The 288358-nt window shown below is 43.3% G+C and overlaps 4 protein-coding genes across 13 annotated transcripts; 1 reads left to right on the top strand and 3 right to left on the bottom strand.

The window, feature by feature from the left end:
- Positions 1-32404: 32404 nt before the first annotated feature.
- Positions 32405-46308, bottom strand: galr2b (galanin receptor 2b). Its single transcript, XM_068056865.1, has 4 exons — positions 46271-46308; positions 44933-44979; positions 35842-36233; positions 32405-33155 (listed from the first exon to the last, which is right to left on the bottom strand). Exons 2-4 carry the CDS (start codon positions 44951-44953, stop codon positions 32405-32407), a joined length of 1164 nt encoding a protein of 387 aa, XP_067912966.1. The 5' UTR covers positions 44954-44979; positions 46271-46308.
- A 62618-nt stretch (positions 46309-108926) lies between these two features.
- Positions 108927-117030, bottom strand: LOC137383619 (interferon-gamma-inducible GTPase 10-like). The gene is made up of 4 exons (XM_068056773.1): positions 116872-117030; positions 116415-116550; positions 115477-115660; positions 108927-110100 (listed from the first exon to the last, which is right to left on the bottom strand). Exons 1-4 carry the CDS (start codon positions 117028-117030, stop codon positions 108927-108929), a joined length of 1653 nt encoding a protein of 550 aa, XP_067912874.1.
- A 19994-nt stretch (positions 117031-137024) lies between these two features.
- Positions 137025-165819, top strand: wdr24 (WD repeat domain 24). Of its 4 annotated transcripts, none has more exons than XM_068056357.1 (10): positions 137025-137057; positions 143504-144353; positions 151055-151232; positions 154342-155011; positions 155885-155997; positions 156357-156475; positions 157531-157635; positions 158478-158812; positions 160955-161139; positions 163839-165819. In XM_068056357.1, exons 2-10 carry the CDS (start codon positions 143873-143875, stop codon positions 164005-164007), a joined length of 2355 nt encoding a protein of 784 aa, XP_067912458.1. In that variant the 5' UTR covers positions 137025-137057; positions 143504-143872; the 3' UTR covers positions 164008-165819. The 4 variants fall into 4 exon arrangements, with proteins under 4 accessions (XP_067912458.1, XP_067912454.1, XP_067912455.1 ...); XM_068056353.1 differs by having other exon boundaries at positions 158475-158812; XM_068056354.1 differs by lacking the exon at positions 137025-137057 and adding an exon at positions 138629-138712 and having other exon boundaries at positions 158475-158812.
- Positions 165820-168540: 2721 nt separating this feature from the next.
- On the bottom strand, positions 168541-278306 carry cramp1 (cramped chromatin regulator homolog 1). Of its 7 annotated transcripts, none has more exons than XM_068056347.1 (21): positions 278201-278306; positions 274703-274980; positions 257044-257243; positions 250229-250382; positions 239582-239665; positions 232976-233024; positions 225318-225403; positions 222939-223062; positions 218440-218521; positions 203752-205068; positions 201927-202092; positions 194039-194229; positions 190144-190218; positions 187778-187856; positions 187080-187145; positions 185137-185238; positions 184075-184259; positions 181248-181461; positions 180559-180723; positions 176056-176201; positions 168541-174695 (listed from the first exon to the last, which is right to left on the bottom strand). In XM_068056347.1, the coding sequence occupies exons 1-21, from the start codon at positions 278242-278244 to the stop codon at positions 174543-174545; spliced, it is 3960 nt and encodes a 1319-aa protein (XP_067912448.1). In that variant the 5' UTR covers positions 278245-278306; the 3' UTR covers positions 168541-174542. The 7 variants fall into 7 exon arrangements, with proteins under 7 accessions (XP_067912448.1, XP_067912447.1, XP_067912449.1 ...); XM_068056346.1 differs by lacking the exon at positions 278201-278306 and adding an exon at positions 275402-275751; XM_068056348.1 differs by lacking the exon at positions 278201-278306 and adding an exon at positions 275449-275751.
- Positions 278307-288358: the final 10052 nt, after the last annotated feature.

Raw genomic sequence — 288358 nt, 5'->3', positions numbered from 1 at the left:
TAATTCTTCTCTTGTAGCTACAACGTAAGACTGAGATCGGAAGCTACACACTTGAAGGATATATTCCACTGGGTCCTGCCAATTAGCAAGCCCAGATTGAGAACAGAGATTATAGCTCATTACGAGCTATTACCTACCTCCGAATCGCAAATTGGGAACAAAATAATACATTGACAATAGATTACCCATACAACATAATCTTAAAGCAACTTTCCCAATAGCTCGGTGACTTTATTCAGTAAGTAGCTGAATTGTACAAGAGTTGGACAGTCCAAGATTCGATATCTAGTCTGCACTAAGTTAGTACATTTCATTCGCAACAGCGATCGGTGATTCTATACTTTTCTCAGTCAATTAGCCAGGAGAAAACCATCCAGGCTTCCCACTGTAGATCACCATCCAGAAAGTCCTAATGGAAGAAATTGTGTGTGGACAGGATTGGGCTCTGCTGTGATACCCAGTGGTAGAAAACCGTCTCAACAGTCATTATCCAATCTTACACATGGAAAATAGTAATTTTGGGTGATTTTACTGGAGGGTGCCTGTGGGATGAAATGTACCCCAGCAATAATCAACACCTTCAGGATGGGAGGGGAGAAAATTAATAGAAATTTGAATGGCGATAAAGGAATGGTCCCCAAAGAGGAGAGAGAGATAGCGAGGTGCAGAGGTTTAGAGAGGGAATTCAGAGCCTAGGGTCTTAACTACTGAAGCCATGGCCACCAATGGTGGGGTGAAGGAAATCAGACATGCACAAGAGTCCAGAATTGGAGGAGCGCAGAGAGTTCGGAGCCATATAGGCCTGGAGGAGCTTACGGAGATAGGGAGGGGTGAGTCCATGGAAGGATTTGAACACAAGGATGGGAACTTTAAATCTGAGGCATTGCTGGACCGGGAGCCAACGTAGATCAATGAGTACAGGAGTGATGGGTGAACAGAACTTGATGTGAGTCAGGATATAGGCAGCAGAGCTTTGGATGAGATGAACATGGAGGATAGAAGATATTGGGCTGGATTTTATTCCCAGCCCGATGTCAGGTTCCGTAGCGTGGGGGAAGGTGGAAAATTGGAGGGGCAGCTGCTGCCGCAGAACCCAATGCTGGGATTCCCTGGCACGATCTTCCCGGCAGCGGGGAAGCTCCGTGACGGCTCCTCCGCTGCTCTGTGATGGGACCCTGCTTTCCATATGCTAATTAGATCTTTGCATTAATTGAAATGTAACCTACAGCGACCTTAACTTCAATTCCCGATCTTCAGCGCAATGTGCAGCTTTCACACGCCTTCACTTTCCCGTCCAGGGAAAGCTGGGGCCACCCAGGTGGGAAAGGGTCAAATCTGCAGTATTTGTGTAGGGAGGTGGTGGGGCGGGGGGGCGGGTGTGGGGGGTGGGGGAAGGGTCAACTCTGCATTTTGTTGAAATGTCTGCAGGGCTGGCAGCCTTTTAAAAATGGCGCCAGCACCTGCTCCCGCATCAGGTGACGCTGTGAATGGCGTCACCAACACTGACCCTACTGCGTGATTAGGGGTGGGGGCAGCCGCTGTGAATATGCTAAGTGGCCGGCTGCTGCAGAATCGCGGTGGCACGGCGGCACGGCGGCGCAGCTCCTGCACCGGGTGGCCGCCATCTTCTGCACCCGCCGCTGCTCCTGGCGGCAGAACAACAAAATCCATCCGTTGTGTTTTCTTTTCCTTGTGCTTGCTAAAACTTTGGATTTTTAAAAATTCATTCATGGGATGTGGGCATCACTGGCTAGGCCAGCATTTATTGTCCATCCCTAATTGCCCTTGAGAAGGTGGTGGTGAGCTACCTTCTTGAACCGCTGCAGTCCATGTGAGGTAGGTACACCCACGGTGCTGTTTGGAAAGGAGTTCCAGGATTTTGACCCAGCAACAGTGAAGGAACGGCGATACAGTTCCAAGTCAGGATGGTGTGTGACTTGGAGGGGAACTTGCAGGTGGTGGTGTTCCCATGCATTTGCTGCCCTTGTCCTTCTAGTTGGTAGAGGTCGCAGGTTTAGAAGGTGCTGTCCAAAAAGCCTTGGTGTGTTGCTGCAGTGCAGCTTGTAGATGGTACACACTGCTGCCACTGTGTGTCAGTGGTGGAGGGAGTGAATGTTCGTGATGGGGTGCCAATCAAGCGGGCTGCTTTGTCCTGGATGGTGTGGAGCTTCTTGAGTGTTGTTGGAGCTGCACCCATCCAGGCAAGTGGAGAGTATTCCATCACACTCCTGACTTGTGCCTTGTAGATGGTGGACAGGCTTTGGGGAGTCAGGAGGTGAGTTACTCACCATAGGATTCCTAGCTTCTGACCTGCTCTAGCAGCCACGGTATTTATATGGCTACTCCAGTTCAATTTCTGGTCAATGGTAGCCCCTAGGATGTTGATAGTGGGGGATTCAGCGATGGTAATGCCATTAAATGTCATGGGGAGATGGTTGATTCTCTCTTGTTGGAGATGGTAATTGCCTGGCACTTGTGTGGTGCAAATGTTACTTGCCACTTATCAGCCCAAGCCTGGATATTGTCCAGGTCTTGCTGCATTTCTATACGGATTGCTTCAGTATCTGAGGAGTCACGAATGGTGCTGAACATTGTGCAATCATCAGCGAACATCCCCACTTCTGGCCTTATGATTGAAGGAAGGTCATTGGTGAAGCAGCTGAAGATGGTTGGGTCTGGGACACTACCCTGAGGAACTCCTGCAGTGATGTCCTGGAGATGAGATGATTGACCTCCAACAACCACAACCATATTAAGGCACTAACCATTCATCAGGGCTCAGTTAACACTTCAAGAGTGGGTCCTTTTATTGAGGGTAGCAGCATGGCATTACATTGCAAGAGAACATCTGTACATGTCTGGTCTGTTCGGCGATCAGCAGGAAACTGAAGATGAGACTCAGCCACATGGTTTGTTGCATCGTTTCCTCACTAGCAAGGTGTACTGAAAATCTGACCACACCTACTTAAAGATGTTCTACAACAGAACATGGGAGGCTGGTTAGGAAAGCATTGAAAAAGTCAAGACTGAAGATGACAAAAGCTGCAGCAAATGGGCTGAGGCAATATTACAGAGGTGGAAGTAAGCATTGCAGGTGTTCTAGAGGATATGGGATCGGGTTGGAGAAGCAATAGGAGGGAAAGCACGGGATACTATGGAGTCATGGGAGCTCCTTCTACCCTGGCTCCACAGAACCATTTAAAAAATGCTTACCTTTTGTTAGTGGTCGCTGAAGAAGCCTGAGCAGAGCAGAACAGGCATTAAACCCCTCACTTACACATGCAATGGGCTTAATGCTAGTTTTAGGCAGCCACCAGAGACACCAAAGAAATGGCCAAACCCAATTTCAGGTCTGCCTCAGCCCATCTGCTGCTGAAAGCATCATCCACTTCAGGTGCCCTTAGTGCACAGGACATTGTTCCCTGGAACTGGCTCTGAGTGTCTATATTATTATTCTTGAATCGCTACTCTACCTTTATAACTCCATCCTCGGGCAGAAGAATAAAACACAGGGAATCCTTAGTGTCACATGAAAGAGATTTCTTCCGTGGGAAAATCATTTCCAACAGTTCCCTGGAATTATTTTTACTTCGAAAGGTCATCTTATTCTCCAAAGTCTAATGATTTATGGTCTGAACAACAGTGTGAAGATCCAACATCAGTCTTCCCCACTGAAGTAGTAAGGTCTACAGAAACATGTATATACACAGTCTTATTCTAATATGTATTGTACTGTGCACAGTCAGTGTCTCAGTGCCTTTCCTTCGTCTTACAAACCAGCCTACAACAAAGAAATAGGCCATTTGCTCAACTGGTCTCTGCCAGTGTTTATGTTCCACAGGAGCCTGTATTAAATCATAAGATTCACTCAGCTATTTAACCCATTAGAAAGTCTTCTTTCTGTGTCATGCACTCCTATGACACTGTCTGAACTCTTCACTTTCCCTCCTTTGATAGATGCTAACTGGATGTGTATAAACCATCCGGAGAATCCTCAAAATAGTTGAGACTGAATAAAACTTTATTCAGGATTAAGTAATTCTTTGGATTTGCTGAGGCACATTTGAAGCCACAGAAGTTTAAGGGCATTAAATTAAATGATTTCAGTCAATTTTACTCATAAGTGAACAAATGAAACTATTTTTAAATGTGAATTAGTTAGTATTTCTCAGGAAAGGAATTGTTGTTTAATGTTACAGTTCATTCCTGTTTATAGCATAATGGTTATTCTGGCGATGAGCTGTCTAAGAATAATTATCAAAAAATAGCATTTTCTGGAGTTAATCCAACACTCCCCTCTCCTCCAGCACACCCAAACACAGAAAGACATGGCATATCCCAAAGTCTTATTTAAATAGAATTAATGAGCTGCCAGTGTTAAATGAGCACTGATGGACAGCTTGCCAATCACAGCTCCCTTGCAGCACTAAGCTGAACCAATCACAATAAGTAAAGGGAGGAGATACTGGGGAAGGGCCACAGATTGGGCATTGGGATGCAGAGGTGAGGGGCAGCCTCCATTCTGTCGCAGCAAGCTTATGCAAATACTTATGTAAATTAGAAATGCATTAGAAAATTCATTGAGTTTAAATAAGGGTCACAGAGCCTATTATTCTGAGTAGGTCTCTGAACATTGCCAATATCCCATGGGTTACACAGCGTTTTGTGACCTGACTTAGCCTCACAGTGATTATAATAGAGAAACAATGGGTATGTTTTAAACTTCATAGTGTATCTCATTATTTTTACATATCATTTTTGGCTTGTTACTGAATTCAGTCAATGAATAGTTCCAGTCAGTACTCTTTCTTGTTTGCAGATTTGCATGTTGAAAGGCACTGGCCAATAAATAGTGTTTTGTGCCAGTCGTCTTCTTTGCTCTATGCCCATATGGCCTTGGTGAAGTTGTGACAAGATGTTGTCTCGGAGAGCTTTGGGCACAATCACTTGTTTTCCCTCGAAGGTGACGCCTCTTGAGTTCATCTCTATAAGGCCAAAAGCATCTGAGGGTTTCTGGCACCTCCTTTACCATGGCAGGCCAACCTTCAATGATGACTCTCCACAGTGCCTTCAGTTGTGGGTCATTGGCTGTTTCTGATTGTAGTTGGTCACATTTGTGCTGAGCAAAATGCAATAAATCGATTCGAGCACATCTTCCACCTCGATGTCCATGCTGTCTACTTGTAGATACAGTGGAACATCTTCATTCTTGCTTGGGTTTGGTAATCTGCTCAGTGTATCTGAGGTGACCATTTTGGTACCCAGTTTGTAGCAGACGTCGAAGCTGTACTTCCCTGTCCTTTAGTACAGCATGCCTTGCACAGGTCTTGAATTGTAGGACAACATTGTGGTGAGACGGACCAACTACACACACCCCACAGCTTACTTGCTTTTTTCAACCTGGTTATCATGCCAATACAGTTGGCTGCACCTAGTGCTTGCAGATGCTGTTGTCCAGCTACAATGGTTCATATTCCCTGCCATCTTCCAGCAGTGCATCAATGCTGTGACCTTTCTTTTTCTCCAAGAGGTCTTTCTGAAATGCTTCAATGGGTGTTGATACAATCAACAGTTCCATTATTCGGTCCAACAGCTCAGCTTCTTAAAAATCACATTCTTTGTCCTTACTACGGCATCTACTGACAAATTGGTCTATTGATTCCTGTGGCTGTTGCCTGCTGGACATTACTTCCAGGTGGTGAACTCTAAAATTCACTCTGAATCAGAGTTGATCTTCCAGCACTTTCCATATCTTTGCAGGATCTTTCTGGTCATCGTCAGATAAACTAGAGGTATTGATTCTGTATAATTCCTCATTTCCAACTGCTATTAATATTTTCACAGCCTGTTTTTCTGGTTCTACAATTACTTGGTCTGTGAAGTACAACTGCACTCTTTGTTTGAAAAGCTGGAACTCGGATAGGATATCCATGGCTTTCCAGTTCACGCTGGGAAATTTGGTATCCATCTTCCTGTTGTTCTTTTGCTTAAAACTTGCTTTAATACTTGTTATACAAATCTGCACTGTTCCCCCTTTAAGAAACTCTCTGTTATTTAGACTAGCTGCCTTTATTGAGAGGAGAAGGTGTTTGGTAGTGTTCTGTGTTTATCTTGCTTGCAGCACTTAAGCTGGTCTGTTTACACAACTGTTCAATAGGCAATACAATTGCTTTTTTGTTGCTAGAGTTTGTTTTTGCAGCACTTTAGCTGGTCTGTTCACTAGGCAGTTCAATTGCTTTTTTTTTTAACTAGCGTTTGTGTTCTTCACACTCGAGTGGTTTAATGGTATTTTTATAGCTGTGGCTGGAAGCCCTTCTTCACACCCGAATGATTTAATAAGTTCTTTTTTAAACATTGGCTGCTTGGATGAGGCTCTGCAGTGATCAGGGTTTTCCTGTGCTTTTTCTAACAGATGCCTCCTGTAATGGCACCGACCTCAATCAGCCTGGGAAAGGAGTCAGATCTTCCCCTTTTTTTATGGAGTCTTTGGAAAAAATCAATCTGTCAGCACTTCCAAGCTTGTTTTTTTTAAATAATGACTCACCTGATTTACTTGGAGCCTGTTGTTCTGTGCTCTGTCTGCTACAGCTGGAGGTAAGCCCATTCTTCTTTTTGGGCCAGTACTTCTGTTGACCTTTCTCTCCAGTGGCTGTAGGAAAGGTTGTTTTCAAAGCTGTTTGACCTGTGGTCTTCAACTTAGACTTCATCTTCTCACCACAGCTGCCACCATGAAATGTGTTCTTCATGTTGTCTGATGCAACATAAATGATATGCCTGGAGTCCAGTTTGCTGAAGATCTCAAACAGGTTTATTACAGCTGAACTATTATACACAGTTCCAAGCAAACTTATTACAGAACCTTCCGCTAGGTGTTACAGTTGCAGAGTGACTCTGGCTTGGAGTCACATGACTAGCTCTTGGTGCTTAGCTCATTAGCATACTAAAATCTTAAAGGGGCATCACTCTTAACGTCAATCTACCAGAACTTGCTACCAATTGTTCAAAATGGTGACAATTTGTCCATCAAGCTGCATCATGCTTTGAGTCCAAACGCCTTAATGATCAGGCAGAGCGGCAGCAGAGAAGGAAAGAAAAGGAAGCAAATCCTGCATTCTGGATCCCATTACCTTGTGGGATGTCCTGTCCCATATGCCCAAAGATCTGTGGGTCGAGAATTGCCCTGTTCAGTTACCTGAAGACCCATGGCAAAAACTCGCGACCTTGAGTAGACGTCATCTGTAAATCGAGGGACAGCCGACGACAACCCTTCAGACTGCTGACTACATTCTTCCACCATGTGGCACCAAGTCCAGTTCACTGGGGAATGCCAGTCCTTCCTAGCGTTCTCAGAACACCAGCCTACAGATCGGTTTCTAATACCTTTTGTGAGTGATTTGTGAGTAAAAGGCGAAGGAATATTCTGAGAGTCACCTGCAAAAGCTTGATTGCAAATAGTCTCAAGCATTTTCTAAGAAGTAAGCTAAAAGTGAGTATATTATGAGCCATGTCCTTTCTCAGCATATTCATATAATGATGCTGGTTAAGGAGAAGACGGTTTTTCATTATTTATTGTTCATCCAAGCTATTGCTTTGATGATGGTCTAAATATTGTGGAGTCAATCCTGTAAGGTAGCCCTGTGTCCTGCTCCTTCAACAGCTGCTGATGTACCACATCCTTATCTATTGAATTTTCCTTTTCTCTATTGCACATATGTAGAAGTTTGTCTAGTGTCAAGTAATTGATTGAGGAGAAAGGACAATTTTCATTTCATGGAGTTATATTCATTACTATCCCTTCAATAAACTATGTGGTAAATTGCAATCAGTAGGTGTCAGCCAAGGCATAGACTTACCTCTTGAGTCAGAAAGTTGTCCTACTCCAGGACTTGAGCACGTAATCAAGGCTGACACTACAGTGCAGTCGTGAGAGAGCACTGCCACAAGGAAGTGCTATCTTTCAGATGAGACGTTAAACCAAGGCGCTATCTGCTCTCTCAGGTGGATGTAAAAGATCCCATGGAACTATTTTGAAGGAGACCAGGAGCCTTACCCCATCGTCCGGGCCAATATTTATCACATCACCATCACAAAAACAAATTGTTTGGTCATAATCACAATGCTGTTTGTGAGATGCTGTTATGTGCAAATTGTCTGCCGTGTTTCCTGCATTACAACAATGACTACACTTTGTCATGGCCCTGTAGTTTTTTTTTGGAATATGCAGTTTGCCTTTAAGGTTTGTAGAGGATCAGTATTGCTTTCAGAGCCGGCAAGCCCTAGGAGTTATGGGAAGGTGCATTTTCGTTGCCTTAGAAACAGCCATTTGGAGACTGCGATTCAAAGGGTGCATTCTAGTTACTATAGAAACAGCCACTGGGAGTGAGTCTCATGCCATACATTTGTTACAATTCAGTTTTGAACTGTCTTTTTATTTGAAGACAGTTTGTTCTAACAGAACTCAGACAAAGGACACAGCTGTGATGACAGCACCTGGAAAAAGAGCCCTCAACCATTTAAACTGAAGAAAGAGGATTTTAGTCTGTTTAATTATTATCTCTCAAAATTCTAAAGAAGTCAAGCCAAAACAGAGATCTTTGGTAATTTAAATTTAAGAAAGGGAAGTTAGACTGTGACAATCTTATATCATCAAAAACTCTAAAGTCAGATGATTCTGTTGAAAGTGTTTGCAAGTCATTAATTGTTAAAATTTGCTGGAGAAGGAAAGCAACATTCTGTGATGACTTTGAGCAACATCCTGTGAGGACTTCAAGCAACATTGGACCATAAATTTGCATGGACTCTATTTTTTTCTATTTTAGATGTTGTTTATATCTTCATAGTGTTTAAGAATTTAGTTCTTCTAATTAAAGAGTTAATTTATTGATTTAAAGACACCTGGTTTGGTTAGCCTCATTCGGGGGTTAATAGATGGTACAATTTGGCTGGGTCTTTCTTTAATTTGGAAAGTTTTAAATGATATATTAGCCAATCTGTGGAGCGGCGGGATTGAATTCACAGTGCGTTGGTCCTACCACAATCAGAATCGTATATTTTGATTGGGGGCTTTGACAGGAGTGGTCGGTCATAACATATTTATTGGGGGCTCGTCCGGGATTTGAATCACATATTAATTGGGTTTCTGGATTTGAATCATATCTTAATTGGGGCCTCGCTCGCACTTGACTCATATTTAATTGGGCGGTTCACGTCTGGGATCAGAATCAGACTAATCTGGAGGGCTCACGTTTGGAATCATAGTAATTACTCGTCTCTGGGATAACATATTTAAATTGGGGTCTTGCGTTTGGCATCAGATTAATTGCTCGCGAGTTTGGGATCTTATGAATTGGAAACTTGATTGTTGGGATCTAAATCTGACACCAATTACAAAGAAATTAAAAGAACCAGGTCTCTTGTATAATAAGGAACAGTCTATACCATTGTTATGTTTTAGTTTTTTAGTTTAGAGATACAGCACTGAAACAGGCCCTTCGGCCCACCGTGTCTGTGCCGACCATCAACCACCCATTTACACTAATCCTACACTAATCCCATATTCCTACCACATCCCCACCTATCCCTATATTTCCCTACCACCTACCTATACTAGGGGCAATTTCTAATGGCCAATTTACCTATCAACCTGCAAGTCTTTTGGCGTGTGGGAGGAAACCGGAGCACCCGGAGGAAACCCCGTTATGGCATTAATGGTTGTAGCAGAGTTTTTGGGAAAGCAGAATGTTTCCGTGAGTGATTTGATAACTTTAACTAAAAACAAATTAAAAGAATTGGCAGCGAAATTGGGGTTGGAATTGAAATCAGGTGCCAAAAAAGCAGGGATAATTGAAATAGTAGCCGAACATCTGGAATTAGTAGACGAAGATGATAATGATGATGATAACACAGATGAAGGGCAATACGAGGAATAAGAAAGGGAATATGAGAGACATGAAGGTAACAGGTCCGAGACTGATGCAGTGGAATCGGCTAGGATTCAGTTAGAAATGAAAAAACTGGAGCTTCAGCAGGAAAAAGAAACAAAAAAACTTGAGGCCGAAAAAGAATTAAGAAAACTTGAATTGGAAAAAGAGAAAAGAGAGAAAGAAAGAGCATTTCAGAGAGAAAGTGTAAGAGAAGAAAGGGAATTTAGGTTAAAAGAAATGGAACTAAGACAAAGGGGTAGTCTTAAGTCCAGGGAAAATTTGGGTCAGGAAGAATCTGCATTTAGATCAGGACCCAATGAGAAGTTGTTTAAATTTATACAAGCTCTTCCTAAGTTCAAGGAAAGGGATGCAGAGGCATTTTCATATTTTTTGAAAAAATAGCCAAACAGATGAAATGGCTGAAAGAAAGCTGGAATAAAAACAAGAAATGCTGGAAATACTCAGCAGGTCTGGCAGCATGTGTGGAGAGAGAAGCAGAGTTAACGTTTCAGGTCAGTGACCCTTCAGCTGGACATTGCTTATTCTGGACAGGCTGGTAGGCAGAGCTCATGAAGCTTATGCCATGCTTTCTGAAGAGGCTTCTGCAGATTATGAGATGGCAAAAAATGCTATTCTCGCTGCGTATGAGTTAGTCCCTGAAGCTTACCGTCAGAAGTTTACGAATTTACGGAGATTGACTGGGCAGACATATTTAGAATTTGAGAGGGTGAAGCAAATGAATTTTGACCGTTGGATACGGGCATTAAAGATAGAAACCACATATGAGAACCTTTGAGAATTGATTCTCTTAGAAGAGTTTAAAAACTCCATTCATTCAGTAGTGAGAACTTATATAGATAACCTGAAAGTTTTGAAAGCTAGGCAAGTAGCAGAGATTGCTGAGGATTTTGAGCTTGTCAATAAGCCAACTTATTTTGTCCGTCACCCCCATAAACCCGAGAAGGATAGAAAGTGGGAGAGTGAAAGGAAGGCAAGTAGCCAGGGACAAGAAGGAACAGATGGGAATGCCCCAGGATCACCTCCTCAGGTCAGAAAGGAAGGTGCTGAGGGTAGAAGTGAGGTTCGCAAGCCAAAGTGTTATCATTGCAACAAAATGAGTCATCTTCCTTCAGAGTGCTGGAAATTGTGAGGTAAACCCATAGGACTTGATGGGGTACACAAAGTTATTGCAGAGGAAAAGACTCTGACTGAGAGTATAACAGACCAGGCTATAGCTTTAACAACAGCTGTGAATGTGCAGATACTAAAACTGAGGAGTGTAGTGGTTAAGAATAAAATACCTCAGAGTTATAATGATTTTTTGTCAAAGGGGAGAGTAACTCCGTATCCTGTAAGTGAGGCAGAAAAACCTATCATTATACTTAGGGATACAGGAGCAACCCAAACACTCTTGCTGGGGAAAGATATGAGGTTTCCACCAGAGACCGCCTTGAATGCTAAAGATTTAGTAAATGGAATTGGTGGGGTGTGTATACCTGTACCTTTGTATAAAGTACGCCTAGACAGTGACTTAATAACTGGGGTAATGACTGTAGGTGTTGTCCACAGTTTACCAGTAGAGGAATTGATCTACTCCCAGGAAACGATTTGGCTGGATCAAAAATATCAGTTTCTTCTAGGGTTACAGAGGAACCATGTGAAATTAAGGAAACGGAGCAATTACAGGAGCAAGTTCTGAGAATATTTCCTGCGTGTGTAGTTACCCGAGCAATGGCTAAACAGGATCCATTGTTGGAGGTAAAAGGTGCACCACAAATAGATAATCAGGCATCTGAAACCTTATTTGGGGATTTAGATGATCCAAATGAGATATTTAACAGATCATCTATCATTGCAGCACAGCAAGCTGATCCAGAGATCTACTAAATAGCACAGACGGCTCTGTCAGAAGCTAAGGCAAACTGAGTTCCGGAAGGCTATTATATGGCAAACGGGGTTTTGAGGAGGAAATGGAGACAGCCTCCTAGACCTGCCGATGAAGACTGGACAGTTGTTGAACAGATAGTGGGGGTACCACCAAAATATCAACAAGGATTATTAAGGTTAGCACATGACATTCCTTTTTCAGGACATAGGGGAATTCGGAAGACCAAATCACACATAAGCAAACATTATTACTGGCCAGGTCTAACAAAGTATGTGAGACAATTTGTAGGGCATGCCACACCTGTCAAACGATGGGAAAACCACAACCTACCATAAAACCAGGGGATGAGGTATTAGTGTTGTTACCGTCATAGGGAGAACCAGTGAAAGCTCGGTTCAGTGGCCCATATAGAGTGATCAAAAGAGTGGGTAAGGTAGATTACTTGATTGACACTCCTGATCGCCGGATGAAGAACTGGTTGTGTCACATTAATTTGCTCAAACAATATTACCGCACGGAGGAGGATAAGCCAGTACAGGTTTGTCAGGTAATCGGGACTGTGGAGAAGGAAAAGAATAGTGAGGATGAGGCAGAAGCAGGCCTAGGAAATTCTCAGATTGAATGGCCAACTATCCCATTCGCGAATGCAGAATGGATAGGAAAATTAAACAATAGGCTTTTACACTTAGAGGCAAAACAGCGTGAAGTCCTAACCAGGGTTTTCACAACGTTTCAAAAAGTTTGTAAGGATAATCCAGGATGTACAACCTTAGCCCCACATGATGTGGGTATAGGGGGAGCCATTCCTTTAAAACAACATCCTTGTCGCTTAGGTCCAGACAGACAGGCCCAAGTGGAAGCAGAGGTACAATGCATGCTGAAGGGCAGTTTAGTTGAACCTAGTCAGGACAGCTGGAATTCGCAGATGGCCTTGATGACTAAACCTGGTGGTAAGGCTCAAACTTGCATAGACTCCAGAAAAGTCACTGTGGTAAAGAAGGCAGATTCCTACCCAAATTCTAATTTAAAGAACTGTATGGACAGATTGGGCAACACAATGCATATTAAAGGGACAGATGTGTTGAAAGGACATTGTCAAATTCCTTTGACACCCCAGGGTAAGAAAAAATCAGCTTCTGTTACACCGGACAGGGTTTTCCAGTGTCAAGTGATGCCACATAGGTTAAGGGGTACTCGAGAAACTTCTCAGAGAATAGTGAACCCAGTAGTGGTCAATGCTCCTCGCTGTGCAGCTCACCTGGCTGAGGTGATGGACAATAGGGATGCTTGGAAGGAAAACATGAAACAATTGGAAGACTATGCTTGTCAATTTAAAATGGGTTAATTGGAACAACCTTTCGAAAATTTAAAGCAAAATGTTCTGGTGGAACTTGTTGCTGTAGTCTAAACATTTTTCTTTTGAAATGTGTCTACCTGTAAATGTGTGAAAAAAAAATGTTAGCGTTTTTTCAATTTGTATTTTTTTGACCCATTGTAATGAAATGCATTTCAGGAATGACGTTTCATTCCACTAGGGGCGTAGGTGTCATGGTCCTGTAGTTTTTTTTTTAGCAATATGCGGATTGCCTTTAAGGTTTGTAGAGGATCAATGTTGCTTTAAGAGCCGGCAAGCCCTAGGAGTTATAGGAAGGTGCATTTTCGTTGCCTTAGAAACAGCCATTTGGAGACTGCGATTCAAAGGGTGCATTCTCGTTACCATAGAAACAGCTACTGGGAGTGAGTCTCATGCCATACATTTGTTACAATTCAGTTTTGAACTGGCTTTTTATTGAAGACAGTTTGTTCGAACAGAACTCAGACACAGGACACAGCTGTGATGACAGCACCTGGAAAAAAAAGCTCTCAACCATTTAAACTGAAGGAAGAGGATTTTAGTCTGTTTAATTATTATGTCTCAAAATTCTAAAAAAGTCAAGCCAAAACAGAGATCTCTGGTAATTTAAATTGAAGAAAGGGAAGTTAGACTCTTTTATCCCTCAAAAACTCTAAAGTCAGATTGATTCTGTTGAAAGTGTTTGCAAGTCATTAATTGTTGAAATTCGCTAGAGAGGGAAAGCAACATTCTGTGAGGACTTCAAGCAACATCCTGTGAGGAATTCGAGCAACATCCTGTGAGGACTTTGAGCAACATTGGACTGTAAATTAGCATGGGCTCTAATTTTTTCTATTTTAAATATTGTTTATACCTTGATAGTGTTTAAGAATTTAGTTCTTCTAATTAAAGAGTTAGTTTATTGATTTAAAGACACCTGGTTTGGTTAGCGTCATTTGGGGGATAATAGATGGTACAATTTGGCTGGGTCTTTCTTTAATTTGGAAAGTTTTAAATGATATATTAGCCAATCTGTGGAGCGGCAGAATTGAATTCACAGTGCGTTGGTCCCACCACAATCAGAATCGTATATTTTGATTGGGGGCTTTGACAGGAGCGGTCGGTCGTAACAACTTCAAAAGTACTTTATTAGCTGTATAACACTTTGGAACACCCTGTGGTTGTGAAAATCACTATATAATTGCAAGTCTTTTTTCTTTTTTTTTGCATGTGGTGTAAAATTCAAAGATTGCTTAAAAATCATAACACTGCTCTGTTGTTGCATCATAGTGATTGACAATAAACCCTAATAGTTCTATTAAACATAATAGTTTATGTGTAGAAGAATATATATGGTAAATTTGTGAAGGGTATTGAGGCTTAGTTTAAATGTGCTTCACTGTCATGAAAATCTTAGGTAGGCTTCTTTTTGTCAGGATTATCCCCCAGAGCAGGGATGCTCAACCTTTTTGCTTCTGAGGCACCCTCCCCCCACCCCCCCAACCCTCGCCTCTGAGCTGTGCCCCTGTACCATGGCACAAGTTTTTTCGCATGGGGAATGTGAGGAAGAACCTTTTTACACAGTGAGTGGCATTGACCTGGAACTTGCTGCCCACAAGGGTGGTGGCAGCGGAGACAAACAATGATTTCAAAAGGAAATTGGACGGGCACTTGAAGGAAATAAACTTAATGAAAGGTCGTGATTAAAGGTCACAGACCTAAAACGTTAGTTCTGTTCCTCTTTCCACAGGTGCTGCCAGACCTGCTGAGTATTTCCAGCACTTTCTGTTTTTATATTATATATGAAGGAAATAAACTTGCAGGGCTATGGGGATCGAGCAGGGGAGTGGAACTGACTGGGTTGCTCCATGGAGAGCTGACATGAACTCGATGGGCCAAATGGCCTCCTCCTGTGCCATAAATGACTCTATGACTTTAAAAATTAGTTACACAATTAAATAAATATATGTTTGTTATTATTTTTGTTTCACTTAGTTATTGTGAAACTAATTGGGACTGACATTTTCAGTGTTTGAAAATACAGCACCACTGTCCTTATACAACCTGAAATAAAGCTGCTGGATCAGGAAGCACACTAGAAAATGGATGCCCTCATGTGCAGGACTGACTGCAGGGCCTTCAATACTTCATCATAGTTTCTCAAGTTTAAATAATAGGGGCTAATTTTAATTTGGCCTACCCCACAGCAGAGGGGTGGTAGGGTCCCTAATGTAGCTGTGCTGCCATTTACCATCTCTTTCCCTCTCAAATCCCACCTGCCACCATATTCCCTGGGGACTTGCCCTCTGTGGGCCTGGAGTCCACCTGAATTAGGTCATTAGCCTCATTACTGCATGCAAATGAGGATCCTATGATGCCATTAGGACTTGGATACAGTTTAGAGGGAGAAAGTTGTGAATGTCGTCCTTGGAAGAAAAAAAAAATACTTGAAAGGTTATAACCTCAATATTATGCTGTTCTCTGGACTGATGTCAAGGCGAGATTTCCTCTATGCATTTCATGTAACAAAATTCTGAACCCATTCTTTCTATATATGATTCAATGTAGCTCACAGCTAAGGTCTCTCCCCTGCTATATATTGACAGCTGCTTGAGGTCAATCCTCTCTGCCGCCAGCCACAGCAGGAGGGACGCAGTGGCTGATGGTTTGTGATATCCTGGCGGCCCTGGTCCTCTTCCAACACCTGACACAATAGCCAGGGAAAGCGAGGGTGGCCTGTGTGAGTGAGGGAGGAAGGGAAGCACAGAGCAGGCCGGCTCCTGCCATGTGGCTCAGTTTCAGCGGTGCAATGCTGGCAGAAGCCCAGGCTAAAGTGCTGTTGCTTTCACGAGGGAGGAGGCAGTCTGGATCCAATGAATGGAGCCTTTTGCAAACAATGGGGAGACGATGACAGTTCTTTCTCTCCCTCCTCCACCACCCTCCATTGCGACCCCTTGAAACCTTCTCAAAGACCCCGAGGAGCCTGCAGACCCCTGGTTGAGAACACCTGCCCTAAAGAATATTTTTACACATTGTAAAGTAATTTATTATGCTGATTTTATCATTCGCTGTTTTACTTCATTGGGAACAACGAGGAACATATGAACAGGAGGAGACCATCCAACCCCTCGAGCCTATTCTATCAGTCAATTCGATCACGGCTTATCTGTATTTTAACTCAATCTATCCACCTTAGTTCTGTATGCCTAACAAAAATCTGTCAAGCTCAATTTTGAAATTTTCAATTGACCACCCCCCCCCCCCCTCCCACCCCCAGCCCCAACAGCTTTTTGGCGGAGAGTGCTCCAGACTTCCACTCCCCTTTGTGTGGAGAAGTCCTTCCTGATATTGCCACTGAATGGCCTAACTCTAAATTTAAGGTTATGCTGCTTTGTTCTGGGATCTCTCACCAGAGGAAACAGTTTCTCTCTTTCTACCCTATCAACGCCTTCAATCATCTTAAACATCTCAATTAGATCACCCTTAGTCTTCTATAGTCAATAGAAAGAAGCCTAGACTACACAACCAGCCTTTGTAATTTAACCCTTATAGTTGTATCAGACGTTTGGTTTCCACCAATAGATCTTTTGTCTTGTAGTAATCATCTCTCCTTCTCTCCGAAGACATCAACGCTGAAATGGCTCACGCTCAAATTTGAGTGTTACTCAGGGAGGGGGGTCTGATGACGCCCTTGAGCACTGACCCCTTCTTATTTTGCAGGGTCAGTGAGACACATTTCATTTGTATGGATCAGGTGTGTGCCAGTGACACTTCGGGCATATCTCCGGTAGCCGCCATGCTGGAGACTTTGGTGCCTGCTCACCTTTGGAGGAGAGGGTTGCCCAGGACCCCACTGCCCCCTCTCTCCCCAGCTGCTGACCATGGTCCTAATAACCCCTCAAATAATGGGGCCAAACGCTGAACGTCTTCTTAATATTTAGATCTCCAGGAGTCCAAGCCACTTGCTGGTGGTGCCCACACGTGCCTTTGTGGAGGATGGTACACCTCCACTCACTTGGCATATTGGCCGTAACTACTATGGTAAGTCCAAACTGAGGCTCCGCCCCAGCCATCATCTGTCACGTCAGGGGCAGATGGAAGTTCCACCCCTTATAAAGCAACCAGGAAACCAGAAGATGGGGGCAATCAAATGAAACAATTCCAATGAATTTTGGGGCCGTAAACGGCTGCTGCTGTTAAAACCAGACACCACCCCCCACACCACCTCGCACGCACGCACGCACACACACACACAACTGGCAAAAGCTGCCAAAGCTCCAAAAAGTTGACAACTCAAAAGCAGCTCACATATTGGCCCATGCCTTGTGAAAATAATTTGTTACACCAGAAGTGTAGTGGATAAGTTTATTTTTAACAGTCCACCCACCTGTTGGATAGAATTAAAATAAATTCCACTATCACACCTGTCTGCATTGCAGCAGGTTAATTGGATTGAAGCTGGATTGACCATGTTAAACAGAAACCTTTAAAAAAGAACTGTTTTAGATATATTGAGGAAGGATAACAGGAGTCAATAACATCAAAATGCAATCTTAAAACCAACTTTTGATGAAGAGCCACATTATCCTCTCTATCCATTGTTATATGCTGATTAGCTGCTTTGCATTCCTAATATTTCCTATTTTTTTAAACTTTAAAGGGCCAAAGAGAATGGGCCCTGCGGAGGGGCTAAAATGGGGGCTGTGTCCATCTGGCTTAATGCTGCATTCTCGCCGGTCATAATTTTAACTCCCAATTTCGGGAAGCATGTGATACTGTCATCACACCAGACTAGAATTCAATGGGCAGTCCCAGGCTGCAAACTACTTGTTCACTCCAGCCTGATGGATACTGCAATGATTTAAATAAAACTCAGGCAACTGAGTCTCATGCAGGGACTTGTAATCTATTCCACACTCACTAAGCATTAATATCACTCCTCACATTTCCCTGTGGATGTTTATGGCTGTGACATGGATAATTACTGCACAGTGACTAAAGCACTTCCACCACACCAGCACAAACAAGTCTATTGCTGAACTTAATTCCCTGTAGTATAAATCTTGTTCATAGAGTGTAACTAGGTGCTGTGCCTCACATACAAACACAGGGTCCACATCACAGAACACCAGAGGACGCTGGCAAGAAATCCATAGCTACAAAATTGGCTGTGTTATTTATTCTAAAATGGATATGAAGCATGGTTATAATATTCTCTATTATTTCTGCCAATCCCATGCATCACAATCTTATTCTGCTTGGCTGGCACCCTATTTACCAGTTAAAATATTAAACCAACACAAATGCAGAAGATCAACTGAGTGAGCTAGTGCTAACAGCTGTAGTTCAATTGATAACACTCCTGTTTCTGAGTCAGAAAGTTGTGGGTTTAAGTTCCACTCCAGGTGGCTTAAGCCTAAAATCTAAGATGACATTCTAGTGCAGTACTGAGGCAGTGCTGCATTGCTGTTTCTCAACTGAGAAGGTAAACTGAGGTTCTATCTGCCCTAATATAAAATAAAAACAGAAAGTGCTGGAAATACTCAGCAGGTCTGCAGCATCTGTGGAGAGAGAAAACAGAGTTAATGTTTCAGGTCTGTGCCCTTTCATCAGAATGCCTCTATCTGCCCTTGCAGATTAATGTACAAGATCCTGCGGTGCTATTTCAAAGAATTGCAGGGAAGTTTTCCCCGATGTCCTGGCCAATTTGTATCTCTCAATCAATGCAACTAAAGGATTATCTGTTTGTGGGAGCTTGCTCAGTGCAAATTGGCCACTGTGTCCTATGTTGCAACAGTGGCTTAACAAAGTATTTTATTAGCTGTGAAGTGCTTTAAAATGTCCTGCGGCTGTAAAAGGCACAACATAAATACAAGTCTTTCTTGCTTCTTGCTCAACGGTGACAGACAGTCTGAGCAAAAGACCTGTTTACAAAGATCCTCTCCCTAGTGCCTGAGGCAGGCAAGAGATTACAGTTTTGTCCTCAGATGTTGGACACTCTGGAGTGACCCCGAGCAAATATCTTCAGCCGTTTCCTTCATCTTTAACTGAGGAATGGTTTGGCCCAGGTCACAAAAGCTATTTTCCTCTTTTTAAAAATAAATTTAAAATGAAAGTAAACTACACTTTTAAATGAGTCTATGTCAGTTTTTTTTTCTAGGGAATTTAGTATTTTGAACCAGGGTCATGGAATAACAGCTGAGAGGTTTATTAAACACATAAATTTGCAGTATACTTGCCACTCTTATTACTTATTAATAAACAACTCATTCAGAAGTAATGACAGGGGAAAGGTTCACAGACCTTTGTAACATTGTCATCGCACTGAATGAACAACAGCAGTTTTGCTACCAGTGCAGTATTGTGACCAGTTACCTTGCAGAGATGTCAAAAGATCCAAGTGCTGACTGTATAAATTGTGCACTGTTGGCATGTGTGCCCCTCACCCCTATGTGTGTGTGTGTCTCTCTCTCTACCCCCCACCCCCTTTTCCAGTCCTGTTTCGCTCTCTCTTCCTTTTTCTTTCTCTATCCTATCTGCCCCACTTTTCCACCCTGTTCTATATATTGCTTGCAGTGTTTGCACTGTAGCTCTGTAGCTGGGAAACAGGCCAATTGACTGAGAGAACTCACTTGGTTGGGGAGGGTTGGGAGGGATGACCTGAGGTGGTGAAAAGTGCTATAAAAATCCAAGTTTTTTCCTCTTTCTAATTTCTGGAAAGCAATTGTCCACGTCAATGCACCATCTGTATACTGTGCAAGACAAGGTCTGTGCATATTTGCTCTGTCTTTGATGATTTAGCAAGAAGGAATTAATTTACGTAGAAGCCTGTGGATAACCTATCTGAGGATTGGAGACTAACATTTAAATTTAATATGAACTGGTTAATGGAAGGATTGTTTGGTGAGTTCACTTAGGCATCATTTACTCTTAGGCTCGAATTATACGCCCCGCCCCCAAAGAGTGAGCTGGTGACAGGGTGGGGGAGTGGTGGTGGTTGTCAAATGGAGCGGGAGGTTCGGGCGACCCTTCCTGACCCGCTCCCGCCTCCGCTGCCGTTTTATATGGGGTGGTGGCGGCAAAAAACAGCCTGTCTGCCCCAGGCCAATTAAGGCCCTTAAGTGGCCAGTTAACAGCCACTTAAGGGCCTCCGCCCACCACCACAGGGATTTTACTGTTGACAGGCGGGTGGCCAGGCCTAAGAAAAGCCATCTGTTAAAAGTAGGTGGCTTTCTGATGGCCTGGGGGAGGGGGGCCCTCCTGATCAGGCAAGATGCCCCAACCACCCCCAATGCCCAACATGTCCCCCGTTCCCCCCCCCCTCATTGAGCCCCCACCCCCACCCCCACCCCCCGCCTCACCGGGGCCCAACCGACCAACCCCGGCGAGGCCCCAAAAACTCACCATTTCCCGGGGCCGTCCTTCCTCTTCTTCCTGAAGCAGGGTTGCAGTCCCAGCAGTGACCACACCTCCCAGTGGCACTGTTGGGACTAAGAGCTGCTGGCCCACTGATTGGCCAGCAGCTTCATGAGGCGGGACTTCCTGCCTCCATGTGGTGGAAGTCCCGCCTCAGACCAACTAAGAGCCCGAGGACCGTAAAATGCAGTCTGGATCCCCAGGCCAGGCGGAGGCGGGATTACCACCGACTTTTCGGTTGTTGGATGGCTCCTATCTGTTGAGAGTAAAATTCGAGTCTTAGCCTTATAACTAGGCATGAAAACCCCAGCTGGCTCCTTGGTGAATAGAAAGGTGAGGGGATTAAGGAAGAGTCTGTTCCTTGGTTGAGAAACCAAACCCAGCATTATTACACTCCCTAAACAGATTCAGAAAGGACATATAGCTGATCTGATAATTAATATAAAACCTGGGATGGGGTCCATAGTGTAACCCTTGTATGTGGAAATTCATAATGGCTCACAGAGGTCCATGAGATGAATGTCTTATGAACTGGAAGCTGAGAGAGATGGCCCAAGATATCACTTTACTTAGACATGGAGCTGTCAATTAACCGATACCTCCGAGAGACAATGTGGGATCTTCTTTGCTGAGATGACTGGATTACTTGAGTTTAAGTCTTTCATCTGTTCCCAGACCAAAGAAAATCAAAACGGTAAAAACAGAAAGTGCTAGAAATACTCAGCAGGTCTAGCAGCATCTGTGGAACGAGAAGCAGAGTTAACGTTTCAAGTCTGTGACCTTTCATCAGAACACCTTTCACAGACCTGAAACGTTAACTTTGTTTCTCTCTCCACAGATGCTGCCTGACCTGCTGAGTATTTATAGCACCTTCTGTTTTATTTCAGATGTCCAGCATCTGCAGTATTTTGCTTTCATTATAATCAAAGCGGTGTTTACAGAAACAAAATAGAGCTTTCAGTCACATAGTGATTCAAAAGCGAAAGGCTAACATCCCAATCAAACAAGGAGATGAGTTATCAATCTTCCAGAGTCAATGGGATTGTTAGTTAACCAGAAAGTTATCACTAATCAGATCAAAGTGGATGTCTTTGCAATTAAAATGTACTAATGTATTGAAGCCATCTAGTCTCCTTACATCCATCTGCAGATATGGCAAATACTCTTTCCAATCACACATACAGGATGCGGATAATATCCAATTCAGCAATGGCTCTGCAGTCAGATTTAAATGATCATCTAACTCATAAATAGATATTAAATAATATTGATTTGAGATCGAAAACATGGTGAAACTCCTTATAAATCACACAAATATCTGATTTACATCATTGTCTGTCTTTTGGCACCAGTACTGCAACATATTTTATATTGGTTTTTATCTTGGGTGTGTTACAAACAAAGGTTTTACTAAATATAAATTAGAAGCCCAGAAATTTGCTGTCATATTTGAACAATGTTCGGGAGTGAGGGGAGGCGGGGTTGTGGTTGGAACTCACATCAGAGCCTGGATCTGCCAGATTTCCACCTATCTTAGCTGCCCAACAAACTGGATGGGATGGTGTGGGGGAGGGGGGGGTGTCGGTGGCAGGTGGTGGGGGTGGGAGAGGGGGAAGATGTGCATTGCTGCTGTTGGTGGACAACACAGAGTCTTCTTCTGTTCCCCTCTTACATTGTTGAAGTCCTTTGGGGGTATATTTGGCGGATGCACATCAATCACTGCACATAAGCTTCTGGCAAACATAATGCTCTCTCCCAATTGGTGAGGAAGCTCGTAATGAGTCATTAAGAATTTTGAGGAAAAATTAGTCGGCAGACAGGATTACGGAGGATTGCTCAACAATGAATGTTTTTTATTAGCAATACCACAATATTTTACAAATGGTGAATGTTCACAAATAGGGCATGTCATATTCATACAAATTCCTGACACAATTCAGAAAATGTAACACTACACGTCAGTGTTATGGTCCTCGGATAATAGAAAATCATTGATATTTACTTTGCAACTATGTGCCAATGCACATTAAAACACAAAAGCATATACAACAATCAATAAACTATGCACTGAAGCAGAGAATAGCATTCTTTTAATCATGCATTTATTAAGGAATAGGCAATGAAAATTAATGTAATTAATGACAGCAATACTGGACAAAACAGTTCCTAGGTTTTTAATGTCTGCGTTGACATTTGTCAAAATTTATAGAAATTTTGTGCTACTGTAAATATTGACACAGTTTTGTTTCTCAACATTCAAAGGAACTCCACCATCATACCAGAGGGCACATGGAAAAAGATCTATTATGACAGAAATGTAATGTGGCCTAATCTGTTACCATTGTAACAGGTGCACCAACATGGAAGTGCCTGACAAGCTTCTTTCTTTTTCTCAGTATTTTTCATTCAATTACTCTTTTCTCACAGCTTTTGTTAGTATTCTCCATGTAGTGATCTCTGTCAGATGGTCAATGAAAAACACTCGGCCAAGGTCAAAGTTCTTCCCCACAGTGAGTGCGCCCATTTTCACGATAATGTTTATCCAGAAGAGGCTAGCCATGTATTGAAAGCACTTAGACTCTGGGTCAGATTTTATTCTGCAACAGGGGTCCCGGCGGTGGGCCGAAAGGTGGGAGAGACCCCGCCTTAGCTGTCTGTCAGACCCCCGTTGCTGTTTAACGGCGGGCAGGCAATTAACTGCCCAGCGACAGGGACACCGTATCTTTAAGGGATGAGCTCATGCCTCGAGGCTAATCGGAAGACCGGCAACTCTGCAGTGCTGGCTGCACCGACTGAAGCAGTGGTCACTGCCAGTACTGCAGGAGGCCTTGCAGTGCTGAAGACCCCGGGAGAGGTAGGTGAGATCTGGGTCACCAGACCCATTCAGGGAGGCCGTGACACGAGGGTGGGGGGGTTTGTTAGTGAGGTGGAGGGGGGGTTTTCCTGGGGGAGGCAGACGTCATCAGCAGGGGCCCTCTAGGCCCTGGATTGCTCCAAAAGGAGGGAATTTCCCAACCCTGCTAGGAGGCCGCCAGGCTTTGCCTGGCAGTGTCTCCACATGGCAGTAGGCCCCCCCACCTTCAACAAAATTGGAGTGGAGGCGGGAAGATGGCCACTTAAAGGTTTCAATTGGCTGGGGTGGGAAGGCCATCGCGGCCTTTCCTGCCCTAGACAAAATGGCAGGGGGCCCAGGTGACGTTTGGAACGGCACCCCCTGCCATTTTGTTTGCCCCCCCCCCCACCCCGTCTCCATGCCCACCTCCAAGGACAGAACAAAATCCTGCCCTCTGACTCAATGTTTAAGGGTGGCAAATTGGGATATTTTACACCCATTTTATGAGTGCTATGATCACTGTTAGAGCTCCAAAATGGAGTCCACAGCGTGTTCACACACTTTTGGCGCAAATCGCGCATGACACCATATTGGTGAAGATGTTAGTGTGCGCAGTGAGCAACTGCCAGAAGTATGCAGGTTTGGCAGATTGTGACATTAATCAACATGCAATGATGATTTGACATCAGCAGTGCCATTTTGGAGCCCACGCTCCACTAATGTTCTCACTTAACTCTGCACAGTTAAGAACTTGTTCAGCAGCAGGAAGGGCCCATCAACAATGCTATTTAAAGAGATCATCAACTACTTACAGGTTAGTTGCTGGTTGGCTTCTTCTAGACGTTGCTGTAATTCTACAAGTGTTTGGTGCTTTCTATAGTCATTTAAAGTTGCAAACTCTACAGGGAGCGGTGTGGTAGCTGCTCAAGGGGTTTGCCTGACTTCAAGACTTCTGCAAAAACCAGTTGCTCCCAGACATGGGTGCAATAGTAAGCATTCCTCTTAGAATCCAGTATGATTTAGAGAATGAACAGAGGGCACACAGAGCAGGACAGGCTGCTGGAGAAGGGAAGAGGAAGAGCTGGAGAAGGGAAGAGGAAGAGATGGAGAAGGGCTCTCTACCTACACTGGGTTTTCAGGTAGCAATTCTTCCACCTGAACCTCAGCATGGAACTTTGCATGAGATGCCTGTGCATCAGTATAGAGGTCCTCACTGAAATCTGCCACCTGCTGTAGCCACAACTATAAACTCAAAGCAGAGCAAGGACTGCATTGTCAGTGGCTGTCAAGGTGACAGTGGCCATGGACTTTTATACATTCGGCTCCTTCCAGGCTAAAGCTGGAGATATTTGCAACATCTCTCAGTTTTCCATCCACTGTTGTGTAAGGGAAGTCACTGAGGCTCCCGATGCAAAGAGAGGTAACTACATTTCATTCTCTCTTGCCAGATAGAAGCAGACAGAGTGAGCACGCAGTTTCACTAGGATTGCAAGCTTGCCCATGGTGCAAAGCGCCATTGACTCCATACACATCACTTTTCAGATGCTGTATGTCAACTCTGCCCTATACCAGACCCGAAAGCGATTCCCCTCCCTCAATGTCCAGCTGATATGTGACTATAGGCAGCAAATCATGCAGTTCAATGCCTTCTATCCTGGCAGGAGTCATGACCCCTTCATTCTGCACCAGCCCACTGTGCCAGCTGCATTTGAGTGACCACAGCAAACCATAAGGGTGGCCACTGAGCGACGAGGGCTATCCACTGACCATATGGTTGATGATTCACATGTGCAACCCATACACACATGCACAGCCTTTATATAAATAAAACCATGCTGCCACATAAAGTGTGATAGAGCAGGCGATTGGTGTGCCGAAACACATCTGCTGCCTGGACTGCTCTGGAGCCCTGCACCACTCAGCAGAGCGGGTGTCATGTTTCGTGGTGGTCTGTTGCATTCTGCATATCCTCGCCATCATGGGAGGACAGCCCTTGCCACCAGCTGAGGAGTAGATGCATGAGGAGGGGGAAGAGGAAAGGAGGAGGCAACCAACACATTCCCTTTGCAGCTGTGCTGTCTGCGATCGACTGATCCAACTGCAATACCAGTAAACGCAAACCCAATTCCCTATTCACCAACAGCTCACACCTTCCCTTCCCTCTGTCACTGAGCAGCAAAGCATCTTCTTGGTCACAATGCAAAAATAAAAATGACCACAAAATAAACATTCTCAACCAAATCAAACCATATTGCATACAAAACCCAACTAATCACTCTTGACATTCCGTTCGTGTTGTGTGATTGCCTTTAAGAGCGATGTCCCTTTAAAATCTTAGTATGCTAATGAGCTAAGTACCAGAACATGGTCATGTGACTACATGCCAGTCTCATTCTGTAACTATAACACCAAGAAGTAAGTCATGTAAATAGTTAGATCTGCATTGTATATATTTGTTAGCTGTTAATAAACCTGTTTGAGATCTTCAGTCAACTGAACTCCATGCATCTTATTTATGCTGCATCAGACAACATGAAAAGCTTCTCACTACATGGTGGCAGTGATAGTGAGAACACAAAATCCAAGATTGAAGACCACAGGAAAACAGCTTTAAAAACTACCTACAGCTAAAAGAGAGTAGGTTAAAAGAAACACTTGCCCAAACAGTTTGAAGAAATAAAAAAATTCACCTCTAGTTGTAGAAGACAGAGCTGAACGGCAGGCTGCAAATCAATCACTGTGAGCGGGTGAGTCAGTGAGCTGTCAGTACAGGAACCCCAGTTTAAAAAAAAGCTTTGAGGTGCTTGTAAAGTTGATTTTTTTTAAAGGCTCAAAGGCTCAGTAAAAGAAAAAAACAGGGAAAACCCGTTCCTTCCCTCAGGCTGATCAATTGTTTTTAAATGCACCCCCAGTGCCATTACAGGAGGTGCCCGACAGTGAAAAGTGCGGGAATCCTCCATTCATGCCATTTGCAGATAGAGCTATTAAAAGAAGCCTATTCAATTATTCAAACACTGAAGAGCTTTCATTCACTCAGCTTGAGTTTAATAAAAATCTCATAAAACCACTCAACCATGAAGAATTGCCTCTTGAACGGCTAGATAAACAAACTTTAGCAGAGAGAAAAAAAGCACTTGAAATGCCTATTGCTCAGCTGTATAAACAAACAGACTAGAGTGCTGGAAGCTAGATAAACAGACAAGCTGTCAATCAAACAGCCAAGAGGGTTGTTTAAGGTAAGACAGTACAGAGTGACAGAACCAGGTTTAAAGCAAGTTTTTAAAGCACGTTTCAAAGCAAAAGAACAGCAGAAAGATGGATACCCAATTTCCCAGCATGAACTGGAAAGCCTTAGATATCCTATCTGAGTTCAAACTGTTCCAACAAAGAATGCAATTATGCTTTATAGACCAAGTAATTGCAGAACCAGAAAATGGAAATGAAGGATTACACAGAATCAATACCTCAGGCATATCTGAAGATGACCAGAAAGATCCTGCAAAGATATGGAAAGTGCTGGAAAATCAGCTCCGATTGAGTGTGAATTTTAGAATTCACTGCCGGGAATTGATGTCCTACAGGCAACAGCCACAGGAATCAATAGACCAGTTCATCAGTAGATGCCATAGCAAGGGCAACAAGTGCAATTTTTCAGAAGATGAGCTGTCACACAGAATAATGGGGTTGGTGATTGTATCGACACTCATTGAAGCATTCCAGAAAGACCTCTTGGGGAAAAAGGAGCACAGCATTGATGCACTGCTGGAAGATGGCAGGATATATGAAGTCATTGTAGCTGGACAGCAGCACCTGAAAGCATTAGCTGAAACCAACAGTATTGACACCATAATCCAGGTCTAAAAGAGCAAGCAAGCTCTCTGTGGTAAGTGTGGTCTGTACCACTCACAGCAAAGTTGTCCTACATTTTGTGACCTGTGCAAGGCATGCAGTGCAAAAGGACACTGGGCCCACCTATGCAGGAATTTTGGCTCCAAAGAGGCAGCCAGAAGTCACGGTCAGACACAAATGAACAGACAACAGGGCAAAAGCAGCAAGGAAAGCACCAGAGACAGGTGTAAATGCAAGCCGATACACAAGGTCCACGGCAAAATTGACCTAAGACAAGACCCAGACAGAATTAATTTTCAGTCAGAAGACGATCAGGCATTCCACATTGTGAACCTGACACATCATGTTGATGAAGTCAAACAATTGGAAGCTTTCACCACTATTAACATCACGTGCCCAAAGAAAGCTGGCGAACATACACTCAGGGTGAACATTGACACCGGTGCTAGTGCAGATATCCTACCAGTCCGAATCCTCAAAGATATGTACCGGTGTCGTTGGAAAGCGATGATAAAACCGATGACTGCCAAGTTATCTGCATACAGCAGGTCACCCATCCCATGCAGTGGCACACTAACAATGCAATGTAAGTCGGCATGGAAACCACAAATGTTCTCCCTAGTAGACACAAGCGGACCTGCAGTGGCAGGACTAACAGCGCGTAAGGACCTCAACATCATATCTATCCACGAGACCATTGCCAAGGGGAAATCTCCAAGGACCGAAACATGCTCACAAATTCTGAACAGCATCAAACAGTGCAGTACAGAAACCCAGCAACAGCACAACTATGCCGTGCCTTCACCTCTGCTCTCTGAAGAACCGCCAGCACCACAACGAGCCAGAACAGACTGATATCTCCATGAGACCAAGCACTCTTCCTCCAACAAGTCCACAACCTTGAGCCCAAGCCTTCAGACACGGAGGATGAGGAGATGCGAAGGACATGCAATGTCCTGAGATGCAGAAGAGGAATGAGTTGAAGCATTGTCTACTGGCTCTTCTAGATGTGGTGTCGGAACTTTACAAGAATGACAAGGCCTCAAAAGTAGTAATTTTGAGAAAAGCAGCAGAGTATGTTAGCAGGCTGAAGGCAGAGCAACAGAAACTGAATACAGAGAGGGAGAAACTTCAGAAACAACAGCAGCAGATGAGACACAGATCTCTGAGCAAGAGTTGTCAAACCACCAAGACGATATATGGACTTTTGAGCCTTTATTTCGTAAAGTTTGTAATTTCTATTCATGTATAAATAATTTTGATGTTATCTAATTTCATGTGTTTTTATTTTTATCATACGAGACTTAAATTTGGAAAGAACGGGGATATTGTGTGATTGCCTTTAAGAGTGATGTCCCTTTAAGATCTTAGTATGCTAATGAGCTAAGTACCAGGATGTGGTCATGTGACTAAGTGCCAGTCGCACTCTGTAACTGTAACACCAAGAGGCAAGTCATGTAAATAGTTAGCTCTGCATTGTATATCCTTGTTAGCCATTAATAAACCTGTTTGAGATCTTCAATCAACTGAACTCCACGCATCTCATTTATGTTGCATCAGACAACAGAAAAAGCTTCTCATTTCACTTAGTGCCTGTCTGTATGTGCCTTTGCCTGTTCTAGTGGTCCTACACAGTGCTACCCCAGTGGCTGCAGCATGGCTGGTGGAAGGCTGCTGATTTTCAGTGGAGGTGACTGCAGATGGCCTTCGAGTAGCTCTGGGCCTAGAAGGCATGGACTCAGACTGCATTTTCAGTGGGGGCTGGCTGGCTGACAGGCAACAGCCAGGTCACTGGCAGAGTGGCAATGGTGAGAGTGCGAATGCTGTCTTCCTGAGAGATGACAGCAGGTTCATGGTCCACAAAGCCACTGCCACTCCCCAGAGTGGCACCTTAGCAATCCTGGTAATCTGCAGAAGAACAGATTGCTGGACTGCTGCGAGAGCCTGCAAGCCCCTTTACACACTGATCCACAACCACAATGGCAGCAGTCTGTGCTTGCATGGCAGCAAGCTGACCTTGTATGCCAGCAGCATGAGCTTCCACTGCAGCACAGGCCTTGAGTGCCTGCTGCTTGTGCTGCAATGGAAGCTGCAAAATTAGCCATCAGATGCTGCATTACGTTTGGGTCCACAAGTGTGTGAATGGATTTGGCCACCACTTCCACCCTGGAAAGGATGGGCTTCCAGCTCTCCACAAAACCCCACACCAGGTTGATGCCAAACTCCTCCCTGCTCCTTGACATTGACCGTAGGCTGTCTGCCAGTCTTCCTAATGCACCGAGCATTTTGTTGTGCACACCCGCTATCCTTACCCCATGCCCTGACTGCCCGGTGCTACTTGTGCCCAATGTCTCAGCACATGCAGATCCCACTTCTGGGCTATACTGCACTGTATCAGTATCTGAGCTGGTGGCTGCAAGTGGGAAATCCAGTGATGGTGCGTGTTCATCATCGCTGTCTTCTTGCTGTTCCTCCACTTCCTGGCCAGGTTCTACTTCTTAGTTTTCTGAAAGGAGAAAGGCACAAGAATAAGGTTGTGCTGAAGGCAGTGGGGAGCCGGGTGGGGGGGTGGGGGGCGGGGGTGGTGCAGTGGTGAAGCAAGAGGTACATACTGAACTATCTGCATCTTGGAAATCAGAAGAGAATGTGGGATGAGGGGGAGGTGGGATGTGAGAAGCAGGATTAGGTACGAGGATACTGTCATCTTTGATGGTTTCAGACCCACCTCTGGCCATGGCTTCAGCAATGAGCACCCAATAATTGCCAGCACCGTCTCCTCCATCGGGGGTTAGAACATGTAGGCGAGCCTGATCCCCTCCAGTTAGCTCCTGTTGCCTCCAGTTATGTGCCACATTGTCCTGCAAGAGTGAAGGAAGTGTGTCAGTGAGTGTGGTGCAACCTGTTTGGGTGATGTACCTGTCATGGCTGAATAGCTGGCAGTGTGGGCAACCTGTGAGTGAGTTGTAAGTGTGAGGCTTGCAGCAGTATTAAGTGTAAGGGGTAGATATGAATGTCAGATATGAGTCCTGATTGCTAGAGATTGTTGGTAGGTGAATGATGGGGGTGTGGTGAATTGAGCAGTGTCTGAGGCTAGTTACTGCAGGTAGGATGGTAGGATATGACATTTGAAGATCCATTCACTGACCGTGACCACTTGTGTGAGGTAATTGAACTTCCTGTGGCGCTGCATCGAGGTATTTGGGACTTTCACTCCTGGCACTGACTGCCAAGGCTATCTGCTTCCACTGCCTTCTGAGTGTTTGTCTGGAGGTCCTCCTGGCCCCCTGTGGATACACGGTATTTGTCCTCCTTTCCACCTCCTCCACCAAGGCCTCCAGTGCAGCTTTTGAAAATCTTGGAAGCTGCTCTTTTCCATGTTGTGCCATTCTTCAAGTGTCCCAGGTCAGATTCGCTTCCTGAATGACTGCCAGCACCTGCTCGGGCCACCATGCATCTCCCCTTTAAGAGGCGCAAGCTCGCTTTAAGCAGTGTAAGCTAGCTTTAAGTGGTGCTAACCAATCACAATATTGGCCCCTTGCTGATGCATCCAATCAACAGTGCAGTTAGTGCTGGCTGGATGCTGAAATCATTGCAATGAGCAGGCAACATGAAACTGGCATGCTGCCTGCATCACAATCAATGGGCATGGGTTAATCACGCATGGCAATCCCTACGCCTGCTTTCGGGTGCTATTGGATTTAGCTCCCAGAATGTTTTGTTCGCTGCTGAATAATTCAATGGTAGGCTGAGGAAGCGTGAATCATTACAGAAAATGTAATGTGTCAGTATACACCTGCTCTCTAAGTTGGGAAATGGCTGTGACGTGTGGGGAACCTGAAGGAGAAAATAGATCAGATTATTCAAATGGAGAGGGAGAAAAGGACTATTCTAAGTGGGCAAGCTGGGTGCACTTAAATGTCACATTTAATCATTGTCCGTATTTGTATGAGATAGATTTGTGCTACAATCATTTTTTCCCTTATGTTTTGAGCTTTTTCTTCCCAGCCGGAACAATGCGCCAGCGACAAAAACACAACAGTGAGCAGTGCTGTGTCTGGAGAGAGCAGTTTGCGGTGGAAAGCCTAACATTCAAAAATTATGTCTGATCCTTCCAAATGGATGGGTAGTTTTTAACAGGGGTGTCCTATTCTTTCCCATATTAAGGTCAACTCACCCATCAGCCCAGTCCTCGTCAACCATTGACTCCTGATCCCCAATCACATAGAAATCAAAATTTGCATCTCCTCAACCTCCTCTCAGCCCATATCCCAACTCATACCTTCCACTCCTGAGTCTTGGCCTCTGTACTACACTACTGGTGGCAGAACCTTCACGTCCCTGTTCCCTAGAATTCTCTTTTAAACTCTTGCACTTTGCGACCCCTGTCCCCAACTACTAAGAATTTTCTCCAAGCTTATCTTAGGTGTCAACCATGGCTCAGTGGCAGCACTCTTGCCTGAGTCAGAGGGTGTGGGTTTGAGCCCCACTCTAAAAGGTTCAAACATGTAATCGAGGCTGACACTCCGGTGTAGTAGCAAGGAAGTGTTGCCCTATTGTCCATGCTGTTTTTCAGCCCACATCTGCTCTTTTAGGTGACTGCGAGGGATCCTATTTGAAGAGCAGGTGAGGTCTCCTGGCCAACATTTATCCTTCAACCAACTTTACTAAAAACAGATTACCTAATTGTATATCTCATTGCTGTGGGAGCTTGCTGTGCACAAATTGGTTGCTGTATTTCCCTACATTACAACGATGGCTACACTTCAAAAGTGCTTCATTGATTGCAAAGTACTTTGGGATATCATGAAAGACGATTTATAAATGCAAGTTCTTTCATTTTTGACCTTGCCTTCAATCAACTCCTCCCTACTTTCTCCCAGTTTCTAACTATGTTAAATTTCCAAGGTGCCATGTAACTTGACTTTTTTTTGGCAGTGACTTTTATAGTTGAAACACTAAAAATATGAATATTCAGTAAAATTCTCCCAATAAGTAAATGGTTCATTATTTAGATTTTTTAGATAGAAGCCTATATTCACCCACAGCAACAACTAACATAAGAACTAAAATAAAACCAGGTGTATATACACAATGAAGAGAAGGACACAAAAATTGTAGAGAGACTGAAAGTGAATGAGTTCTTTACAGACAGTTTTGTATTTTCAAGGTGTCTGCCGATATGGCATTGTGATGGTCATGGCTGTACCTTGAGGTTTCGAAGGTTGTCTGTCCCTCAGCTCACAGCCATGCTGCCTCCCGTTTTCATCGTTCAGGTGCGTGACTTCTGTGGAGCCGGTAACCATGTTTACAACATGAACCACATGGACTTTATTCATTCCTTTCTTGCTCAACAAGCAACTGAAAACCTTCTTGAAGCCTTTTCGGAAGTGCTTGGAAACCAGGGCGTAGACAATGGGGTTGAGGCAGGAGTTGGCATAGGCCATGCAGTGGGACAGAAGCCTGAGTGCATAGGTGGCTTGATTGAAGGGAAAATGCCCATAGTGAAAACACAAGATCAGCATGTGGTGAGGGAGCCAGCAGAGGCAGAACAGCACAGTCACAATTATAATCATCTTGGTCACCTTTCGCTTGGACTTCTTGGACTCAGATATGTCTTCTATTGGGTCCACTGCTGTCCAGAGATACTTGATTGTCCTCGCATAAGACAAGCTTATAATTGCAACTGGGACTATATATCCAAATATGAAAGTGGACATGTCCATGATTTTCCTGTTTGGTTCCTTCCATGCTGGCATGCAGATATAAAACCACTCATACGGGATGAGGTCGTAGTAGCTCAGGTAGGGCCCAGCAAAGATGATGGACAGTCCCCATATCACTGCCATGACCGTAACTGCGTTGAAGGGGGTCCGGAGTTCCCGGGATCGGAGGGGATATCGGATAGCCAGGTATCTACACGATTCAAAAAAAGATGTAAAGCTGATAAAATGTAGGTGCTATTTGTCACAAGAAGTAACCTGTTGTGTGATAATCGAGGCTGCTCTGAACACCAGTCCTCAATCCTGATCAGAAAAATGGCACCAGATTCACATGAAAATTCACAGAAACAGCAATGCTTACCATACCTGGAGGTATATAACAGCCAGGGGCATCTTAATGGGGCTACCACAGTGATGCTAAACGTGAGCACTTTAACTCTCACTGCCATAGAGTGAAAGATGGACACAGGTCTAAGTCCTGTTTCAGATCCATATCTTAATGGCATTGAATGAGAGGCTGACTGGAAGCTGTAGCTACTTGCTCTGGGAGAAAGAAAATTATTGGGGAGAGTCATACCTTGTAAGTCACTCCTGGGAGCCAGCTAGCAAGAATGGCCATGCATTGTCTTGGCTTGTGAAAGTGTCACATTAGGTGGATGAAGGGGATAAAATTAAAGCAAAACAGGGGAGATACTAAACGCAAAACTGGCAAAATGATACTAGAATGCCCACCCTTAAATTACCCCCTGCAAAGTTACTAATAATTTGTAAACCACTTTTTTCCTCTGTCTCATTTATCTAAGTTCAGACCTGAATAGATGTAACATCCCTGATTTCTGGCTGGAACCTGTGCTGGAAAAGGGGGAAGAAATGGTCCTATTATTCTGCTCCAAGAGTTGAGGAACCGGCACTTGTTGGGGTAAATGAACAGCCATTCCACAAAACAAAAGGAACATTAAAAGGGGATGCAATCAGGATTCAAGCATCCGGATAGCTGACAGAACTGCTTTTGTTGATGGACGATGTGATGGAGCAGTTCCAACACGCTGCAGTAGCATGTGGATTCCCGAGCATGATTCCCAACGTAATGAGTTCCTGATTGGCAGGGGAAGCACTGAGTGCAGACCGCCCACATTGCCCAGAAGGGAAAGAAGGAAATGCCAGCAGACTGAGTCACCTGGATTGATTCTCATATCCCTACCAGCAACTGGGTGAAACGTGGCGTTAACTATTCGCCTGCCACTTTAGCAAGAGAAGGTTGCACGTCATGGGGAATGCTGGAGAAGGCGAGAAATACAAGATCTTCAAAATGTCTGCAGGCTGGGTCAGGAGGAGGTATAACCTTAAAGTTAGAGCTAAGCCATTCAGGAATGATGTCAGGAAGCACTTCTTCAAACAAAAGGTATTGGAAATCTGGAACTCTCTCCCCTGTTGAGGCTGGGGATCAATTGAAAATTTCAAAATTGATAAATTTTTGTCAGGCAAGGGTGTTAAGGTTTATGGAACCAAGGCAGGTAAATGGAGTTAAGATACAGATCAGCCATGATCTAACTGAATGGCAGCAGAACAGGCTCAAGGGTCTGGATAGCCTATTCCTGATCCTGTATTCTTAAGTTGCCATTGCCTGGGTAAAGAACTGCCAACAAATGATTCAATTTTATCTCAACATATCCTTCAGTTTGCACTCTACCCTCAACAGATAATCAGATACTCCACAAAATTAATAAAATCCCACCATTGCTGTGCATTTAATGAGTCTTCAGTTAGAGCACATGGAAAAATAATTTTAACATCTGTCTCAAGGGAAAGAACTACTGCACATATCAGTTTATCTTCACAATAAGGTTATAGGAATGACTGTGTTGATCACAGGAGGTCTGCCCACATACAATTTGTGAAGAGATTTTTCAAAGTACTTCGTCAAGGGGCTCCTGTTTTAAAAAAGCAAGAGGCCAAGATGTGAATTATTTGAACGTGTAAAATTAAAGATTTTGCACCGCGGCTGCAAAATTGCTTACGTGAAAAATGAAACAAAAGCGGAAAATGTGGAAACACACAACAGGCGGCACCTGTGGAGAGAACAAGCAAATTAGCAGCTGGGGTGTGGAATGATCAAAAGCAAATAAGTCGCAACAACAGTGAACTGCAATAAAAAGAAAACACCCAAAGCAAGTGTTTTGCCACTGGTTCACATCATTGAAATAAAACATCGCAGATTAACCTTTTGGAGTACTGATTGTCTTTTGGAACGTGCATGTCTGTTAACTGTCAAAAATGATTTTTCAACAAAAATGCTTGTCGTTCTCTCTGCAGATGCTAATTGATCTGCTGTGTATATCTAACAATTTTTAGCTTGGTTCAGATTTCCAGTATCTGCAGTATTTTGCTTTTTACATGAATGTTCAGATTTGCACCATTTGTGATAATCGGCGCCATCGAGTCTAAAGGTGATGATTATGTAAGTATGGGTTCCTGCAGCTGTGGGGCTGAGGCTGGAACAAAGTGAACAATGTTGCAGAGGGCAAGTAAACCTATTTGTCTCTAATAATTCTTTAATGGCATGTAGGAATGTAGGATCATAGGAATTGCTAGGCAAACCAAGACCACAGTTCATCTAGATCGCCTTCCACCATCTCAGTAGACCCATGATACAATGATAATAGTCATTGCATAATCATAGCAATAATCCCTATCAATTATACAACAGACCCAGACATGAGATGATGAAACCCCTGCCCCACCAAGTGGTGGAAAGCTTTGGGAATCATACATCCAACATGACCTTTTTCCTCCCAAGTTACACTTATTATATGTCATATCTCAAATAATGGTATATTTTACAGAAATTGTATGATCCAGTGATCCTTCTCATACTGTACCTGTCGACTGAAACAGCAGCCAGAGTGAAGCTGCTCGCATACATCGCCAGGTAGATGAAGAAATGGACGGCCTTACACATGAAAGACCCAAAGACCCAACCTTCCAGTGTGTAGATTGTGGCTTGAAATGGAACACAGAATATGATGAAGAAGAAATCGGCCACACTCAGGTTGAGAATGAATAAGTTGGTTGTGTTGTGTCCCATCTGACCATTTCTGAACAACACAGCGAGGACCAGGCTGTTCCCAATTGTCCCAAGTAGGAAGATTAGGGAGAACACGATGGGCACTATGATGCTAGCTGGGTTCATCTGGTAGTTTTCAGAGGCATTCCAGTGTCCAGACGTCATGCTGTCATCGTCAGTCATACAGGCAGGTGTAGGGAGCAAGAACTGGAAGAAAAAGAGTTCCTATAAGGTAAAGCAATGTGAGCCTGGCCATTTACTCCCATAAGCTAACATCAATTATGATCACTCTTTGACTTGAGATGGAATGAGGATATGGCTGTTTGCCTCCCCACGCAAATTTCCCCCTTTTTCTACCACTCTATTCCCCAATATGGTGCAGTGTAGTGAGGGACAATCAAGAATCAAAAGAGGACGAGCCGGTGAAAATTACTTTTAAAGTATATTGAATCAGTAAATATATTTAGCCAAAATTTGCTGTAGCAGGACATCTAATGGCATCTGCTGTGAGCTAGACTTTCCCCTGCACCCTTCAGCTCCATATATTTTTGCCCACTAAGTTGCTGAAAGTGTGAGCTGATAATAGTGCAGCAAGGGAAACAGGGCATCTGGGACCCAAGTGAATGGGGCAACCAATAGGGTATCTCTTTAACCAATGAGATAAAAGGATTGGAAAATAAACAGAGGAAGGATTGAAAAGGAGGGTGAATTAAAGGAGGTGAATTCAAATCAGGTAGAGAAATAGAACGGGAAAGAAAAATTGGATTAAGAGAAAGAGAAAAAAGACAAAAAGAAAAAGTGAAGAAAGACATTAATTTAAAAACATTAATTTAAAATGTGACTTTCTTTAAACCATCCCAAGAAATTCAGAACCTGAAGGAATGAGACTCCACAACAGTAAAAGTTAATTTTCAGTGCCGGGGAGGTTGACTGACATTTATCACAACAGTAAAAGTATGTTTACATTGGCAACAGCAAGTTTCTAAAATAATGGAGAGGCTATGGGGGAGATGCCATTTTTGCAAAACTAATGTTCGAGCAGTGCAGCTCAGACAGCATCTTTTGATTGTTAACGCATGCCCCTCGCCTGAAGTTGCTGTACCATTTACCCATAAATAAAGACAAGTGCCATTAGCCTTGCTGTTATTTTGACAGCAAATTCTGCACCATGATACTCAAATTTATACTTTGGCTGCAAAAATGTGGAATTTCTCCTTAGATTAATCTTTTTTTTAAAATGGAAAACTATTGCAATTTTGCACTATTCTATCCTTGCCTCCGATTTCTCCTCAGTTAGCTGTTTGACCTGCTAGGTCCTCATGGCATGTCAGAAAGCATGTCTAGTATTAGCAAATGTACAGCTCAGAGTCCTGCAGTGTTTGGCTATCTTGCCTGCAGTCCACTCAGACTGTAAAGAGCAGCATGAGGATAAACCATTTTGGGTTGGATTTAAAGAACCATTGTCATTTGTGGGCATTTTTTTGGGCAGAATTTATTCTCATAACAGGCAGACATTCCCCTTTTTGACTACTCTTAACCCAGTGACCAACATTTTCAATTTATCTTGGATCAGGCATTACACCTGCTAAAGTGTGGTTCTTACAATCCTGCAGCCTTAACCCAGACATGCACACGAGAACAGCATACCCAAGGGGAGATAAGAATACCTACGCTTGAATCATAGAATAACGCAGCACAGCAGGAGGCCCATTTGGTCCATCATGCCAGCTCTTTGGTAGGCCATTCAGTAAGTCACGCTCCCCTGCTCAATCCCTATAGCTCGGTAAATGTTTATCCTTCAAGTTTATATTCAATTCCCTTTCGAAAGTTACTATTGAATCTGCTTTCTTCACCCTTCAGACAGCATTTGATTGAGTATGGCACTAAGGAGCCCTAGCAAAACTGAGGTCAATTGGAGTCAATGGGAAAATCATCTGGCAACTGGAGTCATACCTGACAGAAAGTTGAATGGCTATGATTGTCAGAGGCCAATTATTGCAGCCTCAGAACATTACTGCAGGAATTCCTCAGCACAACATTCTTGGCCCAATCATCTTCAGATGCATAATCAATGACTTTGGCTCCATCATACGATCAAGGTTGAGACTGCTGACAATTTTATGGTTTTCAGCTCTATTGACAACTCCTCCGATAATGAAAGCAACCCATGCTAGCCTACAGTGGGACCTAGACAACATCCAGGCTTTGACTGACAAGTGGCCGGTAACATTTTTGCCAGGTAATGACTAGTTCCATCATGAAAAGGCACAATCGCTGAATTCCCCTAATCCTAACCTCACACCATCATGGGAGTGCCAGCACCACAATGACTGCTGTGATTCAAAAGAAGGCCCACCACTGCCTACTCAGGATATACCCAGGATTACATAGGTTACACCAGTGCAGAAACAGGCCATTCAGCCCAAACAGTCCAACTAGGAATGGAATAGCTTTTAAAAATGCCCTGCCAGCATTGCACACATCCCGAGAACAAACAATAAAAATATTAAATGTTCAATATTTTAAAATTCATGTTGATAATTAAACTTATAACAGCAGATAAGTGCCTTAATGACATTATCCTGCATACATTGTTACCAGATCTGGCAGAGAGCCTTTAAAGACATGTTAGCAGAGGACAATACCCTTTAAATGCATTTAATCATGGCTGCATTTGCTGACAATGCAACCACTAGGTGGCGCAGCACTTGCACATGCGCAAATGCAGCCTCATGCACTGAAACGGCACTGTCTGCGATGTTTTTGCCAGCTGCCAGTCGTAAAGATGGCACTGCTCAATTTATAACAAAGAAAAACAAATGAAACCCAAATGCCCACAGTGGCTGCGATCGCCGCCTCCATCCCACCCCCAACAGTACCCCGCTTCCTCCTGCCATCAAGTTTCTCTTCGCTGTTGCCTCCCACACCCATCTGCTTACCACTTGCTCCACGCCTCATCACTTCTCCCCCCTCAACCACTCGCTCTCCACTTCACCACCACCCCCCCCCCCCCCCACCACCTGTAGGCCACTTGCTCTGGGCCTCGCTGCTTCCTCCCCCCTGCTCTGCCTCTGCCCCGCTCCCTCCTGCTTCTGCTCCCCACTCAGTCCTGCTCATAGTCTCCCTCCCCTCCCCTGCCTATCTTGTCACTTTCTCTCTTCCCCGCTTCCCCCCGAGTCCCAGAGCGAGTGGCCAACAGGTGGGAGGGTTAAGCGGGGAGTCAGCAGCGAGCAGACGTTGCAGTATGTGATGATGTTTTCGCGCACATATGCGAATTAGTCCTGGCAAGCCGGGTGCTGACGTAGATTGCACATGCACAGCACCATACTGACACCAAAGGTTCATTCTGCACATGTGCAAAGCTTGGAGACCTCTGATGATGTCAACGCTGGGCTGCATTGTCAGGAGTGTAATCATTAAAACATCTCTGAAAGCTGCACAAATCCTTTGAATTTTAGTATGACATTTGGTTAATGGTATGTTGGTGACTAGTGGAGACCATGATATCACAGCATGGGGAGATTGAGAGTATGGAAAACGCCCAGAAGTACTACATTTAATTTTACATCATATACACCTGCACGCACATACACACATATACACTTAAACACACACACATGTGCACAAACACACCTGCATACTCACGCACACATTCACATGCACTGATACGTATACACACACACACAGTGCACACTTAACAGGAAAACACATGCACACACACACATATGCGAACACAAATATATGCGCACACACAAGGGAGAAGGCTATGTAGTGGTACTGTCACTGAACTAGTAATCTAAAGGCCCAGGCTAATGCCCTGGGGACACAGATTCAAATCCCACCATGGCAACTGGTGGAATTTAAGTTAATCAATAAAGTCAATTAATTAATAAAAATCTGGAATTGAAAACTAGTCAGTAATGGTGTTATCAAACTGTCATCAATTGTCGTAAAAACACATCTGATTACTAATGTCCTTCAGAGAAGGAAATCTGTCATCCTTACCTGGTCTGGCCTACATGTAATTCCAGACCAACAGCAATGTGGTTGCCCTCTGAAATGGCCCAGCAAGCCACTCAGTTGTCAAGGGCAATTAGGGTTGGGCAACAAATACAGGTCATGCCAGTGATGCCCACATCCCTTGAAAGAATTAAAAAGATGCATACTTACAGGCTCACATCTGTACACATAGCTACATGCATATATGCATGCACACCTGCATACGCACCCACACAAAATGTAATTGCGTTCTCACAATGTAACAACATTTTGTAATGCAATTCCCCCCACTTGATAACACTGCTCGTGCTGTGTCAATTACTCTTGCTGTGATGATGCCCATTTAAGGATAAAATGAAGGTCATTTTAATTGAAGTGTAAAGTTTTACTGCCCATTTAGACAACACGACAAACATAACAGATTAGGGAATGAAGTGCCTTCTTATAAATGTTAATCTGTTCATTAGTTTTCTCAACATGTCAGCTAAACACCTCATTATTCAGGATCTAGCAAAGTTCAGCCAGAATTCTAAACACCTTAAGCGAACCAGAATTGTTATGAAGCAACTTTTTTTTATAAAATACTTTCTGTAGTAATCAGAATACCCGTATCCTACAATTAAGGGTTTAAGCTATGGCAGGAAATCAGCTATACACATCAGAGACAAAGAGAAAACAAGACAGCATAGATTCGCATTAACAGAACATTGATCCACATTACCACGGATTGCTAAAACTGGAACTAATACGAGCTATCATCAGCATTGAGTGTTACCATAGGCTGCTGATCTCACAGAATACTGAAAACATAGTGTGACATAATCAAGAATTACTTAAAGATGAGGGTCTAGAGCATATTATCACAGCGAGGTTATGCCCTAATGTATTCTTATCACAGAACAACACAACCATACAGTAACATTAATATGGGGTAGCACTACTACAAAGCAACAGTCCCATTTGCAGGAGGAACATTACTAAATTCGTAGTGACAGCACTGAGAAATGTAAGCATGGAATAATATTACACCAAAGTAGCTATAATACAGCATTGTTTTATCATCGAGTAACTATACGACATGTGACTTAAATGTATAGAAAAATTACCACGAATTAGCAATGGTATAATAAAAGACAGACAGAGGCTTACATTATAAAGACTCCTTCTTTGGCCTCCTTATCTCGAGAGACAATGGGTAAGCGCCTGGAGGTGGTCAGTGGTTTGTGGAGCAGCGCCTGGAGTGGCTATAAAGGCTAATTCTAGAGTGGCAGGCTCTTCCACAGGTGCTGCAGAAAAATTTGTTTGTCGGGTCTGTTACACAGTTGGCTCTTCCCTTGCGCTTTTGTCTTTTTTCCTGCCAACTGCTAAGTCTCTTCGACTCGCCACACTTTAACCCCGCCTTTATGGCTGCCCGCCAGCTCTGGCGAACGCTGGCAACTGACTCCCACGACTTGTGATCAATGTCACAGAACTTCATGTCGCGTTTGCAGACGTCTTTAAAGCGGAGACATGGACGGCCGGTGGGTCTGTTACCAGTGGCGAGCTCGCTGTACAATGTGTCTTTGGGGATCCTGCCATCTTCCATGCGGCTCACATGGCCAAGCCATCTCAAGCGCCGCTGACTCAGTAGTGTGTATAAGCTGGGGATGTTGGCCGCCTCGAGGACTTCTGTGTTGGAGATATGGTCCTGCCACCTGATGCCAAGTATTCTCCGGAGGCAGCGAAGATGGAATGAATTGAGACGTCGGTCTTGGCTGACATACGTTGTCCAGGCCTCGCTGCCATAGAGCAAGGTACTGAGGACACAGAAGACTACAGCAGAGAAACAGGTCATTCTGTCTTTGCTGGTATTTATGCTCCACATAAGCCTCCTCCCACCCATGTCCATCTAACCCTATATATGTCTGTGTGCTGTTATTGGACATATCTTCTGTAGTAAATTCCCCCTTGTTCTCTAATGTTAAATAATGTGTTAAAATTCCAACATTCTACCCTTTGATAAGAGTCACTGTTTCCTGGATTTCAGCCTGGTTACATCAACTACTCGGCACTGTAGGGACACTCTTTGTAAAATGATCTTAGCTTTGGAACTTGTAAAGGAAATAAACTTGCATACCTGTAGGATCTTTTGTGACCTCAGGAAGTCCTAAAGATCTTTTCAGCCAATTAAATATTTTGAAGTGTAGCTATTGTTGTAGGGGGAGTTTAGCGAGTTCTTTAAATCTGCCATCAGCGCCCCTCTCCTCAAAAATCTAACCCTTGACCCCACCGCCCTTGCAAACTACCATCCCATCTCCAACCTCCCTTTCCTCTCCAACGTCCTTGAAGGTGATGTCACCTCCCAAATCCATTCCCATTTTTCCCAGAACTCCATGTTTGAATCCCTCTAATCAGGTTTCTGCCCTTACTACTGTACTGAAACAGCTCTTATTAAAGTCAAAAATGACATCCTATGTGACTGTGACAAAGGTAAACATTCCCTCCTCATCCTTCTTGACCTGTCTTTGACATGGTTGACCACACCATCCTCCTCCAACACCTCTCCACTGTCATCCAGCATGGGTAGGACTGTTCTCACCTGGTTCCATTCTTAGCTATCTAATTGTAGCCAGAGAATCACTTGCAATGGCTTCTCTTCCTGCTCCCACACTGTTATCTCTGGTGTCCCCAAAGAATCTATCCTTGATCCCCTTTTATTTCTCATCTACATGTTTCCCCTCAACGATGTCATTCGAAAATACAGTGTTAGTTTTCACATGTACACCGATGACACCCAGCTCTACCTCACCACCACCTCTCTCGACTCCTATACTGTTGCTAAATTATCAGACTGCTTATCTAACATCCAGTACTGGATGAGCAGAAATTTCCTCCAATTAAATATTGAGAAAACTGAAGCCATTGTTTTCAGTCCCCATTCCAAACTCCGTTCCCTAGCTGCCAACTCCGTTCCTCTCCCTGGCAACAGTCTGAGATTTAAGTCGATGTGCTTCTGCCTCGTAATTGTGCCATTGCTAAGATCACCTATTTTCACCTCTGTAACATTGCCTGACTTCACCCCTGTCTCAACTCAGCTGCTGCTAGAACCCTCATCCATGCCTTTTGTCAGGCAAGCCCTCACCTGCCAAGAATGAGGAAAATAAATTTTGCCACATGAACATTGATTTTAAACTGCTGATGATGAAGAAAGAACTTGCTTTGAAAAACAACTGGAGACTTTGGCTGGAGAGAGACATTAGCATATCAACAGACAAGTACTTCAAAGGACAAAGGAGCTATTCCCTGCTCCAATTGAATCCACAATGGACTATTGATTACCAGAAATTGAAGCATTCCAGGTTAACTACTAAGATGGCCAAATACACAAACAGACGTGGTCATTCTAGTTTAGTCACATGACTGACTGACTGTTGGAGATTTTTTGAATTTGAACTTCCAACAGGGAATTTAAAATGAGAAGGCTGTTAGCTCCTGGACTGAGAACACCTCTCTCCTGTCTGCTCTCATCTCTCTTTCACCAGCTTCGGAAACCATTGTAGACACATGAACCCCAAAAGAGAAAAGTCTCCTACAGTGAACAAGGTTTAAGAAGAATACTGGGCCCCAATGAAAAGCAAGAGCTGTCTACAATCAAAGACTTTACGGTGAGCTGGAAATACAGAAACAGTAACAAGAAACCCTCTTCTGAGACTGCCTCAAACCTCTCTACTTTATTTTTCTTCTGCTCTTTTCTGTCCCTATTTGCATGAATGCATCGTGTGTGCATGCTAGCGTGGGCACAGTGTATATCCATGGACGTTAACTATATTAGAGTTAAGTTTAAGGCTTAATAAATTTCACTTTTCTTCTTTAAACCTAAAGAAAACCTGGTACGCTCACTTCTTTGCCTTATAATTAGAAAGCTGTGAACAAGGATTCACAAAGGGGGAGCTCAAAACACAGTGTGTTTAAAATTAAACCCTGTTACAATAAGACCAGGTGAAAACAGTAAAAGACCCCTTCTATTTCTGGCCTCTTGAGCATCCCCGATTTTAATCACTCCACCATTGGTGGCTGCACCTTCAGTTGCCCAGACCCCAAGCTCTGGAATACCCTCCCTACTCCTCTCCACCTTTGCATTTCACTTTCCTCCTTTAAGACATTACTTAAAACTACCTCTTTGACCAGATTTTTGGTCATTTGACCTAATACCTCCTTATGTGGCTTGCTGTCATATTTTGTTTTATAATGCTCCTGTGAAGCGTCTTCAGATGTTTTTATTACATTAAAGGTGCTATATAAATATAAGTTGTTGTTGAGTCAGTAACAATAGCAATTACAGTTCCAAAGTAACTGTAATTATAAAGCATTGGGAAAGTTATTAAACTAAACTCACTCTGAACAACTGACTTGCTGTGACTGGCAGACAGTAAGATATCACAAAAATATAGCTACCACAGTACAATGGCTTCTCAATTTTAGAAGGCGTTAGGGGACCATCTGCAGGTGAATGCCCGAAATGTGCCAGTACTGTGCCAGCACTAACCTGGCAGGAACGTTGTGTCTTGTTTGAAAGTACAGAACTTGTCAATAGAAAAGCAACGAGGGCTCAGCCATTATAAAGAGGTGTGGAGGGCAACCACAGACTCAATGATAGCCTACCGATGATAATGAAACATAGTGATGGGTTTCCTTGTGTGTGGTACACCTGACAACCCAGCAATAAAAAGCTCTGTTGTGGAGCTACCATAGCCATGATGGATCAAAAGGCCATATTCTGTGACGAACTCTCTACAGGACCTGACCTGAGTTCTGTGCACACAAACGCACGTTAAGAGATAGTTCGTATCGGACGATGCTTCTCATTAATGTAAAACCGAGATGATTTGTTATTGTTCGTACTATACCGCCGCCTCAAGGTCACTCACTTCAACATCAGAGGCTCCCATCAGTTTCTCCAGGGTCCCCTCTGAATCTGTAGAGAAGAGGTTTCATTAGAAGACGGCAAGTCACCCTGAGCTAACAACAGGTATTCCCACCTTCCCCTTTCAGCCCCTTCGCAAAAAGAAACAGCAACCCCAGCACAGACTCGCCGGGCCGAAGGGCCTCCTTTTTCTGTGCTGTCACCATTCTCTGATTCGATTGTCAACTTCTCCGATTTACGTCATGAGCGCAACTTCCACCGCATCAAATAACGAAGATTTTAAAAGGAATAAGGCAGTTTATTTATCAATTGACTGTTTCAGTGAAATCTTGTATTTCATTCATTCCTTCTTCAAAGTAACTAAATGGTATCTGAACGTTATTGCATCGGTCACATCAAACTTCTCGGTGTTTAAGACCTAGGAGACTGATGGCGACTCTCTCGTTTAATTCAGCAGGTTTTGCTTACATCTTATTGTTTCAAAGCAATTATTTGAATGAGAACTTTGCTTGTTTTGTAATATGTCGGAGATTACTAACTGCCCATAGTGTGTGTGTGTGTGTGTCAGTATCTCTAGCCCTCATAAGATCGAGGCATTGCAGTACTTTAGCCAACTAAGAATTCCTTGGTGGAAAATATGGAAAGTAGAATTAAAACTGAACGAGTCTAAGCGCCAAATCAACTTTCATTTAAATATATAGATAATATATAGTTTTTAATTCATCAGAATTCAATTGCACAAAAATATAACGTACACAAAACCCATTCCTACATACGAGTCACGTATTTATATAGATGTGTGTCTGCATTTTAGTGTGTGGCTATTTATATATGAAGTTGTATGTATACATAGATTACTTTTGTAAAATAGCTGAAAATATCATATCTAACATGCGTTATGTTGAGCTGCAGTCCTAACAAACACAGATACGTTTTAAATACCCTACCTAACCCAGTAGCTTTGATGTGTTGCAGACATCCGTTTCTCTTTATCTTTACATTTACACTCCATTTAAAGAGAGCATTCACATTCATCCATTCTCTGTCTTCTAACATATTTGACATAAGTAAACAGAAATGCTTTGCTTAGACACAACCACAACAAAAGCAAATATATAGCCAAAGTATAAGAGTTTGCGATCACACTCATTCTATATATTTAAAGTTCACACATATTTAATATATACAATGTTTATAGACTACTTAAACACACCACTACACATGTTTGATACTGTAAACCATGCAGACCGATCCGTTTTACGGATAATGGGATATTATTGTGTCTCAGAATATTTTCGTCCAAGTTAAACTGAGAATTTGGGATCTGATTGTTTTATCAAACCTGATTCCAGAGGCGGCAGTGATGCTGTTTCCCTTTTCTTTCGTTCTAGGATCCGTCACCAGCTCGCTAAGTGCTGCCTCTCAGTGTCCGACTTTTCATCTCCCACATCTCCCTCCACCGCTCACACTTACCACTCACTGCTCGCGTCTGAGATACACTGCGCAGGCTCCACATTCACACATTCACACTCACACACGCTCTCACACCCTCACTCTCACACTCACTCTCACACACCCTCATACACACTCACACCCTCACACTCTCACACAGCCTCATATTCATACACCCTCACACTCACGCACACTCTCTCACACCCTCACTCTCACACTCTCACACTCACTCTCACACTCACACACCCTCACACTCTCACACAGCCTCATATTCATACACCCTCACACTCGCACACACTCTCTCACACCCAAACACACTCACACTCACACACACACCTTCACACTGTCTTACACCCAGTTACACACACACTCACACTCACGCATACCCTCACACATCCTCACACTCACACACACCCTCACACTCACATACACACCCTCACACACCCTCGCATTCACACAGGAAATGGAGTCCTCCTCACAGACCTGAGGGCCAGGAGTGGACAGTAGTTCACCAGTTAGTGGTGCCACAGAGGTACCAGGGACAAATATTAAGAAGGGCCCACGAGACTACAGTGATTGTACCTGCTGGTATACGAAAAACCAAAGCCTGCATAAGACAGCAGTTTGACTGGCCAAAACTCCACAAAGATGTAGTGGAGTACTGCAGGAGTTGCCACATGTGCCATGTTGAGGGGAAACCCCAACGTATATTTCTCCCCGGTACTTCTGTAGCACCACTATCTGGTGAACTACTGTCCACTCCTTGCCCTCAGGTCTGTGAGGAGAACTCGTCAGTATCTCATTCCTTAAATAGTAACAATCAGGCACTCCCTCTGCTTCACTTTCAGACTGGGCAGCCTGTGCTAACTCTCACAATACTGGGTCAGCTCACTGAGCCTCACCTATGGAAAATCCATTTAATTCATTCCCTGGGTCTCCTAACTTTCCAAAGAAAGTCTCGGACAGACAGACCTCCTGGTCATCTGTTGGCAGTGCCAATTCAGTCTTCTCTGGGGGAGCTGGTTTGATCATGGCCTGATCCACTACACATTCAGGGAAACTGCAGGGGACTGTCTCCTGCCACTGCCCTGTCTTTCTGACCTCCTGCGGTCTTTCTTTCACTACTAGGGGGGGCGGGGGGTTTACCACCTTCAACCCGGCAGGTCAACCCCGTCTACAGGCAAACTAGGGACTATCCCTACAGTCAGCGGTCCCGAAACTAGGTCGCACTCCAGGTGCACTTATAGGTACAGGCATACACTGCCCTCCAATACCATTCACCACCATTTTGGTGTTCACTGCACGCTCAGGGGGAAAGGTCAGGCCTTTTCCCAGTAAAGGGGATCTAGTTCCCCCCCCCCACCCCCACCCGTACCAGTGTTAGGAGGATGCTCAGCAGAGGGCTGGTGAACTGTAAGGGACCCCTGCCGAGAACAAAAGGGGACAGGCAGGCACACAGCTGGCAAAATTTTAGAAAGAGAAGGGAAAAAAGTGACTAAGAGGGCAGGTTAAAAGAAGTCCAGGAAGACTCCCGGATGAAAACCCCTAATGTCCGGGTCAACCAACCCCGAAAGTGTTAAAAGTTAGACCCCACATCCTCCTATGTAAATGTAGACTCTGGAAGCACCCCACCGGAGTTGCTCTTACAGGAACCTGCAGAGACAAAGAGAGACCTTCAGGGAGCACAGAAACCATGAGGGTGATGCCACACCTAGTCGAAGTGCCACAGGAGCGTGCAGCCAAGTATGCACAAATATCTACAGGCAGGAGTGTCCCAGAGAACAAAGGGGAGATTAACAAAAAATCCTCCTCCACAGCCAGAGGAAAAGGGAACCATTCATCCCCTGAAGTCAAAGGTCTTTGCATGACTCAGAGAGTTCAGGATAGACCCGCCCACTATTAACTCTCCTGAGAAAAAAAGTGCAAATTAAAGTAGCCCTGGCACCCAGAAAGGACCATTTTAATAAGCTTTAAGATGGGTGAATGAATGAATGAGCAAAATGCATTGTTTTTCTTTCTGTATATTATATTTCTCTCAAACACTGTCATGAAATCCTGCCATTTTTGTTTCAAATCGCATTTCATTCCCCTGGGTGTGGAAGTGTCAGGCAAGTCCCCACCCGCCAAGAATAAAGAAAATTTATTTCGCCACATGAACATCAATTTTAAACTGTTGTTGGTGAAGAAAGAACTTGTTTTGAAAAGCAACTGGAGACTTTGACTGGAGAGAGACATTAGCATATCAACAGACGGTACTTCAAAGGAAAAAGAGGCTATTCCATGCTCCAATTTAATTCACAATGGACTTTTGATTACCAGACGTTGAAACATTCTAGGTTAACTACTAAGATGGCCGAATACACAAACAGATGTGGTCAGACTAGTTTAGTCACATGACTGGCTGACTGTTGGAGTTTTTTGAATTTGAACTGGCCACAGGGTTAAAACGTAGACAGCTGTTTTCTCCTGGACTGAAAACACCTCTCTCCTGTCTGCTCTCATCTTGTTCTCAACAGCTTTGGAAACCATTGAAGACATGTAAACTCAAAGAGAGCAAAGTCTCCTACATGAACAAGGTTTAAGAAGAATACTGGGCCCCAACGAAAAGTAAGAGCTGTCTACAATCAAAGACTCTATGGCGAGCTGGAAAAACAGAAACAGTAACAAGAAACCCCCTTCAGAGACTGCCTCAAACCTCTCCATTTTATTTTTCTGCCATTTTCTGTTCCTATTTGCATGTGAGTATCGCATGTGCATGCTAGCATGGGTGTGTCGTGTATCTGTAGGCATTCACCGAATTAGAGTTTAAGGTTCAATAAATTTCACTTTTCTTCTTTAAACCTAAGAAAACCTGGTGAGCTCACTTCTTTGCCTTATAATTGGAAAGTGGTGAACAAGGACTCACCAAAGGGGGAGCTCAAAACACAGTGCGTTTAACAATTAAAGCCTGTTACAATAAGACCAGATGAAGACAGCAAAAGACCCCTAGACACCTTTCTCACCTGGTCGTAACAACAGTCTCACACATCCTCACACTCACACACACATCCTCACACACACACACACACACACATCCTCACACACACACACACACATCCTCACACTCACACACACCCTCACACACACACACACACACATCCTCACATACTCACACACATCCTCACACTCACACACACATCTTCACACACACACACACATCCTCACACTCACACACACCCTCACACACACACACACACACATCCTCACACTCACACACACCCTCACACACACATCCTCACATACTCACACACATCCTCACATACACACACACACCCTCACACTCACACACACATCCTCACACTCACACAAACCCTCACACATCCTCACACTCACACACACCCTCACACACACATCCTCACATACTCACACACATCCTCACACTCACACACACATCCTCACACTCACACACACATCCTCACACACACACACATCCTCACACTCACACACACCCTCACACACACATCCTCACATACTCACACACATCCTCACACACACACACACACATCCTCACACTCACACACACCCTCACACACACACACACATCCGCACATACTCACACACATCCTCACACTCACACACACATCCTCACACTCACACACACATCCTCACACACACACACACCCTCACACACACACACACACACATCCTCACATACTCACACACATCCTCACACTCACACACACATCCTCACACACACACACACATCCTCACACTCACACACACCCTCACACACACATCCTCACATACTCACACACATCCTCACACACACACACACATCCTCCCACTCACACACACCCTCACACACACACACACATCCGCACATACTCACACACATCCTCACACTCACACACACATCCTCACACACACACATCCTCACACTCACACACACCCTCACACACACACACATCCTCACATACTCACACACATCCTCACACTCACACACACATCCTCACACACACACACACATCCTCACACTCACACACACCCTCACACACACACACACATCCTCACACTCACACACACCCTCACACACACACACACATCCTCACATACTCACACACATCCTCACATACACACACACACCCTCACACTCCCACACACATCCTCACACTCACACACACCCTCACACATCCTCGCACTCACACACATCCTCACACTCACACCATCCTCACACATTCTCACACTCAAACACACCCCTGACAGTCCTCACACTCACACACACCCTCACACATCCTCACATACACACACACACTCACATATCCTCACATTCACACACATCCTCACATACACACACACACTCACACATCCTCACATACACACACACATCCTCATACATCCTCACATTCACACACATCCTCACACACACACACACACACACACACACACACACATCCTCACACACACACACATCCTCACACACACACATACACACATCCTCACACACACACACACACGCACACATCCTCACACACACATACACACACACATCCTCACACATCCTCACATTCACACACATCCTCACACACACACACACACACACATCCTCACACATCCTCACATTCACACACATCCTCACACACACACACACACACACACACATCCTCACACATCCTCACACACACACACACACACACACACACACACACATCCTCACACATCCTCACACACACACACACACACATCCTCACACACACACACACACACACATCCTCACACACACACACACACGCACACATCCTCACACACACACACACATCCTCACACATCCTCACACACACACATCCTCACACACACACACATCCTCACACATCCTCACACACACACACACACATCCTCACACACACACACATCCTCACACATCCTCACACACACACACACACACACACATCCTCACACATCCTCACACACACACACACATACACATCCTCATACATCCTCACATTCACACACATCCTCACACACACGCACACATCCTCACATACACACACGCACACATCCTCACACACACACACACACACACACACAACCTCACACTCACACACACACACACATCCTCATACATCCTCACATTCACACACATCCTCACACACACACACAACCTCACACTCACACACACACACACACACACACACATCCTCATACATCCTCACATACACACACACACTCACGTATTCTCACACTCAGACACACCCTCACACACACACACACACACACACATCCTCATACATCCTCACATACACACACACACTCACGTATCCTCACACTCACACACACCCTCACACACACACACACACACGCACACATCCTCACACACACACACAACCTCACACTCACACGCACACACACACACATCCTCATACATCCTCACATTCACACACATCCTCACACACACACACACATCCTCATACATCCTCACATACACACACACACTCACGTATCCTCACACTCACACACACCCTCACACACACACACACACATCCTCACACACACACACAATCTCACACTCACACACACACACACACACACATCCTCATACATCCTCACATTCACACACATCCTCACATACTCACACACATCCTCACACACACACACATCCTCACATACTCACACACATCCTCACACACACACATCCTCACACACACACACACACATCCTCATACATCCTCACACACACACACACACACACACATCCTCATACATCCTCACATACACACACACACACACATCCTCATACATCCTCACATACTCACACATCCTCACACACACACACACACACACACACATCCTCACACATCCTCACACACACACACACACACACATCCTCACACATCCTCACACACACACACACACACATCCTCACACACACACACACACACATCCTCACACACACACACACACACACACACACACACCCTCATACATCCTCACATTCACACACATCCTCACACACACACACACACACACACATCCTCACACACACACACACACATCCTCACACACACTCACACACACACATCCTCATACATCCTCACATTCACACACATCCTCACACACACACCCTCACACACACACACCCTCACACACACACATCCTCACACACACACACACACATCCTCATACATCCTCACATACACACACACTCACGTATCCTCACACACACACACCCTCACACACACACACACACACACATCCTCACACATCCTCACACACACACACAATCTCACACTCACACACACACATCCTCATACATCCTCACATTCACACACATCCTCACACACACACACACACACACATCCTCATACATCCTCACATACACACACACATCCTCACATACTCACACACATCCTCACACACACACACACATCCTCACATACTCACACACATTCTCACACACACACACATCCTCATACATCCTCATACATCCTCACACACACACATCCTCACACACACACATCCTCACACATCCTCACATACTCACATACATCCTCACACACACGCACACATCCTCACACATCCTCACATACTCACACACATTCACACACACACACACACACACATCCTCACATACATTCTCACACACACACACACACACACACACACACATCCTCACATCCTCACATACATCCTCACACACACACACACATCCTCACACATCCTCACATACTCACACACATTCTCACACACACACACACACACACACACACATCCTCATACATCCTCACATACACACACACATCCTCACACACACATACACACACATCCTCACACATCCTCACACATCCTCACACACACACACCCTCACACGTCCTCACACTCACACACACATCCTCACACACTCCCACACACCCTCACACTCATATACATCCTTGCACTCACACACACATTCACACACAAAAACCCAAACACATACACACACTCATACGCACACACACACACACTCACAAACACACAGTCTCAGACACACATATTCTCACGCACTCTCAAACACACACACACTCACAAGTACTCTCTCACACACACAAATTCACATACTTTCACACTCACACATACACAAACTCATATCTGAACCTCTTCAACTATTATACTCTCAACCTCAAATTACCATTCTATTAGAGGGATAAAGGAGAGAAGCCAGAGGTACGTCTGTAAAATATCAAACTACAAAATGATGTTATCTGATCTTACTTATTTTTTTCTGCTCTTCATCTCATTCCCAATTCACCCTCTCTATCGATGTGGGTCCTGAGTTTGGACAGCTGCATTATTTGTTCCCTAGTTTCCTCCTTTCTCTCTCTCATTTGTTCTTATTCTCGCTGTTTAAACCATCTTTCTATACCAGGTATATTGTCATTATCTCTTTCTTTGTAGTTTTCAATGTTGTTCACCCGATCAGTCCTCATTTCCTTTAACTGTGCCTTCCCAGCCCCCACTCTCACACACTTATTCTTGCTGACCTCTCTCTGTCTATTTGATTTGTACCTGGCCTTCCCGTTACCCTACAGCCCCGCCCGTGACACTTTCTCCCTCACTATAGGGATAGTGCAACTTTGCAAATGCCAAAATCCATGGGATTCACCAGGGTAGTTTCACAAAGATTGCCTGGAGCCGGCGGGGAACCAACCTGAAACTGTGCAGCTTCACTCGGGATGAAATACTTTCCCACCTGTCCTCTCGACTTCAACTATATTTCTAACTCTTCATTCTATCTCTGTGCTGTGGGTCCCACACAATCTTCTACTGATACATACAGTAAGGTGAGAATACTCCTGCATCTCACAGTTCCAGGCCTCAGGGTCACTGCTCATTCCTCCCAGAGACTTGCCCGATGAACTCCAGCAGCAATGAGAAGAGCCAGTACACTCACCTGGAGATCACTGGTGAAGGAAGCTCGGTCGCTTCCGAAAGGTAAACTTTAATCCAGACTTTGAACAAAATGAGCAGTCTTCAAATTTTCCTTTTAACCGCTTTATTCACTATGAGACACACGGTGCGAATGAATGAGCCTTCTAGCCTGTTAATTTATTCCATTTCTACCCAAAACGTACATCAGTGGCACATTATTCCCACAGAATCACAATAATCTTTGTCAAATGACTTGGATTTAATAGGCTGTAATACTCTCCTCCTCTGGTATCCGATCCCCAGCTTGCAAACTGTTCAATAGAAAAGACCTACACAGGCCACGTCTGCACACTCAGCTTCTCAGTACTCACACTCACCCAGTTATCACTTTCACTCAGTCACATTCACCCATCTGCCTTCTCCCCCATCCCCCCCACCCCCCTCGCCTATCTTTATATTTAAACACACCCATCACACCTACACATTTCTCTCTTAAGACCAAAGTATATAATAAAACAATACCTTCCTGCTGGCTTCAGGCAGACTTTCTCAGTAATAGAAAAAATCTGCTAGTTGACTTCAAGCAACACCTCTGGGTGCCGATAACTTTAGCAATTTTGTTTTATAGCCTTAAAGAGACAGGCCACATCACACATAGCATCCTCTTTCAGAGCAGAATACATAATGGGTACAAAAGCAAAATACTGCAGATGCTGATAATCTTAAATTTAAAAAAAACCAGAACATGCTGGAAATACTCAGCAGGTCAGGCAACATCTGTGGTGAGGAAAAACAGAGTTAAAGTTTCACATCGATGATCTTTCATCAGACATTATGGGTAGCGTGTGTTCTTGTGTGTGCTAGTGTAACCTGAATAACACCACGTGAGATCTGCGGGTGTTATGGCTGCCAACCTTTGTGTCCATTTAAATGTTGCAATGTTTCTTTATTTGATTTTATTAATAGTTATTGGAGTTGAACCAGGAATGCTCTGGAATTGTATCTCTGCCTCCAGGGTTGGAAACTGAATGTTGGGACCATTTTTGTGCCCCATTCTGCCACCGGGCGGGCGTGCGTGGGTTGTAGTCACAGCCTGCGATTCCCACAGAGGTGATCTGCTAATTGGCTGGAGGACGAGTTAGGCAGCTAATTCGTGGTAGCAGGTGCAGGACTGCTGAAGTGCAGGCCTGATTGAAAAACACCACGGCAGCCAAAACTGAGATAGCCATTTGGAATCAGGATGCAAGCACCAGTGCGACAGGAGGAGAGGCAGAGGCTGCTTCAGTGATGCTGACATTGAGGTCCTCTTTATAATAATAATAAAAGCAAAATACTGCAGATGCTGGAAATCTGAAATAAAAACAAGACATGCTGGAAATACTCAGCCGGTCTGGCAGCATCTGTGGAGAGAGAAGCAAAGTTAACGTTTCAGGTCAGTGACCCTTCATCAGAACCTCCACAGATGCTGCCAGACCTGCTGAGTATTCCCAGCTTTTCTTGCTTTTATTATAATTGAGGTCCTCTTTCTTCTTTTTCATTCAGTGTGGGCCTTGATAACAAGACCTTTGGTTGCCCTTTTCGCCTGCAAGGCTTGTTAGGCCATTTCAGAGTCAACAACATTGCTGTGGGTCTGGAATCACACATAGGCCAGACAGGGTAAGGACAGCAGATTTCCTTGCCCAAAGGGCATTATAGATGACAATCAATAATAGCTTCATGGCACCATTGCTGAGACTAGCTTTTAATTCTAGTTTTTTTTATTAATTGAAATTAAATTCCACCAGCTGCCATGGTGGGATTTGAACCCATGTCCCCAGGACATTAGCTTCAGCCTTTGGATTACTAGTTCAGTGACATTACCACTATGCCACCACCTCCCTCTCCCTGGAAGCTGGAAGGAGAAGGCCACCTAACCAAAAAAAGCTGGCCTGGCTGGAGGTGGCTGAAACAATCAGCAGCAGAAGCATAGTCAGGAGGATCTGGTCCAGTGCTGGAAAAAGTTCAATGATCTTCTTCGCTCTGGCAAGGGGAGTGTAACGCCAGACCCTGATGACAGCCCTCTGGGTATTCAGCCTCCAACAGAAACACCAGCTGAGGAGCCTGAGGGTGCATGCTGTTCCTGAGCATGGGAATAATATGTCCTCAGAGTACTTACTGAGTCCTCAGCAAGGCTCAGAGCCCTAGCGCTCTTGAGGACCTGTCATCACCGAGACATGCAGTTTCTTATATAAATGAGCTGCTGGCAGTGCATTTTTTCTCACTCTCTTTGGGTCTTGCAGGAGAAAAGGGCACAAACTGCCAAGGAGAGGGCTCTGTCTGCAGGAGGAGTGTTCCAACTCACCATCATCTGTAGAATGGAGGAAGGGGCAATGGAAATTGCCTGGGTGGCCCCACAGGAACAAGTGGGGGAAGGAGAGATAGGCTTACCTGGAGGAGAGGATGAAAAGATGTTGGTATGTGTAGAGGAAGGGGGTGAAGTTCACTCCTCCCTGTCCGACAGCATGCCAATGCTTCAGCTGCATTGGGAAGGCTCAGCTCTGCGGAGACGTCTACTGCCAAAGGCCAGTCCTCATGATCTCTTCTTGTGTCACCCACAGGTTCTGAGGTGGTGGGGGAATTCCGGAGTCCTTCCACTTAACCCGGGTGACCGCAAGAAACGGAAACAGCAGAGGCAGCACTGCTACACCTTACAAGCGCACCCTCCACCAGCGCAGATACGCTCTCATCATTGGGTCCTTGCACGCTTAGAAAAGGTGGCACTGCGTGAAGAGCATGGTGCTCGTGTGCAGGAGGAGGTGAGAGAGGCAGAGACAGCTGTGGGCAGTCCATCTTGGAGGATGGAGTACAGACACAGCCATGCTCAGCTGGGCACAGATGCAGGGCCTCGGGAGTCACAAGAAAGGTGGCTGTACCTAGACGACCAGCAGCAGATGTGAACCCACATGTCAGAGTTCCCTGAGCCAGTGCAGGGTCATGGGCTGAGAACGGAGGAGTCCATTCAGCTCATGTGCGCCACCATGGCACAGGGCTTTGAACACATGAGCTCCTCCATTGAGAAAGTGACCGACCTCATGGAGAGCCATATGAGGCAGCACTCAGAGTGGATGCAGAATGGACTGGTCAGTGGCACTGGTGGCCCAAATATGCATGGCGTGGATGCCAGTTGCTCCCCAGCTGGTGGTCCCCTACCGCCATCCGGAGAACCATCCAAGGGCTGAGGCAGTCACTGATGAGGATCAGGGAGCCTCCCCTCACAGGGCGCCATCATCATCATCAGCCTCCTTGGCCCTCTAAGTAAGGGACCATCTATGCAGCAGAGCCCAGTGATAGAGGCTGCCCCTGCATTGATGCCAGTGCAGTAGACTCTGGTGATGCCACCACTGGCACCTCCACAATGAGGACAACCAACATGTGCATCTCAGCCGCAAGCAGAGACAAGTGAGCCGGCTGCCTCCACCTCATTCGAAGCCACAAGGGGAGTGCCATGTAGAAGTGGCCAAGAGCGGAGGCCACTGTGTCAGGCAGAGCACTGAATGGGCCACTCAGGGTGTGCTACATCTGAAATGGTGCACTTTGTTACTGTTGGAACACATTGTAAATATTGACACATGATTCCAGACATGTGAGCTTCCATTCTTTCATGGAAAAATCCACAAAGAGGGTTGAAGTGGTGAAGGGAAGAAAAGGTCTTTGAAGGGGGACAGTGAGAAATCTGGACAGATGTGCTTCATACATTAGCGGTAAGAATGGATCTATTCAAGGCTGCATCTTCAATGAAAGTATTCTCACAGGCAGGTGAAAGTGAGAAAGTGAGTTCCAGACTATGCCATCCTCCCGGGTTAGAAGGACTCAGCTGAAATGTGCCTGGGTCAGATGTTCCCTGATGTTGATGGCATCCTGATGAGATCCTCAAATCCTGCACCAGCCCCGGCCACCTCTCTGCACCGGGGTGGGGGGGGGGGGGGGCACCTCTCTGTTCTGCATCTTCCTCTTCCTCCTCCTTGTCCTCTTCTAACTCCCGCTCCTCCTCTTCCTCTGGTGAGCTGTGTCATTCCAGAGCCTCGCCCTCTTCGAGGGCCATACCTCTCTGGAGGGCCATGTTATGGAGAGCACAGCAGATCACAACCATGTGTGAGACCCTTGCAGGAGTGGACTGCAGGGTGCCACCCAACCAATCCAAGCACTGGAACTGCATTTTCAGAAACCCAATGGCTTGCTCAATGGTGGTCTTTGTGAACAGATGGCTTTGGTTGTCATGTCCCTGTTGCTCTGTCTCAGGGTCACATAGAGGGGTGAGTAGCCATCTCTTCACAGGGTTATCCCTTGTCCCCTAGAATCCAACCATGGAGGTTGGGGTGGAATGAAGAGCTGTGGCACCCTGGACTGTCAGAGGAAGGTGGCATGACAGCTGCCAGGATAGCATGCACACACATGCATGAAGCTCCTGTTGTGGTTGCAGACCAGTTGTACATTGAGGGAGTGGAAGCCCTTCCTGTTGATGGATCTCACTGGCCAGTCACTCAGTGCCTTGATGGCCACATGACTGCAATTGATGATACACTGTACCTTGGTGAATTCAGAACTGGTGTAAACCCAATGCCCTCTGTCCCTGCGTCTGTCATGAAATGAATTTACCGTCCAGCTCTTGCAAAGAGGACATCAGTGGTGTACTGCCACTTGAGAGATGCTACCAAGGTTTACAGCTGATTGTTGGAAGGAGCCAGAGGCAAAGAGGTTCAAGGCCACAGTGACTTTGATGGCTACTAGCAGGGCATGGTGAGCAGTGCTGCAAGGTGTGAGGCCTTCAGCAATGAAGGCACAAATCTCTGTGACCATCGGCCTGGAGAGTTGCAGTCTCGTGCAGCAATTGTTCTCTGACACGTCCAGATAGCTTCCTCTTCAGCAGTACACCCTATGCTGCAGGTCTGGCCTCCATTGCCTTCCTGCATCTCGTTATTGTCCTCTGCCCTGTATGTACCCGGGGCTCGGCCTCTGTTTCTGAGGCTGTTGATCCTCATTGCCACTTGACGCGATATCTAAGAACTGTAATTCCATATCCAGCTGACGTCTTGCGTGTGCTCAGCTACACTCACAATAATTTCTGGAGCCCACCGGCCCTCCCTTATGGCCCCATGATGACAGGAGGGTCACACCAACGCCCCCTCCCCGCCCCCCCCTCCCCCCCACCTACCTCCACGACCTCCCACCCCACCCCAAAGCACGTAAAGAACACTCTTTCCGGAACCTCTACACACCCAATGGCACTTATGTGCCAATAGCTGAGTGCCCCTCTCAGTCATGCTCCCTCTATGGGCCCACCTAATATCATGACTGGCTCCCTGCTGTGTTGCTGCCTCTATGCACCTGGTCTGTCCCTGATCCAGCGAGCAACCCGTGCACCCCACCAAAATTCCAAAGTGGTCCTTCATAAGCTGACAATGAGCTCATTACGGGATTAATTAGCCTCATTCCCAAACTGGGCGATGTGCCAGGGCCTGCCTTCCCCCGGCCTGAGCAAAATCACCGTTGACAGGAATGGCAATGTCAATCCGACATGCAACCCGGTAGCGTTAATTTTCACGCCCACCCGCCTCCACACTCACCCCCATTAGCACCTAAAAATCCTGCCCATGGTCCCAAACACTGATATAAGGCAGTATGACTACAGTATACATGGGAGACCTGAAATTTCACTTGGGATTATGTGCCAGGAATTTCCTGGAAGATGCTCCCACCCTGCTCCCGTAACTTTACCGAGAGGTAGGGAGAAACCCCATTTAAGTGTAAAGTGGAATTTCTGCCGCACTTTTGAGGATGGGATGGGGGTGGCGGGGGCTGCAGCAGCAACTTCCAAGAAATTCCCAGAGGTTACATGTAGATATTGCTCTCCAGTCAAGCGGCAAACATGGCAAAGCTTTCTAAACTAAGAAATAAACAAATCTGTAGAATTATTACTAATGATAATAGCTGTTCTGACAAGTATTCGTTCCATAACAAAGTTCTGTGGAATTGGAGTTACCATGGGATTTGAGTGCGACAGGTAGATTTAGCTTGGTGAGATTCTGTCTTAGATTTCGGAAAAACAGATGGGATGAAAAGTAGAAATCCCTCAGCCCACCTGGTTAATATGTGAATGGTGACCTCAGCAACTGTGACTCAGAGAGAATCTGTTCTTTTGCCACGAATGACATTACATATTTGGTTCAGATATAATTTTGGACAAGAAAATTGTTACAGGGGAAATCATTGAATCATCGAATGGTTACAGCACAAAGCAGGCCATTCAACCCATCCTGTCCATGCTGGCTGTCCGCGAGAACAACTCAGCTAGCTCCGCACCCCAGCCTTTTCCCCGGAGTCCTGCAAATTTTTTCTCTTCAGATAATTATCCAATTTCCTTTTGAAAGCCACGATTGAATCTATCTCCACCATGCTCTCAGGCAATGCATTCCAGATTCTAACCAATGGGCCTAAATGATGATAATGAAATGTCAGACTCTAGCAATTTCCTGAAAACAGGCATTTGGCTAACTGGTCCCTGGTTTGCCTTCTTAAATGGTGGAGTGACATGGGCAATTTTCCAATCTAAAGGAACAATTCCCAAATCAAAAGAACTTTGGAAGACTATAGTTAGGGCACCTGCAATATTCTCACCTACTTGCATTAAAATCCTGCAATGGAAACCATCTGGTCCTGGGGATTTGTCAATCTTTGGTGCATTAATTTCTCCATTACTGTTAGCTTGCTTACATTAATTTAGTTGAATCTCTGTCCCTGATTCAATAATAGTTTTCATGGCATGTCTGATCTCTTTACTGTAAAAACTGACACAAAGTAATTCTTTAGCATGTCCGCCATTTCCTTATTTTTCATTGATAACATCACAGCTATCGGTTTTCAAGGAGTCCACATTGCTTCTGAGAACCCTCTTTTTCCCTAAAGTAATTGTAATGTTTTTGTGTTGATTTTGATATCCCTTGCAAGCTGGTTTTCGTACTCCCTTTTTATAGCTCTTACTATTTGTTTTGTCACCTTTTGCTGTTCTCTGTATCGTGCCCATTTGCTAGGATCTGTGTTTTTTTTGCAGTTTTTATTACCTTTTCTTTTAATTATATGTTGTCTCTGACCTCTTTAGTTATCTATAGCTGTCTATTTTGGCAAGTAGAACTCTTATCCCTTCGGAGTATAAACTGGTTCTGTATCACCCTGACTCGAGCACCTTTGTTAGCGTGCGGGAAACCCCGGTGATGTTTGAATATGGTAAAAGGCAATTAAGTGGAGTTTTAACACTGACATCTGTCTTTAACTCTGAGCGCACGGAATGCTTGGGCTTCCTGAACTCGCCAGGTAAAATAAAGCAAGAGGACAGTGGGAATTGATGGGGCTGAGCAACTCACAGGCAAGAAAGGCTTTAAATACTGAGATGCCTGAGTAAAAGGCCTTTGCTCACTGGTACTGAGAGTGTGCTTTCATTGCTTTGGAGGTGCTTTCCAATACTTTGGAGATCATTTTTGCTACCTTGGAGTTTTTGTGTTTGATCTGCACGTCCCTGTTGTCAGCCTTCTCAGCGGCATGGAAGCCATTTATGCAGCACTACCTTGGACTATTGATGAGGAACAAGAGGAGCAGCACCAACAGGATCAGGGGTAGCTGCAGCCTCTTCCTCAACCACCTACCATTCCACAGGACAGAGACGATGTACACAGAGATCCAGCTTGTAGCAGGTAATACCCCCAATGCAAGGTATATAGGCAGATAATTAGTTTTCTGGACATGACTGAGCACCAGTGCTTCAGGAGGCTTAGACTTTCTCAGCAGGAGTTATTACTGACATTTTCGGCCTCCGTGCAGAAGATCTCCTGCCAAGTGGGCCAGGCGAGTATCCATTGCCAGTGCCGGACAAGATCACAACAGGCCTGAATTTCTTCACCTTCAGCCCCTTTCAGGATCTACTATGAAATTTGCAGAATCCTACAATCTGCTGCACACAAATGCACCTCCCAGGTTTTGGATGCCATATTTGCCAATGCTGCCACTTACATCCACTTCACTACTGATGGGTGCAGTCCGAGAGAGAGGGTTCTTGGATTTGCTGTTCTGGCTGGATTCCCACGGGTAGATGGAGTCACAGATTGTACACGTGTACACGTGATCTAAGAGACCCTTAGATCACCCAGCAGTATTCATCAACCAAATGGAATCCCACTCCATTAATGTTCAGCAGGTATTCAACCACTGAAAGATCATTGTGCATATCTGTGCAAGACACTGGGAAGCTGCCATGATTTCTTCATCCGATGCCAATCAAGTCTCCCACAGAGTCTTCCAAGCAGAGTCAGTGGGTGGCTGCTTGGAGACAAGGGCTACCTTTGGTTCCATCTGAGAATCACATCAGTGGGTGCCTGGACCTTGTATGATCTGGGCTGGTCACATATCCTCTCAAAATCTGCAGGATACCAAGTTCCCGATGCATGACTGAGGACTCTGATTTTCTGTCCTACTCGCAATCGAGCTAATTCTGGTCCTGCTTTCCTGTCATACAATGCCTTCATTGTCCCTTGTTTAGAAAGCTTAGAAAAATAATGACTGGCAACATCACCGGCAATCCCTCTGGCCTCCGGGCACTTGCTGCAATGAACTGAAGTTTGAGGAGGGACTCATATCGCCTCTTCATGTCAAGACTTCCAGCCTTTGTGTCGTCCATTACACAGACCAACCCAATACACTCGACCTGGCTCCTTTCTACCACCTTCGGTGCGTTACTTACTTCATGTATGGAGACAATTCGTAAATCGTGGCATACTGGAAATCCTGCAACATATGTGGTAATCATTCGGAGCTCACATAGCTGCACTGTGAGCTTATCGTTCCAATACACTTGATTAGAGAACCATTGTAGGCAGTCAGCCTAGCCATGGTGGGTCATACCATAGATTCCCATTTCTTTAAGTACATGTTCTTCGGTATACAGATAGGCAGAATATTTGCACTTGCTCCAGTGTTGATTTTCTCTCTGAGATTATGCTACTGTGGATATATAATCCTGATCATGACAAATGCCTCAGATTGCATCATAGCATTGACATGCTGATTCAAATTAACTATGTGAAATACTTGCTGGCTGTTAGCACGAGTGCACAGTTCATCCATGTCCTCCTGCCTATCTGTCTCATTGCTGACCTGATGTACCTGCTTGGGCTTTTGTTGTGTTGGCATACCCTTGGGTTGTGTTTGCCATCCTATCTTGCAGACGTTCTCTCTGCATGTGATCTGCTACCATTCCTGTGTGCAGTATCTGGACTCTGCCTTCTGCGTTGCCTTGTCCAATGTCCTTACATGCCACAAGCTTTGCAATAGTCGTGGTATGCTGGACAACTGCGAATTGGGTGAGGCAGGCCACATTTTCCACAAAGCTTAGCAGACGTCTGAGCTTTGGTTACCAAACCAATTGTCGTAGCCGTCCCCAACACTTGTAACTGTTGGTGCCCAGCCATGGTGGCTTCAAATTTCCTTCCCTCATTAAGTAGCAGGTCTTTTTAAAAGGCCTAAAGTGGGGCAAACATGATTACTAACTCTATAACCCATTCTGACAATTCGATGTCTGCGAGTTCACAATATTGAGCTTTGTCTCAGTACCTTGCAACAAACTGGTCAATGGTCTCATCTTACCCTTTGCTGGTAGGTCATAAGCTCAAGTCTTTGTACTGAGAAATTTACCTTCACCTTGAGTTGCTGCTCCAGGAATGTCCATAGCTTGCTAGGGTCCTTCTGATCCTCGGCTGACAATCCTGATGTATTAATCTGTTGCAGGCCCTCGGTGCCCAGAGCAATCCTAATCTTGACGGCTTGTTTCTCTGGGTTGCCTATTTCTTAGTCCAGGAAACACAGTTCCATATGCTGTCAAAACAGTTTAAATTCAGACACCATGTCCAACACCTTCCAATCTATAACTGGATAACTGAAAGCCATTGCCTTAATGATCCTGTTTTTTTTATAAACATAGGACATTTTACAGGTTTTCTTTTTCATAGGCATACTTCATTTTTCTTGTTTAGACAGATTTGTTTTCTGTATGCCTGTGACTTTAAGAGTGAGACTACATCAGGTTTTTTTAAACAGAGAGAGCAGTTCTTTGTTTTCTTGGTTTGCTTTCTTTAACTGTCAGCTTTTGTTCTGCAGCCAGCTGCAGCTTGCAGTACTGGCAGCTGCCACAATCAGCCTTTTACTTTGTGCTGGACCTCCAGTGGGGCTGTTGGGTTCTTCCTGCTCTTTTCAGCTTATGCCCGACCCACAAAGCAAAAGAATGGGAAAACTAAAACAGTAATGTCTTCAGCTACTGCTTTACAAATATTTTGACCCACATCCAGAAAGCTCCAATCCCATGGAAAATTGCCTTATGTACTCACAGTGTTTCAACACCTCCTGGGGTCCTGTCTTTGCTCTCTAACTCACTGCACTGTTGTGAGTCTCCTGCCAGCTGTTCTACAGGATCTTCAACTACTTCAGGTAGGCAATTGGCTGTTCCTTGTCCTCTCTTAGTGTGTTCTTCAGAAAAAAAAGCAAACATTTCCATGATGTAATATTTGGCAGTCTTCAGAGAAAATATATCCCACCGCTGCCACCATATAATATTACTTGTTCCATTGATATGTGAACTATTGTAAGACTCTCAGGACTACAAGTAATATCCAAAGAAACTGTGGATGTTTATTCTAACTTAACTGGAAAATTTATATACAGTTACTGCATGAGCCACACCTAAACTGTGTGGAGTTTGCAAGTTCTCCCTGTGTCTGCGTGGGTTTCCTCTGGGTGCTCCGGTTTCCTCCCACATGCCAAAGACTTGCAGGTTGATAGGTAAATTGGCCATTAGCAATTGCCCCTAGTATAGGTAGGTGGTAGGGAAATATAGGGACAGGTGGGGATGTGGTAGGAATATGGAATTAGTGTAGGATTAGCATAAATGGGTGGTTGATGATCGGCACAGACTCGGTGGGCCGAAGGGCCTGTTTCAGTGCTGTATCTCTAAACTAAACTAAACTAAACTAAACATATCTCACTCTGTCGGGCTACATCTATAATTCCCTGGTCATGTGTGATGTGACATCACTTCCTCTGGTGACCTTCACTTACAGCTGTTAAGATGGTCCTTTCTTAAGGTCATCTCATAACACTTACTAATAAATTCTGAAAACGAGTCGATAACATAATGACCCAGAACTTGATGAAAGAGGGTGTCTGCTTGTCTATGCATTTTATTCATTCATCATTAAATCGTATAATGATACATCACAGAAGGATTCCATTCGGCCCATTGTGCCTGTGCCAGCTCTTTGGTAGAGCCATCCAATCAAACTCCCCTGCTCTTTCCCCAGGCCCTGTAAACATTTTTCCCTTCAAGTATTTACAGCACAACGTGGAACCCATTTTTAAATGAATCATCAGATATTTCTGCAGGTTAATATCAGACTTTCTAGCTTCCCCCCTCCAATCCTGGATATTTAAATAGAATTTACAGCACAGAATGGGGCCATTTGGCCCAACTGGTCTATGCTAGTGTTTATGCTCCACAGAAGCCTCAAACCACCTTACTTCATCTAACCTTATCAGCATGTATGTATCTAGCTTCCCCATAAATGCATCTATTGTTTTTGCCTCCACTACTCCACATAGTAGCAAGTTCTATATTTTGACAATTAGTTCACGTCCCCACACTTGTAGCCATTTGCAATCGACTATATTTTGTTTGAACGTAAATGTCACAATTTTCCATATATGGCAACAAAACTCCACACAGATGGGTAAAGATATAAGGTTGGATCAAACAAAAGCAGGGAATGTGCCTGCTGGTCTTCCTCTGATTCCCCTCTTCTTACATCTGGAAGAAAATGGAAAAACAGTGAAAGAATATATAAGAAGCACAGTATGAAATATCCCTGGGTACGCAGTCTGTGGTAGCAGATGCTTACTTTACAGATTCAAGTCCCATATACTGGCAAAGAGAAGTGGGGCCTCTATTGGTGTGGCCATTTCAAAGAGGTGCTGAACATCTGGTGTGATACTCAGGTACATTATGGGACTTCACTGGTTTGCATTGTATCTGATGCCAAAGTGCATGTTGTCAAAGCTTGAAGCACCAACAGCATGTACAAACTGCACAATGCAGCAATATGCACATCAGGTACCAAGTAGGCCTCAAGTCTCAGGCCACAGTACCCAATAATGTGAAGTGCCTCGACCCAATATGCAGCAGCACTTTCAGGTACCCTTGACCACATTATCAACCCCATAGAAACCAAATACTAGGACATTCATAAGACTTGTTGAGTTTGAAATGTATTTATGACTCAGCAATAAAAAGACAAACAAGCAAGGTCCTTGACAGTGCCTGTAATCAATATCACCATTGGCTGCCTTTTAAGAAGCAAAGGTATCGGGGATGTTTCTTAATTAAATGGCAAATGCAGCTGCTTTATCTAAACCTATTTTTGTAGTCAGGATGGGCAACATGAATAAACTGAATTTCAAGAAGAATCATTTTCTTTGCCTTTAAAGATAAAAATGATTACAGTAACTGAATGTTATCTTTCTCCAGTCAATAATGTTAGAGGAAAATATTGTTTCGGGATTTTGTGAAGCTCTACGGGTGTAAGACAAGAATAACAAAAAAACCCTTAATGTTAGTGTCAAAGGTGCGACTTTGACCATTCATAAACAATGCGATCTATCATTTAAAGAACAAAATAATGTACTATTGTCTTGAGCGGTTCCCAGGTGGATCACAATTAAAACCTCTTCTAAGAAAACTAATTTAACAATGAATCATTGCTATTTGACATGCTGTTTGTTTCTACCTTTCTACTGTTTTATTAGAAAACATTGGTCCTGAAATTCCATGGGAGCTCTGCTGATCCCCCATCTGATTTAGGGCAGGAGACTTGTAGCACGCTTATGAAATTTCGGGGCTATTTTGTTTTAAGCGTTAAACATTGATGAGATTTCCAGAAAACTTGGCTTGGAGGAAGGTGTTTCTTTTTTCAAAAAAAACAAATTTTGAAGTGCTTGCCTTTAGTTGCAGGGATCACTGAAGAATCTTCAGGCTTGAGGTCTGCCTTGGTCTTCAGCGGCTTATTTCTCAAGTGGCTGCATTAACAGGGGTTAGACCCTAATGTACATTTTCAAAAGAACCTAACGCCCATAACACCTTAAAAAATGGGCTCCACGAATTTGGGACTAATGCCTGCCCAAATTAGGTGCAGGACATCCCCCTGCTAAATTGGAATGATTTGCACCCGTTTTACTCCCAAAAAATGGGCTTAATATGTACCAACTTCTCCAGGTATTTCAGGGCTTCAGCCCTTTCCTTTTGTTGTATCATAAAAACAAAACAATCACATGCTTCCAAAGGCCCATAACAAATCTGACATGAGCTGAGAGCACCATGTACTGGGAATCCCCAGGTCCTGTGTTGCGTGGCGAGTTCTTGCCTACCTGTGGCTGGTAAAGCAGATGTGACGGCCTAGAAATAAGTTGAGGACAGTTTTCAACTGTCAAAATGGGCGCAGGGAATAATTCTACTTCCTGGAAATGTCGCCCTAAAACCCTCCACCTCTGTACCTTTCTCCCTAAACCTAACCTTCATAAATCTCCTCAAAATCCGCCTCTTCGACCAAGTGGTCCTTCCGACTCTCCCCCTTTCGGCTTTCTGTGTATTTCTTTACATTGATTTGTGAAGTGTCTTGAGAGGTTTCTTTATGTTAACGAGAGTTTCATTTTTAAATTCATTCACGGGATGTGGGAAAGCTACTCCCATAGTGCAGTGGGGAGGGAGTTCCAGGATTTTGATCCAGCGACGGTGAAGGATCGGCGATACAGTCCAAGTCAGGATGGTGTGTGACTTGGAGAGGAACTTGGAGGTGATGCTCCTGCTGTGCTTTTTCTTCTTGATGGTAGAGGTTGAATTGGATGAAAAACAACCAAGTCTGCGGCCCCAATGTTATTCCAGCTGAGGTCTTCAAATCTGGTGGGCTTCTGCTCACATCAAGACTCCATGTACTCATCCTACGGATTTGGGAGGAAAAAGAACTTCCCCTCCCCCCGACTTCAGGAATGCGACAATTGTAACTATCTTCAAGAAGGGAGATAAATCATGCTGTGGATCATATTGAGTTATTTCCCTCTTGTCCATAGCAGGGAAAATCCTGACACGCATTCTCCTGAATTGCCTATTTCCTGTGGCTGAGGAAATCCTCCCAGAGACACAGTGGGACTTTAGACCTTCCAGAGGAACCTCTGACATGGTCTTTCTTGCAAGACAACTGCAAGACAAATGTCAAGAACAACACCAGGAGCTCTTCGTTGCATTTATCGACCTGACCAAAGCATTTGACTCAGTAAATCGCGAGACTCTGTGGATTGCGCTCCAAAGATTTGGATGTCCAACAAACTTCATCACAATCCTGAAATTGCTCCATGATGATATGACTGCAACTGTCTTGAGTGGGAGATCTGAAACAGACGCCTTCAAAACCCGGACTGGGGTCAAGAAAGGCTGTGTGACAGCCCCTATACTATTTACAATCTACCTGACAGTGGCTGTTCACCTCCATGAAAGATCAGCTGCCCTCTGGTGTGAGTATTAAATACCATTGTTACGACCAGGTGAGAAAGGGGTCTAGGGTTCCCTCTCAACCTTCACCTGGTCTTAACATAATAGGGTTTAATTTTAAACACATCGTGTTTTTAACTCCCCCTTGGTGAATCCTTGTTCACTGCTTTTCAATTATAAGACAAATAAACCAGCCAAACAGGTTTTCTTTGATTTAAAGAAGAAAGGTTAAACTTTATTAAACTTAAACTCTAATTCAGTTAATGCCTACGGATACACGACGCGCCCACGTTAGCATGCACACGCGAATCAAAACATTCAGATAGAGACAGAAGAGAGCAGAAGAAATAAAGTGGAAAAGTTTGAGGCAATATCTGAAGATGGTTTTGGTCACTGTTCTTCGAGCTCGCTGTAGAGTCCTTGATTGTAAGTAGGTCTTGCTTTTCGTTGGGGCTCAATATTCTTCTTAAACCTTGTTTGATGTCAAAGATTTTTCTCTCTTGAGGTTCATGTGTCTTCAGTGGATTTGGAGTTCCGTGAGAAAGAGATGGGAGCAGACAGGAGAGGTCTTCTCAGTCCGGGAGCAAACAGTCTTTCTGAGTTCAAACTCTCTGTGGCTAATTCAAAAAAATCTGGACCAGCCAGTTAGTCATGTGACCATCTGGTTTAACCAGTCCTGGCTTTTGTGCGATTGTATCATCTCAGCAGTCTCTGGTATGCTCTTCCTCACCTTCAATGGATCAAAATCCATTTGGGTTAATTGGAGCAGGGAATAGTCCTTTGTCTCCACAAGCAGCGTCTTTTAGTATGCAAATGTCCTTCCAGCCAAGTGTCTGGTGATTTTTTAACAAGTAATTTCTCCACTCCAGCAACAGTTTAAAATCAATGTTCATGTGACAAAATTAGTATGCCTCATTCTTGGCAGGTGGGGGGTCTGCATGACACCATCAAGACGGAAAATTCTTTAACCTCAGTCGCCTCCGTGGCAAATTTAATCTGATCACCATAGACATACATGAAATACAGTTTGCGGATGACTGAAGTGTCATTTCCCACTCTGAACCAGTTTGCAAGCTGCTCGACCTCTTCAATTCTGCATACAAGAGACTTACCCTGTCCTTGAATGTTGCCAAAACAAAACTCACGTATCAACCCACACCTGGTCAGCCAAATATTTCACCTCCCATATATGTTGAAGGAGAGACTCTGGAATATGTTGAGCGCTTCCCATACCTTGGCAGCCACCTCTCTCAAAAAGCCACGATTGATGAGGAGATCCAACATCAGATCAGCTGCGCCAGCTCAGCCTTCTACAAACTACATCAGCAAGTGTTTGACAACAAAGACTTTCACAAATCAACAAAAGTCCGAGTGTACAGAACAGTTGTTGTCACCACACTACTGTAATGCAATGAGACCTGGATTGTGCATCAGTGATACATAAGAGCAGGAGAGAAATTCCATCAGCAATGTCTCCTCTGGATTCAATGGGAGGATCATTGAGCAAACACTAGTGTCCTTCCTGATGCCAACTCCACAAGCATTCAGACAAAACTCCTGCAAAATCAACTTCGATTGGTTGGACACAATGTCAGGATGGCCGAAAACCGTCTCCCCTGCTAGGTCCTGTTTTCTCAACTCTCATATGGCCAACGTTCTGGGGAGAACAAAGAAAACTCTTCAACGACACTCTGAAGCTCTCTTTGAATCATGGCAACATTGACATTGATGACTGGGAGGAGCTTGCTACCAATTGTTCAAAATGGTGATAACTTGTCCATCAAGCTGCATCATGCTTTGAGTCCAAACGCCTTAATGATGAGGCAGAGCGGCAACAGAGAAGGAAGAAAAAGGAAGCAAATCCTGCACTCCAGATCCCACTACCTCGTGGGACGTCCTGCCCAAGTGCCCATCTGCGGGTCGAGAATCGGCCTGTTCAGTCACCTAAGACCCATTGACAGAAACGCACAACCCTAAGTAGACGTCATCCTCGAATCGGGGGACAACTGACGAGAGGTTATTTGGGAGGTGCTGTCGAAGAAGCCTTGGCAAATTGCTGCAGTGCATCCTGTGGATAGCACCTACTGCAGTTATGGTGCACCAGTGGTGGAAAGCGTGTAAGCTGTTGTTGCCGTCTCTCTCCAGCACCACAGCAGTTGTTGTGAGCAGACTTTGTCCCCTATGTTCTGATACCACTATCTTTTCTATATGTTGTTGTCATACAAGTCTGCATCGAATGGGCTAGCAATTACTCATTTGTAGTAATCTGCTTACTAGATTTAATGTAGACTCATGTTACATTATCAATCCCTCTTCCAAATAAATCACCAGCACTGATCCCACTTGAATGGTAATACACTCAAATTTCCTGGGTCAGCAGATTTTGCATCATTATTCACAGATGCATTCAATTCCCTCCATGACCTCACCTCTCCCTATCTCTGTAACTTCCTTCAGCCCTCCAACTGTCCAAGAACTCTGCATTCCTCCAATTCTGCCCTCTTGCAACACCCTGATTTCATTCACTCCACCATTGGTGGCCATGTCTTCAGCTGTCAAGGCCCCAAGTTCTGGAATTCCCTCTCCAAACCTTTTTTGCCTTTCCATTGCTCTCTCCTCCTGTACCACTTTGGGACATTTCCCTATGTCAAAGGTTCTATATAAATACAACTTGTTCTTGCAGATCCAGGGCAATCACAGAAAAAACTGCACCTCAATGAAATTGTAAGAGATGGGGATAATTAATGCTGATTGCCATGATAGGGGACAAGATTTTTAAAATTTAGAAAACCTTTTGAATCACTCAAAAGGCAACTCAACAGGAGGGGAGGAAAAAGAGTGGGAGAGCTATAGTGATAGGGGATTCTATCATAAGGGGTCAGATAGGCGTTTCTGTGGCCGCAAATGTGATTCCAGGATGGTATGTTGCCTCCCTGGTGCTCGGGTGAAGGATGTCACAGAGCAGCTGCAGGACATTCTGAAGAGGGAGGGTGAACAGTCAGAGGTCCTGGTACACATTGGTACCAATGACATAGGTAGAAAGAGGGATGATGTCCTGCAACAAGAATTTAGGGAGCTAGGTAGCAGATTAAAAAGTAGGACCTCAAAGGTTGTAATCTCTGGATTATCCCTGGTGCCGTGTACTAGTGAGTATAAGAATAGGAGGATAAAGCAGATGAATGCATGGCTGAAGAGATGGTGCAGGAGGGAGGGCTTTAGTTTCCTGGATCATTGGGTCTGTTTGTGGCAAAGGTGGGACCTGTAAAAGTCGGACAGGTTGCACCTGAACCAGAACCAGACCAACATCCTTGCAGGGAGGTTTGCTAGTGCTTTTGAGGGGGGGGGGTTAAACTAATTTGGCAGGGGGATGGGATACAGAGTGCAGGTACAGTAGGGGATGATGCACAGCCAAACATAGAAGAGAAACTTAGTTTAGTTTAGTTTAGAGATACAGCACTGAAACAGGCCCTTCGGTCCACCGAGTCTGTGCCGACCATCAACCACCCATTTATATTCATCCTACATTAATCCCATACCACATCCCCACCTTCCCTCAATTCTCCTACCACCTACCTATACTAGGGGCAATTTATAATGGCCAATTTACCTATCAGCCTGCAAGTCTTTTGGCATGTGGGAGGAAATCGGAGCACCCGGAGGAAACCCACGCAGACACAGGGAGAACTTGCAAACTCCACACGGGCAGTACCCAGAATTGAACCCGGGTCGCTGGAGCTGTGAGGCTGCGGTGCTAACCACTGCGCCACTGTGCCGCCCAGTCTAAGTCAGTCTAACTAAATCAGTCATCAGTCTGGAAGGCAGAGCAAATATAGTCCTGTTAAGGCACAAGCAAATAATGCAAGGCTGGATTGCATCTATTTTAACGCAAGGAGCCTTAAAAGTAAGGCAGATGAATTGAGGGTGTTGATTAACACATGGGAATATTACATCATTGCTATCACTGAGACATGGTTGAGGGAAGGGTAGGACTGGCAACTTAATATTCCAGGGTATAGAATCCTCAGGTATGACAGGGGTCGGGGGTGTAAAAGAGGAGGTGGCATTGCACTGTTGATCAAGGAGTCTCCCAGGTGCACGGGTCAGGGATGTCTCAGATCGGCTGCAGAACATTCTGAAAGGGGAGGGTGAACAGCCAGTTGTCGTTGTGCACATAGGCACCAATGATATAGGTAAAAAACGGGCTGAGGTCCTACAAGCAGAATTTAGGGAGTTAGGAGCCAAGTTAAAAAGTAGCACCTCAGAGGTAGCAATCTCAGGATTACTACCAGTGCCACGTGATAGTCAGAGTAGAAATGAAAGAATAGTCAGGATGAATGCATGGCTTGAGAGATGGTGCAGGAGGGAGGGGTTCAGATTTTTGGGACATTGGGACCAGTTCTGGGGGAGGTGGGACTATTACAAATTGGACGGTCTACACCTGGGCCGGACTGGAACCAATGTCCTTGGGGGTGCTTTTGCTAATGCTGTTGGGGAGGGTTTAAGCTAATGTGGCAGGGGGATGGGAACCAAATGAGGAGGTCAGTGGACAGTAAGGCGGTAGTAACTAAAGCCTGTAAGGAACTAGATAATGAAGTCAGCGTGACTAAGGGAAAGAGTAGACAGGGAGCAGATGATGAACGCAAAGGGACTGGTGGTCTGAGGTGCATTTGTTTTAATGCAAGAAGTGTAGTAGGTAAGGCAGATGAACTTAGGGCTTGGATTAGTACCTGGGAGTATGATGTTATTGCTATTACTGAGACTTGGTTGAGGGAAGGGCATGATTGGCAACTAAATATCCCAGGATATCGATGCTTCAGGCAGGATAGAGAGGGAGGTAAAAGGGGTGGAGGAGTTGCATTACTGGTCAAAGAGGATATCACAGCTGTGCTGAAGGAGGGCACTATGGAGGACTCGAGCAGTGAGGCAATATGGGCAGAACTCAGAAATAGGAAGGGTGCGGTAACAATGTTGGGGCTGTACTACAGGCCTCCCAACAGCGAGCGTGAGATAGAGGTACAAATATGTAAACAGATTATGGAAAGATGTAGGAGCAACAGGGTGGTGGTGATAGGAGATTTTAATTTTCCCAACATTGACTGGGATTCACTTAGTGTTAGAGGTCTAGATGGAGCAGAATTTGTAAGGAGCATCCAGGAGGGTTTTCTAGAGCAGTATGTAAATAGTCCAACTCGGGAAGGGGCCATACTGGACCTGGTGTTGGGGAATGAGCCCGGCCAGGTGGCTGAAGTTTCAGTAGGGGACTACTTTGGGAATAGTGATCACAATTCCGTAAGTTTTAGAATACTCATGGACAAAGACGAGAGTGGTCCTAAAGGAAGAGTGCTAAACTGGGGGAAGGCCAACTATACCAAAATTTGGCAGGAGCTGGGGAATGTAGATTGGGAGCAGCTGTTTGAAGGTAAATCCGCATTTGATATGTGGGAGGCTTTTAAAGAGAGGTTGATTAGCGTGCAGGAGAGACATATTCCTGTGAAAATGAGGGATAGAAATGGCAAGATTAGGGAACCATGGATGACAGGTGAAATTGTGAGACGAGCTAAGAGGAAAAAGGAAGCATACATAAGGTCTAGGAAGCTGAAGAAAGACGAAGCTTTGAAAGAATATCGGGAATGTAGGACCAATCTGAAACGAGGAATTAAGAGGGCTAAAAGAGGTCATGAAATATCTTTAGCAAACAGGGTTAAGGAAAATCCCAAAGCCTTTTATTCATATATAAGGAGCAAGAGGGTAACTAGAGAAAGGATTGGCCCACTCAAGGACAAAGGAGGAAAGTTATGCGTGGAGGCAGAGAAAATGGGTGAGATTCTAAACGAGTACTTTGCATCGGTATTCACCGAGGAGAGGGACATGACGGATGTTGAGGTTAGGGACAGATGTTTGATTACTCTAGGTCAAGTCGGCATAAGGAGGGAGGAAGTGTTGGGTATTCTAAAAGGCATTAAGGTGGACAAGTCCCCAGGTCCGGATGGGATCTATCCCAGGTTACTGAGGGAAGCGAGAGAGGAAATAGCTGGGGCCTTAACAGATATCTTTGCAGCATCCTTAAACACGGGTGAGGTCCCGGAGGACTGGAGAATTGCTAATGTTGTCCCCTTGTTTAAGAAGGGTAGCAGGGATAATCCAGGTAATTATAGGCCGGTGAGCCTGATGTCAGTGGTAGGGAAGCTGCTGGAGAAGACACTGAGGGATAGGACCTATTCCCATTTGGAAGAAAATGGGCTTATCAGTGAGAGGCAACATGGTTTTGTGCAGGGAAGGTCATGTCTTACCAACGTAATAGAATTCTTTGAGGAAGTGACAAAGTTGATTGATGAGGGAAGGGCTGTAGATGTCATATACATGGACTTCAGTAAGGCGTTTGATAAGGTTCCCCATGGGAGGCTGATAGAGAAAGTGAAGTCGCATGGGGTCCAGGGTGTACTAGCTAGATGGATAAAGAACTGGCTGGGCAACAGGAGACAGAGAGTAGCAGTGGAAGGGAGTTTCTCAAAATGGAGACGTGTGACCAGTGGTGTTCCACAGGGATCCGTGCTGGGACCACTGTTGTTTGTGATATACATAAATGATTTGGAGGAAAGTATAGGTGGTCTGATTAGCAAGTTTGCAGACGACACTAAGATTGGTGGAGTAGCAGATAGTGAAGGGGACTGTCAGAGAATACAGCAGAATATAGATAGATTGGAGAGTTGGGCAGAGAAATGGCAGATGGAGTTCAATCAGGGCAAATGCGAGGTGATGCATTTTGGAAGATCCAATTCAAGAGTGAACTATACAGTAAATGGAAAAGTCCTGGGGAAAATTGATGTACAGAGAGATTTGGGTGTTCAGGTCCATTGTTCCCTGAAGGTGGCAACGCAGGTCAATAGAGTGGTCAAGAAGGCATACGGCATGCTTTCCTTCATCGGACGGGGTATTGAGTACAAGGGTTGGCAGGTCATGTTACAGTTGTATAAGACTTTGGTTCGGCCACATTTGGAATACTGCGTGCAGTTCTGGTCGCCACATTACCAAAAGGATGTAGATGCTTTGGAGAGGGTGCAGAGGAGGTTCACCAGGATGTTGCCTGGTATGGAGGGCGCTAGCTATGAAGAGAGGTTGAGTAGATTAGGATCATTTTCATTAGAAAGACGGAGGTTGAGGGGGGACCTGATTGAGGTGTACAAAATCATGAGAGGTATAGACAGGGTGGATTGCAAGAAGCTTTTTCCCAGAGTGGGGGATTCAATTACTAGGGATCATGAGTTCAAATTGAGAGGGGAAAAGTTTAGGGGGGATATGCGTGGAAAGTTCTTTACGCAGAGGGTGGTGGGTGCCTGGAACGCGTTGCCAGCGGAGGTGGTAGACGCGGGCACGATAGCGTCTTTTAGGATGTATCTAGACAGATACATGAATGGGCAGGAAGCAAAGAGATACAGACCCTTACAAAATAGGCGACATGTTTAGATAGAGGATCTGGATCGGCGCAGGCTTGGAGGGCCGAAGGGCCTGTTCCTGTGCTGTAATTTTCTTTGTTCTTTCTTTGTTCTTTGAGTCAATTACTGCAGTAAGGAGGGATGATATATTAGAAGGTTCCTCAAATGAGGCCATATGGGTAGAACTTAAAAACAAATCGAGGACAATCACTTTGCTGGGAGTGTGCTACAGGTAGATAAGGTGGTTAGGAAGGCATATGGGATGCTTTATTAATCAAGGCATAGAATATAAGAGCAGGGAGGTTATGATGGAGCTGTGTAAAACGCTAGTTAGGCCACAGCTGGAGTACTGTGTACAGTCCTGGTCGCTGAACTCAAGAGGTGATGTGAGAGTGACTGCCATTGACATCATTTGACCGAGTATGGCATCAAGGAATCCGAGCAAAACTGAGGTCAATGGGAATCAGGGGGAAAACTCTCCGCTGGCTGGAGTCATATCTAGCACAAAGGAAGATGGTTGTGGTTGTTGGAGGTCAATCATCTGAGCTCCAGGACATCACTGCAGGAGTTCCTCAGGGTAGTGTCCTAGATCCAACCATCTTCAGCTGCTTCATCAATGACCTTCCTTCAAGCATAAGGTCAGAAGTGGGGATGTTCGCTGATGATTGCACAATGTTCAGCACCATTCGTGACTCCTCAGATACTGAAGCAGTCCGTGTAGAAATGCAGCAAGACCTGGACAATATCCAGGCTTGGGCTGATAAGTGACAAGTAACATTCGCGCCACACAAGTGCCAGGCAATGACCATTTCCAACAAGAGAGAATCTAACCATCTCCCCTTGACATTCAACAGTATTACCATCGCTGAATCCCCCACTATCAACATCCTAGGGGCTACCATTGACCAGAAACTGAACTGGAGTAGCCATATAAATACCATGGCTACAAGAGCAGGTCAGAAGCTCGGAATCCTGAGGCGAGTAACTCACCTCCTGACTCCCCAAAGCCTGCCCACCATCTACAAGGCACAAGTCAGGAGTGTGATGGAATACTCTCCAATTGCCTGGATGGGTGCAGCTCCAACAACACTCAAGAAGCTCGACACCATCCAGGACAAAGCAGCCCGCTTGATTGGCACCCCACCTACAAACATTCACTCCCTCCACCACCGACGCACAGTGGCAGCAGTGTGTACCGTCTACAAGATGCACTGCAGCAATGCACCAAGGCTCCTCAGACAGCACCTTCCAAACCCGCGACCTCTACCAACCAGAAGGACAAGGGCAGCAAATACATGGGAACACCACCACCTGCAAGTTCCCCTCCAAGTCACACACCATCCTGACTTGGAACTATATCGCCGTTCCTTCACTGTCACTGGGTCAAAATCCTGGAACTCCCTTCCTAACAGCACTGTGGGTGTACCTACCCCACATGGACTACAGCGGTTCAAGAAGGCAGCTCACCACCACCTTCTCAAGGGCAATTAGGGATGGGCAATAAATGCTGGCCTGGCCAGCGATGCCCACATCCCATGAATGAATTAAAACAAAAACTACAGGAAGGATGTGATTGCACTGGAGAGGGTGTTGAGGAGATTCACCAGGATGTTGCCTGGGCTGGAGCATTTCAGTTATGAAGAGAGACTGGATAGGCTAGGGTTGTTTTCCTTGGAGCAGAGAAAACTGAAGGGAGACCTGATAGAGGTATACAAAATTGTGAGAAGCATAGATAGGGTAGATAGGAAGAAACTTTTTCCCTTAGTGGAAGTGTCATTAACCAGGGGACATAGATTTAAGGTAAGGGGCAGGAGGTTTAGAGGAGATTTGAGGAAAGGTTTTTCTCCCAGAGGATGGTTGAAATCTGGAACACACTGCCTGAGGGGTGGTAGACGCAGGAACCCTCACAATATTTAAGAAGTGTTTAGATGAGCACTTGAAACGCCAGAGCATGCAAGGCTACGGGTCAAGCGCTGGAAAATGGGATTAGAATACATAGGCTTGATGGCCGGTGCGGCCACTGTGGGCCGAAGGGCCTGTTTCTGTGTTGTATAACTCTATGACTCTATAACCTTGGCAATATGAAAGGAAAGAAAGCCTACGTGTAGGTTTGAGATTGCAGCTGACCAGTTCTATTACTGGTTGTGCCAACCTGGTGACGCATGTTAGCAGTGGGTGTTCTTACAGCAGATGGCATCACTCTGCATCGAACTCTGTTCATGCAATTCCTGTGAAGACAGTTCCTCACAATCGATGCCAGCTCATGATATCCTGGAGCTAGTTGAAGCTCTGCGAAATTAGAATGTCAATCCTCAGTGGGGCTCATGTCACGCCCAAGAGGTCACCATTCTGTGGCTGGAGTGAATTTTTAAAGTTTCTGTTGAAGCAGATTTAGTGTGATAGTCAAATTCCTTCAGCATAAGTTTCAGTCACATGGGATTAGGATGACTGCTCTTGTGGAAGATAAACACCAACACGGACTGGTTGGGTTGTATGGCCTTCTCCCATGTAGTAATTTCTATATAATTCCATCTTTTCTGCCTATTGGTTAAGATCTCTGACTGACCCAATGCCTGCATCTGTTGGAAATGAAGAACAGCGATCCAGTGTTTTGTATTAAATAACGTTTCTTTGTTGAAGTCATTGGAAAGTTTACAAGGAGGGAAATGGAAGCTTCCCACTCCTGGACGCTGTGCAGTTACTCTCATGTAAATGTGTATACATGGGTTACATAGGCTGGAATTTTACGCTGGGCGGATGAGAGCCAGACTCTGACGTAAATGTCAGTGCTGAACCTGCTTCCACCCAGCCTGGGAATCCGTCCTGTATTTTATGGATCCCCAGGCTATAATTGGCCCGAGGCGTGACTTCCACCCACTTGAGGGAGGAGGTCCCGCCTCAGTGAGCTGCTGGCCAAGCAGCGGGCTGGCAGCTCAGTCTCAGCAGCGCCACTGGGAATGGTGGCCACTGCTGGGACTGCAGCCCAGCTGACCGAGGAGAATACCAAGGAGCTGGGACTGAAGGGAAGTTTGGGTTGCCTCACCAGGGGAATCGGTCATGCCCTGGTGAGGCTAGGGTGGTCGTTTGGGGGGGGGGGGTGTCTTGGATCCTGGGTTTGGGAGGCTGGGGCAGCCCTCAAATCGGGCACCCTGTGCCAGATGGCCAGGCCCCACCGCCCCGGGGTGCAAAAGGCCGGCAGCTATAGCTGGGCGGCCTTTCACGTCCCCGGCACACCCGCTTGCTGTGGGTAAAATCCCCGTGGAGGCGGGCGAGGGTCCTTAAGTGGCTGTTAAGTGGCCACTTAAGGGTCTTGATTGGCCTCGGGCGGGCAGGCCGCTTCTTAACACCCCACTCTCTGTGGCCAGTTCAAAAAACCCTGGAACAGCCAGTTAGTCATGTGACCAGTCTAATCAGTCCTGGATTGTATCACCTTAGCAGTGTCTGGAATGCTCCTCTTACACACAATACCTGGTGATCAAGGTCCATTGGGGGTTGAATGTGTCAGGGAATGGTTCTTTGTCCTTCCAAGCCCTCTCTGTTAATATGCAAATGTCTTTTCCAGCCATGGCTGATCTGTTTAACAAGTCATTTTCTCGCTCCAGCAACAGTTTAAAATCAATGTTCATGACAAAATTAATGCGCCTCATTCTTGGCAGGTGGGGGCCTAGCATGACGGAATGTGTGCTAAGAATTATGCTGACAACCAATTTAAGATTGTCAGGCGGGCTCGCTTTGTGGCATATTTGCATGTATTGGCAGCTACATATATTAATGTACAGGGCCCTGTTCTTTACAGACACAAAGAACATGTACACACATTATGCCTGTTTCAGCTAAACAAAATAAGTGACAGCCATTTGCTGGTTCATTCCTCAGGGCAATGCCTTGACCAATCAGAGTCAAGCTGCCTGGTTTAAATTTCAGACAAAGCTTGGCAGTTAACTGTCAGTCACCATAAACTGCTGCATTCTCCACGGCAATGCCTCTACCAATCAGAGTCCACTTGGCAACCAATTGGCACTCTCTTCTCGTATAGTATAAATTTGTTGCTTTCCCTTACATTGGTATTCTTGCGAATTGTCCTGATGAGTGCAAGATGAAAAGCTTTGACAAATTGAGCAATACTCGAGCTATTTCTGGGTGGCACAGTGGCGCAGTGGTTAGCACTGCAGCCTCACCACTCCAGTGACCCGGGTTCAGTTCTGGGTACTGCCTGTGTGGAGTTTGCAAGTTCTCCCTGTGACTGTGTGGGTTTCCGCCGGGTGCTCCGGCTTCCTCCCACCGCCAAAGACTTGCAGGCTGATAGGTAAATTGGCCATTATAAATTGCCCCTAGTATAGGTAGGTGGTAGGGGAATATAGGGACCGGTGAGGATGTGGTAGGAATATGGGATTAGTGTAGGATTAGTATAAATGGGTGGTTAATGGTCAGCACAGACTCGGTGGGCTGAAGGGCCTGTTTCAGTTCTGTATCTCTTTATCGGGTGGCACAGTGGCTAGCACCGCAGCCTCACAGCTCCAGCGACCCGGGTTCAATTCTGGGTACTGCCTGTGCGGAGTTTGCAAGTTCTCCCTGTGACCGCGTGGGTTTCCGCCGGGTACTCCGGTTTCCTCCCACAGCCAAAAGACTTGCAGGTTGGTAGGTAAATTGGCCATTGTAAATTGCTCCTAGTGTAGGTAGGTGGTAGGAGAATGGTGGGGACGTGGTAGGGAATATGGGATTAATGTAGGATGAGTATAAATGGGTAGTTGTTGGTCAGCACAGACGCGGTGGGCCGAAGGGCCTGTTTCAGTGCTGTATCTCTATGACTATGTCATTAATCTCTTGCAAAATCTGGTGGCTCATTTGTTGAATTTGTTTATAAATATTTCACGACTTATCAATCACCTCCCGCAACTTAGTTAAATGCTCAGGCAACCGGGGGTGGGTGTCATACCTAAATTTCTCCACATACTGTCTCAAGGTTCCCTTTAAATCATTCCTCATGTTTAGCTCAGTACTGTTAGGGCTATAAATATTTACAATCTCCCAATTACCTGTCCCTACAGGGGTAAAACAGAAGGTAGTTTGGGATATCGGGCACCATAGATTCCTTCCATGCTTGTACCCCTTTCCCGTAGTGGTTACACAGTATTCCCTTCCCCCACATAAGCTGCCTGTGTTGGCTTCAGAGCCACTCTTGCAGCCTCCATGGTACAGTTACTTCAGTAAAGTTGAATCCACGTTGACTGGGCATGCTTTTCCAACTGAGAGGGGCTTACCACATTGCCTCTTCTGTCAGCGCACCCATCTAACCTAGTTCCCATAAATATGACGAGCGGTGCTTCCCCATGTGGCTTTACAGGAAGGTACATCACCAAACCCATTGTTTTGAGACCTTCCCTTTTACAATCTGTTTGTACAGGGTATGCCTGCATGAAACCTCTGAGTTGGCACACAGTGATGTTGTTCTATGCCTCATCAATGTGCCCAGGTGATCATCAGTGACCCAAGAGGGTACTTCCCCTGTGAATTTGCCTCAGATTTTCTCTGGCCTGTTCTACCAACCAGGAGCCAGTCATAATATATACACCATTCCAGCCAGCCTGATCAGAAATGTTCCTATCCTCCCGCATCACTTTATTTATAGCTTTAGCATTATCTTCCAATTGCTCTGCTGCATCCTTTAAATAGACTGTCATAATTTGATCTTTCCTCAGTTGTGAATCCTGGTTGGTATTCGCATTTGTAAGAATGTCCATTAACCTTCCCTTAAAATCCCTCATCTCTGCTTCCAGCGATACCAGGTCCAAACTATACACCAGTGAGGTCTCAGTATTAAAAACGGTAACTGTGTCATTGACCAGTCCTCGTCTCCTCCTTCGGCTTGCCCCCTTTTGTTACGAATGGGAGATTTACCTGTCTCCAGAGACCAGACCCATCACTGTTGGTCCGTACTCCTTGTACCAACACGTTGTCCAATAACTTGGCATACAGGCTCTGCTTCTTTCTCCCACATCACCTGGGCAACCCTATCTCTGTCAAATTCAACATCACTGGTGCCACCTCATGGTGTACATCATGATTTAACATTTTCCCAATAGGTATCAAAACTAAACCATTCTTTGGGCCTGGGGTCTGTTAGAGAACCTCGCAGTACTATCTGTGTGATTAAAGGCTGGGATTTCCTAGGCAATGTCACCCAGATGCTCTGCACTCTGATTTCCTGCTACTTGAACAGTGTAATTCCTGATCTTTATTCTCGCACACATGGATACCTACCCCTTGAGCTGTAAATCGCTTCCAACAAAATGTCTTGTTGTCTCCCCTTCTGTCACCAACCATACCCACCCTTTCATAGTCTAGCAGTCTCCATATTCCAGACTCTATTACTTGCAGCTTTGGGGACAATTTCCCTCCTCTGAATATTGCCTCAGGTCTTCCATACACTATATGCAAAATGGCTTTCCCCATTCCACCTCTACATCAATTAGACTCATAATCGCATCCTTAGGGCAAGTGTTTATTATTCCCCTCCTAACCGCAACCCTCTCTTCAATGGTTGTCTCCTCCCTCCCTCTGCTGGTTGTTCTGGCCATCCCTTTGCCGCCTTATGCCACAAGGGACGTCTCTGCAAGTGACTCAGGGAATTAACAGACACAACCTCCCTCTGAGGGCTAGTGAGCCTCAGACTGGTGGGCTTAGGGTGGCCACATGCGCAGCAGGAGAGCAACTGGAGCTGAGTAATCATTCACCATTGGATGTCACAACCGGGGTGTTTGTCATGATCCCTCCGGATCACAACAACCATGTACTGTTATGGTTCAATGTCCTTCTCCAAATGCAACTATCGTTAAGATTAATTTCCACCACGCTTCCTGTAAAACATGAAACAAAGCAAAATTTTGCTCTGGCGTATTATGGTTACTTATTATTTAATATAGTTTCGATTGTGTGTATATTATATATATATATTATTACGACCACAACAGAGTTTATCTTTTTTAACACAATGATTTAACTTAGCACATCAGTGAGCACTTGCTCCTGTTACTCTAATATATTTTCAAGTGAACCAATCAGTCAGATTTTCTTGAGTTTAAACAAGAAAGATGTAAGTTTATTAACCTTATCACTCTAAACCGGTTATAAATTACTAAAATACGCGATGCATCCATGCTCACATTCACACGAGATACACACAGATAGAATACAGACAGAAAAAAAACACCTAGTTGGGAGGTTGGAGTAGAGTCCTTAATAATAATGTAATTTAAATACTGAAGTTTCTTAGTTGAAATTGTAGTCTTGAAGTCCTCACTAGGCCACATATGGTTCGGGCTTGCTTCTCAGGTTCCAGAAGGTAGAAGAGAGGCTTTATCTGTGTCCCCTGGTTGCTGGCTGTGCTGGGCTATAGGTTTGCAGCTGAGGTTTCACTGGAACTCCACTGGAGAGAGAGAGAGAGATTGCAGCTCCCTTGCTGGCTTACAGTTACAGTCTCCTTCTGAGGCACAATTTACAAACTCCAAGAGTTACACAAGCAGTCATGTGACGTGATCATCTTTTTGTTTGAAACAGCATCTTCTGGAATGATCTTTGAAATTCAATGCTGTTCAGACATACTTGGTAGGGGGGGCGGTTTGGCTCTTTCACAGTCAATGGGTGTCGATGGCTTTTGACGACCGTGTTGACAAAACCATTTTAGCTAATTCAATCAGAGATCACACCATTGTTCTGGCTAGACTGGATAATCACCTCTGTCTCCAGCTGACCTTTGGCCTCTCATATGTAAATTGTGTGTGGCCATGTTGGCTGCTCACTGTCCTGTTTTCTAAAAGTTGTTTGTAACAATCTCAGTAAAAGTCTCAGGCAAAGTTCCACATGACGAAATTAATATTTCCATTTGGCATGTGGGGTTTCCGTCACAATATATATAAAATATTCAAACTTCCTTGCTGCGTCTCTTTGTACTTTCCCACTCCTCCCTCTGTGGGGGTGGAGAGAGGAGGGTTGGAGAGGGGGGGGGGGGGGGGTGGGAACCAGAGCAGTTCTGTACTGCTTTTCCCTCTTTTTTTTCTTTTTCTGTAATTTGCATTAACTTAGATTGATATTCTTTTTGGTTCAACACTAGTCCCTTCACCTGCAGATCATTTAACATTAAGATCAATTTATTTAATTCTCTTCAAATAAAACTTTTAATTTTTATTTATCTATTAAAACCACCAAAATTGTGTGTACATACTTTTGTTGTTTCCTTCAAATATTTAAAATACCAACTCATGAATGTAATTTGACTTCAACAATTCTAATTTCTTGTTTCCAGACTTCCAATTGCCACAATGCCACATGACAAGTGTCCTTAAATTCTTGGGAGCTGCTGGAATTCCTGTTACATTTGGGGCTTCGGGGGCAGGCCTCCATGTGGCACAGGGTGACCAATCAGGAGGAAAACCCCCTCCAGCCCACAAGAAGGCCACCTAGTTTTACCAGGCGGGGTTCTTGGGACCTTTGCCGTCTGCCCCGCCAAGGGTAAAATACCTGTGGCGGCAGGAGGAGGCCCTTTAGTGGCAGTTAATTGGTCACTTAAGAGCGTTGATTGGCCTGGGGTGGACAGGCTATTTCATGCCACTGCCACCCCGCATAAATTTACAGCGGGGCAGAAGGGTGTCAGGAATGCACCCACCTCCACCCCCCCCCCCTCCCCGCCCCACAACACTCAATTTTACGCCAACCCCCACCCCTGCCACCAGCCTGCTTGTTGGGGGGGCCCGTAAAATTTTGGCCATTGTTTCAGGTCAATGACCAGTCCCAGGATGAAAGTCCACACACCTGAAACTTTGGCCGGAATTTTACAGTGGGCATAAAGGAGCCGGCCTCCAACGTAAAAGTCGGTGGCGAACCCCCCTCCGCCTCACCTGAAGATCCGTTCCGTATTTTACGGGTCCCCAGGCTTTAATTCTGCCGAGGCAGGACTTCCACACCCCACCCCGCTTGTAGTAGAAAGTCCCGCTTCATAGAGCTTTCAGCCAATCAGCGGGCTGGCAGCTCTTAGCCCAGCAGTGGCTACCGGGAGCAGTGGCCACTGCTGGGACTCCCGTAAAATTCCAGCCTTTAACTCAGTTTGTCTCTCCACACATGAATATTAACACCTTTGCATAGCTCCCTTATTGTGAAGCCCACAAATGGGACCAAAGGTTGTCCAGATAAATCCAGTAGTGGAGGTGATTTGTACGTCCTCTGTGTATATAAATGAATCTGATTGTGACAAAAAAGTTGGTAATAGTACTACATGAAAAACAAACACAATCAGAATAAACCTGCTTGAATTTAAAATATGAAGGAGCTATAATAGCTGTCAACAGCCACAGTTTTTTTTAACCAATGTTTATCTGGAATCATCCTGTTTGTCACCTTACTGGCCACTTTCCATCTATTTTGAAAAGATTTTACCTTAATTATTATTTAGCATAACTTCACATTTATTATATTCAATTAAATGCAGCTGTAAAGGTTTGGGCAGTGTGATTAAAACAACAACTAGATGATAACAGGCCTTTTGCATTTCCGTGCAGCAAATGTACATTTGATGACATATAGAATGTGAGATTCAGTCCTCTACTGTTTAACAAAGGCTTAGTCAAAAATGCTATTACAGAGGAGTCTTCGACATTAAATACATTATACATTTCAAAGCCTCCCACACTGCTTGAATTTTATTATCACATTGACTCAAAAAAATACCAACTGTGAATCGAAAGTGGACTCTAGAACCCAGATTTTAGCCTAGAGGCGGGTTCTGTGCGGGTGGGAGGTGGGGCTGGGCAAGGCTGGGTAGGTCTGTTGTGATGTCTAAAAACCTGGAAGATTGGGTTTCAAGAATGTCCTCTAGAATTTAACTGTTGGGCTCCTTTAAGTGGGGTTCCTGCCCACAGGCAGCCTGATTGACAGGCTGGAGGCCAATCCTTTGGGTGGGAAGTCTGCTGCATGTGGCAGGGAGGTGTATTGGGGGAGTAACAGAGATCATGATATGGGGTCTGGATCATGGTGGGGTGTCCGGATCATAGGGGTCCCACAGTAGTCCAGGGGGTTCCTACGGTGGTCCAGGGAGGCACCAATCATGGGAAGGGTTCCGATGGTGGCCAGGGGTCCAGTGGTGATCAACAGGGATTGGGTCCGATGGTGGGGATGGGAGCAGACTGATAACGATGGGTTTTACTGGGTAGATTGTTAGGCATGGAGGAAACGCTACTGCTCCTCTTGGCCCACAAGCAGTGCTGTAAAGGCACTTACCTCCTGGATTAGTTCGTCTCATCTTCTCTCAGCTGCTGAGTTTTCGGAGGCCAGGGAAATCCCGACTGCCTGTGGTTAAAAATAGATTCTCTGTTAAAGTGAAGACATGCAGCCTCAGTAAAATATTTAAATGACCAACCTGCTTTGCGTGAGCGGATTGCTCAGCTGGCCCTCATCCCACCTCCATTAAAGCCGGAAGTGGGGAATCCGAGGCAGGTTCCAGATTTTGGGGATTTTAACTTCTGGCACGACCCAAATGCACCCAGTTTTTTGAGAATTAAGATTCAGCTCTGGGAAACTGGGGAATTACCCTTAGTAGCAACAATTCAAGCCATTGACTACTTGCATACAATGAGGATAAAGAGGCAGCACACTCCAGAACATGAAGTGCAGGATACGTTTCAGCCTTTTAGGTTTTGTAAACCAGGCCTACATTCAAACAGTAAGAAAATTACATTGACACATTTGCATAGTAAAAATAAAGAGCCAGTTGTTCAGTGCTAACCATTACTTTTGTAAGCTCCAAAAACAAATGGTGTAACTTTGGGAGAGGATCCTGCACATGGTCAGCTTCTGAGGAGAGAGCAGTCCACCACATTGAGGCTGCCTCAGCAACCTTGCCAGTCTCTCTCTGTAGCATCTTGAGATCCATAGAGGAAGATGTCTGAAGGTGAGTAAACAGATGGAAGAGCAAGCTATCGTGCTTGGCTACTTGCCAATTAATTTCCATATTACAACCCAAGGATATGACCAGTGTCATTTGAAAGTGAAAAGCTGCACTGCAATTGAGTGTCATACATGCAATAATTTCTAAGAAAATCACAGCTTCTGTTACTTCAAAAATTTGAAAAGGATCTTTACAAAGAAACAGGAGGAGACGATTCAGCCCCATGCACCTGTTCCGCCACTCTATTAGATCATGATCGATCTATATCTTATCTCCATTTATCTGCTTTTACTTCATATCTCTCGATGCCCTTACCTAACAGAAATCTATTAATCCCAATCATGAAAATGTCATCTGTCTCAGCAACCACAGCCTTTTGTGGGAGAGAATTCCAAATTTCCTTTCTCTTGTGTGAAACCGTGCTTCCTGATTTCACTCCTGAATGGCCTTGCTCTGATTTTGAGATTACATCCCCTTGTTCTGGATTCCTCCACCAGAGGAAATAGTTTTTCACTATCTACCCTATCGAATCCCTTTATGATTTTAATCACCTCAATTAAATCTCCCCTAAACCTTCTAATCTCAATGGAATATGAACCAAACCTATACAACCTGTCCACGTAATTTATCCTTTCATGTCCTGATATCATTCTGATGAATCTGCACTGTAACTCTTCCAAGGACAATATATTGCTTTCTGTAACTGAAAAAGTTGTACAGGCATCTCCTGCTGCTGCATATTGCCAATGAAGAAAATGATAAACTGCTTGTCCTGGTGAACAAGGCATTAGTCAACTGGTTTATCCATCAGTGAAATCCAGATTGACTGATATTGCTGATGTTCCCTGTGGCAGCATGGAATAAGTCAAACGTGCAAAACATTAGCACTGCACTGGCCTTGGCAGCCAGTATCAATGGGGGGCGTTGGCTGGTTAGATTCTAGGGAACTGCATATCTCTGCTGAAGTGAAGCCTGTAAAGGGAGCTTTTTTTTATTCTTTCATGGGATGCGAGTGTTGCTGACTAGGCCAGCATTTGTTGCCCATCCATAATTGCCCTTGAGAAGGTGGTGGTGGTGAGCCCCTTCTTGAACCACTACAGTCCATGTGAGGTATGTACACCCACAGTGCTGTTAGGAAGGGAGTTCCAGGTTTTTGATTCTGACCTAGCGACAGTGAAGGAATGGCGATATAGTTCCAAGTCAGGATGGTGTGTGGCTTGGAGGGGAAGTTGCAGGTGGTGGTGTTCCCATGTTTCTGTTACCCTTGCCTTTCTAGGTGGTAGCTGTCGCAGGTTTGGAAGGTGCTGTCAAAGGAAGTTTGACGAGTTGTTGCAATGCATCTTGTAGATGGTACACATTGCTACCACTGTGTGCCAGTGGTGGTGGGAGTGAATGCTGAAGGTGTCGTATGGTGTGTCGATCAAGCGAGCTGCTTTGTCCTGGATAATGTTGAGCTTCATGAATGTTGTTGGAGCTGCAGTCATCCAGGCAAGTGGAGAGTAGCTCATCACACTCCTAACTTGTGCTTTATAAATGGTGGACAGGCTTTACGAAGACAGGAGGTGAGTTACTCACTGCAGAATTCCCAGACTCTGACCTGCTCTTGTAGCCACAGTATTTATATGACTGGTCCAGTTAAGCTTCTGATCAATGGTAATCCCCAGGACGTTGATGATGGGGAATTCAGCGATGGTAATGCCTTGGAATGTCAAAGCGTGATGGTCATTGCCTGGCACTTTTGTGACACAAATCTGATATTCCAAGGTAGGTATGTCTCTCCCTGAAGATAACAATTATTGAGTAAGTATGGGTAAGGCCATCTTGCTTCTGATGAAATCTGACCTGTCTAGCATCCCTCCTCTTACTATCTTCTTCCTCCTTTTCCGACCAACACAAAAAAAAATCCCCTTTGGAATATCTATTTCAAAATTTCTATTCCAGCAACTCAAAATCAAGGAGCTAAAACTCTTGGCCAAAGACATCAAAAAAATAGACAAAAAGTAGCAGTTAAAATAACTTCAGCAGAAAGCTAAACAAGAATGCCATTTTCTGATATTTTTTACCAAACATAGCAGTGCCCTTTTAAGTGCTGGGTTCCTGCCAGCCCAGAATTTAATGCAGACCAATTCAGCACAACGCATTCAGACTGTAAGTCAAAGGAAATTCTGTGTGTACTTACATGCATTCCATTACAAGCGATTTAAATATTGAAAGATTAAGACAAAACCAGACCAAGCAGAAATTTGTGCAAAATGCACAATAAATAGACCCCGGGCAGGGTTGATATCCACCCAATTTTATGACCCTCTCCCTACCCACCATTCTGTACTGGTACCCAGAAAATGTTAACCTTTTGACAAATTACAGGATTAACTAAGTATCAATATACTGCCTTCCATTCTGTCCTAGAGCTTCCTTTTTGTTCTCTCCTCCCCTCTCCCTGGCTTTCCCTGCCTCTGCATTTGCTTAAACCCAGTTTTGATGAAACGTCATTGAATTGGAACGTTAACTCTGTTTCTCTCACCACAGATGTCACCTAACCTGCTGAGTATTTCCAACATTTTTCTGTTTATTTTATTAAGATATCTATTTTGTTACCTTACACTACAAACACAGGAGTGGGGGTTTTCCCCTCCACCAGGCTGAGACTATATGCAAATTTAAATTTAATCTATTAGATTAGATTAGTAGCATGATGTACACTAATCAGAATAAGACATCGCCATTATATGTGCTACTGATGAGATAGGCTTAAAATATGTGGAAAGGCTTCATACGGTATTGTACATCCACACATTTGGCAATGTAACAGGGGTGGCAACTGTGCTGCAAACCAGTCCAGGTTTCATTGCTTTTGTTGCTGCAATAATAGTGTCCTGCATTTCACCTGAACATGGAAACAGAGGGGAAAAGTGCATGAACAATGGAAGAACAAACTCTGTGATAGAGATCAGCCCTGGAGCACACAGATATCCTATATTACATTATAGATAAGCAAAGAGAAAGATATATATAGCCCAGCAGTAAATGGAGTCTGGGGGCTGGCAGAGAGGAGGGACGTTTGACAACTCGAATCTATTGTCGGTTGACAGAGTTGGATGCCCAATCAAAACCATTGCTTGACAGCCCATAAACCAAAACAGTAGAAATGTCCACGCGCTGTTGTAGTATAAAAACTTACAGTGGAGGGAAATTAAGCTTAGGCAGCTTACGTGGTGACAGAGTGCCCCATAGTGTATATTGTCTAAAACTGCACTGATCACGAAGTAACCACTACAAACTGTTAACAGCACAATATATAATTCATAGTCATTTCACAGCCTATAATCAAGGTCATTGGTTTGTGATTTTTAGAGAATTTGTGAAATCGCAGACCGTGAGCCCCAAATTAACAGCAAGAATCTCAGAAAATTCTATCTAACGACAAAAGAATTTGACTAATCAGTCAACAACAACTTGTTTTTATGTAGTGCCTTTAATGTAGTAAAACATCCCAAGGTGCTTCATAGGAGCTAAATGATATAAAATTTTACACCAAGCCACATAAGGAGATACTAGGACAGGTAACCAAAAGCTTGGTCAAAGATTTTAAGGAGTGTCTTAAGGGAGTAGAAAGAGGAAGAGAGGTTTAAGTGAGGGAATTCCAGAGCTTAGGGCTGAGGTAGCTGAAGGCATGACTGGCAAAGATGGAATGATGAAAATTGGGGATACGCAAGAAGGACACAGTAAACTGTTTAGGTCAGATCCAAGTAGGAATAGGATGAGGGAATGAGGAGGTGGCCAAATATGATGCCAAACAGGCTGGTTTTGAGGAAAATTTTGAAGATACTGAGAGATGATGGGGCGGTGGAGTTTTAGAGTGCGAGGCTAAGAGATAAAGGCTTTGCCTCCAATGACAGCACACAGTAGACTGAGTTTGGAGGAGTGGAGGATGCAGACAAGGATATAGTACTAAGGAAGTTTATAAAGGTAGGAAGAGCATTGAGTTGTTGAGGAAATTGAAGAAGTAGTGGCCGTAATTCTAAACAATAGAACTGTGGAATACAGTCCCCAAAACACTAATAATAATAATCCTTGATCACATTTGGACAAAATAAAATTGAACTTCTCCAGTCATTAAAACAGTGGTCCTGTTTATAACTCTGCAATGAGAAAGTTGCTGTTAAAATAATTATTTTTTGTATCTACAAGATAACTAAATAGAGCTTCACTCGTATTCATATAAAACTCAAATAAGATGCAATGGATCAAGAACAACTTTAAGGGCCATTGCCACCTGTGAAGTGTTGTTAATCAAACATTGGAACTCGGTTTATAAGAATGCAGAACACTGATATCATTTGAAATGCATTGTCTTATCCCCCAGCTCCTCTAAATCAAGTAATCCTATTCCTATTACCCTCTCAATGGCAATGAATTGTCTTTAAAATCCTCTTGACTATCAGCGTTGGTTCATTTTCAAGTTTTGCACTTAAAAGACCCAAAGGACAATGGCATCATCGAGAGAATCAGCTTGTGAACCAGAACACAACTGTGACAACAGTAAACCTTCCCTCCTCGACCTGTCTGTAGCCTTCGCCACGGTTGACCACACCATCCTCCTCCAACGCCTCTCCACTGTCGTCCAGCTGGGTGGGACTGCCCTCATCTGGCTCCATTCTTATCTATCTAATCAGAGCCAGAGAATCACTTGCAATGGCTTCTCTTCCTGTTCCCACACCATTACCTCTGGTGTCCCCCAAGGATCTATCTTTGACCCCCTCCTATTTCTCATCTACCTGCTGCTCCTTGGTGACATCATCTGAAAGCGCAGTGTTAGTTTTCACATATGCTGATGACACCCAGCTCTACCTCACCACCACCTCTCTCAACTGCTCCACTGTTGCTAAAATATCAGACTGGTTAGCTGGAATCCAGTACTAGATAAGCAGAAATTTCTTCCAATTAAATATTGGGAAGACTGAAGCCATTGTTTTCGGTCCCCACTCTAAACTCTGTTCCCTAACCACTGACTCCATCCCTTTCCCTGGGGTCAGTTTGAGATTAAGCCAGTCTGTTCGCAACCTTGATGTCACATTTGGTGGAGGATGAAGGAGTCATGGCAGCTGCCAGGAAAGCGAGTGCACACATGGAGGAAGCTCTTGTTGTGGTCACAGACCAAATGAGGGAGTGGAAGACCTTCTGGTGAATGGATCTCACTGGTCGGTCACTGGGTGCTTTGATGAGGCCTGCACCTGTGGTAATCCAGCAATGGAGGCAAAACCCAATGCCCTGTATGCCTGCGCAAGCCCATCTGTGTCAAAGTGGATGTAATCCCCTGCAATCCGGAATATGGCATCTGTAACCTGCCTGATGGCGCGATGAGCTGTCGACTGTAAGATGCCGCCTAGGTCTACAGCGGATTCCTGGAATTAGATGGTTGCATAGAAATTCAGGGTGACGGTGACCTTGATACTGCAGTTAGGGGACTGCCATGGGGGCTGCAAGGCCTCAGGTCATTGTGGATCAGAGCACAACGGTCCAAGACTATCTGCCTAGATAGGTGCAGCCTCCTATGGCACTGGTGTTCTGTCATTTGCAGGTGGCTGACTCTTGGGCTATGCACCCCATGTCTTGGGTAGTGCCTTCTTTCCTCCACTGAACTCCTCTGGCTTCCTGTTGTTCACGAGGTTGCATCTGCTGCAGCTTATCCTAGCTGCTCTGTCCAATGCCAGAGCAACCTGTTCACATCTAAACTCCTTCAGCTGGGATTTGTTCATTCACCAGGCCGTCCCCTGCCAACCCCAGGTGCCCAAGTGATGCCAGTGGCCTCATGTCCCTCTCCGGATTCCTGCCACTCACGACTGAGAAAAGCAAGTCTTACAGCTGCAGCAATGGCCACTGTGTAGCACTTTTGAAGCAACTGAGCTTAATTTTGTGCATCTGCAGTATTTTAATCACTCCTTCCCATAGCCTTCATGGTTCCCCACAGTATTCATCCCATAACGACGTGCATCCCATGCGGATGTGCTGTCCCTGAGCCCCCTCCATATTATATGCAGGGGATCATTTAAATAGAAGGGGCAGAGCGGTCGCCCCCGATGACGTAGAGGGGACGGCCTCCGTTTCCCCGGCAATGTCGTCCGGCGCCACCGCGCAGGCGCTGGGTCCATTTTTAAAAGGCTTTAAGCCCTTACAAATAAGTATAATTTTTAAAGGGAAAATAGAAATGATTTTGATTACATATAAAAATAGGTGATGGAGGCCCTTCCCCAACTACCCCCCAATGGTCATTTCAGGCAAAGAAATGACCATCAATTGATTGTTCAAATACCCGAACTTTCCCCCCCAACCTTCAATCTTTTGCCTTCCAATCCCTTCCCACCATCCCTACATCTAATAAAAATTGATTTCCCTGCTCCTCCACCCCTCCCGCCCTGAAAATTTTATTCCTTCCCCCTCGCCACCAGGTTCCCACCCAGAACTCTGTACGGAGTTCCAAAGGCGCGCGAAGGCCGAATGGAGACGGTAAAATCGGCGAGGGACGGCCGCCTCCTGCGGGTAAGTTTATTTACATATTTTAAATGTTAATTTAAATATGCTGATGAAGGGCCCGCCGCCAGGCCGGGGGCTGGAGGTGCCACACCGAGTTCCCACCGCCACCGGTAATATGCGGCGGGCCCTTCTCGACGTTGTGGGTCGAGGCGGGACTCTCCCTGCAGCATTCTACCGGTCCCCGCACCACGACCCAGCATCAAGGGGCCAGTAAAATTCACCCCGTTGTGTCCCTTGTTCTGGATTCTTCCACCAGAGGAAGTAGTTTCCCTGAATCTACCCTATCAAATCCTCAGCTTATATTTGTCAGAATTCCAAAACCCAGTGTTCTTCTTTTCCTTGCAGTACTCTTCACAACTTGGATGATTATTTTGAATTGCTGTGGAGGATAAGAAGGACAAAGGTTCAGAGATGGAGACTGTAGAACCAGAGATAAATAGATAAAAGTAAAGAGGAAGGAAATATTATGATGTGTTTACTGAGGCCCTAGCTCCAAGCATTTCTAGTTTCATAAACTAATGGTAAACCTAATGGCCTGATTTTGCAGTAGAAATGGCAGTGAAATGTCAGTGTTCACCATCGTTACTCCTCTGAAACTGGCAGCAATTTCTGGAATCCACACATGGCAGTTAAATGCCGAAATCAGGAAGTTGCTGTCAGTGATTCTACACTTCTCAAAGGGTGCACTATTGAAGACTGCAATCAAGTCGAAATCACTGACATTGCCCTTTTATTCTATTACTAGTAGCATCCTACATCCATTGGCCTTCCTCTCCTTTTCCTTTTATTCTTGTTAATGCAGAACCTAAACAAAGTTTCAGCAGTGTTGTGGCTTCACTTCACTTTCTCAAGTATTCTGTTCAAGTTTCTTCACTGTTTGTTTATTCATAGACAAATCTCTTTGTCTTCCCTGCAACTTATCGCTGGTCTCCAAAGATTATGAGGAAATGTTTGGTGGCATCTTCCATATTTATGTTGAAGATACTCAGCTTTACATTCTTCAACATCATTCCTTGGCCTCTCAAACACCTTGATCCTGCCAGACTGCTAGTCTGGCATCAAGTCATGGCTGTGTTCAAATTCCATACAATTGAGCTCAGAGAAAACTGAAGTCATCATTTTTGGCCGCCACCATAAAATCTGCTCCCTTGCCATTAGCTCTACCTCCCTCCCCAGCCATTCATTCATGCAGCCTGTGGAAAATTTTTTAACTAGTGCTGAGCTTCAAACCCTACATCCTATTTATCACCATGACCTTTATCTACCTTTACATAATTACTTGTTTCCTCCACCTAATCACTTATCCATGTTTTTGTCACCTCTACTCGATACTTCCGGTGTCCTCCTTGCTGGCACTCATCCTTTCCCTCCAAACCTATGGCACTCATATGCTGTCCTTCACTGAGTCCTGGTCACCCATCACCCCTGCCCTTACAGACCTACAGTGGCTCCCTGTTACTCACTACATTCAATTTAAAGTCCTCATCATCACATCCCTCCATGGCCTTGTCCCACCCTATTTCTGTAATCTCCTCCATCTTTTGCTCCACTGATTCTGGCTTTTGTGCATTCCGCCCTCCCTTTGCTCCTCCATTGGTGGCTCAGCCTTCAACCACATGGACCCTATGCTTTAGAAATCCCTCCCTAAACCCTCCTTCCATCTGTCTACTTGCTTCTGCACTACTACAAAATGTTCTTAAACCCACATTTTCAACCAAGTTTTCAGTCATCCTTCATAATTTCTCCCCATGGCTTGGTGTCCATTTCTTCCATCATCTCTCCTTCCTCCACAATCTGTAAAACACCTTAGTACCTTTTTATATTAAAGGTGCTATATGACTCTGGGTTCACCAGGATTTTGACCTTACATTGGACAGTAGTGCTATCCTCGAACCAGTCCAGTTAAATATGCTGAGAATATGTTCCAGGGATGGTGTTGGCAAAAGTATTGCATTTACAATCTAACATTTAGAGTGGTAAAGATGACAGTAGACAGATCAAGCCCATAACAATACATTTATGAAGTTACAAAGTTTACTGGTCGCCACATTACCAAAAGGATGTAGATGCTTTGGAGAGGGTGCGGAGGAGGTTCACCAGGATGTTGCCTGGTATGGAAGGCACTAGCTATGAAGACAAGTTGAGTAGATTAGGATTATTTTCATTAGAAAGACGGAGGTTGAGGGGGGGACCTGATTGAGGTGTACAAAATCATGAGAGGTATAGACAGGGTGGATAGCAAGAAGCTTTTACCCAGAGTGGGGGATTCAATTACTAGGGGTCACGAGTTCCAAGTGAGAGGGGAAAAGTTTAGGGGGGATATGCGTGGAAAGTTCTTTACGCAGAGGGTGGTGGGTGCCTGGAACGCGTTGCCAGCGGAGGTGGTAAACGCGGGCACGATAGCGTCTTTTAAGATGTATCTAGACAGATACATGAATGGGCAGGAAGCAAAGAGATACAGACCCTTAGAAAATAGGCGACATGTTTAGATAGAGGATCTGGATCGGCGCAGGCTTGGAGGGCCGAAGGACCTGTTCCTGTGCTGTAATTTTCTTTGTTCTTTGTCTGTTCATTTTACATTGATCTCTATGCTGCTATTTCGTCACTAGTAATCCAGTAAAGAAGATGATTGTTGCACCTAGCAGTGCAGCATCTGTATTGTCTCTGGTAGTCCAGTTATGAGGCTGGTACATGGCCTTGTGGTATTGCAGCATCTGAATAATCCTTATTATTTATTTGGCAATTTGCTGGGTAATAGTATATCTATACAATCTCTGATAATAATAGTGAATAAGAACACAACAGCAGAAGAAAACAGGGAATAAAATATACCAGTGGTATAAATACATTTATTACAAAACACGCAATGTGTTTAATGGTTCTGTAGCAGTCTTCTAATAAAGTATAAGGTAATTTTTAAAAGCCAGATTTAGGACTGGTATCAGTTTGTCTTTCTTCACACAAAGGGGTAGATTTTGACTTCAATGGAAATAAAATTCGGGAGAGATGTAAAACGGGCTACAGATTCCTTGTAACTGTTGTACACTATCTCACAAAGCAAACATCTACCCCAAAGAGTGCTCAATGGACTTTCAGACAGTGCAGTGCATGTATAAACCCTGGAATTATTTAAGAAACAGATACTGCAGTGAAGCAGACTGTAAGTTCTTTCTCACTGATGAAGAGTTAAAAGGCCTTCATTTTCTATCTTCTGAGCTTGAGCGTTCTTTCTCATGCACTGTATACAAATTAAAAATATTGATTTGGGATACATTCTTATAAATACCAATATTTGGATCTTTGTTCAAACATTCCAACACAAAGATAAAATTTGCACCGCTCTGCCAATGGATTGAGAATAGATCTTTTAGGCAAAATGCAAGCTACTTTCATAGCAATTAACAGCACATTTTTATGCATTTCTGAGTGATCGATGGCAGCTTTCATGGAGAGAATTTGCTTGCCAGTATCTAGTTAATAATTAAATGTTAGGTTCCCACTCACATTTCATTTTATTTTCCTCCTCTAAATTTCCTTGCACTGTGACCAAAAAAACAGCAGGCAATCTGTGGACACATCTCTAACAATGCTGTACTGCAACCAGCCACTGTGAAGCAGGTGCCAATTGTGGCTAAGTGCACTTTCCAATTTAGCCTCTTACTCTCTGGAACAACGCCTTGTCTCCTTATCTCAAGCAACCCATGAGATTAAGAAATTACAAGATGAAGGGCATTCAATTGCATTAGTGCATCAATATACTCCAAAACCAATCCATGTATACAAATCATTTTCTTTCAATCAACTTTAAATGCTTTCAAATAGCTATTTATCTAAACAATTTATAAAGATGATGCAACATAGCACTGAGGTACTTCAATGTACCTATATACAAGAGGGAAAAAGCGAAAGACTTGTATTTATAAAGTGCCTTTCATAACCTCACGACATCTCAAGGCCAGTGAAGTACTTCTGAAGTGTTACATTACACTGTTGTAATGCAAGAAATATCGCAGCCAATTTGCATACAGCAAGGTCCCACAAGCAGCAATGAGATAATCTGATAACTGTTGGCCAGGGGCTGTAAGAAAGACAGAATCAGTTACAAACTGCTGGGATCGTTTGACCTGTAGTAACCTGGAGCTCGGACACTGGCCTGTGCTGGTAAAAACCAGTTCGAACTAATTACTTTATGGGACAAGACAAAGAACAGGACACAGGAAAAGGGCCTTATTTGGACACGGTGTGATACCGGGGTCTTTGGGCCTGGGCCAATTAAGAGAAGCTGTGAACGAGGTGATCAAGCTTAAGCCAACCGGAAAGACACAGCTCAGATTTGGAGAGATAAGCAACAGAATAAGAATAGAGCTTTTTGGGCGTAGAGCCAGCGAAAACTCTGGAGATCAACCATCGTGGAAGCGGAAGACCCTGCGTGAGCGACGCGGCAGCAACGACGTAGACGAGAGAGAGAGAACGGAATGCCTGGCCAGCGTTAACTCTTCCTTTTTTGGGTAATATCCTTTGTATTCTGTGACTAGGTCAGGGAAAGGTCAGAGGAACCTAGTGGGTGTGCTTATGAATTCTAGCTAGTTTTGTTATTAACTGTATAACTCAGTGGGAGTTGTATGTTTTTGTCTAACTAAGTGTATAAGCCTTATTCTTACATTGTACAACAAAGTGAATAAAGTAAATTGATAGTTAAAGAAAGGACTGAGTTCCCCCTCTTTTTACTAAGCCAGTAACTGTAGCTGTGGACAAGGGGGAGTTGACTCCGCTCCACAGTTAACATAATTAGCGTCCCTGGGTGGGCTCGAGGATAAATCTCTCCGTTGAATCAGCGGGAGACTCGAGCCGAACCAAATTGGTAAAGTACAAAGAGAACAGGAACTTAGGGGTTAATTTGTAGCTACTAACATAAGATGAAGAAACAAAGGGAATCTCCAAACCCTGGAGACCCGGATTGTTTTGATTGGAAAGGATTCCTCCAAAAATACGTAATAGCGAAGTGGCCGCAATACGGAGCGTATGCTGGTCACAATAGTGATAAGGGAAAACCTGTAGGGGAAGCCCTTTGGAAGACTGCACAAGCAAAGTTGTCAGCTAGGAAATTTAAAAAGATACAGAAGTCAGTAGCTATCGGCTGCTTACTTGAGGAATGGATAGAATGCCAACAGCAGGCTAAAAATGAGCAGAAAAGACTAGAGGAAGAGAATAAAAAACTCTGAGGAGGCAGCCCGCCTTAATGAAAAAGTAACTGATTTGCAGGGACAGAGAAGTGCGGATTTGATGCATATGAACCAATACCAGTTAGTGTGAAAAACTAGTTACGGAAAAAAGTAGGCGAGAGGGAGAAGCCCAAGCAGCTAAAGCTGAGGTGGAAGAATGGAAACAACAATGTAGTGATTTAAAAACTGCCATGAATGTGATTCAGAGAGCAGCTCAGGAAAAGAGAAGTAGTTCAGGTGATCACACAAAGTGTCAAAATTACATAGCGAGACTGCAAGAGCAGCTAGCCACGCAGAGAGGTATAATCTGTGCTTTTGCACCCGAAGGAAGTGAAGAGAATGGTGAAAGGGACATAGATTGGAATGAGTTAGCAGATGAAGCGGCTAGATACGGTTATGATGATGGAGACCCTCTACCCGAGGATCCTCCGCCAGCATATGAGCCAGAGCCAAAGGAGTCATCGGCCCCCATGGCCCCCCTTGTGACCACTAGGGCAGCGATAGGAGCAGATGGCCAGGTGGCCCGCATATGACATATTCCACTCCAATGGGGGTACAGCAATTGAGGGATATTGTGAAAGATATTGGGACGTGCGCACCCGGGGATGATCCTAGGGAGCTGTTCCAAGCGGTCAGTCAACAGAGAGGAATACACGGCTTAGATGATGCTGAAGAAAGAAAATTAATTATAATGTGCCTACACCCACACATATACTCCGCCCTACTGGAGGAGCAAAAACTCAGTAGAGGCACAAATGAGGATTTAAAAGAACAAGTATTAAATGTCATGGGTGCTAATAGAGGGGACCCAGTGGAGGTGCTAACGAAATGCTATCAAAGAAAAGTTGAACACCCTGTCGCATTTGTAGCTCACATCTGGGCGGTGTTTCAAGGGGTATATGGCGTGAATCTAGATAGAGCAAATCCAACGCCAGAGATTAGAAACAGATGGCTGAGAACGCTGGTGTCGAATGGCACTGAGGAGTCAAGAAGGGCACTAGATCAATTTGATCCCTCTGATGACACGCACACAGAGGCTTGGGTACTCAGGAGGATGGTTAGAGCATAGGCGAAAGAAACAACAAAATTCTCCAAGGCCCCTGGGGGAAAGGCAATGCCTGTAAAAGATCAGACAATAACCTGGAGAAATGAAGGGAGGGGAACTACACAAGGGGCACCCCACCCAGCCTTTCAGACAGGAGGAAGGGGTAGAGGCATTGGGAGAGGATCCGTCCCAGGAACAGGGAGAATTCCGGGCGGGCCGACCCACTGCTATAACTGTGGCCAGGATGGACATTTCAAAAGAGAATGCCCAAACCTGAGACGAGAAAATGTAGGTCGGGGAGGAGGCCAGAACAAACGCCAGAGCCTACCCGTGGAAGGACCAAATAGGTCAAATCCTCAATGTGATGTACTAGAGATAGCACCGTCTTCGGGGTTGTACCCTGAACTACAATGATGGTTGCAGGCCTCTCCGTTATGGCTGTGTGACACGAGGTGGGATAACACAGGGAGACCCCCTAGTGAATGGTAGGGTTGGAGGCCGCCCTGTTACGTTCCTTTGGGACACTGGAGGATCCCGAACCACCGTAAATACCACCAATGTTAGTAGATTGGGAAATTCAAAGTAAACTTGTTTTACGTGGATTTACAGGACATTCACAAGTGGGATATGTGAGCGTACCGATGGAAGTCAGTGTGGGGGACGTAGCAATAGAGCACTCAGTGGTTCTCATTGAGTTACCCAGAGAACAAGAACATATATTAGGGTGTGATTACATGGCTAAAGCGGGACTCTGTTTTGACCCTGTTAATTGCGCGATTTGGCAAATGCCCTTGGGCATGGGTAGTATAGATCACACATCTGTCCCGGTGGGGGAATACCAGGATAGGATATGCACGTTTGGGGAACTGTGGACAAGACCAGAAGAAATGAGTAGCGATAGTGAAGTACAACAAATTATCACACGGAATTCAGTAGTATTTGCTCGACATAAACATGATTGTGGGAAAATGACCGGAAGTGTTTGTATACAGGGCCCAGACCCCAAACCATAGAAGCAGTATGGTTTTCCAGAACAGGCAGAAGAGGAGGTAGGAAAAGTGATAGAGTTTACTGCTACAAGGGATATTAAGACCGGTAGCCTCCACTAACAACTCACCTATTTGGCCGGTGAGGAAACCGGACAGTAGCTGGCGACTAACGATAGACTATCGAGAATTAAATAAGGTAACCCCGTTAACGGCCCCTACCGTAGCAACTAGCCCAGAGACGGTAGTTAAACAAAATGAGGATGCACAGTGGTTCACTGTTTTAGACATAAGTAACGGTTTTTGGTCTATTCCACTGGAGAAGGAATGCCAATATAAATTTGCGTTTACCTTTCAAGGACAACAATATACATGGACCGCCCTGCCACAGGGATTTCATAATTCCCCGTCTATATTTCACCAACGTTTAAGGGAAGGGTTAAAAAGGTTCTCAAAGCCTGAATGTCTGGTGCAGTATGTAGATGATTTATTGCTACAAACTGAAGCGGAACAGGAACATTATCAGTTACCAAGTGAATTACTACAATTGTTACATGCATTGGGACTAAAAGTAAACCCTAAAAAAGCGCAAGTTATGAAACAGAAGCTTACTTACTTGGGAATGATCTTGACACCGGGAAAGAGAGAAATTGACCAACGAAGGGTAGTAGCAGTTGGCAGACTCCCTGTCCCAAGGGATGTAAAAGGGTTGAGATCTTTCCTGGGTTTGGTGGGATATTGCAGGGACCACATTGATGGATTCGCTACAAAAGCGGCCCCATTAATGGAACTATTGAAAAAGAATGTGACGTTGGAGTGGAAAACTGAACACACACAGGCCATTTCAGATTTAAAGCAGGCACTAGCTGCTGCGCCTGCTCTGAAAACCCCAAATCCAACTGAGCCATTTTCATTGGAGGTAGCTACCACAGACACCACCCTCTCAGCAGTTCTGTTACAGGAGACACACGGGAAATTGAGACCAGTAGCGTATGCCTCGCGTATGCTTTCACCGGTAGAGCAGGGGTGTATGACGTGTGAGAAACATTTGTTAGCAGTTTTTTGGGCAGTACAGTATTTTACTTACATAGTGGGACTGAATCCACTTACAATATTGACAGAACATACTCCTATACAGTTACTATTAGACGGTAGGATCCAAAGATGGGTCAGTAAGTCAGAACCGAATTGCTAGGTGGACACTGTTGTTGCAGGGAAGAAACATAAGCGTGAAAGGAGTAAAAACTACCAGTATGTTGGCAGACAACCTAGTGTATCAAGGAGAGAAACATGAGTGTCAAGTCATGATAGCAAATGATCCCAAGGGACCATTTGTATCAAAACAAAAAGGAGGGGGTAGGAGTGGATTGGAGAAAGCAATGGGGATAGAAAGTAAAGATGCAAAGAGAAAAGAAGAACCCCACTTAAAAATTTTTGTGGATGATTCCTCATCAGTACAGGATGGCGAGAGGAGGACTGGGTGCGGGATATATGTAGAAGACGAACACGGTCAGGAAAAGTTTAGTGCAGCCTTAAAATTGCCTAAAACCATGAGCGCGCAGGCGGCAGAATTAGCAGCCGTCGCATATGTGGTTGGCCACCCAGAATACTTCCCGCCTGGATCGGTGATATATTCTGATAGCATGTATGTCTGTAATAGCCTCACGGAACATTTGCCCTTATGGGAGGCGAGGAGTTTTGTCTCAGCGGACGGGAAGCCCCTTCCATCGGCCCATTATTAAGATACATCTTTGAAGGAGCACAGGGGAAAGGATATGGGATCACGAAGGTCAAAGCTCATTCAAAACTTACTCCGGAAGGGAACAGGAAAGTGGAGGGACTAGCCAAACAAGGTGCTGTTAGTGGGCAGGAATGGCAGTCACCGATTGAGGACATTGGGGAACAGAAAGGAAAACAGGTTAAGGTATTGGATTTAACAGAGGAGCAGAAGAAAGATGGAGAATTGAAAAAAACTGATAGAAGGAGTAGAGTCAGATACATACAAAGAGTACAAGGGGATATATATTCAGGATGGAGTAGTGTTATGTGAAGGAAAATTCGTAGTGCCAGAGGGGGGACGAAACCAAATAGTCCACTGGTACCATGACTTATGGGGACATAAAGGGACAGAGAGTACCCTGGAAAGGATAAAGGAGGTGTGTTGGTGGCCTGGAATGAAAGGTGACGTGGAACACTACGTCAAGAATTGTTTGATCTGTGCACAACACAACCCCAATAGGAATGTCAAGAAAGGGGCCCTCCGACATACTAGACCAGTAGAAGGGCCTTGGACTAATTTACAGATAGACTATGTAGGACCCTTACCCCCCAACTCCAGGAGGGTTTAAGTACATTCTAGTAATAGTAGATACGTTTACCAAATGGGTGGAAGCTTTCCCAACCAGAACAAATACAGCCAAAATCACCGCGAAAATTCTGTTAGAAAGGGTATTCACTCGGTGGGGTTTACCCCGAAGCATAGAATCAGATCAGGGAACACATTTTACAGCCCAAGTAATGCAAAATGTCATGACCCTCTTTGGGGTTAAACAGAAATTCCACATACCCTATAGACCACAGTCTAGTGGAATTGTGGAAAGGATGAATCGGACATTGAAAAACATGATAGCTAAAATGGTACAGCAGCATATGGGGACCTGGCAGGTTGTTCTGCCCTATGTGTTGATGGTAATCAGGAATACCGTAGCTTCATCAACAGGTTATACTCCCTATAAACTCATGACGGGAAGGGACATGAGAGGAATGGAGGGGTTGGTAGGTTTGGACTTGTCCGAACCTGAGGTGGACAGTATTATATCAGAAAGATGGGTGCAACAACTAGTAGAAACAGTGAGGGAAGCAAATTACATGGCAGCTCACCAACAGGGAAAGAAGAGACAGCAAAGTAAGGCTTATTTCGATGTGAAAGCCAGCCCGATAGAGTTGGGCCTTGGACAAAGGGTAATGATCAGAATATACCAGCCCATCTCATTTTTGAGTCCAAAGTTCGCCAGTCCCTATGAGATCGTAGATAAAGCTAGTCCATCTGTATTCAAAGTATTGATGGCGCCAGATAAGAGTGGTTGGTATCACATTAATCAGTTAAAGTTAGTAGGAGAAAAACAAGATAATCACAGTTGGCATGTGATGCTTGATGCTACCGATGTTCCGATCGAAGGTCAGGGAGATCAAGAGCAGGATCAATTGCAGAGCCAAGCGGAAGTGTTTGAAAGACAACCTGAAGTTGTACATCCACATACAGAGGGAAATCGAGGGGAAAAAACGAAAGAAAAATAAAGGAAAGAGGGAAAGTAAGTGGGCTAGAAGAAATGGACGGTTAGAATCAGTAACAAATTGGGAACAAGATATAGACAGTCTGGCTCAGTGTATGGAGAGACTGGACTTAAAATAGGATAAGAAAGAAACTGTAAATAAGAGCAGAAATTACACTTGTATATTACAGGTCCAGCCCACAATGAAGAGGGTGATACATTGCATTGCAATTGGATTGACCATATTTGGGACTATGGGTGAATCCACATCGGAGCTATCACGACGAATGAACGCGCTGGAAGCAGTGGTGACATGGGAAGATTATCCCGTGGCCAAAAACAACTTTGCTCGGCAGATCAAGATAGTTCGAACCAACAAAGGACAGCGAGAAGATTTAAATTTGTATTATGCGGCAGTAGATGGGTTGGCGTGCGCGGAAAAAACATTGGGTATACTGGAGGAACACAATGTAGCCATTCACAATGTAACCTCGGACTTGGTTGTTGGTGGACAAGTACTACCTAAGCCAATGAAGAGGATAGTGATAAAGGAGAATCTTACAGTCCAGCGTACTGATACAGATCAAGAGGTACGGGAATATATTGCCATTGAATTACCACCCATCCCACACCTGACAGCAGATTGGGCACAAATAGCAGACTAGGCAAAAGAAATAATTCATCAATGGAATAAACACACTAAGACAATAGAACTCATGTTGACAAGGCAAATGAACTGTTGTGTGACCCAGGGTTTTGGAATAAGTTTTGGAATTGGGGATCTAATGTTCAAATACATCCATGGGTCAGAATTGTATCACATACTGCTGTCATAGTGATTCTATGTGCGCTAATAATTGTTGTATTCAATGTATATCAGCTTAGAAGGTGGAAAAATGAACTTTTGCGAAGATTGGATGATGGGACTATAATGAAACAGAAGGAACGGTTATCAATATAAACAAAAAACTGAGAAAAACAACTGTATATACTAAGTTTTATAACATATCTTTTTATATGTAACAGTATTGCACACTCATTGGGGGACAATGACGTTCTCAGGAATGGTTCACAGAGCAGGGAAACTTGATGATCCTAAGATAGGTATCTTTGGATCATGAGGGGGGAGATGTTGGCCAGGGGCTGCAAGAAACACAGAATCAGTTACAAACTGCTGGGATTGTTTGACCTGTAGTAACCTGGAGCTCGGACACTGGCGTGTGCTGGTAAAAAACAATTTGAACTAATTACTTTATGGGACAAGACAAAGAACAGGACACAGGAAAAGGGCCTTATTTGGACACGGTGTGATACCGGGGTCTTTGGGCCTGGGCCAATTAAGAGAAGCTGTGAACGAGGTGATCAAGCTTAAGCCAACCGGAAAGACACAGCTCAGATTTGGAGAGATAAGCAACAGGATAAGAATAGAACTTTTTGGGCATAGAGCCAGTGAAAACTCTGGAGATCAACCATCGTGGAATCGGAAGACCCTGCGTGAGCGACGCGGCAACGACGTAGAAGAGAGAGAATGGAAAACCTGGCCAGCGTTAACTCTCCCTTTTTTGGGTAATATCCTTTGTATTCTGTGACTAGGATAGGGAAAGGTCAGAGGAACTTAGTGGGTGTGCTTATGAATTCTAGCTAGTTTTGTTATTAACTGTATAACTCAGTGGGAGTTGTAGGTTTTTGTCTAACTAAGTGTATAAGCCTTATTCTTACATTGTACAACAACGTGAATAAAGTAAATTGATAGTTAAAGAAAGGACTGAGTTCCCCCTCTTTGTACTAAGCCAGTAACTGTAGCTGTGGACAAGGGGAGTTGACTCCGCTCCACGGTTAACACAACATAACCCTTTTTTTTTAGTGATATTGCTGGAAACAAAGGGCAACGAAGCTAGCGAGCTTTATTTAAGCAGATTATTAATGGAAATCATTCTAATTGGTAGTTGGAGGAGTGCCTGTATAAAAATGCCCTGACATGGGATTAGAAAGGAAAGATCAGAGCTAATTTTCAGAAAGTAATCTCCTGCTTATCAAGAAGTGTACAGGGTAAAATAAAGCAGAAAAAGAAAGCTTATGACAGTCACAAAAAACTTAATATATTAGAAAGTCTAGAGCAGTATTGAAAGTGCAGGGATGAAGTAAAAAAGAAAATTAGAAAAGCAAAGAGAGGACATGAAAAAATATTGGCAGGTAAAATTAAGGAAAACCCGAAGATGTTTCATCAATACATTAAGAGCAAGAGGATAACTAAGGAAAGGGTAGGGCCTATCAGATGTACAAGGTAACTAATGCGTGGATGCAGAAGACATGGGCAGGGTTCTTAATGAGTACTTTGTCTCTATCTTCACAAAGGAGAGGGATGAATCAGACACTGTAGTTAAAGAGGAGGAGTGTGAAATATTAGATACAATAAGCATAATGAGAGAGGAAGTACTAGAGGGTCTGACATCCTTAAAAATGAATAAATCGCCAGGGCCGGATGGATTGTATCCCAGGCTGTTAAAGGAAGCCAGGGAGGAAACAACGGATGCACTGAGGATCATCTTCAAATCCTCACTAGATACAGGTGAGGTACCAGAGGTTTGGAGATCTGCAAACATTGTACCATTGTTTAAAAAGTGTGCGAGGGATAGGCCAAATAATTATAGGCCAGTCAGACTGACCTCGGTGGTGGGCAGATTATTAGAATCAATTTTGAGCGATAGGGTAGGATAGGATAGGGTGGTGCAGTGGTTAGCACTACAGCCTCACAGCTCCAGCAACCCGGGTTCAGTTCTGGGCACTGCCTGTGCAGAGTTTGCAAGTGCTCCCTGTGACCACATGAGTTTCTGCCAGGTGCTCTGGTTTCCTCCCACAGCCAAAGACTTGCAGGTTGATGGGTAAATTGGCCATTGTAAGTTGCCCCTAGTGTAGGTAGGTGGTAGGAGAATTGAGGGAAGGTGGGGATGTGGTATGGGATTAATGTAGGATGAGTATAAATGGGTGGTTGATGGTCAGCACAGACACGGTGGGCCAAAGGGCCTGTTTCAGTGCTGTATTTCTCTATGACTGTCACTTAGAAAGACATGGATTAATCAGGGATAGTCAGCATGGATTTGTCAAGGGAACATCATGTCTTACTAACTTAATTTAGTTTTTTGAGGAAATAACAAGGAGGATTGGTGAGGGTAGTGCAGTGGATGTTGTCTACATGGATTTTAGTAAGGCATTTGACAAGGTCCCACATGGCAGACTGGTCAGAAAAGTAAAAGCCCATGGGATACAGAGGAATGTGGCAAGTTGGATCCAATATTGGTATAGTGACAGGAAATAATGGGAAATGGTTGAAGGATGTTTTTGTGAATGGAAGGCGGTTTCCACTGGCATTCCATAGGGTTCAGTGTTGGGTCCCTTGCTGTTTGTGGTATATATTAATGATTTGGACTTTAGGAGGCATGATTGGGAAATTTGCAGATGACACAAAACTTAGTCGTGTAGTTGATAGTGAAGAGGATAGCTGTAGACTCCAGAATGATATTAATGGTTTGGTTGAGTGGGCGGAAAAGTAGCAAATGGAATTCAATCCAGAGAAATGTGAGGTAATGCATTTGGGGAGGGCAAACAAAGAAAGGGAATACACAATAAATAGGAGGATATTGAGAGGGGTACAGGAAGTGAGAGACCTTGGAGTGCATGCCCACAAGTCCTTGAAGGTGGCTGGACAGGTAGATAGAGTAGTGAAGAAGGCATATGGAATGCTTTCCTTTATTGGCTGAGGTATAGAATACAAAAGCAAGGATGTAATGCTGGAACTGTATAGAACGTGGTTAGGCCACTGCTGGAGTATTGCGTACAGTTCTGGTTATCACATTACAGGAAGGATGTAGTTGCTCTGGAGAGAGTACACAGGAGATTTACAAGAATGTTGCCAGGACTTGAAAATTGCAGCTATGAGGAAAGATCGGATAGGCTAGGGTTGTTTTCCTTAGAACAGAAAAAGCTGAGGGGTGACTTAATTGAGGTGTACAAAATTATGAGGGGCTTAGATAGAGTAGACAGGAAGGACCTGTTTTTTGGAGAGCTCAATTACCAGGGGGCACAGTTTTAAGGTGATTGGTAGAAGGATTAGAGGGGACATGAGGAAAACTCTTTTTCACCCAAAGGGTGGTGGGTGTCTGGAATTCACTGCCCGGATCAGTAGTGGGGGCAGAAACCTTCAACTCTTTTAAAAGGTACCTGGACATGCACCTGAAGTGCTGTAACCTGCAAGGCTATGGATCAGGTGCTGGAACGTGGGATTAGATTGGGTGGCTAGTTTTTTCGGCAGGCGCAGATATGATAGGTTTTCTGCGCCGTAACCTTTCTATGGTTCAATGGATCATTGTCTGCTGGGAGCACATATGGTGAAATTGCAGAAACACACTCAACAATCTCCCTTCTAAATACCTAGCAAACGCTCCATGACTTCTCTGAGAACATTGCAGATGAAGTAGCCAACGGAATTTGCCAAGATACAGTTTGCTCGAGCTTTTAGAAAGGTTTTGACAAGGTTCTGCATGAATGATTTTTCATTAAGCCAAAAGCTGAGTGAACCCACAGTACAGTATAGGACTGGATACAAAGTGAATGAATGCACTATAGATAAATTTAACTTGTTTCGAATGCAGACTTCACTGCCCTTTGTGTGGTTTTCACATGTTCGTTTAGTGAATCCTTCAATAGCATAGCAGTGAAACTAAAGGATGACACTGCTCCAAAGACAGAAACAATCATTGGTGTGAAGCCAAGCTTAACCTCAGCTATTGTACAGGCAACAGCGGTGATGCATAACAGTATTCTGATAAATGCTCGGGATATTTTGCCTGGCGACTGAATTTCAGTTTGCAGAACTGTCAAGGGTTTGCCAGCTGTGGCAGCCAGTCTTTGTAAACACTTATCACGTAGATCCAGATGGTGCCAGAGGTACATTAGTCCTGCAACCAGCAACCCAATGCCAGTGGCAAAGGACAAGCCTGGAACTGGCACTGCTCCCACCGCCCCAGCAAGTGCTGCCGTCATCCAAATTCTTTTCTCTAACATTTTTCTTTTCTGTTCTATAATTTTTGAAGTTACATTCGGGAGAGCACGCAAGAAAGCAATCTTCTTTCTATTTTGCAGGTTGTTTGCAAGGGTGTCCTTTAGAACAGGGAAATCATACTTATTCTGGTGAAAACTTGAAATCAGAAAAACAGCTGGTGCTGTAATCCCCGCGCCTTCTAAGTTGCTGACACAGTCCATCCTGAGTTTTTGTAACTCATCGTTAAAGGCTGCACCTTCCATTTCCAATGGAGGGAGCTGATTATCAGTTTTAGATTGAACAAAGTAGAACTGTTTGTCTCCCTGCTGAATCACTTTAGCAAACTCCCCATCATTTCCTTTGAATCGACAGTCTGACATAATGAGGAACATGTCATATCGTTCAACATTTACAATTTTTAGGTAATCGCTCCATTGCAGATTAGAAGAACATATTCCTGGAAGTTCCCAGAATTGAACATTAGGCAGAGTAGGGTGAGGATATACGACTGGCTCCTTATTGGTTTCTTCATTACCAACTCTTTCCTCCTCACTTATCTCGAGACCTATCATAGCAGTGATAAAGGTGGATTTCCCTGAGCCTATTTCACCTGTAACTGCAATATTAAGTTGTGCATTATCCAAGTCATCTAGTTTATTTTTCATCTCTGGTATAACTGCTTCTAATCCACCAGTGTTATAACTGGTTTTAAGTTGTTCAAGTTCTTCCATATTGAAGAAAGTAGAAGACACAATCATTGGATCTCTGAGGAGAAAAGAAATCTTTAGATAACACAAAATACGTCCAGTTTCATAATTTATCTTACTGACTCTTAAATAGATCTTGTCTAATGAGGATGGCATCAACATTAATGGAACACATTCTACTATGTAATGTGCAGGGAATTAACCCCCAGCAAAGGTCTATTCATATGATTAAGTTTGCAGAGATGGATAAAGTCCCTAAACTCTTACAATCCAGCATTGTAGCACAGATTATACCTGAATACCCACTCAAATGAAGAGGACCAATACCCTCGCAGGGGGTTTTGCTAGTGCTATTGGGGAGGGTTTAAACTCGCTTGGCAGGGGAATAAGAACCCAGGAAGAGATTCAGAAAGGAGAAAAGAGAAGTTGAAAATGGAAGACAGAAAATTAGTGTTTGGAAGTTAGAGGAACAAAGGCTAGAAATAGAAAGTAAGAGACAAAAACAAGAAATGCTGGATTCACTCAGCAGGTCTGGCAGCATCTGTGGAAAGAGAAGCAGAGTTAACGTTTCGGGTCAGTGACCCTTCTTCGGAACTGACAAATATTAGGAAAGTCACAGATTATAAACAAGTGAGGTGGGGGTTGGGCAAGAGATAACAAAGGAGAAGGTGCAGATTGGACCAGGCCACATAGCTGACCAAAAGGTCACGGAGCAAAGGCAAACAATATGTTAATGGTGTGTTGAAAGACAAAGCATTAGTACAGATTAGGTGTGAATATACTGAATATTGAACATCAGCAAGTGCAAACCTGAAGAAAAACAACCTGAAAAAAACAATGGGTAAGCAAACTGAACAAACTAAGATGAAATGAAATAAACGCAAAAAAAGATTGTAAAAAATGTAAAAAGGAATGCAAAAAAAAAGGAAGAAAAAATAACTGAAAATGACTAAAAATGAAAGTAAAGTGGGGGGCTGTCATGCTCTGAAATTATTGAACTCAGTGTTCAGTCCGGCAGGCTGTAGTGTGCCTAATCGGTAGATGAGATGCTGTTCCTCGAGCTTGCGTTGATGTTCACTGGAACACTGCAGCAATTCCAGGACAGAGATGTGAGCATGAGAGCAGGGGGGAGTGTTGAAATGGCAAGCAACCGGAAGCTCAGGGTCCTGCTTGCGGACTGAGCGGAGATGTTCCGCAAAGCGGTCACCCAGTCTGCGCTTGGTCTCCCCAATGTAGAGGAGACCACACTGTGAGCAGCGAATACAGTATACTACATTGAAAGAAGTACAAGTAAATCGCTGCTTCACCTGAAAGGAGTGTTTGGGGCCTGGGATAGTGAGGAGAGAGGAGGTAAATGGGCAGGTATTACACCTCCTGCGATTGCAAGGGAAGGTGCCCTGGGACGGGGACGAGGTGGTGGGGGTAATGGAGGAGTGGACCAGGGTGTCGCGGAGGGAACGATCCCTTCGGAATGCTGACAGGGGAAGGGAGGGGAAGATGCGACTGGTAGTGGCATCACGCTGGAGGTGGCGAAAATGGCGGAGGATGATCCTTTGGATATGGAGGCTGGTGGGATGAAAAGTGAGGACAAGGGGAACCCTGTCACGGTTCTGGGAGGGAGGGGAAGGGGTGAGGGTAGAGGTGCGGGGAATGGGTCGGACACGGTTGAGGGCCCTGTCAACCACAGTGGGGGGAAATCCTCGGTTGAGGAAAAAGGAGGTCATATCAGAAGCACCGTCATGGAAGGTAGCATCATCAGAGCAGATGCGTCGGAGACGGAGAAACTGGAGAATGGAATGGAGTCCTTACAGGAGGTAGGGTGTGAAGAAGTGTAGTCGAGGTAGCTGTGGGAGTCAGTGGGCTTATAATGGATATTGGTAGACAACCTATCCCCAGAGATGGAGACAGAGAAGTCGAGGAAGGGAAGGGAAGTGTCAGAGATGGACCATGTAAAGGTGAGAGAAGGGTGGAAATTGGAAGCACCTCGTCCCCGTCCCAGGGCACCTTCCCTTGCAATCGCAGGAGGTGTAATACCTGCCCATTTACCTCCTCTCTCCTCACTATCCCAGGCCCCAAACACTCCTTTCAGGTGAAGCAGCGATTTACTTGTACTTCTTTCAATGTAGTATACTGTATTCGCTGCTCACAGTGTGGTCTCCTCTACATTGGGGAGACCAAGCGCAGACTGGGTGACCGCTTTGCGGAACATCTCCGCTCAGTCCGCAAGCAGGACCCTGAGCTTCCGGTTGCTTGCCATTTCAACACTCCCCCCTGCTCTCATGCTCACATCTCTGTCCTGGGATTGCTGCAGTGTTCCAGTGAACATCAACGCAAGCTCGAGGAACAGCATCTCATCTACCGATTAGGCACACTACAGCCTGCCGGACTGAACATTGAGTTCAATAATTTCAGAGCATGACAGCCCCCCACTTTACTTTCATTTTTAGTCATTTTTAGTTATTTTTTCTTCCTTTTTTTTGCATTCCTTTTTACATTTTTTACAATTTTTTTTGCATTTATTTCATTTCATCTTAGTTTGTTCAGTTTGCTTACCCACTGTTTTTTTTCAGGTTGTTTTTCTTCAGGTTTGCACTTGCTGATGTTCAATATTCAGTATATTCACACCTAATCTGTACTAATGCTTTGTCTTTCAACACACCATTAACATATTGTTTGCCTTTGCTCCGTGACCTTTTGGTCAGCTATGTGGCCTGGTCCAATCTGCACCTTCTCCTTTGTTATCTCTTGCCCAACCCCCACCTCACTTGTTTATAATCTGACTTTTCTAATATTTGTCAGTTCCGAAGAAGGGTCACTGACCCGAAACGTTAACTCTGCTTCTCTTTCCACAGATGCTGCCAGACCTGCTGAGTGAATCCAGCATTTCTTGTTTTTGTTTCAGATTTCCAGCATCCGCAGTATTTTGCTTTTATTATAGAAAGTAAGAGAGTTTGGCAGTGCTAAATAGTATATTGTTCAATACAAGAAGTCTAGGGAATAAGGCAGATGAGCTGAGAGCACAGATTGACATGTGGGAGTATGGTATGATAGCCAGAACTGAAACATAATTGAAAGAAGGGCAGGAATTCCTGGTTACAACGTTTTCAGACGAGATAGAGAGGGGGATGAAAAAGCAATATTAATAGTTGTGAGGAGGGATGATATGGTAGAAGGATCATCAAATTAGGTCATATGGGCTGAACTAAAGGGCAAAAAAGGGGCAATCACACTACTAGACCCCCAAACAGTCAGAGGGCGATAGAAGATCACCCCCGACACCTTGTCGCCTTCCCACGGCACCTTTCCATGCAATCGCAGGAGGTGTAACACCTGCCCTTTTACCTCCTCTCTCCTCACTATCCAAGGCCCCAAACACTCATTTGAGGGGAAGCAGTGATTTACTTGTACTTCTTTCCATTTAGTATATTGTATTCACTGCAATGTGGTCGCCTCTATAGCGGGAAGACCAAATGCAGCTTTGCAAAACACCTCTGCCCAGTCCATAAGGAGTATTAAAAGGAGTAACAGGAATGCAGAGTACTGGGCTAATGGGAAGATTCTTGGTAGTGTAGATGAACAGAGAGATCTTGGTGTCCAGGTACATAAATCCCTGAAAGTTGCTACCCAGGTTAATAGGGCTGTTAAGAAGGCATATGGTGTGTTAGCTTTTATTAGTAGGAGGATCGAGTTTCGGAGCCACGAGGTCATGCTGCAGCTGTACAAAACTCTGGTGAGACCGCACCTAGAGTATTGCGTGCAGTTCTGGTCACCGCATTATAGGAAGGATGTGGAAGCTTTGGAAAGGGTGCAGAGGAGATTTACTAGGATGTTGCCTGGTATGGAGGGAAGGTCTTACGAGGAAAGGCTGAGGGACTTGAGGTTGTTTTCGTTGGAGAGAAGGAGAGGTGACTTAATAGAGACATATAAGATAATCAGAGGGTTAGATAGGGTGGATAGTGAGAGTCTTTTTCCTCGGATGGTGATGGCAAACATGAGCGGACATAGCTTTAAGTTGAGGGGTGATAGATATAGGACAGATGTTAGAGGTAGTTTCTTTACTCAGAGTAGTAGGGGCGTGGAACGCCCTGCCTGCAACAGTAGTAGACTCGCCAACTTTAAGGGCATTTAAGTGGTCATTGGATAGACATATGGATGAAAATGGAATAGTGTAGATCAGATGGTTTCACAGGTCGGCGCAACATCGAGGGCCGAAGGGCCTGTACTGCGCTGTAATGTTCTAATTCATAAGCATGACCCCGAGCTTCTGGTTGCTTGCCATTTTAATTCACCACCCTGCTGTCATGGCCACATTTCTCTCCTCGGCCTGCTGTAGTGTTCCACTGAAGCTCAACGCAAGCTCGAGGAACAACACCTCATCTTCAGATTCGGCACTTTACAGCCTTCTGGACTCAATATTGAGTTCAATAATGTCAGATCATTAACCCCATTATTTATTTTTCCATTTATTTATTATTTTATTTTTATATTGTTATTATATTGTATTATTTTTTAACCATGTTCTAGTCTTAAACTTGTTTTTTATGTTTTTGCTTTGGGACAGAGCTGTTCATTATTCTGCCATTAGCGCTATCTCTGGACTAATGCTTTGCCTTTTACTGCAACTATTTAGAACTCCATTTGCCTTTTGTTTCATGACATCTCTGTCATTTAATCTCTCCTGCCCTCCATCCTATCACAGACCTTCCCTTTTGTTCTTCTTCCCCCCTCTCCCCTTTTACTTGCTCAAAGACTGTTACATCTCTAAACTTTGCCAGTTCTGATGAAAGGTCATAGACTTGAAACGTTAACTCTGTTTCTCTCTCCACGGCTGCTGCCAGACCTGCTGAGTATTTCCAGCACTTTCTGTTCTCATTTCAAAGATCCAGCATCCGCAGTACTTCGCTCTTATTATGAAGAAATAGCAGAGACTCTTTCCAATCTTCACTGACTACAGGTTTGGTGCCAGAGGGCTGGAGGACAGCTAATGTTGTACCATTGTTTAAAAGGGAGAAAGGGATAGACCGAGTAATTACAGGCCAATTAGCCGAATCTCGGTGGTGGGAAAATTATTGGAAAAAGTTATGAAGCACAGGATAAATCTTCGTTTAGAAAGACAATCAAATACACTCAGCACGGATTTGTTAATGGAAGGTCGTGTCTAACATGACTGAATTTTTTGATAAGGTAACAAGGAAAGTCAATGAGGGTCTTACATTTGATGTAGTCTATATGGATTTTAGCCAGGCTTTTGATAAGGTCCCACATAGCAGACTGGTCATGAAAGTAAAAGCCCATGGCATCCAAGGGAAAGTGACAAGTTGGATCCAAAATTGGCTCAGAGGCAGGAAGCAGAAGGTAATGGTAGATGTGTGTTATTGTGACTGGAAGGCTGTTTCCAGTGGGGTTCCACAGGGCTCAGTACCAGATCCCTTACCTTTTGTGCGATACATCAATGATTTGGATTTCAATGTAGGAGGTATGATTAAGAAGTTTGCCAACGATACAAAAATTGGCTATGTGGTTGATAATGAATGATATCACTGGACTTGTCACATGGGTGGAACGGTAGCAAATGGAGTTCAATCCAGAGCAGTGTGAAGTAATATATTTGGGGAAGGCTAACAAGACAAGGGAATACACAATAAATAGTAGGATACTGAGAAGTGTAGAGGAACAGAGGGACCTTGGAGTGCGTATCCACAGATCCCTGAAGGTGGCTGGACAGGTAAATAAGGTGGTCAAGAAGGCCAAAATACTTGCATTTATTAACTAAGGCATAGAATATAAGAGGAGGGAGATAATGTTGGAACTATATAAAGTACAGTTAGGCCACAGCTGGAGTACAGCATGCAGTTTTGGTGACCACATTATAGGAAAGATTTGATTGCACTAGAGAGTGTAAAGAAGATATTTATGTGGATGCTGCCTGGACTGGAGAATTTTAGTCATGAGGAAAGATTGGATTAACTAGGGTTGTTTTATTTGAGGGGAGACCTAATTGAGTGTATAAAATTATGAAAGGTCTCAATGGAATGGATAGGAAAACCCTATTCCCCTTGGTTGAGAGGTTCATAATCAGGGTATAGATTTAAGATAAGAGGTAGGAGGTTTAGAGGGGATTTGAGGGGAATGTTTTACACAGTGGGGATCTGGAACTCACTACTTGACAGGGTGGTAGAGGCAGAAACCCTCATAACATTTAAAAAGTATTTGGATATGCACTTGAAGTGTCGTTACATGCAAGGCTATGAACCAAGAGCTGTAAAGTTGGATTAGGTTGGATGGCTTCTTGTCGGCTGGCACAGATACCATGAGCCAAATGGCTTTCTTCCATGCTTAACATTTCTATGATTCTATGCTTCTATGATTTACCTGATTTCGATGACAGTGTAAAAGCGCGGGAGTGATTCAGCATTCCTGTGTGCTGGGTGAAAAGGTGCGCAATTGGCACAAAGTGTGCTGAATCGGAAGAGCAGGCTGTGTACCAATTTCTTTCCGGCCTGTAATTCTGTGAAAGATAACTTCCAAGGAACTGGAAATGTTCCACATTTTCCAGGCATTTATCATGAATCCTAATCAATCCTACTTTCTCCCTACATACTGTATTAAAACCTCTCATAATTTTGAATACTCCTATTAGCTCTCCCTTTAACTTTCTCTGCTCTGAGGAAAACAATCTCAGCTTCTCCGATCTCTCCACTTAACCACTGGAATCCCTTCTCCCTGGCATCATCCTGGTAAAGCTCCTCTGTATCCTCTTCAGGGCCTTGATATCCTTTCTAAAGTGTGCTGCCCAGAATTGTACACAATACTCCAGATGAAGCCTAACCAAAGATTTGTAAAGTTTTAGCATAATTCCTTGTTTTTGTATGCTCCTATTTACAAAGCCAAGCATCCCATATGCTTTCTCAATGGCCTTCTCAACTTGTCTTGCCACCTTCAAAGATTTGTAAACATGCATCCTGAGGTCCCTTTGTTGTTGCACCATTGAGATTACACTGCCACTCCATGTTGTTTCCCCATAATTCACTGCTCATTTACCTTTGCTGAGCTGAAATGCCCACTCCCATTTTATGCACAAGGTTCATTAGGATGCCAGATTTAATGCACAAATATAAGTGAACACTTATCATAGTATTTCTGCTGAATTTACTTCCAATCCTCTCCACGTATATGCTCATGTGCAATGGAAGCTAGGGAACTTTCATGGGTGCAAGAGCCCTTAAATAACTTTCTTTGGACAATGTTTACAGTACAATGGTTTTCATATTTGACATTATTTAATATCGACCAGAATTTCTGGAAGCCATTTTAACTCCTTAAGCTTGCTTTTTAATGTACCTCAAATACATGGTTACATGGTTATTATTATTACATGGTTTAAGTAATATAATTATTGTATGGTTGAAGTACCACAAAGATGAGAGAAGACATACCAAGGAGATCATAGGGACAGCAGCACCCATGGCTGGCACAGTCACCACTGCCCTGAATTGTTATATCAATGGCTCAATTCCAGCAGCACTTTAATATCAGGTACATATATGGATTAAAAAGGTAACTGATGCATTGTTGAGCATGGTCAATGCTTCCAGCATCATTTTCACAAAACAGTATGGCATGGCTGTCCAATATTAAGTCACTCGTGTGCTTCCTAAAGTACGGGGGAAACTGTTGACTGCCATATACCCAACTTGAAGCTCTTGAAAGATTTGAGTGTAGTAAAGGCTTCAACTGTACGGTGCATCTTAACAATGTGCTTTGCCAAGGCGTCCCGTATACATGAGGTGCAATAAGAGGGCTGTAAATGTGCATGAGAACTTGGCATGGGCAAGCAGTAAACGTTGAACAGATTGACAGGCTACACTGCAGTATGCACTGTAGTAACATTGGAGAATGTTTCCTTTCCAGATTTGCCATTTCCTCTCACATCTGTTTCCATGTCCTGCAGCATCCAAATTGACCGCCACCTCCTTGTGCTAAGCTTGGTGCAGTCTTCTGGGGAATGGGCCATTGAGTTCCAAATATGGCAATCCTCCTTACCCCCACAGCAGAAGTGCCATTTCACCAGCCAAAGATAGATTCTAATAACACCATGGTCATGGATTTGATTCCCATATGAGCCATCAGAATGTTATTCCTATGTTCATAGCTGGGACTAGAGGGTAGAGTCTAAAAATTAGAGTCAGACCTTTCAGGAGTGAAATTAGAAAATGCTTCTACATGCAAAGGGTGGTAGAGGTTTGCTAGATCAATTATTAATTTTAAATCTGAGATTGATAGATTTTTGTTAACCAAAGGTATTAAGAGATATGGGGAATTAGATTGCAGTCAGCCATGATCTCACTGAATGGTGCAATAAGCTTGAGGGACTAAATGACCTCCTCCTATTCCTATGTTCATTTTCCTTTTACCCTACTTGGTCATTTCCTCCCACCTCACCATACAGGATCACTGCAAAGATTGAAAACACGAGTGAACTATCTCTGAGCCTTTAAAAAGATGCCAATAGTTTTATCCCCATATATGAGGCTACTTATCTTTAAAAGTACATTCCTTTCATTTAGAACAGCAGTTTGAGAGCTGCATTCTCCTGATTTTTGTTAGTGAGCATGAAAATGCAGAAGAAATGGAAGTTGGTGGAAACCTTCAAGGAGATGTGAGGCACGAGAAATGATGGGGTCACTGGACACTAGGAAGGTACCAGTACATTGGAAACAGACTAGTGTGGTGCCCATGTTCAAAAAGGGTGACAAAACAGATGGAGGCAACTTCAGGCCATTTCATGCAAAATAATGAGAATCAATTATCAACAATAACCGGATTAAGGACATTCACCGTGAATCCAGAAGATCCTCTCTACCAACCTCCTTCTTTGAAGAAATGACAGCCCACGTGGGTTATGGTAGGCCCTGTGATGTGCTGTCTAGACTTCCAAAGGACTTCAGAAAGGCTATTGATAAAACTCAAAACTGTGGGGATTTAGGGCAAAACTTGGAAACGGATAAGAAATTGCCTGCAGGGTGGGAAACAAATGAATAACTGCTTCGGGGAGTTAATGTCAGAGTCTTTTGGGCCTCCTTATCTCGAGAGACAATGGATACGCGCCTGGAGGTGGTCAGTGGTTTGTGAAGCAGCGCCTGGAGTGGCTATAAAGGCCAATTCTGGAGTGACAGGCTCTTCCACAGGTGCTGCAGAGAAATTTGTTTGTTGGGGCTGTTGCACAGTTGGCTCTCCCCTTGCGCCTCTGTCTTTTTTCCTGCCAACTACTAAGTCTCTTCGACTCGCCACAATTTAGCCCTGTCTTTATGGCTGCCCGCCAGCTCTGGCGAATGCTGGCAACTGACTCCCACGACTTGTGATCAATGTCACACGATTTCATGTCGCGTTTGCAGACGTCTTTATAACGGAGACATGGACGGCCGGTGGGTCTGATACCAGTGGCGAGCTCGCTGTACAATGTGTCTTTGGGGATCCTGCCATCTTCCATGCGGCTCACATGGCCAAGCCATCTCAAGCGCCGCTGACTCAGTAGTGTGTATAAGCTGGGGATGTTGGCCGCTTCAAGGACTTCTGTGTTGGAGATATAGTCCTGCCACCTGATGCCAAGTATTCTCCGAAGGCAGCGAAGATGGAATGAATTGAGACGTCGCTCTTGGCTGGCATACGTTGTCCAGGCCTCGCTGCCGTAGAGCAAGGTACTGAGGACACAGGCCTGATACACTCGGACTTTTGTGTTCCGTGTCAGTGCGCCATTTTCCCACACTCTCTTGGCCAGTCTGAACATAGAGGTGCCTGGAGGTGGTCAGAGTAGGGAAGGGAAATATGAACTGACTGGGTTCCGCGCTGGAACCACTGCGGTTTCAAATGTACTCAAACGATCTGGATTCAGCAGCTCAATGTAAAGTGAACATATTTGTAGATGATGGCAAACTCGGAGCGGCAGCTGACTCCAGGTTTACAATGAGAACTAGTTAGTATCTAATAAGGCCAGTTTAATCAAAACGGGATGCTTACTGTATTAATGTAGCAATACGTGCCTCGTCAATTCACGTACTAGGTGTTATAGTTCACCAGAATCAGTGCGACGAGGGCTAGCGTTGATTTTAAAACATGAATTTGCAGCAATCGTGCTAATCTGTCTCAGTGCTTTAACTGAGATACATTGCTTTCAAAAATATTGCATTTGAGACACCATGGTCGTATTATCCAAAATGTACCAATTCTGTCCCTCTCCTTCAAACTTCACAGTTTATATTATAAAGGGAAGGCCTGTGACCCCATTCCCATCCCGACTGCAGAATACGACATTGCAGCGTTCTGCGGAGGCTCCTGTGTTGGAATCTCAGCTCCAGCCTGGGGCTGCAGGAACAACGCAGCAGCTCCAGAATCTGTCATAGTTCGACCACAAAATATCGCCAAATGACAAACCTTTTAGTTGCTGATAATGTTGAAATCTGTACGTATTGTTGCATCAATTCTGTTCCAAGTACTTAAAGCAACCTGGACTTTTGACCCATATTACACAGGCCAGCCCGCAGAGATAGTGATCCCGATGATAAGAACTGGGATTCAGTCTCCGACAAATACCCTCAATGAACCTGTGAGTACAATATATAAGGAGAGATATAAATAATTACCCCGGTGTCGTCCTCTGCACAATCCCTCTTTTCTGATTCTAAATGTTTTGATGCACAAGTCTCTAAAGAGAAAATAGCAAGACTGATGAAAGTGGGTTCAGATGTAAGGCAACTTTCCGAATAAGGAGCCCGGAGAAATCTGCATTTAAGATAGAAAATCACCGACTGTACCATTCTTATAAGCGGAGGTGGGGGATGGGAGGCATGTTCAGTACAAACTGAGGATGAAAAATTTACTCATTGCCATTAAAGCATGTTAGTATTACCAAATGATTGGCAATGCTGTATGCATTATCATCCCAGTAAGCCTGACGATACCAGTCCAATAACCACAGGAATGCTACATACCGGGTAACACATTGTGATGAAAGGTCATAGACCTGAAACTGTACTTCTCTCTCCACAGGTGCTGCTTGACCTGCTGTTTCCATCATCTTCTGGTATTATTCTGAGCAGTGTTTAAAGTGACCTGTCACTTTAAGGCCACAAAGTCTGCTTGTTGTAAACTCTGAGACAAATTAGAGGTTAATTGCTGTTGGCGGATGAAGTTTGCAGATTGACATGTGTATCTGTGTTTCTGGCTCCAGGTCAGAATAAACACATTTTCTTTTTCGATACTTTTGACACTTCACCATGATGCCTTAATGGTGATGAATGCTCGTTAAATGCAAGACACCAAGGAGATATAATGTCGACTGTCCAACAAGGCCCCCAACCTTAAACTCCTCATCCCTGATTGCAAATCCTTCCATGGCTTTGCCCCTCCATATCTCTGTCACCTCCTCCAGCCCTACAAGTCTTCAGGATCTCTGCCTTCCTCTAAATCTGGCATCTTGCACATTCCTGATTTTAATTGCTCCACTATTGATGGCCATGCTTTCAGCTGCCTTGGTCCTAAGCTCTGGAATTCCCTCCCACCTCCCTACATCTCTCTCCGCCTTTAAAACTCTCCTTAAAACCTACCTCTTTGACCAAGCTTTTGGCCATCTGCCCTGATATCCCCATCTGTGGCACAGTGCCAAATTTGTTAGATAATGTTCATGTTAAGTGCCTTAAGATGTTTTATTATGTTAAAAGTCCTATATAAATGTAAGCTGTTTGTGCAATGGTGTAAAATGGATGAAAACAGTCAAAATTACCCCCATTTACGCCAGCTAAACATCAGATGCTATGTCTTCTATAAGGACAAGCATGCTATAAGGCAGTGTATTGTATTGTTAAGGTGCAACTGCATGCACTTTGTTGTATCTTTAGAGCAAATTGGTCCAATAGTTACTATTTTCATTAATCACTTAGGTGTAGGCAAAATAATCTGCAAGTTGGAGGATATTACCAAGATACGTTAGGACTGTAGAGGATGCTCAACTACTGCAAACAAATGTTTATATGTTGGAAGTACAGGTTAATCACATTGATGATGTTTAACTTAGAAATGTTTAGTGCAATGCAAATGGGTAGGTTAAATGCCAAATATATTTACCTCCTACGTGGAACAGAATTAAAGCCAGTGGTGAATGAAAGAGATGTAGGTATTTTATTGCATGACACTCTAAAGGTACCTAACTGTGAAGCCATATCTATAGCAACAGGGTTCTAAGTTGTATTTGCCAGACAATTCACTAAAAAACAAAGCAAACCATTTTGACCTTGGTTAGGCCTCAGTTAGAATACTGTGTCCAGTTTTTGTCTCCTCACATGATGGCAGATATAAGGGTTCGGAGGAGGGCCACAAGATTCATTTTAAGTTTAAAGCACCTCAATAACAACAACCACTTATATTCTTTAGAGAAGCATAGATTAGGGGGTGATTTGATCAAGGTTTATGAAGGGAGTAGATTGTGTTTATGTGGACCAATCTATTAAAGTGAACTGGAGGAGCAGGGACCATGCTTACAAATTATGTAAGGGCAGAACTAAGTTGGATGTCAAGCAGCGAATGCTGATTTAATGCATTCCTTCATGTGAATGCTGGACCTGTTTCCGACTGGGGCAGAGATGATCTCATACCTGTAATGTAAATCCGGGTCAGTGTGATCTCCTGGACTGCTTTTGCTTGCCTAAAGGGGTCAAAGTGGAATATTTCCAATCTTTCCCCCTAATTGATCAGGGGTTTTATCTCGTTTATCACCTCTTCCAGGGGGAGGCGGTGGCATACTGGTATTGTCACTGGACTAGTAACCCAGAGACCCAGGTATTGCTCTGGGGACATGGGTTCGAATCCCACCACAGCAGATGGTGGAATTTCAATTCAATTAATAAATCTGGAATTTAAAGCTAGTCTAATGATGGCCATGAAACCATTGTCGATTGTTGTAAAAACCCATCTGGTTCACTAATGTCCTTTAGGGAAGGAAATCTGCTGTCCTTACCTGGTCTGGCCTACATGTGACTCCAGATCCACAGCAATGTGGCTGACTCTTACATGCCCTCAAAATGGCCAAGCAAGCCACTCAGTTCAAGGGCAATCAGGGATGGGCAATAAATGCTGGCCTGGCCTGCGAAGCCCACATCCCATGAAAGAATTTTTAAAAAAAATCTCATGGCTGTGGGCAGGTGAGGAGTGTATTGTGGAACTGTACAGAACAGGCTAGATGGACCAGTGGATCTTCCTGTCTGACAATTTCATATGTCTGTAGATTCAGGCTGTTAATCCACCATTAAAATTTACCATTAACCCACCTTCTGGAGCAGAGAGGAGTAGGCAGCTGCCAGCTGAGCAACCGCATCACACCAGACTTTGTTTAGGAATTCCCAATATATTAATTGCTATTTCTAATGTATATTTCCATGAAAAGGTTATCAAGAATAGAAGGAGTGAGGTGATGTAGAGCAGCAGAGAAAAATTTGTCTGTGAAAAATACCATGCATCCCCATCCTCAATGACTCTGGATCCCAGTAAGTGCTGCAAAAGACAGGGTTGAAGCATTTGAAAGCATTTTCAGCCAGAAGTGCCTAGTGAATCGTCCTTCTCAGCCTCCTCCTGAGACTCCTACAATCAAAGATGCCAGTTTTCAGTCAATTCAATTCACTTCACATAGCATCAGTAAACTGCACCATGTTTCAGCAAAACATCATTACCATTGTATAGTGTCGCTGTTTCTTTGGTCAAGTACTGATAAAACAAATGCAACCTTTTGTCAATAGACTTCATTTCTTAAAGATTCAAAGGGTCTTGACTATATTCTGTGAGGAAGTTGCTTAGATATCAGTGTTACAACCTCAGTTGAGACCGTTAACTCTAAAACAAGAGCTGTGAACTCCCCAGACCAATTAAAGAATTACATGACAAGATTTCACATTTTAAGACTTTTACTGACAACTAAACTAAAAATCAACATTAACTGAACAGTACTTAGTAGGTAGCTATTACACTAAATTACAGAGAAAGGTATTTCCCATTAGCTTATTAACACACTCGAAAACCCCACACCACATTTATACATTACACAAAGTTCATAGCAAAATGGTATCCTTGCATTTAAAAGTACCAAGTTCTTCCCAGTTGCAATGGGTTGAATCATCTAGTGTCCTTAACAAAGCCAATGTCCTCTTCGTTCACATCTTCCAAGCATACTTGACTGGTCTTCTGTTAATAAGAGAATCTCGGGTGACCCTATTGATCTTTTCTCCTCCACAAACCTTGAGCCTTCGAACTGGTTTCAAATTTTAACAGCCTTTCGCTGTATCAGTCTTCTGAGAGCAGTTGCTTTCTCTCTCTCTCGGCTGCCGGTGCTGGTCTTCATGTCTTCCTTTCTTCTTTACAGCCTACAGAAACACCTGTTGAATTTATCCAGAATCAATAGTCAATAGTTTTTTTCCTTTTACAATATTAAGAGTCCATAAGTCTGGCCATAGCAAAACCACCTGCGCTTTCCAGGTGTTAGCAATCACAACTCGAATTTGCATTTTTAGAGACCCTGGCTCCCTGGTTATGATCTGAGAGTGAAATCCTTTGTCCATTAGGTGTTACAACCTTGTACTCTGCTTTCAAAAGGGTCTTTTGATCTGGGCTCCTTGTTTGCTTGGTAACCAAGACCTGTGTCTGGGCAGACTTGGTATGAGGTCACATGTCTCCTCCGAATCCTTTTACACTGCATTTAAAGATCACAGTTTTTAAAATATAATCATACGACGAAGTCCAGCATTCATAACAGTCGGTCACTTGCCAGGTGATTAGTTGGCTGGTTACAGGCAATCTTTAACCTTTTAGAGGCAACCAGTAGCCAGATGCAGTCAGTTCCAGTCTCACAGCCAACAGCTAGAGAGCTGTGTGTTTTTATAGTCATTGCCAATCCACAACAATTTGCATTTATATAGTCCCTTTAAGGTAGTAAAACATCCCAAGGCACTTTACAGGAGCATTGTCAAATAAAATTTGATACCGAGCCCCATAAGGAGATATTAAGACAGGTAACTGAAAGCTTGGTCAAAGAGGCAAGTATTAAGGAACAATTCAAAGGAAGAGAGGTAGAGAGGCAAAGAGGTTAGCGAGGGAATTGCAGAGCTTACAGCCTAGGCAGCTGAAAGTTTGGCTGACAATGGTGGTACAATGAAAAGAGGGGATGCAAAAGAGGCCAGAATTGGAGCAGAGTTCTCAGAGGGCTGAAAAAAGTTGCAGAGATAGGGAAGGGCGAGACTACGAGGGATTTGAAAACAGGGCGGCACAGTGGCGCAGTGGTTAGCACCACAGCCTCACAGCTCCAGCGACCCGGGTTCAATTCTGGGTACTGCCTGTGTGGAGTTTGCAAGTTCTCCCTGTGTCTGCGTGGGTTTTCGCCAGGTACTCCGGTTTCCTCCCACCACCAAAAGACTTGCAGGTTGATAGGTAAATTGGCCATTATAAATTGCCCCTAGTATAGGTAGGTGGTAGGAGAATATAGGGACAGGTGGGGATGTGGTAGGAATATGGGATTAGTGTAAGATTAGTATAAATGGGTGGTTGATGGTCGGCACAGACTCGTTGGGCCGAAGGGCCTGTTTCAGTGCTGTATCTCTAAATAAAAGGATCAGGATTTTAAAATTGAGGCATTGCCAGACCAAGAGCTGACCTACATTAGCTCCCGGTCATGCAACGTCTTAATTTTAAAATTCTCATACTTGTTTTCAAATCCCTCCATGGCCTCGCCCCTCCGTGTCTCTGTAATCTCCTCCAACCCCGCAACCCTCCAAGATATCTGTGCTCCTCTAATTCACGCCTCTTGTGCATCCCTGATTTTAATCCCTCCACCATTGGTTGTCGCCTTCAGTTGCCTAGGCCCCAACCTCTGAAATACCCTCCCTACATCTGTCCACCTCGCTTTCCTCCTTTTAGATACTCCTTAAAAATACGGAAAGTCCTCATCAGGGAACTCCTCTTTGCTGACGATGCTGCATTAACATCACACACTGAAGAGTGTCTGCAGAGTCTCATCGACAGGTTTGTGGCTGACTGCAACGAATTTGGCCTAACCATCAGCCTCAAGAAAACGAACATCACGGGACAGGACGTCAGAAATACTCCATCCATCAATATCGGCGACCACACTCTGGAAGTGGTTCAAGAGTTCACCTACCTAGGCTCAACTATCACCAGTAACCTGTCTCTCGATGCAGAAATCAACAAGCACATGGGAAAGGCTTCCACTGCTATGTCCAGTCTGGCCAAGAGAGTGTGGGAAAATGGCGCACTGACACGGAACACAAAAGTCTGAGTGTATCAAGCCTGTGTCCTCAGCACCTTGCTCTACGGCAGCGAGGCCTGGACAACGTATGTCAGCCAAGAGCGACGTCTCAATTCATTCCATCTTCGCTGCCTCCGGAGAATCCTTGGCATCAGGTGGCAGGACCGCATCTCCAACACAGAAGTCCTCGAGGCGGCCAACATCCCCAGCTTATACACACTACTGAGTCAGCGGCGCTTGAGATGGCTTGGCCATGTGAGCAGCATGGAAGATGGCAGGATCCCCAAAGACACATTGTACAGCGAGCTCGCCACTGGTATCAGACCTACCGGCCGTGCATGTCTCCGCTTTAAAGACATCTGCAAACACGACATGAAGTCCTGTGACATTGATCACAAGTCGTGGGAGTCAGTTGCCAGCGATTGCCAGAGCTGGCGGGCAGCCATAAAGGCGGGGCTAAAGTGTGGCGAGTCGAAGAGACTTAGCAGTTGGCAGGAAAAAAGACAGAAGTGCAAGGGGAGAGCCAACTGTGTAACAGCCCTGACAAACAATTTTTTCTGCAGTACCTGTGGAAGAGTCTGTCACTCTAGTATTGGCCTTTATAGCCACTCCAGGCGCTGCTCCACAAACCACTGACCACCTCCAGGCGCTTATCCATTGTCTCCCGAGACAAGAAGGCCAAAGAAGAAGAAAAGCTACCTCTTTGACCAAGATTCTGGTCATCTGACCTAATATCTCCTTTTGTGACTCAGTATCATGCTTTGTTTTATAATGCTTCTGTGAAGCACATTGGCATGTTTTATTATGTTAAAGGTGCTATATAAATATAAGTTGTTGTTATATTGTTTACTGCTTATTCATGTGACTTGCGTAAATTAAGTAATTTGTTGTTACAAAAGCCTGGGTGTTTAGTTTGGTAAAGTGAATATCCAGTTTAACTTTCAAAGAGAGCATATTCTAATTTACAACCCCCCCACCCCACCAGGTTATGTTCTTGTGTTCTGAAGTATATTCGTCTCCTAATATAACAGTGGATGATTCCTCTCTCGAGTATGTTTTCTGTCCATTATTTTCGACTATACATTCAGCTTGTGACCTTTGATCCATTATTTCCTGCATTACTACAGTGATTGCACTTCAAAAAAAAAAGTACTTCATTGGCTGTAAAGTGCTTTGAGACGTCCAATGGTCATGAAAGGCGCTATATAAATGCAAGTCTTTCTTTTTATTGATAAAACAAATGCAGCATTTTGTAAATGGATTTCAGCTTTGAAAACTTCAAAGAATTTGGATTATATTCTGTGAAGAAGCTTCTTCGATGTGGGCCACTTGCCAGCTGATAAATTGGATGGATTTCTTTTGACAAAAATATGTTTTATTCATAAAATTTGTAAAAGTACATTACATAACTAGCAGATAGGGCCAGAGGTTACAAAAGCAAGAAAAAAAATGAATTAAGGGCTCTGTATCTGAATGCCCACAGCATTCACAATAAAACAGATGAATTGTCAGCTCAAATAGTAATTCATATGTATGACCTGATAGCCATTATGGAACCTGAATATCCAAGGATTCATGAAATTCAGGAAGGACAGGAAGCTGGGCAAAGGTGGTGCGGTAGCTCTGTTAATTAAAGAGGGCTGTAGTGAGAGATGACGTTAGTTCCAAAGATGAAGACACAGAATCAGTTTGGGTGGAACGAAGAAACAGCAGGAACAGAAAACATTGGTCAGAGTTGTTTACAGGTCACAAAACAGCAGTGGTAATGTAAATCACAGCATAAATCAGGAAATCAGAGGTGCATGTAACAAGGGTAATACAGTAATCATGCGGGATTTCAATCTACATATAGACTGGGTAAACTTTATTAGTACTGATATTGTGGAGGATGAATTCTTTGAATATATGCGAGATGGTTTTCTACAGCTAGGGAATGGGCTATTTTAGATCTAGTATTGTGCAATGAAAAAGGGCTAATTAGTAATCTTATTGTAAAGGCGCCTTTAGGAAGATGTGACCATAATATGATAGAATTTTACATTAAGTTTGAAAGTCATGTAGTTCAATCAGAAGCTAGAGTCTTACATTTAAGCAAAGGAAAGTATGAAGGTCGGCCTTTTGGCTAAGATCAAGTGTAGTATCTGTTCTTATCAGTGCTTATTTGATTGAGAAGAGACCATGATCATTGCCTTTTGATTCTGGGGAAGCTTTGAGTAAAATGGCTATAACCAATTTTCGAGCTTCGGGCCAGGGAGTGCGCAACACCGTTCGGGTGGTCGTGAAGGACAAGGAAGGAGATGCACCGGTCGATCGCACCTTCTTCATGAAGAAAATTCTCTTCGATTGCTGCGGATTTCAAGCGACGGACGTCTTCTGCCTGCAGGATTTCCCCAGCAGTGGATACTTCGACGTGACGTTCCGGAGCGTGGCGGGATGCATCAAGTTCCTGAAGGCGTTCAAGGAGAAAGGGGACCAGGCGCCACTGTCGATCCTCACAGCGGAGCCGCTCTTCACGCTTCCGTCACAACGGGACCGGGTGGTGACGATTCACCTCTACAACCCCCATGTTCCGGTGGTGGATGTACTCACCTTTCTCGCCAGGTACGTCGAGGTGGCCGGCAGCAGCACTGATGTCAAGGACCCCTTTGGGATCTGGACCAGCAAGCGGCAGGTCAAGGTGACCTTGAAGGTAGATCCCAGTGGAGCCATCATCCACCCTCCCTCCAGCTTCGCTATCGGGGGAAGTCGAGGCTTCTTGGTCTACGCTGGGCAGCCCAGAGTTTGCCGCACCTGTGGCAAATCTGGTCACATGGCAGCCAACTGCAGCACGGTTGTTTGCAAGAACTGCAAGGAGGAAGGCCATCAGACCAAGGACTGTAAGCAGACTAAGTGTTGCAACTTGTGCGGTGCGGCAGGCCATCTCTACAAGACCTGTCCCAAACGTTGTCTCAGCTATGCTCAGGCGGCAAGGTCCAAGGAATGGCCGGGCGAAGGTTCGACGAAGGCGTCCGCTGTTCGAAAAGAGACCAGCAACCTTCTCCGCAGTGAGGAACTTCAACCTGAGAAGGAAGGGGAGGCGGCTGAAACCAACGACCCAGCACCTACCCAGCGCCCGGAAACCCCTCCCCCACAGACAGAATCAATGGAGGAGGAGGCAGCAGATGGACAAACAGGTCAGTGGCAAGTGGTCCAGAGGAAAACCACAAAGAAAAAACATCCCAAAGCCACCACCCAAACCAGTGGCAAGAGGAGGCTCTCTTCTGAATCAGACTGCAACAACTCCTCTTCACTGGACGGGGAAATGCTGGAACGACAGCCCCTTCAAAAGAGGCGGCAGAACTCCGAGAGGGATGATAAAGCATCCCAGCCCCCGGGCACTGGAAGCTGTGATGGGCCCAGCGTGCCCCAACCCCAATGCCCCACACGTAACGAAGTGGCCAACGCATCTCAGTTCTGCGACACCGGGAGCAAAGACACGTCTGGCGCACCTGAGCTCCGGGAGACCGGGAGCTGTGATGTTTTCGAGGAGGAACAGATGGAAGCAGCTGAGGACAACCCAATCCTCTCTGCCTACAAGACCCCCCCGATGTCACCCGAGCGGCACAAACCCTGCATGAAAAATCAGGAGGGGTTTCTGAGCCCAACCAACGTGAAACTGCTTGCGCATACGATGGGTATGCAGGAACATCCCGAAGGGGAAGGACTGGGACTAGCGAGGACAAATGGTATGGGAAGCAACAACTAATTTTTAGTAAAAAATGGGTATAAGAATTGCTTCCATTAATGTGCGTAGCATTAAATCTACTACGCGATGTGTTTCAACCTTGGATTACCTTGCCAAGGTCAAAGCTGACCTACTGTTTCTGCAGGAGTGTGGAATACCACACCTCAGCACCTACAGGCAGTGGTCGCGATGGTGGTCCCACGGGCCATCGATCTGGTCGGGGGGTAATGACTGCCGTTCCTCCGGCCTGGGTATTCTGCTGCGGGGAGGTAACTTCACCATCTCCGAAGTTAAGGAGGTGGTGGGCGGCCGCCTCCTCGTAGCAGACGTGATGTACAACAACGCTCCGCTCCGGTTGATCAACGTGTACGCCCCGGTACAACGCAGCGAGCGGCTGACCGTCTTCCAGCAGCTCCCACTGCTGCTGGCGACGTCCAGGCCGGTCATCCTAGGCGGTGACTTCAACTGCATCATCGATGCAGCTGGACGATCCGGCAGTGACGACAGCAAACTGGACGCTACGTCCAGATTCCTAATAGAAACAGTTAAGGATGCCAAACTGCACAACGTCTTCAGCAAACCTGCAGACGGAGCGCAGCGCAGATACACATGGTCAAGATCGGACGGGTCTGCCCGTTCCAGGATTGACTTCCTGTTTGTGTCCCGTGCTGTCACGGTCGGATCCACCGACGTCAAGCCGGTGTTCTTCTCCGACCACTGCCTCTTACTGGCCGACTGTCACTTACAGGACGACCAGCGGGTTGGCAGAGGGACGTGGAAGCTCAATGCGACACTGCTGACCCCAGAGAACGTTGAGGAACTCAAAAGGGATTACAAAGGTTGGAGGACCGTGAAACCCCTCTTTGAGTCTCCAGTTCACTGGCGGGAAGCGATAAAGGAGAACATCAAGAGGTTCTTCATCCACAAAGGTGTTCAGAAGGCGAGAGAGAGACAGAGGGAACTGTCCCGACTCCAGAAAATTATGCAAAATCTACTCCGGTTGCAGTCAATGGGGGTCGAGGTCAAGGAGGACCTCCAAGAGGTGAAGAGCCAGCAGGCCTCGCTCTTTGCCAAGGAGGCCTCCAAGATCATCTTCCGGTCCAGAGTCCGCTCCATCGAGCAGGATGAGACGTGCTCGCGTTACTTCTTCCAAAAGGTACACAGAGAGAGCTCTGTTATCAGCAGCCTGAAGGAAGAAGATGGCTCGGTAACGTCTTCGCAGTCCGACGTACTAAGGATCAGCAAATCCTTTTATGCTGGGCTGTATGACGCGAAGCCCACAGACAGCAGAGCCTCCCAGTCCTTCCTGTCATCTATCACAGAGGTCCTAGATGACAGCAGGAGGGATAGACTGGACAAGCCGCTAATTCTGGACGAGCTGACAAAGGCCGTCGAGTCTTTCGAGACGAGTAAAACCCCCGGGAGCGACGGCTTACCGGTCGAGTTGTACTCGGCCCTGTGGGACTGGGTCGGCCCGGACCTGCTGGAAGTATACGAGAGTATGCTCCTGGCCGGCAGCATGTCAGAGACCATGAGAAAAGGCATCATCACCCTCATTTACAAGCAGAAGGGGGAGAGGGCAGAAATCAGAAATTGGCGGCCCATCTCACTGCTTAATGTTGATTACAAGATTCTGTCCAAAGTCATAGCCAGTCGAGTCAAGTCTGCTCTGGAGTTGGTGATTCACCCCGATCAGACCTGTACTGTACCCGGCAGGAAGATCTCTGATAGTCTCGCGCTACTCAGGGATACGATCGCCTACGTACGGGACAGGAGGGTGGACACCTGCCTCATCAGCCTGGACCAGGAGAAGGCTTTTGACAGGATATCGCACACCTACATGATGGACGTGCTTTCCAAAATGGGGTTTGGGGAGGGAATCTGCAATTGGATCCAACTGCTCTACACAAACATCAGTAGCGCAGTGTCAATCAACGGGTGGGAATCTGAAAGTTTCCCGATCAAATCTGGAGTCAGACAGGGCTGTCCTCTGTCCCCGGTCTTGTTTGTTTGCGGTATTGAACCCTTTGCTGAGTCTATTAGGAAGGATGCGAGCATAAGAGGGCTGACAATCCCAGGCAGCGGAGGCACTCAGGTCAAAACCTCCCTGTACATGGATGACGTCGCCGTCTTCTGCTCGGATCCGCTGTCCGTGCGCAGACTGATGAGCATCTGCGACCAGTTCGAACTGGCCTCGGGAGCCAAAGTTAACCACGGCAAGAGCGAGGCCATGTTCTTTGGGAACTGGGCTGACCGATCCTTTGTCCCCTTCACCGTCAGGTCAGATTACCTGAAGGTGCTGGGGATATGGTTCGGAAGGGCCGGGGCGTGCACCAAAACATGGGAGGAGCGAGTAGCCAAGGTACGACAAAAGTTGGGCATGTGGGGGCAGCGATCTCTCTCCATTGTGGGTAAGAACCTGGTCATCAGGTGCGAGGCGCTCATGTTGTTGCTCTACGTGGCGCAGGTCTGGCCCATACCCCACTCCTGCGCCGTGGCAGTCACCCGAGCCATTTTCCGCTTCGTCTGGGGATCTAAAATGGACCGGGTCCGGAGGGACACGATGTTCAAATCTCTGGACATGGGCGGGAAAAATGTACCCAACGTGGCCCTCATCCTGATGACCACCTTCGTGTGCGGCTGCATCAAGCTATGTGTCGATCCCCAGTACGCAAACTCCAAGTGTCACTACGTGCTGAGGTTCTATCTGTCCCCGGTGTTGCGAAAGATGGGCCTGGTCACATTGCCGCGGAACGCACCGTGCAGTTGGGCGGCGCCGTACCACCTATCCTTCGTGGAGCAGTTTCTGCGGAAAAACACCTTTGACCACCGGTCCATCAGGCAGTGGTCTGCACGGAATGTCCTCAAGGCCCTACGGGAAAAGGAAACGGTGGATCCTGTCGGATGGTTCCCCGAGCAGACCGTCAAAGTCATTTGGCGGAATGCCTCATCACCAGAACTTTCAAACAAGCACCAAGACGTAGCTTGGCTGGTGGTGAGAAGGGCCCTCCCCGTCAGATCCTTCATGCACACCCGAAGTCTCGCCCCCTCCGCACAGTGCCCCCGCGTTGGCTGTGGTGGGGAAGAGACGGTCGCCCACCTCCTCCTGGAATGTGCCTTTGCAAAGCAGGTGTGGAAAGAGATGCAGTGGTTTTTGTCAAGGTTCATCCCAAGCAGCTCTGTAACACAGGAGTCTGTGCTCTACGGGCTGTTCCCAGGGACGCACACCGAGACAAACATCAACTGCTGCTGGAGGGCTATCAATTCGGTGAAAGACGCCCTTTGGTCTGCCCGAAACTTGCTGGTCTTCCAGCGCAAAGAGTTGTCCACCGCCGAATGTTGCAGACTGGCACATTCCAAGGTCCAGGACTACGTGCTGAGGGACGCACTAAAGCTTGGGGCAGCCGCAGCAAAGGCTCAATGGGGAAAGACCACAGTGTAAGGTTCCCCCACCAAGCTGGACTGAGGGGCTGGATCCATGGGAAACCCCTCGAACTGTATCGTTAATATTCTGAATTGCTGTAAATGTAAAACTGTAATTGACATGACAATGGTGAAACGGAAGGGTTGGGAAGAAACTCATGACAGTATTGAAGGAAACTGATCTCCCTTGCAATGTTTGTATTTTTTGGTGCTGTTTGGAAACTGTTTGGCAATGTAATTTTTACAGATTTTTATGAATAAAGTATATTTTGGAAATAAAAAAAAAAAAAAAGGAAAGTATGAAGGTATGAGGGGCAAATTGGTCATGGTGGATTGGGAAACTACGTTAAGAGGTATGATGGTACACAGGCAATGGCTAACATTTAAAGAAGTAATACATAGTTTACAACAAAAATAGAAACATAAAAACGGATTGTGTTACAAAAGTGCTTCTATATTTTGTGATGAAAACCCCACATGCCAAATGGAAAATATTAATTTCCACATGTGGAACTTTGCCTGAGACTTGTACTGGAAATTTTTACAAATATCTTTTAAAACAGAACAGCGGGCAGCCAAGATGGCCATGAATATTTGCATGTGAAAAAAACCCAAAGGATTAGACTGGAGACAGACATGATTGACGCAGCCTATCCAGAACAATAGGGTGCTCTTTGATTCAATTATCTGAGATAGCCTTGTCAATATTGGTCGTCAAAAGCCATTGACCCCCATTGACTTTGAAAGAGCCAAACCCTGCCCCCCCACTCCCCCCACCAAGTATGTCTGGGCAGCCTGAGGGGAGAGCCTTGAATTTCAGAGACCATTCCAGAAGATTCTCATTCAAACACAAAGAGGTGGCCATGTCATGCAACCACTTATGCAACTCTGGGAGATTGTGAATTGTGACTCAGAAGGCAGACTGTAACAGTATGTCATCAGGGAACTGCAATCTCTCTCCTCTCTTCAGAAAAGACCCAGAGAAGCCTTGACAGCAACTACTAAGCCTCAAACCTACAGCCCAGCACAGCTAGCAACTAGGGGACAAAGATAAATCCCCTCTTCTGCCTCCTGGAACCTGAGAAGCAAGCCCGAACCATGCACATGGCCCAGTAAGGACTTTAGGACTACAATTTCAACTAACAACTCTGGGACTGAGATTCAGGATTTGAATTCCATTTATTACAGACTCTTCTCCAACCTCCCAGCTCTGTTTTTCCCTCTATTTGTGTGTGTGTGTGTGTGTAGCCCTTGTGTGAATGTGGGGCATGGATGCATCGAGTATTTTAGTATTTTTAACTGGTTTAGAGTGGTAATGTTAATAAACTTACACCTTTCCTGTTTAAACTCAAGAAAACCTGTCTGATTGGTTCATTTGCAATTATATTAGAGGAACAGGAGCAAGTGCTCACTGAGGTGGTAAGTTAAATCACTGTTAAAAAAGATAAACTCTGTTGCAGTCAAACCAAAGAAGGGACAAAAAGGGAGCCTGAGACCCCTTCCTCAATTGGTCATAACAATTTTTTGTTAAGTATATGTTTTTGAGGACTTATAGTTAAGTTGTGAAGATGGATTCATTGGAAGGCTAAAGATTTCTTGGAAGCTGGACTTTGTTGTTGACCGTTTATCGAAAGGACACTAAGAAGTTGTTTAAAAACAGCCTTGCTGGAAGTCATGTACTTTAAGCAATAAACAACAGAAACTTTGGTGACCTGGAGAAGATGTTTGCAGAGAAGTGACAGGTCAAGATTTATAGCGGTCAAGAGGCTTGACTTGTGAGATATTGTTTTTGGTCACGCTCTGGACAGTGTGTTGGGGTGTGGACTGTTTTGAAGACAGTTGGAGAAAACCAGCCAAGAGAGCAGCCACCATCAGCTCACCATCTTCCATCTCTTTGAGAACTTCCTGAGAATCGAGTGTAAGAAATAGAGAAACTGATGCTGCATTTCTCCTGGAAAGCCTGCCAAATTGATCCTCAACGTCACCTGAAAAGAACTGCTCTAGAAATATCCCAGTGACAATTGTCTGTGCGCACTTGGATCGCCAGACCAAAAAGGGACAACTGACATCTTTCCATATCTTTTTTTCAAGAATTAGAAAGTATTTGGCCAAAGTATTGTCCTTTTTTTTAATAACAGACCTCTGCAGAGAAAATTTCTGTATTTTTTCAGTGTGTGTGAGTTTGTGTGTAGGGAATTTAAAAAGGGGAACTTTCATATTTCAATCTGTGTGTTAATGCTTTGCTTTATTACTGGTTAAGTCTTGTTTTAAAATAAACTGATAATTTTGTTGTTTATTAAAGAAACCTGGTTGGTGTATTTTATTCTGGCATAAAGAGTAGAGTATATGATTGACTGTATCGGTAACTGGGTAAACATTTTGAAAAGTGTATGTTGTGATTTGTGGAGAGTGGAACTAGAAAAGACAGTGCACGTCTCCCACCTTGTTCTGTAGGTATGTAGAAAGGAAAAGATTAGTGAAGCCAAATGTGGGTCCATCACAAGCAGAGTCAGGAAAATTTATAGTGGGGAATAGGAAATGGCAGAGAAACTAAACAAATACTTTGTGTTTGTCTTCACAAAGCAAGTTTCGGGCAGTTAGATGTTTTTTGACAGTCTTTAGCTGCCCTGTAGCCAGACCCCTGTCTCTTCCAGTCTCGCAGTTTGTACATATTCACAGCCCAGGAGCACAGGTTGGTAAAACATACCCTTATGCTATTTACTTTCAGCCTTTACTTAATTTGAGAAAACAATTTTTTCCTTGCAAGTGGACACAATTTGCTGACACTGTGTAACAGCCCCGACAAACAAATTTTTCTGCAGTACCTGTGGAAGAGCCTGTCACTCTAGAATTGGCCTTTATAGCCACGCTAGGTGCTGCTCCACACACCACTGATCACCTCCAGGCGCTTACCCATTGTCTTACAAGATAAGGAGGCCAAAGAAGTAAGAAGTATGCTATTTACTTTCAGCCTTTACTTAATTTGAGAAAACATTTTTTTCCTTGCAAGTGGACACAGTTTGCTGACACTATATGGTGATCTGTTCAATATGCAGATGAACGAATGAGGTGTAATCGCTTCATTAAGCAACCTGTTGCTTTCTGTCAGCTCATCACTTTGAGCAAACCCGCTGCTGCACGGCACTATAGCGACTGACACCGTTAACGCATGCGCACCTCTCGCCCCACCCATTGACGACGTCACGGCTCCTGGAATCCTGCGCTGATCTTGTCGTTACCATAGTTACAAAAGCCGGACCCACGCTGGAGCTGTTCACGTGACCTGAGTCTATAATCATGCTTGCCGCGTGGGATCTTGGGAGTTGTCGTTTTTACTGAAAAAAGCGGTTTTTGCTTGAGCGAAGAGATTTTTGAAAAGCACGAATTATCAGAATTTCGTGGCATTAATGTCCGGCCCGGATTAGAGAATCTTGGCGGTGGAATGCTTTTATGGGGCGGCACAACAGATCCGGAACGGCCGACCTCAGGGCGGAATGTTTGTGTGGATTGTTCGCAACGGACGGAAGCCATTCGGTGACGGTTTCCGGTGCATGGCGGCGGATGGAAGGTGAGGGTTTTGAGTTTGTGTTTTGGGGCGAAAGAGGAAAGATGTTTGGATTAAGAGTGAGGGGAACAGTGAAGGGGTTTTTAGATAGTCCCAGAGCCGGGGCGGGGTGGCTACAGGTCTGTGTTCTGCAATGTTTCCAGTAACGGTGGAAATACGAAACCGATTGTTAGAAAAGTCAAAATTCACATTGTCTGTTTTTATTCCCGGGGTTTTTGTTGTGGTGATAATTGGACTGAACTTGCTGTCAGCTCTGCTCCACGTGATGCTGTAATGATCCATTGTTTCTGTAGTTTCATAGAGTCATAGTCATATACAGCACTGAAACAGGCCCTTCGGCCCACTGAATCTGTGCTGACCAACAACCACCCATTTATACTAATCCCATTAATCCCATATTCCTTACCACATCCCCACCTTCCCTTAATTCTCCTACCACCTACCTACACGAGGGACAATTTACAATGGCCAATTTACCTATCAACCTGCAAGTCTTTGGCTGTGGGAGGAAACCGGAGCAGCCGGCGGAAACCCACACGGTCACAGGGAGAACTTGCAAACTGTGCACAGGCAGTACCCAGAACCGAACCCGGTTCGCTGGAGCTGTGAGGCTGCGGTGCTAACCACTGCACCACTGTATTCAAAAGGACACTCGAGCTTGAGCTGTTTGGCTTTTCTGTAGCGGCTGCAAACCTGCCCCTAACGTGGTGGTAGCTACTTTGCACAAAAGGTCACTTTTCCTGAGTGTTCTCCCCCCAACCCCCAAATACCTCTATGATTATGCGCCTGCAAGATGTACCGAGTGCGACTTTAAATAATTGGGCCCGATTTTAACTCTGTGTAAGTGGGTGGATTTTGAATGAGTTTAAAATCTCGCCCAATAAATTAATGTTAAGAATGGGTTCCACTAGTTGGTGAACTACAGAATTAAGTAACACTACTTTTTAATCATGTGCTATGTTTTAAAACATAATTAAGAGTTGCGTAACACTGTTTCTCGTGAAATGTTTCATCTTTTTAAAAATCAGTTAAACTGAGGTCGTGTATCCTCAATTCAACTAATCACACCTTCCCAGTACTGAGATGTAAAAATAAAGTTGAGCTTTTTCCCAGTTTATATTCTGATCAGAATTTTTGTCTTCCTTCCGCTTTGATCACATGATCGCGATCAATAACTTTTTGAATTTGGATTTACCATGAAGCGGCAGTATTTATTTTTTTTAATTGGATTTAGTACGAAGATTTCTTAATGTAAAATTGCCTCAATTCTTATCACTGAATTTCGCTACATCCATCCCAGTCCGCTTCAGCTCCGTGCCTTTCTGTAATTGAATGGAAAACAACAGCCTGAGTAATTCGGAAACTGCAATCATATTTCTTTCATCCAACTTACTTTTTTTTTGTTTACAAAGTTCCTGTTTTGTCATGTACTGAAGTTATTAGTACAGGATTTCCACAATTACTTGATCTCTGATATAACCCTAGCCCTGTGGGAGGAAGCGTGAACTGCACGCATGCATTATGCAACCAACCATTCGTGGTTTGTTTGTTCATGCTTTTTCAGGGCTCGGAAAAGGGTTGCGTAATTGTGAAGTATGGCTGATTTTGCTGGACTGCCAGTAGCACCAAAGTTGACGAGCCTGCCAGCTGGAAGTTTGGTAATGTTGAAATTTGAATCACGATGCAAGTGCCATTTCCAGCGGTTGAATTTGGGAATGAGCTGTTTTAATACTGCTGCACCTGTGGAAGAGCCTGTCACTCCAGAATTGGCCTTTATAGCCACTCCAGGCGCTGCTTCACAAACCACTGACCACCTCCAGGCGCGTATCCATTGTCTCTCGAGATAAGGAGGCCCAAAAGAAACTGCTGTAGATTCTAAATGGGCTAAATAAAAGTAAAAAAAGAGCGGGTACGAAGTTATTCTTGAAGTAGCAATAGTGTATTTAGATTTATATTGGGTAAATTCGTTATTTAACAATTAGTAATGTGCAGATTAGGAATCGAACAAAGCTTTAAAATTTTTCTCATCTTGATAGTCTTAACCTGATTGTACTACTTCAGCCCAGACTGACACTGCTTAATGCATTTCGGTCAATATTAATGCAGCTGAATTAACACCCATTTTGTCAATTTAGTCAATTTAATGCATTTAATTTGACTGAATCCATTTGGTGGTTCATGTAAAATGATTCCATAGCACTGAAGTCGAGTCTACTCTCTGCCAAAGATAGAATACTCTTGTTCTGCTCTCACTGTTAATCCCCTCTTGTGTAGTAATGGATAATGAGTGCTGCTCTTTGAATAACTATAATTGTATTTTCTCAGTGTGAACTTGTATTACTGACTGTATATGTACTGGGACAAAGGGAAAACAAGTCAGTATGATGAAGCACCATTGGCAGAAATACTTTTTTTGTCACTGGAACCTAGGTTTAATACTTTATTTGGACACCACCTTTGCATTTTACTAGAATGTCATCCTTGATTTATGGGTTCAAAAGCAACACCACCTGTCCTAAAGTGAAAATCGTACCAACCAAACCAAGATGATGTATGAATTGTACATTTGGCAGTAAAACATGTACTAAAGCAGTACATTCTAAGTCTGTCAGTTTGAGGTATTAGTGTGGGTACCTCATACTCTGTTATGTTGCTGAGGGAAGGGACTTTACAGAACTGGGTGACTCTGCACAAGATGGGGAGGTCGGTATACCTTACACCCTTTGATAACTAGTTTGAGGGTGATGATCAGAGGCCTAGAAGTAAGTAAACCGTCCTCTCTCCGAATTGAGCTGTTGGCTGACAAAGGAAAGCTTGATAACTCCAAGTGGTGGCAAAATAAAATTGGGAGTTTATTGTGTAAGAAATTACGGTCTCAAATCAGTGTTCTGCATCCCTGTAGCACAATAACTGTCAGAACATCTAACATTCTACACTGTATCTTTATTTTTAAATACACATCCTTCTATTCAGGAGAAGGGGTGCCACAGGAGCATTTTCAGACGTAGTGCCAATACAACATGATTGCACATGTTGAAATAATGTGCAACAAGATTGCTACCTTTTTTAAAAGGAAACTTTTATGAAGACATGAATCGCATTCGAGCTGCAAATTTATATAGATTTTCACCTTTCCTGTTCTTTCAATCTAACTGTCGAGGGCTACAGTAAAGATTTTGCACCAAATGTTGGGATAAACAGATTATATAGCTTAAAAATGTCTCGAGTGTTTTAAACTTTGCTTTAGATTCTGTGCATTTTTCTAAGAATGACAGCGAAGACAAATGGTGGAGCCTTGTGACATTTTCTGTATATCTATCTACCCACCAAGAAAATGTGGAAGCTTCTGATATGGACAAGTCATCATCTGCCCCTCGATTCAAGGATGACATCTGCTCAAGTCGTGAGTTTCTGCCATGGATCTTCAGGTGACTGAACAGGCCGATTGTTGACCCGCAGATCTTTGGGTGCATGGGGAAGGACGTCCCAGCAGGTAGTGGGATCCGGAATGTAGAATTTGCTTTTTCTTTCCTTCTCTGCTGTCACTTTGCCTCATCATTAAGGCGTTTGGACTCAAAGCATGGTGCAGCTTGATGGACAACTGTTGCCAGTGTCAGTGCTGCCACACTTAAAAGAGAGCTTGAGAGTGTCTTTTGAAGCGTTTTCTTTGTCCTCCCCTGGAACGTTGACCATTTGAGAGCTGAGAAAACAGGACCTGGCGGGGGAGATGATTTTGGCCATCTGGACACAGTGAATCGAAGTCCATCAAAGTTGATCTTGCAGGAGTTTTGCCTGAATGCTTGTGGAACTGGCTTCAAGAAGGACACTAGCATTTGATCGGTCCTCCCATTGAGTTCGGAGGATGCAGCGGCGACATTGCTGATGGAATTTCCCTAGTGCCCTTAAGTGTTGTTCATGTACAGTCCAGGTCTCACTCTAGTGCAGGAGTGTGGTGACAACAACTGCTCTGTACACGAGTACTTTTGTTGACTTGCGGAGGTCTTTGTTGTCAAACACTTGCTGCTGTAGTTGTAGAATGCTGAACTGGCACAGCTGATCTGGTGTTGGATCTCATCAATGGTGGTCTTTTGAGGGAAGTGGCTGCCAAGGTATGGGAAGTGCTCAACATATTCCAAAGTGTCTCCTTCAACATATATGGGAGGTGGAATATTTGGCTGACTAGTTGTGGGTTGATATGAATTTTGTTTTGGCAACATTCAAGGACAGGCCAAGTCTCCTGTATGCAGAATTGAAGAGATCGAGCGGCTTTCAAATCTGGTTCAGAGTGGGCAACGACACTTCAGTCATCCGCAAACTGTAGATCATGTATGTTTATGGTGGTCAGTTTAGTTTTGGTACGGAGGCGACTGAGGTTAGAGTGTTCCATCATTTAATACTCGGACCAGAGGGCAGCTGATCTTTGAGGTGAATAGCCACTGTCAGGTAGATTTTTAACAGTATGGGGGCTATTACACAGCCTTGTTTGACCCCGGTCCGGATTTTGAAGGCGTCTGTTTCAGATCTCCCACTCAAGACAGTTGCAGTCATCATGGAGCAGTTTCAGGATTGTGATGATGTTTCTTGGACATCCAAATCTTTGGTGCACCTTCCACAGAGCCTCACGATTTATTGAGTTAAATACTTTAGTCAGGTCGATAAATGCAGTGAAGAGTTCCTGGTGTTCTTGACAATTTTCTTGGATTTGTCGGGCAACAAAGACCATATGGACGAGTGATATGTCTTTAGGTGAAAACTTGGTCAAATTTTTTATATTTTACTTGTTCATAGGATGTGGCTAGGCCAGCATTTGTTACTCATTCCTAATTGCCCTTGAGAAGGTGGTGGTGTTTGAACTGCTGCAGTCCTTGGGGTGTAGGTACACCAACAGTGCTGTGAGTGAGTTCTGGGATTTTGACCCAGCAACAGTGAAGGAACGATGATATAGTTCCAAGTCAGGATGGTGTGTGGCTTGGAGGGGAACTTGCAGGTGGTGGTGTTCCCATGCATCTGCCGCCTTCCACCAATGCAATCTCCCACCAATGCTGTCGCGGACAGATGCATCTCTGAGAGGTAGATTGGTGAGGGCAATCTCAAGTAGGTTTTTCCCTCTTGTTGGTTCTCTCACCATTTGCCGCAGACCCAGTTTTACTTATTTATTTAGAGATACAGCACAGAAACAGGCCCTTCGGCCCACCGAGTCTGTGCCGACCATCAACCACCCATTTATACTAATCCTACACTAATCCCATATTCCTACCATATCCCCACCTGTCCCTATATTCCCCTACCACCTACCTATACTAGGGGCAATTTATAATGGCCAATTTACCGATCAACCTGCAAGTCTTTGGTGGTGGGAGGAAACCAGAACACCCGGTGAAAATCCACGCAGAGACAGGGAGAACTTGCAAACTCTGCACAGGCAGTACCCAGAATTGAACCCGGGTTGCTGGAGCTGTGCGGCTGCGGTGCTAACCACTGTGCCAGCTCGGTCAGTAGTGGTGTTACCGTGCCACTCTTGGTGATGGACATTGAAGTCCCCCACCCAGAGTACATTTTGTGCCCTTGCTACCCTCAGTGCTTCTTCCAATTGGTTTTCAAGATGGAGAAGCACTGATTCATCAGCCGAGTGGGTGCGGTAGGTGATAATCAGCAGGAGGCTTCCTTGCCCATATTTGACCCAATGCCATGAGACTTCATGGAGTCCAGATTCAATAATGAATCTCAGGGCAACTCCCCTCCACTACCCCCCCCAACCGACTGTATACCACTGTGCTGCCACCTCTGGTGGGTGTGTCCTGCCGGTGGGACGGGACATACCCATGGATGGTGATGGCAATGTCTAGGACATTGTCTGGAAGGTATGGTTCTGAGTATGACTGTCAGGCTGTTGCTTGACTTGTCTGTGGGACACTCTCCCAATTTTGGCACAAGCCCCCAGATGTTAGTAAGGAGGACTTTGCAGGGTTAACAGGGCTGTGTTTGTCATTGTCATTTGCAGTGCCTAGGGTGATGCCAGGTGGTACGTCCGGTTTCATTTCTTTTCTTAGTCTACGTGGTGGTTTGATACAACAGTGTGGTTTGCTAGGCCATTTCAGAGAGCAGTTAAGAGTCAACCTGGAGTCGCATGTAGGCCAGATCAGGTAAGGAAGGCAGATTTCTTTCCCTAAAGGACATAAATGAACCAGATGGGTTTTCACAACAATTGACAATGGTTTCATGGTCACCATTAGACTAGCGTTTAATTCAAGATTTTTTTATTAGTTGAATTCAAATTTCACAATCTGCCATGGTGGGATTCGGACCCATGTCCCAGAGCTTTAGCCTGGGCCTTTGGATTACTAGTCCAATGACATTACCACTGTGCCACTGCCTCCCCTGTAATGACATTTTTCCGAAATGACTTTTTTATTGATGATTAAATTTTAATTTCTTTCCTCTCATTTCAGGTTTTTAACAAAATTTGTGTGAATTTTGGATTCTGCCAGTCCTAGACTCTACTGGAACTGTTGCTCATTTTATATATTCTATCCATGGTGATGAGCAAATACTTTATTTAAACTTAAGGAGTATAAATACAATTTGCCTGTGCTTGTAGCACTAGAATAATGCCGATGCACATGCTTCAAGATCTGTCAGTATTTGTCCTAATGTACAATAATATTACTGGGTAAACTGACTTGTCATAAGGACCAATTGGAAACTGCTTAAAACGTGGAACTACAGTATTCATTTCAGATTGGCAAGACTGAAGTAACTGATAACGGCAAGTCCCATTTCCTGACTGGCAGCGTTGCCAGAAATTACTTGTGTTTTCAATGGAGAAGATGGCACGAGTGACCACAGCCCTGAGTGGCACAACCATCACAGGGCGAACTATATTCTGCCACCTTGATGCACCTGCCAATGCTATTAGTGTGTGTAGGGATGCCGCCCAGGTGGTAGTGGCTGGTCGCAACATTTTCAAGATCTATGCTGTGGAGGAGGAACAGTTTGTGGAAAAGGCAAACCTCCGGGTTGGGCGCAAGCTCTCTCTCAACTTCAGCTGTGCTGACGTGGTGTGGCATCAGATGGATGACAGCTTGCTAGCGACAGCAGCCACAAATGGAGCTGTGGTGACATGGAATCTGGGCAAACCATCACGCAACAAACAGGATCAGCTTTTCACTGAGCACAAGCGCACTGTTAATAAAGTGTGCTTCCATCCCAATGAGGTTCACATGCTGCTGAGTGGCTCTCAGGATGGCTACATGAAGTGCTTCGATCTCAGGAAGAGGGAATCTGTGAGCACCTTCTCTGGTAAAGGATATAGTTATCTATGTTTCTGTAAAGTCAATGTGGCCAGTCCATTTATGAAACAGTATTCCTTTATTAGCAATTCATATAAAAATGTTAGTTGGGTAATTCTCATGTTTTGGAAATCTTTCCACTAAAGTGAAAGTATTTTATAATTTCCTGTCTGTTGAGCTATAGAAATATTAGCAGCGATAGTTAACATGTTTCCCTCATGTTTACTTAATGGCCTGTCTCTCTGAAATAGCATAGCTGAAGATATATCTAACATTGTCCCATTTCCTGTTTGAGTACTACAAAGAAATACACACCCTTTTCTAAGTGTGAAGTTAACTCCTTCACCATCTGAATGGTGAAGAACAGCATTAGTTGTCTGGCGATGAAATGCTGACATCAACACCAGAGTTTCCTCAGCTTGAGGCAGCCACCATACTGTGTGGAGTGTCTTTAATACATTTTAGAAAAAGTTTTATTGATCAGTTTAATTAAAGCAGCCACCACCATTTATAGTAATTAATTCTGTTCGCAAGATAATTATGGGTGAAGGAGGTGATTCATCAATTCTTCTTTATCCATTTGGAAAGGCTTCCACTGTTTTATCCAGAAGTCCATTCCATGTGTTGATCACTTTTACATAAAGAGAACGCCCTGATATAAGTTCTTATTTGCCTCTTATTAGTTTAGAATTTGTGTTCCCTTGTTCTACTGTTGCATTCAAAACTTTAAAATATTTAAATTTCATTGAGGAAATTGGGACTTCTGATGACAAAATAGTTGTGTGGGAGGGAGTGGAACCTCAACTGACAAAAACGCTGGTTTCTATTAAGTGCTGCCTAGTTAACTGCTGTGTGGATTAGCTGTCCCCTGTCTGCTCCTTGATCCCCTCATACAGCTCCAAGAACGAGTCTTAACCCACCCTAATAAGCATTAAATTGATACTTTCCACATTTCACGCCAGCCATACTTGTGACCTTGCTGACTAAGATTGCTGTTTAACTTGGCTATGGCTCCATACACAGAAGGAACTATCCAGATTTATGTAATGCAGGATACTTGGATGCTGTCTCGGGGAAGATGTTCATCTCTTCAGTCTGAGCTGGGTTCAGGTCCCGAAGGTAAAGGACACATAGGAGCAGGAGCAGGCTATTCAGCTCTTTGAGTCTGCTCTGCCATTCTAGATCATGGCTGATGGTCTACCTCAATGCCATATTCCCGCACTATCCCCATATCCCTTGATGTCATTAGCAACGAGAAATCTATCAATCTGTCTTGAACTTACTCAGTGACTGAGCTTCCACTACCCTCTGGGGCAGAGAATTCCAAAGATTCACCACCCTCTGAGTCAAGAGGTTCCTCCTCATCTCAGTCCTAAAGGGCAAGCCATTTATTTAGTGATTGTGTCCCCTGGTTCTAGACCCCACAGCCAGGGGAAACATCCTTTTTGTGTGCCTACCTTGTCTATCCCTTCAAGAATTTTGTAAGTTTCTATGAGATCGCCTCTCATTCTTCTAAACTGCAGAGAATACAGGCCCAGTCTCCTAAATCTCTTCTCATAGGACAATCCCACCACTCCAGGAATCAGTCTGGTGAACCTCTGTTGCACTCCCTCTATGGCAAATATCTCCTTCCTCAGTCAAGGGGACCAGAACTGCACACAGTATTCCAGGTGCAGCCTCACCAATGCTCTAAATAATTGAAGCAAGACTTAGAGTCATAGAGTTTTACAGCACAGAAACAGGCCCTTCGGCCCAACGAGCCTATGCCGACCATCACTAATCCCATTTCCCCGCACTTGGCCCGTAGCCTTGTATGTTATGGCGTTTCAAGTGCTCATCTAAATATTTCTTGAATGTCATAAGTGTTCCTGCCTCTACCACTCCTTCAGGCACTGTGTTCCAGATTCCAACCACCCTCTGGGTGAAAAAATTTGTCCTCAACTCCCCTCTAAACCTCCTGCCCCTTACCTTAAATCTATGGCCCCTAGTTATTGACCTCTCTGCTAAGGGAAAAAGTTTCTTCCTATCTATCCTATCAATGCCCCTCATAATTTTGTATACCTCAATCAGGTCCCCCCTCAGCCTTCTCCGCTCCAAGGAAAACAACCCCAGTCTATCTAGTCAGTCTTCATAACTGAAATGCTCCAGCCCAGGCAACATCCTGGTGAATCTCTTCTGCAGCCTCTCCGTTGCAATCACATCCTTCCTGTAGTGTGGCGACCAGAACTGTACACTGTATTCCAACTGTGGCCTAACCAGCGTTTTATACAGCTCCATCATAACCCCCCAACTCTTATATTCTGTGCCTCGGCTAATAAAGGCAAGTATCCCTTAAGCCTTCCTAACCACCTTATCGACCTGTGCTGCTGCCTTCAGTGATCTATGGACAAGTACATCAAGGTCGCTCTGCCCCTCTGTACTCCCTAGGGTCCTACCATCCATTGTATAATTCATTGCTTTGTTAGACCTCCCAAAGTGCATCACCTTACACTTCTCCAGGATTAAACTCCATTTGCCACTGCTCCGCCCATCTTATCAGCCCATCTACATCGTCCTGTAGTCTAAGGCTATCCTCCTCCCTATTTACGACACCACCAATTTTCGTGTCATCTGCGAACTTACTGATCATACCTCTTATATTTACGTCTAAATCATTAATGTACACTACAAACAGTAAGGGTCGCATCACCGATCCCTGTAGTACACCACTGGTCACAGGCTTCCACTCACAGAAACAACCCTCTACCATCGCCCTCTGCCTCCTGCCACTAAGCCAATTTTGAATCCAATTTGCCAATTTACCCTGGATCCCATGGGCTCTTACCTTACTTTCTTAATCAATCTCCCATGTGGGACCTTATCAAAAGCCTTACTGAAGTCCATGTAGACTATATCAACTGCTTTACCCTCATCTACACCTCTAGTCACCTCCTCGAAAAATTCAATCAAATTTGTTAGACACGATCTCCCCCTGACAAAGCCAAGCTGACTATCCCTGATTAATCCCTGCTTCTCCAATTGGAGATTAATCCTGTCTCTCAGAATTTTTTTCAATAATTTCGCTACCACTGATGTTAGACTGACCAGCCTGTAATTACCTGGTTTATCCCTGCTACCCTTCTTAAATAATGGTGTCACATTCGCTGTCCTCCAATCCTCTGGTACCTCTCCTGTGGCCAGAGAGGATTTGAAAATTTGTGTCAGAGCCCCTGCTATCTCCTCCCTTGCCTCACACAGCAGCCTGGGATACATCTCATCTGGGCCTGGGGATTTATCCACCTTCAAGCCTGCTAAAACAGCTAATACTTCCTCCGTTTCAAAGCTAATTTGATCAAGTATATCACAATCCCCCTCCCTGATCACTACACCTACATCGTTCCTCTCCATAGTGAACACAGATGAAAAGTAATCATTCAGAACCTCCCCTATGTCCTCCGGCTCCCCACACAGTTTGCCTCTATGATTCCTAATGGGCCCCACTTTTTCCCTGGTTATCCTCTTGCCCCTAACATACTTATAAAACGCCTTGGGATTTTCCTCTGTCTTGTCTGCCAGTGATTTTTCATGCCCCCTCTTTGCTCTCCTAATTACTTTTTTAAGTATTCCCCTACACTTTCTATACTCCTGTAGGGCCTCCACTGTTTTCAGCACTCTGAATCTGCCATACGCCACCTTTTCTCCCCCTTACACAATCCTCTATATCCCTTGACATCCAGGGTTCCCTTGACCTGTTTTGTCCCACTCTTCACCTTTACAGGAACATTCTGCACCTGAACCCTCACTATTTCCCTTCTAAATGACTCCCACTGGTCTGATGTAGACTTTCCTATAAGAAGCTGCTCCCAGTTCACTTTGGCCAGATCCTGTTTTATCATATTGAAATCTGCCTTCCCCCAATTCAGTACTCTTATTTCCGGTCCCTCTTTGTCCTTTTCCATAACAATCTTAAATTTTAGAGTTATGGTCACTATCCCCGAAATGCTCCCCAACTGACGCTTCTACCACTTGTCCAGCTTCATTCCCTAAGATTAAGTCCAGTAATGCCCCTCCTCTTGTAGGCCTCTCTACATGCTGGCTCAAAAAGCTCTCCTGAATACACTTGAAGAATTCCGCCCCCTTTAAGCTTTTTGCACCAATGCTATCCCCTCTAATATAGGGGAAGTTGAAATCCACGGCTATTATTACCCTATTATTTTTGTACCTCTCTGAGATTTGCCTACATATCTGCTCCTCTATCTCTCTCTCACTGTTTGGAGGCCTGTAGTACACTCCCAGCCAAGTGACTGCCCCCTTTTTGTTTTTAAGTTCTACCCATATGGCCTCATTAGAGGAACCTTCTAGGATATCGTCCCTCCTTACTGCAGTAATTGTCACTTTAATCAACAGTAAAATGCCACCTCCTCTTGTACCCCCTCCCCTATCACGTCTGAAGACTCTATACCTTGGAATATTAAGCTGCCAGTCCTGCCCTTCCCTCAACCATGTCTCAGTAATAGCAATAATATCATATTCCCATGCGTTAATCAACGCCCTCAATTCATCTGCCTTACTAGTAAGACTTCTTTGCTCCTGTACTCAAATCCTCTTGCGATAAAGGCTAACATACTATTTGCCTTTCTAATTGTTTGCACCTGCATGCTAGCTTTCAGTAACTTATGAACAAGGACACTTGGGTCCCTTTGGACATTAACATTTCGCAGTCTCTCTGCACCTCTGTTCCTCCTATCAAAATGGATAACCTCACACTTATCCACATTATATTCTAGTTGCCATGTTCTTGCCCACTCACTCAGCCTGTCCAAATCCCTTTGAAGCCTCTTTGTATCCTCCTCACAACTCTCATTCCCACCAAGTTTTATGTCATCTGCAAATTTGGAAATATTACAATTGGTCCCCACATCCAAATCATTGATTATAGATTGTGAACAGCTGGGGCCCAAGCACTGATCCTTGCTGTACCCCACTGATCACAGCCTGCCAACCTGAGAATGACCCATTTATTCATACTCTATTTTCTGCCTGTTACTCAATCCATGCTAGTATATTACCCCCAATCTCATACACTTTAATTTTGCTTACTAACCTCCTATGTGGGACTTTATCAAAAGCCTTCTGAAAGTCCAAATACACCACATCCATTGGTTTCCCCCTTATCCATTCTGCTAGTAACGTCCTCGAAAAGCTCTAACAAGTTTGTCTAACATGATTTCCCCTTCATAAATCCATGTTGACTCTGCCCGATCAGACCATTATTTTTGAAGTGTCCAGTAATCACATCCTTTATAATAGATTCCAGTATTTTCATTACTGCCAATGTCAGGCTAACAGGTCTGTCGTTCTCTTTTTATTTCTCTCTCTCCCTCCTTTCTTAAACAGTGGGGTTACATCTGCAACCTTCCAATCTGCAGGCACCATTGCAGAATTTATAGAATTTTGAAAGATGATCAATGCATCTCCTATCTCTGTAGCCATCTTTTTCAACACTCTAGGGTGAAGATCATCGGGTCCTGGGGATTTGTCAACTTTCAGTCCCATTTAATTTCTCCAATACTACTTTTTTACGAATCCTAATTTCTTTCAGTTCCTCATTCTCACTAGACCCTTGGATCTCAATTATTTCAGAGAGACTTCTTGTATCTTCCTCCGTGAAGACAGATGCAAAGTAATTATTTAGCTTCTCTGCCATTTCTCTATTTCGCATTATAAATTATCCTGTCTCTGCCTGTAATGGACCCACATTTGTCTTTGCTAATTTTTTCCTTTTTCCATTCCTGCATGTTCTTAACCCACACAGCACCCAGGCCTTGTGTTTTTTTTTTATTTGCCACTTGACGCCCCTTGTCTCCTGAAGGCTTAACTGTTAATTGAGGTATGGATGCGGACAGCCCTTTGGCACTTCATCTAGTTGGCCGTTCTTGGTGTTTCTGAACAATGATTTCTGACTGGTTCTTTAGCTGCAGAAGACTGGATCCAGTCCTCATTGGCAATGAAAATACTTGCACTTCTCAATAGGAGTCACTGCAAAGACTCCTTTCCTTCTCTCCTCCTTGGGAAAGGAGCACAGAAGCAACTAGACAATGATCTGGTTTCAGGAGTAAGACATACACATTTAAAATTAAAGGACTAGGTTCTACAAAGTGCTTCTGTTAACTTTTCCAGTTATAAATGCAGCAAAACCTATACTTGCCATAAAACTGCTTTTTTGGTCAATCTCCTTGTCCTTAAGTAATTGCTCATATCCTGTGGTCATTCTGTTGGTTTATATACAGGATGCCAGAAAACTAAAATTGCCAAACTGAAAGCTATGCTTTTGTGTCATTTAAAAATGAGTACCATTTACCAAATTTAAGGTGCTACTTGTAAAGCTGCATTAAAATTTCAGAACTTCGGGGGGAAAATAGGCAGAGTGGAAAATTAATAGAAAATCTGTAAGATGTGTGTAGATCACCTCTACATCTGAAAGTACTTATTCTGTGTTCAGATTTCTTGTCTTTAGCCAATGCCTGTGAATATGCTGATGTCCAAGATCATGCTGATTCTGTAGTATGGATAACATTCCTGAGGACTTTTGATGTTTTTAGGTTTGTCAGCCAGCGAGTCATGGTAATTGACTTGAGATTTATGTGTTCCGATAAGTCTTGCCAAATGTTAACTGCCATAAATATTGAGCCTATTTTGGTAACCTTGCGAGTGGAACTTTATCTTCTGTAGGTCAGTCAGAAAGTGTCCGGGATGTACAATTCAGTGTAAGAGACTATTTCGCATTTGCTGCTTCATTTGAAAATGGTAATGTTCAGCTCTGGGACATAAGACGGCCAGATAGATATGAGCGCATGTTTACAGCACATAATGGACCTGTCTTCTGCTGTGATTGGCACCCAGATGATAGGTGAGTGCAAGGCTCTTGCAAAATTTAATATTTATATTTAGAGCTCTGATGAGACTGATTTTTTTCTTTTGTCAAATTGGAGTACATTAAGGTCTTTAAAGTGAGCTGTGGTATAACAAGGCACATGCAAAGCGGGGTAGACTGGTATCAATGGATATTTAGTATATACATAGTAGAGGCAGTATCATGCACAAAGGTCCAGTTACTCGTCTGAACACTCAAATTTAATACACTGGCATTGAGCCACTCCTTGTGAAGGACTTGATGCCAAATATTGCCTTGCCAAATTTAACCCAAGCCATTTTTGCATGACAAAAACTGGAATGTCGAAATTCGTTGCCGAAGTTTTACAAAAATGTGCAATATTTAGCAATACATTTTGATTTTGAAAAATTACAGGCTAATTGTGGAATATTTTAACTTAAGCCCTGATTTAGTGAGCAAGTCTTAAATATCAGACAAATTCCCATCAAATAATAAAGCCGTGACGCATCTCAAAGTTCTTTTTGTTGGAACTGACCTGAGTAACACCTACTATTAAATTATTTTCCGCTATTTATCTCTGTTTTCTCCCATCTTACGCAGTACTCTGTCTTGACTAAGGTGGTGGCCAGACAGCCAGCTCAAGCTTCTGACAAAGCTGCTGTAAACGTGGCTACTGTAGGAGCACGACAATGTGTCCGAATGGTTTCAAAGAACAAACAACAGTACAGCACAGGAACAGGCCATTCGGCCCTCCAAGCCTTCGCCGATCTTGATGCCTGCCTAAACTAAAACCTTCTGCACCTCCAGGGACCGTATCCCTCTATTCCCATCCTATTCATATATTTGTCAAGATGCCTCTTAAACGTCGCTATCGTACCTGCTTCCACCACCTCCCCCGGCAGCAGGTTCCAGGCACTCACCACCCTCTGTGTAAAGAACTTTCCTCGCACATCCCCTCTAAACTTTGCCCCTCTCACTTTAAACCTATGTCCCCTAGTAACTGACTCTTCCACCCTGGGAAAAAGCTTCTGACTATCCACTCTGTCCATGCCGCTCATAACTTTATAAACCTCTATCATGTCGCCCCTCCACCTCCGTCGTTCCAGTGAAAACAATCCGAGTTTATCCAACCTCTCCTCATAGCTAATGCCCTCCAGACCAGGCAACATCCTGGTAAACCTCTTCTGTACCCTCTCCAAAGCCTCCACGTCCTTCTGGTAGTGTGGCGACCAGAATTGCATGCAATATTCTAAGTGTGGCCTAACTAAAGTTCTGTTTCCTCCTTTCATGCCTCTTTGCTTTCTGTGGAAAGTTGCCCAACCTGTACTCAATACCTGATAATTATACAGTTGAGATTGGGGAATCACAGGCAGCAACCAGCAGGAAAGCTTCATATGCAGCTTCTGCCTGTATCATCTGTTGGGAACTAAAGGGAAAGTGATAAGCTGCATCCCATAAACAGACCATGGGGAAAACTGGCAGACCTGCCACTTCAGTAGGTGTAGCAATTTCCAGCTAGTCACAAAACAGGGGAACCCTGGAGACTAGGAAAAAGGTTGAAGAAGATTTGGGTAACAGTTGGAATAAATAAATAGGGAAGGGGGGGAGAAATTGGGTTAATACTTAGCTGAAATATTGTGGCAGCATATTGGAGCTTCATCACTGCGCCAGCTTGCAACACACTTTAAAGGTGAACTAACAGACTGTAGAGAATCCACAGAAATCAAACCAGTATCCTTCAGGTGGACTGAATTAGATGCTACCAGAGAGTTTAATACTCCTGATCAAAAGCATACAAGTTCAGTTAGTTACATTTGTAATTAAGGCTTAGGTGATATTACAAGCTGTTTTGAATGAACATTTTATACTATTTTTGCCGCTAATTGGACTACAGGTCACAATGCAGTTGTTTACCCATTTTGTTAAATATTGATTTTGTTTTTTTAGAAAAAAATTTGCTTTTTAAAAAATTACAAAACAATTTGTGCTGTTGTCCCTCACCTTGTCTTGTCAATAGAATCATAGAAATGCAAACTTAGGCTGGTGCTTGTGTCTGTTCTTCAGCTGGAGCTGCTACTCTAAACCCCATTTTTCCTGTCCTTTCTCCCTAGACTTTTTTATTGGTTTGTTTAAAAAAAAAACTTATCCAATTCCTTTTTAAGTTTTTATAGTTTGTGCCTCAGTAGCCATTGTTGTAAGGCATTCCATGTGTGAAAACCTAAGCATAAGCAGACTTTATACCCCATGTTACTGATACTTCCACTAGTGGAAATGAATTTCCACCAATTACTCTCTCAAAATCTTTTATGATTTTTGAAAACCTCTTGGATCCTGGAAGAATCACTTACCATTCCAGTGAATACGCCACCAACTTTTCAAGCCTTTCCTTATTATTGTAATGAATCATTGCTGTACTCTCTCCCTTTTATATAATGGTGTGTCCAGAACTGCACACACTACTACAAATGTGGCATAAGCAGTGCCTTTACAAATTTAACATCAATGCAGTGACCCTTGCTGTAAAACTCAGGATTTAGCTTTTTTTTCAGTCCTTTTCCACTGTACGCCCCCTTTTATTATGATCTTTGTTCCTCAACCCGAGTAAGGTATTCTGCTGTTCACTATTCCTGTTCCCAAACCTACACTATATATGCCAACTACCTACCCAACTTACTAACCTGTCCATATCCTCCACAAATCTCCTGCATTATTCCCCATAATTGTTCGTACCCTCCAAGTATGAGTGATATAAGCAATCTTCATTTCTCTTATGCCTATGTGCAAAACATTCATGTAAATTGCAAGAGGTTCCAACACAACTTCCTAGGTACACCAATACTCACATTGAACTAAACTGAAACGCATACACTTACCTGTACCCTGCTGTCTCCTAGCCATTTTTCTCCCTGTATCCCTTAATTAAAAGGGTCATGTAACACACTGCTCACACATAACATGCATCACTACAATGTTTTTGTTGACCGAATCTGGTCTGTACATTTGATTTTATTTTATTTTTTTTTAGAATAAATTTCTTCAGGGGTTGGGCAAGTTGTATACAGATCTTAGTCACAAACAGTAAGTAATAAATACAAAATAATGCGTACTTTATTTTTTTTTTCAGAGGATGGTTAGCAACTGGAGGACGGGATAAAATGGTGAAAGTATGGGATATTTCAACAACCAGGACCAAGGAGATCTATTGTGTCCAGACTATTGCCTCAGTAGCACGTGTGAAATGGCGACCAGAAATTAAATACCATTTAGCAACCTGCTCCATGATGGTAGATCACAACATTTATGTCTGGGACATTCGACGCCCATACATTCCATTTGGAATGTTTGAGGAGCACAAGGATGTTACTACTGGAATTGTATGGCGTCATGTTCATGATCCTTATTACCTCCTTTCCGGATCGAAAGATAGTACTCTGTACCAGCACATGTTCAAAGATGCCAGCCGGCCTGTTGATCGTGCTAATCCTGAAGGATTGTGCTATGGGCTATTTGGAGACTTGGCTTTTGCAGGAAAAGATAGCATGTTTTCTAGTGACTCAAATCGGAAAACTTATGGCGGAGAGAGACGTTATCCCATTTTTTTCTTCAAAAAGCCAGATTTATCAGAGCAATTTGCAAATGTATCCAGTGCTCTTAATGTGTTTGAAACTGAACTGGGCAGCAACTCCATGGACTGGTTTGTCAACATGGCACAACAGTATATTCTGACTGGCCGGTCGCTGGCAGAGCTCTGTGATCATAATGCCAAAATTGCTAAAGAATTATATCGTTATCAGGTACTGTGATTACTGGGTCAAAAATGGAAAATATATATATTACCTCTGCCTTACACCCCCACCCCACCCCACCAAAATTTAAAGGAATGGAGGTTCTCTGTTCTCTTGCCGTGACGTCAGCAGAAACCCAGGAGAAACTGTGAAAACAGCTGTTTAGTAACACCTGCTGTAAAGCATACATGTGCCAATTGAGGCAAGTGTGTGGTCAGCTTTGGTTTCCACCACAGTAAATTAGCCTACCGGCCATCATTAATTACACTTGAGCACTATATCAGGAAGCTGCTGGCAGACATGAAACTGTACCCCAAAATAAATGGTCATCTTCAGAGATAGGGAGGAAGTTTTATTCATGTAATGTGCACTAAATGGTGCATGAATTCTGCAGTTTAAGAGAAAATAAGTGTGTCCTGATTGCAGTCATTACTGAGGGATGCCAAGCTATGTGACACATTAATGGTAAATATGACTTGTATTCCCTCCCCAAGTGGTGCTTTGATTACTAATGAATGACAAAGCTCTGAGAGTTGTGGTCAGCCCCGAGGAATGGGATTTTAAATGACTTCTTCAAGGCTTATCATGTATTCTGTTTGTGCTACATGTTAACTTAAAATAGTAAAACATTGGGTACAAATGTTTAAAATTTGTAATATATTCATATGCATAATGGTGCTGGTGACATTGCTGTGGACCTTTTTTCCCCACTTGATGCAGTCTGTTCTTTGTGTTTTACAGTGACTATTATAAACACTTAAATTGGCGGGTTGAGGGCAAGTTGAATCTGTACCGATTTCACGTTATGGTACTGTCAGTATTCCTGATGCACGACACCACTAGTATGAACGAGGTTTAACTTTGTTCTTCCTTTGTGGTTAGGTGGCTCAGACATGGACGATGCTGAGGATTGTCTACTCCAACCCAGGTGCTATTTCGTCTGTGAATTTGAATCAAAGTATAGGCAAGAGTGGAGGCTTGCCTCTTATGAACAGGTAAGAAAATCTGAGGCAGTTCAAATTTTAAAAAAGTGTGCTCCAGCTGTGGAATACTGTGGTAAGACTGCATTTATGGCTTATAAATAAGTTGGCCTATCAGCAACAAACCATTTGACCTTGGCTTTCTATCATTTTGTATTGTGCTCGTGGCATAATTCATTTGTACACAGGTTGAATGTATGTTAGCTTATCCACTGTAGGTATGGCTTTTCTTATTTTAATATGACAGTTTCCACATTCAAAAGTCCCCTCCCTTCAAATTCTGTCTGATTTGCTGAATTTTTGGAGCAGTGCAGTTTATTTCCATTTAATATAGTAGGTAAACTAATGAGTTCATGTTTTATTTTCATTCCCAGTCTTAAGGAATTCTCTGCAGCACTAGGCAATGAGACTAGGTTGGAGCGAGGGAAGACTGAAAATTGGCAAGAGATTAATCATTTAGATTCCTCAAACCCTTTGATAACTGCAAATGAAGGTACAGTAATTGATTTTTTTGCCATGTTACTGTATCAGTATTTTTGTACATATACTGGGACTCCAGTTAAACAGGTCAATTAAAATTTATCCAATTAAACTTATTGAGACATGATACTACAGTGTCAATGCTAGTGTTACTTGGCTTATTATGATTTATCTGTGTTAAAGATTCTGTCAATGTTACAGCATTGATTTAAAAAAAATTATGTAAGTGGAGTATACAGTATCAAACAGCAATGTATATCCATCAATACACCACCCATTTTTCAACAATTGTGCTAGATTACAAAATTCTAGTAAAGAACTGACCTCACCTTCAATCTCCACTGTTATGAAAATGTTAATTTTCACAAAGTAGTTTTCTTGTTTCTTCTCTGTCTCTAGTTATTCATATACTGACAGGATAGTTGCATAATCTGGTTGCATATCTTTTATCTGTAACTGACCACTAAATTGGCAAGAGCAGCTCAGCTTGACTTATTTCAAGTATTTTTCCCCTTTCTTTCCGGGGAAATGCACTACATTTGCTTCTGTTGTATCCTACTGCTACCTAACATTAAATCTTGGGTACTAAAAATTGAATGTCTTGTTATTTGTAGCTTTGTGACCTCAGTGGAAATACTGAAATGTAACACATCACACTAAAGATTTCTTCATCCCAGGGCAGTTTGGTTTAGTAAATTCAATAGAATTGTTATCTGATTTTGTTTTTCTCATTACATTTAAAAAACAAAGTCAGGGCATGAAATCTCTATACCTGCTGGCAGATAAACACTGTCAGTCTAAAGTTTCAGCTGTTTACTCTCCCACGCCGATCCCAATGAAAATTAGGTTTGAATTCCATAGTGCAGGGAAGTGCAAGGGGGAAGCTGCGTTCACACTGCATGTACTGTGTTAGTGCTACAATAATCTGCCACCTTGTTTTAGTGTTCCTCTTGCTAGTTGTGATTTTTTTGTAAGTGATTGCTTACAATGAAATCATTTAACCTAAGTTTTCATCTTTTATAGTGTATCGTCTAATCTGACTTTGATATTTTCCTTCTTGCATATTAGAGTATGAGGAGACAGAAGGTAGCGATGTGCCTGCTGATTACCTATTTGGAGATGTGGAAGGAGATGAAGATGACCTTTATATGGTGGATCATGAAAATGCTCCTGGTGAGCGTTTATTCACATACTGTTAAGAAAAATTGCCGTTGTTATCACTTGTATAGTGAAGACTTGATCGTGTTATGTCTCCTAACCACAAGAGAGCTCTTCTGGTATATATGGAGATCCGTTAATAAGCAACTGTTGTGTGCAAACAAAAGGCCCATTCCAAGTGTCAGAAGCTCTAAGTTGATTAAAGAAAGCTAATGGTACTACGAGTAGATGGTGAGGAGGGTCTTGGTACTAAATTGTTTCGTTGTCTTGGGAGTTTTTATGAGATGTCCAGAATCATTTAAACATTACGTACAAGTCTACATGTTTGAGACCCTTTTAATTAATTGCAAATTTTTCATCCCTGGCATCCTCTCTTGAAGGTGTTGACTCATTGCAGGTGTAAGGGTCCACTGACAGCCTTTTATGCCTCAATCTCTAGTGATTATTGTGTTTGAAGGCTATTAAATGATGAAAGCATCGCAGCCCTCTCTGATTCTGTCCTTGCCGGACCTTTACACACAAATTTTCATCAGCAATGTGAACCTAATCCAAAGCCCTATTGTGATACCTCTATCACCATGCCACCCCCTTGCCTGCCACCTGCAGGGAACACCAGAATTTCGGGCACAATTTTCAGACTTATTAAAATTAATGGTCATGAAATCACAACCAGTGCACATCCAGATTTCTGATTTGCACTGCTGGTGAGACAGTGTGGGCTCACAAAATTGCCCATTGTATGTCTCTACATGTAAAATTGCCATTTTAGAATAGGATCTGTGTTCAAGTTTCTCATTTCTTTTAAATTGAGATGTCAAAAAGTCCTTACATATACTGCCTTTCCTGTTTGTTAGCAGAAGAACATGAATACATTTTGCCTCAGGAAGCGTTTCAACTGCGTCACGAAATTATAGATAACCCTTCCGCTCCAGACCATCTTCAAGACAAAGTGGAATCGCCGCACGTCAGTGGAAATGAAGCGGAAACTGTGTGCTTGACCCCAATTGAATCCTTTTCCCTCATGTCAATCTCTCAGCCTCTCTATGATGCCTATCTGCCCACTGATTACTTTAATTGCCTTGTTAAAGACATGCTGCATTACTATGCAGAGCAGGGAGATGTACAGATGGCTGTATCAGTCCTCATTGTACTAGGGGACCGTATACGGAAAGAAATTGATGAACAGACACAGGTAAGAGTATGTTGGAATAAACTGCATTTTCTGCCAATTTCAAAGTTAAGCCATCAGGGAAGATGAGGGGAAAACTGGTCTCAGATCATGGGGTGGCTGCCTTTTTATTTAAATATGTAAGATTTGGAAATAGTCACTTCATGTCTGGGTCTGTGACAGCCCTCGGAGTATATTTCTGTCTCATTTCATCAAAATAGTATTGAAACTAGATTTGTGTTGTCCCCTGCCAAAAAAAATTGAAATCACTTCAGTGGAGCAATCTTCATTGTGTACCAAGCTTTCCTCTTCGTCGTAACACTTCATATAAATATAACATTTGATTTCATTGTGTGAAATTTGTGTGAATTTCTGAAGGATATCAAAATTTCTGAAAGTATAATTACTACAGTATTTCTAATTAAATGGCAGTCAATGCTCTTTCTTTGACTAAGTTTACATAAATAGTAGAAATCCATTGCAATTGGAGCCTGCTTCATTTGCATTCTTCAGTGACCTTGATTTAATCGAAGTCCAGAAGATACAGTAATAATATTTTCCATTGTTTAAATATTGGGTATTTTTCTCAGGGGTACAAATGTTAATATTAGAGATGATCTTTACCATTTAAATTTTATTTGGGGACAGTATGGTTACTTGTAATCATAAAATATCCAGCATCCTGAAATTGCACTTTATTATGTGCCATCTCTCTGCCATTGGCCAAAAACAAAGACTTGTGCAGGTTATTTCCCAACTCCGCGAGTTGACTTCACAATATAAACGTCAGTGTTAGAGCTTATGTGGGAGGAGTTACAAATAACTCAGCTGCTTTGCACTGTTGAGTTCAATAACTCCTCCATCCAGACACCTTGTGATTGATTTAATGAGCATGCAATGTTTGAAAAAAAAAGTAATGTGTCCTGCTACTCAGTTCCAGTCTTTGCAGCTTATACTTACTCCCTAACTCATTTTTGCTCTCTAGCAACATGCCACACTTGATTCACCACCCCATTCAAAGCTACAGCTATATCAACCTCTCTCCCTGCCAGTTTGAGTTCCTCCTGGACATGGCCACAGTCTTCCATTTGCTCCACAACACTCATCGCTGTCTTTCCTAAAGCAGAAAATGCTGCTAAAATGTTGTTTACCAGATAGCTCCCATAATGATTTGGGTGCAGAGACCTCCCTTAACTTTTAATTCCTATTTCCTTAGTCTCCTATCCTTACGTAACCTTGCCCTACGCTTTGTGCCATCTGTTGCCATTGTATGTTGACTTTGCCACTTCTGAAGTGGCAATCAGTGATAATGCCATTTGAGTATCACCTTATCTTACTGTGTCACACCTTCCTGCCCACTACCATCCTCTAATCCTCTACAGTCTGCTTTGTCAGACTTGTCTATCTGACATCAAATTGAAGGCGAGCTAGAACTTCTTTTTTAGCTGAACATTGGGATAACTGAATACATGTTTGGCCGCATCACTCTTTCCAGCTACGTAATCAAGCTCAACAAGATGGTATGCAACCTCCCTGTTGAGTTGAACATCAATGCCCAAATCATAACCATCAAATACCAGCTCTTTCCCTACCTGTTTCCCACTGCCCAAGAAGTCGTATCCATGCTTTTGCTATCTAGACTCAATTCCTTTTGCTCCTGAGCGCCACTCTACACAAACTGCCTTCATCCCAAAATCTCCCACTTGAACCCTGCAAGCAAGCTTATCCTCACCGGCCTTCACTGGCTTCCTATCCTACAATGCATTAAATTCACAATCTTTTCTTTGGCTTACACAACTCTTTTGTGACCTTGTCCCATCCTACTCTCTCATCTCTAGCCCCATGTTTTAGCAATGCTCTGCAATCCAACTCTGACCTTGTGGCATTCTTGCCCCTCCATTGGTGACAGCCTTTAGTCACATTGGCCTTACTCTTTGAAACTCCTTCCCTAACCTACTTCCCCAATTTTGTAAAATGCTCTGAAACTACCCTTTCTGCCATGCTTTTCATTCTCTCTCCCGTAAACATCATTGCTCTGTGTTGCTCTTTTACACTTGTAGCATTTGGGATGTTTTGTTTAAAGGGCATTGTTGACTAAACAACCCTAGCCTGGGAAAATACTGACCATTGCACTGAATCTTTGGTACTGTGCCTTTTTTTTGCCAGGAACACTGGTACACTTCGTACATTGACCTGCTACAGCGTTTCAAACTGTGGAATGTCTCAAATGAGGTGATCAAGCTGAGCACGTGCAGCTCCATCAATTGTTTTAACCAGGCATCAACCACCCTTCACATCAACTGCAGCAACTGTAAACGACCAATGAGCAGCAAAGGCTGGATCTGTGATAGGTGGGCTATGTCTGTAATAACTGCTGGAAAGCTAGAAGAGTGCAGTGTCTCTGCCAATTGTATGGATAGAACGCTAATGATTAAATTCTAGTAGGGGCAAGCTGGAAATGTTTGAACTTAGTACTTGTCCAGAATTCCTTTTTGACTGAAACCGACGCAGACCCATTTCTATTACTGAAAGAAAAAAAGTTAGTACTCAGCATAGTGTTTTCTCTCCCCCCCCCCCCCCCCCCCCCCCCCCTTTTACGCTATCTTAAGGCCTATAACCTTGAGTGTTCTGCAATTCTTTCTACCACATGCAAGTTTTATTGAGAAACGGTTCAAAATGGAGAACACCACTGGTAACCTTGGGGGTGGGGGAGAAATAGGCAAGAACAAGAGAAAAGTCGAGTAATATCACCTTCAGCAGTGATGAAAATAGCGTTGAATTCTCTGTTCCTAGAGATCATAAGAGCAGGTTCTATAATTGGTTGAACCAAATAGCACAGCGCAGACAATTGCTCATCTGTAGCTAGTGATGGTTCTATCTAATATAGCTGAAAAGCACTTACTTAAGGCTAACTCTATGTGCCACCTTGCAGGGAGGTCCTGATCACAGAATTAGCCCTATAGTGTGATCCCACCTCTCCCTTTTCTTTCCTTTCACTTTGGGCAATTAGGAAAAGTTGGCATGTATGGTGTAACCAGATTCAAGTGCATAACTGATGGGGTAGCAGCAGAAAGACAATGATGAATGCTTCCAGGTAGTCATTAAAAACCCAAACCAACCCAACTCTCTCTCTGCCTGGTCTGGCCTCCATTTGACTCCAGTCCCACATTGTGGTTGATTTTTTCCGAAATGGCTTGGCAAGCTGCCCAGTGTAAACAATTGTTGCATAAGTTCAGTGGTTCAAGGACTAGGCCCACCTCCTTGGGGTAACTAGTTATTGTCAATAAGTGTGATCTTGAGAACCAATCCAATAGTGTCCATAAAGGCATACCGTTCCACTTCGTTCAAGTTTTTATTCTTTGAACCTGAACTATATGAACTAGGTACGTATAAGTTGAAATTACAGTAGACTCATGAGCTGGATGTACACATTGCCTAAAGAGATCCATATGCTAAATATCTCTCTTTGGTGAGAAGAATAAATAGAGCTGTGCAAACAGGGGAGGTCCTATGGATATATTTAAGATGGCATTGCTTTTGCCTGAATAAATAAGATGCATTGGATTTTACTTTTGCTGGCTGCATATCATCCTTTTGTAATGTGGAGTTAAGTACATTCCATTAATAGTGAAAGAAATATACTTGGAAGTAATTGTTGCGAAAATCTGGAGCTATAGCTGTTTAGTAAACATATTGGCCTTGAAAAATTTTAGGGCATTTTATACCGTTTTTCTGGGGGATCCAAGCAGTTTCTTGCCAATTACAGTGGGAGAGAGGGGCCATGTCTGCAATTTCAACTTCACTCAACTTGATTGAATTTTTCGAGGAGCTGACTAGAAGTGTAGATGAGGGTAAAGCAGTTGATGTAGTCTACATGGACTTCAGTAAGGCTTTTGATAAGGTCCCCCATGGGAGATTGGTTAAGAAGGTAAGAGCCCGTGGGATCCAAGGCAATTTGGCTACAAAATTGCCTTAGTGGCAGGAAACAGGGGGTAATGGTCAAGGGTTGTTTTTACGAGTTTTTGCGGCCACTGGTGTACCCCAGGGACCCTTGCTATTTGTAGTGTACATTAATGATTTAGACATGAATATAGGAGGTATGTTAAGTAAGTTCGCAGATGGCATGAAAATTAGTGGTGTCGTAAATAGTGAGGAGGAAAGCCTTGGATTACAGGATGAAATAGATGAACAGAGCAGTGGCAAATGGAATTTAAGCCTGAGAAGTGTGAGGTGATGCATTTTGGGAGGACTAACAAGGCAAGGGAATATACAATGGATGGTAGGACCCTAGGAAGTACAGAAGGTCAGAGGGACCTTGGTGTACCTGTCCATAGATCACTGAAGGCAGCAGCACGGGTAGATAAGGTGGTAAGGAAGGCATATGGGATACTTGCCTTTATTAGCCGAGGCATAGAATGTAAGAGCAGGAACATTATGATGGAGCTGTATAAAACGCTAGTTAGGCCACAGCTGGAGTACTGTGTACAGTTCTGGGCACCACACTATAGGAAGGATGTGATTGCACTGGAGAGGGTGTAGAGGAGATTCGCCTGGGCTGGAGCATTTCAGCTATGAAGAGAGACTGAAAAGGCTAGGGTTGTTTTCCTTAGAACAGAGAAGGCTGAGGGGGGACATGATTGAGGTATACAAAATTATGAGGGGCATTGATAGGTTAGATAGGAAGAGACTTTTTCCTTTAGTGGAGGGGTCAATAACAAAGGACATAGATTTAAGGTAAGGGGCAGGAGGTTTAGAGGGGATTTGAGGAAAAAAATTTTCACCTAGAGGGTGGTAGATGCAGGAACCCTCACATTATTTAAGTATTTAGATGAGCACTTGAAATGCCGTAGCATACAAGGCTACGGGCCAAATGCTAGAAAATGGGACTAGAATAATTAGGTGCTTGATGGCTGGCACAGACACGATGGGCCTGTTGCTGTGCTGTATAACTCTGACACTGTACCACCAATGGTGGAAGAGTAATGTATTTTAAAATAACTGCCAGTATTATTTTCTCTCTAACCTGCTGTTGCATGTTTTTGTGTTTTAGATGCCGCCAGTGTGCTAGCATGTGTGCTGTGTGCCATCAAGTTGTTAAAGGGCTGTTTGTTTGGTGCCAGGGATGTAGCCATGGTGGACACTTGCAGCACATCATGAACTGGTTAAGGACTAGTTCACATTGCCCAGCTGGATGTGGCCACCTCTGTGAATATACCTGAAAAAGCAGTGCTGAAAAACTCAAACATGGTATCCAACTAGCAGCTGCTGACTTTCTAATAAGTCCACTGGATGTGGGCACCACTAACTGTTCCCCAAATCATTTTAAAATGTATGCTGTAGATACAAAGAAATGGGCTAAAATTTGGGACGATCACCATGGCAATCTTTAGCTAAATTCAAACAATGAAAAATGTTAACTGAAGTTAACATTTAGGTGTGGGTTTTTTTCCCCTATAGCCACCTGTTTGGTTCTTGTCAATACCACTTCAACAATTTCCAAAAGGGATTTGCTGTGAATACATCTTATTCATAAAGCAATAGTGACTTACTTGCGAAAACAGATTATTGATAATAAAATGCACTGTTGGCTCACTTTTCAGTTGCTGATAGGTACTGAAATGTGTCTTGCAAAGCAACAAACTAATGTATAAAGATGCTTTGTAAAGCAACTGGCATAGATATCATATTGATGTGAGTGGGTGTGATGCCAACTTACCATGGGACAACAGGCAGAGCATTTCTGTACTCAGTGACTAACCACACAGCCAAGCATCTGGATATTTATTTGCACACACATGGATAGTTAACAGAACACAGCTGAAGCTGTTCCAATCTTCTAGCAAAGCTCAAGCAAAATGCTTACTTTTCTGGTAGGCTTATTTGGAGAGCCAGTATCACTCACATCATTGAAAGAATACTAGTTTTGTTACCAGTCAGAGGTGGGTTATTTACTGCCGCCTTCTGTATAGTATGTGTTCTAAGTAAAATGTCTGTATGTTTGGATTTTTTTGTTGAAGGGGCAAGGGCAGGTAGGAAATTTATTTAGGAATCATCTCTAATTCAGCATTCAGATGTTTGGGACCCACAGAGTGGATCATGTGGCAATGTAACAGGCACCAACCACCATTCTGGAAGCTTACAATTTAGCTTTGCGAGCAGAATTTTTAAAAAGCACAATGCTGTGTGAATTTAAAAATGTTCTGATTCAAGTATGCTCATGTAGCGTTGTAAAGATCAAGCATAGAACACATTAAACTTATTATAAAGAACTTACCAGCAGTTAATTTCTCCAAGGTACAACTCCCCAGTGGTAGGAACCTCAACAGCATTCTAGCAACCTGCTTCAACCAAAGTAATATCCTCGGCCTAATGTGGGGTAGAATATGCATTATGAATTCAGCCATATTGTGCCCACCACCAAATGAGCGTTGCAATATACTTTCCAGACTTACTGCCTCATTTAGAAAATGCAATAAAAATATCAAAATAACCAAGTTGAATGTGCAGAGTAGGCAAAGCATATGTCACTTTTTTGTTCATCGTCTGCTATTAGAGTGGGATGAAATGGAATTTTTTTTCTGGCCATATTGACATTTAGCAAAAACAATTTTAACCTCAATTACATAGGTGCCTTGATTGGTTTATCCACTAGTTTTTTGGTTGAAGCTTTGTTGAGAATACTTCATGGAATATTGCTGTGTCTGAGTTACATTCCACAGGTAAAGAAAACCTCATAATCTGTGGCTGGATGTACAATTTTTGATAAATTGTAATGAAATAGACTTTATTTAACTTACTTTCCTTTTATGTTAAGCTCTCCTGCATGTTATCTGGTGGAGTTTGAGATTGTAACAGAGACTGAAGGTTCATATAAAGATGAAAATATAGTCTTCCTTATGCTTGTATTATAAACATTTATATTGTTTGTTGTTTTTCTTAAGACTGGAGTATTTTTAAAACTATATTTATATAGAGTTTATTTTACAATGAATTCTAATCCTTCCAGAAGTAACTTTGTACACTGCTGTAAAAATGCTTTAAATAAACATATTGGCTGCTGTAATATTTCTCATTGCATTTAATTCATTCTCCAGACAAAGACAATTCTCCTCTGAACAGTTGTTTCACATTAAAGCCTGCGTCTTTGACCAAGCTTTTGATCACCTGCCCTAATGTCTCCTTTGGCTTGGTGCCATTTTTTTGTCCAATTGCGCTCCTGTCAAGCAGTTTGCAATGTTTTACGATGATCAGAGCGCTTAAAGGTACTTGAGGATAATAACTTGCAAAGAGACTACACTGATGGGATTTGTTCACTAGGTGGGTGAGATTAATAAATTTAGAGAATCTGATCCAGGATTCCTGTGCACTAGGATTGAGCACCATTTGGTGATGGCAGTGTTTTGGTGTAGGATCTGGGACTGTTCATCACACATGGCTGTAGGGAGGGGTGGGGGTGTTTAAGATTGCAGCTGCACACAGAGTAATTGCATCCCCATATAATCAGCTTGCAAGGTAATCATAGCCATTCTTGTGCACCCAGTTAAGCACCTCTGCCACTGTTGGCCATCCCATTTCAGCCTCTTGAACCTGTTCCTCCATTCATTTAGTTCATGGCTGATCTGTGCTTTAACATCTTCCCACCAGGTTCTGTAACAGTTACCTGATCTGGCCGATATGTGACTCCAGACTCTCAGCAATACAGATTACTCTTAACTGCCCTCTGAAATGGCCTAGCAAACTACTCTATTGTCAACCACCTTCAAGGGCAATTAGGGAGGGGCAATAAATGCTGGCCTTGCCAGCGATGCCCATATCCTGTGAATGAATGGGAAAAAAATATTCTGGAAATTTTGAATACCCCATTAGATATTTTAACATTTTCTGCTCTATAAAGGCCCAACTTTCCCTAGCCTGTCTTCCTTCCTTTAGTACCATATCCATGGTATTATTGTAAATCTACACTATTTCCATGGCCTTGACATCCTGCCTAACGTAGCTGCCCAAAACAGTATTTTAACTAGTGTACACAATGATCTCTAAGTTTAGCACTATGCCCCTACTTTGTTTTAATTTTTTTAAAGAGCTATGTACCTTGTCCTTCAACTTCGTGGATCCTCTAACAACTTGTATAATCCAAGGATATTTGAAGGATTGTGCCTTTGCTTGCTACTTCCATCAGCTTTCTAGGCTGCATGCCATTGGTATCCAGTATTTTTTCCACCATTTTTTCCCCCAAGTATTTCCTTATCACTATTTAATTGATCCATGATCTTCTTATGGGCCTTTTTATTTTTGAAAATTCTTTCATGGGATGTGGGCATCACTGGCTAGGCCAGCATTTATTGCCCATCCCCAATTTCCCTTGAAGGTGGTGGTGAGCTGCCTTGAACCACTGCAGTCCATGTGGTGTAGATACACAGTGTTAGGGAGTTCAAGGTCAGTGAAGGAACGGCAATATAATTCCAAGTCAGGCTGGTGTGTGGCTTGGAGGGGAACTTGCAGGTGGTGGTGTTCCCATGCATCTACTGCCCTTGTCCTTTGAGGTGGTAGAGGTCATGGGCTTGGAAGATGCTGTGGAAGGAGCCTTGGTGCGTTGCTGCAGTGCATGTTGTAGATGGTACACACTGCTGCCACTGTGTGTCGGTGTTGGAGGGAGTGAATGTTGAAGGTGGTGGATGGGGTGACAATCAAGCAGGCTGCTTTGTCCTGGATAGCGTGAGGTTCTTGAATGTTGCTGGAGCTGCACTCATCCAGGCAAGTGGAGAGTATTCTATCATACTCCTGACTTGTGCTTTGTCGATGATGGGACAGACTTTGGGGAGGCAGGAGGTGAATTACTTGCTGCAGAATTTCCAGCCTCTGACATGTTCTGGTAGCCACAGTATTTATATGGCTGGTCCAGTTCAGTTTCTGGTCAATGGTAACCTCTAGGATGTTGACAGTGGGGAATTCATCAATGGTAATGCCATTGAATGTCCAGGGGAGATGATTGGATTCTGTCTGGTTGGTGATTATCTTGCCTGGCACTTGTGTGCCACAAATGTAACTTGCCACTTATCAGCCCAAGCCTGAATGTTGTCCAGGACTTACTGCATAGGGATACAGACTGCTTCAGAATCTGAGGAGTTGCGAATGGTGCTGAATATTGTGACCCTTATAATGGAGGGAAGGTCATTGATGAAGCAGCTGAAAATGGTTGGGCCTGAGGAACTCCTGCAGTGATGGCCTGGGACTGAGATGATTGACCTCCAACAAGCACAACCATCTTTTGTGCTAGGTATGACTCCAACCCGTGAAGAATTTTCCCCCGACTCCAGTTTTGCTAGGGCTCCTTGATGCCACACTCGGTCAAATGCTGCCTTGATGTCAAGGGCAGTCACTCTCACCTCACCTAATTTCCACTACAGCTCTTCTGTGAAAACCAAGGCAAAATATCCTTTTGTAACATATTTCAGCCTATGTCTCACAAACCCCTGATCATTGCCTCTCCTAAACACCCAATGTCTTCCCTGACATGGCCATGTACCCGCTGGCCGCAGTTCGAACTTGGAGCACTTACCAGTGTGACCTTTTCTCGCAGTGCCATCTTTAGCATAATCAAGTCTGAGGCCAAATATGCGTGGCTACTCAGACCTTACCATTTGTACGCAAGGTATTAACTCGGTGTGTAAGTACATTGTACCTACTTCCCAAATGGAAAAACAGAAGTAAAAATATCACTTTTGCTGTATTTAAAATGTGTTTATCAGCAAGAATAAAAAACAGCTCTACAGGTTAAACAAAGAACCCAACATGGAAGTTTAACAGCTTCTTTGCATATTAAATAACCACAAAAACTCTTAAAATCATACAGAATAAATAGTCAAAAATAATTTACACATTTGGTACAAAGATCAGGGAAGGGCAGTTTATGAATTGTTTTGTTTAAAAGTTTTCACATCTCAAAAGGGGACGAAAACCTTTACAACTGATATGGCTTTTTATCGAAACAACGCTATGAACAATCTTCTTCTGCTTCTGTACAACATTTACATAAAAGCCATTCAGAACCTGCTCCAAAGCCAAAGAAAAACCTTCTATTGTAGTGCATCAATCAGAACTTCATAAGAGTCTCCCCATCAGCACCTTTTCTAAAACCATTACACAGAATTAGGATCAGTGTTTTTCTGTACTTCTACTGATTTTATTGTTTAAACAATGGATGCTAGTGACATAATCCAATCGTCCATAAGTGCAGATGATTGCAGTGGGTTAGGCAGGAGTAACTGAGCCCAAAAATGCATGGACGGTAAATATATATGACTTAAACACAATGGTGGATACACACAAGGTTATAAACTGTCTGCTGTTAATTCAGTTCCATCATGTTGCCATGTTCCTCAAATCAGGTATCAGCACCCAAGGATTTAAAAGGGATGCTAAGGATTAATAATTTTTCATTTATCCATTCTTTCTTTTAAAAAAAAAGCTCTGATGGGGAATCTTCTCTTTAATACATAACACTCACCCAACACTTTCAAAATGAGCTGAAACAAAAAAGTCAAGATTCAAAGCTTCAGTCACAAAGCACAGGTTGAGGACAGGTCAATTATACTGGGTCAGCAGGATGACAGCTGTTCCTAGCTGTAAAAGTGAAACAATTGCATGGCCTACTCCTGTTCCTATATTCCTATGAATACAAAGTAATACTGCTAGGTGTATGCTGTAAAGAATTCAACTGCAATTGGTGGCATTTTTGAACTGTTGAGTGACAGTAAATAACAGTTACTCAGCACAGCCCAGAACGACATTCAAACTTGAACAGAAAGAATGCCACAATATTGTGATGAGTTACCAATGTGCTTTCAGTTGTAAGAAATGCTCCTGTAGTTCATCAAAGGAACGTCATACACATAAAAGAATATTGGTAACATACCACTGAGGGAGATAACCAAACTTCAGGTCTCATTGGTGTTGTTGGTTAAGAGGCTTTGGAATAATTGGAGGAAGAATTAGAAAAATTGCTAATTTGTTATACTTGCATGAATAATGCACCAGTTTAAGTTCATATTTGAAATATATATCTTTCAGTGCAATTTTTTTTAAAAAAAACTACTAAAAAGCAGTTAACAGATTAGCACTACTGCATGTAAAATGAAAACGTTGCCCTGCGCAAAAAATAAAAATGTTTTGTAGCAAATTAAGTTCATTTCAACAGAAACATACTATCAATAATCCACACAATCACAAAAATACAAACTGCTATAAAAGATTGAAGGAGCTGTAAACCAAAACCAGTGGCTGAATTAACTGGCTAGAAGGCCATCTGGCATTGTGGGATTTTCAGCCTCAGTGGATAAAAACCCAGCACAGCTCTTAACAAGTCTATAGGAAATTAGGAAGCTCTCTCACTGATGGCTGTCAATCTGCCCACTTTGATACTGTGGTGTACATTTAGCACAATACACTGCAAGGGTTACATCAAGTTTGATTGGTGGGAATTTAGTTACGTGCACCCATCATCAATTGCAGGGTGAACACAGCTGTACATACATATGAGCGCTGCTATTAAACCAATTTTGGGACCAAGTCACAACATTTTCAGAGTTGTCAGGATTATGTCATGCAATGGAATGAATGCCACAACAACTATGGCACACTATATTCTTCCGTCTTTGGACAATTAATAAACTGATGTTCTTTTAAGGTGCTCACCACGTTGATAAGATTTTAGTTATAGTTCACTCATGACCAAATTAAAACTGGTCTGATCTATGTTGGGCTGCTGCATGGTCTAACTAAATGCTAATTACACCAGTCTTCTGAGAGCTGAACTCTGTCTTGGTTTGGTCAAGTCTTACATGCCAGATTTGGTTTCTGTTTGGAACAACCTATCAGAATCTGAGAGGAGCAGCCATTTATTTGCAAGTCAGCTGATGAGGATTGTGTAAAGGCATCATGTGGTTGTGCAACACCAAATTCTAACAGCAATAAAGATATATTCACTCTTATCCCAGCTGGGCTGGATGATGTTGGTAGGAGGCAAGTTAAGATGAAAACTGAATACCACTTCATCTACTGTTAGCAATTGTCATTTGCAACAAGCCACACATTCCCACAGATAGAGTCTAAAATGTGAGGATATCAAATTATATGCCTTTCAGGGGACTCACACTATGAACTCTACAGAGATTCTTCAATTGGAACAATGACTGTATTGGGAAAATGAAAGGGATTTCTTCCCTGCAGCTACTAGCTGTTGAAAGCATTCCCTTACACTTGCAACACTTAACAACCACTACTGAAGAAATGGTACCTTTAGTTTCATAATCTTGGACAAGAACCAAAATTCAAACATCAGAGGGAGTTAATGAAAAAGGGAAATATAAAAACTGTAGCTGTACGCACAGCAGCAGAAAGAGGATGAAAGGTTACACTTGGATAATCTCTGAAATAGCGATGAATTTAAAAATAGAAAATCTAGAGTGACTTTTGGGATTAGCCAATGAAAAGTACTGAAGCTTTGAATTCTGACAAACATTTCATTCTGCATTCAGAACTTTCCTAATGCGAGGCTCGAGTCTGGAGGAACAAGTGGAGTCTGAGTTTGGACTCGCTTGGAAAATTAATCTAACTTTGTTTTACAAAAAAAAAAAATTCTCAGTAAGTTCTTCCATTTTAATTGATGCAGAGAATAGACTTAAGAATTGTACAAACCAAGTAGACATTATAACACACCCAGTGAATAGTCTCTATTCTGTACTACTGGCCACTGTTTGGGGCCATCTAACACAAATCACAGTTGCAATCATCCACAACATTAATTGAATCAAACACAAATAGCATAGTTAAAAATAAGAAAGATGGAATATTGTTAAGATGCAACAAAAGGGGTAGAGTTCCCATGTGCTGACTGGTCTTTTGTGAAACTGTTTCTGCAATAATGTTGGAAAAGATAGGAAATAAAAACAGGAGAAAACTACCAAAAAGACACTATTACCCCTGAAAAAAAAACTGAGTGCACAACTACTGTCTTCTCTTCACTCCAGTACAAACCAGGTGCACCAAACTAAAAATACAAACATAGATTCTTTCTTCATTACTCAACAAATGTGCAAATTATAACTTCTCCAATTCCAAATGTTGTGCCATTGCAACTCTACAGGAATCTTTAAAATCATATTTAAGATGCTTGTATCTTAAGCAAATTCTTTTAATAAAGCAGTGAAAATTTGCTGAAACTTCATGAGGGAAACCGAATTAATGGGATAAAATGCTGAAGATGCCAACATTTTGTTTCTTTGTGTACTTCTTTTGGTCTGAGCCAAAGTAGAAAATACAAAATAAATTGGATGATAAATACAGATTAGCAGCAGATTCTCAGAAGAGTTTTACAATTTAAAAAAATACATAACTCGAGTGCTACAGATTGTGGACTGCCAGTGTCACATGCAGTTTATTTTTCCATAATCCTCAAATCATGTGCATATCTGGTGAAACCACAGCCTAGACTGTTCTTAAGTCATTATTTCTGACGTGTAGCTCATTTTAAATAAACTAGGGGCACAAGTACTGCACTGTAACATGCACTGGTGGTCCCAGTACAATGGCCTACTGTTGTATGATTCAGCTTTTTAAGTGCTTTCCCTGTTCCTGGGCAGCCTAAGGATGCAAGTACATGGCCCAGAGCCGACGAGTAACAATTAGATGCTGTTGGACAGTAGTGTTGCAAGATAATCCTTCAATATACTCCAGGGCTATGCTGTACATCAATCTAATTGTTTAACAGTAGTTTGGATTAAGAAATAAAGCGCAGGTGTGTGCTATATAAAATTAACAATGCTAGCAGCTGGGCTACAGTTAGACTACAGGTAATGCACAACCTGTAGCACTCGAGCTACATATTTTTTTTAAAACTGCAAAATTCTTCTGAGAATCTTACTTGTATATTTGATGCTCAGCCAGCAGACCAGAGTTACACTGCTGCTGCTCCTTGCACTAAGCTCACAGGCAGCAAATCAGTACACATGTGCTTGGACACAGAGCTCCACTCCTCCTTATGTTCTGAGAGATCAACACAGGAGCCTCTCTAATAAGATAAAAAAAGTCAAAAATAAATTTGGAAAGTTCAACAGTGGTTCAGTGGATCCCGTAGACATGGAAAGCCCAAGTAGCACTTCTTAAAAGGTAAATCACACAACTGCTGTTTTAGTGTGGTTGGGAGTCAGCAACTGAAATAGTTTCATGTTAAGAAAAAAGTGGTACCACATCTCAAACCTAAAGCACAGCAGGAAGACACAATCCAAAAAAAGCTAAAAACAGGAGCTATATTTAGGATGGAAAATCTTATATGTAATTAGAGTTCTATACATTTAAAAGGGAAATGGTGAAAGGTGAACGGAAAACTGACATTTAAAATCAACAATGCAGAACAAATTGGGAAGGTGTATCTAGAAGCTTGATTTTGGGTGAAGCAATAAAATGATACTGTACTAAGCATCAACTTTCAGAAAGCGGTCAAGAGGCTGAGATCCAGTAATGGGCCTAGTTGTGCCAAACAACTTGTTTCCATCTTGTAAAATATAAGTCATCCAGGCATTTAGAGAGATTACCAAAACTGCATCTGAATCATACACCACAGCCAGTTGCAGACTAGAATGGCCCATTAAAGCTGTTTCAGCAGCTCTGGACAAAGAGAACAGAAAATGGAGGAGATCCACTAATGCCAGAATTATATAACCATAAACTAGAAAGATGGGAAGGGCCAGAGTGAATGGGAAACCTAGAATGGTGTGTGAACAAAGCAGGCAGTATTATAGACATGGGAAGCTCTTGCCAAGACAACGAAAACCCTGATGAACAGATAACCCGTTGCAAATAAACTATCACCTTCCAAACCATATGTGCAGATTAAGAGATGGATTTAATTCTTAAAGTGACCATCAGAGACTTGCTTGTTACTGCCTAGTTCCTTAGTTCACATGTGCACAGTTCACATATCTGTGGACTTCCTGAATGTACTTTGCATCAACACCATGCACCTCAAAGGGAATTTGCAGAAGTATTCACCTGTACATTAGACAATTATTTAAGGGGCATACTGCTACAATGGGGACCAAATTCAGTGAGCCTAAGCTACCATCAGTTTAATGATCTCCTTGTACCATAAACAGTCTCACACCAACAGAATTATCACTACAACCATGTAAGCCATCTATTTTAACATATTCCTTCAAGTAGAATACAGTCACTAATGTTTTATGTTCCCACTAGGATTACTTGATTTTGCTTTTAATGGAAAGCACAAATGGGTGTGTTATATATAACGAAAGGTTTGTATAACTCCCTCAGAACATTCATCATCAATCCAGGAATAACTTGGTACAAGCCATAAGATCACCAGATCTGCATCAAAATCCTTGAGTTCTTGCAAGCAGTTTTGTTTCTGTGCCTAATCCAAGCACATGCTCGAACGGCATTTCAGTTTCAGACGTTGGAAGAGAATTTCACCCTAGTGTTCAGTCCCATCGCAGGATCCTTTTGGCCTCTTTTGTTTTGTAGCTTCATGCAGTATCACTGACTGCTAGCTTAATGTTATCATAAATCTAATACTGATTCACAGGAAGTACTGTCAAACGTATTGCACATTTTCAAATCTCTCAGTGTCATTTACAAATGGAGCCTCCAGTAGTCAGTGCCCGTTACGGGCAATTTAATTGGCAAGGTGCTGAGAAATGGGGGGTTCTAAATGTGCCCCTTTGTTCGGTTCATGACCTTACTGTGAGAGATCACCAATTGGAGGGCCGCTGTCAAAAAGTATCTCCTTCCTTGAAGTCTCAGCCCCCGAGAGCTCTTGGGCGAGGTCATTAAAGCGGGCAATGTAATCCACACTGCTTTCATTCATCATACACACCAGCTGAGAGTCGACCTGGACAACAAAGACAACTAGCCTGAAATTGAGTACATGATCTAACATATAGAACAAATGCTTAAAATGAAAATTTAAGTTTCTCCTATCTTCTTTCCCTTTGAGAATTTGACCAAGTTGTTCGCTGCTAATACTTGCCTTTTGTCAGTTACTAGAAATACTTGATACACTATAATAGGTGAACTTATCCCTTGGCCAGTTTTTTGTTTTACCTTCTTTGATTACCATTTATGTTTTTTGGTGTTGGTGGGGATGAGAGGGGGAGGTAGGAGGGAAATAGAAGTGCTATCCTCAGATGAACACTGTGACGCCAATAGGCCAGCTATGAAATAAAAATGCTTCAAAGTGATTTCATGGTTCAGCAGGTCAATAACACTGGTGTATTTGCAAAGTCTTTTTCCAAAAGGACCCAAAACATTCCAAACCTTCCTTTGAATTAGCCATGGACGGAAAATTTAGTTACATATCTGAAATGCTGCATTTCATGGCCAATTCAGAATTAAAGCCATGTTATACTACTGCAAATCTGTAAAGAATACATTTTTTGTAAAGATAAAAGCACTGCTGAAGAAAGAATGGGAATGCAAATCTTTCCCTTGCTCAATAACAGGAGCTTCACACTGTTGGAACAATTATTCTTACCAGTGCTTAGAAAGTTAAAAAGGTACCAGTTTGTTGAACTATTTTATGTACAAAAATAATATTGGTGTTTTCTTGTTGGACCCTCACTCTCCTTTCAGATAAATGGTAATCAAAGCTGCAAAGTTCTAAGCCTCTTGATTATAGAGAATTCTACTGACTGCTCCATGAAATCCAGCAGCCAGGAAAATATCAATGATCACTGCAACAACTTGCAACAAACATTCCAGATCAATATTAATTAGGGACTCATCCACTAAAATATATAATTAGCCAAAAGTGCTGTTCATAAAGTGTATTTTTCTCCCTGTACAGCACTGATATTGAAATTGAAAGTTACTGAAATATGTTTGAATATTTAGGATCAAATGGATGTTAACCATGTTTAATTGCACTGATGGATTCTGCCAACTCAAAAATCAATAGCTGCAGTGTTCACTCAATATGTTCCCATAGCAACCAGGTTAGTTTTACAAAGACCTCAGTGCCTCAAAATCTGTGGATAAATCAACATTTCAATCTTCAGTCAATTTGCCAAGAATATTTAACTTGAAAAGCTGTATTAACCAAATGCATAACTTAAGTCATAATACTAAAAATCCATTGGTAGCTTAGGTTTGAGCCTTAAACGCTCATTAACACATAATTGTTTTTTTTTTAAGATGCTTTGAATTTTCTTCTTAAAGCATTGCTTAAGCTACTTTTCAAATAGAGCTCTTACCTCAGAGACATCTACTAATGAGCGGGACACAAAAGAATCCCTGGAGTTTCCATCCAATAGGCTTGTTCCAAGCAGAGAGTTGCTATTGCTATTGCTGTTGCCAGTTGTTAGCATCTTCCGTCCCTTTTCAGGTGAAATTAGGCTTGCTGCAACCAACCCAGAACATATCGATTGAATACACTGCATTTCTCTTAAAAGTACAGTATGTCCTGAACCACAAAATAGTAACACAGATCCTTGGAAGGCCAAAATCCAACTTCATTGTCTTTTTAGTGTCAGCTTGGCTCAGTAGCACCTCTTTCTCCGAGTCAGAAGGTGTGGGTTAAAGGCCAACTCCAGGACTGCAGCACATAAGCTATGTCAACACTTCTGTGCAGTACTGAAAGAGTAATGTTGTGGAGGTTTCATCCTTTGGATGAGATGGTGATAAAATAAAAGCATCTTGTCAAAGATCCAGCTTGGCACTTGCTTCTTTAATTCTATCACAGTGCATAAGGGATTAAAACAAGCTCCACTCTCAGAAATCACATCACATCTTTAGTTGTTAAATTGTTTCAATGATTGTTCAGCTAGTTTCTAGGTCATTTTCTTAAGGGAAGATGGGTCACTTAATTTAAATACGAACATGTTGCGTGATGTGTTTATACATGTCTGATTTGCAGCTGTTTAAAATTAATGAGCATTCATAAAACACCCCTACCAAAGTTTTGAGGTATTTATCAGCCCATACTTTTTGATGAGTTTCATCTGGAGCTTTCAAACAGAGGTTAGCAAGATCTTATGAGAAAAATTATATAAGCCAGATGACTTCTCTATTGAGTGAAGAAAGGATTAAAAGGTTCTCTACATTAAAAACTAATTATAACTTAGTTTTCACAAAAGAGATGCAAACTATTATTTTCTAATTTACCAGAAGCAAAATTTAACTACTGAAAAATATTTGCTCCAGAGTTCATTTGTTCTTTTACTATTTAATAAAATTGTTTGTCATTTAATACCTTAAACAAAGTTTAGTGCAGCGTTATTCTACCTCTTTTTAAACACAAGGAGAATCCCATTGAGGCACTGGATACATTCAATAGCTGAAAAGTTCAGTATGCAGAACACATCAAAACATTTTAACTAGCCATTAGGACAACTGAAAATATGATTGAGGACATAGTGAGCTACAACTCACCAAATGTCATTTAAAATATTGAAGCCAAAAATATCTAGAGTAAGAAGAACTACAAGAATTAAAAAAAAAACAAGAGACATTAATTTGAAGTCCTGTATGCTTGTTCAGATGGACATTTAACATCCCATTACACTGGCTGAAGAAAAGTAGGGAGTTCTTCCAGAGTCCTTGCCAACATTCCACTCATAACTATCAAAAACAGATTACCTGCTTTCACCTCAAGGTTGGTTTTGGAATTTTGCCTTGCACAAAATGACTACCAGGTTTTTCTATATAACAGACAATGTACTTCAAAGTCATTCATTGTGTGGTGCTTTGGCATGTTTTTGAGATACACAAGATAAATAAAAGCTTTTCTTTCTTAAAATTCTGCATGCAATATAAAAATCCAGGATTATTTTTAACCTAGGAGTAATGACAGTGACACATAACTATGGCTCATGTCCAATTCGAACATTACTAATCAACAAACTAAGTTTATTACTGGATGAAGGACATGGCATATGTAATAGTTGATTTGGGATTAGTGGGATATGTATAAATAAAATATAGATTATACCAGACTTCCCAGCAATCCCTGTGGAGTAATTTACTGCATCTCCCTCATTCTCCAATTACATGTCAGTTTAGTCACATTAGATGTTTCTTCCCTCTGGTTCGCTGTACCAACCATTCATCAGTTGAGGTTTTGGAGCTCATGAAGAAACACTGTCCCAGCTCATGAAAGTGTGCTGCCATGACGTCTTTGCCAATGCTACCTTTTGACCAGCAGGCAGTGGGATTATTATTACTGTACTCCACATGATACACATATCTCCACACAGATGAACACACAGCACATTTTAAAATTCTTCACTCATGTGAGGAAGGTTTAAATAACAAAGAGAAGAACCGGCAAGCAAAATCTGTGTGGGTCTGGCAGCACCTGTGGAGAGAGAAACAGAGTTAACATTTCAGGTCTGTAACCTATTAGAACTCTGATGAAAAGTTTATGATGAAAGGTCACAGACCTGAAACATTAACTCTATTTCTCTCTTCACAGATGCTGCTAGACCTGCTGTATATTTCCAGCACTCTCTGTTTTTCTTTCAGATTTACAGCATCTGCAGTATTTTGCTTTTATTAATATCTGTTGTGTATTTATGGAAAACAGAGAACCACCATACAAAGACAGAAAAAAAACATCTAAGATATTGTGAAATTAAAGAGCTCAGTACAGATGTTAAAATATGAGACCTAAACAAGGTGTGAGCTACAAACATACGAATTAGGAACAGAAGTAGGCCATTCGACCCCTCGTGCTTGCTCCGCCATTTAATAAGATCATGTCTGATCTGTTTGTGTTTTGAATTCCACATTCCCATCTACCCCCAATAACCTTTGATTCTCTTGCCTAACAAGAATCTATCTACCTTTGCCTTAAAAATTTTCATTGACCCCACCTCCATCACCTTCTGAGGCAGAGAGTTCTAAAGTTGCACAACCCTCAGAGAAAAATTTCTCCACATCTCTGTCCAAAAAGGGCAACCCCTAATTTTAAAACAGTGCCCCCTAGTTCTGGAGTCACCCGCAAGAGGAAGCCTCCTTTTCACATTCACCTTGTTAAGACCGTTCAGGATCTTACATACTCCAATCAAGTCTCCCCTCACTCTTCTAAACTCCAGTGGAAACAAGCCCAGTCTGTCCAACCTTTCCTCATAAGACAACCTGCTCATTCCAGGTATCAATCTAGTAAACCTCCTCTGAACTACCTCCAACACATTAACATCCTTCCTTAAATAAGGAGACCAAAACTGCACACAGTATTCGAGATGTGGTCTCACCAATGCCCTGTATAACCGAAGCATAACATCCTTACTTTTATTTTCTATTCCTCTCATAATTAAGGAAAGCATTCCTTTATCCTTCTTTATTACTTACTGAACCTGCATACTAACTTTTTGTGATTCATGTACTAAAACAACTAGATCCCTCTGCACCTCGGAATTCTGCAGTCGTTCTCCGTTTAATTAATACTCTGCTTTTTTATTCTTCCTGCCAAAGTGAACAGCATTACATTTTATATTATATATGAACATTATACTCCATCTGCCAGATTTTTGCCCAGTCACTCAACTTATCTATATCAGTCTGCAACCTCCTTATGTCCTCTTCACAACATACTTTCCTAGCTATCTTTTGTCATCTGCAAATTTAGCTACCATGTCATCACTCCCCTCATCTAAGTCATTGATATAAATTGCAAAAGGTTGAGGCCCCAGCACAGTCCCCTGCGGGACTCCACTCGTCACATCCTGCCACTCAGAAAAGGACTAATTTATGCATACTCTCAGTTTTCTGCCAGCCCGCCAATCTTCTATCCATGATAATATGTTACCCCCTACACCATGAGCTCCTACTTTGCACAATAACCTTTAAAGTGGCACCTTGCCAAGTGCCTTCTGGAAATCCAAGTGCAGTACGTCAATGAGCTCTACTTTATCCACAACGCATGTTACTCCTTCAAAGAACTCCAATAAATTGGTTAAACATGATTTCCCTTTCACAAAGCCATGCTGACTATTCCCGATTACCTTGAGTTTTTCTGAGTGCCCAGCTATAACCTCCTTAATAATCGATTCTAACATCTTCCCCACGACAGACATCAAGCTAACTGGCCTATAGTTACCTATTTTCTGCCTCCCCCACTTGAATAGAGGGGTTATATTTGCTATTTTCTAGTCTGATGGGACCTTTCCAGAATCAAGCAAATTTTGAAAATTAACACCAACGGCATCTACTACCTCATTAGCCACCTCTTTCAGGACCCTAGGATGAAACCCAGCAGGACCAAGGGACTAGTCAGCCCTTAGCTCCATCAGTTTGCTCAGTACTGCTTCCTGGTGACTGTAATTTCACCAGGTTCCTCTCTTCCTTCCGCCTCCTGATTTATTGCTATTACTGGAAGTTTTTTTGTATTTTCTATAGTGAAGACATAAGCAAAATATTTGTTAATTTCATCCGCCATTTCCTTATTATTTACTATTAACTTCCCATTCTTACTCTCTAGAGGACTGACACTCACTTTACTTACTCTTTTCCTTTTTAAATACCTGTAGAAACTCTTGCTATCCATTTTTGCATTATCAGCTTATGGAAAGTTAGTCACATTGAATCTTTCACTGCCTCAGGAGAAACTGAATGGGAACTGAGAAACAAGTCACTGCTCGAGCTAGAGATTTAAAATGGGACTGAGACCTTGCAAGATATGTTTCTCCACTTAGGGAGTGCAATCATAATGAGGTGAAACACATCTTTTGGAGGACAATAAACTATAAGACACTTACACAACAGACTACCCAAAGAGGAGTCACCAGAATCATTTGGATACCACTGTGGATCATGCGTGGGAGAAGGAATCCAGTTGCGTTGAGGACTGGCTGAGGGAGATGGGAGACTCTTTGAGCTGTCACTGCCATTCAACTTTGTAGGAGAGAGAGAAGCACCATCACCTATTTAAAGCAAATGAATCTGTCAGAAGCTGGTGCAGTGAGTAAATTACATTAGAGACTCAACTTCAAAAGTACTTCAGTAGCTATAAAGCGCTTTAGGACATCCTGAAGTTATAAAAGTCGCTTTATAAATGCTATTTTTTTATTTAATAGGTTAGACACTTAATTGATTGTCCCCAATAAAAACTAATTGGCATGTGGCTATCAAATGAGGAACTAGATTACAACAGTACAAATTAATATTCATGTTGAATTCCCAGCCATAACGCCCTGCTAGCTGCAACTAACTCTCCATTTATTATTCAAATGTTAACTTTGAAGACATGTTTCAACACAACATAGTTACTAGTTTACACCATCAGTTTTCTCAACAGATGAGCTTCCCCACTTTTATTTTACCTGTGACATTCCTACAACGGTGCTTTATCAGAGATACCTTAAATACTTCCCTATTTTTCAAATGAATCTGGTTCATGCTATAATACACCACACAACAATCAACAACTACAAATTCTTCTACTTACCACCAACATACTGAGTAGAGTTGATGGCAAGCTCAATGATGGAGTCGCTGATTTGGCTGTGGGGTCCACCCTGGGACAATGCATCATCTGGAGGTCCTGGCAATGATATATCCAAGAGTGCAGAAACATTTGGAGGAGAAGTGAACAATGTGTTGGGAGCGTCACTTGGTGGAGAGGACAGACCATTCTGAAGTGTATGTTTTTCAAGATCCCTCTGTGCATAAAAGAAAGACACATTAGAGATTAAAGTTGAGCGATATAACCCACAGAGAATATAGTTAAAAAATGCGGGAAGAATCCCCTCAGTCAAGACAACTGAATTCATTCTCCAGGCAAAGGAAGCGTATAAATACAGGGTTTAAAAGAGTGATATATTCTCATAAAAAGATAAATACTTTCAAGAAAAGTTCTGATTGATTTTACAGCTGCTTGTGACAGACAGTTTAAATGCCATTTGCATTTTCATTTTATAACGGTTTAATTTGGTTGAATTTATATAGGTTGTATAAATTGGATATATTCTAAAGAACAGCAAAACACTTGTGATGAAACATAGGTATAATAGGTAGAACTTAGATATAGTTGATATATTATACATTTTCGAATTAAAGATTGAACAAATGGTCAGTTTTCAAGACTCACTGAAATTCCCCTTTAAGAAGGTAGAATTAAAAATTCCAAGGTCCCTGTTACAATAGAATGTGAACCAGAAACACCTTTTAAGTTGGGAAATCCATTTCATGGTCTCTGTTGCCAGGGAATTGGAGGATAAACACACATTGAAACATCCTGTGTGAAGTCAGTAAGAGGTAGCTATAAACTTAATTAGTTGATGGTGTTGATGATGTAGATCGATTGACTCAAAAGAAGGATTCAAGGTACCATTAAAAAAAAATTACAGATAATAAAATAATAAAATTAAACAACACTTACAGAAACAGATGCCAAGTAAACCCAATTATAAACATTTTGACCAGATAAAAGCTCACAACTTCAAGAGCAGGGGAGTTCCAGCAAATAAGTTAAGTGGGGATGGTAGCTAATGATAGTACCATATATGGATCTCAAAAGCAGAAAAACACACACAGAATGGTAATACCTATATGCTAAAAGCTCAGATGATATAAACATGAGAGTTCTTTAAGCAAGAAACTAGAAGTATTGAATTCCTCATCAATGCTTCTCAACCTATGGCTTACTCGAGGAATTTAAGGCAAAAGTTTACTTTAAATTTTGATGGATATTCTCAGATATTTTGCTGAAACATTATCAAGGTTGAACTTTTGGATTCTCTTTTAGAAATAAGATTATGTATTACATCTCTTAGTAATCTTTGATATTGTGGTATACTTATCCACTTAAAGAGACACAGAGAGGGGGTTCTTGTAGTTGTCTACAGAATGCTACATGAGACGATTTATTACCTTTTATATATCTATTAAAGAATTGAATATGCAATACACTTTAAGTGGAGAGATATGTATTGAAGAGAGTTTCCTAGACCCTTATAATATCTGGGATATTCATGACTTAGCCATAATTATTTAAAAAAATATCCGAAAGATGGTAATATTCTCGGTTAGTTTTATTTCTTTGAGGGAAGACTAGTTCAGTTATTTAGACCCAAATAAGTATCTATAAGAATTTGTCTGGTTTGAACTTAATTAAAGGAGATTCATAGGGATGTATGCTTGATTTGGTTTAGTCCCTATAAGGGTTTACAGTCATAAATCACTTCACACTTAGTGCCTTCCACGTAAGTCACAAGAAAGTTGAGTTTGCTATATATCAACTTGCAATAGTGAGGGTATCTTTCACAATCATCCAATAAATTTGTATTCAATTGTTCTTTGCGAGATGATCCCTATCAAGACTAATGCAGTTTCTGATAGTTCATCAGCTAAAGAAGTTAAGCTGTACAGATTAGTCCTCCAACTAATATTGCAGTCAGGTCCCGCTGACATCATTGGGACCCCATCTGCACATTTCAAGAAGGGCCCCTTTTCCTTCCTGTGGGCGTCCCATTAACATCGAGACACTGCGGGAAGGCAGAAGGATCTGAGGGGGTAAGCAGCGACCTCATTTTAATTGTTTTTTTTTTAGTCACAATAAAGAGCTAATGCAACTGACTTGCTGAAATCTTTTTAGGAATGCTCAGGTAATTACTTGATGCATCAGGCAACTAGGTCACCAACCCCAGATTGCAACTGGACAATGACAGTGAGTACATTTAAATCTTGCATTCTTTCCACCTATCCAGTGTCTTGAAAAGCCTTTCTATTAAAATTTAAGTATATGATATAAGAACACTCCTACAATTTGACATGATGCTTTTTAGGCCCTTTGCACTTTTGAAATGAAACATATAGGATTGCAAGCTGAGACTGCTGGGCACCACAAACTCAACATAAATGAGTGACTCCCACTTACCGACTGTGGTTCGCAATGACAAGAAAGACTGGTATTATGAAAGGGCTACCATTTCTGAGCATTTTCACAATATAAGAAAACAGAGATTACTCACTTGGGACTGTGCGTGCAGAAAAGCTCTCCCCACACCCTGCCCTCTCCCATCATAATCAGTAACTCAATTGAATAACACATGTACAATGCCATGATTGTGTTTTCGCTGCTTGGATCAACAATGGCGAAACACATATTAATCACACACAAGCAATTAATGAGTAAACTTACTCTGGGTAATTGAATTAATTAGAGGCATACTGTAGACATAGAATTTAGTTCAGTCTGTCACCAAAGCCATATTCAGGAGTGGCATGAAGACTCCGCTTACAGAACACTAAGCATAAACACCAATGACACTCACCCCTGTTGAGGTTGCTGCTGTACTGCTTCCATTCTGATGGACTGAGGATAAATCCTGTTCTGAGGTCACTATGGAAACTCCTTCTGTTGACAAAGAGGTCAAATCTTGTGATCCTTCTGCATCAAGGGTCTGGACTGGGCTGCCTGGAATTATGCCTGCTGATTTAGCTGCCAGGTCGATTGCACCTAGTACAGAAGAAACTTTGTTTGTCTAATTTGCTTCATTTACATCACATTTGTTTCAGAAACATATATAAAACAGCCTCAGCTGCAATTCAGAAATCTACAAGTACATCGTAGTATGATAGACACCACAATAGTGAAATGAGCAGAATGTTCCTGGAACCAGATCTTCTTAGGTAATGCTTTACAGTCCTAGATCATGACAGAAAGCTTTGAGAAAGTACTGTTAACAGATAACAATGTTGATATACTATTAGAACATAATAATTCAAATAAAGAGGAAGAGAATTACTTAGCATCATGAACCATATACATGAACAGAAAAGAAAAAATCTGATTGGAATACCACAAAATATGCTCCAACAACAGGATGGGATGTGAAACTCAAACAGTTGCCCAGTGGAGCTATAACAAGAACAGTTTTTACATGAAGGTGAGGTGCATAACCAAGATAGTGTTACAACTAATAGGTGGGCATAGAACAGAACAGTAATAGTGTAATGGCTAGCAAAACAAAACAGAATTGCTGTTTGTGATCTCAAAACCTGGAGGGATAAATCTTTCTACCATAAAGCATCTGCAAGTTATGTTCTATAAATGCAACAACATAGTAAATGAGCATGATACTCCTTGAATCACAACAGCCCTGGAATAAATTTTAAAATTTTGCAGCAACAGGTGATCATGGACCTAGATGTATTTTCGTGGCTAGTCCCTTAATCGTCTTAATAAAGAAAGATTGTCTGCAGCTCTTCACAATCTGCAAATCAACAGAATCAAAAAAAAATGGAAAACTGAAAAAGGTGAAAAACACATGAAATTTAAAATAATGCGTTAGTAGTTCTTTAAAAAGTTGATTTTTAAGACCTTTGCAACTTACTGGAGAGCTGGCTGGTAGATGCTGGAATGGCTTTTGGAACAATAGGACGAGCTAAAGAAGCTTTGGAAAGTGATGATTGAAGAGGACGGAACGAACCTGTACCTAAAACATAAAAAGCACACAGTTCGCAACTGAGAGCCATGGGCTGGGGTATGATATCAGTACTTTTACTGGATAGTCACTATAACATTGCTACAAAGAAGAGCAACATTGTCAGAGACATGGATTTTCAGCAAGATTTTATAGGAAAGGAGGAGAAAGGGAGCAGCAATTTAGAGAGGGAATTCCAGAGTTTTAGGCCTAGGCAGCTGAAGACATAGTCATCAATCGCGGGTTTAAGGGAGAGGTGGATGCTCAAGGCTGAATTCAGAGGAACAAAGTGTTCTGGGGTAGAGGGGGTTGTGGGGCTGGAATAGGTTACAGTGATAGAAAGGGGTGAGGCAATGAAGGGAATTAAACATAAGGATGAGAATGCAAAATTTGAGGCATTGGGGATTGGGAACAAATAATAATTAGAAAAGGTGTGCTAAAGGGTGAGGGAGATTTGGTGTGCAAAACGATACAGACAAATTTTTGAATGAGCTGTAGTTTATGAAGTGTGAAGGATGAGATGCCAGCTAGAATAGCATTGAAGTAGTTGAGACTGGAAGTTACAAAGGCATGGATGAGGTCTCAGCAGCACATGGGCTGAAGCAGGAATGGAAGCAGACAATGTTACATTGCAGATGCAGACTCAATGGGCCGAATAACATCCTTCTGTGCTGTACTATTGTATGATTCAACGTGGAAGGAGGCAGTCGTAGAAACTCGGCTCAGGGTCGAATAGGACGCCAAGCTTGCAACAGTTTGGTTCAGCACGAGACAGTGGCCGGGGACAGATTTGGTGGAAAAAGCACAGATTTGTGGCAGGAGCTCAAAACAATGGGGTTTCCCTTGGCAATGTTTAACTGGAAGAAATTCCAGCTTATTCAAGACTGATATTGGATGGGCAATCCAACAACACAAACAATCAAGTTATGCTGAAGACAGGTATAGCTAGGTATACTGGTGTCAATAGAACACTCTATTTGTTCTCAATGCCCCTGGATTAGGAAGGGAAACAATAGTTGGCCAGAGCTCACACTGCTGATCATGATCCAGCAATTATTGCTAGACATGCACATTGGGGGCTTCAGGGGAGGACATCAGATTTGGTAAGAATGACTGCCATGGCCAGATAATGCTCCAACTTCACTTTCCAGACTCATTTACATAGAATGGGCACTTGGTCTAGGAACAGAGGGCTGCTAGCAACCATGGAACCATATCCCAAAATAAACTGTCAAGGGAAGATCCTTTAATATTGCTGATTGCAAACCATTTCATGACCATCCATGCAGTGCTGCTATTAACCAGAACTTTCAGTTTTGAATTTGAAATGTAAGGAACATCCCAAGATGGCATATTATTCTACTTATTTCTGTATCAGTTCTTAATTCATTGATATTTCTCCTCTCGGAATGCCCAGCTTGAAGAAGTTCTGCACTTCTCTCCGACAGGATTTCCATTTCTCACCTTGTTCACCTTCACTATTTTTTGTTCCCCTTCTTACGTTTGATCAGTTTCTTTATTTGTCCAATTACCACTCCAATCTGTCCTGCATCACTATCCCACTTATCATTCAATCTCTCCTGCTTTCCACCTTATCACAGATCTTTCCTTTTGTTTTAGCTCCCCTCCCTTCTTTCTTTGCTTCTGTACTTGCTTAAAACCTATCACATCTCTTAACGTTTTCCAGTTCTGATGAAAGGCCATCGACCTGAAATGTTGGGGCGAGTTTTACAGACTCCCTGATGTCGGGGGTCGTGGTCAGGAGAGGCCCGCCCCCACACCCCCCACCACCCATTGACGGGATCAAAATTTAAATATGTTAATTTATTTAAAGTAATGAATTAAATACTTACCCACTCCCGCCGTCGGTCCCGGTGTGATACTCGTGCCGGTGGCCGGCACTCCCGCGCCTTCGGACACTGTTGGGGAGGGGGGAGCAGGTAAGTATTTCAGTGTGGGAGGGGGGTAGTGGCGCCAAAGCAATCTGATTAGTGTAGGGGATGGTGGAAAGGGGTTGAAGTAAAAAGTTCATAAACTTTGTTGGTGGGTGGGGGGAGGTCAGGTACACAAGGTAAGTATTTTGGGGGGTGCGGGGAAGAGGGCAAGGAATGAACTGTATGGTCATGGGGGGCTGGGAGAGGGGCTAGAAACATTAAGTTAATTCTTTAATAAAATTTTAAAGGCCTATATCTTTAAATATTTAAACTAAATTGAAGGGCTCAAAGCCCTTTATAAATGGCATTGGCATCTGCACAACGACGCCTGACACCATTGCCAGGGACGGACAGCCGGCCCCCTCCACCTCATCGGGGCGGCAGTCCGCCCCAGCCATTTAAATGAGCCGCCACGTTTAATATCGCAGCAGATCCATGACGAGCAGTCCGCGCGGGTGGACCACCATAGTTTATGGCCGCCGCTGATCACAGCGGCGACAACATAAATGTCAGCCTGTTAACTCTTTTCCTCTCCCTGCTGGTGCTACCTGACCTGCCAAGTACGTCCAGCATTTTCTGTTTATATTACGTTGATCTGTTCGAGTGATTATAGATACCTGTGGCAGAATTGGACAAGATAGAAAAGGAACAAACATGCTGTGAGGAATTTCCAGTTGGTCGTGGCAACAGCGTTCTCTGTAAAAAATTAGAAAAACAAGAATTTTAATCAGCAAGAAGCAAAACAGAAACTTAAACATAATGTAATCATTAACCAACTTTATATTTTGCTTATTATTAAGAGAAGAAATTATACATAGAACAACAAAAAAGTTAAAAGTAATCTCACCTAGTTTAGAAATGTTAGTTGATAAAATCTTAATTACTTGGCAACACTCAAGATAAACTTTAAACTTGGCCATTCTTTGGGATGGGAGTTAATACTTTTACTTGTCCGAATGTTTCCCAAGTAAAACATACCAAAATGTGATAGAAATAAAAATGGCTGCGTTTGCTGACAATGCAACCACTAGGTGGCACAGTACTTGCACATGCGCAAATGCAGCCTCATGCACTGAAACGTCACTGTCTGTGAAGTTTTTGGCAGCTGTCAGTAGCAAAGATGGCACTGCTCAATTTATCACAAAACGAAAACAAATGAAATCAAAATAGCCACTTCTGGTTCCTGCTCCCCGCAACGGTTTGTTTAATGAATTTTATTGACAATTATTTCGGGACACAAACCCGAATTTTAAACCATCGAGTATTTTAAAAAGAGATTTCTAACATTTTGGAATTTGGAACAGATAAATCAGCATGAACACCAGCAGAGAGCTTCTTCTGTGTTGTAAGAAGAGCCAAATCAACAACTTGATCCAGCATCACTTCAGTGAGTTTTGTGTTTAGAGCTGAGCTCCAGGATAGCTGCATGTGCGGGATTGCGTGTGCAATTCAACAGAATCCGTGGCCTTGCCCCTTCTTCCCCCTTGGCAGCTCGCTCCCCCGCTCCCTTCTGCTCGCAGTCTCCCTCCCCCTCCCCTGCCTATCTTGACACTCTCTCTCTTCCACGCTTCCCCCATGCGGCGAATAAAGGCTGCCATCACGGGAGGGAGTGGGGACCAGAAACGGTAGGAAGCGGGGTCCAGAAGCAGGAAGGAGCAGGGACCAGCAGCAGGACCAAAAGTGGGAGGGAGCAGGGACCAGAAGCAGGAGGGAGCCAAGTGAGGAGAAATGGTGAGGCCAGGAGTGACATTTCCACGCGCATGCATTAATTAGTTCTGGCAAGCTGGTGTTGATGTAGGCTGTGCATGCGCAGCACCATACTGGCAGCATCTGGGAACACTCTGATGATGTCGGCGGTGGGGGGGCGGGGAGGGCTGTGTTGTCAGGAGTCACTTTGAATAAAAATATATATCAAATTAATGCAATTCTTTGCATGATAGTTATCCTCTAATTCTTCCCTCATTTCCTTTCAACCCATTTCCCATTTTTTCAACAGTCTGCCTAGCCCACAGACCTACTGTAACCAAAGGACAGGCAAACTGCTCTCAAGTCTCCACCTAGCTGATCAAGCCAGCTAGCACTTGAAAGAGATTCTGGTTCTTCCTCTCTGTCAGGAAGCACATGACTTCTATTTCGCATCTCCTCGCCGTAGCATGTTGAGAATAGGAACTCAATGGAATGAGCAGTAAACCAATATTCCATTACTTGTTAGTGCTTCTTAATTCTGCATGCAAAGTCCATAGCAGTAAACTAGCGAGAGAGAAAATGGCCATTTTTAATCTTCCACCTCAGCCCCAGTAAAAAAGAAAAAAAAACTTGCATTTATATAGCACTGCATATTGAAACATCCCAAACCACTTCCTACAATAAAATTATTTTCATGTGCAAATACTGTTGTCATGTAAGTTAACGCAGCAGCCATTCCATGCCACTAATGTTCCACAGATAGCAATGAGATAAATGACCAGATAATCTGTTAATTTGGTAGTGCTGGCTGAGGGGGAAAAATTGGCCAGGACACTAGTAGAACTTGATGCTCTTCTATGAATAATGCTATGAGTTCTTAAACATCTACTTGAACCACTGAACAGCTACAGCTCTCATCTGAGGATCAGCACATCCAACAAAGCAGCACTCCCTCAATACTGCACTGGAAGGTTAAACCCACAACTTATTTGACTGAGAAGCAAGAGTGCTACCAGCTGAGTCAAGGTGACACAAATCATTTGATGTGACTCAAGTACAGGCTTGTTGGCCAAGCCTATTTATATTACAGCTAGAAATACAAATATGTGCCTGTATTTATTGCTGTAATATATAAAATGGGATGGAACCAACAGACATTTACACTCACTATGTAAATCAAATTAGACAACGAAACTGAGCAAAATCTCAAATTATCACATTCATTGTACAAATTCTGTGGAAAAGAACATTAAGGGCCCAAAACTTTAATTCTCAAACACATTTAAACAATTTTTACCTGAACCACTAGCGGCTTGCGTGGACGATTATTCCGTAACTTCCTTTGTTTGGGTAAGTAAATGTCTGGCTGCCTCTGAAAACAACAGACATTTGATCAAGAAAGGGCACAGATTCCTAGGCCTACCTGGTGAACATCACAATCACTAATAAGTCATCTACTATTAAGTTTTCTAAAAACCTCCAACTGGTTCTCAGTGCAAAGTGAGCCACTGTTAGACACTTAAATCAGTTTTACAGCTAGTTAAAGGGGCAAAAGTTGACACAGCAATGATTTCCTTCTAGCATTTCAGAAATATTGTGAGATTGACATGATGATACAGAAAATAACTTGCATTTATATAGTGCCTTTCTTCTGGTCAGGACTTGTCAAAACATCAATGAGTTACTTTGAAAATGTAGTCACTATAGTTATATACATAAGCATAGCTTATGGACAGCACAAAGTCCCACAAACACCACTGAGTTAAATGACCAGTTAATCTGGTGAGGATGGTCGAGTGGTGGGCACAGACTTCACTGTCATATTTGTCACTTGTTTTTAATTGTGGCTTACTGCCAAGAGGAAGATAAACATAAATAACCTATAAAACAAGATTTATTTCCATCTTTGAGCCCCCCATTAAGCAGTGCATGAAGAACTAATAAATACTAAGGCAAAACTCATGCAATCCACACATCTATGCAAATATTTAGTGAAATGCATTCATGAGTACAGAATTTAAAGGGAGGGGGAATCTAATGCATGTTGTCTATATGGATTTTAAGAAAGTGTTTGACAAAGTACCACACAGAAAGGCTGGTTAACAAAACTGAGGCTCATGCAATAGAACGATCAGTGTCAGCTTGAATAAAAAATTGGCTTAAGGACAGAAAACAGAGAGTCGTAGTAAATGATTGTTTTTCAGACCGGAGGATGGTAGACAGTGGTGTTCCCCAAGGGTCAGTGTTAGGAACGCTGCTTTTTTGATATGTATAAATGACTTGGATATTGGAGCAGAGTAACATTTCAAAATCTGCCAATGATACCAAACTTAGAGGTGTGGCAGACAGTGAGGATGATGCCAATCGACTGCAACCGAACAAAGATAGACTAGGAGAATGGGCAGACAATTGGCAGATGGAATTTAATACAGAGAAGTGTGAAGTGATGAATTTTGGCAGAAGGGATAGGGAGTGCAATATAGACTGAATGGCACAGTTCTAAAAAGTGTGCAGGGACAGAGGGATCTGGGGCTCATGTGCATAGATCTTTGAAGGTGGCAGGATATATTGAAAGAGCAGTTGGCCAAGCATATGGGATCTTGGGCTTCATAAACAGAGGTATTGAGTACAAAAGCAGGGAAGTTAAGCGGAACCTTTATAAACCTCTGGTTAGGCCACAACTAGAATACTGCATCTAGTTCTGGTCACCACACTTTAGAAAGGATGTGAGGGCCCGTGAGAAGATGCACAGGAGATTTATTAGAATGGTTACAGGGATAAGGAATTTTAGTTACAAGATTAGGTTGGAGACGCTGGGGTTGTTCTTGCAGCACAGGAGAATGAGGGGAAATTTGATAGAGATTTACAAGATTGACAGGTTTAGATAATTTTATTTATTTTTATTTTATTTAGAGATACAGCACTGAAACAGGCCCTTCGGCTCACCGAGTCTGTGCCGAACAACAACCACCCATTTATACTAACCCTACAATAATCCCTGCCACCTACCTACACTAGGGGCAATTTACAATGGCCAATTTACCTATCAACCTGCAAGTCTTTGGCTGTGGGAAGAAACCGGAGCACCCGGCGAAAACCCACGTGGTCACAGGGAGAACTTGCAAACTCCGCACAGGCAGGACCCAGAATCGAACCTGGGTCGCTGGAGCTGTGAGGCTGCGGTGCTAACCACTGCGCCACTGTGCCGCCCTAAAAGAAAAGCTGTTCCCATTAGCTGATGGTACAAAGACTAGGGGACACAGATTGAAGGTTTTGGGCAAGAGATGCAGGGGGGAGGTGAGGAAGAAATCTTTTTTACGCAGTGAGTAGCAATGACCTGGAACTCGCTGCCTACGAGGGTGGTGGAAGCGGAGACAATTTAAAAGGAAATTGGATGGGCACTTGAGGGAAATAAATCTGCAGGGTTATGGGGATAGAGCAGGCAAACGGGACTGATTGGATTGTTCAAAAGAGAGCTGGCATGGCCTCCAGGACGAATGGTCTCCTTCTGCTCCGTAGTTATTCTATGACTATAATAGAAGTGACCAAAGTTTTTGACAGTTTGAGAAGGGTAATTCATGAAATAATGAATTACTTTGAAAATTTCTTGAACCAGAGCCAATTATGTCCTTTAATAAGGAATTAAATAAACATAAACGCAGTGGTTAGCACCGCAGCCTCACAGCTCCAGCGACCCGGGTTCAGTTCTGGGTACTGTCTGTGCGGAGTTTGCAAGTTCTCCCTGTGACTGCATGGGTTTCCGCCGGGCGCTCTGGTTTCCTCCCACAGCCAAAGATTTGCAGGTTGATAGGTAAACTGGCTATGGTAAATTGCCCCTTGTGTAGGTAGGTGGTAGGAGAATTGTGGGGATGTGGTAGGGAATATGGGATTAATGTAGGATTAGTATAAATGGGTGGTTGTTGGTCGGCACAGACTCGGTGGGCCGAAGGGCCTGTTTCAGTGCTGTATCTCTAAACAAATAAATAAAATAAAATAATAAAGAAGAAAAAAAGTAAAGATTATGGAGAAAGAGCAGAATAATGGGAAAAGTAGCTTCATGTACAAAATGGCCTCTTTCAGCTGAAATTACACTGATTCTAAGTCAGACACTACAGTGAACTATACCAAAAACATATCCCCACTAAGCTCATGTTTTATTATTCAGAATAATGGATGCATTTGATTGACTTCAAAGCACTATTTCACTGAATTACACAAATTAAACTTCCGCAGCTTGTAACCATCAACTGAATACTGAGTTAAGATTGTTCTTGTGCAATTTCTATCTTTTAATTTTTTTTTACACTGAGAGGGAGAGAAGTTAAGCTCAATGTGATGCATATCAGTACCAGGGAATGGAACAATTCCACACTTTTGCCACCAAATCAGCACACATACTGAGGTGAAATATAAATATGGACAAATGGAGAGTAAAGCTCCATTGCTTTACTCCAATAACAGGAAGGATACATAACATACCTGATGTGCGATCACATCTACATTTACTGGTTAATAAAGTAATTATTCAATCATGACAAGTTTAACACAATAATTGAGTTTTGTGGACACAAACGGTACTATCAATAAATCATATTAAATTATTGGATGATCAAAAAAAAAACCTCTGCAAGTAGTCCTGCCATCAATGTGCTGCCATTACATGCGCTTGCTAACAAAGAGTTCAACCATTGACCAACTCAATAGCAATACAATTAAATCAGATCTGTTGATTAGAAGTGTACAGAATAAAATAATCAGCACAGTCCAACTTAACCCATCAACGAAAGCGATTTTTCATTTTCCAGAAGAGTCAGAAGAAGTAACAAAAAAAGGTGCTGTGCAAGAATGCTGCTATTACTCTTTGTAGTCTCAGGTTTAGCAATCTGTAGAATAATGTGTTTTTTTATTATTCGTTCTTTGGATGAGGACACTGCTGGCAAGGCCAGCATTTATTGCCCAACCCTACTTGCCCTTGAGGAGGTGGTGGTGAGCCAACTTCTTAAACTGCTGCAGTCCTTGTGGTGTAGGTACACCCATAGTGCTGTTAGGGTGGGAGTTCCAAGATTGTGACCCAATCTGACCTGTGAACTATTGCATTCCCACTTTTCAACACCCTTTGCCATTATTACCAACCATAGCAAAAGACACACTCGCTATCTTCTCTAGTGTCATTCACAGAACGTTCAACTCACACTGAAAGAATCCAGTCGCTGTCTGAAAGTCAGCTCAGTCTCTTTGCTGGGTGAATATATCTTGTTATGCCTACTGTTGGGTGGTAGAATTGTAGGAACAGCAAATACCCCACTGTCTGCATCACTGCTTGAATTTCCTGAGCTACCAGATGAACATGGTACCACCAAAGTCTTCTGTACATTACGCATTCCTGAAAACAACAATAAGATTAAGCATTCAATACATAAAGAACTTTTATTCTCACTTGCGACATCCAAACATTTATTTTTCAATTGGGTATTAGTCAAGTGGTGCAATTTTAGCACCCATTAGACTGAGAGTCTGTGATAACCCCAATTGATTTTGTGAAGTTAGCTTCATTTATTTACCTAATGTGTCTGGGAACGCTTGTGTTTAAAAGACATGGTTACCCAAAGGAAAATGGGGTCCCAAATCATATCAAGGAATAATGGGTAAAATTACAACAATCCAAGTACTCAAGAATAAGTATCTGCAGCTGGGGACAAAAGCACAACCATTACCCCGTGTCCTTGATGACCTACACTTGCTCCCAACACCTTTGATTTAAAGTTCTTATTCTCATGTTGAAATCCCTTCATGGACTCGTCCCTGTAACTTCCTCCAGCCCTATAACCCCTATCCCTCCACCCAACTTCTCCGTGCATCTGACTCTGACCTTTTGTGTATTATTTCCTTTCCAACATCACTGACAGCCAAACCTTGCTCTGAAATTTGCTTGAGGCCTCCGACCTCATGACCTCCCACTCCTTTTAAGATCCTACTTAAAACCCAACTTTTTGACCAAACTTTTGTTCATCTCTCCTAATACCTTTCTTTGGTGCAGCATGTTTTTTAAAAAATTATGCTTCAGTATAAAGGCTGTTGATTGACAAAAATGGCTATCAAAACCCAGGGGTTGGGACAATTTATGTGGAGACAGAATATTAGAGTCTTTGGACAAGGTTTAGAATTTGACTGCTTTTAAGGATGTTAAATTTGATTGCCTTTGATGTTAGTAGCTGGAACCTGGCGCATTTCTATTAGGATTATGAACTGTTAGGTAAAAGAATTGCTTTAGTGACTATATATATAGCAATGTCCTAACTACATTCATGAAATTTCTGTTCAATATTTGTGGAAAAACTTTTAACATATTCAGGAAAAAACAATTTCACTGTAAATACCTAATAGCAGCCAGGCACACAATTTCAGTCTATTTTTCCTTCCCAATTCCAGGAATGCATAAGACAATTATGGCCTGCTGCCGCTGAAATCAACTAGTAACACAGATTAGGGTAAGAACCTGCAATTTACACGCAAGTATGTTTCAGTTACTTAGTGGATAAAACCACTGAGACATCAAGGGATCCTTTGCGATAGTTTTAATGACATTTGTGCCAGGGCTAGCTATATTTTGGCAGAATTATTAGCAATTATTCTGCTCGGAACAGAGGGTGTGAAAGACCTTGACATAGAAGTCCTACTGACTAACTCGACAGAGCTGGTGAGAACCTCCTCTGAGAAATTTGCGTGGTATCTGTCTACGAAATACCAAATTATTCTCAGAAGACGTGACTTGCAATGGTGAGATGATCAGAAGCTCTGGACATGTACGCCATAGACTGGAAATTCAAATCACTGTTTCATTCTGTGCACAGCTTTTGTTTTTCACAGACATCAATTTTCAAAATGTAAACAGTGCTGACCATCAAATGGAATAACCAGGTTCCCCAATAAGCAAGCTCACTCATTATAAACAAATGTTTAAAAAAACTAATTTGCAGGATGTAGATCTTGATGGTAAGGCTTATCCTTGGTTGCCTATCCATTTATTGCCTATCCTTAGTTGCCCTTGAGAAGGTTGTGCTGGTGGGCCTTCTTCTTGAGCCACTGCTGTGTGCGATCAAGGTGCTCCTACAATGCAGTTATGTAGGAAATTCCAGTACTTTTTGATGATATATGCCCAAGTCAGTATGCTGGGTGGCTTGAAGGGGAACTTAGAGTTAGTAAGTATTCCCTTGTATCTGCTGTTCGTCCTTCCAGGTGGTGGAGGTCGCACGTTTGGGACATGCTGCCAAAGAAGCCTTGGTAAGTTTAGTGTATCCTATAGATATTACATACAGCAGTCACAGTGTGGTGGTGTTGGAGGGACTTAATGTTTAGGCTAGTGGATTGGGCGTCGATCATAGCAGGCCCTCTTATCCTGGATGTGTTGAACATCTCGAGTGTTGATGGAGCTGCAAGTGGAGAGTATTCCATCACACTCCTGACGTATCTTGCAGGTGGTGGAGAGGCTTTGGGAAATCAGGAGGTGAGCTATTCATGCAAAATATCTATCTTCTGGCCTGCTCTCATAGCTATTGGTTGGTCCAGTTCAGTTTCTGGTGAATGGTGACCCCCAGGAAGTTGATGGTGAAGGACTTGAGGTGATGGTAATGCTATTAAATGTCAAGGGCAGGTGGTTATGCTTGCGCTTGTTGGAGCTGGTCATTGCCCGACACTTGTGTGGCACAAATGTTACTTGTCACTTAACAGTCCAAACCTGGATGTTGTCCCGGTCTTTGTCGTATGCGGGTACGGACTGCGTTGTTATCTGAAAATTGTGAACGGAGCTAAACACTGTGCAACCAAAGGTGAACAGCCCCACTTCAGACATTATGATAGAGGGAAGGTCATTGATAAAGCAGCTGAAGATAGTTCGGTCTAGGACACTGCCCTGAGGAACACCTGCAGCAATGCCCTGGGACTGAGACGACTGGCCTCCAATGACCACAATCGGATCTCTTTGTGCCAGGTCTGACTCCAGCCACTGATTTCCCTATGATTCCAATTAACTTCAGTTTTACTCACGTGCCTTGATGCCACACTTGTTCAAATGCTGCCTTGATGTCAAAAGCAGTCACTCTCACCTCACCTCTGAAATTCAGCTGGTGTCCATGTTTGGACCAAGGCTGTAAAGAGGTCTGGAGCCGAGTGGTTCCAGTTGAACTCAAACTGCGCATCAGTGACGAGCTTATTGGTGATAAAGTGCCACTTGATAGTACTGTTGATGACTCCTTCGATCACTTCGCTGATGATTGGGAGCAGGCAGATAAGCTGGTAAATGGCTGGGTTGGATTTATCCATTTCCCAGGATAGATGCCAGTATTATAGCTATACTGGAACAGATTAGCTAAAGACGTGGCTAGTTCTGGAACAAAGGTCTTCAGTACTACAGCTGGGATATTTTTGGGACATATAATCTTCGCTGTGCCCAGTGAACTCAGCCATTTCTTGATGTCAAATCAAGTGAATTGAATTGACTGAAGATTAGCATATTCTGTGCCTGGCACTGCAAATTTCTGGACAAATTGTTTCAGATACCCCTGGCATCTGTTGGCTAGTTAAGAGGCATGCCAATGGTGCAGAGCACATGAGCCCATTCTTAAAGAAACAGTAACTTTTATTAGGTTTTCAAAGAGGAAATAGTAGTTATCAGACATTGGCCAAAGTAATCTCCACAATGCATGCAGTTTGCAAATTTATGGACTGTTCTACTTTTAACATTTTTTTTTTAAACTTAGGATTGCTATGACTTTTCAATATTTCTTAAGAATTTTGCAAATTGTCGGGGTGTATTTAGAAAACTTAATGATCTCCCCCTAAAATTATTCACAGGAAAAAGATTAACTTTTATATATTGTTCAGTCAGGGTATAGAGGGAGCCGAAATTCATATCTCTGCTTTGACTTTTCAATATTTAGTACAATTCTCACACCGTTCACATTGCCATGCTTATCACAGGCAGCTGTCTATATTGGGCAAATGGCACTAACAATTTGCCATTACCATTGAATTCAATTACAAAGGCTCCGCTTATAACACTTAACAATGGTTATTGTTGTGATATTAGAGTACATGGCCAGAGACAAGATATGGAAGGTGGAAGCTTCATCACAAAATATTAATAATCTGCCTTTTATCATATTCTTTTATGCATTGCATATTTCACATAGCTGGAATTCCTACAATTTTGGAAAATATTATACATATCTATTTACTACTACAGCATGGGCCCTTACAAAGCGAGGTTACAATTAGAGAGGAGAGAGTGGTAAGTTCGCTTATATTCTGGAAAGAAAATGAAGAAGCATTTTTAATTAAAAAGGAGTTTTCAATATTTAGAATTTCAGTAATTGTTGCATTGCTGAGCGACTCCACTGATACAGTTTTTGTACTCAATTCATTAGCTCAAGGTACTAAAACAAAGGCACACAACACTTACATAAATATAAAAGCGAAATACTGCAGATGCTGGAAATCTGAAATAAAAACAAGAAATGCTGGAAATACTCAGCAGGTCTGGCAGCATCTGTGGAGAGAGAAGCAGAGTTAACATTTCAGGTCAGTGACCCTTCATCAGAACTGGCAGATATTAGAAATGTAAAAGGTTTTAAGCAAGTAAAGCAGGGGGTGGGGCAAGAGATAACAAAAGAGGTGTTGATAGGTCAGAGGGTCACAGAGAATAACTGACCAGAAGGTCATGGAACAAAGGCAAATGGTATGTTAATGGTGTGCTGAAAGATAAAGCATTAGTACAGAGAGGGTGTGAATAGACTTTAAAGCACAAAGCACTCCAAGCACAAACATTTAAAAAAACAGGAACAGTGGGTAGGCAGAGTAGAAACAAACTAAAAAAAAAAACGAAATGTAAAAGAAAAAAAACTAAACTTAAAGGGGGGCCCCGTCATGCTCTGAAATTATTGAACTCAATGTTCCGTCCGGCAGGCTCACTGCAGCAATCCCAGGACAGAGATGTGAGCATGAGAGCAGGGGGAGGTGTTGAAATGGCCAGCAACTGGAAGCCGGGGTCATGCTTACGGACTGAGCGGAGGTGTTCCGCAAAGCGGTCGCCCAATCTGCATTTGGTCTCCCCAGTGTAGAGGAGATCGCATTGTGAGCAGCGAATGCAGTATACTAAATTGAAAGAAGTACAAGTAAATTGCTGCTTCACCTGAAAGGAGTGTTTGGGGCCTTGGATAGTGCCCCCACCACCTCGTCCCCTTCCCACGGCACCTTCTCCTGCAATCGCAGGAGGTGTAATACCTGCCCATTTACCTCCTCTCTCCTCACTATCCAAGGCCCCAAACACTCCTTTCAGGTGAAGCAGAGATTTACTTGTACTTCTTTCAATTTAGTATACTGTATTCGCATTTCAACACCTCCCCCTGCTCTCATGCTCACATCTCTGTCCTGGGATTGCTGCAGTGTTCCAGCGAACATCAACGCAAGCTCAAGGAAAAGCAACTCATTTACCAATTAGGCACCCTACAGCCTGCCGGATGGAACGTTCGAGTTCAATATTTCAGAGCATGACAGGTCCCCCCTTTTATGCTTAGCTTTTTTTTTCATTTTTATTTGGTTTATTTTAGTTTGTTTAGTTTGTTTCTACTCTGCCTACCCATTGTTTGTTTTTTTTTTAACGTTTGTGCTTGGAGTTCTTTGTGCTTTACAGTCTATTCACACCCTCTCTGTACAAACGCTTTGTCTTTCAGCACACCGTTAACATACCATTTGCCTTTGCTCCATGACCTTCTGCTCAGTTATTCTCTGTGACCCTCTGTCCTATCAACACCTTCTCTTTGTTATCTCTTGTCCCACCCCCACTTTACTTGCTTAAAACTTTTTACATTTCTAATATCTGCCAGTTCTGATGAAGGGTCACTGACCTGAAATGTTAACTCTGCTTCTCTCTCCACAGATGCTGCCAGACCTGCTGAGTATTTCCAGCATTTCTTGTTTTTACTTACATCAATATGCTCACTCATGGGGCTGGATTCTATAGAGGCCTCGCGACAGGATCCGTGGCATGAAGATGGCCCCGGATAAGGCCCGCCACGGACCTTGATGCCGGCAGGGGTCCGGCCCGATATTGCCGGTGGCTGCGAGGTCTTGTGGCAGCCTCCCCCCGAAGTTCCGCCGCGATCTTCACCCCACCGGTTGGCAATGCCACGCCTTTGGATCCCTGTCCGGGGAAACACTGGTGGGGAGGGGGGAGGAGATATATTTCTCATCGCAGGGTGGTTGTGGGGGGGGGGGGGGGGGGGGGTGGTGGAGGTCAAATGAACGTCTTGGTGTAGGGGATGGTGGGAAGGGTTATAGTTTAAAGTTTGTGCACTTTGGGGGGGGGGGGAGAATACTTAATTTATTTAAGGGGGTGGGAGATGGGCAAAAGGAATTTTTTTTAAATTTTAATTCAATGTCATTTTAAATATTTAAATGTCCCGGTAGGGCTGACAGCCCTTTAAAAATGGCATCATGCCTGTGCACAAGCAGCTGACGCTACTGCTGGGGACGGACAGCCCACCCCTTCCACGTGATCGTGGTGGTGGCCTGCCCCGACTATTTAAATGTCACCCCCAACACCCCCCCCACCCCACCTTTGGCGCGGGCCACCATTTTTTTTGTCTGCCACCGATTTCGGCGGCAGGCTTATATAATTCAGCCCATGGTTTACTGTCACTTCTTATGGTGAGTAAAATGTGCCAGCATCAACGTTGCTGGGAAGGGGAGGGAGGGAGGGGAGTGTGGTTTTACTTCAGAATTTGGCAAATTGGAGGTGCAATTATAAAAATTGATATGTCTGTCCCCCTGGAATTACTGGCAGGAAAGGAGAATACAAGTTTTCTATATTGTTCAGTAAGTCTACAACAGTTCAAAGACTATCTGGCATACTGAAGAGTTGGGACTAATAAAAATCACTTTCTTTGGACTTTGCTGGTCACTGTTTTACACATCATGGTTTGACTATATTGCAAAAGCAATAAAATCCATGTTGAGTGCAACAGATAATATTGAAGATTCCACATAGCAGCACAACACAGTATACCTTTATAATAAAAGCAAAATACTGCAGATGCTGGAAATCTGCAATAAAAACAGAAATGCTGGAAATACTCAGCAAGTCAGGCAGCATCTGTGGAGAGAGAAGCAAGGTTAATGTTTCAGGTCTGTGACCTTTTATCAGAACTGGCAAAGATTAGAAAAGAATTAGGTTTTAAGCAAGTGAAGGTGGGGGATAGTTTGGTGGGGAAGAGAACAAAAGGGAAAGTGTATGATTGGGCAGAAGGCAGCAGAGGTTAAGAAACAAATATGTCATGGGACAAAGGCAAAGAGTGTTAATGCCAGTGGTGAAGGACAAAGCATTAGTCCAGAGAGTGTGTTAATGGCAGAGTAATGAGCAGCTCTGTCCAAAAGCACATTTAAAACAGACACATGGTTAAAAAAAAAATGATTAAAAAAATAGAAAAATATGAAAAAAGGTGAGTCATGCTCTGAAACTGTTGAACTCAATGTTGAGACCACAAGGCTGTACAGTACACTGTACATTGTAGGCACTCTACAGCCTTGTGGACTTAACATTGAGTTCAACAATTTCAGAGCATGACTGGCCTTTTTTTCTATTTTTTTATCATTTTATTTTTTAACCATATGCGTTTTACATGTGCCTTTGGACAGAGCTGCTCATTACTCTGCCATTAACACACTCTCTGGACTAATGCTTTGTCTTTCACTACTAGCTTTAACATTCCCTTTGCCTTTGTCCCATGACATATTTGTTACTTAATCTCTCCTGCCCTCTGCCCTATCACACACCTTCCCTTTTGTTCTCTTCCCCACCAAACTACCACCTCCCCCCACCCTGCCTTCACTTGCTTAAAACCTAATTCTTTTCTAACCTTTGCCAGTCTGATGAAAGGTCACAGACCTGAAACATTAAACTTGCTTCTCTCTCCACAGATGCTGCCTGACTTGATGAGTATTTACAGCACTTTGTTTTTATTACAGTATACCTTTAATTTTTCAGAAAAATCACCATTCCTTGGACTCACTGGACAGTGCACTAACCTGAAGCAGCGGTGGGAGTAACTGTTTTGTTAGATCGAACTGCTGCAGTATTTCGGACACAGCCAGGACTACGTGTAAGAGTGATCACTTTCCCTGGTGGAGTGTGCATCTGATCTTCATGGTTTGACTTCATTGGAGATGTCGCCACAGAGCTAGATTCTGGACTCTATACATTATAAAAGAGCTGCATGAGAGAGTAGCACTGAAGTCTTCTATGCATTCCCCCAGGTCTTCAAATCTCTACTGGTCCACTGAGCCACATTTAACAAGAAGTCAGTGGTAGTGTGATTGGTCCAATACATTTGAATGCTTTCACTGAACAATTTTTGCTTCCCACTCAGTGTTCTAACATGCTGGGAGTTTCACACACAGGCTTTTACAAACTGCCATTAACATATATTTATTCACAAGATTTACTTTTTATTATGTTGCAGTTATTGCTATAGTAGCTATCAATTTCTATTCATTTCAAGCCCTAGTGTCTAATGTTTTATGAATTTTAGTAAGGGAACGTGAATCAAAGTATGCTACACTTTGGAATCTCTTCCATACACACAAAAATGTAGCTAACTCTTAGCTGAACGTTGGCCATGGCAGATCCTAACAAATTGTAGGGTCCTTTTCAGTAGGGAACAAGTCACAGAGTGAAATGTAGTTTAAACCCTACAAAATTCACAAATTTTGAAATAATGCATCTCTAAAGTGCTAATTACTTCACTGTAGTGGCCCAAAAAAATCCTGTATTTCTATGTGCAAATTAATCCTAACTTTCTAGGCCCTACTGTGACATTTGAACTTTGCCTGTCATTTGCACTCTGTGAAAATGGCATTTGTATTCTCTCAGTCTGCTGGCATCTTGTGCACAAGGAAGAACCACATTCATATATACCATCAGTAATGCTTTCAAAACTCAAAATATCAGGATTTACATTTTATGCACCAACCTTTGCATAATATGTAACCCATTTGGAACATTCATCAAAGCTCTATACTGGCAGAGGAGCCTCACAAATTCTGCTCTGATAATCAAGCAGTAACCTGGTGACACAAAGCTTGGTTTAAGATGTCTTATAAATCGACCCTTTTAACTGCAGGAGACTTGGAGAAATTCTACTGAAACACCAATTAGAGATCACATATTTCCTCTGTATACTTTTGGAAATATCTGACTTTATTTCCAAAGTGCTGGAAATAACCAGGGAAAATATTTTCACAGGAATAAAGTCATCAGCTACAGAGTTTCCTCAATAAGGTCATTGGTTATTGCCCATTTTAAGAATGTGGGAAGGCTACTATTAAGTACAATACTAAACAACCATGTGGACACATCTATAAATCACTTCCTTTTTATAAAAAAAAAGTTTTGATCTTAAAAGGAAGGGCTTCAAGGAGCATGACACAGAACTTTAGTCTCCTAAGTGTTGACTTGCAATTGGTCTCTAAAAATATTGAATGCATGGATGTATGTGATCATGAACAGAAGCACTACAATGACAGTTCCAGTGCTTTGCTCTAGCATGTGCTACCTGCAATGGAGTGGCAACAGGTTTCTCTGTGCTGCATGGTAAATACTAATATTTTGGAAACAAACTTTTCACCCTTTAAAGTAAATGCAAAGTAAAACTGGTCTATAAATAGGTACTTACCACAGTTACCTTCTAATATCCTTTAGTTTCTCATTTTAAAAAAAAGTAAAAACCAAAATAATATAAAATGGTTTTAAATGTTTCTTCTTTCCCTATGCCTTTAAAATACCATCTGAATTTAAATTATTTTAGCAGAAACCATCTCTTTTATTCCCACCCCATCAACCCAGTATACTCACAGGTTTAGGATTCACTTCAGTGGTGATAATTTGCAGCAAGCACTTAAGTAATCTCTGACTTGCACCCCTTGTTCTCTCAGTTTCCTCTGTGTTATTCCGCGGGTTCTGTACCCAGTCATACTCAAGCTGTAGTTTGTTGGGTTTCCCCAGCATGAGGTACAATTCAGCCAATGTCAAATTCTCAGAGGTACTCGGGCTCCAGCCGTCCTCCTGCATCTGCTGGGCCAAGTGAGTAGTATCCTCTTTCAGTGGCTTTGGAACAAAGCTGGCACTACTAGGTTGTCCCTGAGAGGGCGAAGCAATTATCAAGGCCTGCCCCATAAGGCAGTCAGTATCAGACACCTCTTGGTTGCATGACACTGGCTGTTCATGAGTGCAAATGGAAGGTAGGGTCCTATTATCACCATCTTGTGTAGTAGAACTGGATGGCTTTGAAGTGGTCTCACTGGGCAACTGTGGTCCTGAAGCTGCAGGCTGTTCAGTGTTGAGTTCCATCATTTCTATATTTCCCAAATGCACAGCACTGGGATTACCAGAAAATCCATTTATGCCTGAAGCAGCAACATTCTTTTCAGAGGATTTATCCTTACACATACACCTCTCTGGAACTACTAAGTTCTGACAAGACTTCATGTAACGAGGAACTGGGTCCAAGAGGGATGTCTCATCAGTGTTCACAATCCCCCCACACACAGAGAGCTCAGTAGTGGTAGCTGCTTCTGGGGACTCTATTAGAATTGCTTCATTTCCATTGCATTCTTCAGTGGAAACATCTGAATTAGCTTTGGGTGAATTAAATAGATTTTCTCCATTTTCTCCTAAATCTTGTGATGCCAAATCAAAAACTTCCTCTGCTTTTGGACTCTCCTGGTGGGAAGCTGTCTCTTCAGCAGAGATACCTTCCAAAGAAGGTGTTTCCTCTTCAGTGCTTTGTGTTCCTTCTCCTGTCAATGGCCCAGCCATTTTGCTACCAGTTCGCCCATCTGTCGTGGCCCGTATTTGTTTAACATGTCCCTTTATTGTGCCTTGTGCTCCCTGGCTGAGAGGAATAGTCAGATCCTTTGTGGCAGAAGCTTTAGTTAGGATCTGTGCTGGTGGGAGTAAATGAGTGTCTTTTATGTTCTGTCTGCACCTCCCTGTTTCCTGCCAGTGCACTGTACAGCAGGCTTTTGAGTGAACCACCTTTGCCACTCCAGGCAATGCAGTTAAGGTACAGTTCTCTGCAGGATAGAGATGCAGTTCTGCCTTTTCTTCAAGCCCCACAAACCTCGATTCACCATCTCCAGAGTCCTGCTGACGTTCTTCTAATGATTTACGCTGAAGAACATAAAGTTAAAGAGAAACTAGAGACAAGACATTTGTAGAATCCTACTTAGATGAATTAAAATTGGTTTACCTAATTTTTAGTCAGGTCAGCTTAGTTTAATTGGTAGCACTCTAGGCACAGTCCGACAGTACTAGACTTACTGTTAAAGGAAAGGAAAAAGAAAAGAAAGGAGAGGGAAAGGAAAGGAAAGATGAAAAGGAAAAGAAAAAGTTGCAGTCATAGTGCACCTTTTATAATCTCAGAATGTTGCACAGTTATTCACTGCCTATGAACTACTTTTGAAATGTATTCACTGTAACAAAGCGCAGCAGCCAATTTTGCACACAAGGTCCCACAAATAACCATGAGATAAATTGCCAAATAATCTGTTTTAGTAATAATGGTTGAGAAATAAATGTTGCTTATGACACAAGTCAAAGTTCCCTGCTTTTCTTCCAATAGCACCATGGGGTCTTTTACATCAACCAGAGAGTGCAGACTGGGCCCACAGTTTAACATCTCATCTAAAAGGTAGCACTTCCTCAGTACTGTACTGGAATGTCAGCCTGAGTTATGGGCTCAAGTCTCTGAAATGGGTCTTGAGCCTACAACCTTCTGTCTCAGGCAAGAGTGCTACAATTGAGTCACGGCTGACATAAGAACATAAGAAATAGCTGCAGCAGTAGGCCATTCAGCCATTCAAGCCTGCCCCGCCATTCAACAAGATCATGGCTGATCTGCCCCAGACCTCAACTCCTCTTTTGTGTCAGCTCCCCACATTTCAAAAATCTATATACCTCCTCTTTAAATACTTTCACAACTCTCTGGGGTAGAGAATTCCAGACATTCACTACCCTCTGAGAGAAGAAATTCCTTCGCATCTCAGTTTTAAATGAGTGTCCCTTTATTCTGTAACTATGTCCCCTAATTCGAGATCTCCCCCACTAATGGAAACATCTTCTCAACATCTACCCTGTCAAGCCCCCTCAGAATCTTGTACGTTTCAATAAGATCACCCCTCATTCTTATAAACTCTAATGAATAAAGGCCTAACCTGTTTAGCCGTTCTTGATAAGTCAACCCCTTCATCCCAGGAATCAGCCTAGTGAATCTCTTTTGAACCGCCTCCAATGCTAGTATATCCTTTCTAAAATACGGGGACCAAAACTGTACACAGTACTCCAGGTGTGCTCTCACCAACACCCTGTACAGTTGTAATAAGATTTCCCTATTTTGAAACTCCAACCCCCTAGCAATAAAGACCAAAATTCCATTTGCCTTCTAAATTACTTGCTGCACCTGCATGCTAACTTTTTGTGTTTCATGCACAAGAACACCCATATCCCTCTGTGCTGCACTTTTTTGAAGTCTCTCTCCATTTAAATAATAGTCTGCCTTTTGATTCTTCCTACCAAAGTGCATGGCCTCACACGTTCCTACATAAAACTCCATCTGCCAATTTTTTGCCCACTCACTCAACCTGTCTATATCCCCTTGCAGATTCCTTATGTCCTCATCACAACATGCCCTCCCCCCTATTTTTGTAATGTCAGCAAATTTGGATATATTACACTCTGCCCCCTCCTCCAAGTCATTAATATAGATAATAAACAATTGAGGCCCTAGGACTGATCTTTCCAACCTGAAAAAGACCCATTAATCACTACTCTCTGTCTTCTGTGAGTTAACCAATCCTCAATCCACGCTAATACATTATCCCCAGTACTGTGAGCTCCTATCTTGTGCAATAACCTCTTATGTGGCACCTTATCAAATGCCTTCTGGAAATCCAAATACACATCGCCCAGTTGCCCTTTATCAACTCTGCTTGTTATATCCTCAAAGAACTCTAGCAAATTTGTCAAACATGATTTCCCTTTCACCAAACCATGTTGATTCTGTTTGATTGCGTTAAGCTGTTCTAAATGTCCTATTTCTTCCTTAATAATGGACTCCAGCACTTTCCCAACAACCGATGTTAGGCTGTCTGGCCGATAGTTTCCTGATTTTTGTCTCCCTCCATTCTTGAACACGGGAGTAACATTAGCAGTTTTCCAATCCTCCTGGAATCCAGTGAGTTCTGGAATATTTCGACCACTATCTCTGCAGCCACTTCCTTTAAAACCCTTGGATGTAGGCCATCAGGTCCTGACGTCTTATCTGCCTTTAGTCCCATTAGTTTGTCAAATACTTGGTCCCTCGTGATGGAGACTGTTATAAGATCTTTCCTCCCATTAGCTCCTTGCTTATCTGATATCTGTGGGATATTTATAGCGTCCTCCATCGTGAAGACCGATGCAAAATGTTGGTTTAAAAAGTATCTGCCATTTCCCTATTCCCCATTATCAACTCTCCAGTCACATCCTCCAAGGGCCCCAAGCTTACTTTAGCTACTCTTTCTTTTTATATACCCTTGGAAGCTCTTGCTGTTTGTTTTTATATTTCTTGCCAATTTACTTTCATTATCAATTTTCTCCCTCTTTATTAGCTTTTTAGTCATCTGCTGCTGGTTCCTAAAAAATTCCCAATCCTCTGGCCTACCACTAATTTTCTCTGCTTTGTATGCCTTAGTTTCTGAATGGATATACTCTCCTTGACCGCCTTTAGTTAATCACGGGCGGTTCATCCTTCTCATCGAGTCCTTCTTTTTGACAGGAATATATTTTTGCTGAGTGTTATGAAATATCTGCTTAAATGTCTGCCACTGCTCATCCACTGACCTTCCCCTTAGTCTATTTTCCCAGCCTGCTTTAGACAACTCTTTCTTCATACCTCTGCAATTGCCCTTATTTAAGTTGAGGACTCTGGTTTGAGACCAGAGTTGCTCACCCTCAAAATGAATTTGAAATTTTACCATATTGTGATCTCTACCCCCCGGAGGATCCTTAAATACGATATATTTTATTAATCCTACCTCATTACACATTACTAGATCTAAAATAGCCTGTTCCTGGGTAGGTTCTGCAACGTATTGCTCCAAGTAACAATCCCTGATGCACTCTACATTTTTGTCTTCCATGTTACCTCTGCCAATCTGATTTGTCCAGTCAATATGCAGATTAAAATCACCCACAACAATTGTAGTGCCCTTCTTACATGCCTCCATTATTTCCCGATGCATACTTTGTCCTACAGTGAGGCAACATTTCGGGGACCTACAGACGACTCCCACCCGTGACTTCTTCCCCTTGCTATTCCTTATTTCCACATCACGATCTATTACACCTATATCACTGCTCACCACGGCACTGATACCTTCCTTTATTAACAAAGCTACCCCATCTCCCTTTCCTTTTCGCCTATTTTTCCAGAACGTCGAATACCCTTGAATACTGAGTTCCCAGTCTTGGTCACCCTGCAATTAAATCTCTGTAATAACTATCAAGTCATACTCATTAATTTCTATTTGTGTCATCAACTCAGCTATCTTGTTAAAAATGTTGCGTGTATTCAGATAAAGAGCCTTAAGCTTTAACTTTTTAACCATTATTACTCATTCTGGTTCTAATTTTTGCTGCACTCTTCTGTTTATATTTTCTGCCCTTTCCTGTCACACTTTGATTACTGTTAACCTCTTCACGACCCTGCACCTCTTGCTCTCTCATTTCTTTTTGATTTTTTAAACTTCCCTTCAATTGAACCCTCCCCCCCCCCCCCTCCCCCACACCCCTCACTAATTAGTTTAAAGTCCTATCTACAACCCTAGTTATACGATTCACCAGGACACTGGTCCCAGCATGGTTCAAATGAAGCCCATCCCAAAGGAACAGCTCTCTCCTTCCCCAGTACAGTGCCAGTGCCCCTTGAATCGGAACCCATTTCTCCAACATCAATCTTTGAGCCACGCATTTACCTCTCTAATCTTATTTACCCTATGCCAATTTGCATGTGGATCAGGTAGTAATCCGGAGATTATTACCTTTGTGGTTCCGGTTTTAAATTTAGCCCCAAGCTGCTCATAGTCCCTCAGCAGAACCTCTGTCCTACCTATGTCGTTGGTAGCTACATGGACCAAGACAACTGGACTCTTCCCTTCCCACTCCAAGTTCCTCTCCAGCCCAGAAGAGATGTCCTTAACCTTGGCTCCAGGTAGGCAACACAGTCTTCAGGACTCTCTGCCTTTGCTGCAGAGAACAGTATCTACTTCCCTAATTATGCTATCCCCTATTACAACTACATTTCTCTTTTCTCCCCCCACTTGAATGGCTCCCTGAACCACGGTGCTGTGGTCAGTTTGCTCATCCTCCCTGCAGCCTGTGCCCTCATCCACACCGGGAGCAAGAACCTCGTACCTATTGGTTAAGGGGACCGGCTTAGGCTCTTCCAAAGCTAAATTCTGGATCCCCATAACTGCCTCAATCACAGTCACACCCTCCTGTCCCTGACCATGGTCCAAATCTGATGTACAAAGAACAAAGAACAGTACAGCACAGGAACAGGCCATTCGGCCCGCCAAGCCTGCGCCGATCTTGATGCCTGCCGAAACTAACACCTTCTGCACTTCCGGGGCCCATACCCCTCTATTCCCTTCCTATTCACATATTTATATGTCTCTTAAACGTCACTATCGTATCTGCTTCCACCACCTCCCCTGGCAGCAAGTTCCAGGCACTCACCACCCTCTGTGTAAAAAAAACTTGCCTCGCACATCCCCTCTAAACTTTGCCCCTCGCACCTTAAACCTATGTCCCCTAGTAACTGACTCTTCCACCCTGGGAAAAAGCTTCTGACTATCCACTCTGTCCATGCCGCTCATAACTTTGTAAACCTCTATCATGTCGCCCCTCCATCTCCGTCGTTCCAGTGAAAACAATCCGAGTTTTTCCAACCTCTCCTCATAGCTAATGCCCTCCAGACCAGGCAACATCCTGGTAAACCTCCTCTGTACCCTCTCCAAAGCCTCCACGTCCTTCTGGTAGTGTGACGACCAGAATTGCACGAAATATTCTAAGTGTGGCCTACCTAAGGTTCTGTACAGCTGCAACATAACTTGCCAATTTTTATACTCTATGCCTCGACCAATGAAGGCAAGCATGCCGAATGCCTTCTTGACTACCTTATCCACCTGCGTTGTCACTTTCAGTGACCTGTGGACCTGTACGCCCAGATCTCTCTGCCTGTCAATACTCCTAAGGGTTCTGCCATTTACTGCATACCTCCCACCTGCATTAGACCTTCCAAAATGCATTACCTCACATTTGTCCGGATTAAACTCCATCTGCCATTTCTCCGCCCAAGTCTCCAACCGATCTATATCCTGCTGTATCCTCTGACAATCCTCATCATTATCCGCAACTCCACCAACCTTCGTGTCATCCGCAAACTTACTAATCAGGCCAGCTACATTTTCCTCCAAATCATTTATATATACTACAAACAGCAAAGGTCCCAGCACTGAACCTCGCGGACCACCACTAGTCACATCCCTCCATTCAGAAAAACACCCATCCACTGTTACCCTCTGTCTTCTGTGACCGAGCCAGTTCTGTATCCATCTTGCCAGCTCACCTCTGATCCCATGTGACTTCCCCTTTTGCACCAGTCTGCCATGCGGGACCTTGTCAAAGGCTTTACTAAAGTCCATATAGACAACATCCACCGCCCTTCCCTCATCAATCATCTTCGTCACTTCCTCAAAAAACTCAATCAAATTAGTAAGAAACGACCTCCCCTTCACAAAACCATGCTGACTCTCGCTAATAAGTTCGTTTGTTTCCAAATGGGAGTAAATCCTGTCCCGAAGAATCCTCTCTAATAGTTTCCCTACCACTGACGTAAGGCTCACCGGCCTATAATTTCCTGGATTATCCTTACCACCCTTCTTAAACAAAGGAACAACATTGGCTATTCTCCAGTCCTCTGGGACCTCACTTGTAGCCAATGAGGATGCAAAGATTTCTGTCAAGGCCCCAGCAATTTCTTCCCTTGCCTCCCTCAGTATTTTAGGGTAGATCCCATCAGGCCCTGGGGACTTATCTACCTTAATGCTTTGAAAGACACCCAACACCTCCTCCTTTTTGATAATGAGATGACTGAGACGATCTGCACTCCCTTCCCTAGGCACATCATCCACCAAAGTCCTTCTCCTTGGTGAATACTGATGCAAAGTACTCATTTGAGCACCTCGCCCATTTCCTCTGGCTCCACGCATAGATTCCCAACTCTGTCCTTGAGTGGGCCAACCCTTTCCCTGGTTACCCTCTTGCTCTTTATATATGTATAAAAAGCCTTGGGATTTTCCTTAATCCTGTTTGCCAATGACTTTTCATGACCCCTTTTAGCCCTCCTAACTCCTTGCTTAAGTTCCTTCCTACTGTCTTTATATTCCTCAAGTGCTTCATCTGTTCCTAGCCTTCCAGCCCTTACAAATGCTTCCTTTTTCTTTTTGACTAGGCTCACAATATCCCGTGTTATCTAAGCTTCCCGAAACTTGCCTTTCTTCCTCACAGGAACATGCTGGTCCTGGATTCTAATCAGCTGACGTTTGAAAGACTCCCCCATGTCAGATGTTGATTTACCCTCAAACAGCCGCCCCCAATCTAAATTCTTCAGTTCATGCCTAATATTGTTATAATTAGCCTTCCCCCAATTTAGCACCTTCACCCGAGGACTACTCTTATCCTTATCCACAAGTACCTTAAAACTTATGGAATTATGGTCACTGCTCCCGAAATGCTCCCCCACTGAAACTTCGACCACCTGGCCGGCTCATTCCCCAATACCAGGTCCAGAATGGCCCCATCCCTAGTTGGACTATCTACATATTGTTTCAAGAAGCCCTCCTGGATGCTCCTCACAGATTCTGCCCCATCCAAGCCCCTAGCACTAAGTGAGTCCCAGTCAATATTGGGGAAGTTAAAATCACCCACCACTACAACCCTGTTACCTTTACATCTTTCCAAAATCTGTCTACATATCTGCTCCTCTACCTCCCGCTGGCTGTTGGGAGGCCTGTAGTAAACCCCCAACATCGTGACTGCACCCTTCCTATTCCTGAGCTCCACCCATATTGCCTCGCTGCATGACCCTTCTGAGGTGCCCTCCCGCAGTACAGCTGTGATATTCTCCTTAACCAGTAATGCAACTCCCCCATCCCTTTTACATCCCCTCTATCCCGCCTGAAGCTTCTACATCCTGGAACATTTAGCTGCCAATCCTGCCCTTCCCTCAACCAAGTCTCTGTAATAGCAACAACATCATATTTCCAAGTACTAATCCAAGCTCTAAGTTCATCTGCCTTACCTGTTATATTTCTCGCATTGAAACAAATGCACTTCAGACCACCAGTCCCGCTGTGCTCAACAACATCTCCATGCCTGCTCTTCCTCTTAGTCCTACTGGCTTTATTTACTATGCCCTCCTCATTTACTTCACTAGCTGTCCTACTGCTCTGGTTCCCACCCCCCTGCCACACTAGTTTAAACCCTCCCGAGTGACGCTAGCAAACCTTGCAGCCAGGATATTAGTGCCCTTCCAATTTAGATGCAACCCGTTCTTCTTGTACAGGTCCCATCTATCCCTGAAGAGAGCCCAATGGTCCAGATATCTGAAACCCTCCCTTCTACACCAGCTGCTCAGCCACGTGTTTAGCTGCACTATCTTCCTATTTCTAGCCTCACTGGCACGTGGCACAGGGAGTAATCCAGAGATTACAACCCGAGAGGTCCTGTTTTTTTTAAAACTTACTCCCTAACTCCCTAAACTCCCCCTGCAGGACCTCATCACTCTTCCTGCCTATGTCATTGGTACCGATGTGTACCACAACCTCTGGCTGTTCACCCTCCCGCTTCAGAATGCCCTCTGTCCGTTGAGAGACATCCTTGACCCTGGTACCAGGGAGGCAACATACCTTCCTGGAGTCTCTTTCATGTCCACAGAAGCGCCTATCTGTGCCCCTGACTACAGAGTCCCCTATAACTATTGCTCTTCTGTGCTTTGTCCCTCCCTGCCAACCGTGGTGCCACTGCTCTGGCTGCCGCTGTTTTCCCCTGATAGGCCATCCCCCCCAACAATATCCAAAACGGTATACTTGTTAGAGAGGGGGATAGCCACAGGGGATTCCTGCACTGACTGCCTGCCCCTTCTAGCGGTCACCCATCTATCCGCCTGCACTTTGGGTGTAACCACTTCTCTAAAACTCTTGTCTATGACGCTTTCCGCCACCTGCATGCTCCTAAGTGCATCCAGTTGCCGCTCCAACCGATCCATGCGGTCTGTGAGGAGCTGCAACTGGGTACACTTCCTGCAGATGTAGTCGCCCGGAACGTTGGAAGCGTCACGGACTTCCCACATCTCACAGGTGAAGCACTTCACCCCTCTGACATTTCTATCACTAATTAGTTAATTGATATAAAATAAATACTTATTAAATCCTTACTAAATTATGATACACTTCACTATGTGGTCCCTAGTGCTAGATTTCTACAATAAATATTAAATGCTGTCTAAATACAGTAATCTTCTCCCTCTGGTTTAGTTATTCTACTTATTAATTAGTTAATTAGTGTTTTAATCAATTTTTATCAGTTTTATTTTCAAATTCGGTACAGATTCCCTACCAGCCAATCAGGTCACAGCTTTCCTGTGACGTCACTTTTTCAGTTTTTTTTTCCCACCCTGCCGAAGCTGCCGAATCGCTTGGTAAGTACTTTATACTGAAACTTACCTTCCCAGCTGCCCCTTGGCTCGCAGTCTCACTGCTACCGCTGTTCAAAAAGAAACTGCCGAATCGCTAGGTAAGTACTTTATACTGAAACTTACCTTCCCAGCTGCCCCCTGGCTCGCACTCTCACTGCTATCGCTGTTCAAAATGTAATTAACCTAAGGGGTGTGACTGTCTCCTGAAACAGTGTCCAGGTAACTCTCCCCCTCCCTGATGTGTCGCAGTGTCCGCAGCTCGGAGTCCAGCTCATCAACTCTGAGCCGAAGGTCCTCAAGCAGCCAACACTCGCTGCAAATGTGGCCACCGTGGATTGCACCGGTATCCACCAGCTCCCACATACTACAGCTGCAATACATCGCCTGCTCAGCCATCTCTATTCTATTTAATTAATTAATTTGGATGTTAAATATTTTAAAAGCGAATTTCTTAACTGTACTCTTCAACTGTAATAACATCTCTTGATTTAAACCACTTGACCAAAAAGAGACACAATAAACCTAGCTACAGCACAACAGTTTAATACCTTCTGCATGTAATTTGGTCAAACTCACATAAATTAATGTTAATGGAACGTTAACAGGTAACTGACAACTAAACATGGTAAAGACTAGGAATGTAGCCATTACAACTGAGGCAGAGAGCAGTTAACAGTATATACATTTTTATTTACTACATTACCATTAAGACATTAACAAGATAAATTTATTAAGCTTAAGTCACAGTAACTATTCTACCCAGAATCTTTTATTAAAAAATAGTCATAGACAAAGTGGTACATTTAAAAAAATATATTCTGCACCTCGCAGAAACAAGCATTAAGATATATTTTGTGGCATTGGCAAAGACTGGGGTAAAGGTCTCCACTTGCCCTCAACAAGGGAAGGCAAAGTGATGCACGATGGGAAGATTAAAAAGTAGAAAGCACACTTTAAAAAAGGTAGAGGAGAGAGGAAAAACCATGGTTTTTCTCCCAAGTATATCTATGTAACACACATGGGAGCTGACTTTCACTGTTCCACTCTGCAGGAAAGGGCAGCGACACTCTGAAATTATGGCGATGAACTTCCTAAATGGGAGAACTCCTCAGTAAGGCATGCAGATCATGTCCAATGATGATCTTAAGGCCCAGACACAATTTTTTCCAGTTACCAATGAGAAAGTATGAAACCTATATGGTCTGCCCATTGGTACTCGTGTAAAGTGGCCTAGCCAGCAGTCTTAAAGGGCCTACTGCAGGACACTTCCAAAAAAAGCAATGGTAAGACATTGGTCTGAATTTTATTCGGGTACTGCACTGTGTGGCGGCGCCCTTTAAACTCAGTGGGGTGCCTGCATTCAGCGGCTGCCGTAGAGCCCCCACGATATTATGTGAGGGGGGCTCATTAGCATCATGGCGCCGAGCCGCCCTCCCCATATTACATGGGGAGAGGCAGGACATTCGGCGCAGTGAGAGATCTTGTGACAGCTGTGCAGCAGGTGCTGGGGCCCTATTTGAAGTGCCCTAGCACCTGCTTCCTGACAGCTGTCAAAGAATACTTAACTGACTGCTGAAGAGTGGGGCTGCTGTCAATCTTGCAGCAAAGCAGAAAGTGCTGCAGAAATCCAGCAGGTCAGGCAGCATCTGTGGAGAGAGAAGCAGAGATAACTTATCCAAGTTCACAGACCTGAAAGTTAACTCTGCTTCTCTCTCCACAGATGCTGCTTGACCTGCTGAGTTATCCCAGCACTCTCCACTTTGCTGCCACATACTTACCCTGCTACGTCCCAGTGTCCTGTGAAGTTGCGATCCTCTTCTTCCACTCAAGTGTAACATTCCTTCTTGTAGGCGTGCTGCACCTGGGTGAATAATCTTAATTTTGCACATTCCAGGACGTGAGACTTAAATATGCCATAAAGGTATGACAGAGTTTACAGAGAACTCACTGACACAAATGTGAATGCAAGGGAGTCACAGCAATGTAAATACGTCTTTCACTAAATGTTCCTCACCAACATGTGGGTCCTTTTCTCTGTGTGAATGAAGTGTGCCAGCATGTGGCGCCAATGTCAAATCCCTTTGCACCGTTGGTCCTTTCGGAGAGCCAACGTATGCAATATCATTGCCATGCCACCATCATCCATAAGTGCGCCATGGATGCACTGACATGGACATTGGCTCAGTCAGCTGCTGCCTCTAACGGTTTACACAGGGATGCTGCAGATGTGGACTAGGGCACAGCAGGTGAGCGAGGGTGATGTGTGGCTTGCAGAGCTCATGTCGGTTCCTATGGAGCAGACAGCCTTTGTCTGATAAGCCACTACCATACATCCCTAGCTCACTGCTAGTCCTACGTGCAGAGCCTGGGTGCCATCTGCCCTCCCATGCATCTTTCATGTTGTAGGTCCTCAGCATCCTCATAGTCCGAGGAGGAATCCTGTTGGCATCTCTCCTCATCATGCAAGGTCTGGCCCCTACTAGGTGCGTAGTTGTGCAGAGCAGCAAAGAAAGGAGCTGGCCTTTTCGGTCCGTAGTACAGGGCATCACCCCATCCACCCAGGCATTGGAAGCGCTCTTTCAGCATGCCAATCTCCTGCTCAATGATGGCTCTTGTAACTCAGTGGCTGGCGTTGTATCCCTCCTCTTCAGCAGTGATGGGGTCTCTCACTGGTGTCGGCAGCCATGTCTGCAAGGGATAACCCTCATCTCCAAGAAGCCACCCCTCCATCTGAGCCAGTTCGGTGAGCAGTGGTGGCAGCTGGGACTGGTGCAGGTCCTAGGTGTCATGACAACTGCCTGAGAAGCGGTCACAGATTTGCATGAAGCATCTGCAGTGATCATATATCAGCTTCACCTAAATTGAGAGGATTCCTTTAATGGTTGACGTCTGCAGGTGGTAGCCTGGCGGCAGGCCTGATGGCCACATGAGTGCAGTCTATGAAGATTACAACCTATGGTTCCCTGGCAATGGTGCCGAAACCGATGGCCCTCTGGGCCTGGCTGGGAGAGTCCATCCTGAAGCGGACATACTCACTGGCCCTCCCGTGCAGGACATCAGTGACCTCCCTGATGCAACGGTGCACTGCTGACTGTGTGACCCCACAAAGGTCTCTGGTGAGCCCCTGAAAAGCTGCATAGGTGTCAAACTTGAGAACCACTGCCACTATGAGGACCAAAGGCATAGGATGTCCACCGAAGCCCATGGTCTGCAGGTCATCTTTGAGCAGGGCACAGATGTGTCACCACCCTCTCTACATGCGCAATCGCCTCTGACACTGGTGCTCTGACATCCGATGGCATGCCATGTGGGGCCTGTAGATGCACAGCAATCGTAATGGCGAACTCCCCTTGGGGGCTGCTGCTCACGACTGGAGCCCTCTATGTGGATCACACCTGTCTGTTGATTTTGCCTCTGGTGCATACGGATCCTCAGAAGCAGAGGTTCACGCAATGTAGGATGAGCAATACCTTCTTCCATGTGATAAATAAAGTTGAACCCTTCATGTATTCGAAGGTTCCTAACAGGGCAGGGATTGGTGTTGACAGGTACATCAGCTGCTTTCTTGGATCAACTATGTGGCGTACCATGGTATTGCCCATCTTGGTCAACACTGAGTGGTACAGCACGGCCACATCAAAATCCTACCAGCTGAATTGATTGCCCCCACCATCCATATAACCTTAATGCTCCTACCCTTTCTGGCACCCTCCCCACACACAGGATGACTAGAGTACCGTTGCACTGTCACAAACACAAATAAATGCAGAGCATACACTGTTTACGGACAGAAAGTAAACAGTACCTCTCTTCATTCCTGCAGAGCTTTCCCTCCAGTAATCCCACACCCCCTCCCTCCTCCCTTCCAGTATACAGAGTGAGACCCCTGAATATCCCCCCCTCTCTCCTCCCTTCTAGTATGCAGAGTGAGACCCCCCCTGTAATTCCCCCCTCCCTCCTCCCTTTAAAAATGCAGAGGGAGACCCCTGTAATTCCCCCCCTCCTCCCTTCCAGTATGCAGAGTGAGACCCCTGTAATCCCCCCCCTCCTCCCTTTAAGAATGCAGAGTGAGACTCCTGAAAAGGAACTTATCTTCTGCCATGAAACCTTCTGCCTTTGAGGACCCGCTGGCTTTTCAAATTGTGAACGGGACAGCACATGACGGCCACCCGTTCAGCACAAAATCCGGAGGTGTCTATGGAGAGGCGGAGGGCTGCATAATCTGCACAGGTAAGTACCGTTTAACATATTGTAATTGGGGTCCCTCACCTCCGGTAATTTGCAGCAGGCCCTTCTCGACATCGTGGGTCGAGGCAGGCCTCTCCCCGCAGAATTTTACTGGCCCCCGTGCTGCAATCCGCGATGGCGAGGGGCTGGTAAAATTCAGCCAATTTTGTGAAACAGGAAGAATGTGAGGGTTTCTTCTAACCTCAGAAGATGCTTCCCACCCACTGGTGGCTCCTCTGCACTCCCTGTCATCTCCCCACTTTAAGACTGGCTCCACGGGGACGTCGTCGTTTTCCCCCCACTCTGGATTAGCGAGCTGCCTGTAAGCACTGGTTCAATATTTCCAGCTCGCCAATCAGAAACAAATGAGGCCCGACCATTAAAATAGCTTGGAACTGTCACTGAATACATCAGTACATTAGGTAGGCAGCGTAATTGCTTCGCTAACTGTCCATCTGGTATTTACTGATAAATTGGCCTCAAGTTTTCTTTGTTTGCCATTAGGTGAAAAAGGATACAATTCTGAATTCTTGTAAAGCCCATTTATGCTTGAGGAATTCAATGAGACTAGAAACTTTCCGGTGCAACTCCACCATCATCCTGCAAGGAAATAAAAAGCTGGTCCATCAAAGAGTATATTGCTAATGTCAGTATCACAATGCATATTGCAACTCAATTATAAGGGATGCTGTTTAAAGCAAATGGACTAAAATACAATATGCTGTCATTAATTAAATAAATAAATCATTAGATATTTAAAACACAATAAAGATGGCAGGGCAGGGGATGTGCCACAACTGCAGTATGTAGGAGCCCCTGGATGCCAGTGTGATCCAGGGCAAACATGTCTGCAGTGTGTCTGCAGCTCGAGAAGCTTCGGCTCAGAGTCAGTGAGCTGGAGGCCGAGTACAGACACTCAATGCATCATGAAGGGGGAAAGTTACATGGACACTTTGTACCAGGATGTGGTCACTCCCCTTAGGATAGGGTCTTCTGATTTGGTCAGTGGTCAGGGATAGGAGAGTGTGGCTGCAGCTGAGGCAGGTTAAGGGGACGCAGAGTGCAGGAATCTCAGCCTTTGCAATTGTCCAACAGTTTTGAGATTCTTTCAGCTTGTTTGGATGAGTGGGGGCTGCAGGGTGGATGATCATGGCACTGTGGTACAGAAAGCCATTCAAGTGGGGAGAGCAAAAAGGAATGTAGTGATAGTAGGGGATAGTATAGTTAGGGGGAGTGAGACTGTTTTCTGCAGCAAAGAGCAAGAGTTCAGAAGGCTGTGTTGCCTGCCCGGTGCCAGGACATCTGCTCAGGGCTGGAGAGGAACTTACAGTAGGAGAGGAAGGATCCAGACGTCGTGGTCCATGTAGGTACCAACGACATAGGCAGGACAAAGAAGGAGGTTTTGTATAATCAGTTTGAGGAGCTAGGTACTAAACTAAGAAGCAGAACCTCAAAGGGAATAATCACTGGATTATTACCTGAGCGAAGTGAAAATTGGCATAGGGCAAATAAGATTAGAGAAATGAATGTGTGGCTCAAAGACTGGTGTGGTAGAAGTGGGTTCCGGGTCGTGGGGCACTGGCACCAGTACTGGGAAAAGTGGGGGCTGTACCGTTGGGACGGTCTACACCTGAACCGTGCTAGGGTTGGTGTTCTAGCGAACTGCATAACTAGGGAAGTAGAGAGGGTTTTAAACTAAATGGTGGGGGCAAGGGATCAAATCTGGGAAGATGTGGTAAATCAAAGAGTAGAGACAAGGCAAGAGAGAAAGGTATTACTATGGGAACTGATAAACAGACCGTGACAGGAAGAGACAGAGAGTACACATCTAAAAGTAAATCAGCAGTCAAGGCTAGACACTACAAAAATATTAAAAAGAACAAAACTAAAGGCTCTGTATCTGATTGCACGTAGCATTCAAAACAAAACAGATGAACTGAGAGCGCAAATAGAAATAAATAAGTAAGATCTGATAGCCATTACTGGCTGCAGGATGACATAGATTGGGAACTGAATATTAAAGAATACATGACATTTAGGAAGGACAAGAAGCTAGGAAAAGGTGGAGGGGTAGCTCTGTTAATTAATGATGGTATTAGCACATTAGAGAGGATTGACCTAAATTCAGGAAACCAAAATGTAGAAGCGGTTTGGGTAGAGATGAGAAATGATAAAGGCAAGAAGGCACTAGTGGGAGTGGTGTACAGGCCCCCAAACAGTAACCACACAATAGGACAGAGTATAAAGTAAGAAATACTGGGAGCCTGTCAGAAAGGAACGGCGATAATCATGGGGGGTTTTAATCTACATATAGACTGGAAGAATCAGATGAGGAGTTCATAGAATGTTTGATAGTTTCTTAGAACAGTACGTTCTGGAGCCAACCAGAGAACAGGTTATGCTAGACCTAGTATTGTGCAATGAGATAGGATTAATTAATGACCTAATAGTTAAGGCGCCCCTAGGTAGCAGCGATTATAATACGTTTGAATTTTGCATTCAGTTTGAGGGACAGAAGAATGGGTTCAAGTCTAGTATTTTAAACTTAAATAAAGCAATTATGAGGGCATGAAAGCAGAGCTGGCTAAAGTGAACTGGCAAATCAGGTTAAGGGATAGGTCAATAGAGATGCAGTGGCAGACATTTCAGGGGAGATTTCAGAATACACAGAATAGATACGTTCCAGCAAGAAAGCAAAATGCCAAGGGGAGGATTCACTATCCATGGTTACCTAAAAAAGTTAAAGATAGTATCAAACTTAAAGAAAAAGCATATATCTGTGCAAAGATGGGCGGCAGGTCAGAAGATTGGACAGAATATAGAAAACAGCAAAGAGTGACTATAAGGTTGATAAGAGGAGGGAAAAATTAGAGTACGAGAGAAAGCTAGCTAGAAATATAAAAACAGATACTAAGAGTTTCTATAGATATTTAAAAAAAGAAAAGACTTAAAGTGAGCGTTAATCTTGTAGAAAGCGAGTCTGGGGAATTAATAAGGGATAATAAGGAGATCGCAGATGAATTGAACAGGTATTTTGCATCGGTCTTCATTATAGAGAATACAAGCAACATCCCAGAAAAAGCTGTAAATCAGGAAATGGAAGGGAGGGAGGAACTCAAGAAAATTAGAGTCACCAGGGAAGTGATACTGAGCAAATTGTTGGAGCTGCAGGCTGACAAGTCCCCGAGTCCTGATGGACTTCATCTTAGGGTCCTAAAAGAAGTGGCTAGTGAGATAGTCGATGTGTTATTTTTAATTTTCCAAAATTTCCTAGATTCAGGGAAGGTTCCATTAGATTGCAGAACAGCCAAATTAACTCCTTTATTCAAAAAGAGGAGACAGAAAGCAGGAAACTACAGGCCAGCTAGCTTAACATCTGTCTTAGGTAAAATGTTAGAAGCCGTTAAAGACGTTATAACAGGGCATTTAGGAAAAAAAGCAAGGTAATCAGGCAGAGTCAACATGGTTTTGTGAAACGGAAATCATGTTTAACCAATCTGTTGGGGTTCTTTGAAGATGTAACACGTGCTGTGGATAAAGGGGAAACAGTGGATGTACTGTACTTAGATTTCCAGAAGGCATTTGATAAGGTGCCACATCAAAGGTTACTGCAGAAAATAAAAGCTCATGGTTTAGGGGGTAACATATTGGCATGGATAGTGGATTGGCTAGCTAACAGGAAACAAAGAGTAGGCATAAATGGGTCATTTTCTGGTTGGCAAGGTGCAACGGTGGTGTGCCACTGGGGTCTGTGCTGGGGCCTCAACATTTTACAATTTGTATAAATGACTTAGATGAAGGGACAGAAGGTATGGTTGCCAAATTTGCTGATGACACAAAGATAGGTAGGAAAGTAACTTGTGAAGAGGACATAAGGAGGCTACAAAGGGATATAGATAGGTTAATTGAGTGGGCAAAGATCTGTCAAATGGAGTATAATGTGGGAATGTGTGAAATTGTCCATTTTTGCAGCAAGAATAAAAAAAGCCTATTATCTAAATGGTGAGAGATTGCAGAGCTCTGAGATGCAGAGGGATCTGGGAGTCCTTGTGCATAATTCGCAAAAGGTTATTCTTCAGGTTCAGCAAGTAATTAGGAAAGCTAATAGAATGTTATCGTTTATTGCGAGGGGAACTGAATACAAAAGTAGGGAGGTTGTGCTTCAGTTATACAGGGCATTGGTGAGACCACATCTGGAGTACTGTGTCCAGTATTGGTCTCCTTATTGAAGGAAGGATGTAAATGCATTGGAAGCAGTTCAGAGAAAGTTTACTAGACTAATACCTGGAATGAGTGGGTTGTCAAGGTTAGACAGGCTAGGCTTGTATCCACTGGAGGTTAGAAGAGTCAGAGGTGACTTGATTGCAACATATAAGATCCTGAGGGATCTTGACAGGGTGAATGTGGAAAGGATGTTTCCCCTTGTGGGAGAATCTAGAAATAGGGGTCACTGTTTAAAAATAAGGGGTTGCCCATTTAAGACAGAGATGAGGAGAATTTTTTCTTTCAGAGGCTCGTCTTTGCAACTCTCTTCCTCAAAAGCAGAGTTTAAAATATTTTTAAGGCAGAGGTAGATGGATTCTTGATAAGCAAGGGGGTGAAAAGTTATCGAGGTAGGCGGGAATGTGGAGAAGATTACAATCAGATCAGCCATGATCTTATGGAATTGTGCAGCAGGCTCGAGGGGCCGAGTGGCCTACTCCTGCCCCTAATTCATATATTCGCATGTATGTATGTAAGTCAGTTCCCCTCGAATTGGCACATTTGTTAAAGTTTCTCTCAAATACTTTTCTGCCAAATGTCAGTAAAAAACCTGGGAGCATTTAACTTACTTTTGTTCGCTGATATAAAAAAGTTTCACACTGAGATACTGGAGACTCTCAAGCTGTGTTACATAAAAGGAAATGCTACAAAAAGGCAACACAGGCGCACAATAGACTAAGCTCTCTATTTGGTTATGAGCAAAACAAAAGAATGAATCTATCATAGGTAAACAGGTGAGAAATTCGCCCTCCACCTTAGTCGTGGATTCTGTGCCAAACTCTGAACTCTTGCCCAGGTGTAGTTACTGCGTGGCAGGAGCTCAAGGAGCACTTTCAGAGGAAGTCGGACGGGTTTCTGATCCTCTTCATCACTAATTCCTAAGAACAATAAAAAAAAGCAGTCAAAAGACAGTTTGGAAGGAGGTAGGAGGAGGAAAGGAAGAGACAGCAGGAGGGTACAGGTTAAACATGAGGGAGCCTGTGTCTTCTTGCCGTTCACTCACAGGAAGAGAGAGCTAAGGGTGTGAGGTGGGGTATGCGGAAGAGGGCAAGATGAGTAACAGTGCAACAAAGAGAGGAGACAGAGGTTAAGCACGTTTGAAGAGGAAGAGGTAATGGTGGGAAATGGAAGATAGTGGCATAGTAAAGGTACAGGGACTGTAAATGGAGGAAGTGGGTGAAGAGAAGCAGAAGTGATTGGGGTAGGAAAGGGAAGGGAGTTGCTGAGCGCTATATTTTCCTCGCAACCCCACCCCAAATTCACACTGCAGCTTCAATGGCTTCTTTTGTTGCCACACCATTCACCACCTACTGCCGAAAGGGAAAGAAGAAAAAGACAGAGAAGTAAAGAGGAATGAGAGAAACCAACAGAAGAAGGGAAAGAAGAGAAGGGAGAGGGACAGAAGTATAAGCGAGACAGAGTGAAATAGCAAAAGGCATCAGACAGGTTAAGAAAGTGATGACATTCTCCAACTTACCATATGAAATGCTAGTAATATGTGAAAAATTTTGCATAACCTAGGGGGCTGACTTTACACGTCAAACCATGACTAAATATGGATACATTAACTTATAACAGTAAAAGCTAACACAAAAAGCCTGACAAAACATGACAGGAGGAGGTCAAGTGGCACATCTAAGAGATGAGCACAGAGGCAAGAATTTTGATATATTATAGGTAGAGAAACAGACATGCATGCAAGCACTAGCCAATTTCCTGTGGTGTTACATGCGGAGATTCAAGACCAAGTATAGTATTCAGGTGAAATGGGGTTAGTGGACATAAGATAATGGAATTAGTATGCATGAATGTAATTTAGTCATCTTGTCTCATTCTTATTTGACCATTATATATTTCTTTATCCACATTTATGCTAAAAACTGCCTATATAAACTTGTCATGCTGCAATTATATCCTTCTGCCAATGGTGGGAAACAATGCCTCCACTGGCAAATAAAATGACAAGTTTTCAATACAAAGGTGGAATTTATAATGCAAAACATTGACAAGTAGTGCGAACAAACATGAGATATGGAAATGAAAAAATGTGTATACATTTCTAATTTAAATCCTGGCTTCTGGATTTTTAGGTAACGGATCAAGTTTTTTCAGTCATCAAAGTTTCTGGCATATACAAAACTCCATTACCATGCTCAATATTTTCCAACCAGACCACTGAAAAATCTACATAAATAGTATTTCTATTATAATACGAAGCATAATCAATGTTCCAATAGGGGCACATCCCACTTACCTAAGGCCAAAGAACTGAGAGGTGGGCATAAGCCAAAGCTCAGGAATCCCCATGTGTACACAGGAATACTGGTGAAGTTTAACCAGCTAAAACTAAGCAGCTTACCAACACAGAACAATGGCAAGCTTCCTGCTGCTTGTTTAGTTGTGGCCACCCTATTCATTAGGACATTGTTTTGCAGGTTTGCTTCTGGCAGACAGCAAAGAATCCCTGTCCCACTTAATACTCCTCTAGATTCCATCAATGAACTGGGCAGACTGCCTTGACAATAGAAATCTTGAATAATAACCTTGCAACTTACTAAGTGGCATCCACTATCTCATTTCAATGTATGCAGAAACTATTAAGAAACCGTATGAAATATTACTATCATGAAATACCTTCAAATGCAAAGGGATAAAATGATGTTTTTGTCTATGACAAAGCAAAACTCCAAATAGGCATTGTGACAGAGTGAAAAAAAAGAGCTTACCCTCTTTCATATTTGCAAGGAAAAGGTCAGTATAAATATTGCCTTGATTAATTTAATAGATCTCAGGATGGCAATACAAATTGAGATGAAAAAGGAATAGGAGGATGTTGTTACTCTATATTTACTACTTTCACAATCAATTGGAAATCCCCTTTAGATAAAAGCTGAAAATCTAGTCAGTAAATCTGAGAAATTACCAGTTTCACATTCACTCATTGGATCTCACCAGCTCTTTTATCAGATCTGATAACTTATTTGCTCCAACAGTAAGCCACTAGATGCAAAGACACACATCGTCCCTCTATATATCCTTCCTCTTACCCATTGGCTGTTGCTAATATGTTCTTAAAGCAGTTCCTTACGAATTTAATTTTGCTTGGTTCCAAACATCACTTTCTAGAACTCACCCTCAGGATCACAGATTTTTTTCAAAGCTCGGCACATCGGTGTCTTTATACGCAAATTGCGGCCTTTGTATCGCACCGTGGTGGCCCTAAAATCAGTTAGAAAAATGATCACAATTACATTAATCAAGGAGAAAGACAAGACCATCCTATAACTTCAGCATTCACTTGACAATTTTAGAAGCAACCGTTTGCTACATTTTGCTCCAATAAAGATCTGGCTACCCAACTGAAGTCACAAGACAAAGAGTCTTCTGCATAGGCTCCTACTATTCCAAATTGGATAAATCTTATATTAGCAAGTTGTCAAAGCCAGATCACAAAATCTTATCAAGAAAGACACCTGAACACTACTACAAAGAGCGGAAGACCATCTGCACCCATCTAGCTAACACAAACTTACAATCCCTCCATAAATGCATCCAAATGCCTTCTGAATGAAGCAAGATTTTTCCTCCTTCCTATTAGGCCACTTGAGATATTAGTTATTTTGCTTGAAAATTTGTTTTCTGCCATCAGTCTTTACATTTATAAGTTTTTATTACGTCTTCTTGTCCTGCAGATAGTCATAAAGGCACAGAACGATAATGTTGAAAATGCTGTTCCCTTTAATTAGCCAGGACTTACTTCAGAATTAATAAAGAGCAGGTGATGCACATTGCAGATTGTAATTAAGGGCTAGTTTTTCCCCAGTCAGGGGAGTTATTTCTGGACAGCAAGTTAGTCCAGAAGGGAAGAGTGGAAACTGGTATTTGTACTGAACTGTGTATTGAGAATAAAACAATTGTGGATCACAGACTGTCTCCTGCTTCTTGATTTTGGTGAATGGATATCGGCCAATTAATCACAGAAGGTGACCATTTGGCCCATCGAGTCCATGTTGGCTTTCTGTAGAGCAATCCAATCAGTCCCATTCCTCTGCTCTATCCTTGTGGCCCTCTAAGTTTCATCCAATTTCCTTTTGAAATCATTCATCGTCTCCACTTCCACCACGACCCTCGTAGGCAGCGAATGCCAGGTCATTACCACTCACTGCGTAAAAAACTTCTTCCACACATCCCCCCTGCATCTCTAACTGAAAACCTTAAATCTGTGTCCCCTAGTGCTTGTAACATCAGCTAATGGAAACAGCCTTACTATTTCTACCCTATCCAAACCTGTCGTAATCTTGTACACCTCTATCAAATCTCCCCACAATTTCCTTTAGTCCAAGGAAAACAATTAAAGTAAGGCTTTGGACTTTGCTGGGACCAGCTCTGGTTGCATTTGAAATTTTGTTTAGGGTTAACCCTTTCAAGTCCACCTAGTATCTTGTGTACATCTAAAGTACTTCTTCATTACCTTGCTTTCAAAGCTGAAGTGTCCACACTTTTGTAACCCTTCCTCATATGTCTGTTCTCGGATATGAGCAATCTGTCTTGAGGCCATTTACTTCCAAGGCTTGGACAGTGCCTTTTGCCTTGGTAACCAGAAGTGAAGCGTATTCAAGGGGCTGGATATTAAGACTCCGCCTTCACTGTCGGCAGCGAGCTCAGAAAATGGCGGCCTGCATGGGCAGGCCGCATGCCAAAGAGTCACCGCAATCTCAAGGACGGCGACACGTTCAAATAGCCGGGGTGGCCCGCCCCCCCAATCTCGTGGAGGGTGCGGGCTGCCTGTCCCCTGCAATGGCATCAGCTGCCTGTGTGCAGGCAGAAGCACCATTTTTAAAGGACAGCCAGCTCTGCTGCCCAATTTAAATTTTTTTTAAGTCCTACCCCGCAAATTAAATAAATACATTTCTAATGCCTTCTTTCCCACCCCACCCCTAACAATTACAATAACTATTTTCCCTTCCCCCCACAAAACACTTACCTTTTACATCTGACCTTACTCCCCCAAATTGCACAAAGTTTAAGGTTCAACCCTTCCAACCATTCCCTACACACATCATGTATATTTGACCCCATCCCCCGCCTCCCGCACTGACAAACTTAAACCCCCGCCATCCCCCGCCCCACCGGCATGGCATCGCATTTTCCCAGACGTGGATCTGAAGGCATGGGAGTGCTGGCCACTGCACCGAAGATTGCAGTGTTCCCTCAAGATCGCAGGTAAGTCTACGTAAATGTATTAATTTTATTCATTTGAATATTTAAATTGTGGTCCCGTCGGCACAGCGGCGGCAAGGGCGCCACGGAGCCTCGCTGCCACCAGGAGGATCAGGCCGGGCCCTCCTGACATCGAGGTCCAGGCCGGGCCTTATCCGGAGCCATCTTCAGGCCAACCCGTCACAGAACCTGACACCTGGGGAGAACAAAATCCAGCCCAAGGTGTGTCTTGCAATGGTGGAATGTACGTCCTGTGGTATGTGGGAAGTCATGCCTCCCTGGTGTCCTAGACGAACAAATCTGCAGGAAGTGTCACTGGCTGCAGGAGCTTGAGCTCCAAGTTGCGGAACTCAAGTGGCAGCTGGAATCACTGTTGTGCATCCGCGAGGCAGAGGACTACTTGGATAGCACATTTAGGGAGGTAGTCATACCGCAGCTTAGGAACATACAGGCAGAGAAGGAATGGGCAGTGTAAAAGAACCAGGCAGGCAGGTGCAGGAGTTCCCTGAGTCTATCTTGCTTGCTAAACTGTTTTTCATTTTGGATACTGGTGAAAGCGATGGTTCCTCGGGGGAGTGCAGCCAGAGCAAAGTCCTTGTCACCAAGCCAAAGTTCTTGGCACCACGGGTGCTCAGCTGCACAGGATGGGTGGAAGAAGAGTGGAACAGCAATAGTGATAGGGGATTCGATAGTCAGGGGATCAGACCAGGTGTTTCTGCGGCAGTAAACGTGACTCCAGGATGCTGTGTTGCCTCCCTGGTGCCAAAGTCAAGGATGTCACGGAGTGGCTGCAGAACATCCTTCTGGGGGAGGGTGAACAGCCAGAGGTCGTGGTCCACATTGGTACCAAGGAAATAGGTAGGAAGAGGAATGAGGTCCTGAAAGCTGATTTTAGGGAGTTAGGAAGGAAATTAAAAAGCAGGACCTCCAAAGCAGTAATCTCAGGATTACTCCCAGTGCCACATGCTAGTGAGCACAGAAATAGGGGGATCAATCGATTGAACACGTGGCTGGAGAATTGGTGTAGGAGGGAGGGCATCAGATTTCTGAGGCATTGGGACCAGTTCTGGGGCAGGTGGAACCTGTACAAGATGGATGGGCTACACCTTAACAGGACCGGAACTAACATCCTCGCAGGGAGATTTGCTAGTGCTGTTGGGGAGGGTTTAAAGTAGCTTCTCAGGGGGATGGGAACCCGAGGGGTAGCTCAAATTGGAAGGGAGTAAAGCTGGTAACAGGAGACAGAAAAGTGGCATTAGAAGGCAGACAAAATAAAGGCGAGCATCAACTAGGCGTAGAATATCAAGACGACAAGGTTAAGGCATTCGACCTGAATGCATGCAGCATTCGCAACAAGGTGGATGACTTAAAGGCCCAAATAAAGGTAAATGGGTATGGTCTAATTGCCATAACAGAAACATGGCTATGGAGTGACCAAGTCTAGGAACTGAATATTCAAGGATATTCGACATCTAGGAAGGACAGGCAAAAAGGAAAAGGAGGTAGTGCTGCGCTGATAATAAGGGATGGGATCAGTACATTAATAAGGGAGGATCTCAGATCAGAAGAACAAAATGTGGAATCTGTTTGGGTGGAGCTAAGAAACAGCAAGGGGCAGCAAACATTAGTATGAGTTGTTTATAGGCTCGCAAACAGTAGTGGGAGTGTGGGGCATGGCATTAATCAGGAGATTAGAGAAGCATGTAGCATGGGCAATATAGTAATCATGGGTGACCTCAATCTGCATATAGACTGGGTAAACCTAATCAGCACTAATGCTGTGGAGGACGAGTTTCTGGAGTGTGTTAGGGATGGTTTTCTGGAGCATTATGTGAGGAACCGACTAGAGAGCAGGCTATTTTAGATCTAATATGACGTAATGAGAAATGGCTAATTAATAATCTTGTTGTAAAAGAATCTTCAGGGATGAGTGAACATAATATGATAGAATTTTACATTATGTTTGAAAGTGAGGTAGTTCAATCTGAAGCCAGGGTGTTAAATTTGAACAAAGGAAATTATGAAGGTACGAGGGGCAAATTGGCCGAGGTGGATTGGGAAAATACATTAAAAGGTATGACAGTACATAGGCAATGGATAGTCTTTAAAGAAATATTACATTGTTTACAGCAACTATACATTCCTTCAAGGCACAAAAACCCCAAAAGTAAAGGCAGTCAACCGTGGATGACAAAGTAAGTTAACAATTGTATAAGATTAAAAGAAAAGGCCTATAAAGTTGCCAAAAATAGTAGTAAACCTGAGGATTGGGAAGATTTTAGAATACAGCAAAGGAGGACGAAGAAACTGATAAAGAAAGGGAGAATAGAATAGGAATGAAAGCCAGCAAAAAATATAACAACGGACTGTAAAAGCTTCTACAGGGGCGTAAAAAGGAAACGTTTGGCAAAGACAAATGTGGGTTCATTACAGGCAGAGTCAAGAGAATTTATAATAGGGAATAGAGAAATGGCAGAGAAGCTAAATGATTACCTTGTGTCTGTCTTCACTGAGGATGATACATGAAATCTCCCAGAATTACAGATCCAAGTGATATGGGGGAATGAGGAATTGAAGGAAATTAGTATTAGTAAGAAGGTTGTACTGGAGAAATTAATGGGGCTGAAGGTTGATAAGTTCCCAGGACCTGATATTCTACATCCCAGAGTGTTGAAAGAGGTAGCTTTAGAGATAGTGGATGCATTGGTGATCATCTTCCAAAATTCTATAGATTCTGGAGCGGTTCCTGCAGATTGGAAGGTCACAAATGTCACCCCACTACTGAAAAGGGAAGGAGAGAGAAAATGGAATTACAGACCTGTTAGCCTTACATCAGTCATTGGGGAAATGCTCGAATCTATTCTAAAGGATGTGATAAATGGACACTTGGATAATAATGATCTGATTGGACATAGTCAACATGGATTTATGAATGGAAAATCATGTTTGACAAACCTGTTGGAGTTTTTTGAGGATGTTACTAACAGAATCGATAGGGGAGTCAGTGGATGTGGTATACTTGGATTTTCAAAAGGCCTTTGATAAAGAACCCCACAGGAGGTTGGTTAGCAAAATTGAAGTACATGGAATAGGAGGTAATATACTGGCATGGATTAAGGATTGGTTAACAGGCAGAAAACAGAGAGTAGGAATAAAGGGTCATTCTCGCGTTGGCAGGCTGACTAGTGGGGTACCGCAGGGATCAGTGCTTGGGCCCCTGCTGTTCACAATATACATCAATGATTTGGATGTGGGGACAAATGCAGTATTTCCAAGTTCGCGGCTGACAGAAAACACAGTGGCGCAGTGGTTAGCACCGCAGCCTCACAGCTCCAGTGACCCGGGTTCAATTCTGGGTACTGCCTGTGTGGAGTTTGCAAGTTCTCCCTGTGTCTGCGTGGGTTTCCTCCGGGTGCTCCGGTTTCCTCCCACAAGCCAAAAGACTTGCCGGTTGGTAGGTAAATTGGCCATTATAAATTGCCCCTAGTATAGGTAGGTGGTAGGGAAATATAGGGACAGGTGGGGATGTGGTAGGAATATGGGATTAGTGTAGGATTAGTATAAATGGGTGGTTGATGGTCGGCACAGACTCGGTGGGCCGAAGGGCCTGTTTCAGTGCTGTATCTCTAAACTAATGTGTGTTGTGAGGAAGATGCAAAGCAGCTTCAAGGGGATTTGGACGGACTTAGTGAGTGGGCAAGAAAATGGCAGATGGAATATAATGTGGAAAAATGTGAGGTTATCCACATTGGTAGGAGGAATAGATGTGCAGAGTATTTCTTAAATAGTAAGAGATTAGAAAGTGTAGATGTACAAAAAGGGACCACCTGGGTGTCCTTGTCAATAAGTCACTGAAAGTCAACATGCAGGTGCAGCAAGCAATTAAGAAGGCTAATGGTATGTTGGCCTTTATCGCAAGAGGATTTGAGTACAGGAGTAGTGAAGTCTTGCTTCAATTATATAGAACCTTGGTTAGACTGCACCTGGAGTACTGTGTGCAGTTTTGGTCCCCTTACCTTAGGGAGGATATTGTTACCATAGAGAGAGTGCAATGAAGGTTTATTAGACTTGTTCCCAGGATGGCAGGACTGTCCTATAAAGAGAGATTGGGGAAACTGGGCCTGTTTTCTCTAGAGTTTCGAAGAATAAAAGGTGATCTCATTGAAACCTACAAAATGCTTAAAGGGATAGGCAGGGTAAATGCAGGTAAGATGTTTCCCCTGGTTGGGGAGTCTAGAACCAGGAGACACAATTTCAAAATAAGAGGGAAGCCACTTAGGACCGAGATGAGAAGAAATTTCTTTACTCAGAGGGTTGTGAATCTTTGGAATTCTCTACCCCAGAGGGCTGTGCAAGCTCAGTCATTGAGTATGTTTAAAGCAGAGATTGACAGATTTCTAAACACAAATGACAAAAGGGGATATGAGGATAGTGTGGGAAAAAGGCATTGAAGTAGATGATCAGCCATGATTGTATTGAATGGCGGAGCAGGCTCGATGGGCTGATTGGCCTACTCCTGCTCCCATGTTCACATGTCCATATGACCAAAGCAATATACAGCTTCAGCATGACAGTCTCAGACATATAGGCTACCGATTAACTGATGCTCTGAAATTACTGTACATTGTAACATAAAACGGAACAAATGGAAATCTGAAATAAAGACTAAAATGCTAGAAATAAGAAAGTCAGCATCTGTAAAGAGAAAAAAAACCTACTGAGCTATTATTCCCATTTCTTTCAGTCTCAACACTATTAACTACATGTTCCAGTTTCCTTCCAACGTGCATATTCTTGTACTTAACTGTATTGAATCTCATTGGCTATAGTTCTGTCCACTTACAAATATTGTCTAGGTCCTTCTTTAATTTTTCAGTTGCTTCATCAGGCTCCACTGCTCCCACCTCACCCAACAGTTTAGTATCTCTGCAAATTTGACCAACTTACTTTGCATTTCTGAAGCCAGATTGCTCAGTTAGACCAGCATTAGTCCCTAGAGCAATTCATTCAGTCCATCTACCCAGCACATTATCACTTCCCTATCTAAGGAATACTGTATCCTCTTTTTCAGTGAATTCTTTATCCACCTCCAGCTTTTACCAATGACATTAAGCTTTTGCAATTGCCTTTAATGTGGAACCTTGTCAAACACTTTTTTGGAAGTCTAGGTGCATTATATCATAGGGTTTTCCAATGCTCTGAAAAGGTCATTACTTCAAAAAAGTCAAGGCAGTTAGTCAGGCAGGAAAAACCACTGACTCAGAAGCTAAGTAAATGCACAGTGAGCACACTTAGCATTCTTCCAAGTTATTTTGGTGACGTTGGTGTATATTCCTTTGTTGTCATCAGAGACTGCGACATGCTATCACAACCATAATAAGCTAACAAACAGATGCAAAATAAGGCTATAAATTCTAGCCATCAATTTATATCAAATTGTCATACATTACTTTTTTTAAAATTTGAAAATAATAATTTTTAGTTTGAGGACACACTATGGATGATGGTTATGATCAGTTACATTAAATGATTGTCTGATGGTATTCCTTTTAAACTAAGAAGGTCACTTACCCAGCTTGAATTAATTCATTGAGTTTAGCTGCATTTTTGTCATCCATGCCTACAAAATAAATGCATTATCACAGCATTAAATGAGCATGCAATCTATAATTTTGGATTGAGTTCATTGCATGGTCAAGGCCATAAAGTTCTTCTTCAGAATGTGCCTTTAATGTAAATCTCAACTGTACAGACTCACTAAGCATTTAACAGAACAGAGATACCATACAAGTTGTTGTGTAGTAATGCAAGGACAATTTTTTAAATACTAAAAACAGAACAACCGTATGTATGTCTTGATAAACATCAGTTCATCTAACCGAAATAAAATCTTGTTCAGATCCAGTGCTCCTAATTCATGGAATGGAATAGAAGGCAGAACCTTTCAAGGTCATGTGTCTCACAGACAGCAAGCAGCTTATCAAAAACCATGGGTATTTTGCTTGCAATACACCATCCCATCAAAATTAATGGGAGGAATATCATGAGCAATGTACTCACAATTTTCCATGAAGGCACCTGGTTCCAAGAGGCCTCAAAATTGTTCATAAAATGTTGCAGCACAGAAAAGGGCCATTTGGGCCATCAAGTCTGCATCAGTGTTTTTATCTGTGAGCCACCTAATCTAGAAAGAAAAAGGTTGCATTTATATAAAAGTTTATTATATCCCAAGGATGTCCCTAAGTGCTTTACATTCACTGTTTACTGCTGAAAAGGAAAGATATTCCTTATGTAGGTGAAAATGATGGGCAATTAACATATAGCAAGATCCCACCAACAGTAAATGAGCTGCATAACTAGTTAGTCTGCTTTTGGGTGGTGTTAGTACATGAGGAGAATTCCCTGTTCTTCAAATAGTCTCACTGTAGGAGTGCAAGAGTTGAAGAGACTTAGCAGTTGGCAGGAAAAAAGACAGAGGCGCAAGGGAAGAGCCAACTGTGTAACAGCCCCGACAATCAAATTTTTCTGCAGCACCTGTGGAAGAGCCTGTCACTCTAGAATTGGCCTTTATAGCCACTCCAGGCACAGCTCCACACACCACTGACCACCTCCAGGCGCTTACCCATTGTCTCTCGAGATAAGGAGGCCAAAGATACAGGAGTGCAGGAGCCTCAGCCTTTACGATTGTCCAACAGGTTTGAGGTTCTTTCAGCTTGTTTGGATGAGAGTAGGGGCTGCAGGGTAGATGAGCAAACAGGCCATGGCACCATGGTACAGGAAGCCATTCAAGTGGAGGGAGAAAAAAGGAATATATCGGTAGGAGGGGACAGTATAGTTAGGGGGGATTGAGACTGTTCTCTGCAGCAAAGAGCAAGAGTCCAGAAGGCTGAGTCACCTGCCCGGTGCCAGGGTTCGGGACATCTGCTTAGGGCTGGAGAGGAACTTACAGTGGGTGGGGGAGGATCCAGTCATCATGGTCCACGTAGGTACCAACGACATAGGCAGGACAAGGAAAGAGGTTCTGCATAGTCAGTATGAGGAACTAGGCGCCAAATTAAGAAGTAGAACTTCAAGGGAATATTCTCTGGATTATTAACTGAGTGAAGTGCAAATTGGCATAGGGCAAATAAGATTAGAAAAATTAATGTGTGGCTCAAAGACTGGTGTGGTAGAAGTGGGTTCCGGTTCGTGGGGCACTGGCACCAGTACTGGGGAAAGTGGTGGCTGAACCATTGGTCTACATCTGAACTGTGCTGGGGCCGGTCTTCTAGCGAGCCGCATAACTAGGGAAGTAGAGAGGGTTTTAAACTGAATAGTGGGGGCAAGTGATTAAATTTGGGAATATATGGTAAATCAAGGAGTACAGACAAGGCAAAAGAGAAAGGTATTAATATGGGAAATGATAAACAGACTATGACAAAAATGGACACAGCATACAAATCTAAGAGTAAATCAACAGATAAGGATAGAGGTTACAAAAATAACAGAAAGGACACAACTAAAGGCTCTGTATCTGAATGCACGTAGCATTCGAAACAAAACAGATGAATTGAGAGCACAAATAGAAATAAGCAAGTATGACCTGATAGCCATTACAAAGACATGGCTGCAGGACAACACAGATTGGGACCTGAATATTGAAGGGTACATGGCATTTAGGAAGGACAGGAAGCTAGGAAAAGGTGGAGGGGTAGCTCTGTGAATTACTGATGGTATTAGCGCAATAGAGAGGGATGACCTTAGTTCAGGAGACCAGGATATAGAAGCAGTTTGGGTAGATAAGAAATCATAAAGGCAAGAAGTCACTTGTGGGAGTGGTGTACAGGCCACCTAACATTAACCACACTGTAGGATGGGGTATAAAGGAAGAAATAACGGCAGCTTGTCAGAAAGGAACAGCAATAATTATGGGAGATTTTAAGCGGCATAAGACTGGAAAAATCAGATGGGCGGAGGCAGCCTAGATGAGGAGTACATAGAATGTTTTTGGGATAACTTTTTGGAACAGTACGTTCTGGAGCCAACCAGACAGCAGGTTATACTAGACCTGATATTAGACTCAGAGTTATACTGCACGTCGTGTCTGTGCTGGCCATCAAGCACCTTTCTATTCCAATCCCATTCTCTAGCACTTGGCCCGTAGCCTTGTATGCTAAGGCGTTTAACGGGCGGCACAGTGGCGCAGTGGTTAGCACCGCAGCCTCACAGCTCCAGTGACCCGGGTTCAATTCTGGGTACTGCCTGTGTGGAGTTTGCAAGTTCTCCCTGTGTCTGCGTGGGTTTTCTCCGGGTGCTCCGGTTTCCTCCCACAAGCCAAAAGACTTGCAGGTTGGTAGGTAAATTGGCCATTATAAATTGCCCCTAGTATAGGTAGGTGGTAGGGAAATATAGGGTCAGGTGGGGATGTGGTAGGGAATATGGGATTAGTGTAGGATTAGTATAAATGGGTGGTTGATGGTCGGCACAGACTCGGTGGGCTGAAGGGCCTGTTTCAGTGCTGTATCTCTAAACTAAACTAAAGATAAGTGCTCATTTAAATACTTCTTAAATGTTGAGGGTTCCTGCCTCTACCACCCCTTCAAGCAGTGCGTTCCAGATTCCAACCAACCTCTGGGTGAAAAAACTGTATTGTGCAATGAGATAGGATTAATGACCTCATAGTTAAGGTGCCCCTAGATAGCAGCAATCATATTATGATTGAATTTTACATTCAACTTGAGGGAGAGAAGAGTGGTTCCACGACTAGTATTTTAAACTTAAATAAGGGCAATTATGAGGGCATGAAAGCAGAGCTAGCTAAAGTGAACTGGCAAATCAGGTTAAGGGATAGGTCAATAGAGATGCAGTGGCAGACATTTAAAGGGATATTTCAGAATACACAGAATGGATACATTTCAACGAGAAATAAAAATTTGAAGGGTGGGTCCTGCCATCCGTGGTTAACTAAAACAGTTAAAGATGGTATCAAACTTAAAGAAAAGGGTGGCACAGTGGCGCAGTGGTTAGCACCGCAGCCTCACAGCTCCAGCGACCCGGGTTCAATTCTGGGTACTGCCTGTGCGGAGTTTGCAAGTTCTCCCTGTGACCGCGTGGGTTTTCGCCGGGTGCTCCGGTTTCCTCCCACAGTCAAAGACTTGCAGGTTGATAGGTAAATTGGCCATTGTAAATTGCCCCTAGTATAGGTGGGTGGTAGGGGAATTGAGGGAAGGTGGGAATGGGGTAGGAATATTAGATTAATGTAGGATTAGTATAATGGGTGGTTGACGGTCAGCACAGACTCGGTGGGCCTGTTTCAGTGCTGTATCTCTAAATAAATAAATAAAAAGCCTATAATTGTGCAAAGATGGGAGGCAGGTCAGAAGATTGGACAGAATATAAAAAACAGCAAAGAATGACTAAAAGATTGATAAGGAAGGTAAAATTAGAGTATGAGAGAATGCTAGCTCGAAATATAAAGACAGATAGTTAGAGTTTCTATAGATATTTAAAAAAGAAAAGATAACAAAGTGGGCGTTGGCCCTATAAAAAGTGAGTCTGGGGAATTAATAATGGATAATAAGGAGATGGCAGATGAATTAAACAGATATTTTGCATCGGTCTTCACTATTGAGAACACAAGTAACATCCCAGTATTAGCTGTTAAGTCAGGAAATGGAAGGGAGGGAGGAATGCACGAAAATTACAGTCACCAGGGAAGTGGTACTGAACAAATTGTTGGAGCTGCGGGCGGACAAGTCCCCGGGTCCTGATGGACTTCATCCTAGGACATTAAAAGAAGTGGCTAGTGAGATAGTTGATGCGTTAGTTTTAATTTTCCAAAATTCCCTAGATTCGGGGAAGGTTCCATTAGATTGGAAAATAGCGAATGTAACTCCTCTATTCAAAAAGGGAGGGAGACAGGAAGCAGGAAACTACAGGCCAGTTAGCTTAACATCTGTCTTAGGGAAAAAGTTAGAAGCCGTTAAAGACGTTATAACAGGGCATTTAGGAAAAAATTCAAGGTAATCAGGCACAGTCAACATGGTTTTGTGAAAGGGAAATCACGTTTAATCAATTTATTGGAGTTCTTTGAGGGACTTACATGTGCTGGGGATAAAGGGAAACCGGTGGATGTATTGTACTTAGATTTCCAGAAGGCATTTGATAAGGTGCCACATCAAAGGTTATTGCAGAAAATAAAAGTTCATGCTGTATGGGCTAACATATTGGCATGGATAGAAGATTGGTTAGCTAACAGGAAACAGAGGATAGGCATAAATGGGTCATTTTCTGGTTGGCAAGATGTAACGAGTGGTGTGCCACAGGGATCTGTGCTGGGGCCTCAACTTTTTACAATTTATATAAATGACTTAGATGAAGGGACCGAAGGTATGGTTGCTACATTTGCTGATGACACAAAGATAGATCGGAAAGTAACTTGTGAAGAAGACATAAGGAGGCTACAAAGGGATATAGATAGATTAAGTGACTGGGCAAAGATCTGGCAAATGGAGTATAATGTGGGAAAGTGTGAAATTGTCCACTTTGGCAGGAAGAATAAAAAAGCATATTATCTAAATGGTGAAAGATTGCAGAGCTCTGAGTTGCAGAGGGATCTGGGTATCCTAATGCATGAATCACAAAAGGTTAGTATGCAGGTACAGAATGTAATTAGGAAAGCTAATAGAATGTTATCGTTTATCGCGAGGGGAACTGAATACAAAAGTAGGGAGATTATGCTTCAGCTATACAGGGCATTGGAGAGACCACATCTGGAGTACTGTATACAGTACTGGTCTCCTTATTTAAGGAAGGATGTAAATGCGTTGGGGGCAGTACAGAGAAGGTTTACTAGACTAATATCTGGAATGGGCAGGCTGTCTTATGAGGAAAGGATAGACAGGCCAGGCTTGTATCCTATGGAACTTAGAAGAGCAAGAGGTGACTTGATTGAAACATATAAGATCCTGAGGGTGGATGTGGAAAGGATATTTCCCCTTCTGGGAGAATCTAGAACTAGGGGTCACTGTTTAAAAATAAGGGTCACCCATTTAAGACAGAGATAAGGAGAAATTTTTTCTCTCAGAGGGTCATGAGTCTTTGCAACTCTCTTCCTCAAAAGGCGGTAGAAGCAGAGCCTTTGAATATTTTTAAGGCAGAGGTAGATAAATTCTTGATAAGCAAGGGGTTGGAAGGTTATCGGGGGTAGGTGGAAATGTGGAGTAATTAGTTCAGCCATGAACGTATTGAATAGCGGAGCAGGCTTGACGGGCCAAGTGGCCTACACTTGCTCTTAATTCATATGTTCGTATGTATGCATGTACTGAATTCTTTATATCCACCCAAGCAGGCAGATGAGGCCTCAGTTTAATGTCTCCATAAAGAGATGACACCTGACAATGGAAGCTGTGAACAAAATCAAATATTTTTCAAGTATCCACCCTATGAAGCAACACATGGGAAGTTCATCATCAATTGGTAGCCCAATGAACACAATGCAATTATTCATGGTAAAGGTAGCTATTTAAATCATACACCAGGAAGTGTTAATAAACTCTTCACAGCACAGTAAATGCAGCACAGTGGCGCAGTGGTTAGCACTGCAGCCTCACAGCTCCAGGGACCCGGGTTCGATTCTGGGTACTGCCTGTGCGGAGTTTGCAAGTTCTCCCTGTGACTGCATGGGTTTTCGCCGGGTGCTCCGGTTTCCTCCCACTGCCAAAGACTTGCAGGTGATAGGTAAATTGGCTGTTGTAAATTGCCCCTAGTGTAGGTAGGTGGGAGGGAATATGGGATTACTGTAGGGTTAGTATAAATGGGTGGTTGTTGGTCGGCACAGACTCAGTGGGCCGAAGGGCCTGTTTCAGTGCTGTATCTCTAAATAAATAAACAAACAAATAAACTGAATTAATATGGGGTATTTACATTTCAGGTAGATTGTAATTCAAAAATTATCGAAATAAAAACACCACAATTTGCAGGAGACAAAGCAGGGGCTTTAGGTGGGGACTAGTTCCTTCTTGCAAAATGATGGGATTCGTAGAAGCTAATTTAACGGCAATTACTTATTCAGAAACAAGACATTTTAAGCCTATCAATAGTTACTTGTAATGTCTACAAAGTAGAAACAGGAGACCAAAAGACTCGTTCCAATTGCAACAAGCTTTCTTCTCTATGAAATCCCATCAAAATACTCACATCCACCAATTTTTTTGCGTAGTTCCCCATAACATATTAGCCCATAGAGCTCCTGGGAGGATTTCTTCAGTCCTCGAGAGAACACTGCAACGAAAATACAATTCATAATTTTTTTTATGGATTAGGTCAGGGTTCAGCCAATAACGGACACAAAAGCAAAACACAGTGAATCTGACATAAAACAGAAAATGCTGCAAACACTCGGCAGGTCTGGCCAGCATCTATGGAGATAGAAACAGTTAATGTTTCAGGTCAATGACCTTTCATTAGAATCAGCCAGTTCTGATGAAAGTTCATCGATCTGAAACATTAACTGTTTCTCTCCCAAAGATAATGCCAAACCTGTTGAATATTTCCAGCATTTTCTGTTTTTATTTCAATCAATGGCTTAGTTGGTCACTGAACCATATAGACCAGAAGATCCCAGGTTCAATTCCAGGTCTGTGTTGGAATTGCTGATCTCAACTAGTTTACCAGCAAGGTCAACCTCTTCCCTCCTGTTCTTGGAAGAAGAAAATCAACTTGGATGGCCACTCTTGGTCACTATCCACTGATCTCTGCTAAAGTTACACTGCTGAGAAGAGGAATGAGATCAGATTTGCAGCCTATTTCTACTCACTGTCCAGGCTAGCACATTAAGATCGATCCTTCAGGCACAGTACCTCAGAACAACCATTGCTCATAGAATCTTAACCCTAATACTTTCAGGGGCTGGAGGGAGGAAACAGACAATAACTAAAAGAATGAAGACATGCTGATGAAGTCAACAAGTCACACTTATTTTACATACCTATAGTTTAAAAAGGAACAGTTTTAGCAATTGTTGTATCCTAGTTAACATAGGTGAGAACAAAGGGCACAATGTGCAAGGCGATTAATTTAAATTTATTTCAAACCTGAGCTTTTGTTTTAAATGCATCAGCTTTCCCAATGTTTAAGTTATAAGCCTGATTGTTCTGTTATTTTGCTTCCCTGTAACGATGAAAGCCACATCCAACGGTGCCGATGAACTACTTGCAGTAACCCAAGAGGTGAAATTGGTCTTCTGTGGTAGAGCAAAATGGGTGATAGTGAATCGACAGTCCACCCTATCCAATTCTCTTTTCCACTGAGAATGTGAAATAAAACAGTGGTCATTCATAAATCCACCCAATAACTGGCAGGAGAATCATAAAATGGTTACGAAACAGGAGGCCATTCGGCCCATCGTGTCCATGTCGGCTCTCTGCAAGAGCAACTCACCTAGGCCCACTCTATTGCCTTTTCCTCCTGAGCCCTGCAAATCTTTTCTCTTCAGATAATTATCCAATTCTCTTTTGAAGGCCTCGATTCAATCTGCCTCCATCACACTCTCAGACAGTGCATTCCAAATCCTAACCACTCGCTGCATAAAATGTTTTTCCTCGTGTTGCCATTGCTTCTTTTGCCAATCATCTTAAATCGGTGTCCTCAGGTTCTGGATCCTTCTGCCAACAGGTACAGTTTCTCCCTCTGTACACTGTCCAGGCGCCTCATGATTTTGAACACCTGTATCAAATCTCCTCAAACTTCTCGTCTCCAAGGACAACAACCCCAGCTACCCCAACCTAACCATGTAACTGAAATTCTCATGAATCTTTTCTGCACTTTCTCTAATACCTTAACATCCTTCCAAAAGTGCAGGGTCCAGTACTAGGCACAATACTCCAGTTGAAGCCGAACCAGTGTTTTATATAGGTTTATCATAACTTCCTTGTTCTGGTACTCTATGGGCTAGATTTTACCAAGCCATGATGTCAGGCTCTGTGGTGGTGGGGGGGGGGGGGGGGGGGGGTGTTGGGCAATGGGACATGAATTTTAATATTTAAATCAATAAAATAAATAAATTTAAATATACTTCCCTTACATCTTCCAGGCCCGCCGCGATCCTCAGTGCGTGACACTGGTGGAGAGGAGGGAGGAGTTAAGATTCTCAGTGCGGGACGGGGTCAAATAAACTTAATGGCTGTAGGGGATGGTGGGAAGGGGCCAAGTTTGAACTTTGTGCAGTTTGGGGGGCTGGGGGTGGGCGGCAACGTCAGATTCAAAAGGCAAGTGTTTTGGTGGGGGGTGGGTGGAAAAGAGGACAAATAGTTAATGTAATTGCTATTGTGGGGAGGGGGAAGGGGAATTAGAAATTTATTTAAGAACTTTGGGGTGGTGGTAGGGGAGTAGCTTTAAAAATTTAAATGTGCCGGCAGGGATTGCTGCCCTTTAAAAACTGCACACAGGCAGCTGACGCCATTGCCAGCATTGAACAGCCCACCCTCTCCACGTGACCGGCCAGGATCGGCAGCGGGCTCTTAAAATCCAGCCCTATATCTCGATTTATAAATCCCAGGATCCCATATGCTTTATTAACCCCTTTCTCAACTTGCCCTGCAACCTTCAAAGATATGGGCACATATATCCCCAGGTCCCTCTGCTCCTGCAGCTCCTATATAATAATTGTATATAAATATTTATATTGTCACTTCTCATTCTTCCTACATTTTTCTGCATTAAATTTCATCTGCCCATTCCACTAGCCTGTCTATGTCCTCTTGAAGTCTATCACTATCCTCCCCACAGTTCACAGTACTCCAAGAATATGTGGGTTGACTAGACTGCTGGAGAAACAAATCATGGAAAACAATGAACATTTAAAAACGACCTCAAATCATAATTTCCAAAATGAACATGTTGGGCTGCATTTTAAACGCCTGCCGCCGAAATAGGCGGCGGGGCGGAAAATTTGCAGCCCGCACGCACAGGGCCCACATCGTGGAGCCACCACGATACCAAACGCAGCAACTCATTAGCATAGCCAGGGCAGCCAAACCCAGATGACGTGGAGAGGGCGGGCGAGCAGTCCCTGGCCAATGTGCAGGTGCAGCGTCATTTTTAAAGGGCTTAGAGCCTTAAATGACACGTTAAATTTTTCAAGGGCCGGTTATTGTATATTTTAAAAAATGAATTGAAAAGTCTTCCCATGCCCTCTCCCACCCCCAAAATGGTATTAAACGTCATTCCTGCCCTTCCTCTCCCGCCACTGGAATACCTACCATGATTAACCGACCTTCTCCCCCCACGCACAAAGTTCAGACCCTTTGTCTTTTACCCCTTCCCATAACTCCCCCAACCAATCCAAGGAGTTTGACCCTGCTCTCACCTCCCACACTGAGAAAATTTCATCCTCACCCCTCCCCACAGGAGTCGCACCTCGTTTCCCTGAATGGGGATTAGGAGGCGCGGCATTGCCGGCCACCAGAATGAAGATCGGAACCTGCTCTCAGAATCGCTGCGCTGGCATGTTAATGAAAGGTAAGTATCCATTTGCATATTTTAATGCACGTCCCACTGTCGAGCGGCAGGAGTGGCCGCCACAAGGGCTCGCCGCTGCCAAGATCGGTACGGGCCCTGCTGGTTCAGGGGGTCAGTGGCGGGCCTCATCAGTTGCTATCTTCATTGCCCCACCCCCCACCACTCCCAACCCCCGCTCCTGGCGTCAGACAGCCTTTAAAATCCAGCCTGTTATCTCTACAGTCCAAATTCTCCAGACAGAGTGTTTCAATAAATTTTACCACATTCAGCAATGCACGCGCACTGCATCACTTTGCACTATCCTTCAGTGCAGTAAGGATGAATTAATCTGTGCACTTGGCCACGTTGGAGTTAATTGGATTGTTCAGGTCTATCACAGAAAAATTAAGTTGCACACCTGGTATGGATCATTACAGATTTATTTTTGGTCAGTCAAGTTTACCCATATTGAACAGGATGAACACATTAATGGCAGGCATAAGGATCTCTGCAACTTGGCTTATTCGAGTAAAAGATGAATTCAAGCAAAAGAAAAAACTACTTTCTTTAGAAGTAATTACAATTCAAGTGCTTATCCCTACACCATCCTTTTCTTCACTAAATTTTGGTAACTGTACATAACTTATACATGTAAATCATATTAATTGGGGGAAAAAATTGACTCATAGCTCAAGTGTCGTTTGATCGGCATCCCCATCACCAACTTAAACATTCACTCCTTCCACCACCAACGCACAGTGGCAGCAATGTGTAACAGCTACAAGATGCATTGCAGCTACTCATCAAAACTCCTTCGACAGCACCTTCCAAACCCATGACCTCTACCGCCTAGAAGGACATGGTCAGTAGATGCATGGGAACACAAAAGTAATTTTAGAAATTGTAAGGTTTTTATTTGGTAATACTATTTAAGCTTAGTAGATTGGGAAACAGTGAGAGAATTAATTAAGAAAGTAATTAAAGTGAATTAACTAATAACATTAAGTAACAATGGCAGGACAGGTGTTATGTGGAATGTGGGAGCTTTTGGATGCCAAGGCAATCCAGGGCAAACACGTCTGCAGAAACTGTAAGCAACTAGAGGAATTCCTGATCAGGATTATTGATCTGGAAGCTGAACTGCAAACACTGCGCAACATAAGGGAGGGGGTGAAATACCTGGACATTTTGCGCTGAGTTTTATTAGTGTGCCGCACATCGTGGCAGGGTGCTTTGAAGTCGGCGGCCTGACTGCACTGAGTGGCCACCGCAAAGCCACCGCGATATTACATGCAGGGGCTGATTTAAATGGAGGGGGCGGAGCAGCCGCCCCGATGACATAGAGGGGAGAGCCACCACGTCCCCAGCAATCACGTCCGGCGCCACTGCGCCTGCGCCATTTTTAAAGGGCTTCAAGCCCTTCAGGTAAATTTAAATGTTTAAAGCGCTGTCACAACACTTTTCATTCAAATAAAACATTAAAACATGGAGGTCCTTTCCCAACCTCCACAATGGTGTTTTTATTGTCTGATGTGATTGAAATGTATTTTAGTCCCAGCACAAACTTTCCCCCCCAACCTCTCCACATTTGCCCTTCAACTCCTTTCCACCATCCCCACGGCCAATGAATATGGTTTTTCCCACTTCCACCCACACTCACCCTGATAATTTGACTCGTTTCCCCCCTCCACACCAATGTCTCGCCTGGAGTTCCGAAGGCGCGAAATTGTGGCCGATGGCCGTAAGATCAGCGTGGGATGGCCAGCGGTAGCAGGTAAGTTCATTTGCACGCTCATTACTCTCATTTGAATATTTTGATGAAGGACCCGCCACTAAGTGATGGAGAGGGGCTGCACCCAGGCCTCGCCACCGCCGCCAATGTCCAGCGGGGCCTTCTTGGCATCGTGGGTCATGGTGGGCCGCTCCTGTTAACATTTTACGGGCCTCCCCGCCACGACCCACAGCGTCAAGGAGCTGATACAATCCAGCCCTTTGTTCCAGAAGACGGGTCACACCTCTTAGAACAGGGCCATCTGATTTGGTCAGCAGTGAAGGACAGGAGGATGTGACCGTGCGTGAGGCAGGTAGCGGAGGAGCTAGACTTTGCAATTGTCAAACAGGTTTGAGGTGCTCTAAACCTGTGTGGACGAAAACGAGCTCTGCAAGGTGGATGAGCAGACTGGCCATGGCACTGTGGTACTGGAAGCCATTCAAGTGGGGGGAGCAAAAACTACTGTAGTTGCAGTAGGGGATAGTATAGTGAGGGGGATTGACACTGTCCTGTGCAGCCAAGAGCGTGAGTGCAGAAGGCTGTGTTGCCGATCCGGTACCTGGGTTCGGGACATCCGCACAGGGTTGGACAGGAACTTGCAGTGGGAGGGGGTGGATCCAGTTGTCGTGATCCATCTAGCTACCAACAACAGAGCTAGGACTAGGAAAGAGGCTCTGCTCAGACAGTATGAGGAGCTAGGCACCAAACTGAAGCGCAGAACCTCAAGGGTAAGAATCTCCGGATTATTACCTGAGCCACATGCCAATTGGCAAAGGGAACATAAGATCAGTGAAATGAATAAGTGGCTCAAAGACTAGTGTGGGAGAAGTGTACTTTCAGTTCATGGGGCACTGGCACCAGGACTGGGAAAAGTGGGGGCTGTACCGTTGGAATGGTCTGTACCTGAACCATGTTGGGACCAGTGTTCTAGCAAACGTAGAACTAAGGAAGTAGAGAGGGCTTTAAACTGAACAAGGTGGGGTGAGGGATCAAGCCTGGGTAGACATAGCAAACCAAGGGGTAGAGTCAAGGCAGGAGAGCAGGATAGTAATATGGGAAATGAAAGCCAAAGAATGGCAGGAAGGGACAGAGAAAAAGCATGCAAACACACCAACAGTCGAGACTCGATGCTACAAAGATTACAAAAAGACAAAACCAAAGGCTCTGTATCTGAATGCGTGTAGCGTTCAGAACAAAGTAGACGAACTGATAGCACACATTGAAGTAAATAAATATGATCTGATAGCCATTACAGAGACGTGGTTGCAGGATGACTAGGACTGGGTCCTGAATATTGAGGGGCATATGAGATTAAAAAAAAATAGGAAGCTCGGTATTCACCGAGGAGAGGGACATGACGGATGTTGAGGTTAGGGATAGATGTTTGATTACTCTAGGTCAAGTTGGCATAAGGAGGGAGGAAGTGTTGGGTATTCTAAAAGGCATTAAGGTGGACATGTCCCCAGGTCCGGATGGGATCTATCCCAGGTTACTGAGGGAAGCGAGAGAGGAAATAGCTGGGGCCTTAACAGATATCTTTGCAGCATCCTTAAACACGGGTGAGGTCCCGGAGGACTGGAGAATTGCTAATGTTGTCCCCTTGTTTAAGAAGGGTAGCAGGGATAATCCAGGTAATTATAGACCGGTGAGCCTGACGTCAGTGGTAGGGAAACTGCTGGAGAAGATACTGAGGGATAGGATCTATTCCCATTTGGAAGAAAATGGGCTTATCAGTGATAGGCAACATGGTTTTGTGCAGGGAAGGTCATGTCTTACCAACTTAATAGAATTCTTTGAGGAAGTGACAAAGTTGATTGATGAGGGAAGGGCTGTCGATGTCATATACATGGACTTCAGTAAGGCGTTTGATAAGGTTCCCCATGGTAGGCTGATGGAGAAAGTGAAGTCGCATGGGGTCCAAGCTGTACTAGCTAGATGGATAAAGAACTGGCTGGACAACAGGAGACAGAGAGTAGCAATGGAAGGGAGTTTCTCAAAATGGAGACGTGTGACCAGTGGTGTTCCACAGGGATCCGTGCTGGGACCACTGTTGTTTGTGATATACATAAATGATTTGGAGGAAAGTATAGGTGGTCTGATTAGCAAGTTTGCAGACGACACTAAGATTGGTGGAGTAGCAGATAGTGAAGGGGACTGTCAGAGAATACAGCAGAATATAGATAGATTGGAGAGTTGGGCAGAGAAATGGCAGATGGAGTTCAATCCGGGCAAATGCGAGGTGATGCATTTTGGAAGATCCAATTCAAGAGTGAACTATACAATAAATGGAAAAGTCCTGGGGAAAATTGATGTAGAGAGATTTGGGTGTTCAGGTCCATTGTTCCCTGAAGGTGACAACGCAGGTCAATAGAGTGGTCAAGAAGGCATACGGCATGCTTTCCTTCATCGGACGGGGTATTGAGTACAAGAGTTGGCAGGTCATGTTACAGTTGTATAGGACTTTGGTTCGGCCACATTTGGAATACTGCGTGCAGTTCTGGTCGGCACATTACCAAAAGGATGTAGATGCTTTGGAGAGGGTGCAGAGGAGGTTCACCAGGATGTTGCCTGGTATGGAGGGTGCTAGCTATGAAGAGAGGTTGAGTGGATTAGGATTATTTTCATTAGAAAGACGGAGGTTGAGGGGGGACCTGATTGAGGTGTACAAAATCATGAGAGGTATAGACAGGGTGGATAGCAAGAAGCTTTTTCCCCAGAGTGGGGGATTCAATTACTAGGGGTCACGAGTTCAAAGTGAGAGGGGAAAAGTTTAGGGGGGATATGCGTGGAAACTTCTTTACGCAGAGGGTGGTGGGTGCCTGGAACGCGTTGCCAGCGGAGGTGGCAGACGCGGGCACGATAGCGTCTTTTAAGATGTATCTAGACAGATACATGAATGGGCAGGAAGTAGAGATACAGACCCTTAGAAAATAGGCGACATGTTTAGATAGAGGATCTGGATCGGCGCAGGCTTGGAGGGCCGAAGGGCCTGTTCCTGTGCTGTAATTTTCTTTGTTCTAGGTAAAGATGGAGGGGTAGCACTCTTAATCAAGGATGGCAGTGGTGCAATAGTTAGAGATGACCTTGGTTCAGGAGATCAGGATGTAGAATCAGTTTGGGTGGAGATGAGCAATAGTAGGGGAAAGAAGTCACTAGTGGCAGTGGTCCACAGGCCCCTTAACAGTAACCATAATGTAGAACGAAGTATACAAGAAGAAATACTGGGTGCTTGTGATAAAGGGATGGCAGTAATCATGGGTGATTTTAATCTACATTGTATAATGTGACAGGATTAATTAACGACCTCAGAATAAAGGCACCTCTAGGTAGCAGTGACCACAATATGATTGAATTTTACATCCAGTTTGAAAGACAGGAGTGAGTCTAAGACTAGTATTATAAACTTGAATAAGGGCAACTACTACGGGCATGAAAGCTGAGCTATTGAAGTGAACTGGGTTACTAGGCTAGGAGATAGCTCAATAGAGAAACAGTGGCAGACATTCAAGGGGATATTTCAGAATAATCAGGATAAGTATATTCCTACTATACAGAAAAATTCTAAGGGGAGGGCCCACCATCCATGGTTAACTAAAGAAGTTAAAGAAAGCATCACACTTAAGGAAAAGGCATATAATTGCACAAAGATGAATGGCAGGTCAGATGATTGGTCAGAATATAAAGAATGGCAGAGGATGACTAAAAGGTTAATCAGGAGAAAGAAATTAGAGTGTGAGAGGAAGCTAGCTAGAAATGTAAAAACGGATAGCAACAGTATTTAAAAAGGAAAAGAGTAAGTAAAGTGAGAATGGGGAGTTACTAGTAGATAATAAGGAAATGGCGGATGAAATGAACAAATATTTTGCTTCTGTCTTCACTATAGAGGATACAAAAAACATTCCAGTTAAAGCTGTAGATCAGGAGCTGGAAGGAAGAAAGGAACCTGGTGAAATTACAATCACGAGGGAAGTGGTACTGATCAAACAGATGGAGCTGCGGGCTGACAAGTCCCCAGCTCCTGATGGGCTTCATCCTAGGGTCTTAAAAAAGGTGGCTAATGAAGTAGTAGATGCATTGGTGTTAATTTTTCAAACTTTGCTAGATTCTGGAAAGGTTCCATCAGACTGGAAAATAGCAAATATAACCCCTCTATTCAAGTAGTGGGGGGTGGGGGCGGGGTGAGGCAGTAAACAGGTAACTGTAGGCCAGTTAGCTTGACGTCTGTCATGGGGAAAGCGTTAGAATCGATCATTAAGGAGGCTGTAGCTGGGTACTTAAAAAAACTCAAGGTAATCGGGAATAGTTAGCATGGCTTTGTGAAAGGGAGATCATGTTTAACTAATTTATTGGAGTTCTTTGAAGGAATAACATGTGCCGTGGATAATGGGGAGCCCTTTAACGTATTGTACTTGGATTTCCAGATGTCAGTGAAGAGGAGTCACTGACCTGAAACGTTAACTCTGCTTCTCTCTCCACAGATGCTGCCAGTCCTGCTGAGTATTTCCAGCATTTCGTGTCTTATGAGGAAAGGTTGGACAGACTCGGCTTGTTTTCACTGGAGTTTATAAGAGTGAGGGGAGACTTGATTGAATTATATATGATTCTGAATGGTCTTGACAAGGTGGATATGGAAAGGATGTTTCCTCTTGAGGGGAGGTCCAGAACTAGGGGGCAATATTTTAAAATCAGGGGTCGCTCTTTTAGGACAGAGATGAGGAGAAATTTTTTCGCTCAAAGGTTGGTCGACTATGGAACTCTGCCTCAGAAGGTGGTGGAGGCAAGGTCGTTGAATAATTTTATGGCGGAGGCAGATTGATTCTGGTTAGGCAAGAGAATCAAAGATTATCGGGGTAGATGGGAATGTGGAATTCGAGATACACAGATCAGCCATGATCTTATTGAATGGCGGAGCAGGCTAGAAGGGCCAAACGGCCTACTTCTGTTCCTAATTCGTATGTTCGTATGTACCAACAGCTGCAAGTTCCCCTCCAAGCCACATACCATCCTGACTTGGAACTATATCGCCATTCCTTCACTGTCGCTAGGTCAAAATCCAGGCACTCATTTCCTAACAGCACTGTTGGAGTACCCGTACCAGATGGACTGCAGCAATTCAAGAAGGCAGCTCATCACCAAATTCTCAAGGGCAATTAGAGATAGGCAACAAATGCTGGCCTTGCCAGTGACGCCCACATCCCATGAAAGAATTTAAAAAATTAGGGCAATATAGTTTTTTATAAAATAGAAAAAATAGGTTTTGACAGTGCCATTAGGGTACTGATTGACGACCAACACTTTTTTAAAGATACTAACAAGAATATAGGATGTCAATGTGGAGAAAAATGTAGGACTACAAATGAGCAATACCCAGTTATTTTGGATGGGAAATTAAGGAATTTACCATTCTCATTAAATGGAGTTCAATGATCACTAGGTATTCCATAGTAAATGAAATTTGTGCCATATATACAGCAAACCAAGCTGAAACAGGACAAGTGTCTAATGAACATCAAGAGGCAAAAAACAGTAATCAGCAGAGCAAGGATGCAATAATTTCCCTGGGATTCTGTATTCACCATTATTGAAGTCGATGTATTTGGAGATCTTGTGCCAAGTACGGTAGTAGAAGTGCCGAACCTGCTCCTTATTTTTCACCATACTTGCTGGCTTCCCTTTCTTCTTGTACTTTAGAGCTATGTTATTCTGTATTGCTTCAAAATCCTTCCCATGCTACAAAAATAAATGAAAAATATATTAATAGAGCTGTTCAAATAAATTGAAGTATTTGAGTAAAATCAAAACAGCTTTTTAGGACTCAGTCTGAACAAACAGCCAGGTACGGATGGTTTCTGAGAAACAGAGCTTCTGGTGGGAGATGAATTTGATGGCTTCCATCTTGTCACCGTTGAGTTGAAGTGCTAGCTCATCTAAGATGTGATATCAGATAGATAGTCAGTTGGCATGAAGACTGTCATGAAATATAGGGGAATGGCAGAGGTATGTGCTGTCAGCACGCGTACAAGAGCTTTCTCTATGCTTGTGAATGATGCATCTGAGATGGCATATAATTAAGGAATAGTAAGGGCCGAGGGTGAAACCTTGGGCGGATGTTGGGGCTGACTGCACAGGGACAGAAGGAAAAGCATTAGTAGAAACTAACCTTACTTGAATGCTGCCATTGAAGTGGACCACTAAACAAAAGCAGAGGAGGCAGACAGATCAACAGAAGTTAGGACGGAAAATATTAATGTAAAGTTGTACCTTCTCAAAAATCATATTTTAGTAGCTAGATGGAAATGGATAAACTTGGAAGACTCAGACACATGCTCCACCTTATTGTTAACTACCAATATGTACAACTGCCATTTACCATTAGCTGTGGTTGGGAGGGATTAGGAAAGAAAAGTATAGAGAGACATGAAAGTGAGAGAATTATAAAATATTTGTTTGATTAATTTTTCATTAATGTACCTCTTGCACTTTTAACTATTCTTCAAGCTGCTTAAAAGCAATTACAAAGAACAACTTAGCCCCTTTACTTATAATCACATATAGCATTCCACATGGACAATTAACGTGATCATTAGCTTGTATTACTGCATCAACAGCCATCAAATTTCTTCAGGGCAAATCTTTAGAAAGCATTGCAACAATCTGTCCCATAGCAATCAGTCCAATGCATATAATTTGGGATCAGCATTACTGTAAAACTAAGTTTGCAATACAAGACTCATAACTTCCTAACATCTGAAAACCATGGGTTACAGTACTGTTTGTGTGTGTGTTTTTTTCCCGCAATAGTTGTTAAGGGATACCTCTATTATAGGGGGGACAGTGAGGAGGGATAGCAATGATTTGCTGGGAAATTTATTTGGTAATACTATTTAAGCCTAGTAGATTGGGAAACAGTCAGAGAGTTAATTAAGAAAGTATTGAAGTAATTAAAGTGAATTAACTAATAACATAAGTAACAATGGCAGGACAGGTGTTATGTTGCAGATGTGGTATGTGGGAGCTTTTGGATGCCAAGGCAGAAAGTGAAAGCAGCTAGAGGAATTCCGGATCAGGATTACTGATCTGGAAGCCGAACTGCAAACACTGCACGAACATAAGGGAGGGGGAGAAATACCCGGACATTTTGTTCCAGAAGACAGTCACACCTCTTAGAACAGGGTCAGCTGTTTTGGTCAGTAGTGAGGGACAGTAGGATGTGACCATGAGTGATGCAAACAGTAGTGGAGGAAATTCAGACTTTGCAATTGTCAAACAAGTTAGGGGTGCTGTGAAACTGTGTAGGCAAAAGCGAGATCTGCAAGGTGGATCATCAGACTGGCCATGGCACTGTGGTACAGGAAGCCATTCAAGTGGGGGAGCAAAAAGGAATGTAGTGGTAGTAGGGGATAGTATAGTGAGGGGGATTGACACTGTTCTGTGCAGCCGAGAGCGCAAGTTCAGAAGGCTGTGTTGCCCACCAGGTGCCACTGGTCCCAGCACGGTTCAGGTGCAGACCGTTCCAACGGTACGGCGTCCACTTTCCCCAGTCCTGGTGCCAGTGCCCCACGAACCGAAACCCACTACTCCCACACCGGTCTTTGAGCCACGTATTCATTTCACTAATCTATGTGACCTCTGCCAGGGTTTGGGACATCTGCACAGGGCTGGACAGGAGGGGGGGGGGGGGAAGGATCCTGTTGTCGTGGTCCATCTAGCTACCAACGACATAGATAAGACTAGGAAAGAGGTTCTGCTGAGACAGTATGAGGAGCTAGGCACCAAACTGAAGAACAGAACTTCCAGAGATTATTAATAATTAATTATTATTAATAATCTCTGGATTATTATCTGAGGCACGTGCCAATTGGCAGAGGGCACATAAGAAATTAATGAGTGAAATTAATACCTGGCTCAAAGACTGGTGTGGGATAAGCGGGTTTCAGTTCGTGGGGCCCTGGCACAATACTGGGAAAAGTGGGGGCTATACCTTTGGGACGGTCTGTACCTGAACCATGCTGGGACCAGTGTTCTAGCAAACTGTATAACTAAGGAAGTAGAGAGGGCTTTAAACTAAACAAAAATGGAGAGGGATTCAAGCCTGGGTAGACATATCAAACCAAGGGGTAGAGTCAAGGCAGGACTGCAGAATAGTAATATTGGAAATGAAGGCCAGAGAATGGCAGGAGGGGACAGTCGAGACTCGAATGTACGTAGCATTGAGAACAAAGTAGATGAACTGATAGCACATTGAAGTAAATAAATATGACCTGATAGTCATTACAGAGACGTGGCTGCAGGATGACAAGGATTGGGTCCTGAATATTGAGGGGTATATAATGTTCAAGAAGAATAGGAAGCTAGGTAAAGGTGGAGGGGTAGCACTCTTAATCAAGGATGGCACTAATGCAATAGTTAGAGATGACCTTGGTTCAGGAGATCAAGATGTAGAAACAGTTTGGGTGGAGATCACAGAATAATACAGTGCAGAAGAGGCCCTTCGGCCCATCGAATCTGCACCGATGCATTAAAGACACCTGACCTGTCTACCTAATCCCATTTGCCAGCATTTGGCCCATAGCCTTGAATGTTATGACGCGCCAAGTGCTCATCCAGGTACTTTTTAAAGGATGTGGGGCAACCCTCCCAGGCAGTGCATTCCAGACCGTCACCACCCTCTGGGTAAAAAAGTTCTTCCTCAAATCCCCCTTAAACCTCCTGCCCCTCACCTTAAACTTGTGTCCCCTCGTAACTGACCCTTCAACTAAGGGGAACAGCTGCTCCCTATCCACCCTGTCCATGCCCCTCATAATCTTGTACACCTCGATCAGGTCACCCCTCAGTCTGCTCTGCTCCAGCGAAAACAACCCAAGTCTATCCAAACTCTCTTCATAGCTTAAATGTTCCATCCCAGGCAACATCCTGGTGAATCGCCTCTGCAACCCCTCCAGTGCAATCACATCCTTCCTATAATGTGGCAACCAGAATTGCACACAGTACTCCAGCTGTGGCCTTACCAAAGTTCTATACAACTCCAACATGACCTCCCTGCTTTTGTAATCTATGCCTCGATTGATAAAGGCAAGTGTCCCATATGCCTTTTTCACCACCCTATTACCCTGCCCTTCTGCCTTCAGAGATCTATGGACAAACACACCAAGGTCCCTTTGTTCCTCGGAACTTCCCAGTGTCAGGCCATTCATTGAATACTTCCGTGTCACATTACTCCTTCCAAAGTGTATCACCTCACACTTTTCAGGGTTAAATTCCATCTGCCACTTTTCTGCCCATTTGACCATCCCGTCTATATCTTCCTGTAACCCAAGATACTCAACCTCACATTTAACCACTTGGCCAATCTTTGTGTCATCCGCGAACTTACTGATCCTACCCCCCACGTGGTCATCTATGTCGTTTATATAAATGACAAACAACAGGGTACCCAGCACAGATCCCGTGGTATGCCACCGGACACTGGCTTCCAGTCACTAAAACAGCCATCTGTCATCACTCTCTGTCTCCTACAGCTAAGCCAATTTTGAATCCACCTTATCAAGTTACCCTGTATCCCATGTGCATTTGCTTTCTTGATACGTCTCCCATGTGGGACCTTGTCAATGGCTTTGCTGAAATCCATGTAAACTACATCAACTGCACTACCCTCATCTGGTCACATGCTCAAAAAATTCAATCAAATTTGTTAGGCATGACCTCCCTCTGACAAAGCCATGCTGACTATTCCTAATCAAATTTTGCCTATCCAAGTGGAGATAGATTCTCTCCTTCAGAATTTTCTCCAATAGTTTGCCTACCACTGACGTGAGATTCGCTGGTCTGTAGTTCCCTGGCTTATCTCTACAACCTTTCTTAAATAGTGGGACCACCAGTCCTCTGGCACCTCCCCTGTGGCCAGAGAGGAATTAAAATTTGGGTCAGTGCCCCTGCAATCTCCACCCTCGCCTCCAACAGCATTCTGGGACACAAATCGTCCGAACCTGGAGATCTGTCCACTTTTGTGAAGAGGACATAAGGAACTTGCTGACTGATATAGATAGGTTGAGTGAGTGGGCAAAAATCTGGCAGATGGAGTATAATGTGGGAAAATGTGAACTTGTTCACTTTGGCAGGAAAATTTAAAAAAAGCAGAGTATTACTTAAATGGAGCACGACTGCAGAACTGAGATGCAGAGGGAGCTAGGTGTTCTAGTGCATGAGTCACAAAAAGTTAGTATACAGGTACAACCCAAATAATAAAGGCGGTTAATTGAATGCAAGGAATAGAAAATTAAAGTAAGGATGTTATGCTTCAGATATACAGGGCATTAGTGAGACCACATCTCAAATACGGTATGCAGTTTTGGTCTCCTTATTTAAGGAAGGATGTGAATGCATTGGAGGCGGTTCAGAGGAGGTTTACTAGATTGATATCTGGAATGAGCGGGTTGTTTTATGAGGAAAGGTTGGACAGACTGGGCTTGTTTTCACTGGAGTTTAGAGGAGTGAGGGGAGACTTGATTGAAGTAAATAAGATCCCAACGGTCTTGACAAGGTGGATGTGGAAAGGATGTTTCCTCTTGTGGGTGGGTCCAGAACTAGGGGGCACTATTTTAAAATTAGGGGTCTATTAGGACAGAGATGAGGAGAAATCTTTCTCCCAGAGGGTTGTGCGACTTTGGAACACTCTGCCTCAGAAGGTGGTGGAGGTGGGGGTAGATTGATTCCCTTGCCTAACAAGAATCTAAGGTTATCAGGTGTAGATGGAACTGTGGAATTCGAGACACACAGATCAGCTATGATCTTATTGAATGACAGAGCAGGCTAGAGGGACCGAATGGCCTACTTCTGCTCCTAATTCGTATGTTCATATGTAAATAACAGAAATTTAAGCATTTATCCCATGGCAACACATTTTAACTGAAAGTAATAACTAAGTTTAATTGTTCATCAGATTTTACATTATTTGTTTTTTTTTTTAATTCATTTGGGGAATGTGGACTAAAGACCTGCTCAGGTCAGAACCCAACCTGAACCTGACTGAATCGCAGCGAACCCGAACCGAGTCCCTCCAATTTTGCCCCAAGCCCGACCCGACCCAAGCCGAGCCTGACATTGACTCCACCCAGCCCTAGCCCGACCCTCCCTTTACTTACCTTTGGACCCGGAACCTCCTGGAAGCTGTAGCGCATGCGTGATGATGTCATAGTGATGTCACCCGCTCACTGCGCAGATTCAGTTTCATCCCAGACTCCCAGCTCAGGTAAGTTTTTTTTAATTTCAATACTTACCAGCAGACCACTTACCGTGCGTGTCCAGCCCGATCCGACCTGGCCCGACCTGGACTTGGCCCAACCCGAGTCAGAAAGCCAGATCCGGAAGAGACGACACATGTCGTCGGGTCCCGTCGGGTTCGGGTCGGGTAGCAGGCCTTTAATATGGGCATTGCTGGCTATGCCAGCATTTACTGCCCATCCCTAATTGCCCTTGAGAAGGTGGTGGTGAGTTTCTTGGATGTTGTTTGAGCTGCACCCATCCAGGCAACTGGAGTGTATTCTATCACACTCCTGACTTATGCTTTGTAGACGGTGGACTGGCATTGGGGAGTCAGGTGGTGAATTACTCACCGCAGAATTCACAGGCTCTGACCTGCCCTTGTAGCCACAGCATTTATGTGGCTAGTCCAGTTCAGTTTCTGGTCAATGGTGATGCCCAGGATGTTGATGGTGGAGGATTCAGTGATGGTAATGTCATTGAACATCAAGGGGAGATGGTTAGATTCTCTCTTGTTTGAGATGGTCATTGCCTGGCATTTGTGTGGTGTCAATGTTACTTGCCACTTATCAGCCAAAGCCTGGATGTTGTCCAGGTCTTGCTGCATATGGACACGGGCTGCTTCCGTATCTGAGCAGTCGCAAATGGTGCTGAACATTGCACAATCAGCAAACATCCCCACTTCTGACCTTATGATGGAGGGAAGGTCATTGATGAAGCAGCTGAAGATGGTTGGGCTTAGGATACTGCCTTGTGGAACTCCCGCAGTAATATCTGGGACTGAGATGATTGATCTGCAACAACCACAACCATCTTCCTTTGTGCTAGGTATGACTCCAACCAGCAGAGCTTTCCCCCTGATTCCCATTGACTCCAGTTTTCCAAGGGCTCCTTGATGCCATACTCAGACAAATGCTGCCTTGCTGTCAAGGGCAGTCACTCTCACCTCGCCTCTGGAGCTCAGCTCTTATGTTTGGACCAAGGCTGTAATGAGGTCAGGAGTGAATGGCCCTGGCGGAACCCAAACTGAGCATCAAATGTATGATTAGAAAATCATATTTTTCCCCTCATCACTAATTTAGCAGATATCAAATTAAAATATCACACTTTTAACACTGGAAATCACTTATACCTCATACAGCCCTTCGAAAAATGAGTTTTTATCCTCTGCACTCCAGGACTCCCACTGCCTACGCGCTTTCTTCTTGTTCCCTTCCTCCTTTTCTCCAGAGATGGAAGATAAACTCTTTGCTGTGGTTTTGCTGCTTCCACCAGTGCTGCCAGCAGCAATGCCAGATACATAACCAGAGGCAGCAGCTCCCCCCTCAGGACCTGCAGAAAGAACAAAAAAAGTTAATTTAGTCAGTCAGACTTTGCAGAAATAAAAGTGTAATCTGACCATCTGGACAATTTTTCCCCCACTGCACTGATTTAAAATAATAAAGATTATATAGTGCAACTTCAGAAATACTTGCAACTTTGTAACCTAACAAACATCTCCATAGATAGCAACCCAGTCAACTGAAAAATATAAAAATTTTAGCAATTCAATAAGTGCCCACTCAGTTAGCAACCCCAGCCCAGTGTTGGACAAATCTGATACAGGCAGATGGGCCTCCTAATATACTGAGCCATGAAGACTAGGAAGGCTAGGTTTGATCCCCAGTCTGGTGTTAGTTGATCTCAGTCAGGGTAGTACCGCAAATAGGCTGCCGTACTTCCCCACAGTTAGTGGACAGAGATCAATGTAGTGTGTACTGCTTCCACAACTCGATTCATATTTTGACTGCCATTTTGAAATTCCTTTACATTACAATAACTTAAAATAACTTTGTGGGCAAGGGAGGTAAAAAGATTTTAAAAAAATACTCATCAAAACTACAGTTCTTCAGGACATTCCGTAGTTTAAATGAATATAGGTTAAGCCTTACAGAGCAAATCCACCAAAACCAGGGATCATAGTCAAGAACGTCCGCAGTTAGATGAAATAAGATAGCAAGAATGAAAAATGCAGCTGAGGATAAGGAAGAAATAAAATAACTACTGCAGTGTTCATCTCAGAATAATTTGCATCAATATTTTGCTGAGCCATTTTTAGCCCAGACGTGGCCATTTTAAAACAAACTGAACCTTTAAACTACAACCAACCATTTCCATTTCATTGGCACAATGCAGAAAAATTGAGTTAAAAATTGAGAAAAATTAAACAAACCTTTCCTTAGCACCACAATGCCCTCCATATAACAAAAAGATGGGAGACCCATCTTAACCAATAAAAATGAGCCTCTGCAACAAAATTTAAACAAATAAAAATGGCGTAAACCAAGACTGCTCAAATAATCTCGAGTACATTCCAATAAAGTCACATTGTCACAACACACTGCATCAGAAAAAATATTCTAAAACCAAATAGCTATATCACTTTCATTTTTACTTGTAGTATAAAACAGATAAGGTACAAGGAACTTGTGAGATGCAATATTTGTCAACTCAACATCGTATTACAGTTTTGAACATAGCGCTAATGCACTCTCAGTCCACCCACTGGATACCATCAAATCCAATGGTTCACCATAGTGTGCTCGCTACAAAAATTTAATCAACAGTAAATAAAGTTCCAAAATTCTAATTCAAATACAGTGTCGCAATGAAATGCATGGTTTGAAAAAAACAGTTACTTGTAAGAGCTCGCCTCTTTTAGTAATTTTAAAATTATACTGGTAAGAACAAAAATAAGCCATCTTTTGCCTTGGACCTCCATGTGGTCTCATTTTACCCCAAGAGTTTTTTTTAATCAAAGAAGGGTATTTTGATCCTGGACAAATCTCTAGCAAGCTCTTCCAGATATATTACCAAAATAAAAACTACCACTATTAACATCATGAAACTGGGGACCTGGGAACACAGATAACATCAAGCATCATTGCCAGCATAAGCTGTGGAAAATACTGTACAACACTGTTAGTCCAGCAGCGAAGAATGGGAGTTTTCTGAAATAGACATGGTCATGTGAAAACATGCCAAGTTTCTTTCCAAAAATTAAAAAAACTGCTGAACGTCATTCAGAGCTTTGGGAAGAATCAAATTGTACATTAAATGGCTCCATTTATTTTGAAATGTATTTTAAAGGTTAAAACAAATATTAGGACACATAACTTCAGCTGTAACAGGACTATAGGACATGGTGTTACATAACTGAAACAGGATGGCCAAACGAATAAGGTTAAAATTTCAGCATATCTTTCTTGAGGATAATAGCCTAAATAACCACTGAAAAAATATCCTAATGGGTTGTGGACTCTTCCACCACCGAAAACAAATTAGTAATGGGTCTGAAATGTCAGCTTTTTTTTTTGCAAGGAAAACAATCTCTGATGTTAGCAACAAAAGAAAACGAAACGAGCCACAATTCTTCATTCTGCTTTTCTCCGGTTTGGCACAGCTGCCATTCATACGGTTACAGATGTGATCATCTTTGGCTGCAATAGATTTAGTGAAGAAATATTTGAAGGATTCTAAAATTGATTTTAAAAACACACTTCAAAGGAAAAGTACGAGTCTCATCATTGCATTTCCTTAAAACAGTGGTAATTGTTTCTACTGCCTGTTTCTGATTCTTCATTTTCTCAGTCATTAAAGGTCTGTGCTCTAGCACATAGTTTAATTCCAACAACATTTGGTCCCATGTGTTAGGAAAAGAATGAATTTTGGTTGAGCAGCTTAGAGCAGGGATTTCCAAATTATAGCTCATGGACTGCATGTAGTTCTGAAGCCCTGGCGATCCTGGCCACAAAGCCCAGACAAGTTGGTTCCATTTGTGCAGCCCTGGAAATTTAGAAAAGGCAGTCTTAAGCTTTGCCTCACTGTTGGATAAATCCTGAATCAGCACGCCAAGTCTGTGACTATCTGCAGCTTGAGATATAAAGGTAGACATTATAGGGCCATTTAAACTTTACATGCATTGCATGAAACACCATAATGCGCACCTAAGTGGCCAACAAAGAAAGAAAACTTGGACACTCAAGCTTTACAGCAACTGTAAAACATTCTGGGGATCCAATGAAGCCCAGACAAAAATGTACAATAAAATCGCAGGCACACTTTTCACCAGCTGTTTCAGCTTGCTGGACTAAATGAGGTACTTAGCGAATTATGGAAGTAAAGGCAGATCAACATCTTGCAATGAAGGTCTCAAACTGTCATACTGAACAGTTAAATGAACAAGTAAAACCACCGTCAGCAGAAGAAGTAGCTGACAAAATCACTAGCAAAATTATAACAAAAAGGAATAAAAACAAAAAATGCTGGAAACATGCAGATCAGGCAACATCTGTGGAGAAAAAACAGTTATGTTTCAGGTCGATGACCTTTCATCAGAAGATCACACACGGATCTAAAAAGTCAACTCTTGTTTCTCTCTCCACTGATGCTGCCAGCACTTTCTGTTGTTATTTCAGATTTCCAGCATTTGCGGTATTTTACATCTGCTATAATAAAAAGGACCTACTGTAGCTGACAGGCAGTGGGCTCAAAGTCATTTTGCAAAAAAAACAAAAAAAAAAAATCCCATGTCCATAAAGACAAAGTGGTGAGTCTATGTTGGTATGTTTGTACCTGCTCTGTTCAGATCACACCGGTCACACTCCCACAAATCACATAATATACTGGTCTCAAGAGGGCTAGTACTGATTTTCAATCCTGATCATTATTATTGTTTTCAGTTCTGCTGATTAATCTAAAAAGCAACAAAATAAGACACCACATATGTCTGAAATGAGCAAAAGAGTATTTCTATTACATTTCAAATCTTTTGTGATTGGGAAAAGTATCTCAACTTTAATATCAGACAAGTTAAGTTTTCCAGCTCCAAATTGCACACAGACAAAGCTTTACCATTTTCAAAACCACAACAAATTTCAGCAGCAACAACTTATATTTAGACAGCACTTTCAACGTACTAAAACATTCCAAGGTACTTCACAGAAGTATTATAAAACAAAATATGACACCCAGTCATATATATAACAGAAGGAGATATTAGGTCAGATGATGAAAAGCTTGATCAAAGAAGTAGATTTTAAGGAGTGTCCTAAAGGAGGAAACTGACGTAAAAAGGCAGAGAGGTGTAAGGAGGGAATTCCAGAGCTTAGGGCTTAGGCAGCTGAAGGTGCAGCCACCAATGGTACAGCGATTAAAATCAGGGATGCTCAAGAGGTCAGAATGAGATGAGCGCAGAAATCTAGGAGGATTGTTGGCTGGAGGAAATTAGAGACAGGGAGGGGCGAAGCCATGGAGGGATTTGAAAACAAAGATGAGAATTTTAAAATCATGACGTTGCATGACCGGGAGCCAATGTAAGTCAGCGAGCACAGGGGTGATACAAATATAAAATGCATGTACTATTTTGCAATAAGTGGCATTATGATGCTTTCACACCGAAAGCTTAATCTGTCATGCAAGGCACCAACAAAAAGGCAATTACTACAGCAGCAGGAAAACAGAGCTTTTATCAAAACTATTCCGCAAAGCAAGCCCTCTTGCCAAGACTAAGTAATGGCAAATAAGCGTGATGAATCTGTGACTGTGGAGTGACATTTTAGAATAGGCTGCATTTTGAACTGTACAAAGAACAAAGAACAAAGAAAATTACAGCACAGGAACGGGCCCTTCGGCCCTCCAAGCCTGCGCCGATCCAGATCCTCTATCTAAACCTGTCGCCTATTTTCTAAGGGTCTGTATCTCTTTGCTTCCTGCCCATTCATGTATCTGTCTAGATACATCTTAAAAGACGCTATCGTGCCCGCGTCTAGCACCTCCGCTGGCAACGCGTTCCAGGCACCCACCACCCTCTGCGTAAAGAACTTTCCACGCATATCCCCCCCTAAACTTTTCCCCTCTCACTTTGAACTCGTGACCCCTAGTAATTGAATCCCCCACTCTGGGAAAAAGCTTCTTGCTATTCACCCTGTCTATACCTCTCATGATTTTGTACACCTCAATCAGGTCCCCCCTCAACCTCCGTCTTTCTAATGAAAATAATCCTAATCTACTCAACCTCTCTTCATAGCTAGCGCCCTCCATACCAGGCAACATCCTGGTGAACGAACCTCCTCTGCACCCTCTCCAAAGCATCTACATCCTTTTGGTAATGTGCCGACCAGAACTGCACGCAGTATTCCAAATGTGGCCGAACCAAAGTCCTATATAACTGTAACATGACCTGCCAACTCTTGTACTCAATACCCCGTCCGATGAAGGAAAGCATGCCGTATGCCTTCTTGACCACTCTATTGACCTGTGTTGCCACCTTCAGGGAACAATGGACCTGAACAACCAAATCTCTCTGTACATGAATTTTCCCCAGGACTTTTCCATTTATTGTATAGTTCACTCTTGAATTGGATCTTCCAAAATGCATCACCTCGCATTTTCCCGGATTGAACTCCATCTGCCATTTCTCTGCCCAACTCTCCAATCTATCTATATTCTGCTGTATTCTCTGACAGTCCCCTTCACTATCTGCTACTCCACCAATCTTAGTGTCATCTGCAAACTTGCTAATCAGACCACCTATACTTTCCTCCAAATCATTTATGTATATCACAAACAACAGTGGTCCCAGCACGGATCAAAGAACAACAAAGAACAAAGAAAATTACAGCACAGGAACAGGCCCTTTGGCCCTCCAAGCCTACGCCGATCCAAATCCTCTATCTAAACCTGTCGCCTATTTTCTAAGGGTCTGTATCTCTTTACTTCCTGCCCATTCATGTAACTGTCTAGATCCCTGTGGAACACCACTGGTCACACGTCTCCATTTTGAGAAACTCCCTTCCACTGCTACTCTCTGTCTCCTGTTGCCCAGCCAGTTCTTTATCCATCTAACTAGTACACCTTGGACCCCATGCGACTTCACTTTCTCCATCAACCTACCATGGAGAACCTTATCAAACGCCTTACTGAAGTCCATGTATATGACATCGACAGCCCTTCCCTCATCAATCAACTTTGTCACTTCCTCAAAGAATTCTATTAAGTTGGTAAGACATGACCTTCCCTGCACAAAACCATGTTGCCCATCACTGATAAGCCCATTTTCTTCCAAATGGGAATAGATCTTATCCCTCAGTATCTTCTCCAGCAGTTTCCCTACCACTGACGTCAGGCTCACCGGTCTATAATTACCTGGATTATCCCTGCTACCCTTCTTAAACAAGGGGACAACATTAGCAATTCTCCAGTCCTCCGGGACCTCACCCGTGTTTAAGGATGCTGCAAAGATATCTGTTAAGGCCCCAGCTACTTCCTCTCTCGCTTCCCTCAGTAACCTGGGATAGATCCCATCCGGACCTGGGGACTTGTCCACCTTAATGCCTTTTAGAATACCCAACACTTCCTCCCTCCTTATGCCGACTTGACCTAGAGTAATCAAACATCTATCCATAACCTCAACATCCGTCATGTCCCTCTCCTCGGTGAATACCGATGCAAAGTACTCGTTTAGAATCTCACCCATTTTCTCTGACTCCACGCATAATTTATAATATTTATATAATATTTATAAACCTTTAATGTAGTAAAACATTCTAAGGCACTTCACAGGAGTGTTATCAAACAAACACTGGAGAAACATTTAATGAACATTTGACGAAATATATTTCTAGATTCTCTTGTGTATGGTAGTGATTAGCACATTGTTCTTTCATCTTTGGGACATGTGTCTAAATTCAGGATTAAGTAAAGATACAAAACTCTCCCTTCACTCATGCTGTTAGGATCCCAAGTGAAATGACTATAGGTAGTCTCAACCCAGTTCCTAGGAGCTCGAGTCCATTGTATACAAACAGACATTAAATTGGGAGACTCACTGAGAGAAGCCAGAAGAATGGCTAGTGGGCGGAAGTGGAAAAATTCACAGTGGTGCAGTACAAAGTACTCTTTTGAGATTAAAGTAGATTATTGTAGCAGATTAGGAAAGTCTTACTCTGTTTCAACCCTTGCTACACTTTAACCAAGGATGTTTGATGCCAATATGGATTAAAAAAGCGAATGTTATCTAGCATTATCATCACTCCTTTTTAATAAGCAAAAATGTTCAGACAGAAATCAACTATAATTAAGGATTGCATGTCAGATACAAAAACTGAAAAAACAGTAGCGTAGCCGAGAAAATAAAACACAAAATTGAGAGATTAGTATAAAGACTAAAGAGGAAAACAGTCCATTTCAAATGGAATGTGCAACTAACCTGTATCAACGTTTACATTCCAATGTGTAATTTCCTGCAACATGCTAAGTAACTGATTTTTAGACATAGTGAACACTGAGCTACACCCATGTGTTTGTGCCCACATACAACTTACAAACAGTGTATGCCTGCCAAGTTCGTAAGAAATCATCTGATACAAATTACACACTAGTACATTACTGAATATATTTTTGCAGCAGTGAGAAATAAAATCAGTTAAAATGAATACTGGCACGAGTACTGTATCCCAGTGTTATACAGTGAGATATCTGTACCCACCAGTACTGTATCCCAGAGTTTTACAGTGAGATATCTTTACCCACCAAAATAGGGGCAGTTTCTTTTCAATTAGTATATAACATAGATAGGAGCTAAAGAAGCCTGACTGTCTGTATAACTAAAAAAAAAGAAACCCTAGCACCAATGTTCCTTGTAAAATGTTGTTGTGCACGGCTAGTTTTTCCAACGTGCAGTACCTTTAAAGTTTTTACTTGGCTGCAGAGCAAGGCCTGCGCGGTTGCTGCAAGGCCACGTAAGTGTGCAGTTTAGAAATATTGCCCCAGCACTACAGTAAACTGATAATTTTCTTTTAGCAAAGGAAATGATTTTGAATCATCAAATAACTTGAATTGAGGAAATATAAATAATCGAGCAGTGTGAATGTAATGCCTATGAAATATAATTAGCAGATAATTTTAATTAAGGGTTTCCAAACCAGAAAGAGTATACTGTATTAATCATGGAGGTCTCCCAAAGAGAGACCACTTTCAGGACCACTAAAGTTCATGTATGCAAGCTGCCCACCAGTGGCCTTCACCTAGAGTTTAAGTTAATCCAAAGGGTTACGGGAACCAAGGGATGAAGAACAGCTATTATCAATGAAAGTGCAATAACTAGCCCATTTTTCAAGTTCATCTTCACCAGAAAATCTGAGCAGCTTCATCATAAATGCTACACACAGAAAGATTCTTCATCTCTGGTCCATTTATCAGAACAAATGTCATAATTGCATACGTGAACCTCGGAGGTCCTGAAAACTGTCTCTCTTTGGGAGACCTCCAGGATTAATACAGTCCACTCTTTTTAGTTTGTTAGAGCTTTTAATACACCAAAATGTGATTTCATAGCTGGAGCATCTTTTATTCCTATGCTTTACTAACAATCATATAATTTACTCATTATTAGAGATATATATATATAGAATTTTAAATGACCAATTACATTTATTTTGAAACGGTGTCTGGATTAAAATGGTGATATAAATATAGAAAACAGGAGCAGGAGTAGGCCATTCGGCCCTTTCAGCCTGCTCTGCTATTCATTATGATCATGGCTGATCATTCAATTCAGTAGACTGTTCCCGCTTTCGCCCCATACCCTTTGATCCATTTAGACCCAAGAGCTATATCTAACTCCTTCTTGAAAACAATGTTTTGGCCTCAACTGGTATCAGTGGTAGCAGATTCTACAGGTTCACCACTCTCTGGGTGAACAAATTTCTGCTCATCTCAGTCCTGAAAGGTTTGACCCGTATCCTCAGACTATGACCCCTGGTTCTGGACTCCCCCACCATCGGAAACATCCTTTCTGCATCTACCCTGTCAAGTCCTGTTAGAATTTTATAGGTTTCTATGAGATCCCCCCTCACTCTTCTGAACTCCAGCGAATATAATCCTAACCGACTCAATCTCTCCTCATACATGATACTAAATGTTGCACTGTGTCTTATGCTGGAAGAGAGGGAGCTGATTAAAATATGAACACAGTTAATGTATGCTGAAATGTAACTGGACAACCAAATACACTCATTTAATAATTTTAAATTATTGAGCTGCAGCAGCAGTCTGTTCATGAATGCATGTGCTTACACATATTAATGTTGGCTTCTCTGGGCAATTAAATGAGGATTTCTACTGTACTGATAAAGTCAAGACTCCAGCAATGAGAGGAGTTGCCAAAAAACTGAATATGTCACAATGGCCTTAGGTTATATCCAACACAGGGGATTTAATGCACTTTACTTAAACTGGATGGTTATATTATTTTTAAGTGTAAAGTGATATTCATATCTGTGGACCCCACTCCCCCCACCTCCGCCCAGTAACAGTAACTTAATCAGTTTCTAAATGGGAAGCGGGGAAAAGAGAGCAAAAAACATATGAAAAAAAAAATTAGAATTAAGAAATTAAATGGGCTAGAGGAACAAAGAGATCTGGGATTACAGGTGCAAATCATGAAAAGTAGCAACACAAGTTGTTAAGGCAATGAAGAGTACTTGTGTTCATTTCTAAAGAAGTAGAGTACAAAAGCAGGAAAGTAATGTTAAATTTATATAGAACCCTGGTTAGACCACGCAGAGTACTTGGTGTAGTTCTGATCTCTATAGTGCAAAAAAGGATGTTGAAAAATCTGAACAAAAGTGCAGAAATGATTTACAAGGATGTTGCAGAATTGGGAGAATGCAACAATCAGTAAAGACTCAGCAGGCTAGGGTTTCTCTGGAAAAGAGAAAACATGAATAGAGATCTTTACCATTATGCAGGGGTTTGACAGAGTGGATGTGGAGAAACTGTTTTCACTTGTTAATGAATTCAGATCAAATACAGAATTTAAGAATTTCTTTACACAGAGTGGCTAGGATGTGGACCTTGCTGTCACATGGAGTAGTTGATACTGATAACATTGATGCACTCAAGAAGAGACTTGATGCATGCATGAGGAAGAAGGGAATAGAGGGATATGGGGGAGGGTAGGAAGCGGTAATTAGAACAGGAGGAAGCCTGAGTGGAGCATAAAAAATGACAAAAACCATTTGGGTTGAATGACCCGTTTCTGTGCCGTAGATTCTATGCAATTTCATTAATAACTGATTGCGATGAACTACAATTGCTCACCTAACTACATGTCGCATAAGTAACTGCTGCAATGGCCACAACACCAGCAGACATCACAAAATGTTGGCATTTCTCAGAGGATGAATAATAATTTCCCAGGAGAGGTTTGATTTATTTTGCTATAAACCATAGTTTTTTTTTTTCTTTCCTTTGAATTTATGCTACACTTGAGAATGACAAAACAACAAAGGCACAAAAACATGAATGTCAAAAGTGCATGACTTCCAGTTGTGTAACACAGAATCTGGTCCCCAGAAAAGAACGGTCATTAAATCACTGGCCTTCCAGATTACAGAACAGAATGATCAATTTCTGAATACTTGATTATATAATAACATTGGACATTGTGTTAATTGTCCCTATTTCGAACACTCAGATGTTACCTTTAAACTATCATATCAAATTCATATTTCCCCAGAGTGATGTACTTTGAACTGCAATTATACCATGATGTGAAAGACATAAAATTAATGAATATAAGTAAGTGATTGCAAGGCAGTAACATATTAATGTTACATAATCATTGCGAATTTGAGTAAGATGATCTAGATGAGCACTCAGGAAGAATGCTTATACACACACACTATACATACGCCAAGCAAGAGTACAGAAATTAACACTAACTTCATTGAGGGGTTCCCACAGTTAGAAACCTCTCTTGAAGCATTTATCTCATCAGAACAAAAATCTCATGATTGGAGATGTTTGCTTACAGGGTATATTTCATGTATTTTAGAGTCTGTCTTGTCTTCAGCATTCACTACCTCGCCATATTCACTACTTAGGATTCTCATTAGGTGCATTAACATTCAATACAGTTGATGAGGACCCAATACAGTATCCTGAAATACTCTGTGTTAATTGTTAATATGCAAGTGAAGGGAGTTAATTGGGGTTTTCGTTGAGCACTTAAAAAAGCAGACTTTCACTGGGACTGGGAGAGGGTTTTGAGTGAGAAGCTACATGTTTGTAATCCTTTTACTCTGCACAATAAATGTGAAATTGAGTAAATATAGGCTCCATCATTATCCTTCCATAACAAGCTTTCTGGAGTTTAACATGGTAGCAGAGAATGGTTACCTAAAGCTGAAGGTTGGAAAATAGGAATTTTGGTTTTGGATAGAAAACTAAAGTTTCAAGGGCCATTGTGGAAAAACATGGCAGAAAGCAAGTGCAAATTGTCAGGGTATGATTACCCCCTGGTATTTTCGGAGTCTGAACCATATGACCAGTGGAAGAATGAAGTGGATATGTGGACACGGGTTACATCTCTACCAAAAAGGAAACAAGGTATGGCCTTGGCGTTGTCACTTCCTACCAAAAGTAATGTCAGATGTAAAGTGTTTTCTGAACTGGATGCTCGTCAGTGGGATACTGATGAAGGATTGGATCTTCTGTTAAAATTTTTGAATTAAATTTACAAGAAATACGACCTATTGAATGCGTATGAGGCACGGTCAGACTTTGATAGATTTCGGAAAACAGATGGTTATTCAATGGAGGAATATATCACAGACTTTAACAGACTGCATAAAAGATAGAGGAAATTCAATTTGGAGATACATGGTTCAGTGCTAGCTTCTAAATTGCTAGATTGTGCTAGGGTGTCACATATGGACAGTCTCCTGGTTCTAACTGGGGTTTGGTTCTTGGACAAAGACTCCCTGTTGAACCAAATGTCTGCAGCCTTAAAAAAAATTCCTGGGGAAACAGTCATTTCCCATAGTCCTGGTAGAATAAGTGGGGCATTCTGTGGTGACACAAAGAATGGAGGACTCAATGTTTACAAGATTTAGAAATAATCCAGGTACTAAGTACAATAAAAGAGTTAAAGACAGAAGGAATGAGGATGAAAGCACCTTTTAACAGGTCTGAATATTACAGTGGAAGACAGGGTTGGAACAGCAATCAAAGGCGAATGAATCCCAGGAATGCCCAAGGAACAGTTAATGGTGCTTCAGATGTGACTCAAGTATTATTATGCAATGAACTGCCCTAAGCAGAGGGGCAGAGTCTTCGAAATAACACATGACGAAGAAAAGGAAGATACTGATGGATCTGAAGGAATTGTACTAGTCTCAAGGAGTTTTAGTCCTGTAATGAATGTGTTGGTTGCGGATTTGTTCAACTGTGCGGTACTAGATAGTGCTTATACATCGACAGTACGCAGAACTGACTGGTTACAATGTTAGCTGGATTCACGCAGTAGTGAGGATCAATGCATGATTAAGGAGTATAAAAGTACTACCAGCTTTAGGTTTGGTGATGATAACACACTGAAATCAGTGAAGAGAGTAGTAATCTCATGTGAAATAGCTGGCGTAAGCCACTTTATCAGTACTGATGTAGTCTCCAGTGAGATACCTTTACTCGAGTAAGCTCATTTGGCTAGAAGGCTAGTGCGTGATGCAAAAAGACGCCAACAGAGCAGGTTCAATCCCCGTACCGGATGTGGTAGGCCTGCCTCCTCGCCTTGCCCCATGCTTATGGAGTGGTGACCCACAAGCTATACATCACCAACTGTCTCATTCAAATTGGAGAGATGCCTGTGGTCCTTTGGGACTATGGCAGCAACAACATCGAGTAAGCCTTCAATGAAAAAGGCACAGATGAAACTTGATATGGAGCATGATAAGGCAATTGTTTTGGGAAGCCAGTGAATTTGCAATTTTCTCAGTCAGAGCATTACTGTATCCCCTTAACAAAACCTGATATTTCCAATCAGAGTGTTAGAGAAGTGTTGATGGCTTCAGGCGTTACAAATCAGAAAGATAAAAGGCAAACTGTTTTAAAGTTGCACAGGCAATTTGCTCACCCTTCTTGTCGAAGATTAAAAACCCTACTAAAAGATGCAGGTGTGATTGATGGAGAGTATATGAAGACAATAGAAATTAGTGAAAAGTGTGAGATTTGTAAAAAGTATCGGAGGACCACCATCTGACACCTATTGTCAGCCTTCCATTGACATGTGACTTTAATGAGGTAGTTGCCATGGATTTAAAGATATGGGACAAAGACAAGAATATTTTCATTTTACATTTTATAGACCTAGCAACTAGATTTAGTCTTTCTATAATAAATAGTAAGGATAAAAGGGCAATTATAGACAAAATTATGGAGAAATAGATAGGGACTGGGCTTGGGACACAGCTAAGTTTCTGACTGATAATGGAGGGGAATTTGCCGATGACGAATTATATGTGTGACAACATGACCATTACAGTTACAAATACTGCAGCTGAAAGTCTTTTCAACAATGGGCTTTGTGAAAGGAATCACACAGTGGTTGATGAAATGTTACATAAAATCTTGGCTGACCAGCCAAACTGCAAGTTGACAACTGCACTGGCATGGGCGATTCATGCGACAAATTTATTTCAGATGGTTAGAGGATATAGTCCCATTCAATTGGTCTATGGGCGGAATCCCAAATTGCCTTCTGTACTGTGCAACAGTCCTCCTGCTCGAGAAGGTACTACAGTTTTTTTTTTCTACACATTTGAATACTTTACATGCAAGGAGTCAGGCTTTCATCAAGGCTGAGGTCTCTGAGAAAATTCGCAGAGCTCTGAGGCGGAATTTAGTTCAGGAGATTTGGTCTATTATAAAAGACAGGGCCATAGGGAATGGAAGGGCCCTAGTAATCGGTCATGATGGTAAGTCAGTAGTTATCAAGCATGGAAATCAAACTGTTAGGGTTCATTCTTTAAGATTAATCAGGATTAATTAAAAAATCTCAGAATCCAAGCAGCTGATAGAGGGAACAGAGGCACCTTGTACCTCGAATACTCATGTGTTTTGTGATGAAGGTCCTGAAGCACTGGTAGATCATGAGGTGGATAGTAATGTAACCGATCATGATGCTCAGGAAAGAGCTATTGCATCCAAAGGCCAATTGCCTCAAGTAGGTACTCGGGTGACATATATTCCAGAGTGGTCTGGCAAATGGAAGGATGCGACAATTGTGGGGCGTGCAGGAAAATCTACATGCAAGTTTAAATATTGGTTAAATGTTCAAGATGATGGCCAAGAAGCCAGAGCCATGGACTGGCAGAATGGGGTGAAAGAGTGGAGGGTAAGAAAGCACAGTGCAAGTTTTGATAGTGGGTCAGGAAGTGACTCTTGAGTAAGGAAGCAATCACGCACTGGAGAAAGAGCCGCCGATAAAAAGTGAGGGAGCTCTTCTAGCAGTAGATCCGAAAGACATCAAAGTGCTAACAGAGGCCATATTATGAACAGATTCCACAATGAAACGAAGGCTAGAGGGCAGTCTCGGAATAGAACTAGAAGCCGAAGTCCTCATGACCATGAAATTTTAGTGGCTGGCAATAGACTTGAGGATAAACCAATAAGAGAAGCAAAACATAAGGAATTAGAGAGTTGGAGAGAGTTTGGAGTCAATTCTGAGGTACCAGATAGGGGACAGCCAGCCTTGTCACATAGATGGATTTGTACTTAAAAAGTCCTTCCCGATGGAACTTATAAGGCTAAAGCGAGGTTAGTTGCGAGGGGTTTTGAAGAGCGATTGGGGGATACCGATGTTAGAGTGGACTCTCCCACAGCTGGAAAAGTAATCTTGAAAATCTTTTTGGCTCTTTTGGACACATATTCATGGAAATGTAAATCCATTGGCATGAAGGCTGCATTTCTGCAAGGTGATACTTTTCAGAGAGAAATGTATCTGAAACCACCTAAACAGGCAGCAGATACAGAAGGAAAGTTATGGAAACTGAGCAAATGCGTCAATGGCCTTAATGATGCTTCCAGGGTGTGGTATTTCTCGGTGAGATCTGTTTTGTTGAAAATTGGTTGTGTTCAACTAAAAGCAAATCCTGCGATGCTTTATTGGTATCATAAAGGGAAACTTTCAGGCATCATGATGCACGTTGATGATTTCCTATTGGGTGGTACTGTGGATTTTGAGAAATATGTTATTAAGATTAAGGCAGAATTTAAAGATTGGGAGTCAGGCTTGCGAGACCTTTAAATATATTGGTTTAGTTATTAAGCTGAATAAGTTTGAATCAACAATCCTATTTAGAGAGTTTTACTCCCATCCCAATTAATCGTGTTAGATCATCATCTTTCTGTGATGACCTATCTAAAGCAGAGATTGAGCAATTGCGAAGCCTGGTGGGTCAATTAAACTGGTTGGGCTCTCAGACCAGGCCTGATGTTAGTTTTGATGTGCTGGAGTTAAGCACCATGACATCCAAAAGTTGAGAATGTTTTAAGGGCAAATAAAACCTTGAAAAAAATTAAACCTGGAGAAATGTGGACTGAAGTTCCCATCCTTAGGTGACCCAAAGAACATGAAGCTAATAATTTTTAGTGATGCTTCACATGCTAACCTTGCTGATGGGTATTCGAGTGCAGCTGGCTTCATAATATTTCTGATGGGTGAAAATAGGAAATGTTGTCCTTTTAGCTTGGGAGGCTAAGAAAATAAAACAGGTTGTTAAAAGCACGTTAGCTGTGGAAACACTGGGTCTTGTGGAGGCAGTGGACATGGGATTCTATTTGTCAAATATTTTGTATGAAATTCTGAACATGGGTCATCCAGAAGATAGGATACCCATTGAATGTTATGTGGATAATCGTTCTTTGTGGGACAATGTACACTCTACAAAAAGTGTGAGTGAGAAAAGACTACGTATTGATCTCGCTGGATTGAAACACATGCTGGAGAGAAAGGAAATCTCCAAACTTAAATGAGTAGATGCAAGTCATCAGCTATCCGATTATTCCACAAAAAGAAATGCAAATGCTGAGAAATTGCTGGATGAGGGGCGCCTCTCAATGTAAAAAAAAAACTTTGCGCCCAAAATGGCATTTAATTTATTTTGAAATATTCTTTGAGTATGTTAATACTTTGTGCATAATATGGAATTTATTTTGAAATATTTGAGCATATTAATCTAAGCTGCATTGCAATAGAAAGATGGAAATATGTTAATTGGGTGATTATATGCAGGTAAAGGGAGTTAATTGGAATTTTAGTTGAGCACTTAAAAGCAGACACTCACTGGGACTGGAAGAGTGAGTTACATGTTTGTAATCCTTTTATTATGCACAATAAATGTGAAAGAGTCTTTGAATATGTTTAAGGCAGAGGTAGATAGATTCTCGATAAGCAGGGGGGTGAAAGGTTATCGGGGGTAGGTGGTAATGTGAAAAAATCAATTCAGCCATGAACTTATCGAATGGCAGAACAGGCTCGAGGGGCCTAGTGGCCTATTCCTGCTCCTAATTCATATGTTCGTATGTAAATATAGGCTCCATCATTATCCTTCCATAACAAGCTTTCTGGAGCTCAACACCCTGAAGTAAATTTCCACAAAAACAATGAAATTATAAACAATCACGTTGGGATGCTTCAGGTGTTCAAACTCAGATGACTGAAGACAATGCAACAACTTAGTCCATCACTTAAAAGACTGCTGTATGGTTAATAAATACTCAGCTGCTCTTCAGTTAAACACCTAACTATTGCTCTAATTGAAGTTGTAGGCTGCTACACTTGTATTAAATTGCAATTCATTTCAGAACCAGAAACAAATGTTCTCTAAATTACATAACCCTGAGCTGCAGTGATATTCTACTAGAATACACCGCAGCATAGTAGTCCCTGAGTTGCAAATGAAGCAATATGGAAATCAGCATAATGAACTATATCTGTATAATGTAATTGCGTGTTTGATGAAAGACCATTATGCACAGTTTAACAGCTGGCCGGCAGCGAGTTAGAAAGTAAATTAAATGCAAATGATTTCATGGATCTGAAAAAGCTCGAGTTGTGTACAAAAAAATCCTTAAGGTTTATTCGCAGTCATTGTTACACTGCATAATCAATTTATTTTTTCACAAGTTAAATGACTATATAATTGTCAGAATACTGAGTGATAAAAATGTTTTGTGTAGGAGAGGAGTATAGTAATGAAGGAACTAAAAGTAATGGTATTACAATTAACAATTCCGTTAACAAAATACAGGAAAATCTATTATCCACTATTTAAGTGTAATACCCACTGACTCATTAGCTAAGACTATGATATAGTATGTACTTCAAGATTGCACATGTGAACAGCATCCAGATTTGTGACACTGCACTGAATGGGGATTATATATGAAAAATACACCACTGTGGAACAGTAGGACGAATAAAAATTACAGTAAGTGACACCAGTATCCTGGTGTCTACTGTTCGTATATCAGCCTCTTGTTCAAATTATACTTTGGACTTGGTCTGCTGTTCCACTGGAAAAGCAAGCTATGTGCTGTGATGCACTACTACTGTGTATACTTCAAATGTAAAGGACATGTATATAGGTAGGTTATATTCTTGGGAATTAGAACAAACAAACTAGAATATAGCTGTTCCTGTGAAGAGGATTAAATGTTATTCCTTAAGTGGCTTCCAGTGCAAGGCAGTGAGCTAAGGGAAGGTTACAATAACTGCTGGTCGCATATTTGCATGTAATGTATGAATTAATATTTAAAACTACTTTCAATCTTTAAAAAACTCTTTGGAATATTACACACAGGGAAAGGGATTCTTTGAAACAGCCAGGCACATACCTGTTTCACCCACAGAGGACTGCAATGTGTGTGATGCCACCAAACCTTAATAGCAAGAGCCATCATTTTACCTTTTCCTTTATTGTTCTGGAAGCCACTGGATCCATTCGAAGCAGATGAATCTTTCCTTAACCTCTTGCTGGGAGGCCTGACACTGGATCTTAAGAAATGATGTTGATCTGGGCTTGTGGCAACTGCTGATGGATCTTCTCTCTTTGTGTTGTGTTGAGAGCTGCTGCCTCCTTCTTCACTCTCCCCATCTCCTTCAGCACTCTCCTCTTCCCCAGACCTTTTACACAATCGCCTCAGCCCTTCATCGCTACTCACATCCACACATTTCGCCGTCATTCTGGGGAACACAAAACAAGGCAAAAATCAGTCAAATACATCTTTAAAAGCATATATATTTCCACATTTTTGAACCCTCACAACTTGCAGCTGTAAACATTTTTATTCAACATGGCCGCCGTTGTTTTTCTCCTGATCCCCCGATCGCTGTCCCGCAACCACCCGCTGAAAATCTGCTTCTTCTCGGCCAGGTTGGGGTCCTGAAGCTGGATCCCTGAACCAGCCGGAGGATGAAAGGGTTTTTTTCTACTCTGGGTGTTATTTGGGTTGATACAGCCGGAGTTTCTGGCAGTGTTAATGTCTTCCTCCTTCCCCTTGAGCTTCACTCCAAACCCGCGACATGTCGGCCGGGAGCAGCTGAAACCTCCCCACTCTCCGCCAAGCTAAACCCTGAGAAAAGCGGCTTTCCCTCCTTCTCCTACCCATTCTGGCGGTCCTCGGCAGCCGAGACTGTCTTCTTCTTCCTCACCATGGGCACGGCCTGTTCGTGCGGGGTCTCAGCGACCAAAGGTTCATATTTCCAGCTTCAGAAAGTGGCTGTTATTTTTCTCCCCGACTCTCACTCCCCTCTTCTCTCGGGCTTCAACTCCTTTCGGCACAAGGAAATCAGCAACACAGAAAAATATACACCGGCAACTACAGACTTCTCAAACTCATGCCATCTTTCAACCCCACCAGAGCCGGGCAAAGACACGCTGCTTCCCTCTCGCCAGCACCTCGACAGCTTTTAATCCAGAACACAAATGTCACCAACTCCACTCTCACTCCTCTCCCTCTCTGAACTTTGCTCGCTACGTCACCACAGCTGTTCCCCAAACTTCAGCACAAACTGCCTTGGATGGAAACACATCATCATCAACAACAGCAGCCCAATGTATATTTTTTAATCTAAGAAGGGATCTTCTGAGAGAGTTTATTAAAACATACATTGACTTAAAATAAAATCCTACTCATCAGAACAGATAGAAAGCTCCTCTCAATGTTGCTCAAGTCGACTGATCTCAGACATGAAAACATCTCTGATGGAGGTTGTACTTTGATTAGAAATTTTAATTATTCCTAACAATATTTTATGGTCTATATAGAAGTATTTCTGCAAAATGTTTTTAGCAACAATTGTGTACCTTTTTGGAACAAGCAAACGTTGAGGTGTATTTGTATGATACTCTGGACTGTTTCTGCTGTTCACTTTCAACATAAACACTTTTGGTGCACAAGATGAAAATGATAGCTCCAGTAAACAAACACAAAGTGCAATTATATAAAAACATAGAAAGCCACTGTAAAAAAAACTACACCCATCCTTGTAGCTTAACATATTTCCTATAATATTCAAAGAGAACAAGACTGGAAACACTCCGTGTTCCTTAAAGTACAAGCATTCTCCAGGAGAGAACACAGATCATCAAGAAATGGTTTGTCCAGCAAAAGCACCCACTCAAATTGTAGATAATGTTACTGCTACTACAGATTTACTTTGAATTGCACAAAATATTGATCTTATTAAATCATGTAGGTTGCCAATTGGTGCATTTATCTGTGAGTATTGGTGGTTTAAAATATAAATGAATACAATATTTTCTGCATTAAAACTTATTAATGTGGCTGTAAATTACAGAATTAAAGTTCATAAATTCAACTTAGATTCTATAACTCAGAATCCATGATCTAGTCAAAATATATATAAAGCACAGTAAATACCAGCATTTTATTACCGCAATAATGTTTGTGCCCCTGTCCAATAGCTGTGTGTACATTAGGGTATCATGACCAAATTGGCTAGATTACTAGTGATTTCAGAATTGATATTTAAATAATAGTTTGCACCATTTTACATCATTTTCACTCCAAAGATCCATGCCTTGAAATGGTTACAAAAATATCTACTAATAAATCACTCTTGGTGTGACACAATTTGCTTTGAAAGTTTGTTCAAAGCGTCAAGGGAGTATAATGCTAATTCTTTCCTATAAAAAGCAAGCTTTGGAAAATCTCTACAGTGAAATACCTAAGAACTCAGAAGCTACTATATTCTGGCATACAAGCAAGTTTTCTTCACACCTCAGCACAACCATTGGGTGACTTCTGTTGATGCTCCAATCAATGTATCTTTCCCTATTCTGGCTAACACCACGCCCTTTCCCCAATTGACACATGGTCATTCCAGCTCTAACTCATATTGTCAAGTCAGTTCAGGCTACTAAATGTTCCTGAGCTCAGCTGATCCAAATCACACTTCTGCTCATGTGTAAGGAACCCACACCCATTTATAATAACAAATCCTCACCAACCAAGCTCAAACTACCATGATATCCCAGATTGTATTCTGCCTACCTGGCTTTTCAACCATCTTAGCTCATTCTCATAGCTAATATAAAAGGCACCACACAACTCAACATGGGACATGGAATACTTGAAGAATGAATAACACTCTATTCATTACCGTTACAGTAACAGTATGTGATGTAAATACAGGCTAACTGTAATTGCAAAGATAAAAAACCTCAAATCATAACAAAAACTTATGTTTTAATAATGTCACATAGATATACAATGATTGTGGTCTCTTATAGACTCATCATTATAACATACAAACACTTCAGACCACTTGATTTTGCAGTTTACAGAAGTTCTTTGTCCTGTAATTCACCAGGTGGAGTACAAAGATATGCATGTGTCATTATTCTTAAGCTTTGCTCCGATTTCTATTGTGATTATATCTACATTATACATACATCTCATTCCTGCGGTCTCCGTATGGAGTCTTTCTTTACTCGGACTACATACACCCGCACGACATACTACTGCTAACCACCAAGTATAATTTCAGAGATGTCATTCCATCACAAGAACCTGCGATTGTCAGGGGAAACTTCACAGGTACAAAAACAGATCTTGATGCATTCGGCAAACCAGGCAACGACAACACATCCTAGGGTTGAGATAAGGCGGCATTATTCCAACCAGTATTATTCCTTGCAGGTACTACAACTCCTCCGGGAAGCGGCCTGGGACCATTTCTACCGCTGGCCCGGAGAGGGGAAGGAGACGGACAGATACCGTTTCCAGGGAAGCTGTTGATTTCCAGGGCCCACTCGGCCTTGTTGCTCTGTGGTGGAGCGGCCGGCCGGCCTCCCTCCTACCGTCTGTCTGTCCCGCTCTGTCTCCCAGCTATACGGAGCAAGTTACCCACGATTACCGCCGGCCCCTCAGCTCCTTACCCCACTGCCACAAGGGCTGCTCTCCCCTCAGATTCTCCACACATCCAGTCACAGCCACATCGCTTGGCGCCCAACGCGCGCGAGGCCTCATTTGCTCACTATTGGAGAGCCGCGGCCACGTGATGTCAACAGCGCCTTGGCAACGGGTGACGAGGGATGGGTCCGACCAATCAAAAGCTCATCCTAGGCACAGACCCGCCCACCCGAGCGCGAGGCACCACTTTTCATGACGTCATTTCCAGGTGAGGGGGTCATCGCGGCTGATGGACAGGAGCAGGACCCAATCAAATGTCCAGAGCCCGCCCACAATTGAAGAACGACCTAAGTTCAGTGACCCAGGGCAGGCAGTGCAGGGAAGTAGCAGAGCTCCGCCAGCTGATCAGTCAAGGTAGTTCTGTCATCTGCATTTGGTTCAGCCTTAGCTTCAGGAATATTGTAGTCAGTATTTTTTTATTGAAGGTATCCACGTATGAAGCGATTTGTAATTTGTTTTGTGTATTAATTTACACAATTTCCATCATTTTGCATTTAATGGATTATTAAAGGTCAAAATTCCTTCACATAAAAACAACCAATGGATGCACTGAAACACCCCCCATATCAACAGGCAGAGGTTCACGAACGTTTTCTGCTGAACCCAACCTTTTGTATATTCATACATCATGTCCATTCCTCTCTTTCTAAATAACAGTGGGACAATTTTAACGTAATGCAAAAGGAAAATGCTGCTGGAGATCTGGAATAAAACCGAAAAATGCTAGAAATACTCAGTAGGTCAGGCAGTATTTGTGAGAAGTGAAACAGAGTTAATGGGCTGAATGTTTGATGGGATGCGGAGACAGGACCAGAGGTGGGCAAGCCCGCAATTCCCCGCAACCAGCCAGCATAACGGTCTAACACTATGGTCCTGCGGCCAGGCAATTTTTGTAGTATCAAGGTTACTATACTCTTTGTACAGAATAAAGATATTCGTCTGTGGGTTAAGGTAACTGGAGCTAATAAGTCTATTAGCTATGGTTGCCATTACAATACTGACAATATGCTCTGTACATTCTGTGACATCACATCCTGTAATGATGCTTACAATCTATTTACATACCTACCTAGCAACAACCTACAACACATTATACTGCATCCTTCAAGTCTCTGACTTCATTCATCAGGTTAAGTAACGCTATTGCGTTTTCACAACTCTGCTGCTACGTGTCCTCCTTTCACTTGAAGATCTTTGGGGTTTAGAGTCTCTTAGTTCTTCCTGTTCAATTTCTTGTATTTGAGTGGAACTATTTGATGATTCCAATGCTCTTTTCTCAGTTGAGCCATAGATTCATAGAGTTTTACAGCACAGGCCCTTTGGCCCAACGCGCCTGCACCAACCATCAAGCACCTGTCCTAAGTAATGCCATTTCCCCGCACTTGGCCCATAGCCTTGTATGTTATGGCATTTCAAGTGCTCATCTAAATATTTCTTGAATGTCGTGAGTGTTCCTGCCTCTACCACCCCTTCAGGCAGTGTGTTCCAGATTTCAACCACCCTCTGGGTGAAAAAATTCCTCCTCAACTCCCGTCTAAACCTCCTGCCCCTTACCTTAAATCTATGCCCCCTAGTTATTGACCCCTCTGCTAAGGGAAAAAGTTTCTTCCTATCTATCCTATCAATGCCCCTCGTAATTTTGTATACCTCAATCAGGTCCCCCCTCAGCCTTCTCCACTCCAAGGAAAACAACCCCAGCCTATCTAGTCTGTCTTCATAACTGAAATACTCCAGCCCAGGTAACATCCTGGTGAATCTCCTCTGCACCCTCTCCATTGCAGTCACATCCTTCCTGTAGTGTGGCGACCAGAACTGTACACAGTACTCCAACTGTGGCCTAACCAGTGTTTTATACAGTTCCATCATAACCTCCCTGCTCTTATATTCTATGCCTCAGCTAATAAAGGCAAGTATCCCGTAAGCCTTCCTAACCACCTTATCTACCTGTGCTACATTCAGTGATCTATGGACAAGCACCCCAAGGTCCCTCTGACCCTCTGTACTCCCTAGGGTCCTACCATCCATTTTATATTCCATTGCCTTGTTAGACCTCCCAAAGTGCATCACCTCACACCTCTCAGGATTAAACTCCATTTGCCACTGCTCCGCCCATCTTACCAGCCATCTATATCGTCCTGTAATCTAAGGCTTTCCTCCTCACTATTTACCAGCAATTTTCGTGTCGTCTGCGAACTGTGCTGTCTGGGTTGTCTGCTAATTGTCATATCACCGGTTCATCAACTTGCACTGATGACTGATTCTTTTGCATTTCTTCAATTTGTTTCTTCTGTGGAACTGGTACCAATGTTCTTTCTCAACATCCCCTGGTCAGTCTGGACAACATATGATCTTGGATATGGTGATTTCTCTATCACTTCTCCGTATCTGTTCTTGTCTTTGACCCATTCCAATTCTCCTGGTTGGATGTCTGACAGATTTCTCATTCTGTAGCCTCTATCATAATTCTCAGCTTGAATTAACCACTCTCTATCCTCTGTCTCCTTCACTTTTTTCAAAGTCTTCACTAATTCGTGGCTTTAGTTTAATGGGGAGAATAGAAAGTTGTGTCTTCAACCTTCTTCTCATTAATAATTCAACATGGGGCTAAACCATTCTGAATTGGTTGATAGCTTAATAGTGTCAGTTGAAAATCTTCGATTTTCTTCAATAACGTCTTCACAGTTCATACAACTCTCCATTGGCCTAAGGGCACCTCGCTGAACTGGTGACATGAACAAATCCGTATGTTTCAGTAAACTCTTTGAAACTTTCTTTCGCAAATTGCAGCCCATTGTCAGATATGGAATGCCACATGTAACAAAAAATTCTCTTAAAGGTTTGACCACAGCCTCTGAACTCTGGCCAAGTAGTAGCTTAACTTCAACGCATAGCGAGTAATAGTCAACGACAATAAGGAACATCTTCCCTTTATGCTCAAAGAGGTCCATTCCTAGATGCTCCTATGGTCTGGACAGAAACGAAAATGGCAAAAGTGGCTCTTTCACCTTCAGTCTGATAGTAGCACATGGGAAGCATCTGGATACCATTTCTTCGATATCTTTTGCTATCCTCGGCCACCATACTTAGTTTATGGCTCTTGCTCTACATTTAGTGATCCATAAATGACCTGTGTGTAATTTCTCCAAGATATTGTTACGACCAAGTGAGGAAGGGGTCTAGGGCTCCCCTCTCAGCCATTTCCTGGTTTGGCCGTAACAAGGTTTCATTTTTACAACACCATGTTTTTAGCTTCCCCTCGGTAGCACCACTACTGACCGGGCTGGCCAAGTCCTAAAGGACAAAGCTGCTAGACTGAGTATGTGGCAGGTGGTGAGGGAACCAACAAGAGGGAATAACGTACTTGACCTTGTCCTCACCAATCTGCCTGCCACAGATGCATTTGTTCTTGACAATATTGGTAGGACCACCCCACAGTCCTTGTGGAGAGGAAGTCCCGCCTTCACATTGAGGATACCCTCCATCATGTTGTGTGGCACTACCACCGTGCTAAATGGGATAGATTTGGAACAGATCTCGCAGTGCAAAACTGGGCATCCATGAGGCACTGGGGGCCATCAGCAGCAGCAGAATTGTACTCAACCACAATCTGTAACCTCATGGCCCGGCATATTCCCCACTCTACTGTTACCATCAAGCCAGGAGACCAATCCTGGTTCAATGAAGAGTGCAGGAGGGCATACCAGGAGCAGCACCAGGCATACCTCAAAATGATGTATCAACCTGGTGAAGCTACAACACAGGACTACTTGAGTGCCAAACTGTGTAAGCAGCATGCGATAGACAGAGCTAAGTGATCCCATAATCAACTGCCACATCCAGCCGTGAATGGACAATAAAACAACTAACTGGAGGAGGTGGCTCCACAAATATCCCCATCCTCAATCATGGGGGAGCCCAGCACATCAGTGCAAAAGATAAGCCTGAAACATTTGCAACAATCTTCAGCCAGAAATGCCGAGTTGATGATCCATCTCGGCCTCCTCCTGAAGTCCCCAGCATCACAGATGCCAGACTTCAGCCAATTTGATTAATTCCAGGTAATATCAAGAAACAACTGAAGGCACTGGATACTGCAAAGGCTATGGGCCCTGACAATATTCCAGCAATAGTACTGAAGACCTGTGCTCCAGAACTTGCTGCGCCCCTAGCCAAGCTGTTCCAGTACAGCTACAACACTGGCATCTACCCGCAATATGGAAAATTGCCCAGGTATGTTCTGTACACAGAAAGCAGGACAAGTCCAACCCAGCCAATTACCACCTCATCAATCTACTCTCAATCATCAGTACAGTGATGGAAGGTGTCATCGACAGTGCTATCAAGCAGCACTTGCTTAGCAATAAACTGCTCAGTGACGCTCAGTTTGGGTTCCGCCAGGGCCACTTATCTCCTGACCTCATTATGGCCTTGGTTCAAACATGGACAAAAGAGCTGGACTCAAGAGGTGAAGTGAGAGTGACTGCCCTTGACATTAAGGCAGCATTTGACCAAGTATGGCATCAAGGATCCCTTGCAAAACTGAAGTCAATGGGAATCGGGGGAAAACTGACCGCTGGTTGGAGTCATACCTAGCGCAAAGGAAGATGGTTGTGGTTGTTGGAGGTCAATCACCTCAGCTCCAGGACATCACTGCAGGAGTTCCTCAGGGTAGTGTTCTAGGCCCAACCATCTTCAAATGTTTCGTCAATGATCTTCCTTCAATCATAAGGTCAGAAGTGAGGATATTCGCTGATGATTGCACAATATTCAGCACCATTCACGACTCCTCACATACTGAAGCAGTCTGTGTCGAAATGCAGCAAGACCTGGACAATATCAAGTCTTGAGCTGATAAGTAGCAAGTAACATTCACGCCACACAAGTGCCAGGCAATGACCATCTCCAACAAGAGAGCATCTAACCATCTCCCCTTGACATTCAATGGCATTATGATCGCTGAATCTCCCACTAACAACATCCTAGGGGTTACCATTGACCAGAAACAGTACTGGAGTAGCTATATAAATACTGTGGCTACAACAGCAGGTCAGAGGCTAGGAATCCTGCAGCAAGTAACTCACCTCCTGACTCCCCAAAGCCTGTCCACCATCTACAAGTCAGAAGTGTGATGGAATACTTTCCATTTGCCTGGATGGGTGCAGCTCCAACAACTCAAGAAGCTCGACATCATCCAGGAAAAAGCAGCCCGCTTGATTGGCACACCATCCAAAAACATTCACTCCCTCCACCACCGACGCACAGTGGCAGCAGTGTGTACCATCTACAAGATGCACTGCAGCAGCCCACTCAGGCTCCTTAGACAGTACCTTCCAAACCCGTGACTTCTACCAACTAGAAGGACAAGGGCAGCAAACGCATGGGACACCACAACCTGCAAGTTCCCCTCCAAGTTACACACCCTCCTGACTTGGAACTATATCACCGTTCCTTCACTGTCATTGGGTCAAAATCCTGGAACTCCCTTCCTAACAGCACTCTCCTCATACATCAGTCCTGCCATCCCAGGAATCAGCCTAGTAAATCTTCTTTGCACTCCCTCCATGGCAAGAAAATCCTTCCTCAGATAAGGAGACCAAAACCGCACACAATACTCCAGATGAGGTCTCACCAAGGCCCTGTATAACTGCAGTAAGACATCCTTGCTCCTGTACTCAAATCCTCTTGCAATGAAGGCCAACATACCATTCACCTTCCTAATTGCTTGCTGTATCTGAATGCTTGCTTTCAGTGACTGGTGTACGAGGACACCCAGGTCTCGTTGCACCTCCCGCTTTCCCAATCTATCACCAATCAGATAATAATCTGCCTTTCTGTTTTTGCAACCAAAGTGGATAACCTCAGAATTATCCATCTGCCACGCATTTGCCCACTCACTCCAAATCACATTGGAGCCTCTTTGCATCCTCCTCACAGCTCACATTTCCCCCCCAGCTTTGTGTCTTCTGCAAACTTGGAAATGTTACATTTAGATCCCTCACCCAAGTCATTGATATGTAGCTGGGGCCCAAGCGCTGATCCCTGAGGTACCCCACTAGTCACTGCCTGCCACCCAGAAAAAGGCCCGTTTATTCCCACTCCCTGTTTCCTGTCTGTCAACCAATTCTCAACCCATGCCAGTATATTACCCCCAATCCCATGTGCTTTAATTTTGCATACTAACTTCTTATGTGGGACCTTATCAAAAGCTTTCTGAAAATCCAAATACACCACATCCACTGGTTCTCCCTTATCTATTCTACTAGTTACATCCTCAAAAAACTCCAAAAGATTTGTTAAGCATGATTTCCCTTTCGTAAATCCATGCTGACTTTGCCCAATCCCGTTTATGCTTTCCATTTAAACAAGAAAGGTGTAAGATTATTAACCTTAAAAACACTAATTTAATTAAAACTACTAAAGATATACGATGCAGCCACGCTAGCATGCATAAGCGATAAACACACGCAAATAGAGACAGAAAAGGAGAAAGAATCAAAGGGGAAAGGTTTGAAGCAGTAGATGGAATTTAGTTACTGGTTCTGGATTGGATGTAAAGTCTCTGATTGAAGTTAAGTCTTGCAGTTCTTGTTGGGGCCCTGTGCACACTTTCAAACATGTTTCACTGGTCTTCTGTCTTGAGGCTTAAGTTATTTCTGTGGTTTCTTGGAACTATGCGTGGGAGAGAGTGAGACAGAGAAAGGGAGATGCTCTCTTCTTGAAGTTCAGTTGCAGTCTCTCTCCAAAACTATTCTGTGTGCACAATTCAATTTACTCCAGGTTAGTCATGTGACTAGCTCCCTGTTTGAAAAACAGCCTGTCCTGCGAGGTTTATGGATTCCCCAAGCTTACCAGACACTCTGAGTGAGGGGGGGGTGGAGGGGTGGTGGAATGCTGGCTCAATGACCCTCAATGTCTCTTGATCATCTCTATTGACAAAAATCCATCTGGCTAATTGAATCAGTGAATACTCCTGTTGTCTTCTTAGGCAACAGTCTTTTAGAATGCAAATGTGCAGCCATGTTTTCAGCCACTGTTGAGGCCTTTTCAAACAAGTTATTTCAGGTCCAGTAACAGTTCAAAAATAATGTCCCATATAATGAAATTAATATGTCTCATTTTGGCAGATGTGGTTTCCGTCACACCTCCATATCCAGTGGAATGAAATGCAATATTAAAAAAGCATTTTGTTATAAAAAAAAATAGAAAGAAGAGAAAGTACAGGAAAACACACATGAATTTCTCTCATTCATTCCCATTGTTACGACCAGGTGAGAAATGGGTCTCGGGTTCCCTCTCAGCCTTCACCTGATCTTACTGTAACAGGGTTTAATTTTAAATATACCATGTTTTTAGCTCCCCCTTGGTGAATCCTTGTTCACTGCTTTCCAATTATAAGGCAAAGAAACCAGCACAAACAGGTTTTCTTAGGTTTAAAGAAGAAAGGTTGAAATTTATTAAACTTAAACTTCAACTCTAATTCAGTTAATGCCTATGGATACATGATGCACCCACGTTAGCATGCATACCCGATACACACGTGCAGATAGAGACAGAAAAGAGCAGAAGAAAATAAAGTGGAAAAGTTTGGGGCAATTTCTGAAGAGGGTTTTTGTTGCGGTTCTTTGAGATCACAGTAGAGTCCTTGATTGTAGATAGATCTTGCTTTTCATTGGGGCCCCGTATTCTTCTTAAACCTTGTACGCTTTAGGAGACTTTTCTCTCTTGAGGTTCATGTGTCTTCAGTGGATTTGGAGTTCCGTGAGAAAGAGAAGGAGAGCCAGACAGGAGAGGTCTTCTTCAGTCCAGGAGCATACAGTAGTCTCTCTGTTCAAAACTCTTTGTACAATTCAGAAAAACCAGGTTGCCAAGCAGAGTAGTCACGTGACCAGCTGGTCCGACCACATCTGTTTGTGAATTTGGCCATCCCAGCAGTCATCCTGAAATTTGAACTCCCTCATCTTCAATGTCTGGTGCTCAAAGTCCATTGTGGGTTAAATTGGATAAGGGAAGTAACCCTTTTGTCTCCATAAGCACTGTCTGTTAATATACAAGCCAAGGGCCTAGAGATTTTTTTTAAACAAGTACTTTTTTTCACTTCAGCAACCATTTTCAAATCAATGTTCATATGACAAAATTAATATGCCTCATTCTTGGCAGGTGGGGGTCTAGCGTGACATCATTCATTCAGAAATGCTAAAAATTGTCACAGCCTGTCTTTTCTTTGTAGCAGAGCTGCTTTAAACTACCCCTTTTCCCTTGAGGTGGGTCTGAGATAGTTATTTGTTGCCCAAGGGGTTTGAAGTTTCTTCACTATCAGCCTGCAATATGTTGGGAATGGGCATCCCAATAAACATGTGACTTTTGGGGAGGTTTGCAATTTGCACATTTCCATGACTGCCTAGGGTGCCTTTGTTCCTGTTGAGGTCTGCAGGGGGAGGGTTAGATTTAGTTCGCCCTGATTTGGAGTTCTGCTCATGAGAGTCAGCAGTGGGTGGATCCACTCTGATCTCTTTTTCAGTGTTTGCATGAGTCATGCTTGAGCTTTTCACTTTAAAGTATGGTTGTTTCCCTTTTCTCATGACTGTGGGGGGCGTGGAATTCTTTGCTAATCTTTCCTTTGTCCTCTGGGACACTCCTGCTTGCAGGTATTTGTCCAGATTCTACTGCATTCCCCTGCGGCACTTTGACTAGGTGAGGCATCACCTTCACAATTTCTCTGCCCAGGACTCTCTTTGTCCCTGTAGGTTTCTGTAAATGCTGTTCGCAACTATGGTGGGGTGCTTCTGGTGTCTGCATTTACATTTCGGGGTAGGCTGTCCGGACAGCAGGGGTTTCCATTTGGGAATCTCTCGGATCTCCTTTAACCTGTCTTCATTGTCCCTTTTTCCCCTTTCCTCTCTAACTCTTTGCCAGCTCTGTGCCTGTCTGTCCACTTTTGTTCTTGGCAGGGGTCCTTTACAATTCACCAGCCCTCTGTTTGGAGGGTCCTCCAAACACCGATACAGGACTTAGGGGTGCATATTTCACTGTAGGTTGGGGTTTCCCCTCAACCTGGCACATGTGGCAACTCCTACAGTACTCCATCACATCTTTGTGGAGTTTTGGCCAGTCAAACTGCTGCCTCGTGTGGGCTTTGGTTTCTCGTATACTGACATTTACAGCCATTGTAATCTCATGGGCCATTCTTAATATTTCTCTCTGGTACCTCTGCAGCACCACTAACTGCTGAACCACTGTCCACTCTTTTCCCTCAGGTCTGTGAGAAAACTCCACTTCCTCACCAGTACCTCATTTTTTAAATAGTAGCAGTCAGGGACTCCCTCTGCTTCAGTTTCAGACTGGGCAGCCTGTGCTAACTCTCTCAGTACTGGTTCAGCTCGCTAAGCCTCAGCTAGGGAAGATCCATTTAATTCGTTCCTTGGGTCCTCTAACTTTCCAAAGAAAGTCTCAGACAGACAGAACCCATGGTCATCTGTCTGCAGTGCCAGTTCAGTCTCCTCTGGGGGAGCTGGTTTGATCATGGCCCGATTCACTACACATTCAGGGAAACTGCAGAGGACCGTCTCCTGCCACTGCCCTGTCTCTCTGATCTCCTGCAGTCTCTCTAGCACTACTGGGGAAGCTACCACCTTCGTCCCCGCCAGATCATTACCTAGGGGCAGGTCAACCGTGTTCACAGGTAAACTAAGGACAATCCCTACGGTCACCGGTCCCAAAACCAGGTTGCACTCCAAGTGCACCCAGTGTAAAGGTATAGACATACACTGTCCTCCAATACTATTTCCCACCATTCTGGTATCTACTGCACTCCCTGGGGGAAAGTACAGGCCTTTTCCCAGTAAAAGGGATCTAGTGTCCCCTGTGACCCTGAGGATTACTATGGGCTTGCTTGCCCTACTCGAGGGGTATGAAGTTACTCTCCCTTCAGACACAAAATCCTGATAACCTTCAGGAATCCTATTAAATTTTCCTGCACCTACAGCAGTATGTATTCTGGGCCTTACTACTGCTGCAGTTAAAGCCACAGTGTGTCCTGCTGTGCTTTTCTTCAGGGACCTTTCTCCTTCACTGAGCGGGTGTGCCCTGATTAACCCTATAGGCTTTCCCCGTAGTTTTCAGCAGTC

Source organism: Heterodontus francisci, chromosome 24, assembly GCF_036365525.1.
Source record: "Heterodontus francisci isolate sHetFra1 chromosome 24, sHetFra1.hap1, whole genome shotgun sequence".
In the NCBI taxonomy this organism is placed as follows: Eukaryota; Metazoa; Chordata; class Chondrichthyes; order Heterodontiformes; family Heterodontidae; genus Heterodontus; species Heterodontus francisci.
The sequence above is the reverse complement of the archived record's forward strand: the minus strand, read 5'-3'. Positions and strand labels throughout refer to the sequence as shown.

Bases quoted from the DNA above. Each gene is read 5' to 3' on its own strand.
- wdr24 (XM_068056353.1), top strand. From the start codon at position 143,873: ATGGAGAAGATGGCACGAGTGACCACAGCCCTGAGTGGCACAACCATC. The intron at 156,476-157,530 runs GTACAGTAATTG...CTTGCATATTAG, and splicing joins TTTGATAACTGCAAATGAAG to AGTATGAGGAGACAGAAGGT. The intron at 161,140-163,838 runs GTGGGCTATGTC...TTTGTGTTTTAG, and splicing joins AAAGGCTGGATCTGTGATAG to ATGCCGCCAGTGTGCTAGCA.
- LOC137383619 (XM_068056773.1), bottom strand. From the start codon at position 117,030: ATGGTGCAACAACAAAGGGACCTCAGGATGCATGTTTACAAATCTTTG. The intron at 116,551-116,871 runs GTTAGGCTTCAT...TATCTTTCACAG, and splicing joins TAAAACTTTACAAATCTTTG to AATTACAGGCCGGAAAGAAA. The intron at 115,661-116,414 runs GTAAATCATAGA...TTGTCTTGTTAG, and splicing joins TACACTGTCATCGAAATCAG to CCTTCCCCAAATATATTACT.
- galr2b (XM_068056865.1), bottom strand. From the start codon at position 44,953: ATGGGAGCCTCTGATGTTGAA. The intron at 36,234-44,932 runs GTGAGTGACCTT...TTTTTCTTCCAG, and splicing joins TGGGAGCCTCTGATGTTGAA to TTCTTGCTCCCTACACCTGC. The intron at 33,156-35,841 runs GTACAGTATGAG...TGAATCGTGTAG, and splicing joins GCTGCTGTTTCAGTCGACAG to ATACCTGGCTATCCGATATC.
- cramp1 (XM_068056346.1), bottom strand. From the start codon at position 275,451: ATGGTGAGGAAGAAGAAGACAGTCTCGGCTGCCGAGGACCGCCAGAAT. The intron at 274,981-275,401 runs GTAGGAGAAGGA...TGTGTTCCCCAG, and splicing joins GCCGAGGACCGCCAGAATGG to AATGACGGCGAAATGTGTGG. The intron at 185,239-187,079 runs GTAAGTATTTAA...TTTATGTTTTAG, and splicing joins GGGACCGACGGCGGGAGTGG to GTACAGGTTCGTTCCGTCCT.